Here is a 254600-nt window from a genome sequence, read left to right on the forward strand (position 1 = left end):
TATAGGCCAGCTTGTCATGGCATGAACCCCCTTGGCTCAAAGGATGGAACCACACTTTTGAAAGAGTGAAGTCATTAGATTTCGCTGGAAAGAACATTTTGAAGATTTTTAATTGTAATTCTATGGTTGCAGATGAAGTTCTTGAGCAAATTCTCCAATGACCTTCTAGAGATGAACTTGGAGAACCCCTCCCCAATTTGTATGAGGTGTACAATGCCATTAAGCAGATTCAGAACAACAAGGCAGCAGGTCCAGATGAGATTCCCCGATTAAATCTTTAAAGACAATGGACGAGAGTTAATTTGGCATCTTAGCCTGCTTCTCCTTAAAATCTAGGTAGAGGAGATACTCAGAGAAATGAGGGATGCCTTGATACCCTCTTTAAAAAAGGGGATAAAGCAGACTGTGGAAACTATCATGGTATCTCTTTCCTTGCTGTAGCAGGCAAAATTCTGGCATGGGTGCCCTTTGGACTGGACTTTCAAAGACTGGATGTCCTGATAAAATATATCCATGTCCTAAAGTTGAGCAGCACTGACTCCCAGAGTGACCCTTTCAAAGTACAAACAAGGTTGTATCATTGCTCCAACCATGTTTGCAGTCTTTATTGCAGCTATTTTTTACCTAATTCCTGGGAAGCTCCCAGCTTGTATTGAAATCAGCTACAGAATGGATGGAGGGCCATTTAGGCTTAGCAGGCTGAAAGCTAAGAGTAAGATTTCCCTCACATCTATCATGGAACTTCAGTATGCTGATGACAATGAAGTTTTTGCCTATTGAGAGAGATCTTCAGGCTATCTTGAATGGGTTTTGCTGATGCTTATGCATGCTTTGGTCTCGCCCTCAACATCAAGAAAACCAAAGTGCTCCATCAGTCCTCCCCAAATGAGGTATCATGTGCCCCAACTATTAAAATCAATGGAGAGATACTGGAGACTGTCAGTCATTTTCTCTACCTTGAAAGTTGTCTTTCATCCAAAGCAGATATTGATGTAGAAATCCAACATCATCTGAGTTGTGCCAGTGCAGCCTTTGCTCATTTACGGAACAGGGTTTTTGAAGATCATGACATTCGAACAGACACCAAACTTCTTGTCTATCAAGCTGTCATTCTCCCAACACTATTGTATGGGTCTGAAACCTGGACAACCTACAGACATCACCTGAAAGTCCTTGTGTCATTAATGCTGCCGTTGTAAGATCTTGACGATCAAATGGTAAAACAGGCGCTTCTGGAAGAGGCAAAGACCACCAGTATTGAGACTATGATCATCCATCAGCAACTTTTCTGGACTGGTCAGATTGTTCAGATGCTGGACCATCACCTCCCAAAACAGATCCTGTTTTCTCAGCTGAAAGAAGGATATCGTAATGTGGGAGGACAATGGAAGCATTATCAGAACTTGGTAAAGGATAACTTGAAGTGCAACATTGACATTTGATATGTGGGAAACACACACCCAGGATCACTCAAAATGGAGACAAGTCTTATGCAATGACTCCCTGCATTTTGAATTTGCTTGCTGATATACTGAAGAGGAGAAGAGGTGCAGGAGGAAGGCGAGACTGGCTTCTAGTCATGGTCAACAGCCTCCTGCTGTATTCGGAAACATCTGTCCTCACTAGTAGAATTTGTGGCTCAGGGATTGGCCTTATCAGCTACCTGAGGGTCAGTAAAGGTGATCATACTTGGCTCATCAAGGGATTGATTGTGCCAGGAAAATGGGATGATCCCAGAATGTAAAATGGGATGTTCCCAGAATTGCTTCCCATAAAACCATACAGAAAAGACACAGAATCACCAGGTATGTGAAAGGGGCTGGCTGAGAGCACTCCCCCCATCTGGGACTACTCCAGGACCAAGCCTTCCAGCCCGTAAGCCCACTTGAGTGAGAGCAGGGAGTTTGAAGCTGCCCCCCTCAGGTGTTCTCTTTTTGTCCGGAAAGAGCAGAGTTTGCTGCATTCCTTACTCTACCTGGGGAGCGCAGGGGGGCAGATGAACTGGGACCTTCCCCAATGCAGCCCTCCTCTGGATGTGCCCACTGGAGTTGCAACAACCATGGAGAGATGCTTCTCAACTGGCCTCAACCTGCTACGGTGAGAGGAAGTTGGGGTAGTTCTCTCTCCCCAGGATATCCTGCATATTGAACCTGTAATTCCAAAGGCCACCCCAGAGCAATGATTTAAATGAATGTAACCCTTCTGAGTAGGCCTGGCAATAACCAGGGCTGGGTTCAATATCTTGGGGTCCATCTCACATAGAACTGGCTCGAGGGAAATTCACGCACCCCTGGGTGCCTTGGAGAGGCAATGCTTCCCCACTCGCAATCACTGAGTCTGAGTGTAGGAAAAACATTTAATAAAACAGAGAGAGAAGTCATAGGGCATTAACTTGGGAAAAAACACCACAAACAGTTCATAACCGCAAACATGAGCCAAGCCTCCACCCCAGCCAAGAATCGCCTGAAGTCCAAAACACAGTCCGTCACCCAAGAATCGCCTGAAGTCCAAAACACAGTCCGTCACCCGCAGGGTTTCACCCCCCCAACCTGGGTAGAAATGGGGGTGGGGAGGATAGATAGGGGGCACCTTATACGAAACTCCACCATGCTCCACCAGCTGCTGCCGCTCCACACCACACCGCTGATGGCTGCTCCTCACCTGCCACCACTCACAGATGGCCATGCCACGCCACTGGTTGCCGCCACTTCACTGGTTGCAATAGGTCTAGCACTCAGCCAAACCAGTGATTTCAGCTCTCAATGATTTCAACTCTTTAGCCACCAGCTGGACTAGCAAATGAATCCAGCTTCACTGGACTAGCAAAAGACAAGACTCCTCACGGGAGTCTGCTTTAGGTCTGTCCTTAAAACAAAGGGGGAAAGGTGCAGGCTGGGTCAGTCTTATAGCTCATACCTGGCAGGTGTGAAACAGGCTGACTCAAACCTTTTAACCCTCTCCCCCAGCTCTGTTCACTCAACTCTGGAAGGGGGGAGGCTTGTTCTTCTGAGACCTCTTACCGTGATGGTGGTGTCTCTCCTGCAAGTACTGGTGGCATGTTTTACAGTTCCCACATTTAGGGGTAGCATGATTAGTTACCCCCACAACAGTCCCAAATTATATACAATTCTCCACATTCCATTCCAACATTGACCTTCCATCAGCCCTGGCTGAATAGGATTTACATAGCCACACCTCGGATTCTCTCCTGAGCAGTATTTACATGTCAACAGTTAACAGTTAATTACCTTGTAGAGCTAAACAACTGTAGTGGGCACACCCACCCCTCCTTTTAGCTGGCTGACAGCAAGCAGCAGTTCAGCCCCTGCTTACATGAAGAAAAACAAATATTTGAGTTAAGGACTTGAACAGCAGCTTGTAAGTCTTCTAGTATTAGGAAAAAGAAGAGATTAAAACTACAGTGGAAAGAAATGTTTCAATCCCAGCACATACTCCTGAAGAATGTATAGCCATGGAATCCGGAAGGAATGAGCATGTGGAAATTTTATTTTACACATCAAAAAACAAAGGGGCTGTTTATTAATCAGATCTTTCTTCTTTTTTGGGAGAAAAGGGTCATTTACATTGATATTGGCTATTTCAATGCATGAAGTAATATGCCCAGCTGGAATGCCTAAATAAGGAGTTGTAAATTCATTATTCCACAAATCAGCTTTTTCCTGTCAGAACAGAAATTCCTTTTAACAGTCTTTTCAGACTGATATAAAATGAGTAAATGAGAAAATTGTTTGTATAATATGTCAGCAAGTATATTCTTAAAGCATTTTTGAGACACCATTCATATTTATGAGAGAATATCAGACACACCATCCAGCAAATGATAATTCTAATACTGATGATTTGGGACATGAAAAATGGCTGCCTCAGCACTGTGCTTTCAATATATTTAGATAATTTCATAGACCTAAACATGTAAATTTTCTAAGACTTGCCATTCTTCAAATGCTTTAAGCTGTGGGTTTGCAATAGCCTATTAATTTTTTAAAACATCCCTTCAAAATTAAATATCAAATATAGGAGCAGCCTTAGGGCCAGACAATCAGGGCCAAGGCTCAGGGTGCTGCAGCTGGGGAGGAGCCACAAAGGGCTCTGACCCAGTCCCGCCCCTTCTGCTCTCTTTACTTGCTGGCTGGCTTTTCTGTTCCTGCTTCTTGCCTAGGCCCAGGTGCACTGCAGCCTCACCCTCCTTGCCCCCCCCCCCCCATGGTTGGAATGCCAGGGCTGGCTTCCCACTGGGGGCAGGGGTAGAAACAGCCCCAAGTCTCACTGTGCAATCCAGCTTGCAGGGAAGACGTGCTGCCCCCCGCGTCCCTCCCCCGCTCCCAGCTGGGGGAACAGCAGTGGGCAGCACTTCTTCCCTGCAAGCCAGATCACCCAGAGAGACTTGGGGCTTTCTCTACCCACCTCACCGTTGGGAAGCCAGCAGTGATGCTCCAACCACGTCGGAGGGGGGACAGAGCGAGGCGCCAGCGCCAGCTTTCTGCTGGGTGTGGGGGAGAAAGCAAGGCTCGGGGCTGCATGATCCAGCTCATGGGAAAGAAGCGCTCCTCTCTCCCGGTGGGCACACTGCTGTTCCCCCAGCCATGGGAAACAGGAGGAGCGCGTCTTCCCCATGAGCAGAATCGCGCAGTGAGGTTTGGGGATTTTTCTCTTCCAACCTCCAATGGGAAGCTGGCACTGGCGCTCCATCAGAACCTGGCCAATGGGAGCAGTGGAGGTGGTGCCTGGAATCATTGTGGGGCACAAAGGCACATAAGTGGTCTCCCACCCCTTCATGCCCAGACCCCCGCACCGTCAGCTTGTTCCATGCACCACCACCCTACCAAGGCCCTGCCCCCCCTCAGCCTGCTCCTGCATCCTCCCTTGCCCCCTGTACCCTCCCCCGGCAGACACCCTACCCCCAGCCTGCTACTGCACCCTCTTGCTCCTGCACCCTCCCCCTGGCAGACTCCCTACCTACAGCCTGCTCCTCACCCTATCTCCCACCCAGACCTCACCCCCTCCTGTACCTCACCTCCCATCCAGATCTGCATCCTACTGCTCTCGCTAGCAGCCCTATCCTGCACACTGAATCCCTATTTTTATTCCAACCCCAGAACCTAGGGGGCTCACAAAATCCACTAACCTTGGAACCCCAGAAGAGTAAATCTGGCCTAGGGGCAGTCTTGAACCTCAGTCCTACCTCCCCTTTCCTCCTTGTGTGGTCCCCAAATGATTTTTCTGTGGGTCAGTGGCCTCCAGACCCAAAAGAGTTCCCTCCCTCTGCCATAAATAAAGAAAACATTGAAATCTTTTGTGTTGGACATAAATTAATATTTTACTTTATTTAAAATGAAGTTTGAAAACCTAACATGAGTTAAAGCGCTTAGTCTGTTTAATAATTTAAATCAATATTTCCTTTCTTACTTGTTAAATTAAACTATTCTCCCTAGCTGCAGCACTAGCAAAATGATTCAGGTGTAATTATGTAATTAACTACGGCTTTCCACTAGCAACTGGTGGTCCACGGAAAGATTTGCACTGAGCCAGGTGGGCCATGGGCCAAAAAATTTGAGAACCACTGGCATAAGGTGTTGGGTGATACTGGGCAGGGAGACAATGTGGTAGGCACACTGGAAATACAAGACTGGAGCTGGGGGTGCAGGTGGGAAGGAAGTGCAGGGGTTGAGATGAAGATGGTATTGTTTAGAGGTTGGGGTAAAGATGACAATGTTGGGGTTTGGGGCACAGTGTGGGAGTTAGGAGGGCAGGATTTAGTGGCAAAGGGAGCACAGGGTGGAGGTCCAGGGGTGGGGGAGCCCATGGCAGCCAAGGGTAATGGTGGGGGGGGCATGCCCGGGGTAGGGCATGCAGGGGCGCCAATATATACATTTGCCCAGGGTGCCATTTTCCCTAAGATCGGCCCTGATCAAATATGCTGTTCCACAATAATCATTTCAAAGGCTTTTCTTTGTAAGGTGTGTTGTAGGCAAAACTCATGAAGTCATTCCGCCGCTCTACTCTGCACTAGTTAGGCCTCAGCTGGAGTACTGTGTCCAGTTCTGGGCACCACATTTCAAGAAAGATGTGGAGAAATTGGAAAGGGTACAGAGAAGAGCGACAAGAATGATTAAAGGTCTAGAGAACATGACCTATGAAGCCAGGCTTCATGAACTGGGCTTGTTTAGTTTGGAAAAAAGAAGATTAAGGGGGGACATGATAGCGGTTTTCAAATATCTAAAAGGGTGTCACAAGGAGGAAGGCGAAAATTTGTTCCTCTTGGCTTCTGAGGACAGGACAAGGAGTAATGGGCTTAAAGTGCAGCAGGGGAGGTTTAGATTGGACATTAGGAAAAAATTCCTAACTGTCAGGGTGGTCAAATATTGGAACAAATTGCCAAGGGAGGTGGTGGAATCTCCCTCTCTGGAGATATTTAAGAACAGGTTAGATAGACATCTGTCAGGGATGGTGTAGACGGAGCTCGGTCCTGCCTTGAGGGCGGGGGGCTGGACTCGATGACCTCTCGAGGTCCCTTCCAGTCCTATGATTCTATGATTCTTAAGTCATACTAGATTTGTTTAATTGATGTCTGAATTTAAACAAATTGGGCAGGATGCTTGACTCAGATCATTTGTGGTAATTCTTATAATGTATCAAAATTATATTGTAGTTTTGTCCAAGTCTAGCTCATCAAAAGGAATTCTTTCAAAATGTATAGAGGGGGAGGGGCAGCACTTCTTCCCTGGAAGCTGGATTGTGCAGTGAGACTCGGGGCTTTCTCTACTGCTCCCCTCTCCCCCAATCCTTAAATAGAGGTCAACTTGCTGAGCTGAGCTGAAAGGCTGAGATAGCTGCAGTCCTGAGGAGAATGGTGCCAAGGCGATGTGGACTGTTGCCTAACCATGGCAGACTTGCCCCATGACCACACCGTGATGCTGGTTGAAGCAGGTCTGGTGGTCACTCTGAGACAGGTAGCGCTGGGCCTTCATTTCTGAGAGGTCCCATGCTGCTTTGAAAGTCTCAGGGAGGATGGCATGCCCAAATCCCCACTCTGGCTACTCCCTGTAGGGGAGTCCAGAGACCCCAGACTTGACCACTCCTCTGGTGGTGTTGGAGTTAACGGCTCCGGTTGGTCCATAGGCACCAGAGTGTCCCAGCATGGGACACACTCCTTTGGCCTTATTGGACTTGGCAGGTGTCCTTCCTCACTCCAGCCACTTCTTAGAGATGTAAGCAACTAGTCGACTACCCAATAAGCCTAGGAGGCACCAAACCTATCAGAGACACCGGCGTAGGGGAGACAGAGGTGCGGGCGGAGGAAATGGCGCATGTTCCCTACTATGCCTCTCCCTTTGAAATGTACAAGCGCTGCTGTGCATCTCCCTCTGAAATGTACAAGATCTCCCACTAGTGATATTGAATTGTGAGTAATTGACTAATCAAATAGCCAATGCATTTTGCATTGGCTATTCGATTAGTTGATAGGGTGCCTCCGCCTTTGAAGTGTAGCAACAGCTTTACGGCTGTTGCCGCACTTCAAAGATGAAAGCACCACATGGAGGCCAATGTCAGGCTCCACACGGTGTTTCAAAGCGGCAGCACCGCATGGAGCCTGGGGTCAGCAGGGAGACCCCAGCTGATCCCAGGCTCCACGCAGCACTGCCACCTCTTCTTTCTACCCCTCCTCCCTTGCTGCCTCTATCTGAAAGAAGCAGCAAAGGGGGTGGGGGGCCGGAGCAACTAGTCAACTAGCCTGTCGACTACCCAATGAGCACTTGCTTATTGGACAGTTGACTAGTCCTTCACATCCCTATCCTCTATGGCTCTTGTACATTTCATTCAGAGAGGTGCAGCATGTGGGACTCCATGTGAGTGCTTCAGTCCCCACTCATGCGGGTTCCCCGCTGCTCCTCGCAGGCAGCTCTTGTACATTTCAAAGGCAGAGGCACAGTGGGATAGTGAGTGCCCCCCTTATTGACTAATCAAGTAGTTGATGGAAATTCCATCAACTCAATGAGCTTATTAATCGAAATTTAACATCCCTACTTTTCTTATGCGGTATCATACGGTGTAAAAGTACTGCAAAGATGTCCCTGCAGGGCCTGCTTGTGCTGAGGGGTCTTAGAAGATTCTTCGGGTGCTGTGACATCTAGCACCAAAGAAGGCGCATTGCAAAACAAAGAAGCCGGTTTCGTTGCCAATCCCGGCTTTGCAAGCTGACAATGCAGGGCTGACTCCATCAGAAGGAGTTTTAATCAGAAGTCCCTTTCTTTTTTTTGTTCTGAGTCTAAACCCCTGCAAATCATGCACTTGTCTTTGATGTCCTTCACTCAAGCACCTATGGAAAATTCCCTATGGGCATAGGTTTCTGACAAGAAGCACATGGTTTAAAACCCTGGGACAGAGGCATGCCTCAGCCCCCAAGGTAGGGAGAGGATTACTCTCCACTATCTAAAGATACTAACTAAAACAGTGGTCTCCAATGTTTTTAAGCACAAGGTCACTTTTTGAATTTAAGTGCAATCCAAGATCTACCTCAAACCCAAATACCCTTGCCCCACCTCCTTTGTGCCCCTTTTCCAAGGCCTCACGCTTTCTTATTCCATCCTCCCTCTCCCATCCTCCTCCACTTTCACTATGTTGGGGCAGAGGGTTAGGGTGCAGGCTTTGGTCTTGGATTAAGTGATTTGGAGTGCAAGAGGGGCTCTGAGCTGAGTTTGGGGCAGGCAGTTGGTGTACCGGAGGGGCTTCTAGGTGCAGGCTCTGGGAGGGTGTTTGGATGCAGGGGTACTTGGGGCTAGGGCAGGGACTTGGGATGTAGGAGGGGGGTTCACAGCTGGGGTAGGGTTTCAGGATGTGGGCTCCAAATGGGCACTGCTTACTTCAGGCTGCTCCTGGCTGGTGATACAGTGGGGCTAAGGCAGGCTTGTCCTGGCCCTGGCCCTGCACCACTCCCAAAAGCTGCCAGCCAACTCCCTCCATCCCAAGCCCTGTTGTTTCCCCTCTCTGCTCTGTGGAGCTAGGATACAGGCAGGGAAAGGGGGCACTTTATATCAGTGCCCCTCTTCTCGCTCGCCTGCCCTGCACAGCAAGCAGTAGGCTCCTGGGGGTGTGGAAGAGGCAGTTCTAAGGCAAAGGGCAGGAGATGTGCAGTAGTAGGGGGAGGGGCAGTTGACGTGCCCTGCTATGTAGATGTGCCCTAAGGTGCCACAAGATCCCCTATCAGGTGTGGTGTTTGTTTATTAGGTGGTGTAGAATGAAGGATCAAGCAGACTGCAGATCTTACTTATTTTTTACCCTTAAAGTGCTCAAAGCTTAGGGGAGGAAAGTAAATGAGATTGTTTACTCCCGTGCGAAAAAGCATAAGGGATTAAAAACCTATTTTTGTGCAAAAATCTGTTCTCTAAACTCTAGACTAAAGTCAATAAGGTTACAAAGGTGTAGCTGTCAACAGGAATTGCCTTTTTTCTCATTCCCTTCTCCAATCATACACTTTCCATTCTTACTCAACATTTTCCATTTGGGAAATAAATTAGTTTGTGTTGGCACAGAAAAATTAGGATTCACTTCAGGTTGATTTAGCTTTAAGTTTTGGGAACAAAACTCAAAAGAAATCAAACGTGAGGTACCTTTATGATGGATTGAACTGTTTCAGACACAGTAAGTGGAGAGAACCCTTCCTTTGCCTATTTACCCAGTCTTTTTTATTTTGTTTTTTTGTTACCATAATAGGGCTACCCTACTTGAACTTTCAACTTAGGCCAATGTGTTATACAGTATCTACACAACAGTATAGAACCCATTCATACAACTTGAGTTGGTAGGTACCGATCCAGATGACACACCTCAGCGGGAATGTCTCTTTTTTGAAGTTCAAATATGGTACCCGATCATAGCTGCTAAGAAATGATACAGCGGGAGGACCACGGCAGCACCAGCAGTCGCTGTGGGCATTGGGGGTGGGCGAGCTTCCCGGAGAGGTGCAGCCCATCTGGGTAACTTTCACCCCCTCTGCCCTATCGCCCTGGCCGGGGCTCTCCCCTCTGCCCCCTTTTCAACGCTGGTTTGCGCCTCGGCCCCGCTCCTTAGTTCCCCTGCCTCCAGCTGTTTGACCCCGCCGCCCCGGCACGTCACAAAGCGGTCTCGGTCCCCGGAGCAGGAGGCTCACAGAGGCTGTACATGGGTGCGAGCGCCCCCAACGCATCGGATGCAGCGCACAGCGCCACAGGCCTCTGCTGGCAGCACAGAGCGCGGAGCGCGAGATTCGAACCCCCGGACCAGGGCGCGTGCGCCTGCGCCATACGCCTCTGCGCTGCCTCCTCCCTTGGTAGCCTGAAGGGAGCGTGCGCCTCAGGCATGTTCTGCGTTTCCTAGCAACCGGGAAAACAACACGGGGGCGCTGGGCCCCGGCTGCTCCCCTGGGCACCCCTCGCCGCGGGTGAGTGGCGCGTTCCCCGCGGGACTGGGGGAGCCGGCGTGGTGGTGGGGGGGGGGGGGGGCGATGTCCGTCTGTCTGAGGGGCGGGCAGCGTGCGTGTTTGGGTGGGATCTGCCCTGGCCGGTCCGTGCAGGGGTCTGTGCCTGGCTCCCAGCCCCGGGGAGAGGGGCTCGGTGCCGGGGGAGTCTGTGTGCTCCGTGCACTTCCCCACTCGGATGTTCTTTCAGCTCTGATCATCCCCATGCCAGTCAGTCCCCATTGAAACCGTCTGGTAAGTCTGCTTATGCGCGCGCCGCTGCAGGGGCCCGCGGTGAAGTACGGGAGGCAATGTAGGAAGACGCTGTAGCAGTGCGAGGACCATTCCGGGTTGCTGCGGGCAGGGTCCTGCGCGCCTTAAATGGGATACTTCCCCAGTCTCCATCAGTAGCTCCACAACTGGGCTAGATCAGTGGTGCTGGAACCTTCAAGCTTCTGTGACTGCGACTCTAAATTGCCTCCGGTCCGGTCCAAATCCTGCTGAGGTCAACCCCAGTTTTCTGTTGACTTTAAGGGGAACTTCATGCGACCCTTAATAGCAGGGCTACTCAACTTTGGAAGCCTGGGGGCCACAGTGATGCTCACTACACATGCTGAGGGCCGTAACTTAAGTGCGGTTGCATATACATGCAAACACAGATGCAAATATATGCATATAGTTTCTTTCACACATTGTCCCCAAGCTCCCAGCACCTCCTTCCTGGGGCTGGGAACTCTGACACCTGGTACCTGTCTGTCCCAACCAGCCCATTCACTTGCATCTTTCAGTGTTCACCCCGCCTGGCAGATGCCTCGCCGTTGTGGAGTGTGTTCGCAGTGGAGATTATGTTCAAAGGATCCCACGCATGTGCTGCGTGTTGAGCCTCGCATAAACCCAAACTGCACCATGGGCAGGAATGGCCCGAGGTGGGCTGTGGCAGCTGACACCCTAGGCGGAACGTGTGATCAGCGCCCCTGCCTGCACGGCCATCAATGGAGTAATGTCCTCATTGGGCGCCTCATTGAAGGCGGTGCCCTAGGTGACTGCCGAGTTGGCTTATCGTCATGGGCTGCCCCTGACAAACAGGCTGTGGACCACATGTAGCTGTGGGTTGAGTAAACCTGCTTAATAGTGAACTCTAGTATTCTGGAGTCTCTTCCTGCTTCTCATTCATTTGTGGCTACTCTGTTCTCTTGGTTGGCTTGTGGTCATGCGACTAGAGCATATTATTACCAACTCAAGGTATTTAAAAATCAAGAGTCAAGGTCCCCCCCAAATGAGTCATTTAAATATTAATTTTATATTCTTTTTATTTTCCTTCTGGCTTTAGTCTGTTTAGAGTTCCCCTTTATGCTTTTCTTCACAATAAGAAGGGCTAGAAATTACTCTGTAAAATACAGTTTCAGAGGGATAGACATGTTATTCTGTAACTGGAGAAACTTAAACAACAACAAATAGTCTTGCAGCACTTTAGGCTGTGTCTAGACTGCAGAGAAAAGTCAGAAAAAGATACGCAAATTGTGAACCATAATTTCCGCCTTTTGGAAAAAAGAGGCATTTCCGAAATTTGGCCGGTCTACATGGGGCCAAATTTCAGAAAAAACTCCTCTTTCGGAACATCCCTTATTCCTCTCACCAAAAAGAATACAGGGATGCTGAAAGAACACGTTCACTTTTTTGGAAACTTCCGAAAAAGCGGACATATTCCCTGGATGCAGCAGAGCAGTCCAGACAAAGCGTTAGAGACTAACAAAAAAAGTAGATGGTATCATAAGCTTTTGTGGGCACAACCCACTTCTTCAGATGAATGGAGTTTAAGGGGTCCAGTTTTCACATAAAAGCACAGAGAGGGTATGGGGAGGGGAAAGGAGGAAAAAGAAGAAAAAAGGGGGAAGAAATTCTCAATTAGAGAGTCCATGCTAAATGAATCTGATAATAATATTTAGTACCCACTTTAAGTACCCTTTGTTTGAAGTTGAGATTCCCAGAGACTCACCTAACTCCAGTAAATAGAGTTGTAGGATAAACCCAAAAGTTGCAAGATTTATGATAAAGTCTTAAGAGTTGGCAACACGTGTGAATTCTCACACCTTAGTTTTTCACAAACTGAAATGGGAATCAAAAGGCACGGTTTGTTACAATTGAGATCTTAGTTTAGTAAACTGGCATAGCTACCTGAAAAGTTAGAAACCTTTGATTTATATAACTCTTAAATCGTTTGCTTATGAGGCAGATCCTCTTTGACTTGAGTATTAAAACTATCCTGCTGCTAGTGTACAGAAGGTGATTGCATAACTATCATGTCACAATTATTTTAGATTAATATTAAAGCAGTTCTTCCCATCTCTCTCTTGGGATGAGGGATTTTGCTGTATTTCTCAGTGTGACATTTAAAATCCCACACATAATTTTTAAAAATCTCCATCATTCAAATTGTCACACCTTGGATTCTCCAAGGATGTATACTAAGGATGTTAAAGACTAATCGACTAGTCAACTATCCAATAAGCATTTGCTTATCAGATAGTCTTTTTACTAGTCAACTAGTCAATATGCCCTCCCACTTGCTGCCTCTGTGAGAGAAACAGCAAAGGGGGGGAAGGGGTACTTCAAAGTGGCTGCTGCACAGTTGGTCCCAGGTTCCAGGGAAGTGCCACGTGAAACACAGAGTCAGCTGGGGACTCCCCAGCTGATCCCGGGTTCCGAGTCCCCCAGGTGACCCCCCCAACTTCCGAGTCCCCAGGTAACCCTGAGCTCCACAGCTGCCCCTTTAAAATGCCGCTGCCATGCATTTCAAAAGGGCAGCTGCCATGGAGCCTGGGGTCAGCTGGGGACTCCCTAGCTGACCCCGGGCTCCATGGCTTTGAACTGCACAAGAGCCTCCACTGGGGACTCTTGTGCATTTCAAAGCAGGCACGCTGCATGCAGCCCAGAGCCAGAGGGAATTCCCACTGGCCCCTGCTGGGGCTCTTGTACATTTCAAAGGAGGAATGCGGAAGTGCCTGTCGACTAGTCGATGGAAATTCCATTGACTAGTCAATTAACCACATTTTAACATCCTAAATATGTATTAGGTCTGGTGTTATGTAATATGTCCATTAATGATTTGAAAAGGGAGAAAAATGTGAGATGGCAAAATTTGAAGAAGAGGCAATTTCTTTTAGTTTAATCAACAGAGAAAATTGTGTCCTCAGTATCATCGAAAAGCTAAGTGAAGGGCTGCGCTATGGCAAAATAATGTATATTGGAAGGAATATTTTGAATTTTGCCATCACATTAATGTGTTCTAAATAATCTCTAACCACTCGGGGGAATGATTTGAACAGCCTTGTGGCAGCTCAGTGAAAACATCTGCTCAAGAAACTTAGTAGAATTTGAAATTTTATGATCCCATGTTAGAAATAATTAGTACAAAGTAAGCTGGGATTCTGTATTCATTTCTGGTCATTGCATCTGAAAAAGATGTAACAGGCATTGAAGGAGATGAGAAACAAGCAACAAATATGATTAGAGATGTGGAAAGGCTGCTGTATGAATAAACTTAAAAAACAACAAATGGTCTGGTAGTACTTTACAGACTAACAAAACATGTAGATGGTATCATGAGCTTTTGTGGGTACAGCCCACTTCTTCAGATGATCGGAGTTTTTCTGGAAAGGCCTGTTTTGAGAGATGAAAATTCAGAGAGAAAATAAGGATATAAATAAAATGAATAATGCAAAGAAAAGATAAATCACATGCATATAGTTAACTCAGGCTTAAAATAAAATAAAAAAAACAGGGGATGGTCTACGAAATTGAAAAACAACAAATTTAAAACTAATAAAATCATGTGTACATAATGCATAATTGACTTGTGGAACTTGTTGCCACAACATACCATGGAGGCTAAGAACAAAGAATTTAAAAAGAGTTTAAATATTTGTATAGATGATAACATCTGCAATTATGTTAGGATAAAAAAAATTGTTGGAGATATAAACCCTTATGCTTCAAGGAATTCAAGCAAACCACTAACAGATGCAAGTTAGGAAGACTGATTTGAAGGCAGGTGTGACGGACTGGGCCGTGTCTGGGCACAGCTGAGGGCGTCCGCTCAGGGCGAATTGCTCAACTTTGGGGCTCCTTACGGTCCCCAGACTGGTGACCTCTCCAAACAGGCCACAAACCAGTCCCACAGAGCGCTTCAGCTGCTGCCTGAAGCCTCACGAGCAAAACCCCTCCAACACCCCAGCAATATCTGTGCCCCAGATGGCCCCGGGCCTCATACATAGGTTGGGGGGGGGGTCTTAGAACCCAATCCCACCTACCATGAACAAGTTCTGTCCGGTTCCAAGAAACCAGCCACAGATCCCTGGTCAATTTACACTCTGGACCTTACCCACAAATCATGCTGAGCCAATCCTTTAGAATCTACCATCTAAAGGTTTATTACTGCAATAAAGAAAAGCATGAGAGTAAGGTTGTTAAAGAATAGTACATTACATGCATCGAATCTCCCAGTTCTCAATGCAGGCTCTAGCAGAGATGTTACAGCTGCTGGTTTAAAAGTCCTTGTTGCGCATCTTAGGATCAGGATGGGTCCACAGTTCTTTCTGGCTCTTCAATCCCTGCATTGCTGCCTCTGGGATGAAGTGCTGAGCTGAAGACCAAGATGGAGTCCACCACATGGCCTATTTATCCCTCCTTCCTGGTCTCTTCTTGGCTACAGCAGGTCACCTGGCCCACAGCCTATTCCTGTGTTCCCTGCTGGTAGCCCTTAGGCATGAGTCACCATTCATTCTTTAGGTGTGTTCTTGGCCCATTGAGTGCCATTGTCCCACAGGGCCTCGCTGATTAGCATGTCCATAGGCCGGGCTCTGCCCAGTGCTCAACCACCTGCAGGGAAATATTCAGTATCCACACAGATTACAGATTCCTAACTACACACACAGACATTATACAATCACATGACGAGCGTACGTAGGATTAGCAGACAGTGAGCTTCTATTCAACACCCCACATGGCCCCCTTTTATACCTTTTTTGGGGCCAACACCCCCACCTACAGGTGCAGCAGTGATCTGGCTGCTTCCCTCAAATTCAGTAACGTGACAGCAGGTTACATGCAATTTCATCTGAAGTATTTGGTACATGTCAGTGTCAGATTCAGGATACTGGAATCCATGCACCTGTTCCGATCCAATATGTTTCTTTCTAGTGGCTTGAAGGGAACACTGTTATTGTCTTCTTTTTCTTTAATTTCTACTCATTAATTCAACTTCTTTGTTTATTAATCATAGACTATGCTTTGTACTATACAAAACAGAGAGAGACAATTTTTTGCCACAAATAGCCCACAGTCTAATAGAACTAGACTCAAATGTTTTCAGCTGCACATGTAAAGGGATTGAATGACTCAGGGTATGTCTACACTACAGCACTAATTCGAACTAACTTAATTCGAATTAGTTAATTTGAACTAAGCTAATTCGAACTAGTGCATCTAGACCTATAAACTAGTTCGAACAGCATTTTGCTAATTCGAACTAGCATGTCCACATTGAGTGGACCCTGAACCGAGGTTAAGGATGGCCGGAAGCAGTGCCGGCAGGGCATCAGGTTAGGACTTAGAGCGTGGAGCTGCTGTCTCAGGCTAGCCGAGGGCTGTGCTTAAAGGGACCCGACCCCCACCCCGGACTGACAGTTCTCAGGGGTTCTCCGCTTGCAAAGCAGTCCTGACTTGGAGTGCCCTGAATGCCCACACTCGGCACATCACAGCACTCGGCCATCAGCCCGGCTGCACTTGCCGCTGGCTGCCATCCGGGGAGGGTTAATTGGGGGGCTGCAGGAGAGCTTCCACTCCGAGGAGCCCGCAGAGCCACCCCAGTCCTCTCCACTGGGGGCTCGTACTCCATTCCTCCCTCACCTCCTTCCACTTACCCCTCCCTAGCCCCCCTTCCTGATGTACAAAATAAAGGACACGTGTGTTCAAAAATAGAAACTCTCTTTATTGAACAAAACTCGGGGAGACTGGGAAAAGGAGGTGGGAGAGGGGAGGGCAACTAAAATGATCAGGGGTTTGGAACAGGTCCCATATGAAGAGAGGCTAAAGAGACTGGGACTTTTCAGCTTAGAAAAGAGGAGACTGAGGGGGGATATAATAGAGGTCTATAAAAGCATGAGTGGGGTGGAGAGGGTGCATCAAGAAAAGTTCTTCATTAGTTCCCATAATAGAAGGACTAGACGACACCAAAGGAAAGGAATGGGTAGCAGGCTTCAACTAGTAACAGAAAGTTGTTCTTCACAAAGCAAATAGTCAACCTGTGGAACTCCTTGCTGCAGGAGGCTGTGATGGCTAGAACTATAACAGAGTTTAAAGAGAAGTTAGATAAATTCATGGAGGTTGGGTCCATGGAGTGCTATTAGCCAGGGGGTAGAAATGGTGTCCCTGGCCTCTGTTTGTGGAAGGCTGGAGATAGATGGTACGAGACAAATGGCTTGGTCACTGTCTTCGGTCCATCCCCTCCAGGGTACCTAGTGTTGGCCACTGTTGGCAGACAGGCTACTGGGCTAGATGGACCTTTGGTCTGACCCAGTACGGCCATTCTTATGTTTTTATGTTCTAAGATCAGGGCTCAGGGTCGGGGTCTCACTCGACCACCTTGATTTTCATGCAAACCTGCTCCTGGGTGGCCAGGCTGGCAGCTATCCTGCCCTAGACGGCTGCTTTCCTGTGCCTAGTGCAGAGGTCGTGGACGTTGGAGGCTTTCCCCCAAACCTCGATGAGGTCCACAATGTCCACATTAGACCAGGCGGGCGCCCGCCTCTTGCGTCCCCAGGCAGGCTCCCGGGAGCCGCCAGCCTGGTCCCGGGAAGAGGCGGAGGGCTGGGTGGCAGCGGGTGGCTGGCTCATGCCGTGCCAGCTGCAGGGTCTTCTGGCTGGGTGCTGGCAGGCTTGCACCTGGCACGAGCACCGTAGCCAGACCGTGCTCCTTTAAGGGCTCCGGGGCCGGGATGGGGGCAGACGAGTTTCCCTGGTGGTGCCTAGAGTGGCCACCAGGGCAAGCTGGGAAGGGCTAGCCTTCCACTAATTCGAATTAAGTGGCTACACAGCCCTTAATTCGAACTACTTAATTTGAACTAGGCGTTAGTCCTCGTAGAATGAGGTTTACCTAGTTCGAATTAAGTTGGAGCTAGCGGTTTGTATGTGTAGAGCCTATCTGTTAGTTCGAATTAACTTTGTAGTGTAGACATACCCTCACCTACTAGTGTCTGTGTTTTTGTGATAAACATTTTAGTTTGAGTTTTTCTGAAAATAAAATGTAGTAGTTTAGTACTTTTTCAATATACTATTTTTGTCACTGGATGTGTTGGCATAGAAGGTTGGTAAAGAGCTATGGATCCTTATATATCTAGGATGACTACTCAGATTTGATCCCAATTGGTGATTTCTGTGATTAAGGTCCAGATTGGTGACATTAGCTATTTGTTGATTTATCAGCAATAAATTGATAGACAAGATTTGTTCTTAGTGGAAAAAAAAGTCACCAAAGAAAATCCTCACAATTGGTACCTTATTGATTATTTCAGAATGCAAGGGTTCAGTGAGGATGAAGACTGAAATACCCTCTCCCCAAGTGCTTTGACAAGCTGTCTTCAGAAGAGATCTAAAGTATGTTTGGGGAGTGACATGGAAAAAAAGGTAACACTACCAGTCACTGTTAATGTTAGCAATTCCTGTGATATTATCACAAGTCTTATGATATTGATGCATTTTTAAGACCCTAGATACTGGAATCTCATGAGAATCTCAGTTTCCATGAAAAAATAAGTAAGTTTCTAGCCCTTATGATTGTGAAGAAAAGCTTGAAATTATTATTAAGGTAGACACTAAAGGTTCAAAAATCAGAAGGCAAATAAAAAGAACTATGTGGTGGGGTTTACAAATCCCACGTTATTAAAGAAGGGAAGGAGCAGTACTGTCTCAAGAGAGCCTCAGTCCCCAGAAACTATAGTGCATGCTTCCAAATGGAGGGGAGGTACGGAGATACTTTGTGAAGGAGGGAAGCCATTTAGATCAAGAAGGAAAGGGCCTGGTATATCTGGTTTTGGAGGTTAGTTCATATATAAAGGGACAGGATATAAGAAATCTCAACGATGGGATTGGGAGAACGAAAGAAAGGAAGTTGCCGGGCTGGCACTAATGTTAGAGCAATAAGAAATGACACCTGAGATGTAGGCTGGGGCACAATTATACAGGGTTTTGGTGTCAAAAATGATAAATTTAAACTTGATACGGTAGACTAAGTCATTGGTTTGCAAACTTTTTGGCCCGTGGCCCACCCGGCTTAATACAAACCTTCTGCAGACCACCAGCTGCTAATGGTAACTCACCATTAATTATATAATTACACCCAAACCATTTTGCTAGTACTTCAGATAGGGAGAATGGTTAAATTTAGCCAGTAATAATTTAGATTAATATTTCCTTTCATAAAACAGATTAAGCACTTTATCTTTCTCATGTTAGTTTACCAAACTTCATTTTAAATAAAGTAAAATATTAATTTATGTCCAACACAAAAGCATTCACCATTGCCTTTATTTATGGCAGGAGTGGGGAACTTTTTTTGAGTCAGGGGCCACTGATCCACATCAAAATCAGTTGGGGGCCACACAAGTAAAAAGCAAAAAAAACCCCAAAAAACCAAAAAACCCTCTGAAACCCCACAACTCTCACTGATGTGACCCCCAACTAAGACACCTCATTCTCATGGCAGTCCAGGGAGGAACAGTGAGGGCTGAGGTTCAGGGCTTCCCATAGCCCAGATTCAATCTTCTGGGGTTCTGGAGTAAGTGGATTTTGTAGACCCCCCCCCGGCTCTGGGGTGGGGTAAAAATGTGGGGTTCAGTGTGTGGGGCAGGACTTTCAGTGAGTGGGAGAGGGAAAGGGATGCAGGATCTGCACAGGAGGTGGGGTACAGAAGGGGGTAAAGGTACAAGGTCTGGGTGTGAGGTAGGGTACAGGAGCAGGCTGGGGGGAGTGTGCAGAAGCAGGGATGGGTAGTAGATGTTTGGCCATGGCTGAGGATACAGGAGCAGGCTGGGGTTGCAGGGTTTTGGTGGAATGAAGAAGTGAGGGAGATAGGGGTCTGGGCATGAGGGGAAGGGGAGCACTTACTTGCTTTCACTCCTGCTGCTCCCATTGGCTAGATTCTGTCCAATGGGAGCAGCGGGGAAAACCTTCAGGTAGCATGTCCATGCACTGGGGAGAGGGAGTGGTAGCGTGCAGAGCTGCTTCTAGCTCCACTTTCCTGCGAGCTGTATCCAGTGGGGAGGCTCAGGGCTTTCTCCCACCCCTCCTCCAACAAATGTTATACAGGCAGTCCCCGAGTTACGCGGATCCGACTTATGTCGGATCTGCAGTTACGAACGGGGCCCTTCTTCTCCCTGGTCTCCAGCAGACCAGGGAGAGGAAGCAAAGCGGCGGAACACGCGGCCAGCTGACAGCCCAGACGTGTCTGGGCTGTCAGCTGGCTGCGTGCTCCGCGGCTTTGCTCTGCTCTGCTCTGCTCCCCCTCCCCCTCCCCCTCCCCCTCCCCCTCCCCCTCCCCCCCCCTCCCCTCGCCCTGGTCTGCAGAGCAGAGCAGAGCAGAGCAAAGCGGCGGAACACACGGCCAGCTGACAGCCCAGACGCGTCTGCTCTGCTTCCCCCCCCGTCTGCAGAATCAGCCACTGATCAGTTTCAGCAGCAGCTGACTTGGGGATGCCTGGGGTCCTTAAGTTGAATCTGTATGTAAGTCAGAACTGGCGTCCAGATTCAGCCACTGTTGAAACTGATCAGTTTCAGCAGCGGCTGAATCTGGACGCCAGTTCCGACTTACATACAGATTCAACTTAAGAACAAACCTACAGTCCCTATCTTGTACGTAACCTGGGGACTGCCTGTACTTGTAGAAATAGAACTAGCAGAATCTTGTTGGGGGATAAGTCAATATGCCACACTGTTTGTAAAGGCAGAATTCATTTACTGTCCCTAGCTAATAAAATTATCCACCACACATACAGACACTCATACACACAGTTCAACAGATGGAATATAATTACCAGCCTCAGTTGTTCATGCTATTCCACTGGCCAGGTGGTCTAGACATGAAGAGGGGAGCCGAGTTGTGTCAGTCCCCACTGATGATCATGGAGGATGATTGTAGAACTAAAAGACCCAGTTCTGGTGTTTTGCACTCATCTTTTTATGTGTTTTAATCCATGGAGCCTGTCCTTTCCCATTGCCCCAGGACACTGTATTACCATGAGTCATCAGATAAGGGCAGATGGGACTTTTGTCTCTCTCTTTCTTGGGTGGGTTCTTTTGCAGGGTTTGCTCATAATGCTCTTCATCCACCAAGGTGGTGCTGGCAGCTGGTCTTGCAGGCTGGCTTGAGGGACTGATTCTTTTACACGAACACACATTCATACGTTTACATAGACACACACCTAACTTTTTTAAACAGAGTTAAGGCAGTATGAAGTTTAAAATGGAGTTTGTTACTTTTTTATAACCTTTATATAGACTATATATATAGTAACATTAACAGATTATCCAAAGGCAGTTCTTAACAGGTTACTAACAAATTAATCTAAATCCCATTCATAAACATTGGGCTGGAATTCATGAGGTTACATACATAATGTGCAGACCTACACAGGAAGCCGGCTCTGGTGCTCCAACCTTGCAGAGGGTCCGCAAGGCAGGAGCACCAGTGCAGGCTCCCCATTGTGGGGAAGAGAGGGGATGGAGGAGGCTGCAGCTCAAACTGTGGACCACCTGCAAGGTGTCCACAGACCACTAGTGGTCCATGGACCTCCGTTTGAGAACCACTGGACTAAATTGTAGTAATCAAGATAGGAAATGACAAGCTGTTGGGACAGAAGGAAAAAGTTGGATTTCTATAATGTAAAAGACAAACCTAGACTTTATTTAGTCTAATTAATTTTATTTTTAAGTCAAACTAATTAACATGTTGAAGAGAGAGAATACATTTCTGGGTCCTTAGGAAAAAATAGAAGCTGGTGGCAAAGACTGCAGTAATACAACCACAAACTGTCCTGGGGCAGGGCACCATAAGCTTCAGAAGTGGATCAAGTGATAAATAAACTGGTCAGAAGTTATTCTTACATCCTTTTCTCTCTAGCTCCTCTCCATAGGAAAAAATTCCCTCCAGAACTAACCTCTGATTTCTTGACAAAGAGGTAAGTTCCACATCTGATGGTGCTTCTTTTTTTTCCCTTTGCTTTGTGTCTCAGCTGACTGCTGCTCATAGCTTGCAGGGTCTTAGGCTGTTCCTTGTCATGTATATTTTAGATCATGGTAGAAGAAAAGAACTGGAGGCAGTTAGTGCTTTATAAGTTCAAATATCTGATCCTCTCATCATGTAAATTTTTGTTTTTAAATGGATAGAAATGGACATTGTATTTCAATCCAGTATTAGAAGTCGATATTTGGAATACAGTAAACTTCCGATAATCTGGCACCTTTAGGACCCAGGGGGTCCCGGATTATCAGATATGCCGGACTATCGGAAGGGGGGGCTATGAGCAGCGGCTGAATCTGGGACAGCTGGGGTGCTGTAGGGTTGGTCCCGCAGCCCCGAGGGGAAGCACTACGGGACCTTCCCCGGCAGCACTCCAGCTGCTCTGCCCCCGGCTTCCCCGATTCAGCCGCTGGTCAGTTTTAACAGCGGCTTAATCGGGGAAGCTGGGGACAGAGCAGCTCCAATGGTCCGGCTGCCCGGAGCACATCCGGGTTGCTGATGGTGCCAGACCATCAGGAGTGCCGGACCATCGGAGTTTTACTGTAGTTAGTAGGATTTGAAAGTGTGTTTGAACACTGCAAATTTCATTTGGGCTTTTCATATTTTTCAAAGTAAGATTTGCAGACCATTTTCCTTATAGTTCACTTGCCATCCATCACTCTTGTATGAATTAGTGGAAAGGAAAACTATTTCTGCACTCATTTAATCTTTGAGTTTATTAGGGAATGATGCATTGAAAATCCACTTCTTGTTATGTGTTACTCTTCAATATAAAAAAGCCAGTTGTCATAAGATACTAATTTACACTTGACTAAGTTATTAAAATACTTTTATGCCCTTAATTCTTTGATCTCAAGTAACTTAGGAAAAGTATATGTCTTGGTAACAGCTTTTAAAATCAGAGAGTGTTTTTCTGCATCACTTTGGTTAAAAGATCCTTTACCATGTTCTATAATTAATATAGAGTTCCATCTTTAAAAAGGACATAATGACAAGTATTTCAGACCCAGAATTTTGTGACAATTAAAGTAATAATCTCACTTGAAGGATGTCTGTATACTAAATATTTAATTAAAATATTTATTTTCAAACTTAAAATAATAATGAAAACAATGGAGAATAAAAACAGTAAGACTATTATAGTACTTGAGTGTATTCTGTTTCAGTTACATGTGTTGCATTTTCCTTTCATTCTAACCTTAAAAGGGCCTTGCTCCATAAACCAGTTAGGCAAACTACTGTGCTGGCTATAATAAGCTATTGAGGAAGTAGATATGAGAGATGCATTTTCAGCTGGCGGAAGCTTGTTTGAACTTTCATATACTGAAAACTGGAATACAGGTTTTTTTTAGTCCAGGGGCCAGGCTGTGGAAATTGACAGAAACTGCACTCATATTACTTGTTTTCTGGTGTTGCTATTTCATCAGTCTAACAGCTGACAAAAATGTAAAATCCCTCACTTGTCTTTAGGAAGCTTTGATAACACAAATATGGTGATGAGAGAATGAAACAAAATAAAAGGAGAAACAGAATAAAAGGATTAGTCTCTCTAGTCCAGTAGTTATGGCATACACCTGTGACTTGGCATGATTGGGTTTAAGTATCCACTCTAAATCAGGCAGAATACGGATTTAAACTTAATTATCCTATGTTTTTGTACCCCTGGTGAATGCCATAACTGCCAGGCTATGGACGATGGGCTCACTGATAGCAGGAATTCCATCCTGGATCTGAGAAACCTTCCTAAAAAGGATTTGTCAATACTACTCTTTAATTGGAAAAGTTTCTGATTTTGATGAATTGCCACTTTTGGATGAAAAGTTGTGGGTCAGTGTCTTTTCCATATCTATTTACCCCAATTGACTGAGATAATACTGTATAAAATTCACATTTTTTTAATTAGCAGAAAACAATAAGGATCCATGTACATCATTGCCCAGAGTAGCCACTAAATAAAGGTAGTTTTATGTGAACTAACCTGACAAAACCATTTAATGATAGAATATACAGTAAAACTCCAGTGGTCTGGCATCCAATGGTCCGGCGCTGCTGATGGTACGGCACCATCTGGAACCCGGAAGTGCTCCGGGCAGCCGGACAATTGGAGCTACTCTGCCCCCGGCTTCCCCGATTCAGCCACTGCTGAAACTGACCAGCGGCTGACTTGGGGAAGCCGGGGGCAGAGCAGCTGGGGTGCTGCCGGGTTGGTCTGCAGTGCTGAGGGGCGCATTTCCCCCCCCCCCCACTCCACCCCAGACCTCTCATAGCCCCCCCTTCTGATAGTCTGGCCTATCTGATAATCCAGCACCCCCTGGGTCCTAAAGGTGCCAGATTATCGGAAGTTTACTGTACCAGGATAATCACTGTAGTGGCAAAGTAACTGTCTGAATAAAGTAATTAAGGTCCTGAGGTGAGGCCAAAGGCTGTTAGATCTCTGAACACACAATTCCTTCATTCTACTGGTTGAACCTCTCTAATCCAGCACCCTCAGGACCTGTCCGGTGCTGAACCAGAGAATTCGCCGAACAATGGAAGGTCAGTATTTTCTAGCGGCATTATTTACACTTCCACTGGGATCTTGGAAGGCATTTAGGAGTAAATTAGAGCTAACTAACAACAGAGAACACTGAGCTAAGACTGGTGGCTGTAAACAAACTTTATAGGACCGTGAGAAACTTTGTCATACTCATGAAAAGTGAACATTCAGCTAACTAAAATCATGCTGGATCACTGATGTTGCTGGACCAGACAATGCTGGAGTAGAGATTCAACCTGTAATGCTCATTCATATGGATCATACCACTTTTTAACATTACCGACAAACCCAGAACTCTTTGAATATTGTAGGGAAGTGTAGCATTCCTTGCATATTTATCTGAGTTTTGAGTAAGATCCCATGATAAAATTCTAAGTGTTTGATTCTTCACTGCCTTGAATCTTGTGTATACATCTGTATAAAGTGAATGAAAACACTGTCAAGTTAGAATTGAAGTATGTTACACTTGCTTTGCACAGATGCAAATGAATGCACAAGGTACAAAGCAGTGGAGAAATAGGCTCTGGATTTTTATTAAATAATTTGTTCGGTCTTCTTTTCCCTTTCCACTTCCAGGGGCTAATCTGCTTCTATCCACAGCATGTAGTTATTCCACTGATCATGAATGTCAGTGTGTCTTCATAGAGATCCCTGTCTATATTTGTGTAGGTAATTACTGCAACTATACATAGAAAATATATTTGTGCAACTAAACATCCATTTTCATGTACAGTTGTGATAAATGTGTGCATAATTTTGTGCATGCATATAAACCTAAACCTACATAAAAGTTGACCCTTAATATATATCCTATATGCGAACAACAACTATCACTACAGCCTTACTTTGTAACAACATCTTGCCTCCAATAAAGTGTCTCTTTCTTGATCACTTTTTGGAGGTATATTTTGTTGGCATTTAAGCTTTTCTAAATCTGATCAGCTACGTCTACACTAGCCAGTCTTGCTCAAGAACATATGCAAATGAGGCACGATGATGAATATTGCCACACCTCATTTGCATATTAATGAACCACCATTTTGTGCAAGGGGCTTTTGCGCAAGAGCCGTTCTGCCTGAAAATAAGCAGCAGAATGGCTCTTGTGCAAGAGGGGTTTTTTGCACAAAAAGGAGCAATGTAAACTGCTCCTTCTTGCGGAAAAGCCCTTTGCACAAAATGGCGGCTCATTAAGTATGCAAATGAGGCATGGCGATATTTATTGCCACACCTCATTTGCATATGTTCTTGTGCAAGACTAGTCAGTGTAGCCGTAGCTATCAAGTGTTAAGAAGTTTGACGTCTTGGATCACAGAGGTTCCCTTGAGACTGTCACCTGGACTATGTCTACACTCGCAGCTTCTTGCACAAGAAATATGCAAATTAGGCTAAGTGTGGACTATCGCAGAAGCTCATTTGCATACCTCATGAGCTGCCATTTTTGCAGAAGAGGCTCTTGCGCCAGAAGGAGCTCAAGAAAAACCCTCTTGCGCAATGCCACTACGCCGATTATTTTCAGGAATAACGGGATTGCGCAAGCGGGTTTTTCTTGTGCAAGAAGGGGCAGTGTAGACAGTTCCTTCTGGCGCAAGAGCCTCTTCTGCAAAAATGGCGGCTCATTAGGTATGCAAATGAGCCTCTGCGATAGTCCACACTTAGCCTAATTTGCATATTTCTCACGCAAGAAGCTGTGAGTGTGGACATAGCCCTGGCGTGCTGATCATACCACTGAGCTCATCTTTCTGCCCTCTGGGGTGCTCCATCACTTTGTCCTGCTGGGCCAGGAGTTCTGGTCTCCCCAGAAAAGGCACCCAAGATGGAGTAACAGCTCTCCCTCCCCCCCGCAGAGTAACACAGATGCTGAGAACAGCTCTGGAGGTTTCAGCTTCAGGGACTTGTCAGCATCCAGGAGCATAGCCTTCAAAAAGGACCAAAACCCCAGATAAATCAGTCTTTCTCTGTATAAGAGTTTTAGAGTTTGCTTTCTTTATCAGTGAAAGAGAGATATGCACAGCTGTTGCTTTCCCCCACCCTCGGTAACAATTATTTACAACCCCATGAAAAAACACCAAATTCAGGATGGATTCCAGCACCAGGTGGCTTGGTCTTTATATGACCAATCACAGTTTAAGCTTACAGGAAAAACAGAACTATTTACAGATCATTGTCTTGAGCACCTTGCCATTAGATTTATTAAGTACCACTATTGGCTTTCACTAGATTTCATATTTCTAATTTCATAAACAAGCATGATGCTTGCACACATAGAATATGAACATTCAAGTGATCACAGGCTCTTGAATGTTAGGTTACTTGACCTGTTTTGCAGAAAACATATTTGAGATATGCATATTCAAAACGTATTTCCGTAAAAATATGGAGACATAGCATCCCGACAGTATCCCTGATGGCCTGTGTCGTAAGACATACAACATCACTTGTTTATTAACTGCTTTGGGGTTTTTGTTTTTTTAGAATGGGCAAAAAAGTAAAGAAGGAAGTGGAGCCTCCTCCGAAGGATGTGGTAAGTGTATAAAATGCTATGTACTGTGAAATGAACATATCACACAATTAGGCTATGTCCACACTGCTGGGTTTTTTCAGCAGAAGATATGCAAATCGTGCTCTCATTTGCATATCTTCTGCTGATCCTTTTGCGGAAGAGACTTTGCTACTAAAAAGCCTCTTGTAGACAGGACTATTGTTGGGAAGAAAAACTTTTTCACAAGATCCCTTATTCCTCAAAAAATGAGGTTTACATGATGTGTTGTTTTTATGAAGAGTGTTATATTTGGCAGTGTTTACAAACAGTAATGTATAAAATAATCCATGCTTCATTTTTCTCTATGGTCTGTATGTTCCCTTCTGACTGTAAACATCAGAGAAAGGGAAAAAGTAACCAAAAACTCCCTGGCATTCAAACTGTGGAGACTGGCACATTCTCAACTCAATGAGAGTAGATGTGTAGCAGTGTGGATGTCTCTGTTACTGCACAGACCTTAATGATTTGCATATGTTTTGAGCTCTAGCACCATGGATTCTGTGTTATCTGCAAAAAATCAGTGTCGATGCATTGCTGTCAATTTCGCCCCCTCCCCCTCACAGTGATCTGGATTCTTTGGGAGCCATGCTGCTATTGGCTGTGCCTCCAGTGACTCTGCAGTATTCTCCTTTTTGGGGGAAAGATGGGAGAGGTGGCAGAGACCATCAGAGAGCGTTAATGATGCATCATATTAAAAAATTCACTGAATTTTTATGGGAAGCATGCCACATAGAGTGGCTGCTCCCTCGCTCTGCCAGTTGCCTACAGGCTTGCAAAGCCTGGACCTCAAAGTAGTTTAAGGAGGGGCATTTAAGAGTTCCTGGGGAAGATGGAAGCATGCTGTGTTGATTCTATTACTTACTCAGTCTTGTTGCTTTCTTGGGTTATTTTTGTTCTCTTTTCATCAGGGGCGGATGAGAGTGCCGCGGGGCCCAGGGCAGCGCCACGGGGCCCCAGGCAGCGAAATTTCGCGGGGCCCCCCCTTTGACACGGCGCATGCGCCGTGGCACCACGGCGCATGTGCAGGGCCTCGGGAAGCGCGGGGCCCGGGGCAGCCGCCCCACTCTCCCTGCCCTAAATCCGCCGCTGCTTTTCATTTCATTTGCTCCCATATACATTGTGAAAGAGAACACATAGTCTAAACTTAGCTCCTCAGTTCCTTTTCATTGGCTATTGGTGCCTTAGCAGGATCCTCTTTATGTAGTTTCTTTTTTAGAGGTGGTAGACTTGTTTCTTTTCACTATCCACTGTGGGCCAAATCCAATGTCCATTGAAGTCAGTGGGTGCTGGCTCAGGCATTGTGTCATGTGCCTATCCCGGTAATCTGATGAATTTTGCTTAGTTTTAGATGCCTGGCTCTATCCTTGCAGGGATGAGGACATTTTGGATGAGAGCAATACAACTTATGTCCAAACTTTGTAACCCAGCAACTTGCAGAAATGATACTTTTTCCATTATGATTAGCTAGTTTTCTAGGAAACAGTGGAATTTTATTGAAAAGTGGAAAGCATTCATTTAAAGCATCCATTAAAACAGAGTGTCCAACTTATTAGGGGCTCTAGTGGGTGGAAAATAGTATCTGAGTTCCTTGTGCATTTTTCCATTAATATTTAGACAATAATGAATTACACATTTTCATGTACTAGAAATGTCATCCATCTGAACTACAGAAAGATGTGAACTGCAATCCTTAAAAATTGCATTTAATTTTTATATGCGCTATGTATTGGGCCAGGTGACATGCAGTGGACATCCAATGTTTTATTCAAGCTTCACCTCTGTCTTCAAGTATAGGACAAGTGTTGTCAAGGCGGGAAGTTTTACAAACAACTCATGTAGATTTAGATTAGAATATTGAATTTACAGTTTGTAAATTTTGGTCTGAAATCATGCCTGCCTCAGAGAAATATATTGTTCTAAAAATTATGATTTATCTGAAGATCAAATAGGACTCTTTTACAGAAATGTTTTGCAGAAGTAATACATCTTTGAACTTTTTCGGACTGGAATTGATAGCATGGGAAAGTCATCATTTTGTTCCCTGGAGGTACTGAAAATAGCAATGCAGATATATGTAGTTATCCTTTGCGTTACAGAGGCAAAGGGAGGGGACAACATATCTGATGCTATAAACTATTGTAAAAAATACTGAATAGTTTCTTTAAATGATGTGAATGGGTAGCTGGTTAACTGGCAGCTCCGCAGGGCTGGCAGCTCCGTGGACCTGGTGACTGGGAGCCAATAACCCCATGGTCTAGGGGCTGCTCCAGCTGGGTCAGGCCCACCGCCCGTGGGATCCCACCTGTTTACTGATTAAATGGGATTTTACATCCCTATCTTTAAACTTGTTTCACTTTGAAAGTGTCAGGTCTTAACATTCTTGTATAATTCTTTGTTTCTTTGGGGGACTAACAATCTACATTCTAGAATTAGAATTACGTATTCTAATGATAATAATAAATTGATAATAAAGCAGGTCCAGATAACTTACATCCTCAAGTTTTAAAAGCTACCTGAGGAGTTTGCTGGATCGTTAATGTTGCTTTTCAATGTTTTAAGAACACTGGTGAAGTTTCAGGTGATGAAGAAAGCTAAAGTGCCAATATTTAAAGAGGGTAAATGGGATGACTTGGGTAATTATGGGGCTGTTAGTCTGACATCGATCTTGGACAAGATAGTGGAGCAGCTGATCAGGAACTTGATTAATAAATAAACAAGGGTTGTGTAGTAAATACCATTTGATATGGGTTTATGAAACAGTGATCATGTCAAACTTGATAGCTCCTTTTTTAAATGATAGACAAAGGTAGCAGTCTAATATATTTAGACTTTTGTAAGGCATTTGACTTTGTAGTGCATGATATTTTGATTAAACAATTGGAATAATATGGCACACATTAAATTGATTAAAAGCTGGTTATCTGATAGGTCTCCAAATGTAACAGTAAAAAGGCAAGTGGGTGGATTTCTAGTGGAGTTGCACAGAGAAAGGTTCTTAGCCTACACTATTTAACATTTTTTAACAGTGACCTCAGCCTGAAAGAGAACATAAAATCATCACTAATAAAGTCTGCAGACGACACAAAGATTGGGGGGAGTGGTAAATAATGAAGAGGACAAATCACTCAGAATGATCGGGCTTGCTTATTAACTGGTTATCTAATAAGTGTCCAAATGTAACTGTAAAAAGGGAATCATCATCTAGTGGGTGGATTTCTAGTGGATTTGCCCAGGAGAAGGTTTGTTGCCTACACTAAACAGTATGAAGTTGAATATATTCTTATTGAATATGGAACTTGCCAAGCCTAATCAAAGCATCCTCAGCAAAGTGCAGAGCCCTCAGACCCACCATCAAATGGGATTAAAGTGCAGTCATCATTGATAGGAGACATTAACTCTTTTTTTGCCACATGAGGGATCCTGCCACTGGCCACAGATATACAAGCCTGGTCATTGACCTTGCCCATTGGAAATTCATTCAGAATGACTCACAAGTAGCATGGCAAATCAAAGCTGGGTGTACACATTGTAGGGTCATCATAAGAGACTGGTTTCTGATGTCAGCTGAAGACCATTCTTCATGTCACATTGACATTACAGAGAAATCTGGGTAGGCCAAGTTGTCTCACAGAGCCAAGTTGTCTCACAGAGCCAAGTTGGCCCCACTGACAAATGCACTCCTGGATGGTCAAAGAGATCTGTGTATATTGGTAGGCATGGGTTTGCCCAGAACTTATTAACCATTCTGGCTGTACTATCCTCACAACATATATGTGAAGTAGCGATGCCACTTAACATGGGAAGTCACAGTACTGATGTGGGTTAAATTTTCCCATTTATGATGTGCATGACTGAGTGTCGCTGTGAGTCAACCAACTTGACTAAATGTAAATGGGAATTATTAGGGAAGTTGCTGACCTTCCTCCGTGACTAACTTTGCTGTTACATACCCAATAAGCCCAGCTACATAGCCTTGGAAATGACATAGTGGCACTATGTCATTTATCTTTGTTGACTTCCCCTGATCACTGCACCTGAACTGCTGAAGCAGTGCTGCAGTTGCAAAAGCCAGGGTGTACTCAGCTGCCCAATATACTACTGAACTCCATTGCCTGTCTGTAGATACTGAATGGAATGAGGCTGCACAGAGACATCAGTTTCATATTAGCTTGAACAATGGTATAAACAATGAACTGGCACAGGTTGAGCTGCCATACTGTCTCAATGATTTGATCTACCTATATATCAGAATTAACATCTGCCTTACTGACCAGTGCCATGAATAGGGCTCACCCCTCGAGCTCTAACAATGTCCTGGTCTTTCACCTCTCAACCACCCACCCTACTCAGGAAACCATAATCCATGCATGTAGCCAGGCCTGCCCAAGCCTCACTGAAACTGAGAAGTCTCAATGCCAAACTTTGGGTCTCTGCCTATATTGTGGGGTATAATGGGGTTTGGCATGCAGGTCAGACCAAAGAGAGGTTGTGTCATCTCTTGCCCTGCAACCCTTAGTACATTTCAACACTTACTGCTATATCTTCCAGCCTGGGATGTTCACAGCCAGCCACGAGCATATAGGTCAGATCCTGAGTGCCTGCATATAACCGCAGTGTTGGTCCAGCAGTTCTGACCCCAGCAGCCTTCCATTCACATTCCCTGGTCTCTACCAGTTTTAATTACTTGCAAAGTCACCCTAAAACACACCCACTCCCAAGACTAATTTTCAAAGAAATGAAAAGAATAAGTTACATTAAATTGAATCTTTGGATATATGAACTCCCATGACAACTGCGCTCCTGTGGGATTATATGAAGCTCAAAGCCCAGGACCTGATGAAATGCATCCTAGAATACTCAAGGAGCCGATAGAGGTGGTATCTGAGCCTCTAGCTATCATGTTTGGAAAATCATAGGAGACAGGAGAGATTCCAGAGGACTGGAAAAGGGCAAATATAGTGCCCATCTATAAAAAGGGAAATAAGAACAACCCAGGAAACTACAATCCAGTTAGTTTAACTTCTGTGCCAGGGAAGATAATGGAGCAAGTAATTAAGGAAATCATCTGTAAACACTTAGAAAGTGGCAAGGTGATAGGGAACAGCCAGCATGGATTTGTAAAGAACAAATCATGTCAAACCAATATGATAGCTTTCTTTAATAGGATAACGAGTCTTGTGGATAAGGGATAAGGTAGATGTGGTATACTTAGACTTTAGTAAGGTGTTTGATACGGTCTCGCATGATATTCTTATCAATAAACTAGGTAAATACAACTTAGATGGGGCTATTATAAGGTGGGTGCATAACTGGCTGGATAACTGGTCTCAGGGTATGTCTACACTACAAAGTTAGTTCGAACTAACGGACGTTAGTTCGAACTAACTTTAATAGGTGCTACACTAGCGCTCCGCTAGTTCGAATTTGAATCGAACTAGCGGAGCGCTTAGTTCGAACTAGGTAAACCTCATTTTACGAGGACTAACGCCTAGTTCGAACTAGCTAGTTCGAACTAAGGGCTGTGTAGCCCTTTAGTTCGAACTAGTGGGAGGCTAGCCCTTCCCAGGTTTCCCTGGTGGCCACTCTGGCCAACACCAGGGAAACTCTATGCCCCCCTCCCGGCCCCGGACCCCTTAAAGGGGCACGGGCTGGCTACGGTGCCCGTGCCAGGTGCAAGCCTGCCAGCACCCAGCTAGCAGACCCTGCACCTGGCATGGCACAGAGCCACCCACCCGATGCCCCCCAGCCCACCCCCTCTTGCCGGGACCAGGCTGGCGGCTCCCGGGAGCTTGCCCTGGACCACAAGAGGCGGGCACCTTCCTGGGCTAGTGCAGACATCGTGGACCTCGTCCACGATCTCCGCACTAGGCACAGGAAAGTGGCCGTCTAGGGCAGGAGAGCTGCCAGCCTGGCCACCCAGGACCAGGTGTGCATGAAAATCAAGGGGGTCCACTGAGACCCCCGACACTGAGCCCTGAGCTTACAATGGCCGTCCTGGGTCAGACCAAAGGTCCATCTAGCCCAGTAGCCTGTCTGCCAACAGCGGCCAACCCTAGGGACCCTGGAGGGGATGGACCGAAGACAATGACCAAGCCATTTGTCTCGTGCCATCCCTCTCCAGCCTTCCACAAACTTTGGGCATGGACACCACTCCTACCCTCTGGCTAATAGGACTCCATGGACCCAACCTCCATGACTTGATCTCACTTCCCTTTCAACTCTGTTCTAGTTGTAGCCTTCACAGCCTCCTGCAGCAAGGAGTTCCACAGGTTAACTATTTGCTTTGTGAACAACAACTTTCTCTTACTAGTTTCAAGCCTGCTACCCATTCCTTTCCTTTGGTGTCCTCTAGTCCTTCTTTATGGGAACTCAGGAAGAACTTTTCTGAATGCACCCTCTCCACCCAACCCCTACTTTTAGAGACCTCTATCCTGTCCCCCCTCCGTCTCCTCTTTTCTAAGCTGAGCAGTCCCAGTCTCTGTAGCCTTTCTTCATCTGGGACCTGTTCCCAACCCCTGATCATGTTAGTTGCCCTCCCCTCTCCCAGCCTTTCTCTTCCCCTCTCCCACCTCCTTTTCCCAGTCTCCCCCAGTTTTTTTTCAATAAAGACAGAGTCAATGTTGGAAGAAACGTTATCTTTATTTTGTACATTAATAAGAAGGGGGGCTAAGGAAGGGTAAGTGGAAGGAGGTGAGGGAGGAATGGGGTACGAGCCCCCGATGGGGAGGACTGGGCTGGCTCTGCGGGCTTCTGGGGCAGCCTGCGGCAAGTGCAGCCGGGCTGATGGCCGAGTGGTGTGATGTGCCCAGTGTGGGCACTCAGGGCACTCCAAGCCAGAACTTCTTTGCAAGCGGGGCACCCCTTAGAACTGTCTGTCCGGGGTGGGGGTCGGGACCCTTTAAGCGCAGCCCTCGGCTAGCCTGAGACAGCATCTCCATGCTCTAAGTCCTCCTCTGATGCCCTGCCGGCACTGCTTCCGGCCATCCTTAAGCCCTGTTCAGAGTCCACTCAATGTGGACTTGCTAGTTCGAACTAGCAAAACGCTAGTTCGAACTAGTTTTTAGTTCTAGACGCGTTAGTTCGAACTAGCTTAGTTCGAATTAACTAATTCGAACTAAGTTAGTTCGAACTAGCGCTGTAGTGTAGACGTACCCTCAGAGAGTAGTTATTAATGGTTCACAATCCTGCTGGAAAGGCATAACAAGTGGGGTCTGTTTTGGGACCAGCCCTGTTCAATATCTTCATCGACGATTTAAATATTGGTATAGAAAGTACGCTTATTAAGTTTGCAGATGATACCAAGCTGGGAAGGGTTGCAACTAATCTGGAGGATAGGGTCATAATTCAAAATGACCTGGACAAATTGGAGAAATGGTCTGAGGTAAACAGGATGAAGTTTAATAAAGACAAATGCAAAGTGCTCCACTTAGGAAGGAACATTCAGTTTCATACATACAGAATGGGAAGCGACTGGGAAGGAGTACGGCAGAAAGGAATCTAGGGGTTATAGTGGACCACAAGTTGAATATGAGTCAGCAGTGTGACGCTGTTGCAAAAAAAGCAAACATGATTCTGGGATGCATTAACAGGTGTGTTGTGAGCAAGACACGAGAAGTCATTCTTCCGTTCTACTCTGCGCTGGTTAGGCCTCAATTGGAGTAGTGTGTTCAGTTCTCATTTCAAGAAAGATGTGGAGAAATTGGAGAGAGTCCAGAGAAGAGCAACGAGAATGATTAAAGGTCTAGAGAACATGACCTATGAGGGAAGGCTGAAGGAATTAGGTTTGTTTAGTTTAGAAAAGAGAAGATTGAGGGGGACGTGTTAGCAGTTTTCAGATATCTATAAGGATGTCATAAGGAGGAGGGAGAAAACTTGTTCATCTTAGCCTCTGGGGATAGAACAAGAAGCAATGGGCTTAAACTGCAGCAAGGGAGGTTTAGGTTGGACATTAGGAAAAAGTTCCTAACTGTCAGGGTAATCAAACACTGGAATAAATTGCCCAGGGAGGTTGTGGAATCTCCATCTGTGGAGATATTTAAGAGTAGGTTAGATAAATGTCTTTCGGGGATGGTCTAGACAGTATTTGGTCCTGCCATGAGGGCAGGGGACTGGACTCGATGACCTCTCAAGGTCCCTTCCAGTCCTAGTATTCTATGATTCTATGAAACTCAAGAAAGCTGGGGACAAAGTGGACACTTTGCCTTATCTGCAATATTCAGCCCTCTTTTGGGTAGTTTATAGAAATGATACGGTTTGTTTGTTGCTCTAGAACAGTGATTCTTAACCTTGCTGCAGCCTGCACCCCTTTGGTTCTTAAAATATGTTCTCGCACCCCTTATTAAAAATTGTTGAAGTAGGTCAGTTTTAAACCTAAGATGTATCATAAAAATCTGGCATGTCTCGCACCCCCAGAAAGGGCATCCCACACCTCCAGTGGGTGCGTGCACCCCAGGTTAAGAACCACTGCTCAAGAGAGACAAAAACACATCTTATTAAGTGGGTTAAACATACCTTTCTCTTCAAATGCAGCACTGAGTTGGTTTACAGGAAAAATTACACAAATTTATTAATGATAGGACATACGTTAAGTGATGCCAAGCAGAAATTATTACAAGCAAATAAAATGAAAAAAACATCTAAAAGTCTAAAACATAATCTAGCAAGGTACAGGCTTTGTTTAAGATGGTTTCTCTCACCAGTCTCCCTTCTCCCAGCCATGACTGACTTTCCCTCAGCCAAGACCTTCCTCAGAAGTGCAAAGGGCTGGTTTCCTTTGTCTTCCTAGATGAAATTTCTTTGCTTAAGCATGTTTCTCATTTATATTCCATTTCCAGAGATTTCAACTTTCAATGGTTAAAGAATCCATCTTTCTTAGCTTGAAAGAACTCTGTTCCTTTATGTCTGTCTAGTCATGGATGCCAAAAAATGACTTTTGAAGATAAAGCAAAGCCAAAAGTTCAATGACCTTTTTTCAAGAGACAAGATAACATCATGTTGTTTTTCCTATCCTGTGGGGTTTCCATCTGCCTTTATGTAAAAGAGTATTCGTAATTCCTTATATAGTGCTAATACAGAAGTTTTACAATTATATTAATTACTGATTTCTCATGGGCTTTCACAAAACACCTATCTCAATGTGGCCGTATTGAGGGGTGCGATCACCCCCGTCCAATAGGAAGGGGGGGTCAGCGAACCCCGTCGCCTGATTCTGGTCCGCTGGACTCAGAGTCTAGTCCGGATTAGTGTCTTTGGGTGCGATCACCCCGCTCACCTGATTCTGGGGGATCCGCGAACCCAGGGGTTGTCTGTCCCTCTGCGCGGGGGCTCTTCCCCGCGGTCTCGACTGGAGACTCCCTCTCACTGGCGCTGGAGCGACTCTAGGCTCCCTACGGTGGCGGAAGGGGAGGGGGACCCGGGCCCACCCTCTCCACCGGGTCCCAACCCGGGGTCCTAAGCACAGGGGTCTGTCTACTCGCTCCCTGTGTGAGAGACATGGGATGCACTCCCGAAACACGTCTACCCACGGACGCCAAAAGGGCCCTGCCCCGGGCTGCTTCCTTCCCCCCACGTATCCCGTCGTCCTTCCCATGGGGCCCCCGGAGCTTACCATGATTCGGTCGCCTGGCGGAGGAAGCGTCTGCTCTCCGCAGCAGGTTCCGGGGCCGTCGATAGCCCGCGTCTGTGGGGGTCCTCGGTCTCCGGGGGCTTGCGTCGGGGCACCGGACTCCCTGGGGGCGGCATTACCCTGCTCCCGGCCCCAAGCCTCTCTGGAGGCGGCCTCAGAAACCGCCCTCCTCCGTGCTGCCGGTGGGCCCTTTTTAAATGGCCCGCCGGAGGTGACGTGCTCCCGGTGCACCGCCCCTCCTGCGTCGGCGCTCGCTCCCCCGCCCCGTCCTGCCCATCAATCCCGGTGCCTGCCGTCAGTGGACACATGCCAGGAGCCGGGCTATCCATGGCTCAGTTTCTCAGCCGCGGGGGAAGTTGCAGCCGGGGTTGCTGCCTCCCCCAGCCCTCCTCCGTGCTCCTCCGTGCGGGCCACCTTCAGCCCGTCACACTCAATAAGCATTTGTAATGCATTACTACTGTGTACAATCAATTGATTCAATTACTTATCACATGAGGTTCAGACTTTGTAGCCCAAGTAAAACTGGGGAGAGACTGGGGAAAAAACCTGAGGGGGGAGGGAAGAAAGCAGAAGAGGGGGAGGAAGTGAGAGGTGGGGCTCAGGGATGGGGCTGGGACTGGTGCCTGACTTGGGTGATCCCATTGCCTCATGTGCGGGGCCCTCAGTGGCTACAGAGGGACTAGGAGCAGAAGCCAGAGTGTGGGTGTGGGTGTGGGTGGGGGACTTGGGAAGGAGAGGGTGCTGTGGGGCTGCTCAATAATGGCGACCAGGCGGTCGACAGCTATGGTATATGCTGCACACATGCTCAGGACCTGATGCGACAGCTCCTGCCAGGTGGTGTGGCACAGAGTCAGGTCGGCATCCAATCTCTGCTTCTACAGCTCAAGAGACTGCTACAGGGCACACAGGCAGGCAATGCGTTCCTGCTCCAGGTCTTCCTGGGGTCTCTGGGGTAGTTCTATGGTCTGTGTTATACTGGAGTTCAGTGTAGTTAATCACAGTGGTCCCTTCTGGCCTTTGAATCTATCAATAATTTACATTTACAGTGTATAGAACCCAGCGTCTGCCCCATACTGGCCCTTCAAAGGTTAAAACCCAGCCCTGAGCGAAGGCTGAAAGCATGAAGCCCACAGCTGAGGCAGGTACTGCCAATTAGGGCCCAGATTGGGCTGTATAAATAAGGGTTGCTGGAGGGAGGAGAACAGAGACACTTGCTCTAGCTGGAGAGCAGGAGGGACCTGGCTGCTAGGGAAGCTAGAGGCTTCCTGAGACAGAACAGTTCTGGGGAAAGGCAGGCAGAGCTGCGGAGCTTTGGCCTGACCTTGCTCCCAGGCTGCAGGGCCTGAGGCAAGACCTAAGGGTACCAGGGCTGTAGGGAAAAAGCCAGGATAGAAGAAGACAGCAGGTCTGCACCCCTTGCCAATGATGAGTGGCCCTTTCAGACTGCAGTTTGGCCCTGAGATTGGGATTAGATGACGACTGGCAGTGGGTCACTGAGGGAAGGTTGATGTAGGGAAATTGGGGGAGGGGGGTGTCTCTGGGAGGGGAAGACCCCAGATTGCAGGGGCACTGACATAGGACAGTACTAATAGGAAAAGGCACTGTGGGTGGTAAGGGACACAGGACTGAACCAGCTGAAGACCTGCAACAAGGCTGGGACTGACCAGCAGAGGGGCACTCTGAGTCAGGAAAGCTGATTCCCCAAGTGACCAACAGGAGGTGCCATGGGGATGAGTCCCACCCTGTGACAGTCCCAGATCTTTTCAAACTGAAATGCAGAGGTAGAAATGGGGGATAGGACATTAATCTGTTAAAATTCGACTGCATCAAAGGGCCCTGATCCAAACAATTGGAAAGGGGGGCGGGGGCTAGAACAGGTTTGTCTCGCTCTTTATCTTGTATTTATCACATAGCTCTTCTCTAAAATAACTTCCTGTGTCCCAACACTGAGCATTTTTGGGTTGGGACAGGAAAAAGATCCTCAGCTGTCCAGTGGCCATTTGCCATGCAGGTAGAGTGAACCAAATCCAAGCGCTGTTGCAGTTCTGAGGCTGTTGTAGAGGCTGTGGAGTGGCTGTACTTCCTCACTACAGCCTAAGGAAAATATTCCCATAGAGATCTCCAGGGCATATACCTGTCATTTGGACTGTGCATTTGGGTCAGAATTGAGCTCACTATGTTCAGACCTCACAGAGCTGGTGTGATGATTAATTAATTGCACTACTTTCTATGTCTGCTGCTGATCACAGCATGAACTGCATGGGGGTTGCTGGGCCATACTGTCAAGCCAACTCATCAAACTGCTTGATGGACATGAGCACAGAAAAGTGCATTAGCCAAGCAATCCTCTCATAGTTTTAGGGGGGCCAGTGCAAACTCTTACCCAGGTGAGTTGCCCATTGAAGCCAATGGACAGTAATGACACGGCAAAGACTAGTTATGTGAGGTGGAATTTGTAGGATTGGACTATAGGAACATATTATGCCTTACTTCTGCTGCACATGTATGCTGAAGAAAGGCGGCAAAAAGCTTCCTGTGTCCTCATCTACTCTCTTCTAGCACACCTTGCAGTTTAGTCTAAGAGCTGAGTGATCTAACTGGTCCTGAGTGATATCCTTGGCTGATGAGTTATATATATACATTTCTGTCACCTCAGCATTCAGGATTATTTAGCAACATGGAATACTGATATATTAGTGGTATGAAAATACAATAATGAATAGTATAGCAAAACAAATAATAAATGGTTTTAGGTGTGCGATTATATTGTATTAAAATATTTAATAATATACTAGTACTAACAGAATATATAATATATATGCAATTATTCATATTTTAAATGGTTTAATTTACTGTATTTTAAATAAAAGTACATTTTACAGGAAATCTTCATAATTTTAGCAGTCTGCTACATATTAGCCTTTCTAATACAGATGCTCTGACACAGCCATTGAATGTGATATAGCTAGGACAGAAGACCATTTTCTCAAAGTTTCAAAAATTGTACTATTTTTTAAAGCAAAAAACTTATTTTTTTGTTCATGGTTCAATTTTAAAGTCTTCAGAAATACTTCAGTCTAAATAAAGAACAAAAAGCTTTTTAAAAATTTGCCCTTTCTCAAGCTATGTCAGTTTGAAAGAGTCTATTACCAGGATCAGAGCAGCTGCATTTGATGGAAGGTTTCTTTCTGATTGTAAGAGGTCAGGAATGGAAACAAACACTTGTACCACTTCCAGCTGTCTGAATTGAGAATGTGTCAGGGTAATGCTCCATCTAGCATAAGATCATGGAGAGCGGGTGTTTAAGAAGGGATCTTAGGAGAAGACGGTACAAGAAGGATCATTTTATTTTTAAAAAGCTATTACAATGTAGCAGTGCAGCAGAGTGTGCACCAGGGCAAACTCCTGTTCCCCACACAACACCTGAGTTCATGGGTTCCTTACAAGGGTGTGCTCTTCAAAGAATTTTTCCCCCAGGCTGCTCAGTGGCTGATACTGCCGCATCTGTGCAAAAGTTTCCCTCTTCTGCATGATGAAATCACATAGTTATTACTGTCTTCAGGACTTTCTGGATATACAAGGAAGTGTGAAGATTTCAGGTTTTCACATATGACTTTAGTGGAACCAGAGTTTCACCCATGTTATCAGACAGGTATTTGCAAAATTCACTGAGGCTGTTACTACAACCACATGTAATATTTTTGGGGACCATATTGTATTAAGGGTATGTATCACTGTGGTCCAGTGATTATATACAATTCCACAAGAGAGAATGATCACAGCTCCTCCAGGAATCAAAAACAGGAGTGGGGGATTAAGGTGAATCACTCAGGTTATAAAACACCTCTCCCTGCCACCCCAGGCGGCTTGGTTTAGACTGGTTCCAGAAAATACCATTTTTCCAGAGACCAACAGACAAAGGATTTTTTATATAAAAACGCTGGGTTTGAACTGACTTGGTCCTTGTTTCTGATTCAGCAAATAGTCAGGACCTTCTGTCCAATGGAGGCCTTAACACTTAAGGGATAGAAAGACTGTGGCCTACAAGTGCCCAAGAAATCTGATGGATGTATGTTTAGGCTACATCTGCTGTACAACAGAAAGTTGACTTACGAGCTAACCAACTCCAGCTATGTGAACTTCTCTTAAGTCGAGTTGCCACAGACTCACCATCATGGGGGGTCAACAGGAGAAAATCTCAATTGATTTTTCCCTTACTCCTCTTGTCTGGGGTAGACTGGCAGGGTTGATGGAAGAGTGATGTGTGGTCAATTTGGCAGGTCTTAACTAGACCTGCCAAACTGAACACCAGTGGATTGATCTCAGAGTGTTGATTTGGGCTGTAGTGTAAATAAAAATGTAGTGTTTTTAAATGTGATTATTGTTTTCATTATGTATTTTCTGTAATCCTTTTACTTTAAGATTAAATGTGCTTACTTAGAAAGAGTTTTATGGAAACTTGTAATTACTGGCAATACATTCCTTGGAAAAACAGCAAAGCACAGCTGCTACTGGCCTTTAAACAGAATGGCTTACTGAGGAGATCATATTGTACAAAACGGATCAGTGCAGCCTTAAACCCCCTGTTAACTGTTTAATTAGTTAATCATTAAACATTAAGCCCCTCCAAGCAGCAGGGAGCCCTTGCTGCCATTGCAGCCTTGTGGTCGGTGTGCAGATGCAAGCCTGCAACACCAGTTTCAGCTTCCAACTCAGAGGGGGCACAGGGGACGGGGGTGCGGAGGTGAAGAAAGCAACTCACACACCCCTTGCATGGGCCACGGAGCTACAGGTGGAGGAGCACCGACCTGTCCCTCTCCATGGGAAAGTCCTGCCCGCCACTGGGCGTCCTCCTCCCTTAGGCTCCACCAAGCTTACGGTCACAATGGTAACAGTGGTGCTTCTCTCAGTTGCTCCTGTGGGGCAGGCAACAGGTTGGGCTGCACAGGGCCCACCTGGGTAGGGCGGGCTCTCATTGTGTGCAAGTGGCTAGCGCCTTACCTGTTCCCCAGCAACTGGTTAGGCTGTGTCACATCTAGCAGCAGTGGGAGAAGGTGGCTCTGGGGCTGAGGAACCCACACACTCAGGATGCAGTTGGGGGCTTGGGGCCCTTCAAGGCTTTGCACCCACAGGGACTCGGTCTGGGGGAGGGGCCAAGCCACCTCAGCACCCGCCCACTGAGGACGCTGTGGATCGGACCCCTGCAGGCCCCCACTCCAAGCAAGGCTGTACACCCTGGGGTCACCCTCCCATCCACTCCCCATCTCACCACACCATGCCATGCACAGCCTCCCTGCCCCCTCTCCTAAGGGTACCCTGCCCCCCATTTCTCTGAATCCTCCGAACCACCCTGACCCCCAGCTTTGTCCCCAGGCACTCCCTGTCCCCCTTTCCCTGCCTCTGGCAAGATATCCTACCCCAAACTCCCTCCTGCACTTTCCAACCTGGCCAGATACCCTACCCCCAGTCTGCTCCTGCACCCTCCCTCCTGGCCAGACACCCTACATCCAGCCTGCTTCTGCACTCTCCTACCTGGCCAGACACCCCTAGAGGAGCCAAAAAGTTTAAGAACTGCTGGGTTAGTGGGTTTTGATCTAACAAGAGTTTAGGATCTCTGCTTTGGAAACTATCATGGGTAAGTAATTTAATATTTTGCATGTGTAATCTATATAATTAGTTTAACTGAATTTATAACTTATTTGACATTAAATCTTAAAAGTGAGTTTTACTTTCTTAACTTCAGCAGAAGCTCAAGCTGTTATTAGGAAAAATGAAAATATAATGTTGTCCATGAATCTTTTAGAGTAGTTGGAAAAGCCATTTTAACAAATCTAACTAGCCAGTAAATCTCAGACTAGATCAAGTCTGATTTAAAAAAAAATGTAGGGCTGCTGTATTGAACAGTAAATCTTGTATGATTCAGAATATGCTCTTTTTGTGTGTATTTGTAGTTTGATCCTTTATCGATTGAAAGCAAAAAGGCAGCAACAGTGGTGCTTATGCTTAATTCTCCAGAAGAGGAAGTTTTGGCTAAAGCATGTGAATCTATATATAAATTTGCATCAAAAGGTTTGTCTTTTCATTATCCATCTCACTTCACATTTACTTAGTTTCTTAGGCTAGTTGTCTGACATTTTATAATTTCCAAACAATAACTAACCTACTTGCCAGTAAATGCTCCTATTGGAATGTTGTAAAATATCTCACATTTATATTTACAGTTATAAATAATTCCTGTTTTCTGCATGAAATAATTATTTTCATCTTTTAATAATAAAACTTACACTGAATGTAGGCTAGTCTAGCTCTGTTTTATCTTGAGGAAGAGATTGTGACATCTTGGAAAACAAGAGATTCTGCTTTACATATTATAATTTGCTGTACCAGTACATAATTTAAAATGGAGAAATATTTATTCCAAGCTCTTTGTGCCTCTGGGGATTTGTTGGCTTGATTGTTTTTTTGTGTTTTACTGTTTTTTCATTTCTTTCTCAAGAACAGTCTTTGCAAAGTAGAAGATCCTCATGAGAACAACCTTAAACATTGCTACATGTTTAGGAATCAAACAAGTGTCTAGTTTTTCATATCTTGCAAATGTTCTTGTTTAAGTTATATATAATCAAACCTAAATCAGAGTAAGACCATGTTTGTGTTCTGGAATTTTAGAGTGTATAAAACAATGAGGTCCTGGCTTTTGACTGGGGGTCCTAAGCCTTACTGTAACTATATATATGGTTTGTGAGTCTGTTTGTCCAAGAACACCTCCTAAATGGTAAGAGCTAGGGCCATCAAATTTGGTATGCAGCTTCCTCTTCTCCTAACTTAAAGTCAAGTCAGAGTTTGGATGTGCCAGCACAACCAGGAGTCCTGGAGAAAGGACTATATTCCATAACATGCAAAGGGAGGTGCTGCTGTTCAAAGTGACATGATATGAGAGTAGCCACTGAGGGCAGTGAGTACAACGGGGAATTATCTTGTGGCATGTCCACGGGAGGCAGCTGTACCACCAACTGAGTGGCCAGAAGAGCTGGGGCTCCACCATTTTTCCTGAGAGCACACATGTAGCCTGCCTGCCCTAAACCCTTCCCTTCCTCCCCCTGTCAGCGTTTGGCCACAGTGCTTGAGGTGGGGAGTAATAAGACCCTGGTGTCCATGGGGTGGGGCTGGGAGATGAGAGAAAAGGGCCCCTGGCAACCAGGGGGGCTGGTGAAGGAGAGAAAAGGGACCTTGGTGGCCGGGGAAGCTGGGGGCAGGGGGAGAAAAAAGGGGTCTGTGGCAGCCAGGGGTGAAGCTGGGAGGGAGAGAAAAAGGATCCTGGTGACTGAGAGAGCTGGGAGGGGGAGAAAAAAGGGCCCCATGCGGCCAGAAGGGCTTGGGAGGGCTTGGGGTGAGAGAAAAGGGCCCTTGGTGGTTGGAGGAGTAGGGGGGAGAAAAAAGGATCCCTGGTTGCCAGGGGTCTTGGGGGGCTTGGGGTGTAAGAAAATAACCCCTAGCAGTCAGAGAAGCTGGCGGGGGGGGGGGGAGGGGGAGAAAAGGGTCACTGGCAGCTCAAGGGAGCTGGGGTGGAAAGAAAAGGGGGACCCTGGAAGCCAAGGGGGGCTGGAGGATCTAAGGGGGGGGAGAGAAAAGAGTTCCTTGTGGCTGGGGGTGTGTGGGGAGGAGACTGGTGGGGAGGGGGAGAAAAATGGACCCTGGTGGCTGGGGAGGCTATGTGGGAGAGAAGAGGGCTGCTGGTAGCCAGGGGGCACGTGGCGCGGATGGTGGTGGTGGAAGAGAAAATGTAAGAGAAAGGGGACTCCAAAGAGATCCACCTAAACTCTTATTTGGTTCTCACCCTTTTCATCTGTCTATCAGAGTACCAAATGAGGCGTTCACACACAAAGTTATAAAGACTTTATTATCTATGGGATAGGGAAGGTAAAAAGGACTAGGGAAGGATGGAATAACTGGGTCTGTAAACTGAGGGACTCACACACAAACAATCAAACATGCACAACAGGAAAGAGGAAGTGAATGTTAGGCCTTCTGTCTTACCCCGCTGCAGGGAAAGCTGACTTCCAGTTTTCTGTCCAGATGACAGGGATTGGGAATGATCAAGCAGTGGTAGGAACTTAGGTTTGGCCCCAACTCCAAACCCAGCCTAGCCCCTTTGCATCATCTTGTGTGTGTTAGCCCTGTCTATTCAAGATGATCGGTGCTTGCAAGTGTGCTCCCCAATGATCAAATACCTTCAGATGTTATTCCACCTTAACAGCAGCTGTCACTCCAAGCCAGTGATCAGTCTTCTGAGGAGTCCTTTCACTCGGGGAAGCAGCACTCACTGCATCCTTTCAGTGAGCAAGCTAGAGAAAGAGAGACCACTCTGAGCTCCCTCTATTTGTGTGCTCCACTTACCTAGCAACATTTTCCTGCTTTTTCCCGGTTTTTCCACCTTTTTCCTAAGCAAGGAAGAAGAAGGCTAATCAAAATGGAGGCTCACCTGTTGTTTTGAACCAAAAAAAATGGCGAACCCACAAATAAACATCTCAGCTGAATTGCTGATTACAAAGGAGCTAACATGAACAGATAAAGAAGCTCGCATTAACAAAAAGGCCAGTGCTGGATAGGCTCTCCGGCCCTGAAGCACTTGGAAGAGGGGAAAGTGATCAGGAATAGTCAACATGGATTCACAAAGGGCAAGTCATGCCTGACCAATCTGATTAGCTTCTATGATGAGGTAACTGGCTCTGTGGATATGGGAAAGTCAGTGGATGTGATATATCTTGACTTTAGCAAAGCTTTTGATACAGTCTCCCACAAAATTCTTGCCAGTAAGTTAAGGAAATATGGATTGGATAAATGGACTGTAAGATAGATAGAAAGCTGGTTAGACCGTCGGGCCCAACGGGTAGTGATCAACAGCTTGATGTCAGGTTGGTAGTCGGTTTCTAGCAGAGTGCCCCAAGGATCTGTTCTCGGACCTGTTTTGTTCAACATCTTTATTAATGACCTGGATGAGGGGATTGATTGCACCCTCAGCAAGTTTGCACATGACACTAAGCTAGGGGGAGAGGTAGATACACTGGACGGCACGGATAGGGTCCAGAGTGACCTGGACAGATTAGAGGATTGGGCCACAAGAAATCTAATGGGGTTCAACAAGGACAAGTGTAGAGTCCTGCACTTGGGAGAGAAGAATCCCAACCATTGTTACAGGCTGGAGACCGACTGGCTAAGTAGCAGTTCTGCAGAAAAGGAACTGGGGATTACAGTGAATGAGAAGCTGGATATGAGTCAACAGTGTGCCCTTGTAGCCAAGAGGGATAATGGCATATTTGGTGCATTAGGAGGAACATTGCCAGCAGATCCAGAGAAGTGATTATTCACCTTTATTCAGTGCTGGTGAGGCCACATCTGAAGTATTGTGGTCCAGTTCATTGCAGAGGGTCCAGCAGGGGCTGGAGAGCACGATCTATGAGGAGAGACTGAGGGATTTGGGTTTGTTTAGTCTGCAGAGGAGAAGAGTGAGGGGGTATTTGATAGCAGCCTTCAACTTCCTGAAGGGAGGTTCCAAAGAGGATGGCGAGAGGCTGTTCTCAGTAGTGACAGATGGCAGAACAAGGAGAAATGGTCTCAAGTTGTGGTGGGAGAGGTCCAGGTTGGATATTAGGAAAAACTATTTCACTAGGAGAATGGTGAAGCACTGGAATGGCTTACCTAGAGAAGTAGTGGAGTCTCCATCCCTAGAGGTGTTTAAGTCTCGGCTTGGCAAAGCCCTGGCTGGGTTGATTTAGTTGGGATTGGTCCTACCCTAGGCAGGGGGCTGGATTTGATGACCTCCTGAGGTCTCTTCCAGCTCTATGGGTATGTCTACACTGCATTCCTCTTTCGAGAGAGGAATGCAAATGCAGCTGAGCGAAATTGCAAATGAAGCACGGATTTGCAATTTCCCTGCGCTTCATTTGCATAATTGCGTCCAGCCGCTATTTCGAAATACCCTATTTCGAGATAAAAAATGCCGTGTAGATGCAGTTATTTTGAAAGAAACCCCTTCTTTCGAAATAACCCTTACTCCTTAAAAATTAGGTTTAATGGTTATTTCGAAAGAAGGGGTTTCTTTCTAAATAACTGTGTCTACGTGGCGTTTTTTATCTCTAAATAGGGTATTTCGAAATAACGGCTGGATGCGATTATGCAAATGAAGCACGGGAAATTCAAATCTGCCCTTCATTTGCAATTTCGCTTGGCTGCATTTGCATTCCTCTCTCGAAAGAGGAATGCAGTGTAGACGTACCCTAAGATTCTATGATTCACTGCAAAGTTGACTCAGGTAATAGCTTGAGTGCCTCTACCTTAAGTCCCATCCACACACAAAAATGATGCAGTGGTTCTTTTAATTTGAGTTGGCTAGCTCAATAGGGTGTACGGACTTCGCCAGTCAAGTGAGTTCTTCCACAATTCACTGGAAAAGAATTCATGGAGCAGCTCAGTTTACTGTAGTGCTAAGAACCACAAGTTGTACCCCCAGTAGTCTTAGCACCACAAGTGAGTGAGTAGAACACTAGCTCAGACACGGCATTTTGAGTATTACATCATAGTGTGGCTGCAGTCACTTAAGCAAGGTTAACTTGAAATGAGTAACTTGAGTGTTGATAACATGAGTTACTTTTTGAGTGAAGATATAACCCTGATATAAAGCTGCACAGCCACAAGAACATACTAGAGAATGAACTGAAACAGTGAGAGTCACACAATTCTTTCTCTGCTTCTACTTGTTTGCAGTGTAGAGTAAGTTATTTCACCCCTTTTAATGGAGCAGCTGTCTCCTCGCTGCTTGGTCAGCTACTCTGGCCAGTACATAGTACTCCGCTCCCTCCCTGCCTATTTTCTTTAAGTGAAGATGGTTGGCTAATCAGCTCCTACATTTTCCGTTGTGGCAAGCGTAATAATTTGAGCTGGACTATATAGTGGAGAAAAGGAGAGCTTTTACTCCCCTTACCATTCTGTGCAGCCAACTAAAGGCCATGACAATGTACCTCAGAGCTATTGTTTTAGTCTGTCTGTAGATTCAGGCAAATACCAGTACATTTGTTTACATTTTATTCACATTTGATAACCATTTTTAAATGAAGTTTTAGATTCTCAGGTTCACTTATGAAGCAATTAATGTGATTATTTATTTGCATTATAATAGGGACCTACGTACAGTACAAAAATTTGTCTGCCCAGGCTATTTTTGCCTTTTCTGCAGCTAACATTTCCAGAGTGTGCTCCCTGATGGTGCCCACTGCCATGTCAGATGCTTTGGTGCTTTTATTCTGCCATACAAAAATACCTGAGGGCTCATACCATTTGTGGCTTCTCCAAAAATGGATTTGTTAAGATTTCCCAACAATTATAAGACTTGGTTTTCAGTTCTTATAATTTTGCCAGAATTTATTTAACCACTTGAGTGGAAATTTTCCATGCGGGATGTCTGTCTCAGGCTAAGTCTTATTTTCAGTGAAACTTTCCAGAAGGCATTTCCAAGAGTTATATTAAGGGAAAATACGTTGTTTTGACTGTTTTAACAAATTGATTGTACAGGTTTTTGGTGGAGCTGTAGCAAGGACTTGAAATTTGGCAGAGAGAAGTTGGGTTGCCCTAATCTCAGTGATGTGGCTTTGCTATTTCTGTGAAAAATCACTCTAATTGAACAAAATAGGAATGAGCCTTTGGAAAAATCTGTTTACACATTACCAGTAGAGTTATTTTACAAAGTAGCTGATTAATTGTAAAATTATTCTCTATATTGAGCATGGCCATCCATACATGGGTTTACTGAGTGTTTGGACTATGCATGTAACATACCCACAGAGTGACTGGGTATATTGCCACTGGAGGCTGCAGGGACTGAGCAATACTCTCCATACAATTGCCATCAACAGATGGGAGTCACAGCAATCTTTAATGTGCAGAGGATGCTATTTTGTTCCAGGCAGCAGAACCTCACACGTATGCATCCTGACCGTGCACAGAATGACTTTGTATGTGTGGGGTGTGTGAGGGCCAACTGTGCAGAGAATGTCAGTTTACTCTTCAAAATGGTGTCCTTCATGCTGCCTAGGGTTCCAGCAGGAAAAATTTCATTAAAATGGGGTCATGTCAGCAAAACTTTGGAAACCTCTGGGCTAGTGGCACAAATTCTGCTTTTCTCCTGCTCCTTTATTAGGTTGATGTTGGTAATATTCCTCCAGCTTAGTGATCCTGAGATCAACACTCCATTGAGATGGATAGGGCAGTGCACAACTTTCAGAGCTGTTGTTTCAGGCTGTGTGAAGACAAGAAGTTATGCTTGGTTCATGTTTTTAAACTTTTTTCTACAAATGGTCTAGAAACAATTTATATCTTCATGAGGAATCAGATGTGATCACGTGACTCCAAGAGCTGGGGTCTTAAACCCAGGCATTTAGTACCTATGCTTTAGTCCATCCCTGGATGAGACATCACACCTATGTGAACCACATAATGTACTATGTTTAAGGGGTTTTAGGAGTATAATTCCATCAGTGAATTTTAATGACAATATTATGTTAGACTGCTTGATTTTAGATCACTTTGATACTATTTGAAATATATTCTGTAGTCCAATAAAGGCATTTATATCAATGATACCTTATATTAATATGTAATACCTTATATTAATATGTTACTATGAATGGCTTTTTATTGCATTTTGGTCTCAGGTAATTTTTAATAATTCACATTGAAATTTAAACCTAATTACTATTTAGGTGACGAAAACAAAGTGACACTCCTAGGTCTTGGAGCTGTGGAACCTTTATTTAAACTAATCTCACATGAAGACCCACTTGTGCGCAGAAATGCCACCATGGTATTTGGGATAATGGCTTCTAATAGTAAGAGTCTTCAGTTTTTAATTTTTTGTAATTAGATTGTATTTTGTGGGAATACAGTTGATGTAGATATAGCTTATGAACAGAAACTTTGATACAAATTAAAATATCCTATTAATGTTTGTTTCTTTGGTAGTTTGAAAAATATCTACATTTTTTTAAAATGCCAAATTTATCTCTGGTGTAACTCAATTGAGTGTGATATAGTTAAACCAGAAATGCATTTCACCCTAAACAACTTAATGTAGATGTAATAATTAGGTCTAAATTCTAGTTCACAATTGGTATTCTAGCATATCTAGAAAGGCTTTTATAGAAAGTAGAGGAAAAAGAATTAGCTAGTGCTTAGCAAAAGCTATGGTTAGGTAAGTTATTTAAGAAAATGAAGAAATAAGTAAATAGTCTTTTTACAGTCTATTGTAAGTTTCCACCCTACTAATATCACAAATGATGTCACGTTTTCTGGGTAACCTGACCAATTTTTTTTCCTGTCCTATCTTATTTAATCTTTTCACCGTCTTCCCTCTGCCTTCCTTACCAAGTTCTAGCTTCTGGTTCTGATTTTCAAGGCACTCCACAACTCCGCACCTGCTTATATTTCTGATCTGGTTTCTTTTACTCTTCCTCTTGTCCTTTTGCTCCACACCTCTTTCTCACTGACTGCATTATAAGCTTTTCCCTTTTTCATCATACCTTCCTTCATACTGCCCCTTAAATACAGAACAGACTCCTATTTATGGTGTACCAACAATTACCACAGGGGTCTGAAGGATCTTCCCCTGTAAACATCTAGGACCTCTCTCTTTATGTAAGTTCTCCTCTAACTGTTTCTCCTTCAGTATAAATGTGAACATTGTGACATGCTGATAGGCTGCCTCACAGCATCATAATATGATATTGATTGGCTCAAAGAGTGTCTTAATTTAACTCCTGAACCTGTGTTTCCTGTTTGTTGTGTTTATGCTAAGCAAATGATCAACAATAATAATGTCTTGTGAGGGAGTGAGAGGAGGGCCTGGCAGTGCAGGGGCTAAACAAGGCCTTTTTGCCCAATTAGCTCCACCCCGTTTCACCTGCAGCCAATGCCAGGTCTAGAGGGAGAATGAAAGTAGGGAGCCTAGCTCAGTTAGGTGCTGACCAGCGAGGAGGCAGGTGCTGGTTCTGCCATCAACAGCAGCTGTTCCAGAAGATGGTCCAGCAGCAGCAACAGCTAATCGGAGAATTAGCAGCCCAACAACAACAGCTGATGCAGCATGTGATTTCCCTGCTACAACCCAGGACCCTGGCCGAGCTGCCGACACCTGCACTGGCACCTGTCAAGCTTGCTAAGATGCAGGGGTGGCCCTAGACTTGCTACCAGCAACTGGCGCCCTAGGCGAACCATGCAATCGGTGCCCCTACCTCCAATGATATTGTGCCACCATTTGACGCCTCATTTAACTTGGCGCCCTAGGCGACCGCCTAGTTCACCTATATGGACGGGTCAGCCCTGCTAAGATGGGACCAGCTGATGATCCTGAGGAATTCCTGGAAACATTCAAGTGGGTGGCTGTGGTAGCCCAACGGGCCTGAGTGCAGCGGGCGGCAATCCTGGCCCCATATCTGATGGAGGTCACCCAGACTGCTTACCGTGCCCTGAACCCTGTCGCCGCTCAGGACTACACCCAGGTCAAAGCAGCGATTCTGGATGCCCTGGACATTTCGGAGGAAACGTTTAGACAACATTTCCGGGGGGAGCAGTATTCTCCAGGAGCCCGACCCCACCTCATCTCCCAGAAGCTGTGGGATGCCTGCTGAAGGTGGCTGAAGCCAGAGACAAAGACAGGAGTGCAGGTTGCCTAGCAGATCCTGCTTGAACAGTTCACCCAGATTCTACCTTCTGGTGGGAGGGAATGGGTGATGCAGAACCACCTTGATAGCATAACCACAGCCATCCAGTTGATGGAGAACTATCTCGTGGCCAAGTCCCCAGGGACGACACCCTCTTTGGGCCCCAGAGCAACCAAGGGCACCCCGACACCAACAGCTGAAAGTGGCCCAAACTATTTCTTTTTGAGTTTTTGGCTAGCTGTTCCTCAAAATCTTTTTTTGCTTTTCTTATTACATGTTTACACTTGATTTGACAGTGTTTATGTTCCTTTCTATTTATCTCACTAGGATTGGACTTCCACTTCTTAAAAGATACCTTTTTGTCCCTCACTGCTTCTTTTACATGGTGGTTAAGCCACGGTGACTCTTTTTTAGGTCTCTTGCTATGTTTTTTAATTTGGGGTATACATTTAAGTTGGGCCTCTATTATGGTGTCTTTAAAAAGTTTCCATGCAGCTTTCAGGGATTTGGCTCTAGTCACTGTGCCTTTTAATTTCTGTTTAACTAATTTCTGACTTGAAAACCTACCCCCGCTCCCAGGTGACCTTACAAGTAGGAAGGTGTGAAGAGCCTTTAATGGTTGGCCTGGCCCCAACCCTCACCTACCTAGTGATACTGGGCAGAGACTAGGGATATTTTGGGGAACTGCTGTCAGAAGTCATTAAACCTTCTGCTATGGAACGGCAACCCTAGTCTTTGAGAGCCAGTCAAGTTGAAACCACAACTCTTGCTGGAGTGGGGGAAGTGGCGGATCTGGGAGAGGGGACCTCCCAGGGCCCAGCACAAACCCAAGAGGACCCAGGCACCAACCAGCCTGAAAGGGAGCCAGCCTCATTACCCGAATCGGCAGTCCTAATGTGCCCCTTGGACTTTGTGGGAGAGCAAAGAGTTGACAAGACCCTGAGCAGAGCATATGACCAGGTGGCTGTAGTACATGGGGAGACCCCGGGGCCCCATCAAGTGGGACGGTTCCCCCTTTTTGAAATTCGGGGAGACTGCCTATACTGAGTAGAGAAGGACCCTCAAACGGAAGAAGTGCACCACCAACTCCTGGTACCTTGGCTTTATCAGAAGGAGGTCATGAGGCTTGCCCATGCCATCCCCATGGCGGAACACCTGGGGAGGGAAAAGACTCTGGCTCGGATCATGGCTTGCTTCTTTTGGCCCGGGATCCACTGTGAGCTGGCAGACTTTTTTGCCTCCTGCCCAGAGTGTCAGCTCACGGCACCCCGGCCAGTGGAGAAAGCCCCACTAATTACCCTCCCACGAGTGGAAGAGTAATTGTACCCTTCAAGCAGATTGGGGTGGACCGAGTTGGCCCGCTGGAGAAGAGTGCTGCTGGATACTAGTTCATCCTTGTCGCAGTTGACTATGCAACCCGGTACCCCGAAACTGTGCCTTTATGATTCATGAGTGCCAAGAGAGTGGTGACTGAGCTGATGAACATCTTTGCTTGGGTCGGAGTCCCTCAGGAAATCCTAACAGATCAGGGAACAAACTTTATGTTCCAGACAGTGCAGCAACTCTGCTGGTGATTAAAAATCAAGACACTCCGGACATCCGTTGACCACCCCCAAATGGACGGACTAGTAGAGCTTTTCAACCAGACCCTGAAGGCTATACTCCGCAAATTTGTTCTAATGGATGTGCACCACTGGTACCAGCTCCTCCCGGCCCTCATGTTCACAGTCCGGGAGGTCTCCCAGGCCTCCACAGGGTTTTCACCTTTTAAACTCTTATATGGAAGGCAGCCACGTGGGATTTTGGACTTAGTTCAGGATATGTGGGAGGAATAACCCTCCCAAGGTAATAACATAATACAACATGTGCTTAACCTCTGAGAGAGGCTTGAAGCGCTAGGTACATTTTCTCAGGAGAACCTCCTCCAGGTCCAAAGGGCTCACGAGGCAACTTATAACAAACGTGTAAAACTCTGTGAGTTCCAACCAGGGGATTTGGTACTACTGCTGCTGCCCAGTGCAGATTCCAAACTCCTTGCCTGCTGGCAGAGGCCTTATGAGGTGTTCCGGCAAGTGGGCCCAGTAAAATATGAGGTGCACCAGCCTGACAAGTGCAAAGTGAAACAGATTTACCATATGAATCTCTTAAAACCCTGGAAAGCCCAGGAAGGGTTACTAATAACACCTTACCCACCAGACCTGGAACTGGGGCCCTAGGCGGAGGATACAGCAAAACCAGAAGTCTAGATTGGGTCTAAACTCACCCCTGAACAGAAGCTTCAGCCCCAGCAGTTAGTCACCCAATTCTCCTCTGACTTCTCGGTGAAACCAGGTTGAACTCACCTGGCCATCCATCACATCCAGATGGAACCTGGGGTTAGGATCCGGTACCATTGAAGGATGTGGTGAAATAAGAACTTCAGTCGATGCTGGCATTGGGGATAATTGAGGAGTCCTTCAGTGATTGGAAGAGCCCAATAGTCTTAGTCCCTAAACCTGATGGGAGCACCCGGTTTGCATTGATGTCCGGAAGGTAAATGCCATGTCCAAATTTGATGCATACCCCATGCCTTGGCTGGATGAGCTGCTGGATGGGCTTGGGGAGACAGAGTACATTACCACGATGGACTTAACAAAAGGCTACTGGCAAATCCCCCTGTCAAGGCTTCTTCCCCACTCTGGCACGATAAATGCAAAAGTGGGAGCCTGCAAAAGTACCCCAAAACCTTATCTTTCCAGGCTTTGGTATAAAGCTTCCCCCCAAAAATCTTAAAATCCTAGATTTTGGGGATAAGAAATCTGCTGCCACCACCCAAGTAATAATAAAGAAACCAGGGAGAGACCACTTGGGAAATCTCAGCCTCAAAAGTAAAACCAGGACACAAAAATTAACCAATACAGGTTAATAAAAAGAAAGGGGGAAAACTTTTATTATCACCACAATATTCCTATTGCCAGGGTAATGACTAGATGGAAAAGTCACCAATTAATATACTCATGAGGGGATTCCACCATGGGTCAAAACTTAGTTACAAAGTAGAGGAAAACCCATTTTTAAATGCACAGACATCAGATTCCCATTCCCAAACCATAAAATAATAAAACCTAATGGATTTATCTAAACTTTACCCTACTTACAGATAGTGAAGAGTCTTTCTTTGGACATTTTGTCTGTCCCACTCAGTAGCTGGAGAGAAACTGCTCAGGGACAAAGGAAGAAAAAAACCCAAAATGTCTTTGTCCCAGTTTGAACTCCCTATCTGCATTTCTATTAGCTGAGCAGATACCTGGTTAGGTAAAGTTAACTCCTTAGTCCCCAGCCTGCTGCCCATCCCTCATGGTCATGACATCCCCTCACATCCGAGTCCAAGAAGAAGATGGCTTTCTCAATCCCTTTTGGACTCTTCCAATTCTGAACCATGCCCTTTGGGTTGCTTGGCGCCCCTGCCACATTCCAGCAGCTGATGGACCATGTTCTGCATCCCCATGACCAGTACATGGCTGCTTATTTGGATGTCATAGGGTATGTCTACACTACAGAGTTAGTTCGAACTAACTTAGTTCGAATTAGTTAATTCGAACTAAGCTAATTTGAACTAACGCGTCTAGAACTAAAAACTAGTTCGAATTAGCGTTTTGCTAATTCGAACTAGCATGTCCACATTGAGTGGACCCTGAACAGGGCTTAAGGATGGCCGGAAGCAGTGCCGGCAGGGCATCAGAGGAGGACTTAGAGCATGGAGATGCTGTCTCAGGCTAGCCGAGGGCTGCGCTTAAAGGGACCCGACCCCCACCCCGGACAGACAGTTCTCAGGGGTGCCCTGCTTGAAAACCAGTCCTGGCTTGGAGTGCCCAGAGTGCCCACACTGGGCACATCACAGCACTCGGCCATCAGCCCGGCTGCACTTGCCGCAGGCTGCCATCTGGGGAGAGGGGACAATTGGGGGGCTGCAGGAGAGCTTCCACCCCCAGAAGCCCGCAGAGCCAGCCCAGTCCTCCCCATCGGGGGCTCGTACCCCATTCCTCCCTCACCCCCTTCCACTTACCCTTCCCTAGCCCCCCTTCTTATTGATGTACAAAATAAAGATAACATTTCTTCCAACATTGACTCTGTCTTTATTGAACAAAACTGGGGGAGACTGGGAAAAGGAGGTGGGAGAGGGGAAGAGAAAGTCTGGGAGAGGGGAGGGCAACTAACATGATCAGGGGTTGGGAACACGTCCCAGATGAAGAGAGGCTACAGAGACTGGGACTGTTCAGCTTAGAAAAGAGGAGATGGAGCGGGGACAGGATAGAGGTCTCTAAAAGCAGGGGTTGGGTGGAGAGGGTGCATTCAGAAAAGTTCTTCATGAGTTCCCATAAAGAAGGACTAGAGGACACCAAAGGAAAGGAATGGGTAGCAGGCTTCAAACTAGTAAGAGAAAGTTGTTGTTCACAAAGCAAAGAGTCAACCTGTGGAACTCCTTGCTGCAGGAGGCTGTGAAAGCTAGTACTAGAACAGAGTTGAAAGGGAAGTGAGATCAAGTCATGGAGGTTGGGTCCATGGAGTGGTATTAGCCAGGGGGTAGGAGTGGTGTCCCTGCCCAAAGTTTGTGGAAGACTGGAGAGGGATGGCACGAGACAAATGGCTTGGTCACTGTCTTTGGTCCATCCCCTCCAGGGTCCCTAGGGTTGGCTGCTGTCGGCAGACAAGCTACTGGGCTAGATGGACCTTTGGTCTGACCCAGTACGGCCATTGTAAGCTCAGGGCTCAGGGTCGGGGGTCTCAGTGGACCCTCTTGATTTTCATGCACACCTGCTCCTGGGTGGCCAGGCTGGCAGCTCTCCTGCCCTAGATGGCCACTTTCCTGTGCCTAGTGCGGAGATCGTGGACGAGGTCCACGATGTCTGCACTAGTCCAGGAAGGTGCCTGCCTCTTGCGGTCCCGGGCAAGCTCCCGGGAGCCGCCAGCCTGGTCCCGGGAAGAGGGGGTGGGCTGGGGGACATCGGGTGGGTGGCTCTGTGCCGTGCCAGGTGCAGGGTCTGCTGGCTGGGTGCTGGCAGGCTTGCACCTGGCACGGGCACCGTAGCCAGCCCGTGCCCCTTTAAGGTGTCCAGGGCCTGGAGGGGGGCAATAGAGTTTCCCTGGTGTTGGCCAGAGTGGCCACCAGGGAAACCTGGGGAGGGCTAGCCTCCCACTAGTTCAAATTAAGGGGCTACACACCCCTTAATTCGAACTAGTAAGTTCGAACTAGGCTTAATCCTCGTAAAATGAGGTTTTCCTAGTTCGAACTAAGCGCTCCGCTAGTTCGATTTAAATTTGAACTAGCGGAGCACTAGTGTAGCGCCTATGAAAGTTAGTTCGAACTAACGTCCGTTAGTTCGAACTAACTTTGTAGTGTAGACATACCCATAGTGATTTATAGCCACAATTGGCAGGCCCACTTACAACATGGGGCGGCCGTATTGCAGTCCCTCAGGGAAGCTGGCCTGACAGCAAACCCTGCAACATGCCACCTCAGAAGGGATGAGATCACCTATCTGGGCTATATCTTGGGGAAAGGCATCGTATACCCCTTAGTGGGAAAGGTCCAAGCCTTCCAGCAGTATGCCCCTCCATTGTCAAAAAGGCAAGTACGCCATTTCTTGGGGTTAACCGAATACTATCCACGCTTCATCCCGGGCTTCTCCTCCATCGCAGCCCCTCTTACCAACCTCAAAAAGGAGAGTCCAAACCGAATCCAGTGGACCCAAGCTTGAGGAAGCTTTCCAAGCCCTAAAGGCCCAACTCTGTTGAAAACCCGTCCTGTACAGCCCCAACTTCTGAAGGGAGTTCTTGTTACAGACAGATACCTCTGATGTGGACCTAGGAGCTGTTCTCTCCAAGGTTGTGAAAGGTGATGAGCACCCAATTCTTTACATCAGTAGGAAGCTATTTCCCAGGGAGAAGGCCTATTCTGTAATCGAAAAGGAGGTGCTAGCAGTGAAATGGGCAGTGGACTCACTCTGATATTACCTCCTGGGTAGACACTTTACCCCCGCCACAGATCATGCCCCGCTTCGCTGGCTACATGCAATGAAAGAGACAAACCCCAGAACTATGAGGTGGTACCTCTCCCTCCAACCCTTCTTCTTCTTCTGGATTCAACATTGGGCTAGGAAGGCCCATGCAAATGCAGACTTTTTCTCTACGGGGGATAGAACGCAGTTGGGGAAGGGGCAGACCCCAACGGAGATCATGAGGGGGTGGTCGTATGAGAGAGAGAGGGGAGGGCCTGGCAGTGCAGAGGCTAAATAAGGCCTTTTTGCCCAATTAGCCCCGCCCCGTTTCATCTGCGGCCAGTGCTAGGCCTAGAGGGAGAATAAAAGGATTGAACCTAGCTCAGTTAGGGGCAGACCAGTGAAGAGGCAGGAGCTGGTTCTGCTGTCTGCTGGACCTGAGCCAGAGCTGTCTGCTGGGTTGGCTGCAGGGGGATGCAAGCCTCCAACCCCTCCCCCTGGCACAAAGGGGGAGAACCAGAAGGAAAACCCTATGGTGGAAGGGGAAATTGGACTCTTGGAGCCATGCCCCAAACTGAAGGAACAGACTCTGATAAGTGGCCAGAAGTCTTACACCCAGGGCCCCCAGCTAACACCAGGACCTAACCACTAGGCCACCCCACTGCCTGGGAGACCTGTCCACATGTCTTTTAAAAGTTTATCGCAGAATGTCTATGAAATAGTTTTAACAAAACCTACAACATTACATTTTTTAAGAATCAGGTTTGAAATTTGCTGTGTGTGTTGTGCCATCAGGAAATTAAAATTTAAATAAAAAATGATTACTTATTGTCGGCAGAACGCGGCAGTAGTGTAGATGCAGGTATAGTTTTGTCGACAAAAGCCCACTTTTGTTGACAAAACCCTGTAGTCTAGATATACCCACAGTGATCAGTTTTGGGACCTGCTCTGTTCAATATCTTCATCAACTGTTTAGATAATGGCATAGAGAGTACGCATATTAAGTTTGCAGAAGATACTAAGTTGGGAGGGGTTGCAAGTGCATTAGGGGGTAGGGTCATAATTCAAAATGATTTGGACAAACTGGAGAAGTGGTCTGAGGTAAATAGAATGAAGTTTAATAAGGAGAAATGCAAAGTACTCCACTTAGGAAGGAACAATCAGTTTCACACACAGAATGGGAAATGACTGTCTAGGAAAGAGCACTACAGAAAGGGATTTAGGGGTCATAGTGCACTAGAAACTATGAGTCAAGAATGTGACATTTGCAAAAAAGCAAACATGATTCTGGGATGCATTAACAGGAATGTTGTGAGCAAGACACAATAAGTGATTCTTCTGCTCTACTCTGCACTGATGAGGCCTCAATTGGAGATATTGTGTCCAATTCTGGGCACCACATTTTAGGAAAGATGTGGAGAAATTAGAGATGGACCAGAAAAGATCAACAAATATAATTAAAGGTCTAGAAAACATGACCTAGTCCTTTGCCCTGGGCTGCTTCCTACCTCGCCCTGGTTCCCCTGGGACCCATTCGCCTTCAAGTCAGTACTTGCTGGGGTTGTGGGCGCGCTTCTGCCTCCCTGGGGTTGGTGGTTGCTGGCTCTGACTCCAGATCAGGCACGGGTGGTGACTCCGGTCTCAGCTGCTGCAGAAACACTGGCCCGGCCTGGTCTACTGCCTCATCCTGCGGTCTCCCTTGCTGCAGGGCTCCCTCTGCTTTTATACCCAGGCTCTGCTGGGAGTATGCCCAGCAGGGTTGGAGGGGCAGGGCTTTCTCCACCAGCTGGGCCTGGGCTACCCCCTGTCCTTCAGTGCGGGGCCTGTCCGCCCTATCACACACCCGCTACACAGTTTTGGTCCCAGTGTGCCCTGGGCATAATCCAGAGTGCAAAGGTGTGCATGAACTTTGAGATAGTTACTCACAGTGCATTGTTCTCAAAGTCGATAGCAGCCACCATGCAGGGGATGCGCTACTTCAAACTACCTTGAATTCTTGCACACAGTGGGAACATTCACCTTTGACTGTACAAAATTGGTTGCTAAAAAAAATCGACCTTAATACATTTGAGCTTATCTCTCAGTGTAGGCTTGGCCTAAGAGATGGTAGCTAAGTTGGCAGAGGTCTTCTGTTGACTTAACTGCATCTATACAGGGGTTGGAATGACCTGACTAAGGGCACAAAATTTTTCACAATTTTTCACTGATCAACATAGCTAAGTCAATCTAGTTTTAAAGTGTAAATCATATGTAAATCAATTTCTTAGGATTAGGCAGTAGCATTAAGAAACCTTGCTTTTCATTCTGCGCATCAACTGTTTTTCTACATTATTTCCACATAACCACACAATATTTTTCATATTTATTTTTCTGTCCTTATAGATGACATCAGAAAATTGTTAAGAGAGCTAGATGTCACAAATTCAGTCATAGCTCGACTGGCGCCAGAAGGTAACCTGCAGTGCTCCTTTGTGTAAAAACTGTCAAAAGTAATTTACTTTTATTGTTTGATCAGGCAATTTAATAAAAAGCTTTCTTATAAGTTATGATTTGTCATAACACATTAAATAAGTGATTGACCTGATGCTTTTATAGCCACAAGTCAGTAATTTACTGAGTTATGATATGTTATGTAGATTGAACAGCACGTTTATAGCAAAGTATGGTAAGATTAACAGATAATGTTTATTGACTTTTAGATAATATTACAACTTACTAGCTGAATGAGTATATATTCTATTGAACAAAACTAATTTTATTTTCACATTGTAGAAGATATAATTGTCCATGAGTTTGCCAGTCTTTGCCTAGCACATATGGCAGTTGAATATACCAGTAAAGTGCAAATATTTGAGCAAGGTGGACTAGAACCACTTATCAGATTGTTAAGTAGCCCTGATCCTGACGTTAAGAAGAACTCTGTTGAATGCATCTACCACCTCGTACAGGTAATTATAGAAACAGATAAGCATTACATTTGCATTTCTTTTCTAGAGATTAATCACTAAAAATATCTGGTTCTATTACTATAATACCTATAATTTATCAATTTATTTAAAAATTGCTTAATCTCAAAGGGCTTAAGTCTCATTTCAGTTTCAGCTATAATTTTATCTTACTATAGCTATTTTGACTACAGTTCAGTTACTCTTGATTTTCATCATGGTTTGTCTAGACTGTGGAGTTTTTCTGGGATACTGGAGGAATCCCAGAAAAACTCCGCCACATTCAGGGAACGCGTCTGCTCTTCCAACATTTTTTGTGGAAGAGCAGATGCGCTCTTTTTGAAGCTCTGTCTTCCTTGTTTCATGAGGAAGAAGGGCTCTTCCGAAAGAGGAGGTTTTTTCCGAAATTTGGCCCAGTGTAGATGGGCCAAATTTCAGAAAAGCCTCTTTAAAAAAAAATCGGAAAATTTGCGTACCTTTTTCCTATAAAAAACGACAGTATAGACGTAGCCCACGTGAGCAAGATGAGAATCAAACACAAAAACATTTAATTAAATACAAATCTTGTTTTTCTATCTGGTAAGTCCTTACCTCCTACTGAGGATTGGACAGACAGACATACCTATAAAACTGCACAAATGGGGTGATTAAAATTGCTTCTGCCTTATTTTTGCAAACCAGTCCGCAGCAATGATTTTGAACTTCTTCCTAAGTAGAGGTGAAAACTGTTGGCAGGGTTTGGGGTTTTTTTCCATATGAGAGGAAGGCATTGTAATTGACTACTTTCACAATCAGCACTAATATCGCCCACACGCTGGTTAGCAAAAGAACAGTACAGTTGTATAGTAGTTCTTTTCAGAGGCTAAGCAAATGAAGTTGTTTAATTAATTCAATTCTTGTCTCTCTTTTTTGGAGAGAACATGTCATCAAAACATGTCTTTATTCTGAATCATGTTTTGCTGTTTCTCTTCTCTTGCTAACTTTATTGCAAGGTGTATCTGGATAAATTGCACCAGGTGCTGCTTAAATTGATAAGGAAAATTATACACTGCACAGGTGCAAAATGCTATTATAAACACATTATAACTACTTTATTCCTTTTTTCATGTTTAATATGGCATAGTATACATTCTTCATTGAGCAGTATATATATTCAAAGGTTGAAATATTAAACAAAACCAAGCTTTTAGTTACTGGAATATAAGGGCACGTCCAGACTATGTTTTTTTTTCGAAAGGAGATATGCAAATTTGACGCTAATCTGCATATCTTCTTCCAATCGCATTTTCAAAAGTGGTTCTTTCTAAAGTGAAAGTAGTCTGGACTTGGTTTTTTTGGAAAAAAATTCCTTTTTCAAAAACCCCGCTCTTCCTAAAAAAAGGAGGTTTACGTGGTTTTTCGAAAAAGGGTTTTTTTTTCCAGAAAAAAACACGTCCAGACTACTTTCACTTTCGAAAGACCCGCTTTCGAAAACGCAATTGAAGATATGCAAATTAGCACCAAATTTGCATAATCTCCTTTTGGAAAAAAAAGTGGTCTAGACGTGCCCCAAGAGAGAAAATCAGGTTAGTGCTTCAAAGTGTGGAAAAGTCTCTTTTTTGTCACTAAGAGTGCATTTGCACAGCATCCTAAACTTGAAATAAGATACACAATTTGTGCTACACAAATTCCGTATCTTATTTTGAAACTATTTCAGAATAGTTTATTTTGAAATTCTGTGCATCTACACAGTGCCAGATTTAAAAATGAACGCACTATTACCAGCCATACTTTAGCCTTTGTGCAATAAGGTTTACCAGAATGGCAAAATAGCACACCCATTATTTTGAAAAATATTTTGGAAAATATTTTGAAATAAATGGGTGGCTTGTATAGACATGGGGTAGCTATTTCAGGATACCTCCAGTATCCCAAAATAGCCATTCAGTGTAGAAGTGCCCTAAGATAACTTGAAATGATCAAACTAAATATCATCAAACTTTTCAAAAAAATCTTTATATGAACTAAAATAAGCATCAACATTTGGAGCCTCCTCAACTATAACTAAACATTATAATAAATACTTTAGTAATGCAAAATTATTTGGATTGTTTTGAATATTATTTTGTGGACTACTCATTTCAATTTCTATTTTTAGCTCAAATGAAAATAAACCTTCAAAATTAAAAGTACAAAATATTAGCTCATTAGCATATTTTTGAAACTAGAGTTTCTTTGTTCTCTATGTAAAACCAAGAGTCGAGAATATGTCTTTTTTTTACTAATTACACTTACTCAGTTTGGTATTTCACTGCAGGATTTTCAAAGCCGTGCTGCAGTTCGTGAATTAAATGCAATTCCTCCTTTACTGGAACTACTGAAATCTGAGTATCCCGTAGTTCAGTTGTTAGCTCTCAAAACCTTTGGTGTAATTAGCAATGACAGAGAAACTAGAGTAATACTGAGAGAAAACCAAGGACTAGATCATCTTTTTAAGATACTGGAAACTAAGGTAACGTTTATTTGAATTATGAGTTAAACTATAAATGTAATCCTGGAAAAATGTGTTTCAGATATTCTGTATCCAAACTTCATCCATGTATCACACTAAAGAGATGAACTTCATCATTTAAAATTTGCTGTGTGGGGATTAACACTGTTTTTATAATGACATCACTGGTAATTTACTATACATTTTTATTTTATGTGAAGATTACTGCCTCAGTTTTAACCATCTATAAAATAAGTATGGTATTTATTAATATCCCTTGTGGCCATGTGCAGCAGGTGAACCTAGGTCTTGGGGAGACTAGCCCCAGGCATGCCCCTTCTGTATGGGGACCTGCATAGGCGTGCACAGCACATTTCATTACGGTGTGCACCCAAATAATTTTTTTAAAATGTACTCTTTGACCCCGATTAGCCACATCCCCTGACCCCCATTAGCCATGCCTCTGGGGGTATACTTTCGGGGCAATATGGACACATGACCAGAAATAAAAGATATCATGTGACACCCCCCAAGGACTTTTCCCACCATCTTACTTCTCTTACCAATAGGGATTAGTTTGGCCCTCACTAACCCGCCCCCCCATGCAACTATCCTGCAATTCCATTAACCCAATGTGTGTGACATTAACTCGGGGGGTGGAGAGGCTGGGGGAAGTTTCTTCCCATGAGCACAATAATTTTTGTGTTATGCACCAGTACTGAGTTTGTGGCTTGTTTGGATGTGCCACTATGGCACCCAAGTTATTGATAAATATCTTATGAACCTCTACCTTTTCCCTCTGCTGCCATGTCTCCTCCCCTTGCTCCATCAGCTCCCCTGGTGCCTGCTGCCCCCCAACCCCTCACCCACCTCTGCTGTCCTGACTCCTGCCCTTCTCACTGTCCTCAGCCTTCCTGAGAGCTCCTCCCCTCCACCAGCCCTTTTCTCTCCCCCGTGCCCACTCCTCCAGTAGCCCCACTCTGATCATGTGAGCTACCCCTCCTCAACCTCTCTCCTAACACCTCCCTCTTCACTCCTGCCCTGCCTCTCTCCTCTGGTGCTGGTCCCTCCCCTGAAGGTGTCTGCCCTTCTGCTTCACTCCCAGAATCCCCTGGCATCTGCACCTTCCCTTACCCCTGCACCCTCTTGGTGCCTCCCTCTTCCCTCACTGTCCCTGCCCCCTTTGCCTTCTTTTTCCCTGATGCCCACCCCCTCACCACCCTCTGCCCCCATTCCCCTCATGCCCCTGTGCCCTCACACATGCCTTGCTCCATCCCTGCCTTCCTCATGCCCACCACTTCTTTCAAGCCTTCTCCCGGCACCTACCCTTCTCCCCTCTAGCCCTCAAAGCCCTTCCCCTCTCCTCTCCTAGCATCATCCTGTCCCCCCTCTCACTGACACCTCCCCTCCTGCCCTTTTCCTCATTGTCTCCACTTCGCCCCCTGGCATTTGTCTCTCTCCTCCACTCTGTCCCTTGGTGCCTTCTCCTTTCTTCTCCTGACCTGCCCCCCCTCCCCTGAGCACAAGCCCCTTCCTCTCTGACCCTTTCCCCCTATTTTTCCCTCCTCCTCCAGCAGCCCCAGCTGGTCTGTAACAGGGACTGTTACCCTTCTGGTGCTCTCCCTACTCTGTCTGTCTTAGGTTTCTCAGCCCCCTTTTGGGCCACAAATCCCCACCCAGCAGTTTCTGGTTCCCAAAGTTCCAGCAGTCTCCCCATCACTTGGTCTGGGTCCGACTCGTAGGGTTTCCAGGTGTCCGGTTTTTTACTGGACAGTCCGGTTTTTGGGCCCTCTGTCTGGTAAAAAAAAAACCCCAGAAAATACCCAACACGTGCAATGTCTGGTATTTCCTGGTTTTCCGGCTGGGTGCCAGACTGAAGCCTGGCGGCGGCGAGGGAAATGACTGGAAAGTGGGGCGCAATTGGCACTGGGAGCCTCTAGTGCGGGGGGGGGGCCTGGCCAGAGGAAGTGGGGGCGGGAAGCAGAGCTGGCAGTGGGTCAGGGGCCACAGGGCTGGCCGGGAGGAAGGGGGGGCCGGGAGGAAGGAGGTGCAGGAAGCAGAGCTGGGGAGGGGGTTGAGGAACGCGGTGTTGGCCAGGAGGAAGAGGGGGGCTGGGCGGAAGGGGGGATGGGAAGCAGCTCTGGGGGGGTGGGGGCCAGCCTCACTGCCTCCCTCCCCAGACCAGCCTCACTGCCTCCGACCTCCCCAGGCCTGCCGTATTGCCCTGACCCCGGCCCCCCCACCCTGACCCAGCCACACTGCCCCTGACCCAGCTGCGCTGCCCCAGACCCCGGGCCCCCCAGGCCAGCCGCGTGGCCCCAGATCCCGGGCCAGCCCCCGACCACCACCACCACCACCCCAGGCCAGCCGCGCTGCCCCCGGGCCAGCCACGTTGCCCCAGACCCCGGGCCAGCTGCGCTGCCCCCACACTGCCCCCAACCCCAGGCCCCCCGACCCGAGCCCAGCTGTGCTGCCCCCAACCCTAGCCCAGCCGCGCTGCTACCAACCCCCCGGGCCAGCCACACTGCTCCTGACCCAACCCTCTCCCACACACCTCAGCTGTGCTGCTCCCATCCCCTGCTCAGGGACGGGCACACCCCCCCGCCTTCCCGCCCGGGGTTTAAACTTACCTTGCTTGCCGCCTGTTTCTGTGGGGTCCTAAGACCTGCCGGTTTTAGCCACACATGCGTGGTAAACCCTGCGCAGCATCTGTTCCCCGGCACACCAGGGCGGCCCTTTGAAACATTAGGGTGTGCCTGGGCACACCTGGTACACCCCGTGCACATGCCTATGGGAACCTGTCACTTCCCCCTTCCCTCACCAGAGCACAGAAGGCCCCCTCCCTAGCCCTGAGCTGCCCAAGCCTAAACCCAGACCCCAGTTGCCTAGTGGGTGGGCAGCAGGGTTCCTTCTAAGGTGCACCCCTGCATGGACACACACCAAGAATTTGAGTCCCGTCCACCTCCTCAGCAGGGGGCCCAAGCTTCCATATGGAGAGTGGCAGCAGCTGCTCTGGCGACCAGGGTTGGGGCCTGAGCCACTGCATGGAGGGTGGCAGTGGCTTCTCCAGGGCCAGGACCTGAGCTGCTGGAGAGTTGTGGCGACTGCTCTGGCAGCCGGGGCCCGAGCCGCCATGTGGAAAGCAGCAGCGACTGCTCCAGCAGCCAAGGCCAGGACCCAAGCTGCTGCATGAATTTCTCAGCTCCCATTGGCCAGTTTCCATGAAGCCTCTCTTTCTCCCCCAGTACCCGGAGCAGAGAGCCACGTGGAGCAGCCACCTACTTAAAGCAGCATGGGGCTACTCTGAAGCAGCTGGCTGCTCTGTACCTGAGGGTCCCGGCAAGGGAGGGGAGCCTATGGGCCAGATCGGGTGGTCCATGGACCAGATAGGGTGGCCTGCAGGCCAGATCCCTGTGTCTTGCCCACCCCTCCAGAAGAGCCTGGCATGAAGCAGTGGGTCTGTCTGGATGTAGAGTATGGGCAGGGTCATGCAGGCAGTTTGGGTGGCTTAGCCTTCCCCTGCTTCTTGGTACCTGCAACTCATGCTTGTGGGAGTATCATGTGGCTTAATATATATTAAAGGTATTTGAAATTTTAAGATATCAGGTTCTCTTTAATGGCCTGATCCAAAACCCACTGAAATCAATAGGAGTCTTTTCATTTTTTTCATAATTATAACCAAGCTTGACTCCATACTAATACAGGTTCTGGAATCTATCAAAATATTTTTAAAAGATGAACAATGGATTTCATTTAATACCAGAATGTGCAGTAATTAATTATGGTAATTATCTTAGTTGGTAGAAAAGTTAAAGGTATTTTTAATCCTCATTAGAAGGCTTTTTATTTTTTTTCACTAGGAATTTAATGATCTTCACGTGGAAGCCCTTGCAGTGGTAGCAAATTGTCTTGATGATGTGGATACTATGCAACTAATTCAGCAGACAGGAGGCCTTAAAAAGCTACTTTCATTTGCAGAAGTGTCTGCCATTCCTGATATTCAGAAGAACGCAGCAAAGGCAATTGCTAAAGCAGCTTATGATCGTATGTTAATTTTCAAAGTTCTGTGCTCTTTTCTTTACGGAAATCCTGTGTGGTGAATTTTCAGCTAGCCTGAGGGTCACTTCTCAGCATGAGAATACAGTACTAATTGTGCTAGGAAAAATATATCCACAAACGAATTGCAGTTTCAAATCTTAGTGGTCAAACTAGCAAACAGTTACTAAATTGGATATAAAAACTCTAAGATTTTGCTTTGAGTTTATTTTTATTTGTAATACATGGGGACAAAATGCTTTCAAAAAAGGAACCTTGGTCTCTGAAAATTGGAGCCTTTATCATTTATTTAATGATTTTAAATACTTGCTATCACAAGCATTTTTTGCCAGAAAATATTCCATATTGGCTTAGTGGTTAAACCTGAATAGAAATAATTGGGCTAGTTCCCTCTCTTAAACCTACAACTGCTCATCTAAATGTCAGGAAAATTAAGGTGTGAATTCCTGTTGCAGGGACATAACATAGTTTAAAATGGCCTGCAGATTAATAATCCCTGTGGAATTATGTTTTTTTTTCTTATCTTTCTATAATTATTCATAGCATGGCTCCTATTTTTACAGATAGTTTTTTTAAAATTCACCCTTGACTTGAGAATTATGCAGAACATATTCATTGCTTTTGCCTGTGAGGATGCTATTTAAATTAGTGTACATGTGAAAATACTTCTGGTGGGGGAGTGGAGAATTATTGCAGTGCCTCTGGGAATGAAAAATAGTGTGGGGTGAGTAAGGTCAATTCCTTAGGTTGTAAACACCTCTGAGGAGGCACCACCCTCTAAGGAGGCTGACATATACTATTTCCAACTGGGTCTCCAGAAAGTAACAAGCAAAGAAAAGGTTTTCAGTATAAAAGGCTGAGTTTAAACAAAAAGGGCTGCCTTTCTGACCTAGCAGACAGTTAGGACCTTCTGTTCAGCAGGGGCACTAGTCCATGGAGAAGTGTCCTATCTATTTGCTGAAACAAAACGAAGGCCTTGTGTTAATTAAAACTTATCTTTTTATTCAAAAAGCTCTTTCTTTGTCTTCTAATCTCTGGAAAGCCTAGCTGGAACCAGTATACACAAACCACCTCAGGGGTGGAACTTTTCTGGAGTTGTTTAGAATCTCAGGAGTAATAACTGTCTACAGTTTTAGTTCTTATAGGATATGTGGTAACCCTCCTGTATGGAGTAGCACATAAACCTATGTAAAGCATTCTTGAAAGTAAAACAAAAGTCCCCAACGATACAGCACGAGGATGCAATATCTGTCAAATTTCCCCCATAAAGAAGTGGATATAATTAGGATGCTTATTTAACATCCTCAGGGAAATCACAAGTTTATTCCCTGGGTGGAATGTCTGCAATGCCTTTTATAACTCAGCAATGCACATAATAAACATTCTCCCCCGATAGCCAAATTTCTTTATCCTTTGAGGTTGGACCTTGGAACACTGGTGGCCTAAACTCAGTTTTGTTGAGTCGTGGAGAGAGAATATTGCTGTTGTAAGTTGAGGTGCATGGCAGTTCCTTGTTCCCTTGCTCATGGTACTTTATATTTTCACAGACCATGAGGCAATCACAGACTCCCCCTTCTTTGCAGTTATCTCCAGTGTCAGTTCCTTTGTTACCTGCAGAGTGTACCCATCCCTTCTTCTCCCAGTCACCTGCTCCATTTGCATTTTGGCTGGTGTGGTCCCTTGTAGCATTGGGGCTAACTGAGGGACCCAGTTCACCCATTCTTCCCTAAAAGCCACAATAGTCTTTCACCAACAGGAAATAAATGAAATGTCTGCTAGCTCACCTATAACTAATACTTCTGGTCTCCTGGGTCTGTGTGGAAGTTTTTGCTGTGGATAGAGTGAAGGGTTTTATACTGGGAATTTTAACCCATGTGGGCAGTAGCTTAATGTGAAAATTATAAGCCATCAGTGAATTGGCTGTGTGACTCACCCCTGCTCTAAAGGTTGAGTTGCACAATGTATTCTGAGGTTGGGGTAGAGCTGACCTTCTGAGCACTGGCACTGGGCCTCAGTGGTTGGATTGGGAAATCCCAAGCAAAATGACCCAGCTAGACACAGATGGGACATCATTTTTCCACATCATTCCCAGAGCTTTTCAGAGAATGCTTCCCTCCCCCACCCCTTCCATCTCCTAGTGTGGGTCTCTACTTGGGCACAATCATTGTTCCTTGATCCCATTCCATCCTGGTTTGGTTGTCTATCAAACCCAATCCGGCTGTCTGCATAATGATTTGTCAATTTCCAAGCTATGATTATATCTCTAGGATATTTTGTCATTGCTGCAACCTCTGCAGTACTGTCTCTTTAGTCCCTGCAAGTCCTGTAGAAGGAAAGAGGGAGCTCTTCTGGCTCCTTCTCTGCAGGGGATAACCCATTCTGCTTCAGATTCTCTGAATGCAGGATGGTTTACTATCTCCAGTTTCTTCACATAATACATTTAATTTATGCACATTTTATAAACATATAATCTAATTTAATATATTGTTAGAAAAAACCTCTTATTCCCCTCCCTTCCCCCTCAGGTTCTTTCTTGTGTCCTCATCTTGCAGGTAGTTCTAATTCTTCTCATAACTTCCTTCATTTGATGAACTGAATATTTACACTTATTTCTATTGCAAATGCTGTATGAGTAAAGGGAACCTGCCTCTCCAGTCCACACTATGGATCTCTGTTATATTTTCTGCTCTTGTCAAGTCCATTCATGGAATGGCTATGAGAGTTCTGTACATTACTGATTGGCACTGTAGATTGGAGAGAAAGAGACTGTCAAGACTTTTATTATATATTTTTTCAGTGTTGCTATTTATTATGACATTCTGGGGAAAAAAGGAACAATAAGAATATAAGCACCATTTTTCATAGTCCTATGACAGATTTCCATGTACTGCATACCGAGTAGATTACATATGTCCCTACTAATACAATATATTTTTATTTCTTCTTTCACACACTCTTGCATATAAACACATGCCTCTCTTCTTCCCCTGCTGTTTTATCTATCTATCTATCTATCTATCTATCTATCTATCTATCTATCTATCTATCTATCTATCTATCTATCTATCTATCTATCTATCTATCTATCGTTCTAACATCTACAGTATAACATTCCGAAAGCACATTCTAACAAGAACTACTCATAATATTTTACTGTACCATATGCAATCTTATATAATTGGATATAGCTGTCAGTGACTATGCATCTTACCTTTACTTTCAATGCAATAAAAGGTGTCAGCATAAAGACTTGCTCTTGTCTTCAGGCTATAACATATTGTACAAATGAAACAAGTTAAAAAATAGAGGTTAGAGAAGAACATTAAGACTATTTACCACAAAACTGTAGGATTTAGGGTGTTTGAAAGTTAGATGAAGGGACAGCATGTTATTCTGGGCTAGTGTGAAACCTCTGTCCAATAAACAAGCTCCTAGACATGGCACTAAGGAGAAAAAGAGGTATTAAATACATTGTAGCTAGCCTTGTGATCTAAAGTTAACTTCTCAGTGGAAGAAAGCATGGAACAGTAGCAATTACCAGGAACAGAGTAGGGGAAAATAAAAATCAAGAATATGCAAGTATGTTTGGAGGGATTTTTTTGTACCATAAAGGTATTGAACATCCAACATTTGTAAATTCATTGCATAAGTAGTATGCTTAGTGTCTGATACAGTACTCCATTATTACTGTGATTAAAATATAAGTGCATGACTTCTTGGGCAAAAATCCAATAGAGTACATTATAGCTCTGACTCACCATGTGACTTCATCATTAAAATCGGTTATATCTATACAGTAATCTGCCCTTTGCAGGTTTGGTGAACACAGCTGGATTTTCAAAACATTTCCAGCAGAGAAGAAGAATTATGGTCTTACATTAAAATGGAAAATTGTATTTCTTTTATGATGATACATGTTTCTATTTTTGACTGCAATGGTTAGCTATAAAACAGAGTCAGTTTCTGAAATAAGTAGTGTCGGCAGCTGTCACTGAAGTTGCTTTTTTCCTGATGGATATGATGCTAGTAAACACTTTTTTTGCATGTCATCCTTCAAAAAAGTATTTGCCTTAGCTTTTCTTTGTTGGGAAAAATGTCACAAAAGGATTCCACTATATGAACAAAGCAACTTAGGTGGCACAAATATTGTATTAATATTTGGACAGCATTTTAAGTTGAGTCCTCTGTTTATAATAAGGCCAAACTGGCAATTTAATCACTGTGCTATTAAAGTTTGCTTTGTTGTACAACAAAATTCTGAACTGAATAACATTTCCTTTTCAGAGCTTTTATTTATTCAGTTTGTATTTGACCCTGATTCACTGTTCTCTCACAAATAATGCAGTCATTTATATGAGTGCAAAGTGAGAACAAAATGGTCTTAAAATGCTGTAACTGTAATTTAGCAGTATTTTCATTCACTTTGCCCTGCTTTGCTTTGGTATAAATGATTACACAAGGTGCAGGGCAATAGTGTATTGGACTCTTTGTTCCTAATTTTGGGGTAAGAAGGAGAAGTAGAAAACAGACAGACAAACAAACAGTAGTTAGTCGGCGGTGGGCTCAGTGCTCAAAAACTGGGTTTGGTCTTCCACACTCTTCTGGTTGCTTGTGTCTGATTGCCCTGGTAGTATTAGATCAATATATTCAAATGATTTCAGGGTCGAGAGATTTTTCACTACAAATATGGTGTTGGCATCTGAATGTGAGAAGTGCTGTGGTGAATAATGACGCTTCTTTATTGTACATAAAAGGCATAATGAAACTCAAATGGACACACTCATGCAAACAGAAATAGTCAGCCAGAAATATTTGTCCTTAGACTCATAGACTTTAAGGTCAGAAGGGACCATTATGATCATCTAGTCTGACCCCCTGCACAGTGCAGGTCACAGAATCTCACCCACCCCTCCTAGAATAATCCTCTCACCTATATCTCAGATATTGAAGCCTTCAAATACTTTGAAGACCCCAAGATGCAGAGAATCCTCCAGCTGTGATCTGTACCCCGTGCTACAGAGGAAGGCGAAAAACCTCCAGTGCCCTTAGAATACAATTGGAAATTTAAAATGTTCATAATTCATAATTTTCTTTATGCATGTAGTATACCATAAAGTCAAATAAAAATCTGCTTTTAGATTATTTGTAATTCTTCGTAATACATATTTGAAGGGCTGTATTTACTCGTTTAAAGGAACTATTGCACACTATTAATGTTTGCCTTCATATAGACAATAAATCTCTTTTTACCTGTTTCCGAGGGGGTAGCTGTGTTAGTTTATAATTGGAAAAAAATTAAAAAAACAGTGAATAGATTAAAAATAAATTTGCAACCTGGACCCCTTTTCTCCGCACCTCTGAAGAAGTGGGTTGTGCCCATGAGAGCTCGATACCATTAAATTTTTTGTTAGTCTCTAAGGTGCAAGACTATTCACTGGTTTTTATCTTTTTACCTATATATGACAAAATGTTCATCCTTAATTACACATGCCATTTGGAAAAATAAGAATATAATTTTAAAATACATAAATTCCATATGCTTGTAGCAATGATGAATTTGCTATTTCAAAATAAATTATTGAAGCAAGAAGACCCCCAAAAGAGTGTTATTAGGGTTTACAGACTAATTTGGCAAGCAACAGGTCAGAAGCAGTCTTGTCAAATCAGTCTGTAATCGCATAATGCCTTCTTGAGAGTGTTGCTATTCCATATCAATGCCATGCCAAGTTTCTGCTCTTGGTTAAAATTCTCCCAATACTTGCATTTTTGTATATTGTACTTTGTGATTTATATTATGTAACTTTGAAGAATCTAAAATATATAGAAACTGGTTTGTTAGTCTTTAAGTTGCTACTAATCTATTTGTTGTTTTTAAAGTTTTTCCTGGAAAAGAAAAAATAGTTAGCTGTGTGATATGTATGCACTGAGCTATTTCTGAAATAATGAGGCTTGATTAAAAATCTAGTTTTCATTAGCTTTATGCTCAAATTAGTAACTTTTTTTAGCTAAACCACTGGTGGGGAACCTCAGGTCCGAGGGCCAGATGTGACCCCTGGCTTGCCTGGATCCATCCGCCAAGACTCAGGGCCCATCCCCCAGTATTGAGGAGCCCACACTGGTGCTCCAAGCCCCACCCTCCACTGCCCTACTGCGGGGTTGGAGCACACAAAATCTATTAGGCTGGGCCCCTCTAGGCTCTGTTGTGGGAGGAGAATGTAGGGAGTGCCTTTCTCCTTTTCAGTCGGAGGGCCACCTCAGTGAGGGTTTCTTTTTTTGCTTCTCACTTGTGTGCGGCCCCCGACTGATTTTTTCTGAGTCAGTGGCCCCCGACCCAAAAAAGGTTCCCTATCCTGAGCTAAACCAAAGCTATCACAGAAGTTCAGTTTTCATTTAGAAGAACAATTTTAAATAACATTAAATAATACATTTATAAAATGTATTTAAATATTTAAAGTTAAATTAAAATGATCTTGTTTTTTTTCAGTTAGACCACAAACTAAGATGTATCTTGCCCTAGGCTGTAATTTCAGCAATGCCTTTGAATAGTAGTGGCAAAAATGTCAAAAGTGGCTGTGACTTATATATCTGTCCTGTTAAAAGTCAGTGGAACTTGTGCTCCTGAATCACTTATGAACTTTTAAAAAGTGTACCTTATATGCATAACTTTAAGCACATAAGTAACCCCATTGCTGCCAGTGGACTACTCACAAGCATGGGCTATGCACATGCTTAAGTATTTTGTTTGCTCTCAGCCATAGGGTACATCTATAATGCGGGCTAAAGTTGAGTTAATATATGCAACTTCAGCTACGTTAATTGCATAGCTGAAGTCAAAGTACACTACCTTACTGGACTTTTGGCACTGTCCACACAGCAGGAAGTTGAAGGAAGAACATTCTTCCTTCAACTTCCCTTACTCCTTGTGAAATGAAGGGTTATAGGGTTACAGTAAGAAGCCCGTTATTTCGAAATAATTTTGAAATAATGGGCTTGCTGTGTAGACGTGCACTCTATTATTTCAAAATAACGTGAATTATTTCAAAATAAGCGTTCGGTATAGACAAAGCCTTAGTGATTAGACTGATGAAGAGCAGCAGATATGCTGACCAGTGCTGCTTTTACTATGGAGTCCTGTCTCAGGGAGGATGCCCTCTGGTGTGCATTTTATTGTTACTCTGAATGGGGCTGCTGCCAGCAACCTACCAGCTGGGTGAAGTGAGGGACAGGACATACCCTCTAAACTTCAGAACATGCCTATTTTGTGGTAGGTTAGGCCTTCAAGGCTATTGGGAAGGCCTCTTTTGAGCGCTGTGGAATGATCCTGTGTTGCTGTTTGTATAGTAGGAAGAGACTTCCTATTCACTCTTCCTAGCCCCAGCACATCAGTGCAGCATAGGGCAAGATTGAGCTTTAAGTCTTTTGACATTGTCTTTAAAGCTGCATTTTAATGAGTTACTGTACAGAATTTAAAATGCACTTTTAAAATCTGCCTTTACCTTTTGTTTGTCCATATAATACAGTGACTGATATGGGAACCATCAAGTACACATCTTAACCATTCTTTTATTGGCATATTTCCCTTTAAAATCCATGTACATGACTCCTGTTAGCATTAGTTGAGGGAAGAATATATCCCTTAATGAGTGTGGCTGTAGTAAGCAGAGAAAATGTGAAAACTGAATCATTGAGTCTGCACAAATTAGGTGATTTTAAGCCTATCGGAACAAATCCTCTCCTTAATTTGGTTGTGTTCAAAGCTGGTGATTAAAATGCATCCTTTTTATCTCCCTTGCCATTTGACATGGGTCTCTTCCCATGAAAGGGGACATCTGATAAAGCAGGAGCTAGTGTGAGTGCCCTTACCCGACTGTGAGGGAGGAATATAGGTGCAGTTGCTCAGCACTGTGATGCTACATGCCAGGCTTTAGATTCTCATTTGTATCTAAAACAGGGAACAAATGTGTGTGATCAAATTGACATCTTTGTTCCCATTTGCAGTCATAATTCAATCAAGATTAATGATGTTTTTCTTTGTTTGGTGTAAAGCTGAAAACAGAAGAATTTTGCATGAAGAAGAAGTTGAAAAGTGCCTAGTAAACCTTTTGGGTACTGACAATGATGGCACCAAAGCTGCTGCTTCTCAAGCTATTTCTGCTATGTGTGAGAATTTAGCTAGCAAAGATGCTTTTGGAAACCAAGGTGAGTAAATTGGGGAAGAGATGGAATTAGTTTCATTAAACTCAGTTTTATAAGGCTTATATTATCATTTTACATTTCCCATGGTTTTTTTTAAGCAACATATGTACAATTATTTTTAAAGGGATTCCCCAGCTAGTTCAGTTGCTAAGCAGTGACAATGAAGAGGTAAAAGAAGCTGCTGCCATAGCTCTGGCTAATCTGACAACAGCCAGTCCTACCAATGTAAGGTAAGTATGTAATTAATAAATAACTATGTAAAATACTAGTCTAGACTTTCTCCTGTCTGTGTCCTAGATCTCAAGTCAATGTCAGTGAGAGTTATACACACACATGAAGAGAACACAGTATTACAGCTCAGGGGCCAGACTTTAACCTGATGCAAGGAATCTCTTGATGGCAATGAGCTGGTGTGGTAATTCTGTGCCACCCTCATTAGTCCCCGATGTAAGGGAGAAGGTCATGAAATCCCTACTCCATGGTGGTGTCCAGCTGCAGGAACAATTAATTCAGGCCTCTGGCAGCTTTTGGCTGAGCTGACCAAGAATGAGGGGAAAGTAAAATGGGCTTAAATTCACTTTTCTCTTGTCACACAGTCCTGCACCAGCCTTAGATAGGCTGGTGAATTTGATCCTAGGTCTGCAGATAAGAAAGTGATCATTTAGATTAAATGTGAATGTTGGATGAATGTTGTGTGACTATAATTACTTGCCAACTTTATTCCTAAATCAGACTCTCCTCTGAGTCATAGATGAGCCAAAGAGTAACTTTGGATGCATGAATGATACAGCCAAACTCTTCACTGGTACAAGTCAGCATGGCTCCAGCTAACCAGCTGAGAATCTAGCCCTATTTGCTCTATATTCATTTAACTCAAAAAAAACCCTAATCTTTTTCTTAATTAGAAAAAAATTCCAGCCTATAGATACTGAGGTACTGTAATCCATATTGATTCAAGAACAGTTTTTGTTTGTTGTTTTGTTTTTGTTTTTTGTCTCACTTGCAAACCACTGAAAGTAAGTACATTTAATGAGAATGCAGATATATCTTTAAAATTATGTGAATTTGCAGTGTCATGATATTGAGGCTATTCTAGTCATGTGTGGGGCTAATAAGAATAGAACAATTTTATTAGTTATATATTACCGTATTTTCCGGCGTATAAGGCGACTGGGCGTATAAGACGACCCCCTAATTTTCCAGTTAAAACATAGGTTTTGGCCTATACTCGCCGTATAAGACTACCCCCCCTTCCAAGGCAACACCATTTAATAACATCAGATTTGATTTAAATAATTTTAATTAAAATGGTTTTGACTTACCGGTACTTAAAATCCATATTGACTTGCAGCAGCACAGTTATTATGTTCCTTGGCAAAGTTTACAACTTTCAGCTTGAAACTGGCTTCAAATTTCCTTCTTCTTGCTGGAGCCATGATGGGGTCTTTTCTACCACCCACTTACAGAACGTCCCTAATCTTTTAGGTCGCTGGATGTGCGGTAATACAGTACTGTAGCTTCGGCTACATACAGAACGTCCCTGTGCTGATACTGTATGTACCGTGCTGAGCCAATCCCAGCAAGCGGTGTATTCTATTAATGCATACAAAGCCTGCAAAGGTTGTAATAGCCCGCCTCTCTGACTCAGCCAATCCGAGCAGGCTTTGTAGGCATTAATAGAATACACCGCTTGCCGGGATTGGCTCAGCGCGGTACATACAGTATCAGCACAGGGACGTTCTGTATGTAGCCGAAGCTACAGTACTGTATTAGGGCACATCCAGCAGGCTAAAAGGTAATAATAGGGACGTTCTGTATGTAGCCGAAGCTACAGTATGTTTATAACCGGCATATAAGACGACCTCCGATTTTTGGGGGATGTTTTTTAGTATAAAAAGTCGTCTTATACGCCGGAAAATACGGTAGTTCCTTCTTGTGAGTCCGAGAGATTGCAGTCATAAAGGTAACAGCAACATATAAAGTTTTGTGTGACAAGAGCAACATAGTGGCTAACTCAAAAAGAGGTAGCCACTGGGGTAGAAGCATAGCATCTCTGACTGAGTAGACTGCTGAAGAGACCAGGGAGCACCCAGCAGTGAGGGAGCTGTGTGATAGTGCTATAGAGATATTTTGTGGTAGGCCCCTCTAATCTTTTGTCTGTCCTGCCCAGAGGGTCCTAAGCAAGATGCAGCCAAAGGTCCACAATGAGGTGTTACTTCAATTGCACCTTTACAGACTCTTTGGATTATAGGGTCCACACCCCAAACTGAAAGGACAGGGATGGGAAGTAGCTCAGGGCAGAGGATTTAGGCTACACTTGCACTTGATTGACAAAACTTTTGTCATTCTTGGGTGCTTATACCGTTCCCCCTCCCAGGAATGACAAAGTTTTACCACAGCAAATGAAAGTGTGAATGCTGCTTTTTTAGCAGAAGAGCTTCGCTGCTGGCAAAGCAAAACCCCCTTGTGGGGAAGGAAGTATTTTGTCAAGAAAAGTGCTGACAAACAGCATCCACATGTGCAAACTTTTAGCGACAGGTCTGTGTCAACACAGCTTTGTCGCTAAAAGCTGCATAGTTCAGACATACTCTTAGACTCTCTGCTGGGAGTTGCTGCTTCCTCAGAGTCCCCATTCCACACCTATTGGTGACTGAGGCACCTTTGCTAGGGAAGCAAGTGGGCTAGAATTAATCACTAGGTCACCTAGCTCTCCATTACACAATTGGTGGAGAATGAAGGCAGATGTCCTAGTCCTAAAGGAAGTCTGGGATCAGGAAAAACACCTTCTTATGACAACAACCCCTCCCCAACTCTGCTAAAATAGAACATAAGAACATAAGAACGGCCGTACTTGGTCAGACCAAAGGTCCATCTAGCCCAGTAGCCTGTCTGCCGACAGTAGCCACCACCAGGTGCCCCAGAGAGGGTGAACCGAAGACAATGATCAAGCGATTTGTCTCCTGCCATCCCTCTCCAGCCTCTGATGAACAGAGGCCAGGAACAGAGGCCAAAATGAATGGCCAATCAGAATGTATAAGATCATCATCAGCAACAAGTATTTGAACAAATGGGCAACGAGCAACAACTGTTGGGCCACAATTTAGCAGCCCCAGAGCAGCAATAACAGCAGTAGCCTGTACAGCAGGCGGTCATGATACTACAGCCATCTACTACAGCAGAACCAGTGAGCCTCAACTTAGCCCTGGACACTGCCTGTCAGGTTACTAAGATGCAGCCTGGTGATAATCCTGAAGCCTTCCTTGAAACCTTTTAGCAAGTTGCCATGGTGACCTGATGGCCCCTAAACCAAAGAGCTATTTTGCTGGCTCCATGCCTAAGTGGGGTGGCACAACTGCATATTGTGCTTTAGACCCTGTGGAGGCCCAAGAGTATGCTTAGGTAAAGACAGCCATTCTTGGTGTCTGGGACACTTCCACAATGAACAGTATTCTCTGGGACCAAGATGCCCCCTGATTTCCCAGAAGCTATTAGATGAAGATGGGTTCCCAGGTTGCTGAGCATGTCCTGTTTGAACAATTCACCCAGATACTGTCCCCTGGAGAAAAAAAATGGGTGACATCCACCCAAAACCATTAATGACACTGTTCATCTCATGGAAAGTTATCTAGTGGCCAAGACCCCATACTGGCACTCTACCAGGGACCTGCTGGGACCACAGGTCCTATAGCACTGAATGATGGAACAAGTCATGAAAGCCAACACCTTGAGTGACTTCAATCCATTCCCTCCCCACCTGGGCCCAGGAGATCCCAAGGATCAAGAGGCCCATGGAGATCCTGGACTAAAAATGCAGAGCCTTTGACCCATACCTCAGTCTGAGAAACTACCATCCCACTGGAGTTTAAGAAGGCAATATCACTGATCCCCAAATTAGGATGATCCCTTGCAGAGGGGACCTCCCAAATACCCAGAGGAGGGCCCAATCATCACTGCAAAGACCAAGACAGGCCTTTTGCATGTGGCCTTCCAGGGCACTGGTTTCAAGATTGCCTCTATATAGAGTGCAGTTTTGAGAATATTTGGACCCCAGGGGCCTGAGCATGACAAGGAAATCCTGAAAAGATGACGTGCCCCATAAGCATGAATGGATAGAAATGGTGGGGCTTATCGATTCAGAGTGTCTCAGATCCTGGTGATCCCAAATGGCACCTTTACTTAATAATGTGTGTGTGTGTAGTGATGTGAGTCTTACCCCTACATTCAAGTGTCTCTAACAGTGAGTGAGCATACAAAATCCTCATGGATTGCATCCCGTCTTACAAATCTCCTTAAAAAGGGCACCCTCTTCATACAGCATGACCTCTCATGCACCATACATTCAGGGTCTCACAGGTGGAGGTGGGGTCATATCAGCAGGGGCAGGTCCATGTTGTTTTTGGAAGTACTGGGATGTCTGGTATTCTGGGAATGCATGAATGAGCACCCTAATAAGGAGGAATATATGTGATGAAGCTAAGAAATCTAACACCTGAAAAAAAAAGGTTGAAGAGTACCTGTGAATCCAGCTAGCCAATGCTAGGCCTGGAGGAAGCAGAAAAGGTGAGAACTTGGCTCAATTCAGGGCTGACTGGCACAAAGGCAGAAGCTAGCTGCCTCCCTAAGGGGTGGCATCACTAGAAGCATGGTGGCTGGGGCAGACACAGGGAAGGAAGTACAGCATCCCTGATCAAAGGAGACTGCTAAGGAGATCAAGGAACATGGGGTCCCATTTCACATTTCAGTGGTGGCAGTAACTTTAACCATAATTCCAGGGGCTACTACTAGGCTGGGTTTTTTTTTCCAGGTAATAAATGTATATATTAGTTGACAAAGTTCTGATATAAAGAAAGAAAAATATATTAAAACACCAAAAAGCCATATTTTAAGTTTATACATAAGTTCAGAACAGTCAGGAGATAATACAACAAGATATTCTCAATCACAAACTTTGAAACTTTGAAAGAACAAAGTTAGAAAATATATGTGTACTGCACATTTTGATAGGAAGTACCAAGAAGTAACAACAACAACAATACAAAGAAAGATTCTGTGTGTCAGGGGCATGTGCATAAGGGAAACTGTATGTAAGAGCTGTCCCGTTCATAGGCTGGTTTGTGGAAGCTGTCCCAAGCCCTGCTCCTTAGGAAACCCCATAGTGGCCACCTCAACTGTCCTATGGACAGGTCCCAGGGTGGTCCCGGGAATTACCTAGGGGAGGAGCCTGGTGTGGGGTGGCAGCCACGTTATCCATGAATGTGAGCCCCTGCCACATTCTCCATGGCGGCAGGAACCAGAACAATCCTGGAGCCTGATCCACTCCGTCCCACACCACTGCCTTGTCCCAGCCCACTGTGCTCTGCTTCACTGTGGCAGTGAGAAGCAAAGTGCTTCAGCCCCAGGGTGCTCTACTTCCTGCCACCATGGAGAAATGGGGCACAGTGGGCTGGGAGAGGATGTCAGGGCAAAGCAGGGCAGGTTGTCAGATTGCTCCGGCTCCCACAATGAGTGTGGGAGAGAGCTGACCACTCCTTCCGCCCCACGCCAGGCCCCTCTCATACCCTGGTGTGTGTTGCTTGGGGGAGGAGATGGGAAGGGGCAGGGCAATGGCAGGGCTTGGAGGAAGAAGGGGAGCAGGGGTGGGGCCTGTAATGGGGGGTTGCCCTGGGCCCACACCTGGGGACCAGGGAAGGTTGCCCTAGGCCCTGTGCCCCCCCCCCCAAGGGACAGCCATACCGTGTGTGTGTTGGCAGAGTGTGTGAGAGAGCATGTATGTTGGGGCAGTGTGTATGTGAGAATGTGTTGGGGAGTGTGTGAAGGAGAATGTGTGTGTGAGAAAGTGTGTATAGGGGTAAGGGTAGGGGGGTGTAGGAGGCTGTGTGTGCCACCAGTGGAGGCCCACTCAGACATGACCACTTCTTCCATCAGTGAGCTCCCCAAGCACCCTGCCAGCCATTGATCAGCTTCCCAAAGAAGGGGATGCTGCCGTGGCAACTGGAGCTAGGCAGCTGGAGAGCAGCTGGCTGGACACCCAGCTCTGGAAGGGGTGGCTACAGGGGAGCTAATACAAATTTTAGGGTGGCTGTAGCCCCCATAAGTCTGCCCAAGACTTAGGTTTTATATTTTAGCAGGTTTACTATTAGTTTATAACACCATTGCCATCTATTGGACATGAAAAAAATTATTCCCTGCTGGACAAATCATTTTGGAACCTGAATATCGGGTTCTATTCTTATATTAATCTTTTAAAATATAGCTATATCTTATTGCCTTTCATTTTATGGGCTAGTCTATCCATGCTATAGACAATTATTAAAAGTAAAATGAAACTATTTAGATACATTGTGAAGTAATGTAGGATTAAACATGTTAAATATTCAAGCTGATAAGGCAAAAACTGATCTGACTATGTCTCTTATTTTGAATGTTGTTTCAATGTATGTATCATTTTTATAGCTGACTTAGTAATGTTGGTTACATTTTAATGTTAGGCATCTACTGGAATTAGCTTGTAGGAAGAAATAAGCTATTAAACTTATTTAAGATTCACACTATCCACAAAAATGAGGAGAAGAAAGCTTCTGAAATGTGTATATTTGATAGTTTGTTGTAAGTGCAAAATATAGAATTTTCAGCTAATGGTGTGTTTAGGAGAGAACAGAGGAAACCAGATTATTGGGGGTGCATCAAAGGCCAAAGAGAGCTGTATGATGCATGTTTGTGTGACAGAACACAAGTCTAGGTGAACACTTTTGACTTGCTGGGGATCTTATAAATAATAATTAGGGTACTGGGGATCACAACATGTCAAGGTTTCTAGACTAGAGGATTTAAAATTTTTAATTTTCATTTTTAATTGAACTCAGTGGAGTACTCATGTTGATACAATTCTACCCATCTATGGCCTCTCTCACTGTAATATCTGAGCACCTTTTTACTTACATGTATAAGTGTTTGCAGGATCTGGAGCTTAGGTTGTAAAATCCAGATCAGGAACTTGCTACTTGTCATCCAGGCTCATCTAGAACCTGATCCAGTGTTCTCTGATATCATGGGGGGCGGGGGGCGGGGGGCGGAGGGGAGGGGGGAGATTTTCACCATTAATTGTAGTGGGCATTGAATCAAGCCTCTGTTGAAATTCATTGATCTACTGATCAAACTTAAGTACTGGACCACTGTATCTGGACAATGCTTTATAAATAGTAACAAAACGGACTTTCCTCTGTTGAGAATCTGAGCACTGTTTTTGACAAAATGCACTTAATATCCAGTGGTGATATTCCACTGTGGATGACAAGTGCTTAAAAATGCATAACTGTCAAGGGAAGAAACATTGAGCAATGAGTTTGTTTGCATTTGGAATGTTTGTTTTCATCAGTAGCCCAGCTAGTGCCTGCCTGACACACCTAGTAAATGGTAAAAGCATAAAACTAAATATACAGGTATTTTGATTATTAGTAAGTTGTATTTTATTTAGTGTTCTGTTAAAAATGGCCGAGAAAGTGCCTGATGTGGAAGTTACGAGAGAAGGGAAAGTTTAAATAAAGCCCTTCTCTCCCGCAAATCATGGATTGAGTCTGACACACAATTTGTATTCAAATGAAAGAGTTACCATACAAGATCATCTTTTAGAATTGATATACAAGTATCAATGTACAAAAATGCATACTAAAATAGTTAATCTATTGTTGAGTATACATACAAATTGTCAGGCCTCTTCTGAGTGCTAATTTTTTTTAAAGTGATGTGTGATTATAATGCTACAGATTTTATTGATTTTCCTAATTTAATAGTCTCTCTCATAACTGAAGTTTGTACTCCTGAGAGGGGGACCTATAGTACAATTTCACTAGCTGTATTGTAGGAAGGTAATGTGTCTTAATACTGACCCCTAGTGACAATCAGAATGAATTATTTCATATAGTGCTATTCTGTTCAAAAGTAGAAGGATTTTTGTTTGGTTTTGCAGGTGTTTGTTGTTGTTGTTGTTGTTATTACTTTTGCACCCAAAGTCTCTAATCTGCTAGGCACTGTACAAAATAAACATGGTTAGTCCCTGCTCTGAACATTTTGTTTAGTTTCTTTTTATTGTTCTTACATGTGTTCCTCAAAGCTGAAAGAATAGCCTTTATCCAAAGTAGATCAGTCTGTGTATAACCACCTCGTGATGGAATGTAACTTACATTGATTTGTTTTTGTCCAAAAAAGTCTGTAAAATTGCACTAACAAAGTGAATTTGAAACAGTAACTGCTATTCAAAACTGGAAAATACATCAATCTAAATTTCTTAAAAAAAACCAAACAGTTGAAATCTAAAGCTATTTTAGCTTTCAGAAATGGGCAATCATTTGCAGTTTTAAGATGATGCCATGTGACAGACACAAAGACCTCTAAGCTAGGAGTTCAGATTGCCTATTCTTGTGCAATATAAGAAATATTACTCAACCAAATATTTTTTTCATTTGACATACAAATGCTTGGCTATATAGAAGAGTCCCTCCTTTTATATAATGTTACTGTAGCTGCATTGCTAACCAGAACTGCTTGCTGCAGAGTTCTTTGATGGTGCAGAGAAGTTACCCCTGTTGATGACTTTTCTGTTTTTGACTTGGTATTGCTCATCTTTCTTGTTGGCAACAGAGAACTCTTTTATGCCATAGAAAAATTGTTTATCGCTCTCCCATCTTATAGAAACCTTAGCATTATAGAAATATGGGACTGGAATGGATCTCAAGAAATCAAGCCCAGTCCTCTGTGCTGAGGAAGGTTCAAGTAAATTTAGAACATCCCTGATTTGTATTTGTCCAACCTGTTCTTAAATCCCAAACGATCATCCTCTTTATAACACCATTCTTTTTATAACAACTCTTAACAATTTTGAATTCTGTTAACAGGTCTCCTCAGTCTCCTTTTCCTCAAGAAGGACCATACACAGGTTTTTTTAACCCTTCCTCATAGATCAGGTTTTCTAAATGTTCTATCATTTTTAATGTCATTCCACCTTGAGATATAGGTATCCTGAACACCTAATCTGGAGGAGACATTTGTGTAACAGTTGTAAATATCAAACTAATTCAAAATAGCAAAGAGAGTGACTCTAAATTGGGAATATAATAGTTAAGTATAGACCCTATCTAATGGAAGGTGGCAAAATCTGTTGGGCAATTCCGCATTCTTGTCCACAAGCCACTATTAGAGTTGGGAGTCAAACTTATAGAGCAGTACAAGGTATACCTACCCTCTTATTACTGCATGTCATTGTTAGGCTGTTCAGTAATATACACTGACTCACAATTTCTCATTGCAGTGAATTTCTTTAATGAATTAAAGATTCCAGGGCTTCCTGAATATTAAGTTCACATTTGGTAAAAATAAGCTTGGGAGGCAAATTTTCTGATGCTCTTGCATATTTCTTACATATGTATTTATATATTGAAAAATGTAGTAGTAGCACTTTGGGGGTAGGCATAGCTCAGTGGTTTGAGCATTAGCCTGCTAAACCTAGGCTTGTGAGTTCAGCCCTTGAGGGGGCTGGTTAGGGAGCTGGGGCAAATCTGTCAGAGATGGTACTAGATCTTGCTGTGAGGGCAGGGGACTGGACTTGACTCAATGACTTCTCAAGGTCCTGTCTAGTTCTATGAGATGGTATATGTCCATATTATTATAACTTTATGTAGTTTGCAATGACAAGCAGTGGCAATTAGGAAATGGCAGATTTACAGTTGTACAGAGAATCTTAATTCAGCCCTCTTGTGACTCCATCCTTTGCCCTGACTGTTGCAAGAGTCCTGCAGGAAAAAGTGTGTGTGATCATGTAATTAAAGATTGCATGTGCTCAAGGGCTTAGAACTAAGATTACACGGGCAGTCTGAATTCTGGTATTTCCTACTTACTGAGTGCTTGAATATGAAAACTTATTAATATTCTTTTAGCATATTTTATATGTAATTTTTTAGTTTGTTTTAAAGGGAAAAACAAATTCTGTAAGAATCCCTCCATCACACACCAATAGCAGGTTTTGAATCTTCTGTGTAACACTACGGACTATTGCCAGAATTACATTAACTGTTAGCAGAAGGCTGTGATTCCAAAAGGGAAGATGGGCTGCTAAGGCCAGTGCTAAATCTCAGAAAGCCTTGCAGAACTCTGTTCCTTTCTCCTGGAGCTGGGGAAGCTCCTACGTCATTTGGTGCACCCAAAGGAAGAGATGAGCTACTGGGGCCAAATCCTGGGTTTTAGGTGTGGTTGTGGGGAGCTGGATATGGCTTTGTCCTCTTCTCACCTGCCCCCCAATGCTGCAGCTGCTCTGGCAGCTCCCAGACATTTCCATTGCAATGTCTGCTGCTTCTGCTTAGAATGTTCATGTTACTATAATTTTCCAGAGCCACACAGGCAAGCTAAATGTAAATGGAATTTCAAAGGACAAAGAAAAGGCCGTTTTCTAGCCAAAGCGCTTTCTCTTTGCTGCATTTCAAAGCCCTTCTGCAAATAATGGAGGCATTAGAGTTCCTCCAAAAAAGACTGCAAAATCTTTTATTATGTAAAGTGTTAGGCAGTCTAAATAGAGAGTTCCCTACCATCTCCTCCAGTAATATGGATTTGAATTTCAGTATACTCTGGTGTTATAATTGAGGTCTTTGTAACTATTTCAGGTAAATTTAATGACAGACAGATATTAGAATGTATCAATGGGCCTCTAAATGAGTCAGCTGTCCCAGTCCCTGCCAATGAAGGGAGCTTAAGACTCAATTGCTTCAGGACTGCTAGGTTTATTGTCTTTTAAACTAGGTACCTGTCACTTACAATAACACAAACAGTATTTTGGGGCCTGAACCAAAGAATAAATATTTCTTGTTTAATGCTATCTAAATTGTAAACTTATTATTTATTATTTGCATTGTGGTAGCTTGTAGTGGCCTCAGTCAGGGAGCAGGCTACACACATAATAAATAAATCATCATTAATATCTCTTGTACATCACTGACAACAATGTGAGCTATTTAAATGATTTTGTACAGAGTAAATTAATTTATATTAAGCAATAAGTTACTTTTGGAAATTATTACAGGTCAAAGCAAAGACAAGGATTGTGATAACCATAAAAGACATGAATTGCATATTTATTCCCGTGGTTAATTTTTCTGATTATATGACAAGACAAATAAAGATTCAGTAAAGCTCAACATTAAAAAAGGAGGAAGAAAGAACATCCTTTGTGAGGGTTTCATAGTTCTGCTTTGCTGCTGTTTTTCTGAGCTAAAGTTGTTTTAGAGTCAGAAATTATATAATTGAGCTGGATCAGAAATGCCTTGTGTGGAAATGAAGTCATATGATTTGACACATATAGGGCCTGATTTAAAAAAATGAGTGTGTGTAATAAGATGCACATAAATTATGCATAAAATTAGGCAATTATTCATGAAAATTAGGTGTATGTATGCATAAATGGCCAGCTAAGCATCTTGCACACAATCACAGTAATTTTGCACACAAATTGCAAACATTTTGAAAATGAAGTCCCATAAGGAGTTCAGTGTCCCTGTGTGAGAAGATAGCATTTGATTTTTCTGGGCTGTAATTGAGTAAAATCCCACTCTTGTTGGAATACAGAATAAGAACCTAGGAAAGAATAGACTAGATATAGGCTAGTGGTGGAGGTGACAGAAAATAAAATTACTTTATAATTTATTTCATGAGTGTCATTAAAGCACTGCCCTGCAAAAGCAATGATGTGGAGCTGCACCCCTACATATAATTCAGGGACAGATTTTGTGAGATACAATTTGTCTCCAAGCTTACTGGTGCACAAAGACCAAGCATAGTCTCCACCCATATTTTTGAACAATGCTCATTACTTGTTCCACTGTACTGGGCTTTTTCTCCACTGTGGCCTGGGCACAAGAGGTAGGACCATGAGGCCACCTTCTTCCTGTCCTGTTTGGGATGATACGTGTTGCATTGAAGTTGCTCAGTTATGCTTGTAGCTGTGATTGTTCCTGACTCTTCCCTACAGGAGAAGGGGAGGAAAAAAAGCTCATTGGATCCTTCCATTCACACATAAAAGGGACAAGGGCTGTCTGGCCTGAGGTTGGAGAACTCCTGTGCAGTCAATTTGTTCACTTATTCTTAAAATCAGTGTACTGGATTCGTAGCTTTGTATTTCATGCCTTTCCTAACTAGTGGTGATTCGATTATCATAACAGACCAGAAGGGACTGTTATGTATCTAGTCTGACCTCTTGAATAACTAAGGCTATAAAATTTACCTGATATAATTCCTAGAACATATCTTTTAGGAAAACATTCCATTTTGACTTTAAAATGCCCATTAATGGAAAATCCACCACACCCTTGTTAATTCTCATTGTCAAAAATCTACAGCTTATTTCCAGATGGAATTTGTTTAGCTTCAGATTCCAGCCGCTGGACTGTGTTACACTTTTCTCTGAAAGATTGAAAATCCTATTATTAAATATTTGTTTTCTAGGTAGATACTTATAAACTAATCAAGTCATTCCTTAACTTCCTCTTTGTTAAGCTAAATTGGCTTTTCTCTGAACCCTCTCCAATATATCAACATGCTTTTTGAATAGTGGGCACCAGAAATGGACACAGTATTCCAGCAACAATTGTACCAGTGCCAAATAAAGAGGTAAAATCACCTTTCTACTCCTATGCAAGAGTCCCCAGTTTATCCATCCCAGAATTTCATTAGATCTTTGGCTATAAAATAGCATTGGGAGCTCATGTTCAGCTCATTATCCACCATGACTCCCAAATCTTTTCCAGCATCACTTCTTCCCAAGGTAATGTAATGCCAAGAACCAGTCCTTATGGGACTCATTGAAAACACACCCACGTGACAATGTTCTATTTACAGTTACGTTGTGAGACCTGTCATTTAGACAGTTTTTAATCCATTTCATGTGTGCCATGTTAATTTAATATTGCTCTAGTTCTTCTCTGAGTGATTGTTCATATCAGTTCTAGTCAGGTGTGTGTGTGCCCATCTGCAAGGCCATCCCTACCAATATGCAAAATACATATATGTGTAGGGCACCATGAAATTTGGGACACCAAATTGCCACAAATTCCCTGGTGCCCTAGGCAGCTGTGTGCTGCATATTTGGTGTTGCCAGCCCCATCCCCTGGCCAGCCCCCCTGCAGGCTGCACTCAGCTGGGCCATTTCTAGGTGGGTGCAGGGCTCGGGACACCTCCCCACTTCGCCCCTGCCCTGCCCATGCTGCACCACTTTCCCTAACTGCCGTCCCTCTGAGCAATGTGGCCTAAAGGATTAGTGGGGAGGCCTGGAGCCAACATCAGGGTTTGGGCCTGTCCCCACACTCACTAGCAGCAGCAGGAAATGGAGGAACCTGGTGGCCCCAGCCCACTCCACTTCGCTGGCTGCTTGCCATGTTACTCCACTTCTTGCCACCAGTGGGTCTAGGGATGATGCCACCTCTTCCTCTGAGCCCCCTTCCTGAGTGATGCAGCTGGGATTGGGGGAGCAGAGTGAACTGAGTCTGCTACCAATTAGTGCAGGGATGGGCCCAACATCAGCTGTCCCTCACAGCTCTGGGCCTGCCCCCCAGAGTTCTTGCCCCTGCAGCTCTGCCCCTGCAAAGGACTGCATAGGGTACCAGAACATTTAGGGATGACCCAGCCCATATGCACAGCCAGAAGAATTTTTTTCCTAGCAGCATCTGTAAAGTAGGTCTTGGCTCTCCCTGGAGTTGTGCCTTCATGGCACCTAATATGAAGCCCTGCCAACACACCATCCCCTCAGTTCCTTCTTACTGCCAGTGACAGTAACTGGAACTTCCCTAGCTCTTTCTCTGGCAAGTGTCTTAGCAATTTGACTTATTCTATTTTCTTAGGCCTTGTCTACACTTACCGCTGTGGGAATCAATCTCTAGAAGTTGATTTAGTGGGTCTAGTTGATTGTGATCCTGTTGACTCTGGTACTCCACTGGAGCAAGAAGAGTAAAGGAAGGCAATGGGAGAGTTTCTTCCATTGACCCCCTGCTGTGGGGAGTGCTGCGCTAAGTTGAACTAAGATACATTGACTCCAGCTACACTATTCACATAGCTGGAGTTGCATACTTTAGTTTGACATTGCCCCATAGTGTAGACCTGGCCTTAGTTAGACAGTACAATAGTTCATAGTTCATTAGTTATAAATTTCCATTATGTGGGCTTTTCCCCTCACACTCTTTTCCTTTTTGCCCCTGGGACATGCCATGATCTCTGAGTTTCAAGACCTGCAAAACTGCATGAAGGTCATGCCGAAGACCCCCACATGTCCTGCTTATGATGTCTGGGCAAAGGTTACCAAAAAACCTTTTGCAAAATCTGTCAGGAATTCCAATCAAGAACTCTAAAAGAAAGGGACTAGCAGCTAAAGATCCTCCTCATGGAGGTAGCTCTCCCACCTATCCACCCAAGTGCCATGGATCTTACCACAAGCACGGCCTCTTCGGTGCATAGTGCGCCAGTTTCCTCTTTGAGGGACCAGGTGCGGAAGAAAGACGTACCTAAAGAACCTCAGCACTGACATCAAGTATTTTGGGGACACTCCAGCCTGTGGCACTGCTCGCAGTCACTGGTGCTGAAGAAAAAGCATGTTGAATGGGGTCAATCCCCTACTCAAAGACCAGCCACCTTTGGCGCCATAGTTGCAGGGGTGCCTTTTCAGATTTTGGTGTGTGGGCCAACTTATGCATGCCGCAATGGCAGGGGCAGAGTGAGGGCATGGGAGGGGCCAGACTGAAGTCAAGTAGGGGGTAGGGTGCCGAATCCCGTCTGTCCTCCCCCTCCCAAAAATCAAGGGGCTATTAAGATGCATGAAAACCTAACTTTTTTGGCAGGTAATATAGCAGTTGGTTGACAGAGGCCCTATATCTAATTCTTATATAAAAGAAAGAAAATTAAATAAATAAACTCAGCTCCTAATACTAACGTGTTTTGACATCTTGTGGCAAGCCACTTAAGGGACACTGATTAGGCTTAAACTTTTAATGTATATTTTCACTTTGTTACTAACTCTGCAGACAGACTCTGTTAAGACTCTTGGGCTCTATCTCAGCTATGGGAGGGAAGTCACAGAATAGGCAGGTACATCTGGGTTCTATACGAGAACATCAGAGTGGCCATGCTGGGCCAGATCAATTCTCCATCTAGCCTAGTATAGTGTCTTCTGACGGTGGCCAGTGCCAGGTGCTTCAGAAGGAATGAATAAAAGAAGCAATCATCCATTCCCTGTGGCCCATTCCCAGCTTCTGGAAAATAGAGGCTAGAGAAACCATCCCTGCCCATCCTGACTAGTAGTTATTGATGGACCTAACCTCCTTGAACTTATTTTGTTCTTATTGGAACCCTTTTATAGTTTGGGCCTTTCCACCATCCACTGGCAAAGAGTTCCACAGGTTGACTATGAAGAAATAATTTCTTTCATTTGTTTAAATCTGCTGTCTGTAAATTGGGTGTTACATAACTCTTTCGTAAAAAGGAGTTATTCGTCGCAGAAAGAGGTATACCTATACCACAAAAAGCCCTCTGTTCTGCTGTTCTACTGTACATTTTCTTGTGCAAAAACGCGCTTGAGGTGTGGACGCTCTGTGGGTTTTTGCACAAAACAGCCGTTTTTGTGCAAAACCCCTGGGCTGTGTCTACATTGGCACCCTTTTCCGGAAAAGGGATGCTAATGAGACACTTCGGAATTGCAAATGCCGCGGGGGATTTAAATATCCCCCGCGGCATTTGCATGAACATGGCTGCCGCTTTTTTCCAGCTCGGGGCTTTGCTGGAGAAAAGCGCCAGTCTAGACGGGATCTTTCGGAAAATAAAGCCTTTTCCGGAAGATCCCTTATTCCTGATTATTCCCCCGCGGCATTTGCAATTCCGACTTGTCTCATTAGCATCCCTTTTCCGGAAAAGGGTGCCAATGTAGACACAGCCCTGTAGTATAGACGTAGCCAGAGTTCCTAGCACAGATCCCTATTCAGGAAATCTACAGAGCATGGTCTTCCATCCACACTTTTGCTGCCCACTATGTGATCACTCAACAGACTAGGGATGACATGGACTTGGATTAGCAGTGTTCCAGTTAGTGGCAGACTCCAACCCCACCACCTTTAGGCTTGGGAGTCATCTGATTGGAATGGACATGAACAAGCACTTGAAGACAACTACTCACCTTCTTGTAACTGTTGTTCTTTGAGATGCGTTGTTCATGTCCATTCCACTACCTGCTCTTCTTCCCCTCTATTGGAGCAGCTGATAAGAAAGAATTGAGAGAGTGGCAGGTTGGCAGGGCTCTACCTTGGGCGCCATAAAGACACAATTCCAGGAGCAACCCAGAGTGATCCTGCAGCTGCTACTAAGGAAAAATCTTCCAGCTTTTGTGTACATGGGCATGCACACCTGATCAGAATGGACATGAAAAACGTATCTTGAAGAACAACAGTTACAAGAAGGTGAATAACTATTTTTTAATCAAAATATTTGTGGTATCAACTCAAATGACTTACAGAAGTCTAAATATATTACTACAACACTGCTATCAATCAAATTTTTAATCTTATTTTTAAAAGATAAGATCTATTTTCTGTAAATTCTTATGAATTATCATTAATTACTCTTCTTTAATTCTTCATTAATTAAGTCCCTTATTGGCCACTCCTTGTTCTTGTCAGGGATTGATATCAGGCTGACAGCCCTATAAATACATAGGCATCCCTTTTATTCTTTTTAAAAACTGACACACCTTTAGATTTCTTCCAGTATTCTAGAACTACCCCAATGCTCCAAGAATTATTGAAAGTCAATATTAACTGTCTAGTGAGCTCATCAACTAGCTCTTTTAAGATGGTTGGGTGCAAATTAAGCTAATTTAAAAATATCTTACTTTAGTAGCTAATGTTTAACATCCTCCAAAAGTACTAGTGGAATGGTGAGAGTGGCATCATTACCATATGATTAAACAATATAATCTGTTTTTCCATAAATAGAGAATAGAAATATTCACTGAACCATTTGCTTCTTCTGCATTATTATTGATAATGCTATAATTACCATCTTGAAATGGACCTATACCATTGCCAGGATTCTTTTTGTTCCTAAAATATTTTTAATACTTCTTATTGTCATACACTCTGCTGGCTATTTCACACAAGTAACGATAGTATAGATGTGAAAACATAGACTAGCTGTGCAATTACAAGCTCACTGGGGAGCCCAGATATATAATCAGGTTGCTAGTCTGGGCTGACATATCCACATGGTGACAGTTATTACCTGTGCTAGAGCTAGATTAAAGCTAGCATGAGTAAACCTAACTGTGCTACAATTACCCTTTCACTTGTGCTCCCTATCTCCCTCTTCAAAAAGGGCATAATAATACTCCGCAACTTCATAGAACGTTGGAAGAATAAATCTATTAATGATTGTTAGGTGCTCAGATACTACAATAATGGAGTTGTATAAGTATAGTTACTATTTTCACTTGTAGTGTAGACATACCCTAAGTAACTTGTCCATGGTCACATGAGAAGGGTATGGAAAAGTAAGGAATTAAATTGAGGGCCCATGATTCCCTAATCAAATCAATGGACTGTCTTAATTCTCTTCCTCAGCAAACCTATACATTTGTACCTATATACATAGTGCTGGATACAGTGTTACTCCTAAGTGTTCAAGCTCCTGTTAATGCCTGATCCTCCTATATGTTGCATACACTCAATTCCCATTGCCTGCTGTAGTAGAATTTCAGTCTACTCCTTCACATTAACCTTGATTAGGTTCTGCCAGCAGCAAAACCAAAGATACCAAGCTTCAAAATAGATTTTTACAACAGTGGAATCTGGACTGTGGGAAACTTGGCCACATCCATGATAAGTGGACATCTGGGTAAATGAAACCTAGGGTATGTCTACACTACAAAGTTAGTTCGAACTAACGGACGTTAGTTCGAACTAACTTTAATAGGTGCTACACTAGCGCTCCGCTAGTTCGAATTTGAATCGAACTAGCGGAGCGCTTAGTTCGAACTAGGTAAACCTCATTTTACGAGGACTAACGCCTAGTTCGAACTAGCTAGTTCGAACTAAGGGCTGTGTAGCCCTTTAGTTCGAACTAGTGGGAGGCTAGCCCTCCCCAGGTTTCCCTGGTGGCCACTCTGGCCAACACCAGGGAAACTCTATGCCCCCCTCCCGGCCCCGGACCCCTTAAAGGGGCACGGGCTGGCTACGGTGCCCGTGCCAGGTGCAAGCCTGCCAGCACCCAGCTAGCAGACCCTGCACCTGGCACGGCACAGAGCCACCCACCCGATGCCCCCCAGCCCACCCCCTCTTGCCGGGACCAGGCTGGCGGCTCCCGGGAGCTTGCCCTGGACCGCAAGAGGCGGGCACCTTCCTGGGCTAGTGCGGACATCGTGGACCTCGTCCACGATCTCCGCACTAGGCACAGGAAAGTGGCCGTCTAGGGCAGGAGAGCTGCCAGCCTGGCCACCCAGGAGCAGGTGTGCATGAAAATCAAGGGGGTCCACTGAGACCCCCGACCCTGAGCCCTGAGCTTACAATGGCCGTACTGGGTCAGACCAAAGGTCCATCTAGCCCAGTAGCCTGTCTGCCAACAGTGGCCAACCCTAGGGACCCTGGAGGGGATGGACCAAAGACAATGACCAAGCCATTTGTCTCGTGCCATCCCTCTCCAGCCTTCCACAAACTTTGGACAGGGACACCACTCCTACCCTCTGGCTAATAGGACTCCATGGACCCAACCTCCATGACTTGATCTCACTTCCCTTTAAACTCTGTTCTAGCTGTAGCCTTCACATCCTCCTGCAGCAAGGAGTTCCACAGGTTAACTATTTGCTTTGTCAGGAAGAACAACTTTCTCTTACTAGTTTCAAGCCTGCTACCCATTCCTTTCCTTTGGTGTCCTCTAGTCCTTCTTTATGGGAACTCAGGAAGAACTTTTCTGAATGCACCCTCTCCACCCAACCCCTGCTTTTAGAGACCTCTATCCTGTCCCCCCTCCGTCTCCTCTTTTCTAAGCTGAACAGTCCCAGTCTCTGTAGCCTTTCTTCGTCTGGGACCTGTTCCCAACCCCTGATCATGTTAGTTGCCCTCCCCTCTCCCAGCCTTTCTCTTCCCCTCTCCCACCTCCTTTTCCCAGTCTCCCCCAGTTTTTGTTCAATAAAGACAGAGTCAATGTTGGAAGAAACGTTATCTTTATTTTGTACATCAATAAGAAGGGGGGCTAAGGAAGGGTAAGTGGAAGGAGGTGAGGGAGGAATGGGGTACGAGCCCCCGATGGGGAGGACTGGGCTGGCTCTGCGGGCTTCTGGGGGTGGAAGTTCTCCTGCAGCCCCCCAATTACTCCCTCTCCCCAGATGGCAGCCTGCGGCAAGTGCACCTGGGCTGATGGCCGAGTGGTGTGATGTGCCCAGTGTGGGCACTCAGGGCACTCCAAGCCAGAACTTCTTTGCAAGCGGGGCACCCCTTAGAACTGTGTGTCCGGGGTGGGGGTCGGGACCCTTTAAGCGCAGCCCTCGGCTAGCCTGAGACAGCATCTCCATGCTCTAAGTCCTCCTTTTATGCCCTGCCGGCACTGCTTCCGGCCATCCTTAAGCCCTGTTCAGAGTCCACTCAATGTGGACTTACTAGTTCGAACTAGCAAAACGCTAGTTCGAACTAGTTTTTAGTTCTAGATGCGTTAGTTCGAACTAGCTTAGTTCGAATTAACTAATTCGAACTAAGTTAGTTCGAACTAGCGCTGTAGTGTAGACGTACCCCCAGAGAGGTTCAACCTGTGTTAATATGTTGACATTAGTTCCCAAAACTAATAGTTATTAATATGTTGACAGTAAGTTATCAAAGCTAATAAAATACTAAACTCTTCTGTTGCAGTAGTAGTATAGATTTGATCTTGTAATAGGGGCTGTATAGTTTTTAAAGAATTTGTATTGCAGTAAAGATATAAAAATAAGTCAGCACAAGAAAAATTCAGATTGCCATCTGTATATTTCCTGTGTTAACAGCCTTGCCAACTTTTGTTTAACAAACAGATCATCCAAATGTAAAATTACTAAGAAAAAAACAGTAAATTGGGCATATGCCTCCAGTCATTTGATCAAATAGCATATACAAACTTATCAGAAAAAGAATTCAATTTTACAGTGATTTCTGCTATACATAATACTGGTAAGAATAAGAAAAAAAATGAGAATGCACATTAAGATGGGATAAATTAGAAATCCATCCACTTTTTGGGATCCCAGAGAACAATAGAAATAAACCTGAAGCTATAGAAAAAACTGTCCCAACATATTTGAAGGAAGTAAAATATAGTCCTATTCTCTCTCTCTCTTTTTTCTTTTTTTTTTTTTGGTCTATGACACTTAGGCTATGGCTATGTCTACATAGCAGTGTTATTTCAGAATAATGGACGTTATTCTGAAATAATTTTGTGAACATCAACACAACAAGCCCATTATTTCAAAATAATTTTGAATTAATGGGCGTCTTATTCCAAAATCTGTAACCCTCATTGAACAAGGAATAACGCCTATTCCAAAATAGCTCTTTTGGAATAGGGCATGTGTAGACAGGGCAGATGGAGTTATTTTGAAATAAGGGGCTTCCAGCCCTTCCCACAAGTGCCCTGCTGGCCACTGTGTCCACACTCATGAAAACTCTGTAGTCCCTCTTCTCCTGCAGCCCTGAAAGCTGCACCCAAAGGGGAAAGGGCTTGTGGCTCACAGTGGGCCTGGACAACCCTGAGCCCCACAGCAGCTGCCAGACCAGTGTGTTCAGCCGCCATGAGCAACCCCATTGCTCCCACTGAGCCCTCCACAGCTGCAAGGGAGCTAGCTCCCAGGACCCTGGCTGGAGACAGAAGAAGCATGCATCTTCCTGGTCTGATGTAGAGATCCTGGACTTCATTGAGGTCTGGTGAGAGGAGGAAAATCTCCAGGATCTCCACAGGATCACCAGGCTCAGGAATACAGACATCTACGGCTGGATGGCCAACATCTTAGCCACCAAGGGCCACGTGCGCACCCTGGAGCAGGTGTGTATGAAGGTCAAGGGACTAAGGCAGGTCTATGCCAAGGCCAGGGAGTGCAGCTCCTGCTCTGGGGCAGCACCACAGGCCTGTCCGTACTACACTGAGTTCCACCACATCCTATAGAACCATAGAGCTGGAAGAGACCTCAGAAGGTCATCAAGTCCAGCCCCCTGCTCTAGGCAGGACCAATTCCAACTAAATCAACCCGGCCAGGGCTTTGTCAAGCCGAGACTTAAAAATCTCTAGGGATGGAGACTCCACTACTTTCCTAGGTAACCCATTCCAGTGCTTCACCACTCTCCTAGTGAAATAGTTTTTCCTAATATCCAACCTCCACCTCTTCCACCACAATTTGAGACCATTGCTCCTTGTTCTGCCATCTGTCACTACTGAGAACAGCCTCTCTCCATCCTCTTTGGAACCTTCCTTCAGGAAGTTGAAGGCTGCTATCAAATCCCCCCTCACTCTTCTCCTCTGCAGACTAAACAGACCCAAGTCCCTCAGCCTCTCCTCATAGGTCATATGCTCCAGCCCCCTAATCATTTTGGTTGCCATCCTCTGGACCCTCTCCAATGCGTCCACATCCTTTTTGTAGTGGGGGGCCCAGAACTGGACACAGTACTCTAGATGTGGCCTCACCAGAGCCAAATAAAGGGGAATAATCACTTCTCCGGATCTGTTGGCAGTGCTCCTCCTAATGCACCCTAATATGTCATTGGCCCTCCTGGCTACAAGGTTACACTGTTGACTCATATCCAGCTTCTCATCTACTGTAACCCCTAGGTCCTTCTCTGCAGAACTATTACTTAGCTGGTTGGTCTCCAGCCTGTAACAATGCTTGGGATTCTTCCATCCTAAGGGCAGGACTCTGCACTTGTCCTTGTTGAACCTCATCAGATTTCTTGTGGCCCAATCCTTCAATTTTTCTAAGTCACTCTGGACCCTGTCTCTGCCCTCAAGCGTATTTACCTCTCTCCCTAGCTTAGTGTCATCAGCAAACTTGCTGAAGGTGCAATCCATCCCCTCGTCCAGGTCGTTAATAAAGATATTGAACAAAACTGGTGCTAGAACCGAACCTTAGGGCACTCCGCTAGAAACCGACCGCTATCCTGACGTTGAGCTGATGATTGCTATGCGCTGGGCCCGGCCTTCTAGTCAGCTTTCTATCCATCTTACCATCCATTTATCCAATCCACATTCCCTTAACTTACTGGCAAGAATATTGTGGGAGACTGTATCAAAAGCCTTGCTAAAGTCAAGGTATATCACATCCACTGACTTTCCCATGTCCACAGAGCCAGTTACCTCATCATAGAAGCTAATCAGATTGGTCAGGCACGACTTGCCCTTTGTGAATCCATGCTGACTATTCCTGATCACTTTCCTCCCTTCCAAGTGCCTCAAAATGGATTCCTTAAGGATCCCTTCCATGATTTTTCCAGGAACCGAGTAAGACTGACCAGCCTATAGTTCCCTGGATCATCCTTCTTCCCTTTTTTGAAGATGGGCACTACATTTGCCTTTTTCCAATCATCCGGGATTTCTCCCGATCTCCACAACTTTTCAAAGATAATGGCCAAAGGCTCCTCAATGACATTTGCCAACTCCCTCAGTACCGTCAGATGCATTAAGTCTGGATCCATGGATTTGTATACATTTTGCTTTTCTAAATAGTTTCTAACCTGTTCTTTACCCACCAAGAGCTGTCCATCTTCATCCCATCTTGTGTCACATAGCACATTAGTCCGAGAGCTGGCATTGTCCGTGAATACAGAGGCAAAGAAAGCATTGAGTGCTTCAGCTTTCCCCACATCATCTGTCACTAGGTTACCTCCTTCATCCAGTAGAGGCCCCATACCCTCTCTGATCACCAGCTTCTTCTTAACATGCCTGTAGAAACCTTTCTTGTTATCCTTCACATCCTTTGCCAGTCGCAATTCCAATTGCGCTTTCACCTTCCTGATAACCCCCCGGCATTCTCGAGTTATACATTTAACCCCTCCCTGGTCATTTGTCCAAGTTTCCAGTTTTTGTAAGTTTCCTTTTTGTGCTTAAGTTCACCAAGGATTTCCCCTGTGAGACAATCCGGTCTCCTATCATGTTTGCCTCTCTTGCTATACATTGGGATAGTTTCTTTCTGTGCCTTCCATAAGGCTTCTTTAAAATACTGCCAGCTGTCCTGGACTCCTTTCCCCTTCATGTTAACATCCCAGGGGATTCTGCCCATCAGGTCTCTGAGGGAGTCAAAATCTGCTTTTCTGAAGTCCAAGATGTGTATTTTACTACTCTTTTCTTCCTTTGGTCAGGATCCTGAAATCTACCATCTCATGATCACTGCTTCCCAGGTTGTCACCCACCTCTACTTCCCCTATTAGTTCCTCCCTGTTTGTGAGCAGAAGGTCAAGCTGCGCACAACCCCTGGTCAGATCCTTCAGCACTTGTACCAAGAAGTTATCCCCAACATTCTCCAAAAACTTCGTGGATTGCCTGTGTACTGCTGTATTGGTCTCCCAACAGATGTCAGGGTGATTAAAGTCCCCCACGAGAACCAGGGCCTGCGATCTGGAAGCTTCTCTCAGTTGTCCGAAGAAAGCCTCATCCACCTGATTTGGTGGCCTGTAGTAGACAGCAACCATAACATCACTGCTGTTGTTTGCACCTCTGAACTTAACCCATAGATTCTCAACAAGTTTTTCTCCCTCTATATACTGGAGTTCTGAGCAATCATAGTGCTCTCTTACATATAGTGTGACTCCCCCTCCTTTTCTCCCCTGCCTGTTCTTCCTGAACAGTCTATACCCCTCCATGGCAGCGCTCCAGTCATGTGAGTCATCCCACCAAGTCTCTGTTATCCCAATTAAATCATATTTCTTGGACTGGGCCAGGGCCTCCAGTTCTTCCTGTTTGTTGCCCAGGCTTTCCGTATTAGTGTACAAACACCTCAGATAACCAGTTGATCGCCCTATCTTCTCCATTAGAATCAGGGGTCCTCCTTTCTTGCTCGTTCCTCTTTGCATTTCTTCCTGGTATCCAACTTTCCTACTCCCCTCAGGGTTTTGGTCACCGTCCCCCAACTAACCTAGTTTAAAGCCCTTCTCACTAGGTTTGCAAGCCTGCCCGCGAAGATGCTCCTTCCTCTCTTTGTTAGGTGGATCCCATCTCTTCCTAACAATCCTTGTGCCCAGAACAGAGTCCCATGGTTGAAGAATCATAGAATCATAGAATAATAGGATTGGAAGGGACCTCAAGAGGTCATCGAGTCCAGCCCCCCGCCCTCAAGGCAGGACCAAGCTCCATCTACACCATCCCTGACAGATGTCTATCTAACCTGTTCTTAAATATCTCCAGAGAGGGAGATTCCACCACCTCCCTTGGCAATTTATTCCAATATTTGACCAAAGCCCTCATTGCGACACCACCTGCGCAATCACGCATTTACTTCCTTTATTCGACAATCCCTGCCCAGTCCTTTCCCTTCAACAGGGAGGATGGACGAGAACACCACTTGCGCTCCGAATTCCTTGATCCTTCTTCCCAGCGCTGCATAATCCGCAGTAACCTGCTCAAGGTCATTCTTGGCCATATCGTTAGTTCCCACATGGAGAACAGGAAGGGGTAGCGATCCGAAGGTTTGATCAGGGAGTTGGTCAGTCCCCTTCCCTCCCCATTGTGGACTAAGGGCTGGAGATGCCCATCATCACCTTCCTGCGGGGCACAGCTGGGGAGGATGAGGAGAAGCCAGATGAAGCCAGCACCAGCTAGATGCCTGCCAGCCAGGAGGTCATGCTCATCCTGGAGCTGGCACCCCCCACCTAGGATGTCTCCCAGGCATTGTCCAAGGCTACGCAAGGCCCCTCAGGTGGGTGCCATTATTGTCCCTAGACACACACAGGTGGAGGCAGCAAGTGGTCAGAGGTTGCTTTGTGCTCCTCCCTCAGCCTTTTGGGCTTGGGGATTGCACAGCAGCCTGTGCACATGGGTGCACGTGGCATGCCAATGTGGGGCACACAGCCCCAGGAGGCAGCAACAGAGGACCTTTGTGCTCTGGTTCACAGGGTGTCAGTAGAGGCCTGCCTTACTCCCAACCCCTCACCCTATTACCTCTAGAAGGAAGCTGGGGAAATGGAGCCACACACACACTCCGGAGTAACACACACGGCCCACACTCTTGGGGCAGCATCTGCTCCCAGGAACAGAGAAGTGAGATGGAGGAGCATCTGCCGCTCACACAGACACCTCCTCCCAACACCCTGCTCACCTCTCCTCCAGCGGCCAGGGATACAAGTCCTTTCCCTGTGGGACATTGCCACTGCCAGACCCACCATGTGCATGGCGTGGAGGGAAGGCCTGCCACCCCGTGGCCCACCTCCCACCCATTGGCTCCTGGTCTAGCGGGCACCTTCCCATGCCTGTTTGTCCCCAGGATATGGGGATAGTGAGGCTTCTCCGGGACATGTGTGTCCCTGCAGGAAATGGCATGCTGTCTAGGTCACAGATGACTTTGCTTGAAGCACATCACCTTTGTCTGACCCGGGGTCTTTTGGTCTCAGCTCAGAGATGAGGGCTGGCTTCATGCACAGTGTCTCCCAGGATGACTGCCCTTCTCTTTGTTCTCCACAGCTGGACTAGCTGTGAATGGGGAGCGGTCAATACCTCCTGTGCCATCCTCCTGCCCTCTTGTGACCCACTGGCACTGGAAAGTCCATTAGAACCTCCAGAGGGAGCATATTGCTGCCCTGTGAGCCCTGCAGTGCTCCATGGACCCTCAGGACTGGGGATTCGAGGAGGACCTACAGCTGCACCATAACCTCTGGCAGGAGCTGCTGCAGCAAGGCCAAAGCATCTACATGGCCTTCCACCTGGCCATCAACCACCTGGTGGGTGCTCCCATGCCAGCTCCCACCCCTCCATCTTCTCCTCATGGCTGCCGAGGGCCCTGCACAAGAGGCAGTGGGGCAACCAGACACAGGCGCCACTCCCAGACCTAGCCCTGATCCTCTCATTCCCTCTTCTCCCCCTTCAGTCTTCCCCCCTCCAGGTTCTTTCCCTAGTGTCCCTTCCCCAGTTACATTCACCCAAATAAAAAAAACCCAGAGTTTCTTGTTCCAAAACAAGAAGTGTAGATTCTCTGCAGGGGAGGGGAAGGGGGAAAGAGCGCAAGGGAAGGGAGGGTTGTGGGAGGAAAGGCAAAGAGGGACAATGCACAGGCCCCTTGTGGGGAGGCCCAGGGGAGAGTGTCACTGGGATCCTTGTGTGAAACTCTCCCTCAGGGCCTCATGGATACGCACACCCCCTAATGGGTCTGCTGTTTACCAACCTTGCTTGACTGCTCAAAGTCCTGCCGATCTGGCTAGTCTCGGCCCCCACCCTGGCAGGAACATCTCCCCCTTGCTTTCACAAATATTGTGAAGGACACAACACATTGCCACCACCTGGAAGATGTTCTGCTCACTGAGGTCCAGCTGGGTGAAGAGGCAACAGAACCTCCTCTTGAGATTGAGACACCTGAAGGTGCCCTCAACAACAAAATGGGCCCTGCTGAGCCTGGCATTGAAGCGTCCCTTGATTTGGTCCAGCAGTCCAGTGTAGGGCTTCATTGGCCAGGGGAGCAGAGAGTTGGCTGTGTCCCCTACAATATAGATCAGCATGTCCACATCTCTGACCCTGATGGTGTGGTTGGGGAAAAAGGTGCCAGCATGCAGCTTCTGGAAGAGGCTGGAGTTTCAAAAGACATGTGCGTCATGCACCTTTCCTGATCACCTGACATAGATGTCAGTGAACTGGCAGTGGTGGTTGATGAGAGCCTGCAGGACCATTGAAAAGCACTCCTTCCGGTTGATGTATTCGGATGCCTGGTGATCAGGGGCCCGGATGGAAATATGGATGCCCTCCTGCAGCTGGGGAAGTCCATGGCAGCAAAGCTGGTGATAACGAGGCCCACGTCACCCAGGTTGATGACTCTGCAAAGCTGGACAGTGTTGATGCCCCTCATCACATGTAGGAGGAGACAAACAGAGAATCACAGGGCTGCCAGGGCCCTCGGGAGGGCCCTGAACCCAACCTCCCTCCCCCTCACACACCAGGAGCAACCCCGACTAGCCCCATCCCCCCAAAGGGCTTTCTGAAAGCCAGTCTGAAACACCTCCCAGGGAGGGGGCTTCCATCACCACCACCTCCATTCTCTAAGAAACCCCAATCCAGCAGTTCACCACCCTCCTGGGACAATAGCACAAGAGTACCATACCTGCATGAGCATAGCCCCGATGGTCGATCTCCCCATGCCAAACTGGTTCCTGATGGATTGGTAGCTGTCCGGCGTGGTGATTTTCTTGAGGGCGATGGCTACCTTGCTTCTGGAGGGGGATGGCGGGTCTCTTATGGGTGTCCCATCGCTGGAGGGCAGGGGCAAGCCATTCACAGAGCTCCAGAAAGATGTCCTTCCACATATGGAAATTTTGGAGCCACCGCTGGTTGTCCCACTGCTCCAGGACGATCCGGTCCCACCACTAAGAACTGGTGACAGGTCACCAGAAGCAGTGGTGCACAATGTGCAGAGGAGAGAGGTGAGGAGGTGCCCCACAAGGAGCTGGGGGTCCTGTTCCTGCAGGACCTGGAAGGAAGCCTGCAGAAATTATAGCAGGAGGTGCACTAAGACATATAAGAAGTGTCAACTGCTGGGAGGCAGGTCTGGCTCCATGTCTAGAGAGCTGAGGTGTCCGCAAGGGCAACCACAGCAGGCAAAGAAAAGACTTTGCTGTCCCTCAAGAAGGTAGGCAAAGGAGAGGAGACATGGCTGTACAGGGGGGTCCCTTTAAGTTCAAGCATCAGCTCCAGGAAGAGAGTGCTGTCCTGGTAGCCTTAAATACGATTCAGCATTCAATGAGTGTAGATGCTCTATTTCAAAATAGCTCAGTGCTAATTCAATGGGCATTTGCTGTGTAGATGCTCTATTTTGAAATAAGGTATTTCAGAGTATTTCCTCCAAACTAGCTTATTCTGAAATAAGCGTGCAATGTAGATGTGCCCTTAGAGAACTAGATTCATTTTTCCCAAAAGGGTGTAGGGTGGAATTGTTAACACAGAAAATGTACACATTTGCAGCATGAGCAACTCAGAGATTTGCTGGGAATCACAGCATTTCTGCCCCACTCATAGACTCATACACTTTAAGGTCAGAAGGGACCATTATGATCATCTAGTCTGATCCCCTGCACAGTGCTGGCCACAGAATCTCACCCACCCTTCCTAGAATAATCCTCTCACCTATATCTCAGATATTGAAGCCTTCAAATACTTTGAAAACCCCAAGATGCAGAGAATCCTCCAGCTGTGATCTGTACCCTATGCTACAGAGGAAGGCGAAAAACCTCCATGGCCTCTGCCAATCTACCCTGGAGGAAAATTCCTTCCCGACCCCAAATATGGTGATCAGCTAAACCCTGAGCATGTGGGCAAGACTCATCAGCCAGACACCCAGAAAGTTCTCTATAGTAACTCCTATCATCCCTCCATTGACCTATTTCCCACTGATAATGAATGGTCAATTAGTTACCAAGATCATGTTATCTCATCAAACCATCCCCTTCATAAACCCATCTAGTTTAATCTTGAAGCCAGATAGATCTTTTGCCCCCACTACTTCCCTTGGAAGGCCGTTCCAGAACCTCACTCCTCTAATGGTTAGAAACCTTCATCTAATCTCAAGTCTAAACTTCCTACTAGCCAGCTTATATCCATTTGTTCTTGTGTCCACATTGGTATTAAGCTTAAATAATTCCTCTCCCTCCCTGGTATTTGTCCCTCTAATATATTTAAAGAGTGCAATCATGTCCCCCTTCAGCCTTCTCCGAGTTAAGGTAAACAAGCCAAGCTCCCTGAGTCTCCTCTCATAAGACAGGTTTTCCATTCCTTGGATCATCCTAGTGGCCCTTCTTTGTACCTGTTCCATTTTGAATTCATCCTTCTTAAACATGGGAGACCAGAACTGCACACAGTATTCCAAATGGGGTCTCACCAATGCCTTGTATAATGGCACTAACACCTCCTTATCCCTACTGGAAATACCTTGCCTAATACATCCCAAGACCATATTAGCCTTTTTCACGGCCATGTCACAATGGCGGCTCATAGTCATTCTATAATCAACCAGGACTCCGAGGTCCTTCTCCTCCTCCGTTTCTTCCAACTGATGTGTCCCCAGCTTATAACTAAAAGTCTTGTTATTAATCCCTAAATGCATAACCTTACACTTCTCACTATTAAATTTCATCCTATTGCTATCACTCCAATTTACAAGATCATCCAGATCTTCCTGTATGATATCCCGATCCTTTTCTGAATTGGCAATAGCTCCCAACTTTGTGTCATCCACAAATTTTATCAGGACACTTCCACTTTTGGTGCCAAGGTCAGCGATAAAAAGATTAAATAAAATTGGCCCCAAAACTGATCCCTGAGGAACTCCTCTAGTAACCTTCCTCCAACCTGACAGTTCACCTTTCAATATGACCCGCTGTAGTCTCCCCTTTAACCAGTTGTTTATCCACCTCTCAACTTTCATATTAATCCCTATCTTTTCCAATTTAACCAGTAATTCCCCATGTGGTACTGTATCAAATGCCTTACTAAAGTCGAGGTAGATTAGATCCACTGCATTTCCTTTATCTAAAAAATCTTTTACTTTCTCAAAAAAGGAGATCAGGTTGGTTTGGCACGATCTACCTTTTGTAAAACCATGTTGTAATTTGTCCCAATTGCCATTAGCCTCAATGTCTCTAACTACTTTCTTCTTCAAAATTTTTTCCAGGATCTTACATACTACAGATGTCAAACTAACAGGCCTATAGTTACCCGGATAGCTTTTTTCCCTTTCTTAAAAATAGGAACTATATTAGCAATTCTCCAGTCAAATGGTACAACCCCTGAGTTTAGAGATTTATTAAAAATTTTTGCTAATGGACTTGCAAGTTCATTTGCCAGTTCCTTTAATATTCTTGGATGAAGATTTTCTGGACCCCCCGATTTACTCCCATTAAGCTGTTCAAGTTTGGCTTTTACCTCGGATATGGTAATATCTACCTCCATATCTTTAGTCCCATTTGTTATGTTACCATTATCCCTAAGCTCTTCAGTAGCCTCATTAAAGACTGAAGCAAAGTATTTGTTTAAATATTGGGCCATTCCTAGAGTATCCTTAACCTCCACTTCATCCTTAGTAATTAGCAGTCCTACTTCTTTTTTTTTTTTCCTATTTATATGGCTATAAAACCTTTTACTATTGGTTTTAATTCCCTTTGCAAGGTCCAACTCTACCTGACTTTTAGCCTTTCTCACTTTGTCCCTACATGTTCTAACCTCAATAAGGTAGATTTCTTTACTGATCCCTCCCATTTTCCACTCCTTATATGCTTTCTGTTTTTTCTTAATCACCTCTCTGAGATGCTTGCTCATCCAGCTTGGTTTAACACACCTGCCTATAATTTTTTTCCTTTTTTTTGGGATACAGGCTTCTGACAGCTTCTGCAACTTTAACTTAAAATAATTCCAGGCCTCCTCCACTTCAAGATCCATAATTTCTTTAGTCCAATCAACTTCCCAACTAATTTCCTTAATTTATAAAAGTTAGCCCTTTTGAAATAAAAAACCCTAGTCTCAGATTTATTTTTGTTTATCCTTCCATTTAATTTGAACTGAATTAGCTCATGATCACTCGAGCCAAGGTTGTCCCTTACAACCATTTCATCTATGAGGTCCTCGTTACTCACCAAAACCAAATCTAAAATAGCATCCCCCTTTGTTGGTTCAGCAACTACTTGATGAAGGAATTCATCAGCTATCACATCTAGGAAAATCTGAGCCCTATTATTATTACTAGCACTTGTTCTCCAGTCTATATCTGGAAAGTTGAAATCTCCCATGATTACACAGTTTCCATGAGTATTTACTTCATTAAAAACATTAAAGAGGTCTCTATCCATATCCAAATTGGATCCTGGTGGTCTATAACACACCCCAAGCACTATCCCAGGGGAGGATCTGATAGTTTTCTTTCCCAATGTGATTTTTGCCCAAACAGACTCTGTCTTCTCCATTCCATCACTTTTTATTTCTTTACAATCTACCTCATCTTTGATATACAATGCGACTCCACCACCTTTACCGTTATTTCTGTCTTTCCTAAACAGCACATACCCTTCAATACCTGTACTCCAGTCATGCCTAGTATTCCACCATGTTTCTGTTATTCCTATAATATCTGGTTTCACTTCCTGGACCAATAGCTCTAGTTCCTCCTTTTTGTTACCTAGGCTCCTCGCATTGGTGTAGAAACATCTTAATTTTTGCTGTTTGGCCTCATTCACATTCTTTACCCAATTTGGCACGGATGTTATACCTCCAATATGACCTATTAGACTAGTATCCACCGTACCCTTCCTCATGTTCATTCTTCTACCCCCAGCTATATCCTTTACTTCGTTTTCCTCCCTCTCAGGCTATGTCTAGACTGCAAGAGCCTCTTTCGAAAGAGAGCGTCTAGACTGCACGCGGAACTTTCAAAAGAGCAAGCCGCTTTTTCGAAAGAATGCACCCAGTGAGTCTGAATGCTCTCTTTCGAAGAAGCCCTATTTACATTCAAGAACGCCTTCTTTCGAAAGAAGCACTTTCGAAAGAAGGCGTTCTTCCTCGTGAAATGAGGTTTACCGCCGTCGAAAGAAAAGCCGCGTTCTTTCGATTTAATTTCGAAAGAACGCGGCTGCAGTCTAGACGCAGGTGAAGTTTTTTCGGAAAAAGGCTACTTTTCCCGAAAAAACCCCTGAGTCTGGACACAGCCCCTGTGTTAAAATCCGGCGTAGAGATTACCTGGACATCTCCCAACCATCTCCCCCAAATTCCTAGTTTAAAGCTCTCTTAATCAGTTGAGCCAGCCTCCATCCTAGAAGTCTATTTCCCTCCCTACTTAGGTGAAGTCCATCCCTAGAGAACAGTCCTCTGTCCATAAATGCATCCCAGTGACCATACATCCCAAAGCCCTCCTTACAGCACCACTGCCTAAGCCATCTATTGATCATCATAATCCTGTCATATCTTAGTTGCCCTTCTCTAGGAACAGGCAGAATCCCACTAAAGATCACCTGAGCCTCAATTTCCTTGAGCATCCTCCCCAGCCTAGCATAGTCTCCCTTAATTCGTTCCAGCGAGAATCTAGCCGTATCATTTGTTCCTACATGAAGGATGATCAATGGATTCCTTCCTGCTCCCTTAATAATCCTCTTCAGCCTCAGTTCCACATCTCGTATCTTAGCACCTGGCAGACAGCACACCCTTCGGGTATGTCTACACTACCCCCCTAGTTCGAACTAGGGGGGGTAATGTAGTCATACGGAGTTGCAAATGAAGCCCGGGATTTGAATTTCCCGGGCTTCATTTGCATAAAGCCGGCCGGCACCATTTTTAAATGCCGGCTAGTTCGGACTCCGTATCGCGCGGCTACACGCGGCACAGACTAGCTAGTTCGGATTAGGTTTCCCAATCCGAACTAGCTGTACGCTTCGTGGAATGAGGTGTACAGCTAATTCGGAGTAGGAAGCCTAATCCGAACTAGCTAGTCCGTGCCGCGTGTAGCCGCGCGACACGGAGTCCGAACTAGCCGGCATTTAAAAATGGCGCCGGCCGGCTTTATGCAAATGAAGCCCGGGAAATTCAAATCCCGGGCTTCATTTGCAACTCAGTATGACTACATTACCCCCCCTCCCTAGTTCAAACTAGGGGGGTAGTGTAGACATACCCTTCTGTTCTCTGGATCAGCTCTGGTTACAGGCCTATCTATTCTTCTCAATAAGGAGTGCCCAATCACATAGACCTGCCTTTTCCTAGTGACAGTGCAATTCTCTGTTCTATCTCTAGCTTCCTCTGGCTGCAAGTCCTTGCCATTCCTATGTTCCCTTGTAATCCTCTTTAACCCATCCTTTATCCTCCTAATGCTCATTATTGGTGTTGTCTCCATTAAGTCTTCTCCTTTATCTATGGGACTAGCCACTCTTCTCTTCTTCCTTACCCTTCCATCTTCATTATCTACCTGCTGTACCCCTTCTTCATTCTCCAGCTCCACGTACCTGTTCATAGTATATTCATAGTATATTCATAGACTTTAAGGTCAGAAGGGACCATTATGATCATCTAGTCTGACCCCCTGCACAGCGCAGGCCACAGAATCTCGCCCACCCCTCTTAGAATAATCCTCTCACCTATGTCTCAGATATTGAAGCCTTCAAATACTTTGAAGGCCCCAACATGCAGAGAGTCCTTCAGCTGTGATCTGTGCCCAATGCTACAGAGGAAGGCGAAAAACCTCCAGGGCCTCTGCCAATCTACCCTGGAGGAAAATTCCTTCCTGACCCCAAATATGGCGATCAGCTAAACCCTGAGCATGTGGGTAAGACTCACCAGCCAGACACCCAGAAAGTTCCCTATAATGAATGGTCAATTAGTTACCAAGATCATGTTATTTCATCCAACCATCCCCTTATCATAGAATCATAGAACTGGAAGAGACCTCAGAAGGTCGTCAAGTCCAGCCCTCCGCTCTAGGCAGGACCAATCCCATCTAAATCAACCCGGCCAGGGTTTTGTCAAGCCGAGACTTAAACACCTCTAGGGATGGAGACTCCACTACTTCCCTAGGTAACCCATTCCAATGCTTCACTACCCTCCTAGTAAAATAGTTTTTCCTAATATCCAATCTGGACCTCTCCCACCACAACTTGAGACCATTGCTCCTTGTTCTGCCATCTGTCACTACTGAGAACAGCCTCTCTCCATCCTCTTTGGAACCTCCCTTCAGGAAGTTGAAGGCTGCTATCAAGTCCCCCCTTACTCTTCGCTTCTGCAGACTAAACAGACCCAAGTCCCTCAGCCTCTCCTCGTAGGTCATATGCTCCAGACCCCTAATCATTTTGGCTGCCCTCCGCTGGACCCTCTCCAATGCGTCCGCATCCTTTTTGTAGTGGGGGGCCCAGAACTGGACACAGTACTCCAGATGTGGCCTCACCAAAGCCGAATAAAGGGGAATAATGACATCTCTGGATCTGCTGGCAATGCTCCTCTTAATGCATCCTAATATGCCATTAGCCTTCTTGGCTACAAGGGCACACTGTTGACTCATATCTAGCTTCTCATCCACTGTAACCCCCAGGTCCTTTTCTGCAGAACTACTACTTAACTGGTTGGTCCCCAGCCTGTAACTATGCTTGGGATTCTTCCGTCCCAAGTGCAGGACTCTACACTTGTCTTTGTTCTTGAGCTCTATTTTTCCATCACTGACCCATCTTTTCCTCTGCCTGGTTCTCTGAGTCACATGCTTCCACTGTCCATTTTCTTCGCCCAGGAGTCCCCTCTGAGGCCCTTGATCCTGCTTCCATCTGCATATCTAAGCTTTCCCTTTCAGCCACATCTTGCCTTTGCCCCATCATCTGCTCAAACCCCCTTCTAAACTCGACCAGAGTTTCCACCTGCATCTCCAGTCCTCGGATCTTTTCTTCCATCAGCTCTATCAGGTGGCACTTCATGCAAACAAAACTCCTTTCAGGTACCCCCTCCAGAATCATGTACATACCGTAGCTACCACATCCAATCATCCTCCTTGTGTTCTCTACTACTTGGGCCATGGCCACTACTGCCTCTGTGTTTCATCTACTTTCTCACCAAAATCCTATTAGTCCGGTGAACACAAAAACAGACCAAAACACCCTCTCCACAGCAAAAACAAACCCCAAACAAGTCCCACAATCCAAACGCCCTTTACAAACTTCCACTCAAACTCCCCTGTTTATAGCTCTGTTTGCTTGGCTCCTGTGCCGCTGCAGCTATCTATATAAAGGGTGTAGGGTGGAATTGTTAACACAGAAAATGTACACATTTGCAGCATGAGCAACTCAGAGATTTGCTGGGAATCACAGCATTTCTGCCCCACTCAATCCAACTTCTCTCTTGAGAGTTTGGATTAGGAAAAAAGTCACAATTTTAGTACCTTTATAGACTATATCAGCAGCTGTTTTCAGGATGTTTCTTTCTCCTGGATATTAGACAGTGAGATGATAATAATGGCGTTTGCCTATATTGTCCTTGTTTCATAGCTGCGCATAGCTGTTTATTGATGGTTTATTGATGCCTTCCTAGAGTATTAGATAGGTGTACTTTTACAATGAGGGCTTTGGGATCAAAGTTATTTAGGAATCCTACAATTCAGTATTCTAAATGTTCAGCCGGTTTTCTAGTATTCCCAACTTTCTTTTCTTGCAGAATTATGATTAGCAACTTTTCAAATCTGGATGCTTCTTCTGCTATCTTTGCCCTCTAAGACTACGTCTACACTACCAGCTTATTTCAAAATTAGTTATATCAAAATAATAACTCCTCAAGTAACTGTTTCAAAATAAGCTTGTTCCTCTTCACAGGCAGGAGTTGTTATTTCGAAATAACAAGTATTTATTTAGAAATAACGGGCTTAGTAGTATGGATGCTCACCTTCTTATTTTGAAATAAGGGGAGTTATTTCGAAATCCTCCCTAGTGTAGATATGCCTTCAGTGCATGACTCTGATCTCATTTACACCAGCATCAATCAGGAGCAATGCCATTGACATCCTCAGGATTACATTTGTGTGAAACTGGTGCTCTCAATCTGCATATGGTTCAGACATATTCAACTGTTTCCATGGTTCAGTGGTTATAATTTTTTCTGTTTGCTATACTCTAAGAGGTCTCAGTGTCAGAGACTCCATGGAGGGCGTAAAGCCAGCATAGCAGCCCTCTTCCATCGCCTCTCAGTTCTTCCATCCTTGGGTCAGCTGATGACTGAGTTGGCCCACTATGTAGTTTTGGACTACTACATTTTAAACTATGGCTCAGCTGCAGTGGCCTCCTAAGGAGCCCTTCACCTGCTAGAGATTTCTAGAGCTCAGTGTGTTTAGACAAAGGCCTCCACCTGTCCTCAACTAATGCTGCGCATTGAGAGGGAAGAGAGGGCTGCTGTGTTGGCTTAATGCCATCCAAGGAATTACATCAGAAAAAAATATAACCATTATCTCTTTATACACTATAATCCCCATTTTACAGAGCAAGAGGGTTAAGAACATGATTTTTCCGGAGGTGCTAAGTATCTGCAGATCTCCTTGATTGGAAATGAAGTTGCAAGTGCTCAGCATCTTTAAAAATCAGGCCATAAGTCACTTACTCAAGGCCTCAGAAAGACTCCAAGTCTGAGCTGCAATTAGAACTCAAGAGTGTCTGGCTCTGCCATCTGTTCATACTATGCCTCTCTAAACGCCACCCAATGAATGAAATATATTACTGGAATCAGAGTATTTTTCAAGTTAGGTGCATTTATATACTGTAATTTGGAGTTTACAAACAATCTCTGTTGTGTTTTCTAATCATTCTAAGATAAAATACTCATTTGGTTTGTACATATTTTAAGATTAAAAAACATATATTTGGCTTTAAACTAATCAAAATTTCCCCCTAACCCAATTCAACTAGTGCTGTTGCTGAAGCTGAAGGAATTGAGCCATTAATAAATGTTCTGAGTGCTAAGAGAGATGGGACCATTGCTAATGCAACTACAGCACTAACAAACATGGCCACGCAAGAGCCATTACGTCTCAAAATCCAGAATCATGGTGTTATGAATGCAATTGTTGAACCACTACAGTCTACCAACAGCCTGGTACAAAGCAAAGCAGCACTCACTGTGGCTGCACTTGGTTGTGACGCTGATGCAAGAACTGAGGTGAGTCTTACGTTACCTTATGTCTCCTTTGTGAATATTTATTATATTTAATTTTTAAAAATAAAATTGAGGGTTTTTTTGTTTTACTGACCCTGAGGCCAAAATAATTTAATCTGAGTCTCTGAAAAATCCTTTGTTTTATAGAAAGTAAAAAAAATTGTGTCTCCTTAATAGAGAAATTCTCATTCAAATGAGCTTAGTTCAGTTTGATTATGAGCATTTGGAAAAACTGAAATATGGAAGACTCTCTATAATCTTCATTCCATTGTTCTAGACATACGTAAAGGCTGTGTCTACATTGGCACCCTTTTCCAGAAAAGGGATGCTAATGAGACCAGTCGGAATTGCAAATGCCGCGGGGGATTTAAATATCCCCCGCGGCATTTGCATGAACATGGCTGCCGCTTTTTTCCGGCTCGGGGTTTTGCCGGAGAAAAGCGCCAGTCTAGACGGGATCTTGCGGAAAATAAGCCCTTTTCCGGAAGATCCCTTATTCCTACTTTCAAGTATTCCTTATTTCAAGTAGGAATAAGGGATCTTCCGGAAAAGGGTTTATTTTCCGCAAGATCCCGTCTAGACTGGCGCTTTTCTCCGGCAAAACCCAGAGCCGGAAAAAAGCGGCAGCCATGTTCATGCAAATGCCGCGGGGGATATTTAAATCCCCCGCGGCATTTGCAATTCCGACTGGTCTCATTAGCATCCCTTTTCCGGAAAAGGGTGCCAATGTAGACACAGCCAAGATGAATGGGCCAAGCTCACCTCTGGTGCAGCTCCAGTGATTTCAGTAAGCTTTCATCCCTGATCAAATTTAATCCCCTAACATTTAGAAATGTATCCCCCAACCAGGAACTTTTTGAAGCTCAGAAACTTCCCTGATTCTTTTGCTGTCTGCCTTCCAGGCCCTTATGGCACAGTGATTGACCCTCTATTTAGTCTATTAGGAAAGATGGACATGGCTCTTGTAAACCTAAGTCATAGAGAGGATCGTTAATCCTTTGGTCAGTGGGAGGATCCAGTAAATGAACCTGTTCCAACCTATGTATCAATGGCTGTGTTTTGACTCTTCTTCCCATAAATTGGAAGCCTTTTCAGGGGGTCAAGGCAGCTGGTTAGGTCAGGAAATATAGGACATGGGCTTATTCATTTACCTGTAATATACAAACATAGAACATATTTCCTCCTGAAAATTGGAATGTGTTAGAACACCTGTCATGCACCGACCCGTCTAGCCACATGTCGGGGCTCCCCCCGTGGGGTGAGGGGGACCCTTAGTCCTCTGTTGCAATAGCCCGACCGGCCCTTATGGGGACCTTCCGAGGCGGAGGGGACCTGGGCCCTCCCCCTCTCCAGGTCCCAGCCCAGGACCCTAAGGGTAGGCGTCGTAGATGCGCTGCCCGACCGGGGGGGCTACGGCTGCAACTCACCAGTCCCCGGGGTTTTCCTGACCCCGTCCTGGGCTACTTCCTCCGTTTCGTCTGGTCATAATCTATGGGTATGTCTACACTACCCCGCTAGTTCGCGGCACGGGCTAGATAGTTCAAACTACGTAGTTATTCCGAACTATCCGTACGCCTCGTGGAACAAGGTGTACAGATAGATCGGAATGGCTACATAGTTCAAACTATCTAGCCCATGCCGCGTGTAGCCGCGCGGCACGGGGTTCGCACTAGCCGGCTTTTAAAAATGGCGGAGCCGGCTTTATGCTAATGAAGCCCGGGAAATTCAAATCCCGGGCTTCATTAGCAAGTGCGGTATGCATACATTACCCCGCTAGTTCGAACTAGCGGGGTAGTGTAGACATACCCTATCCTACTCCGTCCGGCGGGGGGGGTTCACCTCTTCCTGCTGGGTCAGTCCTCCATTGGTGTCTCCGGTATCCCGGCGGGTTTGGCATGGTCCCGGCGGGTTTCCACGGGCGCGGTCCAGTTCTTCCGCGTCCTCCTCCTCCTCCTCCTTGCTCCCAGTCGGGAGCCATCTGTTGAAGCTGGCGCCCCTTGCCGGGGACGCCGGCGCCTGCGTGCTGGGCCGTTGGTCCCTCCTCCCCCGGGCGGCCCGCCAGGGAAGCAACGGCGCCTGTGCAGGCGGCCGCCGCTGAACAGGCTCGGCAGAGCTGCTCAGGCTTCCCGGTGGCTCCGCCATCCGGCGCTCTAATGCGGGGCGCGGGGTTAGCCTCCGTGGTCCCTGCCGCCCCCTCACAACACCCCAGGAGAAAGGGTGTTAATGAGATTATGTACACATACAAGACAACACAAATTCATATATAATGTCATATATTTAGTTGCTAACAAGGCCAGATTAACTCTCCTGTTAAGCCAGGGCTATTAGGTTTTATGGGTCACCTGGGGGTTTGGAGTGTAAAAGTGGGCTCAGAGCTAGGGAAGAGGATTGGGGTGAGGAAAGGGGGGCAGCTCCAGCTAGAGGGGTGGTGTCTAAGGAGGGGACATGGATGAGACAGGGGGTTGGGATACAGCATGAAGTTATGAGTGTGGGGTCTGGGTGCAGGAGAGGACTCAGGGCTGGGACAGAGGGTTTGGATGAAAGTGGGTGTGTGGTGTGCAGGCTCTGACTGGGAGGCACTTACCTTGGGTGGTTCCTGGTCCATGCCACTGCAGGGCTAAGGCATGGCCCCTGCTTTTCCTGGCTTTGTGCTGCTGTGCTCCCCTAGGTAGCCAGCAAGTCTGGCCCATAGGCAGAGAGGTTTGGGGACCAGTGTCCAGCCTGCAGTGCAAACATGCCATGGGCCGGATGAAAAGAAGCAGCAAACCCGTAGCGTATGGGGACCCCTTAGCCCAGGCCCTTAGTTGCAGCCCGTAACGGCCCTTGTTAATCCGGCCCTGGTTGCCTGGAGACATCAAAGTTCTGAAAATGTGTACAACTCTCCATGGCAACCTTAGTATGTACATTCTGTACATTAAAAAAAATATCCTCTGCTTGTTGATGAAGAGACCAGAGATAGAAGTGGCATATGTATTTTCCCAGCCCATCCATAAACTTCTTTCGAGAGCCTACTTGGAGTGTGCAGTAGATGGAAAAAACTTGTATGTGCCCATCCCTTCATCCACCTGCATAGCATTTTTTCAGGACTCCAGTGTTTCAGTAACAGACAGGTCCTGTCAAAAGCAGATGTTTGCTTGAAAGTGGAATGTAACCTGGGGCTCTTGGGTCTTAATATATGAGCCTCTACTGCATGAGCTAAAAGCCAGCTGACTCATCTCGGACTGTAGAGCAGACTCATTATTCTCGCTAAGTGGTCTAGATGCCACTAGATGGGACACTACCACACCCAGTAGGTATGTGGGTGACACTTGCACAGACTTCTTCAGTGGGGTGAATGACTAAATGAACAATATTTTTGTGTCTCTTTTTAGTTAAGAAATGCAAATGGACTTGAGCCACTGGTTAAACTGCTACATTCTAAGAATGATGAAGTCAGAAGAAATGCCTGTTGGGCTGTTATGGTTTGTGCAAGCGATGAACTAACAGCAGTTGAACTTTGCAGAGTAGGGTGAGTAGAAGTGTCAGGGGTAGAGCGGGTGCTTTAGAAAAAAATAGATTGAAGTGGGGCTCACCTGTTGTTACTGTTGATTCATAGAATCATAGAACTGGAAGAGACCTCAGAAGGTCATCAAGTCCAGCCCCCTGCACTAGGCAGGACCAATTCCAACTAAATCAACCCTGCCAGGGCTGTGTCAAGCCGAGACTTAAACACCTCTAGGGATGGAGACTACACTACTTCCCTAGGTAACCCATTCCAGTGCTTCACTACCCTCCTAGTGAAATATTTTTTCCTAATATCCAACTTGGACCTCTCCCACCACAACTTGAGACCACGATTGCTCTGAACTCCAGTATAAAGAGGAAGAAAAACCTGTTGAAAGTCTATGGGTTAAGTTTAAAGGAGAAAACAACAGCAGTGATGTTGTGGTTGGTGTCTGCTACAGGCCACCGAATCAGGTGGATGAGGTAGATGAGGCTTTCTTCAGACAACTGAGTGAAGCTTCCAGATCGCAGACTCTGATTCTCGTGGGGGACTTTAATCACCCTGACATCTGCTGGGAAACCTATATGGCAGTACATAGGCAATACAGGAAGTTTTTGGAGAATGTTGGGGATAACTTCTTGGTACAAGTGCTGAAGGATCCCACCAGGGGCCGTGCGCAGCTTGACCTTCTGCTCACAGCAGGGAGGAACTAATAGGGGAAGTGGAGGTGGGTGACAACCTGGGAAGCAGTGATCATGAGATGGTAGATTTCAGGATCCTGACCAAAGGAAGAAAAGAGAGTAGTAAAATACACATCTTGGACTTCAGAAAAGCAGATTTTGACTCCCTCAGAGATCTGATGGGCAGAATCCCCTGGGATGTTAACATGAAGGGGAAAGGAGTCCAGGACAGCTGGCAGTATTTTAAAGAAGCCTTATTGAAGGCACAGAAAGAAACCATCCCGACGCATAGCAAAAGAGGCAAACATGGTAGGAGACCGGATTGGCTTACAGGAGAAATCCTTGATGAGCTTAAGCACAAAAAGGAAGCTTACAAAAAGTGGAAACTTGGACAAATGACCAGGGAAGAGATTAAATGTATAGCTCGAGAATGCCGGGGGGTTATCAGGAAGGCGAAAGTGCAAATGGAATTGTGAATTGCTAAGGATGTGAAGGATAACAAGAAAGGTTTCTACAGGCATGTTAACAAGAAGAAGGTGATCAGAGAGGGTGTGTTGCCCCTAATGGATGAAGGAGGTAACCTAGTGACAGATGGGCTGTGTCTACATTGGCACCCTTTTCCGGAAAAGGGATGCTAATGAGACACTTCGGAATTGCAAATGCCGCGGGGGATTTAAATATCCCCCGCGGCATTTGCATGAACATGGCTGCCGCTTTTTTCCGGCTCTGGGTTTTGCCGGAGAAAAGCACCAGTCTAGACGGGATCTTGCGGAAAATAAGGCCTTTTCCGGAAGATCTCTTATTCCTACTTGAAAGGGATCTTCCGGAAAAGGCCTTATTTTCCGCAAGATCCCGTCTAGACTGGCGCTTTTCTCCGGCAAAACCCAGAGCCGGAAAAAAGCGGCAGCCATGTTCATGCAAATGCCGTGGGGGATATTTAAATCCCCCGCGGCATTTGCAATTCCGAAGTGTCTCATTAGCATCCCTTTTCCGGAAAAGGGTGCCAATGTAGACACAGCTATGATGTGGGGAAAGCTGAAGTACTCAATGCTTTCTTTGCCTCTGTATTCACGGACAAGGTCGGCTCCTGGACTTCTGCGCTAAGTGACGCAAGATGGGATGAAGATGGACAGCCCGTGGTGGGTAAAGAACAGGTTAGGAACTATTTAGAAAATCTAAACGTACATAAATCCATGGGTCTGGACTTAGTGCATCCGAGGGTACTGACGGAGTTGGCAAATGTCATTGAGGAGCCTTTGGCTATTATCTTTGAAAAGTTGTGGAGATCGGAAGAAATCCCGGATGATTGGAAAAAGGCAAATGTAGTGCCCATCTTCAAAAAAGGGAAGAAGGATGATCCAGGGAACTATAGGCTGGTCAGTCTTACCTCGGTTCCTGGAAAAATCATGGAAGGGATCCTTAAGAAATCCATTTTGAGGCACTTAGATGAGAGGAAAGTGATTAGGAATAGTCAGCATGGATTCACAAAGGGCAAGTCGTGCCTGACCAATTTGATTAGCTTCTATGGTGAGGTAACTGGCTCGGTGGACATAGGGAAGTCAGTGGATGTTATATACCTTGACTTTAGCAAGGCTTTTGATACGGTCTCCCACAATATTCTTGCCAGCAAGTTAAGGGAATGTGGATTGGATAAATGGATGGTAAGATGGATAGAAAGATGGCTAGAAGGCCGGGCCCAGCGGGTAGTGATCAATGGCTCGATGTCAGGATGGCGGTCGGTTTCTAGTGGAGTGCCCGAAGGTTCAGTTATAGGACCGGTTTTGTTCAATATCTTTATTAATGATCTGGATTAGGGGATGGATTGCACCCTCAGCAAGTTTGCGGATGACACTAAGCTGTGGGGGAGAGGTAGATACGCTTAAGGGCAGAGATAGGACTTAATAAGCTATGTTTAACATTAAAGGTGAACATATATCAACAAAACTTAGGGCCATGCACACGACAGATATAATTGAGATAAACTCTATGGTCCAAATTCAGCCCTGATGTGAGGAAGTGCAACCCCATTGAGCTCAACGGAATTTTTATATATTGAGATGTGTACTAACAAGTGCCTACTCAGGGCTCTGAGTGCTTTGGTCATACATAAAACACAATCAAGCAAGTATCAACAAAATAAATGCAACAGTTTTCCCAAACCTAGAAAAAGGAAAAATACCACCCCAGCTACAAACCAAATGTTGAAATCCAAACCTGAAAACTCTAACCAGAATTCAACGGGTAGCCACTGTAGCTCACATGGAACACTACTGTAATGTGCTCCTGATGAGAGACTCCATCTTGTAATTGAAAGAAAGAGCTGGAAGCCTGGGTCTGGTGTAAAGCCTGAGACCTGAACCAAAGTAAGCAAGAGTTGTACTATGAGTAACAGACAGGGCCTGTCAAAAGCAGATGTTTGCTTGAAAGTCAGTATCCAGGACATGAACACAGTGCTAGCACTGCTAAAACATATGGAACATATAAATACATTCCACCAGGACAGTACAAGGACATCCCAATCTAGCACACGGTAACATAGTTTGACAAAAGTGATGAATAGTGATATTTTGTCTGAAACGTCAGAAGTGAAAGCACATTAATAGGTGGTGAATAGGAATGTTTTGGCAGAAATATCAGGAGGAAAGTATAAGGGAAGGCAAGAAACATATCATTAATGCGTAAGATAATACGTAAGATGTGTATTATAGATTGTTTGCCTCACAGGACATAGATGAAAAAAATTACCAAACATATCATGTATATTTTCTTTTAATAGCAGCTGGGGATGCTGCAGTAATCCCAGACTGCAAATACTGACAATGAATGAAGGGTAGATATTGTCTTTGTTATATTTTTTTCCACGATTTGTCCCATATACCAGCATTACTTCTGTTTGATTTTGAGTGAGCATCAGCCAATTAGCTCTCTCTCATGTCCCATTCTAAGTCAAATCCAGGTAAGGAAGTTGATAGCACTGTGTGACGGGACGGCCCCGCCCTGCACTCAAGGCCAGGAAAACCACCTGGTGCCGGGGGCGGAGAGAGCCCCACCCACACAGCCCTACTGGGCATGCGCCAAGGGGAGCGCAGGTACAAAAGGCTGCTGGCCTGCTCAGAAGGGGCAGACTGCAGCCCGAGCTGGAGCTAGCGTCCAACTGCCAGAGAGGGAGTCGCCAGGAGGGCTGAACGTGCCACTGCGGAGCCTGAGCCGGGCTCGGCCCCAACGCCGCAGCCGCCGACCGACCCCCCGTGACCCAAGTGCCGGACCGGACCCTGCCAACTCCAACGCTGACCGGGGAAGTACTAGTACAGCCATCCGACCAACGCCGACAGGTGGGACCGCTACGGGCGGGGGGTAGGAAGCGACCCAGGGCAGGGAGCTGTAGAAGCCCCTGAGGGCTCGGGGCGTTGCGGGGAGGAGCCCCTGCCGAGCCAGTGGTGGGAACCACCCGCCACTACTAGAGCCCTGGGTCGGGGCCCGGTGGAGAGGGAGGGCCCGGGCCCCCCTACCCCTCCTTCCCTGACCCCTGGTGAGTGGGGGCAGGGATAAAGAACTTTGGACTAGGCCTCTGGGCCTGCGAGCTGTGGTCTAGGCCGGGAGGCCGTATTTCCCCTAGTGCAGGGGCAGTGAACTTTGGACTAGGCCAGGAGGCGATATTTCCCCTATTGCGGGGGCAGTGAACTTTGGGGGTTAGGCCGGGAGGTCGTATTCCCCCTAAAAAGGGGCACCACGCTTCGGGCCGAGGCCCAAGCGGTGTGAGTGATGCCCCGGAGGAGGGTGGCAACCCCCAGCAAGGGGGGGGCCCCTGACACATGGTGGAGAATGTGGGCATTGATCCCCGCCCCTGGGCAGAGGGGTTGGAAAAGGGGGTTGCTAAACCAGGGCAAAAAGCGCCCCGGAGACAGAGCGGGGGGTTGTTGACCTGGCAACAGCAGCAAGAAGGATACCTGACGGAACTGCAGAGTCAGTTAGCGGGGTTATGAAAGCGACAGGACCGCTGGGAGCTGGAGGTCGCGGGCCAGTTGTGGGCCCAGGGAAGGCTGGGGTCCCGCGGGGTCTGCCCCTTTGGGCAAGCACTGACTGCAGAGCCCGGAATGGGGCCAATGGAGCCCGCTAAAATGATGGTGAGACTCAGGGTGGAAGGGAGCCCCACGGTGGCGCTGGTGGACTCAGGGTGCAGCCAGACCCTAGTTAGGGCTGACCTAATATCTGAGCCAGAGCCAGCAGGGGCCCCCCATCCAGTTGTTATGTGTACATGGGGACGTACGGGCGTATCCGACAGCATGGGTGCGGCTAGATGATGGCCAGGATGTGGGGGTCTACAGCATGGGGTTGGTCCCGACATTAGCCTACCCCGTGATATTAGGCTGAGACTGGAGAGGCCTAGGCAGGGTGTTGCGAGAGTGGGGTCAGCAGTCAGTGCTAGGGCCTGGCACCCCTCCACCCGACCTGGAGGAGGCCGCCCAAGGCAAGAGTCTAGGGAGGGAGGCGAGGCCGACCCCAGGCCAAGCGACGGACCTGCCACCGACCAGGGGAGATCACCCTGCCTGGGAGGACGAAGCCAAGACCCTGGAAGTAGAGGACGACTTCATGAGAGAACAGAGGGAAGACCAGACCTTGAGTCGAGCTTGGGAGCAGGTACAAGACCCAGGGGAGGGGGCAAGCCAAGAGCCCCGTAAGCCACAAGGCCCATGGTTCTGCGTGAAGGCGGATCAGCTATATAGTGTGGTCCGGGAACCCCAGACGGAGGAAGACATCTGGCAGCTCCTGGTCCCCCACAAATTTAGGAATGCTGTGCTCCAGCTGGCGCACCGGCTGCCTTGGGCTGGCCATCTCGGACGAGGAAAGACCCTGCAACGGATAGGGATGAGGGTTTTTTGGCCGGGCATACACCACATCGTGCGGACCTTCTGTGAATCCTGTCCTGAGTGCCAACTCACCAGTAGAAAGGTGGTGCCGAAAGCCCCACTGGTGGCACTGCCCGTGATAGGGATCCCCTTTGAAAGGATCGGGCTGGACCTGGTGGGACCCCTAGAAAAGGCCAGTTTGGGCTGTCAGTACATTATGGTGGTGGTGGACTATGCCATGCATTACCCAGAAGCGGTTCCACTACGCAATACCACCGCCCACACCCTCGCAGAGGAACTTTTTAAACTATTTGCGCGAGTAGGGATACCGAAGGAGGTTCTGACCGACCAGGGGACCAATGTGTCGTCCCGACTGATGGCAGAACTATCGCGGCTACTGAACATCCACCCTCTGAGGACGACGGTTTACCATCCCCAGACAGACAGCCTGGTGGAGCGTTTTAACCAAATGTTAAAGATGATGTTGCGTAAGTTTGTGACTGAGGACCCTCGACAGTGGGACAAGCTCCTACCAGCCCTGTTATTTGCCATTCGGGAGGCCCCCCAGGCGTCGACGGGTTTCTCCCCATTTGAACTCCTGTATGGGCGACAGCCGAGGGGAATACTCGACCTTTTACGAGAAAGTTGGGAAGAACAGGAATAACGCGTTCAAGGAGCAGTACCCAGCCGAACAAGGTACGATGGTCAGCAGACTGCGAGGTGGCTTTCAGGACACTGAAGGACAAGCTTACTAAAGCCCCTATCTTGTTCCACCCGGATTTCTCAAAGCCCTTCCTACTGCAAACGGATGCATCAGAAAGGGGCTTGGGGGCAGTGCTGTCCCAACAGGCAGAGGGAGGGGAGCACCCGATAGTATATCTGAGCCGTAAGCTCTTCACACGAGAACAGAACTATGCTACCATAGAAAAGGAGGCACTGGCAATAAAGTGGGCTATAGATGCCCTAAGATACTATTTATTGGGCAACACGTTTCAGGTGGTAACAGATCATGCCCCCCTGAAATGGTTAAATAGCATGAAAGAGACTAACCCCCGTTTAATGTGGTGGTATCTGTCTTTACTGCCATACAGTTTCAGCATAACCCATCGCCCAGGGCAGGTGCACACAAATGCCGATTTCCTTTCCCGGGTGGGGGAAGAGGAGATGGGAACAAGTGAGGGGGCAGGTACCCACTTAAAGGGGTGTGTGTGTGACGGGGTGGCCCCGCCCTGCACTCAAGCCCAGGGAAACCACCTGGTGCCGGGGGCGGAGAGAGCCCCACCCACACAGCCCTACTGGGCATGCTCCAAGGGGAGCGCAGGTACAAAAGGCTGCTGGCCTGCTCAGAAGGGGCAGACTGCAGCCCGAGCTGGAGCTAGCGTTCAACTGCCAGAGAGGGAGTCGCCAGGAGGGCTGAACGTGCCACTGCTGAGCCTGAGCCGGGCTCGGCCCCAACGCCGCAGCCGCCGACCGACCCCCCGTGACCCAAGTGCCGGACCGGACCCTGCCAACTCCAACGCTGACCGGGGAAGTACTAGTACAGCCATCCGACCAACGCCGACAGGTGGGACCGCTACGGGCCGGGGACAGGGGGTAGGAAGCAACCCAGGGCAGGGAGCTGTTGAAGCCCCTGAGGGCTCGGGGCGTTGCGGGGAGGAGCCCCCGCCGAGCCAGTGGTGGGAACCACCCGCCACTACTAGGGCCCTGGGTCGGGGCCCGGTGGAAACGGAGGGCCTGGGCCCCCCTACCCCTCCTTCCCTGACCCCCGGCGAGTGGGGGCTGGGATAAAGAACTTTGGACTAGGCCTCTGGGCCTGCAAGCTGTGGACTAGGCCGGGAGGCCGTATTTCCCCTAGTGCAGGGGCAATGAACTTTGGACTAGGCCGGGAGGCCGTATTTCCCCTATCCCAGGGGCAGTGAACTTTGGACTAGGCCGGGAGGCCATATTTCCCCTATTGCGGGGGCAGTGAACTTTAGGGGTTAGGCCGGGAGGTCGTATTCCCCCTAAAAAGGGGCACCACGCTTCGGGCCGAGGCCCAAGCGATGTGAGTGATGTCCCGGAGGAGGGTGGCAACCCCCAGCAACACACTGGCATATGTATATGAAGAATGTACATACACAGGGCTCACCGAACCGCGGCGAGCCCTGCTGTCCGGCGATCTGCACATCCGCAGATCATTCTGTGCATGCGCAGATTGCCTGAACCCGGCTCTTGCGGGTTGCAATCTACTCACCACGGGCGAGTAGATTGCATTATTTGTCAAGCCCTGTACATATATGTAGATGGAATATACATATAAGGTCTTATCCAAAGCCCATTGAAGCCAATGAACAATACTTTAATTAACCAAATAGGCTTTGGATCAGGCATATTAAACTGAGTATCATCAACAGTGTTCTCTGTAAGCTGTGTGCTTGTGTGGACACTCAGGAGAAATTCAGATGCTATCCAGCTGATTAGCAAAGTGCCCACAGGTTGGTTTTGTGTTTTTATTGGTGGTGCACATTCATACATGCCTTGGTGCACATGAAAATTATTCTGTACATAGAGGGAAAAAATCCACACATTGATGGAAAAGATCAGAGGAAACATTGGTCATCAGTATATACAATACTGTAGCCCACACCTCCTTAAACTTCATAACATATTTACACTGAAGATAGAGATGGGGCAAGAATTTCCCATCAGAGAATCACTGGAGCAGAAGAACAATTTCCCACAATTAACACCTTGAACCTCTCTGATGGTCCTATAATTCTATGATAGGTGAGAATGTAGCTACTAAGAGCTGCTCTGTTTACCTTTGCTTGGGTTCAGAAGTGTGTCAACAATAGCCTCTGCTCAACAATATTGAAAGCCTTTGCAAAGAATGGTAAAGGCCAGAGCAATATGATGAGTTTAACTGCTCGGATAACTATCTTTGCATGACCTTCATGATAATCTTAACCAAAAATGGAAGACTAGTTGTACCAGACACTGTGGGTATGTCTAGACTACATGGCTCCGTCGACGGAGCCATGTAGATTTGTTTTTTGGCAAAGGCAAATGAAGACGTGATTTAAATGATCGCGGCTTCATTTAAATTTACATGGCTGCCGCGCTGAGCCGACAAACAGCTGATCAGCTGTTTGTCCGCTCAGTGCGCTACTCTGGACGCTCCCCTGCCGACATCAAAGCCCTTTGTTGGCAGCCCCGGTAAACCTCATCCCACGAGGAATAACGGGGCTGCCGACAAAGGGCTTTGATGTCGGCAGGGGAGCGTCCAGACTAGCGCGCTGAGCGGACAAACAGCTGATCAGCTGTTTGTCGGCTCAGTGCGGCAGCCATGTAAATTTAAATGAATCCGCAATCATTTAAATCGCGGCTTCATTTGCCTTTGCCTACAACGCTCATCTACATGGCTCCATCGATGGAGCCATGTAGTCTAGACACAGCCTGTGTAAAAACAACATGGATTGGTCAGGTAGTATGCCACGAGGTCAAATCTGCTGGTCAAAACATAGCAGACTCTGTGGTAAAAACAGAGAAACTATTCTTCCACATAGCATATGTCATGATCATGACAGCATACAATTTCAAAAATCCTTCATTGCACAGTTAGTTAAACTCAGCACAAGACTTCCCTCATCGGCGCACTCTCCATTTTCCTTCTTATGTCAGTGGTCACAATTCATCTGCAGAGAATGGATTTGCACACATTACTCAAAGGTTGAATTTTGCTTCCAGGTCTGACGGGCTGTGTCTACACTGCAGGGTTTTTGCACAAGAATACTTTTGCGGAATAGTTCTTGTGCAAAAATTTCTTGCGCAAAAGCACGTCCACACCTCAAAGTGCATCGCTTTTGCAATGCGCTTTTGCACAAGAGAGTGTCCACATTGCATGGACACTCTTGCACAAAAAAGCTCTTCTGGCCATTGAATGGCCATCAGAACACTTGTGCTTTTTCAGATAGGCTCTATTTGCACAAGAAACCCCTCCGGAACATCCACACATGCCTTTTTGTGCAACAGTTGTGTCCAGTTCTGGGCACTGCATTTCAAGAAGGATGTGGAGAAATTGGAGAGGGTCCAGAGAAGAGCAACAAGAATGATTAAAGGTCTAGAGAACATGACCTATGAAGAAAGATTGAAAGAATTGGGTTTGTTTAGTTTAGAAAAGAGAAGATTGAGGGGGGACACGATAGCAGTTTTCAGGTATCTAAAAGGGTGTCATAAGAACGAGGGAGAAAACTTGTTCATCTTGGCCTCTGAGGATAGAACAAAAAGCAATGGGCTTAAATGGCAACAAGGGAGGTTTAAGTTGGACGTTAGGAAAAAGTTCCTAACTGTCAGGGTAGTCAAACACTGGAATAAATTGCCCAGGGAGGTTGTAGAATCCCTATCTCTGGAGATATTTAAGAGTAGGTTAGATAAATGTCTATCAGGGATGGTCTAGACAGTATTTGGTCCTGCCACGAGGGCAGGGGACTGAACTCGATAACATCTCGAGCTCCCTTCCAGTCCTAGTAATCTATGATTCTGTGATTTTATGAACAGCTGTAGCGCAAAAAGGAGTTGTGCCTTTTAGAAGGTTTACCTACACTGAAAAAAGCCCTCCGTTATACCGTATTACTCTTGATATCCTTGTGCAAAAATGTATTTGAGGTATGGACTCTCTGCGGGTTTTTGCCAAAAACCTTGTAGTGTAGATGTAGTCCAAGTAATGTAGTTCTCCTGAAACATCACAAAAATGAATGCTGTGCAAGATAATTATTCGTTTATTCTGCTACAAGGGACTCTGCAATTTCTGTCCATCAGCATTGGAGTTTATGAAGCTGAGTTTGCCTGCAAGGCTTGTGGAAGAACCATAACTCTTCTGTGAAATTATATATTTTGTTATTTTTACTATAAAATAAACATAATACATTGTTAAATCACCAGGTCCTTATGTGAGTTTGAACTGTCCTGTTTTGCTTACTTTTACACTGCCCTTATCTTCAACATAGTCAACATCCTTTTGACTGAGAACTAACTAGAACTCCCCTTTCATCTTAATGCTCTGCTTCACTGGCTAGAGAAATGACTTTTGCTTTTGAGTAATATAAAGGTGTTTTTCCCCCTCAAGAGACAGACAGCTGCATGGAATTCACAGCCTCCTGCTGGGCCAAATGGCAGGAGACTAGGATTGAAAATAAATGTATCTAGAATATCTCAGCACCATTTAGTAAATAATTAATTAGTACTTAATGATGGATTAGTCACATTAATTGAACAGTTGTTTGTATTTCATTGAACAGTGCTTTAGACATCCTGGAAGAAATTAACTTGTCAACAGGGCGTAAAAATAACTTCAGTGAAGGAGCTCTGGACAAACTACTTGATAACAACCTTTCTCAAAAATACAGCCAGATGGGGTACTTATCATCCAGTAACATAATTACTGATGGGTTCTTTGATTATGGTCAGGTAAGTTACTTTAAATATTATTTAAAAGTCTATGCAGGTTCTGACTCTTCTCTTCATCAGACAAAGTACTGGGTTTATGGCTTCTTTGTACCACCCAAATGCAAAAGAGTCCTAGCAGGGACCGGGATCACCTTGCTTCCTTCTCATGTTGTATCTGTGTCTGCATGGTGAACTTTTGTCACCTTTTTTATCACCTTCTCGGGCAAATGAATCCACATTTTTTCTCATACTTCCGCATCTCTGGAATCTTACTGCTGACCACATGTACTTAGCAACCAGTTTCCTTTTTTGGATTCTTCCTGAGATACTTGGTTCCTCTCCTGCTCTTTTTCACTACAGTTTGTATAATGAGATGCCTCAATTGTCCTTCTGAGTGTCACTGTGAAGCCTAGAATGTCTTGAGTCAGTGTGAAGCAATGGAAACAGCTACAAACATAGTTAAGAACCTTTTTGTTCAAAATATCACCAGGTTCAATCATCCCTGTTATTCACTGTCTGCTACTGTACAGTTTAAGTTACCAGCCATTTTTACTTTACTAATTATACCTGTGAGATATTTAGCAACAGTAAGGCATGTATCTATGCCATCCAAGAGGTCTTGACCACTGAGATATCAGAAGTAACTGAACCATTCATTGCCCTTACTCTACAGTTAGTTTGCATGATGGAACAATTCAGTGATTGTGTGGGAAGCTTTCCATAAAATGGCCTTTCTAGAAAAACCACGCCATACTTTGTTTCTGTCTTAACTGTGCATGGGATCCTCAAAATTACCCAAGTAAATTACAAGCACAAGTCCTATTGAAAGTCAATGGGTTTGTGCTCCTAAATCACTTGGGTTCCTTTAAAAAAAACACGCTGAATTGCATGGACATGTTTTTGTTCTGAACTAGTTTTGGATTATATAACAATTACAATATAATAACAACAATTACAAATGAAATTATTTGTAAAACAGCTTCTCAGTGGGAGGTAAGTGAAGAAGAAACTGATTTTTTTTTGTGTTTGTGATTCAAGTTCTCAGCTATATTCTGTTAAAGATTCAGAATCTTACATTTTTAACCTTATTTTTTCAAAATAAGCTTTTTCGTTCACCTTTAATAGACTAAAGTGTCTCTTCTTTTATTCTAATTTTCCTGTAGGTAAAGCCTGGAGTGAAACTTTTGTCTTTGGAGGAACTGTGTACACAAGAGCTTAATGATCGTCGTGCTATAATTTTAGTTAATGCTAAACTACCAGAAGTGTGAGTCAGATTGCTTTGGAAAGATCACATTTCATTAAAATAACTTGCTTTTCCCCTCTGCATTCCCATAGCCCAACAGTACTGCAATTTTGACTTTCTACTGTGCATGAGATCTTTCTAGGTTAACCTTAACATTGTACTTCCTTTTTCAGGAGCCAAAGGTTTTGCATTTTATAAGCTAAGAGTTTTGATAGTTTTTTTTCTTGAAACAGCAAAGACCTGTTCAGAGAATTGCTCCAACTCTCAATAAAATGCTCTGTTCCAGTGTCCCATCAAGTAGCGAAATGTCCTGGAAACCCCGCTGGACATTTCACTACTCGATGGGACACCGGCTTGCAGGAAGAAGCAAGAAATGGTGCCGTGCCATTGCTCCTCATGTGGTGCAGCAGCCTCCTCCCCCTGTCCCCCAGCAGGGTGCGCAGGGCAACTGGGCTGGCTTCTGGTGGCATGCGGCCCCTCCCTCTTCCTCTGCAGGACTGCCTCTGCTGTGTGGAGTCCTGGTACAGAGGCACCGCCTCCTTCTCCTCCTCCGGGCCACCTTGGAACCCTGGCAGGAGCCGTGTGGAGCCCAGCTGGGGCACTGCAGGGCAGGTCACACTTGGGCTGGGCAGGTGCCGGGATTGCAGCAGAGTCCGCTCATGGTGCTATTTTTAGTACTGTCATCTCGGTCCTGGCGGGTGGCCCCAGCTCCAGCTGTAGTCAAGTGGCAACCACATGAGGTGTGTTCCAGCTGGGGCAGCCTCACCAAAATGGGCCTTGTGTGGCTGCCACTTGACTCCAGCTGGAGCTGGGCAGCCCGCAGGCAGGAGCATGGTACTAAAAATAGCACCGCAGGTGGCCTCTACTCTAGTCCCGGCACGCAGTCCTGCCCCGGAAGCAGCTGGGGCTGGAGCTGTGGGGAAGTCTAGGGCCGGACTGTGGTAATAAAAATAGTGTTGTAGCCCAGCTCCAGCCCCACAAACTGCTTTGCATGTGGAAGGTAAAAGGCGAGGGAAGGGGCAGGGGGAGAACTAAGGGGGAAGTAGGGGTGAAGAGAGGAAGGGGCTTGAGCTGAGGGGAGGGGGGCAGGGCAGGAGAAGAAAGGGGAAGGCACCAAGGGTCAGGGTGGAGGAGAGACAAATGTCAGGAGGCCAAGAAGAGACAATGGAAAAGGGCAGGGGAGGGAAGGTGTCAATGGGGATGGGAGAAAGAAGAGGACAGGGTGATGCAGGAGAGGGGAAGGACAATGGAGGCAAGAGGGAGGAAGAGGAGAGGGGAGGAGTGGAGTGGATGTTGGGAGAAGAGGAGTTGAAAGGAGGGGTGAGCATGAGTAAGGTAGGAGACGGAGCAAGTCAAGCATGAGGGCACAGAAGGGTGTGAGGAGAACTGGGACAAACGGTTGTGAGGGTTGGGCACCAGGGAGAAAGAGGGAAAGGAGGGCAGGGGCAGTGAGGGAAGGGGGAGGCACCAGGAAGGTGCAGGGGTAAGGGAAGGTGCAGGTGCCAGAAGATTCTGGGGGTGAAGCAGAAGGGAAGACGCATGGACGGGAGGGACAGGCACTAGAGGACAGAAGAGAGAGGCAGTGAAGGTGGGTAGGGGGAGCTGTTAGGAGAGGGGATGGGGAGGGGTAGCTATAGATGATCAGAGAGGGGCTAGAGGAAGAATGGACACAGGGGGAGAGAAAGGCTGATGCGGGGGAGGGGGGCAGGTCCCCCAAAGGGCTGAGGGGAGTGAGAAGGGCAGGAGCAGAAAAAGAGGGTGAGGGGTGGGGGGGGGGGGGGGCAGCAGGCACCGGGGGAGCAGATGGGGCGAGGGGAGGGGAGGAGAAATGGAAACAGAGAAAAGGGAGAGGTTTATAAGATATTTATTAAGAAATTGGGTGCCACAATGGCACATCCAAACAAGCGCACATGAATTCAATACTGGTGCACAAGACAAAATTCACTCCACTCATGGGAGGAAAATCTTAGAGGGAACACTTCTCCCAGCCTCTCCCCCCAAGTTAATACAATGCAAATGGGGTTAATGAAATTGCAGGATAGTTACATGGAATGTCCTGTGAGGGCCAAACCCGTCCCTATTGGTAGGAGGACGGGGAGGAATTCTTAGAGGGGTCACATGATACCCTTTACTTCTGGTTATGTGTCCATCTTGACCCTGGTCATTTGTCCATCTTGATCCCAGGAGTACTACCTTCAGAGGTGGGACTTCTTATGGCAAGGGGCGTGGATAATGGGGATCAAGGGGTATGACTAAAGGGGGGCCAGGAGGCATGGCTAAAGTGTCCCTAATTTTAGTTCAGAAAATATGGTCACCATATATTTACCTCAAAGCAAGAAACAGGGAAGCATCCTACTCTTAGATAGCCTTCTACATTTGTGGGTCAGTAATGTCAAAAACTGATGACTTCCCCTTTCCTACTAAAGTTAAAATACACCTAACAAACCCTGTTACATTTGAGCTCAGGAAATTGGTACTCTGAAAATCATTTAATCTAAACAGTCTTATTAGACAAGGCTCTGTCAATATCTTGTAAGTCCCAAATCCACTTCTCTGCTGTCATCACATCTATTAATTGAACCCTGTTCTCATTTTTATGCTGTACGTGATACCATAAAGATTTCTGAGATCACCTATTACAACTCAGTGCTCTTTGCAGGTCCCTAATTCTATCAAATATTCTTTCTTCGCCCTTCTTGACACAATCCTTTGCCCTGGTGGCACCTTCAAGTTTACCCTGGAGGCAGAGAACAGTTTTTGTTATGTGGATCTTTGGATCTTTTACTACTTAATAACTAATCACAATCACTAGTATACTTGCTATGCTTTGAACAAGTCTAGTGTCCTATTTTAAAGGTATACAAATATCTTGTATTTTTTCAGTTCCCTCAGTGCAGAGGACAAGTCACAAGAGCTATGTTCTGGACGAACCACATCTTCTTCTTCTTTTAGAAAAAGTAGTAAAGAAAGAACAAGGTATGACCTTAGGTTTTGTTAACAGTCAGCACACTCTGATTGCATAAACAGTCAGGCTGTGTCTAGACTACAGAGTTTTGTCGACAAAAGTGGACTTTTGTCGACAAAACTATACCTGCGTCCACACTACCGCTGAGTTCTATCGACATAACGTCAACAGAACTCAGCAGTTTTGTCGACGTATGTAAACCTCATTCTACGAGGAATAACTCCTTTGTCTACGTAGTTCTGTCGACAAAACAGCAGTGTGGACGCAGGGGAAAAGTTATATCGACATAAAAGGCCTCCAGGGAGAACCCCTGTTGGACACTCCTGCCACAGCTTGCAACTCTATTGTTCCTGCCAGTAGCCATCTTTAAAAGGCACAGGCACCCAGGAGCAGCACTCTGGCAGCAAGCGAGCTCCAGAGCAGACCAGGGCTGTACTGCTCAGTTCAGGTCGAGCTATGTCACAGGGACAAGCCCCCCCAAATCCCTCCGGCCCTTCCAGGGAATCATCCCCCCGGGAACCCCGGGGCTCGAAGCGCCGGGCACCCTCCTGGTCAGGGCCGGACATAAAAGCCCTCCTGGGCCTCTGGGCTGAGGAGGAGTCCCTCCAGGCCATGCACTCCACCAAGAGGCAGAATGCTGACATCTTTGCCAGAATGGCAGAAGACCTGGCCAAACAAGGCCACCATCCCCGCACACTGGAGCAGGTTAGGGCGAAAGTGAAGGAGCTGAGGCAGGGGTATGTCCGGGCCCGCGAGCAAAGCTCCCGCTCTGGGGAAAAGCCGTACTCCAGTGACTACTACAAGGACCTGGACAGGATCCTGGGGGCAGGGGATCCTCTGCCTCCTGAGAGACTGCTGGAGTCTGGGCTCGAGCCCCCCGTTGTACAGCTGCCAGAACACCTGCTGGGGGACCAGGAGCTCCAGGAGGAGGCAGACGAGGAGGAGGACGGCACCCAGAGCACCCAGGAGCCAGGCCTCGAGACACAGGAGGCCTCCCAGACCACCTCGGACCCTGGGGAGGGAACATCAGGTGAGTGCTGTGAGGGTCCAACACACACAGGGCAGGGCAGGGCAGGGCAGGCGGGAGCAAAGGGGACGGTGCAGTGCTCTAAAATGTCATGCTGAGCAAGGCCCGGGGGGAGGGAGAGGGCACACCCATGGCTGCCCTCAGGGAGGACCGTGCTACCCCCCTACATCCACACGGCTGCTAGGCACCGCTTGTTCCTGCAGGCAGGGATGCCACATGCAGGCATGGGCTGGAGACGCTGGGACAGCCTCGCAGCTGCAGGCCTCTCAGCACTCTGTGGGAACCCCAACCGTGGCCCGACACTCATCCGTGTTGCTCAGCCATGGGGGATGCATGGGGGTGGGGGGGGTTATGACGGTGGCCTGCACACTGCCTGGGCCAGGCCACACCATGCCTTACTGAGACACACAAGAGCAGCCTCTGACCCTAGCACAGGCACTGCCTGCTGAAAAGAAGGAGGGCATGTCCTCTCAGGGAAAGGGTGAGCATGCATGACTGACGACTTTTCCCTCTTGTCCTCCACAGCTGGACCAGCTGACCAGGAGGGGGGCACCCCACCTGCCCGACAACCCAGACAGCCGCAGGGCACCCGTAGGCACTGGCGCACCTATCTAGAGCTGGTGCGCCAGCACGTTGGAGTCCTTCACGAGATGAAGGACTCCATGGAAAAGAGGCTGGAGGCAGATGCCAAGTGGCACCGGCAGTTGCTGCTAGAATTTAGGCAGCAGCACAGGGACATCTGCGCTGCCGTCCAGGGGGCCATGGCCTTCCCTGGTCCTTTGCCTGCTCCTGCCCCTCCTCCTCAGCCTGCCCTTTCCTCTGCTCCTGCCCCCTCCTCAGCCACAGCCCCAGCCCCACCTCCTGCTCAGCCCCCTTCTGTGGCATCCCGCACGCGCAGCCGGGCGCGACAAGGCCACCAGAGCCAAAACAGGAGGAACTCGGCCTCCAGGCAGCCCCCTCAGCCCTGAGCCTCCCTCCCCCATTCCAAGTTCATATTCCCCCTTCCCACCAGTGACACAAACTGAGGGAAGCATTTTTTTAAGCACTTTATTTTCTAAAGCAAACATTTTTATTTTGTCTCTGAATCGAAGAGTTATTTATTTTCAATTGTTACAAAAAAACAGTTAAATAAAGTGATTTTTTTCAACATCACCTGTCTACATTCTCAGTGCGTGGGGACTGAGTAGAATGGGTGAATGTGGGGCAGGGAGGAGTTGCAGGGAGGAAGGCACCAGGGGCATGGGGCAATCCCACATGTGGAAGTCCCTGGGGACAATCAGGGGCCTCCCTGTGAGAATTCCTCCCTCAGGGCTTCCCGAATGCGCAGGCCCAGCTGGTGGGTTTGCCGGGTGGCAGCTGTCCGGGGCTGCCCAAACTGCCTCCCCTCCATCTCAATCTGTGTCCTCCATGCAGGGAGGAAGGCCTCCCCTTTCCTCTCTACGAGGTTGTGCAGCACACAGCATGCTGCAACCACATCGGGGATGTTGTGTTCCCCCATGTCCAGCCGCGTCAGCAGGCACCTAAACCTGCCCTTCAAACGGCCGAAGGCGCACTCCACCTGGAAGCGAGCCCTATTCAGGCGGGAGTTGAACAGTTCCCTGCTCGCGTCCAGGTGGCCGGTGTAGGGCTTCATGAGCCAGGGCATAAGGGGATAGGCCGCATCGGCCACAATGCACGTAGGCATCTGCACATCCCCGACAGCCAGGTTCCTCTCTGGGAAGAATGCCCCAGTCTGAAGCCTGCGGTACAGGTAGGAATTCCTGAACACACGGGCATCGTGTGCACGGCCTGACCGCCCGACACAAACATCCGTGAACTGTCCTCTGTGGTCGACCAGAGCCTGCAGCACCATAGAGAAGTAGCCCTTCCTATTGATGTACTGTGCCGCTCGATGGGGCGGGGCACGGATAGGGATGTGGGTCCCGTCCAGTGCTCCTCCGCAGTTTGGGAACCCCAGCCCCGCAAATCCAGCCAGGATGGTCTGCAGGTCTCTGAGGCGAACGGTCCTGTGGAGCAGCTCCGCATTGATGGCCGTCACCACCTGCAGAACGGGAGAAATAGAAACACACAGCACAGGACTTTAAAGGGATTGGCTCACCTGATGAGAAGTGCTCCCCTCTTTGTCCCCCAGACAATCCCTTCCCTGGCCCTGCACCATGGTAGGGGGAGGCTGAGAGGGCTTCTGCCTGTGCCACCCTATCCCCAATTCCCTGTGCCTGGTCCTGACTGCCCCCTGGACTGTCCCCCAAGAGTGACTTACCTCCATCAAGACGGCCCCAACGGTAGACTTCCCCACACCAAACTGATGCTCCACAGAGCGGTAGCTGTCGGGGGTGGCCAGCTTCCAGAGCGCAATGGCAACGCGCTTCTCCAGGGGGATGGCGAGCCGCAAGTGGGTGCCCTGGTGTTGCAGGGCAGGGGCGAGCCAGGTACAGAGCTCCCAGAAGGTGGCCTTCCGCATCCGGAAGTTTCTGAGCCACTGATCGTCGTCCCACTGCTGCAGCACTAGCCGGTCCCACCAGTCCGAACTGGTGTCCAGCCTCCAAACCCGCCTCTCCGGGAAAAAGTTGGGGGGCAAGGGCAGCAGGGCTGCAGCTGGATCCTGAGCGAGGGGCTCAAAGCTGGCCTCAGGATCCAGCTCTTCTGCAAAGGTCAGCATGCTCTCCTGAGCATGAAGCAGAGCTTCCAGCAGCATGGTGTGGGGCCATCGCCTGCCCAGGGCCAGCTCAGGTTTCATGCCCAAAGAAGCCAAAATAACACACAAACAAAAGACCAAAACAAACAAACACACACAAGAACAAAAATACAAACAAACAAAAAAACCCAAAAAGTCTAAACCCAAGCAAGCAAACACACACAGAAGCAAACAAACACACAAACAAACAGACAAACCAGATAATACACAGCTGTGGTGTCCAACAAAGCAAGGCAACCAGAGCCAGGAAAACTGCAGCAGCTTTGCTTTCCCTGTAAAGGTTGGCAAGCTAGAAGCAGGAGCAGAGCAACGGCTATCCAAGAGTATCCCTTTAAGCACGCGTCTCTGCAGAGAGCTTGCAGCAGTGCCAGGGCTTTATGGCTGCCCTTGTGACCTTTCAGAAGCACTTCCGGGTGCCTCCTCCTGTCGACAGAGCGTCCTGCAGTCTGGACGCTCTTATGTCGACAAAGCTGATCGCTTTGTCGACAAAGCAATGTAGTCTGGATGCTCTATGTCGACAGAAGTTTTGTCGACAGTATCTGTCGACAAAACTTCTGTCGACAGAAGCCTGTAGTCTAGACGTACCCTCACAGTTTCAGGGTAGCTGCACCTGTATCCCTCCAACTGTGAAAATGCCCAGCCAGGTCTTGGGTCTCCAGACACCGCATAAGAATATAGTAATAACCATACTGGGTCTGAACAAAAGTCTAGTTAGCCCAGTATCCTGTTTTCTAATAGTGGCCAATACCAGAGGGAATGAACAGAACAAGTAATCATTAAGTGATCCATCCCGTCGCCCATTCCCAGCTTGCGGCAAACAGAGGCTAGGGACACCACCCTGGCCCTTCCTGGCTACAAGCCATTGATGGACCTATTCTCCATGAACTTATCGGCTGTGTCTAGACTGGCCAGTTTTTCCGGAAAATCAGCCGCTTTTCCGGAAAAGCTTGCCAGCTGTCTACACTGGCCGCTTGAATTTCCGCAAAAGCACTGACTTCCTACTGTAAGAAATCAGTGCTTTTTGCGGAAATACTATGCTGCTCCCATTCGGGCAAAAGTCCCTTTTGTGCAAAACTTTTGCGCAAAAGGGCCAGTGTAGACAGCAGAGATTTGTTTTGCGCAAAAGTGTGTCTAGATTGGCCACGGACGCTTTTCCGCAAAAAGTGCTTTTGTGGAAAAGCGTCCGTGCCAATATAGCTGCTCTTTTCCGAAAATGCTTTTAACGGAAAACTTTTCCATTAAAAGCATTTCTGGAAAATCATGCCAGTCTAGACATAGCCATCTAGTTTTATACTCTTGGGCTTCACATCTTCCTGCAAGGAGTTCCATAGGTTGACCATGCATTGTGTGAAAAAATGCTGCCTTTTGTTTGTTTTAAATTTGCAGCGTATTAATTTCATTTGGTGAAATTACCCCCTATTTCTTATGCTTTGAGGAATAAATACTTCCATATTTACCCTGAAACAGTCACGATTGCATAGCCTTCTATCATACCTTCCCTTAGTTGTCTCTTTTCCAAGCTGAAAAGACCCTGTTTTATTAATCTCTCCTTATATGGAAGCCATTCCATATCCATAATCATTTTTGTTGCCCTTTACAATTCTAAATATGGTCATCCCATCTCAAAAATATGTCTGCATACAGTATTCAAGATGTGGACATACTGTGGATTTATACAGAGACAATCTGATATTTTCTATCTTATTATCTATCCCTTCCTTAATGATTACCAACATTCGGTTTCCTTTTTTAACGGTTGCTGCATACTGAGGACTTCAGAGGACTATCCACAATGACTCCAAGACCCCGTTCTTGAATGGCAACAGCCAATTTAGACCCCATCATTTTATATGTGTAGTTGGGATTATGTTTTCCAGTGTGCATTACTTTGCATTTATCAACATTGATTTCATCTGCCGTTTTGTTGCCCAGTCACCCAGTTTTGAGAGACCCATGTAACTCTTTGAAATCTGCCTGAGACTCAACTATCCTGCTTAATTTATCCTCTGTGATTTTTCCACCTTATTGTTTATCCTTTTTTTCAGATCATTTATGAATATGTTGAATAGGACTGGTCCCATTATAGATCTCTGGGGGATACCACTATTTACCTCTCTCCATTCTGAAAACTGACAATTTATTCTTATCCTTTGTTTTCTGTATAATATTGACTCTCACTGGGTGTTTTAAGATTGCATTGTGCTATGCCTAGCAAACCAGACTGCCTATGGCCAGCAGCACTTGTGCTTTGAATTCTCTCTGAGGGCTATGAACAGTATATTTCCAGCAGTTGCAAGTTACCACAGAGCACTTTCTATGAAAGCGCATTTATTCTTCAGATAAAAGCCTTACAGAAAAAAAAACAATAAAAACCGTAATCATATTTAACTCCTTTAAATGTGCAAGGAGTCACTCATCAGCCTTATGAGGTGCTAGTCAGCCAAAGTGTTTCCAATCATTCTGCAAGCATTGAGGCCCCTGCTGGACAGAGGATCTTATCCATTTGCTGGATCAGAGAGAAGCCCCTGAGTCAGTTTAAATCCAGCTTTTTTTATATCAAAAAGCCCTTAGTCTGGTGTTTCTGGAAATATCTGTTTGAATCAGTAGATGCGAGCCTTCCAGAGGAATCTAAACCTGAGTGATTCACCTAAATTACCTCTTCCCCTTCACATTGTCCTTTGTTCTGAAGGAGCTATTGCAGCTCTTTCCACCCTCCCTTATAGAGCTCATATGATCCTTGGCCAACATTGTTACATAAACCATCCATAAAACTAATACAATCTGCTTTTCCAAAGAGACAGCATGCGGTTGCAATATCTGTCACACAATCATCTAAATTCAGACAAGGCTTACATACTGACAGACTTTTAAACAAAACTGTTTCCAATGGAGTGAAAAAAAGTCTAAGGGTATGTCTACACTACCCCGCTAGTTCGAACTAGCGGGGTAATGTATGCATACCGAACGTGCAAATGAAGCCCGGGATTTGAATTTCCCGGGCTTCATTTGCATAAGCCGGCCGGCGCCATTTTTAAATGCCGGCTTGTTCGAACCCCGTGCCGCGCGCCTACACGTGGCATGGGCTAGATAGTTCGAACTAGCAAGCCATTCCGAACTATCTGTACGCCTCGTGGAATGAGGTGTACAGATAGTTCGGAATGGCTACGTAGTTCGAACTATCTAGCCCGTGCCGCGTGTAGGCGCGCGGCACGGGGTTCGAACAAGCCGGCATTTAAAAATGGCGTCGGCCGGCTTATGCAAATGAAGCCCGGGAAATTCAAATCCCGGGCTTCATTTGCACGTTCGGTATGCATACATTACCCTCCTAGTTCGAACTAGCGGGGTAGTGTAGACATACCCTAAGGCTACATCTAGACTGTAGGCTGCTTTCGGAAGAAGCTTTTTGTGGAAGAGATCTTTCGAAAAAACTTCTTCTGAAAGAGAGTGTCCACACACAAAAGCGCATCAAAAAAGCGATCTGCTTTTTCAAAAGAGTGCATCCTGACTGATTGGATGCCCTCTCGCATAAAAGGCCACCTGGAACCAGTTCAGGCAGGGCTTTAGGTCACCAGTTGCTTCCGAGTACTGGTGCTGGAGCCTTGCAGAGTCATGTGCTTAAAGGGACCCCCCTAGACAGACGTTTCTCTGCTTCTGCTGCATGCTTGCCTGCCTCTTTGAGGGACAGCAAAGCTCTTACAGTGCTTGCTGTGGTTGCCAAGCTTTTGTGGATGCCTCAGCTTTTTCTTGTGAGCCATGGAGCCGGAGCAGCCCCCGGGCATGCTATGGCCCCACACGGCCATGCTGCAGTTTTTGCAGCACTTTGTGCCAGCTGCCTTTCTGGTCCTGACCAAGCTGGATCCCAAGCTCATTCTGGGGAAGACGTTTTCCCCACACCCCAGGATTTGGTGCAACTCCTGGTAATAAGGGCAGGTGTGGGGTCCTGCCCCTGAGCACGAGCTGCACTCTCTAGCCTGGACATAATCCTGACACAGCTCTTTTACCTTACTCTGGACCTGTTCCAATGGTCCAGGGTGGGTGTCCACGTTCCGCCAGGGACTTGGCCATGCGCTCAAATATGTCAGCGTTTCGGTGCTTGGATCAGAGATCCTGCAAGGTGTCTCTCGCCCCACAGCTTGAGGAGGGACAGGATCTCCGCTCCAGCCCAGAAGGGTGCACACCTCTTGGTTCTCCTAGGTGGGTCCTGGGACCTCTGGGGCTCCTCCCTGCAGGGGCTAGGGGGAGTCGCAGGAGACTTGAGGCTCTGCCATGGGTGGCAGAGAGAGCTGCGCAGTGAGGTGCTGCTCTTAGGCCGGCTTCCTGCCACAAGGCTTGTCCAGGATGCTTGCAGTTTTAAGAGAGGCCAGGAGACAGGAACTATAGAGTCCTGATTACTTTGGACGGAGTGTCCACCGAGGCAACTGTGTTATTTCCTGGAAAACTCTTCTTTCAGAAAAAAAAACCCTTCTCTCCATCCACACAAGCCTTTTTCCAAAAGAGCTCTTTCAGAAAAAAAGGGTTCTTCCTCGTAGAAACAGGATTACCAACGCCGGAAAACCCCCGCTGTTCTTTCAATTTACTTTCAGAAGAGTGCAATTGCAGTGTGGACATATCCTCAATGAATAGGTCTGTTTTAAGACAATTGTCTATTAAAAATAGAATTCTGATTGAAATGGGTGATGAACAGTTTTCCAAGACAACAAAAATGATTAAATGTAATGTTAAGTCTGTTAACATTAATGTCTGTCAATTTCAGCCAGAAGAAGTAGCTCTCTATTGACAATCTTCCCACTCGGACTGAATGGAGGGGAAGAGGAAAAATAAACATGTTGCCTTTCCCTCCCTGGTGAAAGGCAGAGGTTTCTACAATGCCCAGTATGCACAGAGATATCCTTTCTGGTTCCTTTTTGCTGTGAAGGCGAGAGAGGAACCATCGTCCCAACTCAGGGTTTAGGGGCATCATTTTGACAGCTGATGCCCCTTACAGAGAGACCTAGAAGATACATCTGTAGCTATCTTACCTGTTCATTTGTGGGAGGTGCCTTGTATATGTAGGTGAGGGAGTTGAGAATATCTGAGGCACCTTTGTACAGATGACTTCCTGCAACATTGCATGGACTGTGGAGCAGACAGAAATGGATGTTGATAAGGAGATATATGGAATGAGAAGACAACAGAAAATGGTAGTGGTTGTGGAGCAATATTTCCAGTTTTTTCTTGGGGAATCATCCACAAATCACAGCACCCCTTCATTCTAGATAAGAGTTGTATTGCTAGAGATGGTGATACTTAATGTTGCCTATGCGCTTCTTTGTGTGTGTGTAAATTGAAATTTACTGTAAGAATGTAAACAGGATTTGGGAAACTACTTTTTAATTGTAATAGTTCAGTGGTATCTCCTGTGGAGGAAAAACAAGAAGCTTCTGGACGATCTCCCTCTTCACTCACCAAAAGCAGCACGAGAGAGAAAGGCTCCAGGTATTATAATTTGGATGAAATATTTTGGTATTTTAATTTGGAGTTGAAAAGCAAACTATTGATAAATAATAAGTGTTGACTATTAAAAATTAGGGACCTAATTCTCCGGTTAGGCTGAGTTCTGTTTGTGCAGAACCTAAAATAGGGCTCAAAGGTGGCCATGCCTCCATGAGGAAGAAAAGTTTAGTAGTAGACAGCTTTTTAATCTAACAGACAAAGATATAACAAGATCTTGTGATTGCCATTCATGATCATATGCATTTCTCAAATCAGAAGCTCCAGTAAGGAATGCAGAATGTGCAGTGAATAATCAATAAATATATTGACTTCTTATGAAATCTTACTAGGACATGCCCTATAGTAGTTGAACTTTGTAGTAGAGATGTCAACATGTAGATGACTACATGATTAACTGATAAGCCTAGGCTTATTGGTTGATCCTGTTGACTACACGCTTCCCCCTCTTGCTGCCTCTGTATCAGAGGCAGCAAGGGGGAGGTGGGACTGGTGCCTGTGGGGAGTCAGCTTAAAAGCCGACTCCACACGAGCATTGGATCTGTCTGCTCCCCATGCGGATAGAGAGGAAGCAGCATGGAGGGTGAGTGAGGCAAGTGGAACCGATACATGTGGGGAGCTGGCTTTTGTGCCAGCTCTCATGCATGCCAGCTCTGTGGACCCACCTGCCCCCACCTTTCTGCCTCCTATGGAGTCTGGGGCGTGCAAACAGAAGCCAGTGCTGGGGGAAGCTGGCTTAAAAGCCAATTTCCCCCAGCACCGGCTCTGCAGTGCTGCTTGTCTTCCACCCCCACACTGCTGCCTCTATCGGTGGGGTGGGGGTGGGCAGGGGAGGGTGCCACAAAGCAGCCTCTGTCTGCGGTGGGCCCCGGCTCACTACGGACAGAGGCTGCTCCTTGGCAGCAGCCCCTATCTGGGGGGGCTCCAAGCTCCCCGTGGGCAGAAGCTGCTCCAGCATCCCACTGAGCAGCTTCTGTCCATGGAGAGCCTGGGCCCACTGTGGACAAAGGCTGCTCTACATCAGCAGCTCCTGTATATGGGGGGGGCCAAGCTTCCCACAGACTGAGGGTGCTATCACAGAGCAGCCTCTGTCTGTGGTGAGCTCAGAGCCCCCCATGGACAGGGGCTACTGCCACCCTGCATAGCTACCTCTGTATCAAAGACAGCAACGCTGGGTGGTGGATGGGAGCTGGTCTGTGTGGGGAGCTGGTTTTTAAATGGGCTCGCCTTGGAGATCGGCTCCTGCCTACCATCCCACACAGCTGCAAATTTAAGGTGGTTACACGACTATTCAATTACACGCTAACATCCCTTGGTTGTAGCAACTTGCTTAGTATTACTTGCTCAACGATTTCATTGTTTTTGTTTATTTGTTTGACGTCTCAGACTTCTTTCAAGTGAAAACTAGGATCTATAGAAGTTGTTTTGTTTATAACATTACCGACATTATATGGGACCAAATTCTCTTCATTTACAAAAATGATCCAAAAACAGGCTTACATATAGGCTGTAGAAACCTCTTATTATTATGTGCTTATCTTCAGACTGGTAGTGCTTACCACTGCAGATCCAGTAGTACAAACAGTCCTTACAGGGAGGGATATGCTGATGTCATTGTAACTGGTCAGGATTATGTGAGCACAATGCCACTTGGTACCTAAACCTTCCACAACTAGTGTCCACAGATCCTGTGAAATAGACTCTTTGACTGGATTTGGAGGCATTCAGAATCAGGAGAGAACTTCCCAGGCTCCTCCCCACAAAATAGGATTTTTGGGTGTGTCCATATACAGAGCCATGCAGCTAGAATTTGACTCTGAGAGATTACCACATTCTAAATAAACATCCATTATTTTCTATTAAAGAAAAGGAAAAGGGAAAAAAGAAGAAGAAAGACCAAAAGAAGAAGAAGAGTTGCAAACAATGCTTAAAGTCCAGGAAGTAGTTCTTGAAAAGTTACCGTGGCTGCCACCATTTGACTCCATTTTACTGGATTACATTATTGATGCTTCCAAAATAATCCTACCATTAACTACAACCAAAGAACAGGTTGTGGCACTTGCACAGTGAGTACTGTACTGTGTAGGAATGGGCAATAATTTTTTCAGGGGGGGGCACTTCACAAATTTTGATATGTGCTCGTTGGCTGGCTCCAGGCCCTCTGGAGAGGGCAGGGCCTCGGGCAGAAGGGCTACAGAAAAAGACAGTGTGTGTGAGTGTGAAAGAGAGACTTTTTGTACGTGAAAGACTGACTTTGTGACACAAATTGAGCGTGCGAGGAAGTGTGTGTGTGACAGTGACTGAGTATGGGGGGGGGGCGCAGAGACAATACCAGATGCTCCAGAGGGAGGGAACACAACAGGTAATCCTCACATGATCCCTCCCCTGTCACCACCTCCAGTGAAACAGAGGCTAGGGACGTCATTTCTACCCATCCTGGCTAATAGCCAGGGCTCGACAAATGCACTCGTCCGCTCGCCCGTGGCGAGTAGATTTTTCCAGCTGGTGAGTGCAGAGGCGGACTGGCCCGGTGGGCCGTTGTGATGGGCTGGCCGAAGCCCTCACTACGGGCGGCGCGGCCCCATGCGATCCGCTGGCCAGCAGAGGAGCCCAGCGCCACTGGGAAGGGGGAAGTGCGGCGATTCTTCCCACCAGGCTGCCTGTGTGCAGCTCTGGCACGAGGAGGCGGGGCAGGACACCAGAATGCTGGCGTGACCTGGCCCCGCTGATTTTAAAGGGCTGCGGCATCTCGGCTCTGGCCGCGTGTCCCTGGGAGCTGGCTGCGGCGCACGGCACAGCCAGGGCCTGCCCCACCGGCTCCAGTCCTGTCACGGCCCCAGCCTCCCTTTGTCTCCGCGCCACCGGTTCCCCACACCTCCCCTGCACCCCGGATCCCCTGCTCTCCCTCTTCCCTGCAACTCTTTGGCTCTGTGCCGTCCTTACACCCCACACCTTGCCCCCCCATCCCTGCCCCCCAGCTCTGTGCTGCCCATTCCCTGCACTGCCTCTAGACCCCGATCCCTCTGCCTCTCCTGTTCCCTGCGTCCCATTCTCTGTGCCTCCACCGCACCCTGATACCCCTGATCCCTGCATCCTTCTGGCTCTGTGCCTCCCGTTCCCCGCGCCACCCCCATACTCCCCCACTGTTCCCTGCACCTCTCTGGCTCTGTGCTGTCCCTGCACTCCCTGTGGGTTGGGAGTGAAGGGTGCTTGCCCATAGGGAGGGGCTGGACAGGGCAGGGAAAAGGCTGCTGTGACCCAGCAGCAAGTGAAAGGGGGAGTTCACTTGAAGCACCTTTGCCTTTATGGAAAAAAACAAATGAAAATGCTATTTGATATTTATAGGGCTAAAATGCCGGGACAAAAAAAGAAAAAAAAACCATTTCAAAATGCAAATATGTGTAAAAGACAACAACAAAGTGGGGGGGGGGCAAAATATTTTGCTTGGGGCAGCAAAAAACCTAGAGCTGGCCCGTGGGGAGAGGAAGGGGCTGGGCTGGGCTGGCCTGGTCTGTGGGGAGGGGAGGAGGAAAATATGGGGAAGGGGCTTGTGCTGAGGGGAGGAGGTCAGGAGAAGAATAAGAAGAAGAAAGGGGAAGGCACCAAGGAACAGGGGTGCAGGAGAAACAAATGCCAGGGGACCAAGTGCAGACAATGAGGAAAAGGGCAGGAGGGGAGGTGTCAGTGGGCGGGGGGACAGGGTGATGCTGGCAGAGGAGAGGGGAAGGGCACTGCGGGCTAGAGGGGGAGGGGGAGGTGCTGGGAGAAGGCTTGAAAGAAGGGGTGGGCATGAGGAAGGCGGGGATGGAGCAAGGCATGTGTGAGGGCATAGTGTCATGAGGGGAACAGGGGCAGAGGGTGGTGAGGGAAAAAGAGAGCAAAGGGGGTAGGGGCAATGAGGGAAGCGGGAGGCACCAGGAGGGTTCAAGTGCTGAGAGATTCTGGGGGTGAAGCAGAAGGGCAGACACCTGCAGGGGAGGGACCAGCACCAGAGGAGAGAGGCAGGGCAGGTGTGTAGAGGGAGGTGTTAGAAGAGGGGATGAGGAGGGGTAGCTCACACGATCAGAGTGGGGCTACTGGAGGAGTGGGCACGGGGGGAGAGAAGGGCTGGTGGAGGGGGACAGGTTTCAGGAAGGCTGAGGGCAATGAGAAGGGCAGGAGTCAGGACAGCAGAGGGTAAGGGGTTAGGGGGCAGCAGGCACCAGGGGAGCTGATGGAGCAAGGGGAGGAGACGTGGCAGCAGAGAGAAAAGGTAGAGGTTTATAAGATATTTATTAATAACCTGGGTTATATTTATTAATAACTTATTAGTAATTACTGTTCTTATTCTTATTAGGAATATATGCCATTGAAAAAAAACACTTTTTGTGGAGGAGGATGGCGAGTCCCTTTTTTGTCTGGCGAGTAGGGTTTTCCATAATTTGTTGACCCCTGCTAATAGCCATTGATGGACCTAACCTCCATGAATCTATCTAGCTCTTTTCTGAACCCTATTAAAATTATAGCCTTCACCACATCCTCTGGCAAGGCATTCCAGAGGTTGACTGTGCACTGAGTGAAGAAAAACTTCCTTTTGTTTGTTTTAAACCTGCTACCTATTGATTTCATTGATGACCCCTAGTTCTTATATTGTGGGAATAAGTAAATAACTTTTCCTTATACAACAGACTCTGCTGTGTGTCTCCTGCTATTATGTCTGAGACAAAATACAAATACATAGAGTTGGGAGGGAAATACTCTTTCCACTCCAGGAAAATATTTGACAGTTTGTAAAGTTTTCCTGTCTCACGTTGGCACATTCCCTCTTTTCTGGATAGATTATCCCATTTCTCAAGTGCCTAGCAGTTCATCACCTCAGACAAATCTCAGACAAATAGGTGTTAAGCATGGTGGAATTGGGATATATCCTGCATTTCCTTTCTGCCCCTTCATCCCACACCTCTACCTGGTCCCCAGGGATCCCTCTCACAAGTGTGTTCTAAGACAATAAGTGTAGATTCAAATACATCAAGAAAATAATATTCTGGATGGTGTCCGTTGGCTATGATTATTTCACCCGTAGACCCTGGAGGCTGGCATACTGTCCTTGACTTACAGGATGCCTAATTGCATGTGGCGATCCAGTCTGACCACAGGGTATTTTGGAGGTTCGTGGTAGCAGATTATCATTATCAATTTACCACCCTGCCATTCAGACCCTTATTGTCAGAGTGTGCTTTTACCAAGTACATGGCAGTAATGGTGGTCTGCCTTCACATATATCTTTACCTGCCTCAGCCATGAGGTCAGGAGCATATCTTGATCTACAGGCTCATAGTTTATGGACTGTCCACAAGGCCAGCTTACACATAAAGTGTATGTCTACACTGCCACCCTAGTTCAAACTAGGGTGGCTAATGTAGGCATTCAAACTTGCAAATGAAGCCCGGGATTTAAATATCCTGGGCTTTATTTGCATGTTCCCGGGCGCCGCCATTTTTAAATGCCCCGTAGTTCGAACTACCTGCCCGCGGCTACATGCGGCACGGACTAGGTAGTTCGAATTAAAGATCCTAATTCGAACTAACGTTACTTTTCATTGCAGACAAATCTGTCTGATTTGTCAATTTTATGTGTTCACTTATTTTTGATTGTATCACTTTGCTATATATGGCCGTGCCAATTTTCTTCCACAAATTGATCTGAGGAAGTGGGTCTGGCCCACGAAAGCTCATCACCTAATAAACCATTTTGTTAGTCTTTAAAGTGCTGCATAGTCCTGTCTTTTGTTTTAGATATTAGGGGCAAAGGTAAGAGAAAGGAATTTTTTTTTCTATTGTTAATACAACTTAGTTTTTTAAATGTTGTGATTGGAAACTCAAAAATAGCTTTCATCTAGTTAAATCTTAAATTTTCTCCATTCTAAAATTTCTCTGTGTCTTATGTTTAAAATGTTTCCGTCCACAACTTACTGCCATTTTTGTTTATATCGCTTTTGAATAAGCATGAGCAACCAATGACATTGCAGAATTTTTAGCAGCTTTCTCCTATGTAACCTTCTGTGCATGGAAGGGGTACTCAGTAAAAAGCTTTAGAGCCACTACGTTATACTAACCACTACCTTTCAATTCTTCCTTAAAAGTTACTTCTGATGTTCCTTCAATGGACTGTTGAAGTTAATGGAACTTAAGCACGTGCCTAAAGTAATACTAACTGCTTTGATGAACAGGAATAGACTTCTGAATCAGGGCTTAATTTTTTGGCATATGCACTTGTGTGATAGTAGTTGATAGTAGTGCACTCTCACAGTAATTGCACTGGCATTTTTTTAGTCCTGACCTTGGATTTCCTTGGTTTGTCCATTAATTTTTATATATAAATTACAAAATACAAATCAATACAATTACAAATGTTGGCTCTGGTTCAAGAAAGCAGATAAACACATGCATAACTTTTAATGTAATAGGGTTGCTTTCATAAATCAGCAGTTATTAGCTGTGACCTTATTTTTCTTATTTCATATTCTAATGTCTTTGATGTTATTTACTTAAAACACATGGTAGTACTGAAAAAATTGTAGTAAATAGTGCAAAAGATTCTACTAACTTCAGAGATGAATCCTAGCTTCTGAACTACTTTGTCATTAATTGTATGTAATTTTTGCTGCTTCTCTCTTGATAATTGATATTAAGTTGCTCAGCTCCGATGATCTTCATTATCATTTTAATTTATTTAATGGTGAGCACACTTCTAGTAACTGAATAATAAAACAAATGCATATATAACAAAAGTAATACACTTTTATATGACATACAGGTATTTTTGTATTTAAACAACTGCATTATTCCATTAAGCATGTATGATAGAAATGACAGATTTAATTGATTTTTTGGTGTACCTTAAAACAGGTTTGTTGCAGATAAAATGGGTGGTCCAATTGAAAGAGACAAATTACATGAATTCAGCTGGGAACTTCATATAAGCGAAATTGAATTTGAACTGAAATGCAATGTCGTACCCATTGGTAAAATCAAGAAAGGGACTTTCTACCACAGGGCTTTGCTTTTCAAGGTATATTATCATTTACTTTGCCCCTTAACTGATCTAAAGATACCGATGGAATTACGGTTCTTTATTTTTGTTAAAGGGATAGCACAAACTACAGTACATTAGATTCAAAAGAACCTTGTCATGTTATATTGCTGTTTGTGTGTATATTTAAGATATTTTCCATTTGGCAAATATTTGATTTCCTTTTGAATGAAAACCAGCCTGTCTTCTTTCTGTAAACATCCTTGTTGTGATAAGCATCATTGAACTTGTCTTAAGCGATGTCAATAGAATGCTTGATATAAGGCAAAAAGCCAAAATATTTGATTGGGAATCAAAATATATTCATTTTCCTGTAAACTGTAGAGCACTACATTATGAAGTGCTTATTATTTTTTCAACTGCAAATGTAAAATAGTTGAAACAATAGCTTCTGGCTGGTGCTTATGTGTAATACATTATGATAGGAGAAAGGGTCTTTCTTACACAGTCACAGAACATTTGACAGTGTGATGTGCTGTTGGGCAAATATTCATTTTTCCAGTATGAGTTAAGTGAGTGCAAATAAATGTTTCCTACAGTAACAGTGATAAAATATAAATTGAGCAGATACATGATCCTGTGGAAAGTAACCTGTAATTAAAAAGCAGTACAATTTATATTTAATAATGGAGGTTGTATCTTACAATGTAGAAAAGATTAGGTTCAAAATCTGACACTAGTGAATAGCTGGAGAGTTGGGCAGTTCCTTGGGGAAACATTGGCATGGAGTTGCTTTAGCATCCCTTCCAACTGCCTCCTGTTATCACTACCACTCCTCCCACTGGGGGAATTACTAGAGGAATCAAACAGACCACCTCACCAGCCCCTACTGCACAGCCACACAATAGGTATGTCTACACTGCATCTGGGAGCATGCTTCCCAGCCCTGGAGACAGATATGAACTAGCTCAAAGCAAGCTAGCAGGCTAAAAATAGCAGTGTAGACTTTTACCAGAGGGGTTGGTCTATATAATCAAAAATGAGGTGTCGTAAGACACCTTAAAGACTAACAGATTTATTTGGGCATAAGCTTTTGTGGGCAAAACTCTGACAAAGTGTTTTTTTGTCCACAAAAGCTTATGCCCAAATAAATCTGTTAGTCTTTAAGGTGCCACAAGACTCCCAGTTGTGTTAGTGTAGGTATTGCAGAAGAGGTGGTGGCACAGACTAGTAGCCAAAGTAAAATCCCATCTGACCCCATGGCTCTGAACTTGGATGACTATCTTGTGCTGCCGCCCATTCTGCAACATCCATACTGCTATTTTAGCATGTTAAAGCAGAGCTAGTGTGCATCTGTTTACCAAAGCTAGGAGCGCACCCTTAGCTGCAGTATAGCTATACCTACAGAGAGCACTCACAGAATTGGGCTCTGTGACAGTAAAGATATAGTGTGCCCCTCAAATTTTACTCCTTCCTGCATAGTTAGAAATGGGAATTTTATCCTACTGGAAAGGAAATGCCCGCCTTTCCCGTGGATTCTATAGAATGTACTTTGAGACCTAAAATACTTGATATTTTGGACTTCAAAAATCACCTAGAGTAGGATTTTCATACATAATAATGTGATTTTAAAGTTTCTAAAATTTGTTTTATATCATTTTCTTTTCCTTGTGAAGTTTTTATGTACATTTATGTCCTAAAAGAGCCTGGCTTAATCATGACTTCTCTCATTCAGCGATATGGGAATGGTAAACATACCCCCAAGATGAGAACACCACTAAACAAGTACTTTTGTTTATATTTTGACTCTTTAAAAATATATATATAGCATTAACAGACTAAATAATGGTGTGTTGTACAGATTGTACTAGCACAGTGGTTACCAACCAATAATCCTGACTGGTTTGGCCAGGAAGCTATCAAGCGCTGGCACTTCGGTTGCCCCTCTACCTAATGTTGTGCTGCTCCTGCCCTCTGCCTTGGAGCTGTCCCCCAGGAGCCTACCGCTTGCTGTGCACAGTGTGGGAGGGAGAAGAAGGGGGGTGCTGATGAAGGAAACCCTGACCTCTCTCTACTCCTGTACCTTATCTCCACAAAGAAATTTGCATTGCCAAGCTCCCTCCATCCCCTTCTCTCTGGGTATGTCTAGACTACCCCGCTAGTTCGAACTAGCGGGGGTAATGTAGTCATCCGCAGTTGCAAATGAAGCCCGGGATTTGAATTTCCCGGGCTTCATTTGCATGAAGCCGGCCGGCGCCATTTTTAAATGCTGGCTAGTTTGGCAGAATTCTATTTTTTTATCACTTTAAGAGATAATATCAATGTTAATTTTTTTTATCAATTTAAATTTTCAGAGGCGTATCAATTTGGGGAGGGGTTTCTCAGATAACAATTACTTAATGGCAATAGACATTCCCAAAATTAACTTGTGATATGAAGCATGGGGGAGGAGCAGGACAGCTCCCCATGGCTTTACCTAAATGGTGCCCCTAATCCTGCTCAGTCTATGCTTGCATGACCATATGATTTACATCCATTAAGATGGGACTAATAATACGTTTTCAAGCAGCATTTTTCTTACTTTGTCTATATGTATATTATCAGTGAAAATACTTTTTTGTTGGTTTGTGTGTGTGATGATATTCATGTTTCCTAGCAATTACCAATACAAATATAATCCTCCCAAGGATGATTACAATATGTCAATTATAATGTAACATGCAAGAAAACTCAGGTGTTCCACATTCCAGTCATTTTTCACACATCTCAATGGCTTGTATCATACACTAGCCGGTCTGAATGTTGAGAGGGAAGTTTATAAGTGATGTTTCAATCACAAACTGAGTTAAACCTTGATTTCAAGCATCATCGTATTTTCCATGTTGTACACACATGCAGAGCATACATATATATCTTTATTTGTATAGATTATTGTAGGGTGTTGTACTTCAAAAACAGCTCCCTTAGGATTTTCTAAATTTGTTGAAAAGACTGTCTTGGGACCACATGTGCCCTATTCAATTTGAGGCCTGGAGGAGTGACTTATCATACAAAATGAATTAGTTCTTGAAAATAATTATAGTAACTGTATATCACTGCTGTTCTTCTAGAATATAGCAGAAATAACATTTTAAAAATGCAGTTTCCCTCCAGGGCCAACAGTGAAAATTCGCTGTTTGCAGAATCTTGTAGGGAATCCTACAAAATCTCCATAACCAAGTCTCCTTTAGGAAGGCTCTGCACCTTTCTGTGACCCGGTGGTGCATTTCATGAACTAAATATATTGCTTCAGAAACTAGTGATAACTTTCATTAACTCCTTTTTTGTTTTCTTTCATAGGTTATAGCAGACAGAATTGGCATTGGCTGTAGCTTAGTTCGTGGAGAATACGGCAGAGCTTGGAATGAAGTTAAATTAGTTGACGATTCTCCTCAAGGAATAACTGGGCTTCTACTTCCTCCTCAAGTTTATATTGTAGATCTAATGTACCAGACAGGCTACTTGATGAAGCAAAAGAGTGCAGAGGCAGATTCCTACCAACGTATTTAATCCCAATGCCAGATCTTTTCAAAAGGAAAATATTTTAAAGAGATTTAATTTATAAATTTGTATGAAATGTAAAAGTTTGTGGGCCCAACTTTCAAAGTTCGATGCTGAAATGAAAGCACCTATTCCCACATTAAGTTGTCTAAAGAGGCACTTTGACTCCTAAATAATTATTTTAAGTCTCTAAATCCTTGTTTGTGATCCATAATATGAATTTAGGCATCTCATTTTTAGGTATCAAGTTTGACATAGACGTTTTACTCATTTTATTTGATGCTGTATAATAGAATAAAAGGTAGTGATTCAGACTGTCAGTATCAATGGACATAATACTTGACTGCATTATCATTTCTCCCAGCAAAAGTATTTGAAATGATTAAGAACTAAAGGTCTTGTTCTCTTTTTTCCTTTGGCTCTTTCATCTTCCATTGATGTTAATGGATGTGTGTGAGATAAGGAGAATAAAAAACACATGACATAATTAGGCATGATTAAACCAATTTATAATATCTTTTTGTTAAGATAAGCAGAGTACTAAAAATTGTCTTAGACTTTGTCTTTACCAGCAATTTTGTTCCTAAGCTCTTGTTTGTCAGAGGTGTGAAAAAACACACCATTGACCAACATAAGTTTCACCAACAAGAGCTATGTGGAAGGGAGAGATGGTTGAAGATGATTTAATTTTGCCTGTGGGAAGTTTGGCTGACAGTTGGCGAAGTACTTCCATCAATAACCAGGGTCATCAGCATGTGGAACGCATGCTTTTGAGATATGTGATGAAAGGCTTGTATTTGTATTTATGACTGCTGATGAAACAGGACACTGTCATCTTCTTCACTCTCTAACCCCCTGCTGCAGTTCTACAGACATGCGGTGTGATTTCCTGATGGTTATTTTGGTAACATTTTCTCTTCTTTGATTGAAAATTCACTGAAACAAGTATTCTGAGATACAAGCCAGGTGAGATGAGATACCTTAGAAGTTGATCCAATAGAAGGTATTACCTCATCCACCTTTTCTCTGTCATACCTAGGACCAATATAACCACAACAACACTGCTTAAAATGGATATTGTTGGTCATTAACATCATACACTCAGCAACAACTTGAGTGGCTGTTTTAGCATCAGCATTGAAAAGCTATAGATTGACACAATATGTACACACATTGGTAGCAGAATTGAGATGCAGATTGAGTGTCTATTGCTGCTTTCTGTCACATAACTCATAGGAGTTGGTGCAGAGTGAAGCATTCACACTGATTTCTATATCTGGAAATGCAAAAATGCAACTTTAAAAATATGTGGAAAGAAATATAACATTAATTTCATTTCTAACTAGCTACCTATAAGGATACCTGTTCTACACATTAATATTTCTTTTTCTAGACAGGAAATGTAAAAACAATGTGTGACTTATTCTACTTCTTCAAAGAGTTCATGAGAAAATTTTTTTTCAAATGTATCAATGAAGAGTCAATGCAAGAGAAATAAAGTATAAGTAATTTGAAGTAAAAAATGAAAAATACTTTTCTAGACACGTAGCAAACACATTTGACAAGTAAACACTCAGCAAAACACATTGTGGGTCACAGACATCTTTGCACACTATAGACTTTGACAAAATTTCTGTTAAAAAAATGTCATTTGTGTACATTTGTTTTGGAGGCACATTTTCTGTCCTGTCATTAGTTTTATATGAACTGAATCCTGTTGCTTGAAAACTATAAAACACCAGGAAGGAATGCTCTTGCCAAGCAAAAATTGGCAACAACTCACAAGCAAGGTCAAAGTTGAATCAACATCAACAGGATACATGGAGAGCTACAGGGGTACATCCATACTACAGGAAAAAGTCGAATTAAAATACACACAATTTCAGCTTCATTAATTGTGTAGCTGAAGTCAAAGTAGCTTAACTTGGCTTTTGGCGCTGTCTACGTTGCAGGAAGTCGAAGGAAGAACACTCTTTCTTTGACTTCCCTTACTCCTTGTGAAAACAGGGTTACTGGCATCCCTTACTCCATGGCTACGTCTACACTGGCCCCTCTTCCGGAAGGGGCATGTAAATTTCATGAGTCGTCGTAGGGAAATCCGCGGGGGATTTAAATATCCCCCGCGGCATTTAAATAAAAATGTCCGCCGCTTTTTTCCGGCTTTTAAAAAAGCCGGAAAAGAGCGTCTAGACTGGCCCCGATCCTCCGGAAAAAGTGCCCTTTTCCGGAGGGTCTTATTCCTACTTCGAAGTAGGAATAAGACCCTCCGGAAAAGGGCACTTTTTCCGGAGGATCGGGGCCAGTCTAGACGCTCTTTTCCGGCTTTTTTAAAAGCCGGAAAAAAGCGGCGGACATTTTTATTTAAATGCCGCGGGGGATATTTAAATCCCCCGCGGATTTCCCTACGACGACTCATGAAATTTACATGCCCCTTCCGGAAGAGGGGCCAGTGTAGACGTAGCCCTTGTGAAAGCAGGGTTACTGGCGGAGTGCCCTTCTCACTTTGAATTAGCTGTCTTAACTAGATCCTGGAAGATCGACCACAGCAGCTTCAATCTTACTCTGTAGTGTAGATGTACCCTCCATGTCACCAGTCAAACATTTGGAAATCAACAAATATCCTGGTCTATCAAAATGTCAGGAAATGTAATAGGAGATATTAACCATCTTTCCTACACTAAAGGGCCTGTTTTGGCCTCTTGAAAAATTTCTGTTGAGACAGATGATTTTAACAATTCAGGTCATTAACAAAAATCTATCCCCAGCCAGCCCTGATTTTCATCAGAATTAACATTTTATTTCATTTGTAGCCAAGTGGAAATAAATTGAGATGGAAACCATAAGAAAGAAGTGTCATTCTGGGATACAATACAAAGTCAGGCTACGTCTAGATTGCATTCCTCTGCTGACAGAGAGATGCAAATCAAGCACTTCGGAAGTGCAAATGAGCCCAGGATTTAAATATCCTGGGCTTCATTTGCATACTCACGTTCCGACACTATGCCGATCAGGCTCAGTGTCAAAAGTGAAAGTAAAGTGTAGGCGCAGCTCTGCCAACAGCGGGGAGCTTTTTTGGCAGCTTCTGTACTCCTCATACTCCTTTTTTGGCAGCTCCTGTACTCCTCAAAATATGAGGAGTACAGGAGCTACCGAAAAAGCTCCTTGCTGTCGGCAGAGCCGCGCCTACACTTTACTTTCACTTTTGACACTGAGCCTGATCGGCACAGCGTCGGAATGTGAGTATGCAAATGAAGCCCAGGATATTTAAATCCCGGGCTCATTTACACTTCCAAAGTGCTTGATTTGTATCCCTCTGTCGGCAGAGGGATGCAGTCTAGACATAGCCTCAGACACAGAGACCTTCTATTCATTTTTGAAGGAATTTTGTTTTAAATTTAGCCTTGGAAAATATACTTTCAGTATGGAATACAGTCACATATAATGACAAATTAGACTGCACTGATAGGTGGTAGGATGTGATTTTACAATTCTGAACTGGCTTGAATCGTCCAAGTTGTAATGAAGTCAATGGGCTGCATATGTAACTATGGGCTACAGTGATGAATTGTGAAGTGCTTTGCTCCATGCTTATGAATTCTTATGCTGGTGAAAAGGCCTATTAAAGTCAATGGTGTTCTGTGTGAGTAGTTGAAGGTTTTTCTGCTAGGGGTTGTGGCTCAGAGCCAACTCTGGATTACATACATGCAACTACACTACATAATATAATATAGTTAATGTAGTAGATGCATTAGCATGAGAAATGTTGTGTTTGTAGCTGCTCATCACTGGATGGGGAACATTTGCACTTTGGGTGGGCTGGCTTTTGGATGTCAGTGTGATGTCTTTTGAAAAATGATATGGCAGTTGAATCCCCTGTTTTTCCCCTAGAGCAGGTGCAGCGGATGTACAATTTACTCACAGCAGACAGTGCAAGCAGGCCCACATTGGCCCACCAATATCCTTTACCCCAATCTGGAGAAACATTCAGGGTAACTGACGTGTGTTTTATCTTTGTATGACCAGGGAACAGCTGCTATACAAATAATAAACTTAACATTTTTCAAGTAGTCTCTAATTACACCAGTAAAAATATACTCTGGTGGTGACTGATGTGAAATAGTATATATCACTCTCCCAAATAATTATTACATGTATCTCTTCACATTGCTGGTTATCAATTTATCTAGAGAAACCCCAGACTTGATATTCCTGTTAATTTTATGGGTTTTTTTAAATGCTCTAGTCCCTGTTCCCCTTCTCCCTCAGAGAGTATTCTGAGCCTCTCTCAGAGCAATAGCATATGTTTCATCATGAGTGAATTCATTGTGTGATCACAGTTCACCACTCAGGACCACGGGCATTCTAGGTACCATACAAACACATATGCTTTTGTTTTTCAGATTTGATTTGCTTTTTACACTTCCAAGATGTTGTCTCTTCCTGCTGATTTTATTATCTTTCACTTTCTATACCCCTTGGATGGAGGCTAGAGAGCAGCTGCAGGGAAGAAAACCAAAGGGTGCATGTCTCATACAGCAGCTGTGCTCATAGCAAAGAAGGGTTGATGAGGAAGAACTGCAGAAGGACTCGTTTTGCTCACAGTTGCCTATCACCAGGAAAAACTGAATCAGTTTCTCCCTTTATGCTCTATAGCATCTCTAAGCTGTGTTCACAGTACTCATTTGTAGAATCAAATGAAATAAAAATATTAAGTGAATCAACATGTTCCATAGAATCGCTATGGATAGAAATTCCATGCTCCAATAATAAGAAATTAGCAGTAGGGATATATTACCGACCACCTGACCAGGACAGCAATACTGACATAGAAATGCTGAGGGAGATTAGAGAGGCTACCAAAATAGAGAACTCTATAATAATGGGGGATTTTAATTACCCCCATATTGACTGGATACATGTCACCTCAGGAAGAGAAGCGGAGATAAAATTTCTCAATGGCTTAAATGACTGCTTCTTGGAGCAGCTAGTGCAGGAACCCACAAGGGGAGAGGCAATTCTCGATTTAGTCCTGAGTGGAGTGCAGGATCAGGTCCAGGATATAACCGTTACAGGACCGCTTGGGAATAGTGACCATAATATAATAACATTCAACATTCTGTGGTGGGAAGAACACCTCAGCAGTCCAGCACCCTGGCATTTAATTTCAAAAAGGGGAATTACACAAAAATGAGGAGGTTTGTTAAACAGAAATTAAAAGGCACAGTGACTAGAGCCAAATCCCTGAAAGCTGCATGGAAACTTTTTAAAGACACCATAATAGAGGCCCAACTTAAATGTATACCCCAAATTAAAAAACATAGCAAGAGACCTAAAAAAGAGTCACCGTGGCTTAACCACCACGTAAAAGAAGCAGTGAGGGACAAAAAGGTATCTTTTAAGAAGTGGAAGTCCAATCCTAGTGAGATAAATAGAAAGGAACATAAACACTGTCAAATCAAATGTAAACATGTAATAAGAAAAGCAAAAAAACATTTTGAGGAACAGCTAGCCAAAAACTCAAAAAGAAATAACAAAATGTTTTTTAAGTACATTAGAAGCAGGAAACCTGCTAAAAAGCCTGTGGGTCCCCTAGATGATCGAGCTATAAAAGGAGCAATCAAGGACGATAAAGCCATTGCGGAGAAACTAAATGATTTCTTTGCTTCAGTCTTCACGGCTGAGGATGTTGGGGAGATTCCTGAATCTGCACCGTCCTTTGTGGGTGATGAATCTGAGGAACTGTCCCGGATTGAAGTGTCATTAGAGGAGGTTTTGGAACAAATAGAAAAATCTCCGGGACCGGATGGCATTCATCCAAGGGTTCTAAAAGAACTTAAATGGAAAATTGCTGAGCTATTATCTGTGGTTTGTAACCTATCCTTTAAATCGGCTTCCGTACCTAATGACTGGAAGGTAGCCAACGTGACACCAATATTTAAAAAGGGCTCTAGAGGCGATCCTGGCAATTACAGACCGCTAAGTCTAACTTCAGTACCGGGCAAATTAGTCGAAACAATAGTAAAGAATAAAATTGTGAATCATGTAGAAGAACATAATTTGTTGGACAAAAGTCAACATGGTTTCTGTAAAGGGAAATCCTGTCTTACTAATCTATTAGAGTTCTTTGAAAGGGTTAACAAACATGCAGACAAGGGGGATCCAGTAGATATAGTATACTTGGATTTTCAGAAAGCCTTTGACAAGGTCCCTCACCAAAGGCTCTTGTGTAAATTACATGGCCATGACCATAAGGTCCTTTCTTGGATTGAGAACTGGTTAAAAGATAGGAAACAAAGGGTAGGAATAAATGGTAAATTTTCAGATTGGAGAGGGGTAACTAGTGGTGTACCCCAAGGGTCAGTCCTGGGACCAATCCTTTTCAACTTATTCATAAATGATCTGGAGAAAGGGGTAAGCAGTGACGTAGTAAAGTTTGCAGATGATACCAAACTGTTTAGGATAGTCAAGACAGAAGCAGACTGTGAGGGACTCCAAGAAGATCTCACCAAACTGAGTGATTGGGCAACAAAATGGCAAATGAAATTTAATGTGGATAAGTGTAAAGTAATGCACATCGGGAAAAATAACCCCAACGATACGTACAGTATGATGGGGGCTAATTTGGCTACGACAAATCAGGAAAGAGATCTTGGAGTTATCGTGGACAGTTCTCTGAAAACTTCCACACAGTGTGCAGTGGCGGTCAAAAAGGCAAATAGGATGCTAGGAATTATTAGGAAAGGGATAGAAAATAAGACCCAGAACATCTTACTGCCCCTGTATAAAACTATGGTACGCCCACATCTTGAATACTGTGTACAGATGTGGTCTCCTCACCTCAAAAAAGATATTTTGGCCTTGGAAAGGGTTCAGAAAAGGGCAACTAAAATGATTAGGGGTTTGGAACGGGTCCCATATGAGGAGAGGCTAAAGAGACTGGGACTTTTCAGTTTAGAAAAGAGGAGACTGAGGGGGGATATGATAGAGGTCTATAAAATCATGAGTGGTGTGGAGAGGGCTGATAAAGAAAAGTTATTTATTAGTTCCCATAATAGAAGAACTAGAGGACACCAAATGAAATTAATGGGTAGCAGGTTTAAAACTAATAAAAGGAAGTTCTTCTTCACACAGCGTGTTGTCAACCTGTGGAACTCCTTGCCAGAGGAGGTGGTGAAGGCTAGGACTATAATAGAGTTTAAAGAGAAGCTGGATAAATTCATGGAGGTTAGGTCCATAAAAGGCTATTAGCCAGGGGATAAAATGGTGTCCTTGGCCTCTGTTTGTCAGAGGCTGGAGAGGGATGGCAGGAGACAAATCGCTTGATCATTGTCTTTGGTCCACCCTCTCTGGGGCACCTGGTGTTGGCCACTGTCGGTAGACAGGATACTGGGCTAGATGGACCTTTGGTCTGACCCAGTACGGCCGTTCTTATGTTCTTATGTTCCCTTGCCCAGTGAGGTGAATAAGGAGGCAACTTAGGGAGATGATGAACAGATTTTCCAGCACACTTTGACTCCTTCAAAGTGTTTGACCTCTTGATCACATATTTTTCTGCAGGAAGATTATGCCTGCCTGAGTAAGAAGTGTGTGGCATTTGGTGACAGATGAACTCTCTCTGCTTTGGAGACCTTGCAAGTTGTGCCATGTGTAATTGGATCATTAATTTCCCCTAAGATTGCCTAGAATGGCCTGATTGACCTACTAGTATAACATCAATAATTTTAAACAACTAACAATATCATCCAAAGCCCAAGATTTGGTGGTGATGGGGGACTTCAACTATCCAGATATATGTTGGGAAAATAACACAGCGGGGCACAGACTATCCAATAAGTTCTTGGACTGCATTGGAGACAACTTTTTATTTCAAAAGGTTGAAAAAGCTACCAGGGGGGAAGCTGTTCTAGATTTGATCCCAACAAATAGGGAGGAACTAGTTGAGAATTTGAAAGTGGAAGGCAGCTTGGGTGAAAGTGATCATGATATCATAGAGTTCACAATTCTAAGGAAGGGTAGAAGGGAGAAAAGCAAAACAGAGACAATGGATTTCAGGAAGGCGGATATTGGAATACCTCAGAGAGCTGATAGGTAAGGTTCCATGGGAATCAAGACTGAGGGGAAAAACAACTGAGGAGAGTTGGCAGTTTTTCAAAGGGACATTGTTAAGGACCCAAAAGCAAGCTATTCATCTGTGTTGGAAAGATAGAAAATATGACAAAAGACCGCCTTGGCTTAATCATGAGATCTTGCATGATATAAAAACAAAAAAAAGGAGTCATATAAAAAATGGAAAGTAGGACAAATTACAAAGGATGAATATAGGCAAACAACATAGGCACGGGCAAGATTAGAAAGGCAAAAGTACAAAATGAGCTCAAACTAGCTACGGGAATAAAGGGAAACAAGAAGACTTTATAAATACATTAGAAGCAAGAGGAAGACCAAGGACAGGGTAGGCCCACTTGTCAGTGAGGAGGGAGAAACAGTAACAGGAAATTTGGAAATGGCACAGATGCTTAATGACTTCTTTGTTTCGGTCTTCACCAAGAAGCCTGAAGGAAGGACTAACATAGTGAATGGTAGTGGGAAGAGGGTAGGTTTAGAAGATAAAATAAAAAAAGAACAAATTAAAATTCACCTAGAAAAGTTAGATGCCTGCAAGTCACCAGGGCCTGATGAAATGCATCCTAGAATATTCAAGGAGCTGATACAGGAAGTATCTGAGCCTCTAGTTATCATCTTTGGAAAATCATGGGAGACAGGAGAGATTCAAGAAGACTGGAAAGGGGGAAATATAGTGCCCATTTATAAAAAGGGAAATAAGAACAACCCAGGAAACTACAGACCCGTTAGTTTAACTTCTGTTCCAGGAAAGATAATGGACCAAGTAATTAAGGAAATCATCTGTAAACACTTGCAAGGTGGCAAGGTAATAGGAAACAGCCAGCATGGATTTGTAAAGAATAAATCATGTCAAACCAATCTGATTACTTTCTTTGATAGGATAACGAGTCTTGTGGATAAGGGAGAAGCAGTGGATGTGGTATACCTAGACTTTAATAAGGTGTTTGATACGGTCTTGCATGATATTCTTATCGATAAACTTAGCAAATACAACTTAGATGGGGCTACTATAAGGTGGGTGCATAACTGGCTGGATAACCGTACTCAGAGAGTAGATATTAATGGTTCACAATCCTGCTGGAAAGGTATAACTAGTGGGATTCCGCAGGGGTCTGTTTTGGGACCAGCGCTCTTCAATATCTTCATCAGCGATTTAGATATTGGCATAGAAAGTGTGCCTATTAAGTTTGCAGATGATACCAAGCTGGGAGGGGTTGCAACTGCTCTGGAGGATAGGGTCATAATTCAAAATGATCTGGACAAATTGGAGAAATGGTCTGAGGTAAACAGGATGAAGTTTAATAAAGACAAATGTAAAGTGCTCCATTTCGGAAGGAACAATCAGTTTCACACATACAGAATGGGAAGTGACTTTCTAGGAAGGAGTATGGCAGAAAGAGATCTAGGGGTTATAGTGGACCACAAGCTGAATATGAGTCAGCAGTGTGATGCTGTTGCAAAAAAAGCAAACATGATTCTGGGATGCATTAACAAAACAAGACATGAGAAGTCATTCTTCCGCTCTACTCTGCGCTGGTTAGTCCTCAGTTGGAGTATTGTGTCCAGTTCTGGGCAACGCATTTCAAGAAAGATGTGGAGAAATTGGAGAGGGTCCAGAGAAGAGCAACAAGAATGATTAAAGGTCTAGAGAACATGACCAATGAAGGAAAGCTGAAAGAATTGGGTTTGTTTAGTTTAGAAAAGAGAAGATTGAGGGGGGACATGATAGCAGTTTTCAGATATCTAAAAGGATGTCATAAGGAAGAGGGAGAAAACTTGTTCATCTTGGCCTCTGAGGATAGAACAAGAAGCAATGGGCTTAAACTACAGCAAGGTAGGTTTAGGTTGGACATTAGGAAAAAGTTCCTAACTGTCGGGGTAGTCAAACACTGGAAAAAATTGCCCAGGGAGGTTGTGGAATCTCCATCTGTGGAGATATTTAAGAGTAGGTTAGATAAATGTCTATCAGGGATGGTCTAGACAGTATTTGGTCCTGCCATGAGGGCAGGGAACTGGGTACTAATAGAAATGTAGCCGTGTTAGTCTAGTCTAGCTGAAATAAAAAACAGGACTATGTAGCACTTTAAAGACTAAGAAGATGGTTTATTAGGTGATGAGCTTTCGTGGGGCAGACCCACTTCCTCAGATCAAATTGTGGAAGAAACTTGTAATGAGGGAGAATAAGTAGTTCCCCAGAGAGCGTCTTTGATCTCTTGATGTCCCTATTCATTCATACTCACTGTTAGTACATTTCTGAATCAGGGCTAGTCTCACTAGAACATGTTATTGTGTTTGCCATGAGTTGAGTTGGCTCATCTTGACTGGACAGCATAGACCAAGGCAAATCACATTCAGCATTGTAACAGTAACTTGACTCTTCTCAACTGTGTTCTGACATGATGAGATTTTCTAGTCCTCTGTGAAAGAAGGCAGAATGTGAAGGATGAAAAAGCTATTGAGTATCATTCAGCACAGAACTAGACACCATCATCCTTGGAGTGAGCCCACTGAAATTACTTATGCTGCCATGGAAGAATTTAACTCAATATGTTTTTTTGTTTTTTTTTTACCATATACATTAAGCAGATGGGGGGGGGGGGGGGGGGAGAGGAGGGACCATTTGGTGGAAAGTACCAAGAAGTTTGAAACCTGCAGTGTTTGATACACAGGCTGTTCTGAAGTACCTGTGTGTGTCCTCCCTGTGTATGTTCTCACTGTGCACAAGCTCTAACCATTTTGTTCTCACCATCTAAGAGCTAGGCCCCTTGATGAAGTTTGTTGCAAGCAAATCTGTGACTGTGACAAGTTCCTACATTCTGCAGCACTTTGATGCAGCAGAGTGGAAATCTGGTGGCAAACTCATTTAAATTTAAATAAGGGAGGGTTTTATTTAAATATAAATATGTACAGTAGGGCCCTGTGTTATTTCTTTTGCTATCGTACAAGTTATCTTACTCAACAAGTTGGAGACATACTGTTACTTTTCGGTATGCCTCTGATTTTTCTTTTACTCACCATGCTATCTGCATTGTAGAAGATTCTAGTAGGGTCATGGAGTCTGGCAGCTTGGACAGCTGGGGATTTTGACTCATGTGAAGGTGGGGGGAAGCAGTTTGGAACAGAGAGGCAAAACATTGGCTTTTTCTGATAAAATATTCAGCAGAGAAATAGAGCAGGTAATAGTTAAACAGAGCTGACATTTAAAATGGTCACCTTTCATCCTTAACAGCACATTGAGGTTAATTCACATCTTCAGAGCTGTTTTTCAGGCTGCCTACAATTTATGAAAACAACAGTGCAACTCATTTTACTTGGCTTATTATTTCAAGGGTATCGTCACAATTATGAGGGCTGGAAACAGTTTTGTTATCAATAGCTTTGAGACTGGACCACAGTTATGATATATGAAGGGGGATTCTGTGGCAAATTTCAAAGCTGCAGCACTGGAGATGACATAAGACCCTGCAAGCAATGAATTAGAAACAGGTAACAGGCATTTCACATTCAGTAACAGCTGTCACAAAAGAGTAGGGCACCAGACCAAACTGACAGCCACTGCTGAAAGTGAAATGTCACTGGTTTCTAGCTATAGGTAGTGGTGAAAAGGCACTCTCAGATACCCCATTAGACTGTCCCCTGAAAATGTGGGCAGTGAGACCTGATGTAATGGCTTTTGACAACTTGATTGAACTGGTAAAAAGAGTCAACAGTTTTCAGTTTTAAAAATATCATTTTTAATCCCTCAGTGTCAGGTGCTGGGATATCTTGGCACGAAATGCCATGCAGCACTCCATGCATTTCACCTAATGCAGCATGAAGTAAGTGTGACTGACACAAGCAATATGACAAATGTAAGCAAACCAGAGAGAGTGGAAAAGGAAAGGGGGCTGAAAACCATCTTTCCAAGACAACAGCATTCAAGGAAGTATTTAGAAATTAAAAGTGCTCTTGAACAATAACAGTTAAGTTTTGCATGTGGCTTAACTATGGCACCAGAAAATCTTATTGGTGGACTCATCCACCCTCCTGCTGTTTATTTTACTCTTTTGTTGCATCTTGTTTCTTGGGCCTTGTGTAGTACTACTACTAAGTATTATCATTAATATTGATGCCATATCTTTTATGTAATGTCTTTCATCTTTAGATCTCAAGGTATTTTACAAAGAAGGTCAGTAACATCATTCCCATTGTACAGACGGTGAAACCATTACCAGATGAAGTTCACGCTTAACTCATCCTTTTGATAGGTTCCCTTTTCTAGGCCCCAGGTCTCAGTCTGTCCTTTCTCTTTCTAGATGGAATCATATGATTCTCCCACCCTCAGATAAGGCCCTGGGCTACAATCTCCTGTGATTACTTAAGCAGTTCTGACTTAGGTGCATCCCTGTAATTCTAAGCAATGACCATGGCAGTCAGTGACCCAGTAGTCTCCTTCAAGCAAAGTATTTATTTAGAACAAAACAATTACAGAGAAAACACATTTTAAAAACAATAATACAGGCTGGCCATGTACATAGCTGTTCCCTAACGTTTACCATTCCTTGGACTGGTGAAGATGATAGCTGCTGAGTTATATGGCCCATGGGTTCTCATGCTCCACCAATATTCAGGATTCACCAATGTTTGGGCTTATATTTTCAAAGCCATCCCATCCATAGGACAGATAAGGCCAACTGCCCTGAGTCCCATACTTCAGGAGGACATGGGTGCATGGTGGCCTGGAGCATTAGCAGAGGGCTTGGTGCCAACAGCAGTAAGCATTCTAGTCCTACTCCACCCTGCTGAGCCCCACCCCCACTCCAGGTCTTAACAGAACTCTGGGAAATGTCCCCGAGGCCAATTACTTTCTGCAGTGAGATGTCTGCTAGAATCTGCTCTTACCTTTGCCAAACCCAAGCTTGCATGTCTCTTGGAGACAGGATCCTAACAGTTTGCCTGTTGTCTTTCAAATCTTTGCTGGAGTGTCCTTATCTAGACCCAGGGTGTTGCTTTTCTGTTTGTTCTTCCCATAAACCTCCTCCTCCCCAGTCATTTAGATCAGATTTACCTCACTGACCTGATCACATACAATATTCATATAATTATTTATTATACATCAGTATCAATACATAAACACATAGCAATCCCACATCCTGGTTACTTGCAAACGTCTCAGTAATATTGTTATTAAACTAATAGCACTGCACCAGTTATGTCTCATCATAGTGCTGTGCTTGCATTGATTTAAACTGCCTCCCAATTGACCCATGTTGCAAGCATGAAGCCCAGTATTGCATTGACTGAAGAAAGCTGCTTCTAGGCACATGGCATTCTGGGCAGTTGTCAGGGCTAATAGTTGGATACCATCTAGAGCTTGGAAGAATTGTGGGAATAGGAAGCAAACTCCCATGACCTCTCCTCTTCTTAGGATCCCACAATTCATTTAGTGTTCTTTTGTCCATGCCATTTGAAAACTTCCTTCTGCCACCACTGTTAGCATGGAGGAATTCCAGAAGACTGCTGCAATTCTGTCTATAGCTGAGATTACTAGAATGACTATATGGTTGAGATTTGAAGAAGGCGAGGAGCTTCTGGTCCAGATGACCCTAGAGCAGTGAAGTGCAGAAGGGTAAACAGGCAGGTCACTTTTGAAGTGACAGATGCAATGTGGTTTAGGAGTGGGAGGACCCGCTAAACTGGTTTAATTAAACTGGAAAGGAAACACGTCCACATTTGCCAGTAAACTGATGTAACTCTGTATGAAATAGAGTTGTCAGTTTCAAAGTTGAATTTATATAGCAATATAAAACAATGTGGGTGGACACTCACCAGTATGTCTTTTGCCACTAAAAAAACCCAGGCAAGGCCAAATCAAATACTGTAAGTTCTCTGAGTCAGAGTCCCTAGAACAGGGGTCTGCAACCTATGGCTCTCTACAGAGCCAGATATGGCTCTTCTGGAGCCTCAGCTGAGCCCCGCTTGCTTCCCGCGCATAAGGAAGACAGCGCTGGCGCTACAGCCTTACAGTCCCTGCAAGACTGGAACTCCAGAACCAGGTTCCTGCGGGGAGGGGGAGGGAGAAAGCCCCCTCCCAGCTGGCTGGCGTGCGGAGAACAAGCAGAACTAAATATGGCTTGGTGCGACAGCGTTTTCCTTCCTCCCCCCAGTGTGGGGGAAGCCAAGAACCAAAGGTGGCTCCCAGAGCAGTGACATTTCCTTCTCCTGCATACTTCCTGCAGCTTCCCCTACTAGCTCGTGGAGGCTTCTGAGGAATGGGAGCAGCAGGAGGAGTGTTACACAGTGCCTGCCATGCTGCACGAAAACAAGTAAGTGCCCTCCCCACCCCATCATGCCCAGCTCCTCCCCCCAGATCACCTCCCAGCCATACACCCTGCCCCCAGCCCCCTGGCCAAACACCCCCTGCCAGACAGCCCTTGCCCCCTGGCCAAAACCCCCCCTTCCCCAGCCAGACTCCCCTTGCCTCCAGCCTCCTAGCCAAAATCCCCTCTGCCCCCAGCCTCACACCCCCTATCCCTGACCAGACACCCCTGGCCTCCAGCCCCTGGCCAAAATCCCCCCAGCCTCCTGGCCAGACACCCTCTGCCCTCTTGCCAGCATCTGCCCTGCCCCCTGGCCAGATGCCCCCCTGTCCCCAGCCCGCTCCTGGCCAGGCAGCTTGCCCCCTGGCCAGACGTTGCACCCTCACCCCTCCTACACCACACCTTCCGCTCAGATCCTGCACTCCCATCCTAATCCCATTCACTGGCAGCCCTGTCCCACACACTTAATGCCTCATTTTCCCTCCCAACCCAGAGGCAAGGGGGCCCTACAAAATCCACTAACCCTGAAACCCCAGAAGAGTAAACCTCAGTCCTCCCTACCCCTCCCACCCTATTGTGGGGCTGGAGCACCAGGGGAGTGAGGCATTTCAGTTGGGGACCATATCAGTGAAGGTTGGGGGTTTTGTGGGGGGTTTTCCTCACTTGTGTAGCCCCCTACTGATTTTTGTGTGGGTCAGTGACCCCTGACCCAAAAAAGTTCCCCATCTCTGCCATAAAGGAAATGTTGAAATCTTTTGTGTTGGACATATTTTACTTTATTTAAAAATGAAGCCTGGCCAACAAGCCCCCAATTGGGGCCCAGCCCCCATCTGGCTGCAGTGTCATAACACTACTGCACTCCCCACACCTCAACCCTGAGCCCATCATATACTGAACCCCCTGCCCTGAGCCCCTCATACTCCCGCCTCCTGCTCCTCCATGTTTTTGCAAAGTTCTTTGAAGTTTACATCATAACTTGCCAAATCCAGCTTCATGCACACATTCAGACGGTCTTCTGTTAGTCTTACCCCCACATTCCCAGTGCCCTGCCATAATACTCCAATAACCCATGCACCCTAACCTTGTGCCCTGCATCCATCATACACCCCAATCTCCTGCCCGGAGCCACTCATACACCCTAATCCAGACTCCAGCATCCCCACATCACCAGCCCCCTGCCATAAGATTGACAGAAAACCTCCTGAATGTGTGCACGAAGCTGGATTTGGACAGTTATGATATAAACTTCAAAGAACTTTGCAAAAAGATGGAGCAGCAGATGTCCCATTAAAGTCTGTGAGTACAATGTTTCATTTATGCTATTATTAATCATTATGTCACAATATTAAGTTGTGTATTTTCAGTCATGCAAATGGGCATTCTTATCAGGAGCGGCTCGAAGAGAGCTGCCAGCAACTGGCAGCTAGGTGGAATGTGCGATCGGCGCCCCGGCCTCCATAGCCCTCAATGGCGTGTCGTCCTCATTGGGCGCCGCGTTAAACACGGCCCCCTAAGCAACTGCCGAGGTTGCCTACATCCACGGGCCGCGCCTGATTCTTATACAGCTCTTTGTTGACCACTTGTTCTGAATTCTGATGTAGTTTGGCTCTTTGGTTTGAAAAGGTTGCCTACCCCTGCCCCTGCAGTTCTTCACTCTGGGAAAAAGTTAGGGCTACTACAATGTGTTTAACACACTTGAAGCATCACTTAATACTTAATGTAGACAAAGACGTGGTGCAGCATAGACACACACCTATTTAAACGTCTGTTAGCCAGCTAAGCACTTTGGTATTAACTACAATCAGCAAACATATTTTGCCATGCCCAGTTAACTTATTTCATATGTCTTTGCCCACACTATCTGTTGTAGTGTTTAAATACATGTTTATTAAAACAACGTGCTCCCTCTCTATCATTGCCATTCTGCATTCTCCCCCCTCTTTGCTATATTGTCTTCATTGCCCAGAGATGCTGGGCTTCTTTATTTCATCTCCAGAAAATATTTATGAAATGTAAGCAGCAAAGGCTTTTTTTAAAAAATATGACAATTTAGTTTTAGTAGTGGTTGCTGATCATAGCCCCAGATATGTGGGTTAGGCTTTAGTGAACATGTTTACTTTATTATTGCTATATTAGCAAACCTGTAATTTTTTTCTTCTGTGAACACATGGCCTAGGGGCTTTGTTGGTAACATTAAAACCCTGCAACTCAGTGCTGAAGCCTGCAATCAGCTAAGAATATGGAAAAAGAAACCCTTCCATAAGTGCAGAATTCAGAGTGAGGCAATACAGGCCATACCCCTGTGGCAGAATCCAGGGTAGTCTGTGGTGAATGGGTTGTTACCATTGTGTGTTGGCTGGACAAAGAGGGCTCCAAGCTATATGACTAGATTAGGATCCAAACTTCCAATAGTTTCTGTGGTGTTCAAATGTGAGGATTGCTGTTGTTTGATCTGGATAAAGAGAAACCTAAGCTCTGGCAAATGTAACCGTGCGAGTAGAATATGTGAGCAGATCCAGGAATCCGCAGCTGTTTTTTGAACACCTCTAAAATTAGCACTGTCATCCTAGTTAAGCAAATTAAAGGCAAATAACCAGTGAAATGTTTCTTAAACCAATTTATTTGGGCTCTCAGCAACAAGCACCAACAATGGACCACTTAAAATTTTTTTTACAGATCACCTTTTAAAAAATCATGAACAATGAAGTGCTCCATAACCAGATTACTGTACAGTGTGACACGGATACATATCAGTCATGCTGGAGACATTTATTGCCTCATCCATCCTTCCTTATCAGTTGTTTCCTAGACAGAATTTACCCTTCAGAAGCAGGTAGGTGCATACAGCATACGTTCCTCTGACTGTTATTTTTTAGGACACACCAAGCTACAAGGGGACAGTTTTCCAGTGAAATCTCATCTCATAAACAACTCTGCCTATTTTCATGCTAAATAATCAGATTGTTCTTCCAGCTCATTAATGTTGCACTGACATGCTGGCACATCAGCACATCACTGCAGTTTGCTTTTGCTCAAAATTGGCCAAACAATGGAAACATATATGAATAATTCATTATTTTTTGAAAAAATCACCATTTTTACCACAAATTTTGCCTCCAGTCTAGCAAATATCTACAGTCAGGCAGGCCCCAGGCTCATGCAGAATCCCATTGATGAGCATCGACTGGCAGGATTGGAACCATTGTTTAACCAATTGTTAAACTAGCTGTTCACAGAACTTCACAAGTAAGAATTTCAGAGCCTTCCTGCATTTCTAGTTTGTGCTAGCTATCTGTCTGCCTGTCTGCCTTGTCTCCACTTAAAAGTTTTGCTTACATCACTATATCATTAGGACCATGTTAAAAAACATCTCACTAGGGCTAGGGCTACACTGCAAAGGTAAGTCAGAAAAAGAAACGCAATTTGCAGTATGCAAATTGTGTATCTTTTTCTGCTTCACTGTCTAAAGAGGCTTTTCTGAAATTTGGCGCGTCTACCCAGCACCAAATTTTGGAAAAAAGTGCTCTTTCGACACATCCGTTATTCCTTTTACAACAAGGTTTACAGGAATAGTGAAAGACCATATCTGCTTTTTTGAAAAATTTTCCGAAAAAGCAGATGCGTTCCTTGGATGTGGCATTGCTTCTCTGGGATACCTCTGGTATCCCAGAAAAACAGTGGAGTCTAAACGTAACCTAAGTAACAGAACTAGCTATGCAGAAAAAAGCCTTAACATAGATGTATTTATTCTGGCAAAAAGTCCTTATGCCTGTCTTTAGCTTATTTTATCCAGGGAGCCTGTATCAGCAATACCAGTGGAAGCAGTCTTTCCCACTATGTGCCTCCACTAGGAGGGTTTGCTCGTATAGCTGTCCTGGTACAGGTATACCAGCATTCACTTTCTAATATAGACTGTCCTGAAGATATAATGCTGCCCATCCCCATAATATCCATACGTCTTCCCTGTAAAATCAACAGCAGTATCAAAGTTGCAAGTGGACTTCATTGAATCACTGGCACATCTCCCTTTTCAGGGTCATAGTCTACTTAGGATCGGGCTTTTTGTTTTGATTGTTTAGATTTTGTCATTTACTTTTTGGAGGAAGGAGCTTTTTTGCTTTTTTTGTGTAGAAGGGGGCGTCAGTGCTGTTTGCCATTCATATGGTGGAATGGGCTTTTTGTGATTCCTAGATCCAGGGTAGGATTTAGGCAGGCCCTCTGTGGTGGCACTGGGCAGCATAAGCTACATTCCTTGATTGTGATTAGAGATTTAGGGAGTCATGGACTCTGGATGCAGCAAGCTCTGTGTTTCCAATGCCTGAGTCTTGACTCTTCTTTTTCAGGAGGGGGACTACAGTTTCTGGCTCTACTAGGAAAAAAAACACCCCAATATCCTCCTTGGAATACTGGAAGAAGCAAGATTTGCATTTTCAGAACAGTATCTGTTTAATATTTATACATTCAGAGAATATAAATTTGAATACAATTATAACTGATAGGGAAATTGGAGTTGGTATGCAAATAAGATTATAAAATTCCCCTGTGCCTATAATTAAAGAAAGTCTGAACTAGACGTAGTGTTTCCTTGTTACTTAATTACCTCTTCAGACTTTCCTTATTTCGATGAAGTGTCCCTGGATTGTGCTAGCTTGTTTATTTGTAAAATAAACAACTTGTCCTTCAGTTCAGTGGTGTCTGCTACTTATGAAATGCAGTTGAAAACTAGAAAGCGTTGTTAGATACAAGAGTAACATCAGGATCTTCTTTTCTCCTTTGTTATTCAAATCTCTTTTCCCCAAAAGTAATTAGGGCCAGATTTTCAAAAGTATTTAGATACCTAAAGATGCAGCTATCCAGTGATTTAAGTGGGAGTGAGGGCCCTGATTTCTAACAGTATTTAGGTGTTGTGCCACTACTGTCAGGCCTAAAAAATGAAGCTGATTAAGGCACTTTGGGCTGGATCCACAAAGAGATTTAGGTGCTTGATTCTTCTTTTGGCACCAGTGACATTCTCAGACTCACCGTGCATTTATTGCCTAACCCTGGAGCCATCTACAGTCTCCTAATGGCACATGCAACTGCAATCAAACACCGTGGCTGGCCATTGTTAGCTGACTCAGCCTCACGGGGCTTGAACTGAGGAATTATAAAATTGCAGTGTATACATCCAGGTTTGGGTTGGAGCCCAAAGCCTTGAGCCGTAAGAGCGTTCACGGTCGCAGGCAGATCGAACTGCTTCTCCTTACCCTGACTGAAAAAATTTAGAAATAGTTAGTTTATACTTAGTTTTTAGTCATAGTTACTTGTTCTAGACATAAACTCACTTGTTAAATCTTATATATATATATATATATACACACACACACACACACACACACACACACAGGGCTTGACAAACGGGGGCTTGACAAACGGCGGCAAAATCTACTCGCCAGTCCTGCACTGCACATTCGCGCACCACCGGTAAATGGGGCGACCAACTGAAATCTACTATCCACAGGCGAGTAGAAACAGCGGTTTGTCGAGCCCTGTATATATACATTTTATTTGCCTAGGTATAGTTTTCTCTAGTTATAATAGTTATAGTTGAAAGACTTCAAAGAGATGCCGGGCTCCCCTGGTTTCAAGAAATGTTCTACATGCCATGATGCGATGCCGGCGTCCTACAGCCATGCCAGCTGCATCAAGTGCTTGGGCAAGGGCCACTTCCCTCAGAAATGCCCACACTGCTCAAAGCTGACAGCGCGTGTGAGACGAGACTGCGAAACGTGCTTAAAAATGTTGTTGTTCAGCAAGGCATTGCAACCTGCTGACAACAAGGTGACTGGAGCTCTTACCGCCGCAGGAAGACCACCAGCAGCCCACAAGATTAGCACAGCTGATAAGCAGGGCACATCCGGCTTGTCTTCCAGCACTCCAGCTCACAGACATAAAACGAGCCGTACTGTATCTGAGCCGAGCCCAGCCTCACACAGGGAGGCAGCACAGGCAATGCCAATAGCCCCAAGAGCCAATTCGGCACCTAAGCTGAGCAAACAAAGGCCACCAGCACTGGCAAAATCGGCATCAAAGGGGCACATGATGGCACTGATTACAGCACCAAGATCGCCATCTCTGGCACCGCCCCTGCGTCTGTCCTCATCTTCAGGCTCAACGACTAGCTCAACGGCGCCGAGTCATGTGGCACTGACCCACACTGTGCCGGGTTGCACTGCACCCGATCACACGGTGCTGACTGTAGCGGCACTGAGTCCGGCGGCACTGACCACAGCAACACAGCCTCCAGCGGTTCTGCTCCCCACACAAGCACCACATCGATCAGCACTCACGGCACTGGCTCTGAGCTCAAAAGAACAACCAGTACCGGCATCACATATGGCCCCGACGGCAGCACAACTTTCTCCTCAAAGACGCAAGGCTACTCATAAATCCAGGAGGATAATTACACCTTGCCCTAGCCTGGAACCAGCTGTATTTTCTCCACAGCTTTCTTCACCAATTTCAGTATGCTTGGTCCCTATGCAACATGAAGGCTGTCCCAGTCCCTACCAGAGGTGCTCACCATGGTACTCACCATCACCGCAGCGCTACCATAGATGGTCATACTCCCCAGCATACTCTAGAAGAAGATCTCATTCTCCTAGGTCACCTACAAGATCCACCTACACCAGATACCACCATATATCCCATAGGAGATACTCACCATATTATTATTCTTCTCACCATGGTCATGATAGTTATTATCATTGCAGTGACTACCATTTGCATTGTTGCTCTTATAGCCATTCCCGCTTGTCGTCTCCGCACTATCATCAAAGGTATTCACACATTACTACTAGGTTACCATCACCGTCCCAATCATCTACAAGGCCACCAACCTCTTAGGGGATGCACCTCCACCAGTGCAACAACCGGAACAGCAAGAAACTCTTTCAGAACAGGCTCAACCCCAGTCCTGACTCCAATCCCTCTTCTAGAGGCTAGACAATGGCTCGGTACTCACCTTCAGTGGAGCACCCACGGCGACACTGTCCGAAGAAGAAGAGGAAGTTACTCACCTTGTGCAGTAACGATGGTTCTTCGAGGTGTGTCCCCCCGTAGGTGCTCCACAACCCGCCCTTCTCCCCGCTTCGGAGTCTTTTCTTATGTTTTTCAGAGTGACCCGATTAGGAGGAACTGGTGGGAGCTGGACCGCGTGCAGCCTCATAAGCGGCATGAAAGGCATGCGACAACAACACGCATGCACGGTTCGGCTAAACCACGACTGATGAATCTTCAACCTGCGGTGCCGGGATGAGCCCAACACCTTCAGTGGAGCACCCATGAGGGGACACACCTTGAAGAACCATCGTTACTGCACAAGGTGAGTAACTTCCTCTTCTTCAGATGACAGAAGTGGATTGTACCCACGAAAGCTCATGATACCATCTACATGTTTTGTTAGTCTTTAAAATACTACCAGACTATTCGTTGGTTTTAAGTTTTTCCTGTTACAGGCTAACTTGGCTACCCCACTGAAGCTTTTATTTTCTTATTTTCCATTCATGATTTTATAACCTCTTATCATATCTCCACTGAGTCATCTTTTCCATACTGAACAGTGTCAGTCTTTTTAATCCCTCTTATGGAACCCACCCCATTTTTGTTGCCTTTCTCTGCACTTTTTCCAGTTCTAATGTATCTTTTTTTGAAATGGATAACCAGAACAATATTCAAGGCATGGGCATACCATGGATTTATATGGTGGCATTATGTTATGTTCTGTCTTTTCTATCCCTTTCCTAATGGTTCCTAATATTCTTTCAGCATTTTTATCTTGACTTATTGAGTGGATATATTTCCAAATTTAATATGGATACTGCAGAATATTTGTGGAAGGCAAATTTTAACATTTGTAATCATAAGACTTTGTACCCCAACGCTGATTCTAACAATTAAATTACTCTGGTCATGCAACAGAAACCAGGTGACCTTGCTATCCAGTTTAAACAGCAGACATTGTGAATATAAAATGCTGATTCTCTCAACAAATTGCCTGTGAGTGACCTAAGCACCAAGAATTATAGTGAAATCTTAAATCACTACTCCATGAACCAACAAAAAACAGATTTGCCCTTAGACAGTTTGTAAACAGAAAAAGAGAAAATCATTCAATAAATGATGTTACGAGTTATTTTCTCAGCTTTAGTAGGTACTATATCCAGTAATCTAATTTATCATATATCCTATTCAGAATGCCTGAATTCTTACTCAGGCAAGAACCCCATTCATGACAATATGCAAAATCCTATCCAGGTTCACATAAGGGCTTCATATTGTGACTGGCGTGCAACAGGAAAAAGAAATGTTGAGTATGTGTGGGGAATCTGCAGCAGGCTGGCGTACAGACTTCAGCAACATGGGGGCTCTCCCCCATCACCCACGGGGTCTAAACTGTTAAATGAATATTGATTTTGGTGTTGCCTTTCTAGAAGTGCTGTTCACAGCTGAATTCAGAAAGACTGTGGTCATAGGGGATGAGAAAGAGAAGAGACAGTGGATGAACTGAAGTGGGGGGGGGGGGTCACACAACAAAAGCCAAACTATTATAAAACATTAAATAATCCTCCATGCAAAAATTTTACAGTTTAAATGTTAAGCACTGATCCCTACGTTTACATTTATGTGGATTCTGAGGTGTGCACATTTAATAATGAACCTAGGATTAACCCCCTATGTAAAACTCTCCACTATAGGGAAATGCTTTTTACAATATAGTGAAGCTTTGTGCAGTGTGTCTTTTGCAATTAAATATATTCACACAATCCATTCAGAAAAGGAAGCATTTGAATACTTATTGGAACCTCTGGAGTCTAAAAACACCAGACTGGAAATGTCAGGAGAAATAATTTTCCCATACAAATTACAGTAGTAGTAGTATTGCAGTAGCCCCAGTTTACTAGGTGCTGTACAAACCACATTTAGAGAATTTTTCTGTGCAAAGAATTTGTATTTGAAATAGACAGAATGGGTGCATCTAGACTGGCAAGATTTTGCACAAAAGCAGCTGCTTTTGCGCCAATACTTGGCAGCTGTCTACACTGGCCACTTGAATTTGCGCAAGAGCACTGACTTAGTAATGCACAAAATCAGTGCTTCTTGCGCAAATACTTTCACGCTCCCGCTCGGGAAAAAGCCCTCTTGCGCAAGAGGGCCAGTGTAGACAGGGAAGAACTGTTTTGTGCAAAAAAGCCCCGATGGCTAAAATGGCGATCGAGGCTTTCTTCCGCAAAATCGCGTCTAGACTGGCCACGGATGCTTTTGCGCAAAAGCACTTTTTGCGCAAAAGCACCTGTGCCAATCTAGACGCGCTTTTGCGGAAATACTTTTAACAGAAAATCTTTTCCGTTAAAAGTATTTCTGCAAAATTATGCCAGTCTAGACGCAGCCAACAGATTTAGAGTGGGAGGAGAAACAGGCCCAGAGAAGTGAAAGTGACTTGCTAAGCCCACTGCAGGTCAGTGAAGAGCTGGGAATAGGAACCAGGTTTCCTGACTCCCTGCCCAATACTGTAGCCCTAGACTTCATTACATGCATGCTCAGAACAGGACTAGACAGGCTTAAAATGCCATTCAAGGCTTGAGTAGCATTATTATTGTCATGATTATGAGGGTTAGCCAGCAGCCTGGGGAATAAGGGGTTAACTACACCTAGCCAGGTAGAGTGGCCAATAAGAATGTAGGTAGGACTTTCGAACTGGGACAAAGGAATTTGGGTTTTTTCCCTCCTTTGTTTTTCTGGGTGAGTCTTCTGCAGCTACAGGGAGGGACAAGCATGTCTCTCTCTCTCCAAAAAACAATTCTTCACTTTCTGTAAGTAGGGTAAAGTTTAGGTAGTTTCGTTAGGCTTTATTGTTTTAAGGGTTGGGTATGAGATCTGATATCTGGCACTACGTAAGAGATGCTTGGCTTTTCTTTTTACTTAAGTTCTATCCCATGGTGTAATTCCTCCATGAGTATATTTTGTTACCTTTCCATCTGATCCTTATGCTTGCAACAGGAATATTGTTGTAATTATAAAAGTTTTCTTTTCTTTTTATTAACATGGCATTGGTTACTTGTGTCCCCTGATTTTTATAATAGGGGTAAGATTTCCCAAATGATCTTTCCCCTAATTTCGTTATTAATATTTGGGTGGTGGCAGCGGAAGTTTTATTCCCAAAATCTAGGTTTTTAAGATTTTGGGGGAAGTTTTATACCAAAGCCTAGTAAATAAGGCTTTGGGGTACACTTGCTGGCCCCCACTTCTGCATTTATCATGCCAGAGTGGGGAAGGAGCCAGGACAATTATAGTAGTACCTGCAGACCCCCACCAGGATTGGGGCCTGGTTGTGGTGCAGGCTACACAAAAACACGTGTAACAGACAGTCCCTCACTGAAGAGCTTGCAGTGTAAACAGACTAGACAGAGAAAGGGTGCGGGAAAAGAGAAGTACAGCAAGGAAAGCTGACTTGTCCAGGATCACACACCAGCTGGGTGGTAAGCCAGGAGTATACCCCCAATTTCCTGAGTCCCAAATCAATTCCCTGTTTATTAGATCCGATGTTGCCTTCCCTGTTTTGGTCTGGCCACAAGTCCCAGTTTAAGGGGGTAGACCTAGCAGCTCTGCCACTGCTGCAGACACAACCTGTCTCCTCTGCAGGTGGTGTGAGGACTGAGGCTGTAAGGAATTTGGAATGCTGAATCAGGCCCTTATGTGTTACTTTTTGCTCTTGCAGCTTTACTGCTTCAGCTGCATCAGATTTTTAATAAGGGAATCCTAAGGGACAGCAAGGACAAACAATTAGATTAAACATTCATATAAATCTTAATCCACTCACAGCTATTAAAAATATCAAATGCAAATCAGAAGCTGAAATCATTGCTAAGCCATCATATCTGCTGTTTGGCCAAGTGTTGCCAGTACCAAGTGATTTAAAATTATCTTTTGAAATGTCATGTGGATTGGAGCAGTAAATGCCCCTCAGCTTTCTGCCCACCTCCTAAATCAGAAGTGCAAATGCAACACCAGAGCAGCATTAATGGGCAGCTTTACATGCAGAGAACCAATCAGCAGCATTATGCAGGTGCCTATTGTAGTGGGATCGGGCATTTATTTTTTATTGTGAGAAGGCCCAAAGGTTTGGAGGGTTTGGCAACAGCAGATTTTTCATCCTGCCTGCCTGAAAACACTTTACAAAATGCCATTCTCCATTTCTTGGACCCCCCTGAGAGAGAAAGGAAATATTACAGGAAAAACTTAAAAAACAACAAATGGTCTGGTAGCACTTTAAAGACTAACAAAACATGTAAATGATATCATCAGCTTTCATGGGCACAACCCACGAGAAGACATCAGCCCCTCTGAACTGAGTGTGGGGTCGTCTCACTCTCTCAGGCCCCCTCTACACACACCCCAATCCCCCATGCCCTCAGTGGTCATTTTTTTGTAGGGGCAGGATGCCTCAGTTTCAGATTTTGAGCATGGCCCCTCAAAACTTCTGTGCATGACTGAGCAGTAGAACCTGCTACGTGGAGCCCTGCTCCTGAGAAATTCCTGCCTGCCAGAAAGGAGACGCTCTATAATCAGGGAAATCAGTCTATCAACGGGAGAGCAATTTTCCTCTGACTGTGTGTGAGACATGTCATAGAACAGCTCCTAAATCATTTATATTTTACTTTTTTATGATCCAGTTGTGAATTAGCTTTTTCTACATTTTCATTGAAAGGATGGAACAGATGTCCAGGGTTTTCAGGGTGATAAAGCCATTAAAATAACTTACCCGAAGCTGAGGTTCCCCACCACTACTTCCAAGGGATTAGTCATTCAAACACATTGTTTAGGGTTGCATTGGGTGGAAGGAGGCTTTTCAAAATGGCTTACTACCTTAGGGTACAAGGAATAGGATCCTACAGTTCAGGGTAGAGGGACAGATAGGAGTTGCACAGCCATTTTGGAAATGCATTATCTATTGTCAGATTAATTCATCTAACATACCTTGCACAATGGGTGTGGTAGCTGTTTATCACAATGGGCCACACTCTGGCTTTGGATCCCAGTGTCGGGCACCACTACTGATGTTAATACACAGATCTGACAAGTTTGCCCAATATCTTTTTTTAAAATGGTGGTTAGGAAGAGATTGGTTTATGCTGCTTATGATGCAAAAAGGACTATTTTTGACCACTCTTCTATTTTCTCACTAATTTTTTTTAAATAAACACAAAGCAAAACAATACAGGGCATGCTGTTCACTTGAATGGTTGTCTTAGGCTAAACCAAACCTACCTATAGCACAAGTTAACCTCAAAAGATCTGGTGAGTCAGTTTCAGTGTGTTTATGAGCCCCCTAAAGCTCCTGATGCTACAGAACTAGAATTGGTAATATGGGGGGAACAGGCTTTGTAGTGAGATTGTTGGGATTTCGGCCAAGCCTTTTGTCATGATGCTTCAGCACTTTTACTGCTGAGCCCAGCTAGAACTCAGGACAAAGATGCATAAAAATTATTTCAACAGCTAGTTGACCCCATTTCCAGCAAGGGCATTCGATGAGTGAATGTAGCCATGTATCTTTAGATATTATTTGCATACCAAACCCTTGTTGCCTGTCACCATACAGCCAATTACCAGGTGACTGCATGATCTTGACACTGTTTCAGGAGGAATCCAAACAGAGCTTAGAGCTATGGGTGGCGAGGGAAGGATCCTTGCTGGAGATGACATGGAGTTCTAAGGAGGTCTTGCAGATGAACGCCCTGGATTTCTCTGACCACAGTGGAGCTCTATGACTGTCAGGGTATGTCTACACTACCACCCTAGTTCGATCTGAATTTCCTGGGCTTCATTTGCATATTGCCGGGCGCCGCCATTTTTAAATGTCCGCTAGTGCAGACTCCGTGCCCCGCGGCTACACGCAGCACGGACTAGGTAGTTCGGAACTCCTCGTGGAACGGTAGTTCAGAATAGGAAGCCTAATCCGAACTACCTAGTCCGTGCCGCGTGTAGCCGCGGGGCACGGAGTCCGCACTAGCGGACATTTAAAAATGGCAGCGCCCAGCAATATGCAAATGAAGCCCGGGAAATTCAAATCACTACCACTAGGGTGGTAGTGTAGACATACCCTCAGATACATCCAGCAAAGTGTATATATTTGTACCCCTTTCCTCAGTCCCCGGAACAAATCAAAATTGCAGTTACATATGACTGGCTCAATTTTGCAAGCAAACTCCCTATGTAGAGGGCTAACAGAAATGGGATGCTTTGTGGAATAATGTGCTGAAAACCCCCAGGAGCAGGGACATTGGAACAATTTTTTCTTGAGTGCTTGCTCATATCTATTCCAATTGAGGGGTGTGTGCACACTGTGTGCACACCTGCCGGGAAGTTTTTACGCTAGCTGCAACCCACTGGGTTGACTGTGGAGCCCCCTGAAGTGGCGCCAGTGCAATGCCCTGTACATGACAGTGCCAACCCAACAGCCCCTCAGCTCCTTCTTGCCAGCTACTCCAACAGTGGGAAGGAAGGTGGGTATGGAACAGACATGAGCTACACATCTTGAAGAACAACAGTTACAAAGTGATTCTGGAGTACTGCAGCTCCAAAGGCCACATCACATCTGGACTGCTGTACAATAGTGAAGTACGATGTAAAGGTATGGATCGAAGACCATGTCACAGCCCTGCAGATTTCCTGGAGAAGAACATTGGCCAGAAAAGCACCCATGTGGAGTACCAGGCTATGACAAAACTGGCAAACCCTTCACCCAGTCTGCCACTAATTGCTGTGAGGATTTCTGAAAGGGCTTAGTCCTGCCTATGTAGAATGCGAGAGCTCACGTGGCAACCATGGAGTGCAGCTGTTGCTCCCGCAGGCCTTGGTGAGATTTGGGATAGAAAACCAGAAGGAAAATATCCTGGCCTGTGTGGAAGGCAGAGACCACTTTTGGGAGAAAATCCAGATGAGGGCAAAGCTGAACCTGGTCCTTATGGAAAACAGTATATGGAGGGTCCAACACGAGGGAGCAGAGTTCCGACACCAGACTGACAGAGGTAGTGGTGAGGAGAAAAGCCATCTTTCCTGAAAGGTAGAGTAACAAGTCAGTAGAGGCTCAAAGGCAAGACTAGGGATGCCAGTGTGTAAGTGAGTACACAATTAACTGATAACGCCTGGGCTTATCAATTAATCTTATTGATTACATGCACTCCCCTCCCCCACTTGCTGCATCTGTATCAGAGGCAGCAAAGGAGGGGGAGGTGGGAGCTGGTGCTGTCAGGAGCCAGCTTTTAAGATCCAGAAAGCTGCCTGCACCCGCACCCCAGCACTGCTCTCTCTGAGAGAGAGGCAGCAGCGCACAAAGTCAGGGGGGCAGGTGGGAGCCGGTACATGCGGGGAGCTGACTTTCAAGCCAGCTCCCCATGTGTATTGGCTCATGTGAGCCATTTTCCCCCCTCACCCCACACTCCACACTGCTGCTTTTGGATGCTGGCACAGCCTCTGTCTGCAGGGAGTTTGGGCCCCTCATGGACAGGACCTGCTGCTGTCCTGTGCTGCTGACTCTGTGTCAGCAGCACAGAGTGACAGGCGGGAGTTGGTCTGTGCAGAGAGCTGGTTTTTAAATTGGCTCCTCTTGTGGACTGGCTCCCACATGCCACCCCGTGGAGTGGCAGAGGGCTCCCTGGGAGCGGGGCCAAGAGTGCACTGACTGCCGTCCCATCCCTGGGGACTTTCGAATAGCTGTGTAACTGCTAAAACTTGATGAGGTTACATGACTATTCAATTATTCACTATCTAACATCCCTAGGGAGGACATGTGACTGCCGAGAGAACCAGGTTGAGATCCCAAGAGAAGACTGGGCACCGGACCAGCAGGTGGAGTCTATCCATACCCTTGAAGAAGCATCTGACTAGGGGGCTCATGATGACAGAGCAACCGGCCTCTCCTGGGTGAAAGGCCAAAATGGCTGCCAAGTGAACATTTAACAAGGAGGTAGCCAGGCCCTGGTGTTTCAAGGAGACCAGGTACTCCAATACATAAGGAATGGAGGCGGATAAGGGCGCCAAGGTATGCTGGGGGCACCCACAGGAGAATTGTTTCTACTTTTCCAGGTTTGTAAGCCGAGTGGAAGGCTTCCTACTGCCAAGGACCTGATAGGCCAGCTCCGTGGGGGTCAGCCACAGAGCCACCATGCAGTAAGATGGACAGTAAGATGGGTGGTGAAAGCAACTGTGGTCCTGGATGATGAGGTTGAGAGCAGGGGAAAAGAAATTGGTGGCTAAACCAACAGGTCCATGAGGGTACCAATGCTGGTGTGCCAGGGCAACAATTGGAATAAATATGAGCAACAAATTAAGAAGAGCAACAGTTACAAACGTGAGTAGACATTTTTTAGTGTGTAGAGGGGGTGTTTAGATGGAAACCATGTATTTGATGTTTGATATTTTTACTTCAGCACCCCTAGTTCCAGCACCAATGACCAGAAAAGTAATTTATACTGTTGCACACATGATTATATCGAGAGAATTTCAACATATGTAATGTCTGCTAATAAGAAACTTTATCAAACAGCTGCCTAAATGGTGGTTTGAAAAGGGTTAATTTTCTTTCTGTGTGTCACATCTGCTTGGCTGACTGCTCACTATCTGCCAGCCGAGGCATTATGTGATGCTCTGCTTGTTTCCAGAGCTGTCATTCAAGACAAGCTGGGCTGAGAAATGGTTAGAGCAGGAATAAATATCAGCAGAATAATCTGGACCGTGACCATCCACCTCCTACACTCTACCTCACCCACCTACACACATGCTGCTGCTGCTGCAACACAGCCACTGCAGGGCCAGGCACTGAGCTGCCTTCCCACCCCCATATTTAACAAGATGTTGTGCTTTTCCTGTGTGGCCCTTCTCTGTATACAGATTGTACGACTGGCGCGCTGAAGTCTGGTCAGACACTTCCCCCACAAGGTAGCTGGACTGTAATGCAGGGAGAATTTACTTTAAAATTAACACAGTGTAGTGAGGGGAGACTCCCTTGTGCACCGAAAAATTAAGTAACAACCTAATAGGTGTTTATGACAGTCTGCCAGGAGACATGCAGGCCTGTTCTCTGCCTAGCTTTGCATGAGCGGACACTGGGGAAGGCACTGTCACAAGCAGACAGGGACACTGATTCTGTTTTATCGCACTGAATACCTGAGCAATTTTGTTTTCAAGCCAAGGAAGGCTGGTCGCTATGGACTTCACTGGGCTTTGGATCAGACCCTTCTTGAAGAGTGACAGCTAATAGAACAAACAGCTGTGATTCACTGCTGCCTTGCACCTTTTTGATTGTTTGCACACATGCAAAGAGAGGCTAAAATGGGCATAACATGCTGCCATTTTGCTTTGGTCACATTTCATGCCTACTTGGCTCTAGTGTGAATGATTCCATCCAGTCCACGGGACTGGGGACTGGGCATGGAGTGTGGAAAATGGCTGTGGAGGTGAAATGGACTTGGCAGTATTACCAGTGTGTGTTTTAATTAAGCAATGGGTTGGCTGCACACTTCCTGTCAAATAAAGAGAATTACCAGCTCGGGGCTGAGGGGAACTAGTTTTTTTCTCATTCAGTGTAGCCATCTGCTGCTCCCATGCTGAACTGGACTGCTCTGGAGTATGGTGCAGCCAGCAAAGCAGTGGAGCCACCCTGCTTAATTTCTCTCTGTCTGTAAATTGTGGCATTTCTGAATAACTGGGATGCAACAAAGACATTGGGCTGGAGAGAAGCTACTGGCAGAGTTTTTTTAACTTGGTGATTTAAAAACATGCTACTTAAATCAATGTGGATTACTTTAAAATGCATGTCTCAGAACTAAACACTTCTCCCCTATCTGCTCTCATTTCCAAGATACTTCAGGGGGAAATCCATTAATTAGTGATTCAGCCTTGGGGATACCTCCTGCATGAGTGCTGGGGCCACAGTGCAATGGAAATGCTTAATTTACATGCTAGAGTTAGGGGCTGGCAGCAGAGACAGGGTGGAGGAAGTGGGAGGCTGTGCTTTGTTTTGTGCTACTGAGTGTCTGCTCTGTGCCAGGCATGAGAACAGTGGAATGTCAGATTAGCTATTCTAGTGCTAGTGCAGGGCAGTGGTTGTCAAGTTGCTTACAACCTCCATCCAGGTTGCAATTAAGGCTTTTGTCTAGACTTCATGAGCTCCTGCTGGGGTAACATGGCTCCGCACCACCCTATCTCACTATCCACTAACTGAGCCCTTAATTAACAATGTGCTGCCACAGAGCGCTGCAAATCATCACGTGCAATAATTAACTAACCTTAGCGTGGGCCCTCTTTCAGTGCAGGGTTTCATGAACTTTGTAATCTAATCTTGAAACCAATTAATTGGCCTGATAACATGGTGTGTTGAATACCCTCAGTTTCCACTGGATTTATCACCTTGAAGGATTAGAATCAGTATTTGATATAAAGGTATTTGTGTCAAGAAGGCTAGACATACAGCAATAGTTTATGTGCAGAATTTATCTTTCCACTGGACGATGTGGAATTGTTCAGGCCAAATGTTATCTTTCTAACAAATCTTCAAAATGACAGCTCTTATTAAACATATTGATTTCTGGTCTCTTTATTATTCAGTGAAATTAAAATAGTTATTTCCATGACATTCAGTAACAATAAACAAATACCAAATCAGAAACAGAGCACAGAAATGTTGATAAAAGTACCTGATATGGTTTACCTTAAAAACCACAAATAGTCTAATAGCACCTTACAGACTAACAAAACATGTAGATGGTATCATGAGCTTTCATGGGCACAGCCCACTTCTTCAGATGACAGGAGTTGATGACAGGAGTTGTCATCTGAAGAAGTGGGTTGTGCCCATGAAAGCTCATGATACCATCTACATGTTTTGTTAGTCTTTAAGGTGCTACTAGACTATTTGTTGTTTTTTACATTTTTCCTGTTACAGACTAACTCGGCTACCCCTCTGAAGCTTCTGATGTGGTTTAATGACTCATTTGTAGAACCATGTTCTTAAAATAAGAGACCCAAACTATGAAAGACAAAATACATGACTATTATATAGATATATTTATCTGCAGTTGTCAATGCAAATCAAACAGATGTGAGGGCAAATAGTCAGTGAGGTGTTCAGTTGCAATTGCATAACCAGTACTCACAACTGTATTGACTGTGCTTGCAAATTTAGGAGCACAACAGCATACACAGTTTTGCATGCAGATACTGGGTATGTCTTATTTAAAGATTGATCCACACGGTTTGAAAGTAAATGATTTGACAAGGAATTTTTTCTTGAACAAATAAACATATTTTGTGCAGTTTAGGGCTAGAGCCATTATTCAATTGTAAGCCAATCTCTTTTTTCTCTCTTAATAAGAAGAGATTGAAATCTGTCAGGCTTGTCTTTTTATGGCCTATTCTGTGCACTGCTAATTTTAGTGCAACCCTTAATGACATGCAGATCACATTTTTATGTTTTCATATTCAGATGGAGAATAGTTAGGAGATTTGTCAGGTGACAGAGGCTTTCTCTTCCTCACAGATATGTATATGAAAGGTCATTCACTGGTAAACCCTTCACCCCATTACAAAGTAGCCTTTAAAATCTTTTGGTTGGTTACCACACAATGCTGGCTCTTTCAGCCACTAGTTTGTAAACCAGAGTATCTTCCTAAAGCTTCTTACTTTTTAACACGCTCATCAGACCTTGAAGGCCCGATTCCAACATGACTCTCTAAAACCAATAGGAGCTGACCTCATGTATCTGAGGACAAGAAATGAGTACGATGAGAGAATCACGGCAATCCTCCTGCTCCACACAGACCATTCAGCTGATTTATTTTGTCAAGAATTTAAGTGATAAGACAAGGTGAAAATCTCTTTCTTACTAGTCTAATGCCTATATGCATTGTATGGACGTTTAAATCTATTTCACTTCTTGTGTAAAACATTCAGCTTCAATCTGCAACACAAATCTTGTTATAAGGCTGTATTGGACAAACTGGGCTACTATACTTTGGCTCAGTCTGCCAAGCTTAGCTCAATAAAATCATCCTCATTAGAGAAAATCCCACAATCTTTGTTTATCTGAATATCAAACATGACTAATTTTTTTCTTTTACACATTAATCTATATATAACCTTACTGATCATTTGAAATTACAAGGCTGTGGAAATTAAATGTTGTTCTAATGCATACACTGCCAAGGATTCTTCCTTTTTGGAGAGAGAACTTCTCAGCTCAAGGTGAAAGAGCATCTTGGAACATGAGAAACAAGAGTAAAAGGCCACACGGAGGAGCTTAAACTGGAATTGAAAGCAGAGGTGCAGTTGGCTTTGAGAAGCTGGACCTAAGGAACGAGGCCTCTTGCACCTGAAGCACAGTACAGTGTCAAAGCACAAGCTCATGCTGCTCTAATTTAGGGATGTTAAGTTGCAATTAATTAGCTAATCGAGTAGTCAATGGAATTTCCACTGATGGGGAGCACTCGCTATTGCAGATCCAGTAGCAGGGTTAGCGTCCAGGGGCAAGCGGAAGCTGGGACTGCTTAGTCCTAGAAGCTACACCTGCTGCAGCTCTGCATTTTAAATATAGTAAGAGCCCAGGTAGCTTCTGGGACCAGCATGAGCTGGGACTAAGCAGTCCCTGCTCACAATCCCTCCAGGACTGCTGTGGTTGTGCATTTTAAATGTAATAAGAGCCCATTGGGCTCTTGCTATATTTAAAAAGCAGAACTGCAGTGGGGTTAGCTCCCGGGGTCAACACAAGCAAGGACTGAACAGTCTCGGCTCGCACTGGCGCCAGAACTGATGCGGTTCTGTTTCCCGTCGCTCTCCCTGCATTGTGGAGACAGTGCTGGGAGGAACTGGCTTTTAAGCCAACTCCCCCCACCACCGGCTCCTGCTCCCCCCCCCCCCGCCTCTGACACAGAGGCAGCAAGGGGTGGGAATGAGTAGTCAACTCGACTACCCGATAAGCATAGGCTTATCAGGTAGTCAACTACTCCCTTACATCCCTACTCTAATTACAGCAGCATGAATCTATGGCATAAATCTCCTACACCGATTTAAACCAGGGCAGATTTTGAATCCCAGCCTGTATGGATAATGGAGTAGAGAAAGGATTATGCATATGCTGGGCTTTACCATGTTTCTTACCTACACCCTTGGAAGCACAGGATGTCTGGGAACAAAACACAGCTTCAAGAATCCTTCTCATGGGCTGTCCATTGCCTTACCTTAACTCATTTAGATGTTAAGGCAAGAAAACCAAAGGTGGCACTGGTTACAAGTGCATGCTGCTTGTGTTAGACCAGGGCTGAGCAAGAGGCTGTCAGCGGGCTGGATCTGGCCTTCAAAGCATTTTGATCCAGCCCACGGCAGCTCCCAGCTCCCCGCTGATGTGTTGTCTGGGAGCCCTTTTAATTGCTGCTATTGAAAGGGCTTGCAGCTCCCCGGCAATGCATTAGCAGCGGAGCCGGAGAGGCGCAAGCCCTTTCAGTTGCTTCTATTTAAAGGAATCGCACCTACCAAGCGGCTGCTACTGTCTTACCTAGCAGCCACCCGGCAGACCCAAGCCCTTTAAATGGGAGCAATTGAAAGGGCTCATGCCCACCCCACTCTGCCGCTAGCGTGTGGCCTGGAAGCTGCTTGGCAGGCGCATGCCCTTTAAATTGCTGCTATTGAAAGGCTCGTAGCTCCTGGAGCCTGAGACCAGAGCCCTTTGAATAGCAACAATTGAAAGGGCTCCTGGGCTGCTGCCACCCTGCTGCTTCTCCACCCTCAGGCTAATCAAGACCTGGGGCTGGGTGGAGCATGCGAAGACTCCTCCCCCTACCAGAGCTGCAGGGCACCAGAGGGAACCACCAGCTGGTCAAAAAAGCTGGCAGTTCTCTCTAGGCGCAGCGTGCCCCTGGCAAGGCGGGGTGCAGGGGAGAGGCAAGACTTCATGTGCTCCCCCACATGATCTTGGGCAGTGGAGTCTCCTGGCCCCATCCCTTCTGCTTGAGGCCATGCCCCTTCCAGGGCAACCTGCGACCACTTCAGAAATTCATGAAGTGGCCCCTCTTCAAAAATTATTGCCCACTCCTGTATTAGACACATATGTACACTCTCCATTTGTGTCCATTGGACTGTATAGCTAGGGTGGATGGAAGACGTATAACAAATCTGACATTAAGTTATAGCGTACACAGGAAATTAGTGTTCAGCGTAAAAATCAGAAGCTACTCAAACCTGCTTAGCCAAGTGTGCTTCATGTAGCTGTGTGTTTACTAAAACTCACTTTGCACTCAAAGAACATGTGTTTGTTTCTGAAAGGAAAATAGCATAGCAAGAAAGGGAAAGAAATAGCTTATGAATTGCACATCTGGACAAACTGCATAATTAGCAGATGTCCCAGGATTAATTTCAGCCAAAGGCCAGTGGTTTTATGAGGTATTTCTCGGTGGTAGTAATAATACCTAGCACCGATATAATGTTTGTATATGTGGCTATCAAAGCATCTTACACAAAAGCTTGAGGACCATTTTACAGGGGAGGAAACTGACACACAAAGAAGTTAAATGGTTTGCTCAAGGCCTAACTCAGAATCAAGCAGCAGCAGGACAGATGCACCAGAAGAGCTACAGAAGCCTGCTCTAAACAGAGTGGAGGTGAAACAGGAAAAAGCATCTGCAGCCCCTTCCAGAGGTCCCAAAAGAGACCAGCACCACTGATGCTAAAGGCTACACTGGTTTATCCTAGCCGAGACTCTGCCTTCCATACTTGGAGGCATCATTTGTACTAATTATGGACTGGCCTTTTGCCTCTTTCAGAACTCATTTCAAATCTGGCTCAGGTGGCTAGTTACAATGAGCCTTGCCTAAAAGTGATTTCTAATGGATGTTTTCTTCACAAAACCATGGAATGGCTGGCAATTGCTGCTTAGAAACAGCCCATAACTGCAACAGCAGAGATGAAGTATTGCAGGCCAAGAAGGAAGCAGCATTTGGCAGAGTAGTCTGAGTGAGGAAGCTTTCCATAGAAGAAAATAAACATGAATCTTGTACCATAGTTAATGATTTTTGACCTTTTGACTCATCCATGTAAATCATTGCAAAATTGAATTGCAAGAAGTACGTAGCGTGGGAGAAGACAAATACATAATCTCCTGCCTGTATGTTAGGTCTTTTAATGACACTTTTTGTGGTGTCTCTTTGGAATAGTGTCTTAGAAGCTTGAAAGTATAATTTCATTAATTACTGATTTTGTCCATTTCCATTTGACCAACATGGAGTCATCCTAGCCACTCAATCTCTTTCCTAATGAAACAGGACAAATTGGCTCTGTTTGGCTTTCTTCTACAGAGGAGTCACCAGGCTATTGTAGAGGGATCACAGTATTGCCACCCTTACTATTGCACTGCCGTCAGAGCTGGCTGACTGGACAGTAATAGCTCCTGGCTGGGTGCCTTCCTCCAAAGGCAGAACTGCCATCAGCAGCATGGGAGTAAGAGCTGCAGCACTGTCTGTGACACCCCTGCCCTCACACACACAATAGCTTTGTGACCCTCTTTCAGGTCAGGATCCCCAGACTGAGAGAACCTGTTCTTTTGTATACTTTTCCTTATAGCATGAGGTACTTTTACAGTGTGGTGTGAAGATACACAAAAGACCAGTTTTCATGGTCTGTGTGCATTTTTCATGGCCTTGAATTTGGTAGGGCCTTAATCATGGCAGTATCTGAGCACCTTCCAGTAATGCATTAAGCAAAGAGACTAAGGGCATGTCTACTCGTATGGCTAAATTGACATTGCTGTGATCAAAGCAGCAGTGTCAGTGTAGCAGGCCTGGTGAAGATCTGCCAAGTTGATGGGGGGGGGGGGTGCCCTCCAGTCGACTTCTGTACTGAACCTCTCTGAGAAGCCTAAGGAAAGTCGGTGGGAAACTGTCTCCTGCTGACACAATGCGGTGCAGACACTGCTGTAATTTGACCTAAGTTATATTGACTTCAGTGCTTAATTTAGGCCAATTTAGAGCTTTAGTGTAGACCAGCCCTGACGTCTGTCATCTGTGGTTCATTCTCGCTCTCAAACTCTCCCCGGGGAGGAGATCTGTGTGTGGTAGATATAGTCTTTTGTTTTGACAGGGTTAGAGTTTTTACCTACTCATTACAGAAGGCAGCTGGAGTTGTGTGCTCTGTAGTTGGGGTAGAAGGTAATGAGGTTTGTGAGTTCCTAGAGGAATTTGTTCCACAGTTGCAGATCAGACCTCAGGAAAGCTCTGTCTCCCTCACAGAGGAGGTTTCCCCATATTGCAGTGTTTCATTGTCAGTGGAGCGCAGTTGGTCCTCACCCCAGAGCTGTGTGTCACCTAGATATTGCTGGCACTTGTATTCGAATCCTCTAATTAGCTCCCATATTGGCTGCCTGTAAATATTGAACAGAGGTGGGGATAGAATTGACCCTTGTACCACTCCATAAGTGACAGATCTAGTGGCAGAAGTGCAGTTTCCCATCATTAGTTGTTGGGGATGTCCCTTCAGGAGGTACTCAACCCCTATAAGTGCATAACCCTGGACTTTGCCACCCCTTTCAGGTGAGACATAATTATCTTGTAGTCAACTGTGTAAAATGCTTCAGAGCAGTCTGGAGAATGGATATCTGGCCTGAATGAGAAAGTTTCAGGCAGAGAATATTAGCATTAGTAAGATGAACTTTTAGTTGGCTGTTAGTTAGTTAACTTCTCTATGAGCTTGCCGAAGAACCACAGGTATGACACTGGCTGATGTTTGGCGATCTGTTCAGTGTATGCAGGATCGGTTTGATAAGTGATGGCCAGACTATTGCATGTTTGAAGGAGAAAGAGAAGATTCCTTCCCTGAACAACGTGTTGTCTGTTTGCCTCGGGGGAGGCACCAGATGCTCATGACTGTCCTTCATCAGCCAGAAAGGGCATGGGTTGGATTCAGATATCTTGGGTCATGACTCTTTTAGGGTGTCCAACACCCAATCCCAGTTGAGATGTGAATGTACTGAACTCCAGGGATGCAATATGTTGGCTCTCTTCATCAGGCATCAGAAAACTGGGGAAACTTATATGGGTGATGGAGACAAAGGCGTTATTTGGGAGCCAATGTAATGGTCAAGGTTTATATACGATAGTAGATTCATGAGTTCCTTGTCCTGTAGATGGGGCTCTGCAGTCCTTTGAGGTCTTTTCAGTAGACTTTGGAATTTGATGGTGTCTTTGTCGTGGGATTGGGATCATGGGTGGATATTCGTTCTCAGAGGCTGGAGGAGCTCTGACCACTGCCTTAATGAGGCGATGATCCAAGATAGTGATTAAGTTTTGATACCTCCATATCAACATCTAATCCAATAAAGTCCAGGACTACGGTATGCCGGCTGTGTGGTTGGATCAGAGATGACGTGTGGAAGTTCTAGAGAGGTAAATGAGGAGAGGAACTTTAGAGTGTTGGTATCTGATGTCTTATAGATGTGAATGCCGAAGTATCTCAATATGACAAGTCTGAGATATTTCACCACCATTGTTGACAATGTATCAGAGATTTCCTCTGGTCCAGTGGTTCTCAAACTATTTACCATTGTGGGCTACATATGCAACTTATCTGTGGGTTACTCCCACACTACATATACTGGCTGAATAGCCCTGAGGATGTAATATGGGCCACAGCTGTGTGCTGATTGGGCCACAAGTGGCTTGCGGAGAACCACTACTTTAGTCTTTGATGCTCTGTAATTGGCAATAACATCTGTCAGCTTTGGCTCTGATTTCTAAGAGTCAAATTATGCCCTTGCATGAATGTATAGGGGTGAAGAAGGAGCACCTGAAGGAGGGGCCAAGCTGGGGGAGTTCCAACACAGGGGCTGTGTTACACAGCTCGGCTATGTCTAGACTGGCATGATTTTATGGAAATACTTTTAACAGAAAAGTTTTTCCGTTAAAAGTATTTCCGCAAAAGAGCGTCTAGATTGGCAAGGATGCTTTTGCGCAAAAAGTGCTTTTGCGCAAAAGCATCCGTGCGAATCTAGACGTGCTTTTGCGCAAGAAAGCTCCGATGGCCATTTTAGCCATCGGGCTTTCTTGTGCAAAAAATTAAGGTGCCTGTCTACACTGGCTCTCTTGTGCAAGTATTCTTGCGCAGGAGGGCTTATCCCTGAGCGGGAGCATGAAAGTATTTGCACAAGAAGCACTGATTTTGTACATTACAAAGTCAGTGCTTTTGCGCAAATTCAAGCGGCCAGTCTAGATGCACCCCTCCAGTATCTTTAACATAAGTGGTGTATAGGGGCTGCAGTCACAGTTCCAGCGCATAGTATGGAGAGTAGGTGTGGAGTTTTGCACTGCAACAGCATGCCCAACTCCTCTGTTGAGTGTGGCAATATTTAACTCCCAGAACCGCCTTCCTTGCCTTTATATTACACATATAAATCCCCCCACTATTCAGCTGTTTGTGGGCAAAGTTAATTTTCAGCCTGATCTTTAAGTAGAAAGTGGCCAGCAGATTGTGTTTCAAAATGAGAAAACACGTATTTAAAAAAAATATTCATTTCTTTTTCCAATTAAAGAGGATGGATCTCTGACTAGATATGATAAAACAGCTGTCACCACTATTGGCAAAATAAATTGACTCTGGAGCAGTTCTATGGCACAAGAGAAAAAGGAATTGAAATGGTAAGCAAGAGATCCAATGTCCGTCAAGAGACAATACTAGAAGTATTTCATGTTTCTGGGCTGAATCTATCCATCAGCTATTGGGAATGGGGGAGAGACTTTCTCTGGGATTGCTTATCCCCATCTACTGCAGTATTTCTTTTCTCTGGTGCTGGCCTACATGGGAAACTGGTCTGATCCAATGCTGCAGTCCCTGTGTGCATGTAAGCTGGGGTGCAGTCTCAGCCCTTTCTTTATGTGTTGTTTGAGTTCTAAGAACAAAGCTCAAAACCATAAAAAAAAACACCTAAGACATAACCAAAACAAATCAATTCAAATGACAGGTTAATAAAGGCTGGGGCCTTTCCAGCTCCACCCAACTGGGAGGGGAGAGAATACGACTTTCCCCTGAGGTAACCGCCTTTGCACTGTCATCCTCTTTCCTTTTATAACCTCATCCACAACAACCATGGAATGTGCTGGAACCCAATCACCCCTTGCATGCCAGACCATGTTCATACCTCATCACCCTGTTATATTTCATTCTCGAATTGCAAGGCCATATGGTTTAGTTCTATGTCAGGAACTTGTTGTGTGCCCTTGGACCAAATTATGTAACCTGTGTCCATTTTCTTAGCTATAAAATAAGGGTAACAATTCCCTGCTTCCCAGAGGGGCTGTGCCGATTAGTTAGTTTGTAGAGTACTTTGAAGTTGTTGAACTCTATATAAGCGACTTAACTAATCTGTGGGTGCTGCACACTTTCTGAACTCTTAGAAGGTCATGACTCTGGTCCCGCTACTTGGATGATTTACACATTTGATGTTGGACTGTAGTCTGGAAGCTTGGAAAACAGGGGAATTATTTGTAGTTAATCCAAACGCATATACCTCTCTCTATCCCCCCCTCCCCCCCGCTTCTGTGTGTTTGTGTTTGTTCCTCAAAGGCCACCTGTGAAGCCTTTGTTTTTCTTGTTTCAAATCTAACCCCAAATGTCCTTGTTGCCGATGTTGAGCCTTTAAAGCCGTGGTCACCAGCCAGTAGATCGCGATCTACCGGTAGATCTTAGGGGCTCTAAGAGTAGCTCTTGAGTCCTCTCTGAACTGCGTGCCTGCACAGTACATTTACATTAGATTTCCTCATTTGAGGAGCAGCTACTCACCGAGCAACAACACAGGTGAGTAGCTGCAAGGAATGGTGGGAGCTGGGAGGTCGGCAGGGCTGAAACACCCCAGCAAGCTGACTGTGGCTTTCAGCTGAAAGTGGCTGCTCTGCGCTCCAGCTGATTGGCGGCTTCTCCTCTGCGCCTGCCCACGTGGAGCTTGGTGCACCCTGGCTGAGTGCCATGGCCAGCTGGCCGGGCAGCCACTTCTCTTCCCTCCAGCCCAGCTGCCCTGCGCTCAGCCCAGGGAGGTTGCGTCTAGCTGCAGCTGTGCTGGAGCAAGCTTCCCAGGCTGAGCGCAGGATCACAGATGCCCATCTGATGGACTGTATACGACTAGCAATCTCAGACTACAACCCAGACTTTAAGACACTGGCAGATACTGTTCAGTCACGGGTGTCACACTGAGACTTTGTTATTGGAAGAAAAAATATATAATTATCAATACTTGATTTTAGATTAGCAGAGAACAAAATGTATAATTGTAAATGCTTCATTTGACATTTAAATAGCATGAATTAAAAACAGACCATTTATTTCATAAGTATAAACATGTGATTTTAATTTTATATATTGCATAATTTAAAAATAAACTGTTTAACAGAGTGTATAAGGGCTGGGGATAGCAAGTGATGGACAGGAGAATAGAGAGGGCGGGGGCTTCAAGGAAGGAGTGGGGTTCAAGGAAGGGGTGGGGTGGTAGATCTTCGCCTGTTCTGAGACTTAAAAAGTGATCTTGGGTGTAAAAAGGTTGGAGACCACTGCTTTAAAGAATTAATAGAATCATAGAATACTAGGATTGGAAGGGACCTCGAGAGGTCATCGAGTCCAGTCCCCTGCCCTCATGGCAGGACCAAATACTGTCTAGACCATCCCTGATAGACATTTATCTAACCTACTCTGAAATATCTCCACAGATGGAGATTCCACAACCTCCCTGGGCAATTTTTTCCAGTGTTTGACTACCCTGACAGTTAGGAACTTTTTCCTAATGTCCAACCTAAACCTCCCTTGCTGCAGTTTAAGCCCATTGCTTCTTGTTCTATCCTCAAAGGCCAAGATGAACAAGTTTTCTCCCTCCTCCTTATGACACCCTTTTAGATACCTGAAAACTGCTATCATGTCCCCCCTCAATCTTCTCTTTTCTAAACTAAACAAACCCAATTCTTTCAGCCTTCCCTCATAGGTCATGTTCTCTGGACCTTTAATCATTCTTGTTGCTCTTCTCTTGTTAATACTATGCTGTGCTTCAGCCATTTATTGGAATCCATCTGAATAACAGAGCTCCAGCAGGTACCATTGTGTATGCTCTAATGCCCCATGGTTTAAATAAGGGCCTCAAAATTCCATTGTGTATGGCTGTCCTAGTATGACAGGCAGTGCAACCTATTTTAAAGAGGAAAAAAATCATAGTCCAAGTTATCAAAAAATCCTTTGATGCCAGCATACTAAAAACTGTGCATGCGATTTCCATGATGCTGGCAGGGACATGGGTTCCTATACTTAAGCACATGAAGATGGTTATTAACACCTATTTAATTTTTGCTAACAGTGGGTCTGGGGACCCTTGTCCATTATAGGGAAGTAAGAAAACTTGCTGAGTTCCTCAGGCACTTCTGGTGTAATTCAAAACAAACTGGACACACAGCTCCAGCTCTTCCCAGCGGGACAGATGGTCAGGGCCGGCTTTAGGCCGATTCGCCTGATTCCCCCGAATCGGGCCCCGCGCGTAAGAGGGCCCCGCACCCTAAAGCTGGAAGTGTGCTGGCATGCCGGACGTGCTGTGGGAGGGGGCGTCGGCCTGGAGGAGGAACACGGCAAAGGGGTGCAGGAGGGGTGAGTCAAGCGCAGGGAAGGCAGGACTCTGCCCTGTAGCTGGGTATTTAAAGGGGCTGTGACTCTTTTCTTGAGTGCTGTTTTTTTTTTCTCAACAAAAAATCCTGGCTGTTGGGGCCCCATTGAAACTGTTCGAATTGGGAACCGCACTTCTTAAAGCCGGCCCTGCAGATGGTGATAAGAGGCTGCAGCACAGGCAGGATCGAGCAAAGGCAATCTGAGTCCTAGGCATACCATGATGCTGTGTGGGCCTTCCCCCATCTGGTGGAGACCGGAGGACCTCCATGCTTGCCAGAGGCAGATGCAGCAGCCTGGGCTCCATTCCTCACCCCTTCCCCCCACAAGAGCAGAAGCAGGGCCCCCTTCTTTTTAGAGGAAGCAGTAAGGATCCCCTCTGGAGATGTGGGGTGACAACAGGCCCTTTCCACCCCCTGCCTCAGTGCTTTTCCCAGAGTGTATCTGTACGAGTGAGTAAGCCAGGTGTCCGCACTCTTCCCCTGCTCCACAGAGGCCTCAATTGGGTGATACGGCTGAGCCCCAGAGTAGCAGGTCTTGGTGCTTATACCCTATGGTGACTAATGGGGAAGATCAGACCTTTCTGAGCTATTGTTTCAGGCTGCCTGAAGATTCAGGCAGACATAACTTTACCAGTCGTACTTGTGTCTCCCTTTCAAGGCTCTTCTCAACCAGGCGGGCGAGGAATCTACTCTTAGAAATAAACCAGCCAACCAAAAAAAGAAAAAAAAAACAAAAACCCTTAGAGTCTGATTTAGTCACATGACTCCAGAAGCTGGGGCCTACACATGTCATACAATGTCTATGTCTTCACCCCCTCTGCAAAGCCTTTCAAAATAGCCTGTGCTCAGAAGCATGCTTTGAGGAGGGGTTTAAAAGAAGCATGAGAAATTGGGATAAGACTACAAGGAAAGAAAAATGGGGATCAGTCACTTCCCTGAATAATGGGAGAAGACTGGGACTTGACACATGGAATTTTAAGTTGGCAGAGTTTTAACTTTAGAAAAGATTAATTAGGGACTTCAGTGCAGCCACTGAAGATTACAGCCTTGCAGAAACTCTCCTGGGTGTTTTTATTTCTTTCTAAATCCCCCCAAAAGTGACTCGATGATCCTTGTTCCTTAATTTTATTTATAAAATTGTCAGAGTTATGGATAAACAAATAGAGCATACTCTCCCAAAGTGAGCAAAGCTGGTATTGCTAATGACAACTATTCTAGATTTGACATGTCTGCACAGGTTTACAGGCAAAATGAAATAGCAACTCTGATTCTAGAAGCTGAAAAGACATTCTGTAAAGTGAACTGAGAATGTGCATTACAGCTGAGAATAAAAGGCTGGCTTTAATAATAATTAATATCCAACTTTGATATAGCACTTTTCATCAGTAGGTCTCACAGCATTTCATAAAGGAGGTTAGTATCTTCCCCAATGGGGAAACTGAGGCATAGAGCAAGGAAGTGACTTACCCAAAGTTACTCAGCAGGAAAATGGAAGGGGCATGATGAGAAACCAGGTCTTGTGAATCTGCATCCAGTGCTGTGTCAGCTAAGCAACTTACCACTTAATTTGGAGCTAAGCAGAGCTGGTTTACTCAAGCACAATTGCTGCTGTGTCTATGTAGAAGAGGTTCAGGGATGAACAACAAGAATGACCAGAGGCAAGGGAAAATGTTCATATGAAGAAAGAGTGAAAAGACTGGATCTGCTTACTTTTGAAAGGGGACAAACAAACGTATGCTCCATAAGTAGGGCCCTACCAAATTCACGGTCCTTGGGTTAATTTCAATCATAGGATTTTAGAAATCATACATTTCATGATTTTAGGTACAGGCAGTCCCCAACTTACGCGGTCCGACTTATGTCGGATCCGCACTTACAAACGGGGCTTTCTCGCCCCGGAGCTCGCAGGCAGCAGTCCCGCCACCTTGACCTCCGGGGCGAGAAAAGCTGCTCCCCGTGTCCCTGGTCTGCTGGGGACCGACTCCAGCAGACCAGGGGCACCGGGAGCAAAGCCGCAGCCGCAGCCGCAGCCGCAGCCGCAGCCGCAGCCGCAGCCGCAGCCGCAGCAGGTTCCCGCGCTTCTGAGGCTTTGCTCTGGCAAAGCCTCAGAGGCGCGGGAACCCGCCGTGGCTGCGGCTTTGCTCCTGGTGCCCCTGGTCTGCTGGAGACAGTCCCCAGCAGACCAGGGACACGGGGAGCAAAGCCGCAGCGGTGGCGGGGTCCCGCGCCTCTGAGGCTTTGCCAGAGCAAAGCCTCAGAGGCACAGCACCCCGCTGCCGCTGTGGCTTTGCTCCCCGTGTCCCTGGTCTGCTGGGGGGGGGGGCGCAGCTAGTGTGCCCCCCCCCCCAGCAGACCAGGCTTTTGTTGTGGACCCTGGGGCAGAGCAGCTGGGGCGCTGCCAGTTGGTCCCGCAGTGCCGCTCTGGGCACTACTGGACCAACCCGGCAGCACCCCAGCTGCTCTGCCCCAGGCGTCCCCAAGTCAGCCGCTGCTGAAACTGACCAGCGCTGACTACAGGAAGCCCGAGGCAGAGTTGCTCTGCCCCGGGCTTCCTGGAATCAGCCACTGATCAGTTTCAGCAGCAGCTGACTTGGGGACGCTTGGGGTTCTTAAGTTGAATCTGTATGTAAGTCAGAACTGGCAGTCAGTTTCAGCAGCGGCTGAATCTGGACCCCAGTTCCGACTTACATACAGATTCAACTTAGGAACAAACCTACAGTCCCTATCTTGTACGTAACCCGGGGACTGCCTGTATTTAAATCTGAAATTTTGCAGTGTTATAATTGTGTTGTTCCTGATATAAAAGGAGTTGTGGCAGCGGCAGGGGACAAAGTTATTGTTTGGGGAGAGTTGGGGATTGCAGAACTTTTACCCTTACTTCTGCACTGTTGTCTTCAGAGCTGGGCAGCTGGAGAGTGAAGGCTGCTGATGAGAGCCCAGCTCTGCAGGTAGCAGCACAGAAGTAAAGGTGATGGTTACTCCTTATCTCAGATATTTATCATCCACAGAGGCACTCACCAATGATCTCCATTCTCTCTCCTACTTTCAGATTAGCCAAAGAGACTAATTACCAGCTGCAGAATTACCAGAGGTCATAAGGGCTTGATTCTGAAAGTGCCAGAAAGGAAGTAAGGAAAAGTGGTCATTAGAAGTACTTACTGGCCAGCTGAGTAGCCTTCGCATCCACTGCATCCAGGGAACACGTTTGCTTTTTTGAAAGCCCCTGTATTCCTCATTCTCAGAGAAAGAAGGGGGCTTCTGAAAGAGGGTTTTCTTTCTAGGTGTTTCCAACCATCTCTTTGGGTGGGGAGACAGAGGAGAATCCGACTGAAGACAATCATTGTTTTCCTCTCCTGCCTTAAATAGAATTTCCATAAGGTGGGATCCTTTGTTTGATTCCCCACCCCTCAGTGGAAAAGTACAGCAGATCAAATGGTGATTAGTATCAAGTGACCAGGTCACCTGATTCTATAGTACCATAAGTTTGAAGCAGTATTGAATATCCACAAGAAGGCCAAGCTTTTTCACAGTCCATTGTCCTCACTGATGGGCATCAGCTCTGTCTGCCTTTTCCATTGTAGTACCTGATATATCAGCACTGGGAGTGACCCAAAGCAGCAAATACAAATTATAGATACTCAGGTCAATATTCCTAAGTCCAGAGACAACAATGATACACGCATACAGACAGGATAATAATATGCAGTAACTCATAACTTTTCCAATGATACCTTTAATAAATTATTTCTCATAAAGTATATATATCAGTTGTATTTGTATTATAAGCATAATTTCAAACGAATATGTAATGCCACAACACCAATGTCTATAAATGTTTTAAAATGTACATTTCAGACTAGAACTTCAGTGGGAGCCTGAGGAACTATGTAATAGGGCAGTAAAATAAATTTGAAACCCCCCTTAAAGGCTATAGTAAAAATGAAGCTGGTCTCAGCAATAAACAGAGATAAAATTGTATCTTGATAACTGGGAACTGGCTTTGAGTGAGCATGGAAATATAATGAATACAAATAAACACTCTACTTAAACTCTTGTATCATTTTAGTTCATTGCTCATGAACATTTTGTAAAGGTTCAGAAGCTAGTAAGATGTTGCAAAATGCGGTGAAAACAAGGTAAAATGACTACAGTAGCCTAGAAAAGTGGTATCTTCTAGCAAATCAGAGAGTCTTAAAATTCTAAAAATTCAAAAAGCTATTGCTGTTCCTTTACATTAAAGCATCCTATAAACTTAATGTTAAATAAAGACAGGCAAGCATGAAGATGGGTCACTACTGAAAAGAATTGGGTTACTTGCTTTCGTTTGTGCTAAAATTCTAGTCTTACTGCAATTTTTAAAAAATCATACAACCCTTCTTATAATACACTACTCTAGAATTTCTTTCAAATAAATTAGATTTTGATCAGGTTGTATGAAGGAGGTCACATTCAATAACAACCATCTTTTAAGAATGGAAATAGTTCATTTCAATCTATGAATTTTCCTAGATAAATTTTTCCATGGACCAATTATTTTAAAAAGTATTTGAAACTAGTATTTGAAAAGAGAAACATTCATCATATAGATGAGCTACACACAAACACACACACACAACTTCCCAATAAAAAATCTGTATTTTCTAAAATGCATCCAAATTTTAGCCGAGGATAAACATATATATAGTTGATTACTCCCTACTACCATATGCTCAGTGAAAAAGGTTTAAAATACATGAAACAAAGACTTCAGCCTTTATAGATAGCAAATCATGAAGTTTTAATGAAACTTCAAACCTTCAATAACTATACAGCTGAGGCTTATATACAGTAAAAAGCATTTTTAGAATTATCTGGACTCCATCAAAGATGGCTAACAGAAATCAAAGAAAATGACATGTGTTGGAAGTATAGTATGGTGAAAGCTAATCTAATGCATATGTTTTGGGAAAGTCCAGTTATCCATAAATTCTGCGATTAAGTACTTCAAAGGACAAATATGATCTTGAACAGGGGTATTATTGTGGCTACTAAAATGTTTCTGTTAGGGGATCTAAGTGATATATCTACTGGTAAACCACACAGGGACAATTTTCTGTTGAAAGCTGGTTTTAATAGCCCAGAAGATGCTTTGAAAATGGAAAACCTCTCCAGTAAGGCTTAAACATTATAAAACTGGTGTAGAGGAGTGAATGAACTAGCAAATTTAGGGACAGATCCAAAACCTGTTGGGGACATAGTGGAAAAACTTCCATTAACTTCACTAGGTTTCAATAGGGTCCTTACAGCGCATCATCTCATTCTAATGAACAAAAGGATAATTGTAAGGAAATGAGGCTGTTTCTTTATAATTTATTATCAATATTCTATTGCGATTTCCATGTACTGTATGTAGGTGGTGAGGAGTTAGCATATTAATGTATAGAGTTTATTCTTATGTTCTGAAATTAAAACTATTAAGGCAGACAAAAAGAAGCAGAACTAGATGAAGTTGTAACCTGCTGACTGTATTGGTTCAGGTCATGCTTTAGGATGCTTCATGTGGCTCTTTACTGGCCCACATGTGTTGGCAAAACTGTCCCAGATCCTATAGAGAGGCTTGCATAGGAGAGTGACAGCACTGGGGACCACACAATGTCCCTTCACCAAGCCGTATGGAGAATCTGCAGCTCTGTTAACTTCCCTGGCATGAGCCCCCTATAATAGTGTTGAATACCATCATGAGGTAAGAGGGTGCGTTCCAGTCAGCAGATGACAAGTCTGGAGGAGCCCTTGGAGATCTGGGTCAGTTGAAGCCATGCAGTGTAGATGCACTGGGTCTCTGTGTGTAATAGTCATGCTTGGCTTCTAGCAGACCCTTGAGATCCATGGGAATTGGGGGCCAAATTCTGTACATCTTTTTCAAACCTGTAGCTAAGCATTTTAATTAATGCTTTGTATCTTCTATGTAATAAATAGAGCAATAGTTCTTAATGACTGTAGGATCACTCCTCTCCTTGTTACAGTCTCTGATTTAATATAAAAGATTATAATGCTTATAAAATTTACATTTATTTATAAATTATGTGCCAGATGTACATTGCTACTTTTGACTTGAATTAAAGAATCATTTTAGAGTATTAAAGCATTTTAGAATCATTAAATGTATCAGCTATTGATTAATACATCTTTCTGGAAAGCACAGGAAGTGTCTTTCATGACCCATCATAACTTCTTATCTTAATTAGATGTTTCACTTGAGACCATTTGTGATACAAGACTCCCTTTTGCTCCTGGAAACTCTTCTGTGGTGGTAGTGTCTCTGTATACCACTAGGTGTCACTGTGAGCATTGATTTTGGGGGACACTGCCAAAGCTAACCCTGGGATAAGAAATTCAAAACCTGGAAAGAGACCTTCAAAATTAGTTCTTCAGTATACTTAGCATAGTTGTATAATCAGTCAGTCTTGATTTGTTGCAATGTCGTATAAATCTCCTATCCATAGAAATGAACAATTCTGACCTAGTTATTATTAAATCCTATTTTATTTATAAAGGAAGGAACTTTTAGATTCCTTTGAACTGAATTTTAAGTCTAAAACTATTAATTTGATCATTGTTTATATTAGATTTTAAGATGAATGTGCAACTAGTTTCTATTGATAATCCCATATATTAACTGTAGTATTCTTTCTTTTTAAATGTCTATCTGGAGAATGAAAATGGGTGTAAAAGAGGAACCCTTAGTAAGACAAATAAACTGAAACTATTACTTGGTGACTAGCCCAAACAGTGAAGGCTGCCTGTGCAGGAATGGAATGTTTCTTCTGTAATGGTAGGTGCCACTATATCCAACCATAGGTTTTACCGAGGTGAGAAACAGCTGGTGATCATCCATGTGTGCTGCAGAATAATCTGAGGGAAAACTAAAATAAGGACCAGGGTAGCTTGCAAGGCTCTTGTTTTTAAAAAGAATGTATTTCCAAAGCCATCTTCTTACAGACTGCACAGATCATAGAACTACAGGGCTGAAAGGCACCTCGCACAGTCATGAAGTCCAGCCCTCTGCACTTACGTGGGACCAAGAAAACCTAAATATTCCTGCAACATATTCATCCAACCTGTTCCTAGAAACCTGCACAATACCCCTTGCCAGCCTATTCCAGAGCTACCCTTGTTGGTCCAAATTTTTTTTCCTATTTCATAAAATCATAGAATATTAGAACTGGCAGGGACTTCAAGAGATCATCAAGTCCAGTCCCCTGCCCTCAGGGCCAAGCATTGTCTAGATCATCCCTGATAGATGTCTGTCTAACCTTCTCCTAAATATCTCCAGTGATGGAGATTCCACAACCTCCCTAGGCAATTTATTTCAGTGTTTATCCAACCTGACAGTTAGGAACTTTTTCCTAATGTCCAACCTAAACCTCCCTTGCTGCAATTTAAGTCCATTGTTTCTTGTCTTATCATCAGAAACCAAGGAAAACAATTTTTCACCCTCCTCCCTGTGACACCCTTTAGGTACCTGAAAACCGCTATCATGTCCCTTCTCAGTCTTCTCTTTTCCAAACTAAACAAGCCCAATTCCTTCAGCCTTGCCTTATAAGTCATGTTTTCTAGACCTTTAATCATTTTTGTTGCTCTTCTCTGGACCGTCTCCAGTTTTTCTTTCTTGAAATGTGGTGCCCAAAACTGGACACAATACTCCAATTGACGTCTAATCAGTGCAGAGTAGAGTGGAAGAATGATTTCTTGTGTTTTGCTCACAACATTTCTGTTAATGCATCCCAGAATCATGTTTGCTTTTTTTTGGAACAATGTCACACTGTTGTCTCATATTTAGCTTGTGTTCCACTGTGACCCCTAGATCCCTTTCTGCAGTTCTCCTTCCAAGACAGTCACTTTCCCTTCTGTATGTGTGAAACAGATTGTTCCTTCCTAAATGGAGTACTCTGCATTTGTCCTTATTAAACTTCATCCTATTTACCTCAGACCATTTCTTCAGTTAGTCCAGATCATTTTGAATTATGACCCTATCTTCCAAAGCACTTGCAACCCTTCCCAGCTTCATATCATCTGCAAACTTAAGCATATTCTCTATGTCATCGTCTAAATCATTGATGAAGATACTGAACAAAAATGGTCCCAAAACAGACCCCTCTGGAATCACACTTGTTATGTCCTTCCAGCATGACTACAAACAGTTAACTACTCTCTGAGAATGGTTATCCAGCCAGTTATGCATCCACCTTACAATAGCCCCATCTAAGTTGCATTTGCCTAATTTATTGATAAGAAGGTTATGCGAGACCATATCAAATGCCTTACTAAAGTCTAGGTATTCCACACCCTATTTGCTAACTTAAATCTCCCTTGCTGCAGATTAAGCCCACTACTGCTTGTTCTGCTATTAGAGGGCATGGACAACTATGCGCAATCCTCTTTATAACAGCCTGTATTGTAACAACCTGTATTGTATTTGAACAGTATTATTGGGTTCAGCCCCTCCCACGGTCTTCTTTTCTCAAAACTCAATAGGCCCAGTTTGCTTAACCCTCCCTTAAAGTTCAGGATTGCTAAACCTTTTATCATTTTTGTAATTCTCTTCTGGACACTCTCCAATTTACCTACATTGTTCCTACAGTGACCCAACTTGGACAAAGAACTCCAGCTGAGGCCTCACCATTGCTGAGTAGATTGTGACTATCATCTCCACTCCATATATACACCCTAGAATGACATTAGCCTTTGTCAGGAGTGTATCAAATTGTTGACTCATTCAATTTGTGATCTACTTACCACCAGAGCCCTACCATTTAGTCCCTTACTCCCTAGTTGTGTAGTTGTTCATTTGGTTTTTCTTTCCTTAATGAAACACTTTACTGAAGGTCATTTGGATGATGTCAGACGAATTCTCAAATATGGTTTGAATTTAAATTCTGGCCTTCAAAGTGCTCACAGTCCCACCCAGCTTGGTGTCACTTGCAAGTTTTATAAGCATACTCTCCACTCTGTTATCCAAGTGATTAATGAAAATATTCAACAACTCCAGCCCAAGGACTGATCTCAAAGGGATACTCCTCCACTAAGCACATCTTTCCACTAGGACAGCAAACCACTGATAACAACTCTGTGAGTATGGTCTTTTAACCAGTTGTGCAGCCACCTTATAGTAATTTAATACAGACCATATTTCCCTAGTTTGCTTTGATGAATGTCATAGGGGTCTGTAAAAAAAACCTTACTAAATGTCAAGATAGAGCAAGTCTGCTTCCCCTCTCATAAGCCTAGAGCCCTGTCAAAAAAAGAAATTACGTTGGTTTTTGGCATGATTTGTTCTTGTCAAAGCCATGTTGGCTGGTCTTTATAATCCTGTTATCTTTTATGTGCTTGTATAACACTGACAGGCAGAACTAGAAAGAGATCCATGCCCTGTTCTGCAAAGGAAGGCAAAAAATCTCAGCGCCTCTGCCAATCTGATCTAGTAGTAAAGTCCTTCCTTACTCCAAATATGGTGATCAGCCCACCTTGAGCAAGTGGGCAAGATCCAGCATCCAGACACCCGAGAACAAATTCTCGGTAGAAACCCAGGGTATGTCTACACTACCACCCTAGTTCGAATTAGGGTGGTAATGTAGGCAACCGGAGTTGCAAATGAAGCCCGGGATTTGAATTTCCTGGGCTTCATTTGCATAAAGCCGGGCGCCGCCATTTTTAAATGTCTGCTAGTGCAGACTCCGTGCCGCGCGGCTACACACGGCACGGACTAGGTAGTTCGGACTAGGCTTCCGAGGAGTAATGGTAGTTCAGAATAGGAAGCCTAGTCTGAACTACCTAGTCCGTGCCACGTGTAGCCGCGCGGCACGGAGTCCGCACTAGCGGACATTTAAAAATGGCGGCGCACGGCTTTATGCAAATGAAGCCCGGGAAATTCAAATCCCGGGCTTCATTTGCAACTCCGGTTGCCTACATTACCACCCTAGTTCAAACTAGGGTGGTAGTGTAGACATACCCCCAGAGCCCTGAGGGCCTAGTGTCCCATCTCCAGCCACTGGAGCTATTTAAGAATCAGAGTCACAGATGGGCCATATTCCATTGTAGCCAATCTCATCATACCATGCCCTCCATAAACATATCAAGCTCAGTCTTAAAACAAGTTAGATTTTGAAGGCTGTTCCATAACTTCACTCCTCTGATAGTTAGAAACCTTCATTTGTCAACCCTAAACATACTAACAGCCTGTTTCTATTCATTTGTTCCTGTGCCACCACGGAGCATTAAATAACTCTTCTCCTGCTGATACTGTCTTTCTGCTATATTTATAGAGGTAATCATACCTCCCCTCATCCTTTCTTTGGTTAGTGTAAACTAGCCAAGCTCCTTAAATCTCCTTTGGAAGATAGGGTCTCCATTCCTCTGGTCATCCAATAGCCCTTCGCTGCATCTGTTGTCATTTGGATTCATCTTTCTTCAGTAGGGATGCCCAGCATTGCACACACTATTCCAGATAAGGTCTCACCAGTGTCTTGTATAATGGTACTAACATTTCCTTGTCTCTACTGGAAACACCTCACCAGATACATCCCAAGATGGCATTAGTCTCTCATGGCCATGTAATGTTGGTAGTGAAGGGCATGTCTACACTAGGAAATTATTATTTTGAAATAACTCCTGAAATAATTATTTTGAAATAGCATGTCTACATTACAGGGAAGCCTAGAAATTAGTCCAAGGCAGGCTCCCTTAATGTGGATGCACTACCTTGACGTAGAGCCCCAGGAAGCAATGGAGACTAATTTCAATTACTCTGGGGAGTAGTTATTTTGAAATAGTGGCACTGAAACGTACACACTACTGCTATTTTGAAAATAGTGTTATTCCCTGTGGAAAGCAAGAGTTATTATTTCAAAATAATCAGCTTTTGAAATAACAGGCTTGGTAGTGCGGACGCTCCACTTGTTATTTCAAAATAACTCCCTAATGTAGACCAGGGCTAATAGTCCTCTTGTGATTGACCAATACACCCAGGCTTTTCTCCTCCTTTGTTGCTTCCAGAGGATACATCCCCATCTTATAGCCAAAAGGTTGGCTGATAGTCCCTAAAAGCATGACCTTGCACTATTGAATTTTATCCCATTTCTCTATTACATGAGTTTAAGGTCATTCAGATCTTGTTTGATATTCTGGTCCTCAACCATATTGGTAATACCTCCCAACTCTGTGTTATCTGCAAATTAGTACGCGCCCACTTTTTGTGCCAAAGACAGTAATGGAAATAAGACCAGTTCTTAAGGAACTCTACTAGTAATCTCCCTCCACCTTTCAGTATGACCGTGTGTAGTCTCTTCATGAATCAGTTCCTTACCCATCTGTCTCTTATATAGTATCAGGACATTGGCCTCTGCTCCGCCAGCAAGGCCACCTTTTATTGTCCATCAACCCAGTTTATCCTCAAACATCTTTATGCTTTCCCCCCTGCTGCCCCTTATGCATCCACTTTGCGAGGTAGCCCTCTGAGGCAGTAGCCAAAGAAGACTGGAATGGGCTGGCTAGCATAGAAACAGACATGGCTAGAATAGAAGCAAGCCAGAGCTGGAGCAGGAGCAAAAGCAGTTTGTTGAAACCATTAGCAATGTAAATGCTTCCAGCCAGGCAGATGTTCAGTAGGCTAGAGACACTGCTTCCCATAGGAGCGTAGATATCTGCCTTGGGATCATCTGTGTGTGTCCTCCCCTATGGATTAGCTGAACCCTAGGTAAATGATGGAGATAAGGGGCTGTCACAAGACTTGTAGGTAATTGCATCTGATGATTCATCACACTCTCCATCTTAGGAAGGACTCATCAGGCTTAAGCAGCTGGGGTATTGTTATGCATGGGAAGATCTCCCCTTAAAAGGAGATCACTCCCTGAAAAGCCACTTCATTATCCTCTCTCTTTAGATCTCAGCTTAAATCTCACATCTGCCTACACAGCGCTCAAGAATGGCTAAACAGCTGACATGCTCTGATGGCTGCTTGTTACACCAGTTGTAGTTACCTTGTGCTGTTCCACATCTGTCAGGTGTAGGCACGTGGTGTCTTAACACAGATTTTGGCACTGTAGAGACTTACACCCAGACATAATTCCTTGCACATCAGTGGCCCTATTGAGCTCAGTGGGACCACTTGTGTTCATAACTAAGCATGTGGAGACATTTTTGCAGGGATTGATTATAAGCTCCGTGGGGCAGGAAGCTTCTTTTTAGTATCTGTGTGTACAGTAGGACTTGTATTCTGATTGCACCCTCTCATCTGAATATGTAATTATTATAATAATAAGGGATTGAAACAGAAATGTGCTTGTAAATGCTGGCCTTTATTTTTTGCTTTTCTGTGTATTATTTTGAATATTATTTTCTCTTTTGCAGGACTGTGAGGTTGGTAAAAACCAAGGTGAGACTCAACCTGCAGCAATGCCAGCCCAAGCCAGAAGGCCCCATGGGTAGCATTTGCCATACCAGAGCTGATTCTGAGCGTATGTAGGCCAGGATTCAGTTCTGAAAGCGTCTGTATGCGACTTTCTGCAAGATGGTGAAAACATCCCACTTTTGCCAGTGGCAGTTAGCAGACTATGCTGTGAGTGCTCAGCTTGTGCCCACAGGCACGTTGACATCTGCCTGCCATCAAATGTCAGTATGAGACATGGGCCTTCCTTGCAGAACCGGAGAGTCCTGCCACCAAGCTGGTGGGCTGGCCCTTAGTCTGTGCACTTTAACTTACTTCTGAGGGGCCAGAGTTGCAGGGGCAATTGTGCTGTAGCAGCTTTCAGTTCCCAGGACACGGCTGCAGCTATTGCCAATGGGAGGTCAACTAACTATAACTGAGGAGTGAATCCTTTCCTTTGTACTTGGTAGTGTTTGAAATGCACAAGCCCGGGGCTCGGAAGTGTTTTACAGCCATTTTCCTCTGATTTTGCCACCTCTTTCTTTACACAAGCGAGGAGATTTATAATCAGGCCTGGTGATGGGGGAAGGGGTACAAAGGGGGCAATTATGCTGACGCCCAGAGATTCAAAGGGGTCCAGAGCTCCCAGAAGCTGCGGCCACTACAGTGGCAGCGACAGCAGCAGCAGCCCTTTGAATTGCCGCCAGAGCACCACTCCACAGCTCTGTGCGATTCTGAGGGCTGGAGGAGCATGCAGTCTGGGCGGCGGCACTAAGGGTTGATTGCCTGAGGCCCCACCCCTTCTGGAGGCATGGAGCCAAGCCACTCCCCCCCCCACACACCTTGCCCTGAGGTGGCTGTTGGCCCCGCTGGATATAATGATGACTATGGTCCTAATGAACAAGGGCTCAGATCACTTCTCTGAGGCAGCCACTTGCACAAGGTCACACAGCAAGTCTGGGACATGCAAAATGTATCTGTAGAGAAGGAACTCTGAAACCATGCACTGCCTTATCTTTTCCCCTCTCCTCCTTTGCCAGCCCCTGAGAGCTTCCCCTTCCTTGCTCTATGCCAAACGTATTCATTCTCTCACATGCATCTCCTCTGAGACCTGTTATTTAACCCCTTGCTCTTTTGAGCACTCCCATCTACAATATCCTAGGTATGGTGCAGGGGAGGGGAGCAGCTGCATGGATGCCCACCTTGGTCTGTGCCAATAACTGCTGCACGTACTGGTAGGGAAGCCTGTTGCCCACAACGTTCATAATCCCTCAGCAATGCTGGACCTCAGATTCCACATTGATCTGTGTCAGGAGCACCAGACTTCATGGGGTGCACTGCAGAGTAGCAGCATGACAGATCAGGGGCTGATCTCTGAAGTCTATCTGTACTCACTTAACAAGCTGTCAGTATTACCACCTCCTTCAGGTGCCCAGCCTGCCAGGCTTTACAACACAAGGACAAATACTGTTTACTGTAAGACTGAGAGGGGCAGCCCCTGAAAACAGGAATATTCTCAGTCAGGGCCGGCCCACAACATTTTGGCACCTGAGGCGGGGAGCTCAAATGACGCCCCCATGCCTCCTTTTCTCCTGCCTGCCTGTTATGTCTCTTGTGCCCTCCTACCTCCAGCACAGCCCTCCACCATCTCTGTGCATCTAGAGCAGAGAGAATACATATGCACCAGCAACAGACACAATTTTCTACACTCTGGGTCCTAGTGGCACCCCCCCCCCCCCCCCACAGTCTGGCACCTGAGGCGGCCGTCTCAATTCGCCTCCTGGTAAGGCTAGCCTTGTTTTCAGTTTTCAGGGACACGTGGGTGCCCTATCTCTCAACAGAGACAGTCTGTGCTGGTTATACCCATTAATCTGGGTGAGGTGTATGTAAGAGGTGCATGAACTCATCTTTCTTTGTTTGGAAAGCTGGGAGAGGAATGATTCCTGATTTGGTGTGGTTGGGAGAGGAGAGTGGGAGTGATGGCAAAATGTTTTGTCTGCATGAGGCATTACAATCAGAGAGGGAAATGGAGACAGAACTTTCTCTCCAGAGGAGGTGTTTGAATAACGCCTTCAGTATTGGAAGGTTTATGTGCAGCCAGGTGGTGGTAGATGAAAAGCATCTAGAAGGATGGGAGAGAGGGATCAGAAGAGCCAGGGGAGTAAAGAAGTTGAGGTCTATTTACACTGATGTGACAGACTCTTGGGGACATTTATGACATTAGAGCTGTAGCAGGAGAATATATTTTCCTGGATTACGAAGGGGACCTGACTCTTTACTAAACTAAGTTGAGCTAGAGGTAGGTGTTTGCAGTTGGAAGTTTAGGGGCTTGACCATGCTATCTATGAAGCTCACTGTTAATCAGTACACCAGCTGAAGACTGAACCCATAGGCATTCACAGCCCCAAGAATGACCTTTATCCCAATCTAGAAGAATTTTATTCTCTGTTTTAGGCTTCATATAATATCTTAGTCCTGGGCATTTCCTGAATGCATTTGGGTATTCATGCTTGGGGTTCATTCTGAGTAAAAGCCATTAAACCCTTTTCATGTACCATATGCTTAGCAAAGTATGCATGAGTTTACATGGGCCCCAAAGAAGGAGAAAGGGGCCTTCATGATGCTTTACTCAGAGTCTCTGACTGTGGGCTTACTCTGTAGGGATCTAACAAGGGGATTTTTCAAAAATTGATTACATGTAACTTTCTATGACCTTAGATCCTAGGCCTTATTTTAATGAATGAGCCTCCATTAAGAGCAGGGGGTAAATGTTTTCCCTTTGTTCCTCTTTTAGTTTACAAATTTGTCTTCTCCCATAGCTGTCTGTTAAAAGATTGGTTCTACCCCTGCTTTCACCTTTCTAATTTGATTACTAAGACATAAAATTGAGATCCTGACCACTTAGTGTTAAAGATCCACCATTGTGAGGCTAATGGTGGGCAGGTCAGTCTCCAGATTCTAAACGTCAGTCTTGAGGGTTACTTAGATATGATGTTCTATATGTTGCATCCTAAACTGTTGTGTGCTGTTGCTGCACACTGTCAAACAACATCAGTGTTTTGCCTCAGAGGTAACAGCAGCTAAGTGGTGGGTAAAAGAGGTAGCATATATTCCTATCTCACAAGCACTGTTGTGAGGCTCAAGTAGTTGATATTTGTAAAGTGTTTGTGGTTTTGTAAAGCGAATGTATTACTATTTCCCATTGTTGCTCTCATTTCTGTTGCCTCCTACTCTCTTCTCCACTATTAAAGCTGGGATGTCCTTCCCAACATGGTTTCTTCGTTGCACGGTTTCACCTTCATGCTTTGCAGCCTATGGTCAATTGAGTCTGAGACAGCTCAAAAGTACGGGCCAATAAGGATTATGGCCTAATGCTCCTTCTTGGTTCTCGCTATTACACATCAGATTCAAGTAAGAGTCTAGATCTGTTGTGGGCTTTGTTAGGGCACAGGACTTGTCAAGGACAAAGTGTTTGCCATGTCATTGAAGCTGATAAGACGATATGTTTTATGGTTAGTCTAGTGAGAGTCTGCTGTATTTTTTTAAAATGACTTTGGGCCTGATCTTGTTTCCACTGAAGTGACGGAAACTTTGCCCAAGCAACTGGGGGTAGGAAAGGAAAGCCTCATCTTTGGATACACAAGAAAAAATATTGTTTAAAATTTTGTTTTCTTCATTGACACTTTTCTTTGAACCACAGTAAACAATACACCTCTAATACATACCAAGCACTAGCCAACTGGCATTAATTCAGTGAATTCTCTTTTTCCACAACTAGTATTAAGGGTCAATTTCCAATGACAAATATAACATGCAGTTGATTGTTTTAGGGAGGCTTTGATACTATGAAAAGATAACCCAGTCCTTTCCCCATTATTGTTAATAGGTATCTTGGGCCATTTTTTAAAGTTGGGCTTCTATTTGCAGATGCAATTAAGTAGTTAATATCTAAATACTTGAATTTACTAATGTTGCAATTGTGTTCTTTCATTTAATTTTTTTCCTCCCCCACCCAAATCAGAGACCTTTTGTCTACTGAGAGAAATCCAGGGTTGTTGTTTATTGAGAGAGAAAAAAAGGCACATATTGAAGAAAATCAAAGCAAACCCAATACAAAAACAAGGAAAAAAGCAATGTTTATGGTTGACATTTTGTTTGGTTTCAAAGTGGACACTGGTCATTTGAGGGAATCTAAAAAACCTTTTTAACAATCTTATTTAACATGTCAGATAACCTGACGGTTAATTCATTGTATAAGATAAGAGAACACAAGACAGCTCTGCAATGACTTCTAGGTTTTCAGACCTCCAGTGACATTGACAATGACAAAGGAGTAGCTTCTCCCTAGGGAAGATTGTGATCAGTTTTCTGTTATAAACCTGTGTGACGGTGCAGTTGGGGTTCCCCCAAATCCTGTAGCCCCGTAGCAACAAGGACAGACTCCACCAGTCGTAGAATAGAGAGGGGTTTATTGTTCTTTCAGGATACAACACAGCACAGATGTGATATGGCCACAGGGGCCAAGGGCCAGGATGCCTCAGACTCTAGGGTTAGGGGTACATCATCCCTAGGCCCCAGCTTAGCCTCTTCTCTCCATGCTTCTCCGACAGCAACTGTGTCCCTCCCAGGCCCTGCCCCCCAGCCAGGTGTTGGTCTCCACCTTCCTCCCTTTGTCTCTCTCCCGGGGAGGCTGAGCCTAGGTGTCTGGATTAATACACATTTGGGAGTCAGTGAGAATCTCTCATCACAGCGCAGGGGCACACCGGGTTACAGAGTGAACAGCACCCACACTACGCCACAACCTGGATCTCACCCCTTTCAAAAACTCACAGCAAAGGTCTTTCCCCACCTAAGATCATATATAGAGCTTGAACCTCACAGTGCTAATCATCTGCAATTCTCTGCAGCAAGAAAGTTATAGGTACTCAACATGGGCCAGCCCCAGCACTCATTGGAGTAAATGAAAGTCATTCTTTTGACTGAGTGTAACCAGAGCAATACCCACCTCTGAGTGTTAGGTCAATAGACAATGCCAGTCCCTTAACACGCTTTAGTCTCTCCTGTGTGGCCCTTATATAAATGTTACCATTTTTTCCCAACAAAATCACCAGGTTAAATCCAACCAAACGATCATACTGGGTCAGACCAAAGGTCCATCTAGCTCAGTATCCTGTCTTCCAACAGTGGCCAATGGCAGATGCTCCAGAGAGAGTGAACAGAAGAGGGAATCATCAAGTAATCGCTCTCCTGTCAGCCATTCTCCACCTCTGACAGAGGTTAGGGACAACATTCCTACCCATCCTGGCTAATAAATATTGATGGACCTCTCCCTTCATGAATGTATCTAGTTCTTTCTTGAACCATGTTAAAGTCCTCTGGCAAGGAGTTCCACAGGTCAACTGTGCACTGTGTGAAGGAAAACTTCCTTTTCTTTGTTTTAAACCTGCTACCTATTAATTTCATTTGGTGACTCCTAGTTCTTATTCACTTCTTCCACACCAGTCATGATTTTATAGCCCTCTATCATAGCGCCCCTTAATCTCCTCTTTTCTAAGATGAAAAGTCCCAGTCTTTTTAATTTCTCTTCATATGGGACCCATTCCAAACCCCTGATCATTTTTGTTGCCCTTTTCTGAACCTTTTCCAATGCCAGTATATCTTTTTTGAGATGAGGCAGCCACATCTGTATACAGTGTTCCAGGTGTGGGCGTATCATGATTTTAAATAGAGGCTATAAGATGTTCTCTGACTTGTTCTCTATCCCTTTTTAATGATTCCTAACATTGTTTGCTTTTTTGACTGCCGCTGCACACTGAGTGGATGTTTTCAGAGACTATCCACAATGACTCCAAGATCTTTCTTTTAAATAGCTGTAGCTAAATTAGTTCTCATCACATTGTATGTATAGTTGGGATTACTTTTTTCCAATGTGCATTACTTTACACTTATCAACATTAAATTTCATTTGCATTTTGTTGCCTACTCAGTTTGGTGAGATCGTTTTGAAGCTCTTCACACTCTGCTTTGGTCTTAACTATCTTGAACTGTTTAGTAGCATCTGCAAATTTTGCCACCTTACTGTTTACCCCTTTCTCCAGATCATTTATAAATAGGTTGAATAGGATGGGTCCCAGTATAGACCTGTGGGGGACCCCACTAGTTACCTGTCTCCACTCTGAAAACTGACCATTTATTCCTACCCTTTGTTTCCTGTCTTTTAACCAGTTCTCAATCCATGAACCACATTCCTTTTGCCAAGCTTCCCGTTGCTAGACCCTGCTAACCTGACACCGTTTCTCTTTAGCTCCTTTCTGATGAATTGTGATGCAGGCAGGTTGCTGACAGGGGGAGGAAAATGCAGCAATGGTGCTAGGGCCCAGCAACTCAGAAAGGCCCAGGGCTCCCAGCTGCCACTATTGCTGCAGTGGCAATGGCCAGAATCTCAGGCTCTTTAAATCGCTGCTGGAGCCCCATGCAGCATGCTGCGTGGCAGCAGTGAGAGCTGCCTGGGGGGAGGCTAGCTCCAGCCCTGCCCCTTCCAGGAGCATGGGGCTGTGCCAATCCCCCCACCACCACCACCTTACCAGGGGCCCTGCAAGTCTGTCGGCCCCACTGGATGTAGGAAAAAAATACAGCCACCCAGAAGGAAACTTCAGACCTGATCCTACTAACCTGTGCAAGCAGCATTTCTCCATGAGTATTATGCTACTGACTGCAGTGGGATTGACTACTCATATGAGTAAGAGGTTGGAAGACTGGGCCTTGAAATAGAAACCCGATGAAAACAAAACGAAAACGAATGCAGACCACTTGACAGCAGAAGGTAATCAGGAAGCCACGTTGGAGACAGGTGGCCCAGACCAAAGAAAAATCTGCGTTTTTTAAAAAATGGCTTTAAGTCTCAAGGCTAAAGAATTCTCATAAATTTCAGGGCAAAATTGTTCCAAAAGACCGAACACAAATTTGCAGTAGGAAATTGAAAATAAAATTGATACAGCCCTACTTACAGTCACTATTTCATCCTAGTGTCTCATGTCTTTAAAGATAGTCCTTATGCATTAATTTGCCAACAACTTCAGCTAATAATTGAACTTCAGGGTGGAAATTAGAGCAATAGCAGGTGGCAGTCTAATTACTATCCATCTTCTATCTGAATCCTCATTTGTCATCTACACTCACTACAGCTGGCTCTTAACTCTGATTATCTTCATTGCTAATAACTAGAAGTTCAAAGGAGGTTTGGATTTTAGGTCTCTCATTTGCATGCTACCCCGAGCCAAAGCCGTCTGTGTGATTTCGAATATGGCAGCAGAGGCGTTTTAAGGTGCAACGTTCAGAAGACTAGCGCATGAAGTGAACTATCTAGGCTACAGAAATAAGTACCCTTTTCATTCTATTCACAGGAAATAATTCACTGTGCAACTTGGTATTCATTAGCTTACCTAGCTAGCTTGATTCATCAAGCTAAGAATGACTGAAGAGAGGAATAATGCAAGCTAAGGAAAATTCATCATCAGGTCTGGTATGGAGCCAGAAAGCAGCAAACATCTGAGAAGGCAGCCCAGCAATTGGAAAACAATGAGTTAGCTTTCTTTTTCCCATCAGCAAAAATAATAGAACAAATTAAAACTAATTTCAGAGTCCATTTCAGTGATATTAATAACAGTGCTTGTTTCAAGGAGTTATCACAGTGAAGAAGAGATACTTTTTTATTCTACTTTTGAGACCAACTTGCCCACAAAAGCTCATGATACCATCTACATGTTTTGTTAGTCTTTAAAGTGCTATCAGACTATTTGTTATTTTTTAAGTTTTTCCTGTTACAGACTAACTCGGCTACCCCTCTGAAGCTTTTGAACATGCATTCAGCCATATGGCGTGGAAATCCATCAACTACACAAAGAAACTCACACAGATCCAAACAGATATCATCTTCTTTTCCAACTGCAAACAGATGAACATCATACCTAAGGGATTAAAGGTGAACCCACTACAATCTACATATCCCACAGACTACAGCCAGAGATTATGCCCCACACTTGCAAAAAACTCAGGGTACGTCTACACTACAGCGCTAATTCGAACTAACTTAGTTCGAATTAGTTAATTCGAACTAAGCTATTTCGAACTAGCGCATCTAGAACTAAAAACTAGTTCGAATTAGCGCTTTGCTAATTCGAACTAGCGCATCCACACTGATTGGACGCAGGGGGGCATTTAAGGGCAGCTGAAACAGGTTCTGGCAGGGCATCAGGTCAGTAGTTGCTTTGTGTGGCTGCTGTCTGAGGCTATCTGAGGCTCGAGCTTAAAGGGACCCCCCTGTACAGCCGGTTCTCAGCTTTTCCTGCTTGCTTGCCAACCTCGCCGAGGGACAGCAAAGCGTCGGTCTCTGTGCCCGTCTGTGTCGGTGCTTCCCTTCGGGGGGGCCGCCGCAGGTGGCAATATGGAGCCACAGCTCGCCCTGCACCTTCTGGTGCACTTTCTGGACTTGCTGCTGCAAGCCTGCCACCAATGGCTCGAGGCTGCCTGGCACCTCCTGGTGCATGTCAGCCCCCTGCCTCTCCGCCTGGCCACCCTGTGGGCCGTGGAGGAGCCGCGGCGGCGCCCCGGCACCAGCGTGCCCCGCCGCGTCTGGCGTCTGGACACCAGCACCGACTGGTGGGACTGCATCGTCCTGGAGCGCTGGGAGGACCGACAGTGGACCCAGAACTTCAGGATGAGGAGGGACACCTTCCTGGAGCTCTGCGAGTGGCTCGCCCCTGCCCTGCGCAGAAGGGACACTTGCATGAGGCCTGCCATCCCTCTCCAGAAGCGGGTGGCCATCGCCCTATGGAAGCTCTCCACGCCGGACAGCTACCGATCCGTCGGGAACCAGTTCGGCGTGGGGAGATCCACCATCGGAGCGGTGCTCATGCAGGTATGGCACTCGTCGGCCACCGAGCCGGGGGGGTGGGGGGCTGCGAGGAGGGGATGGGCCACCCCAGGGACAAAGGGGGGGTGGGAGGAGGCGAAAGCGCCCCGCACCGGAGGGGTCGGGCTGTCCCGGCCGTACTACACACCGCCAGGGGGGTTGCTTCCAGGAGTGGGGCGCGGGGCACTGCCAGGGCACGAACGCTCCCAGCCACCTGGGCGCCCCCTGATTGGCGCTTTGCTGTGTCTCTCTCCGCAGGTGGTCAAGGCCATCAACCGGGTGCTGCTCCGCAGGGTGGTCCGCCTCGCCGACCCGGATGCCGTCATCCGGGGGTTCGGCGCCCTCGGCTTCCCCAACTGCGGTGGGGCCATCGACGGGACGCACATCCCCATCCGTGGCCCGGAACACCAGGCGTCCCGTTACGTGAACCGCAAGGGGTACTTCTCCGTGATCCTGCAGGCCGTGTGTGACCGCCGGGGCCAGTTCACGGACATTAATGTGGGCTGGTCCGGCAAAGCACACGACGCCCGGGTGTACCGCAACTCCTCCGTGTGCCAGCGGCTGCAGGCTGGGACCTTCTTCCCCGACCGCCACATCAGGGTCGGGGACGTGGACATGCCCGTGTGTCTGGTGGGGGATGCAGCCTACCCACTGCAGCCCTGGCTCATGAAGCCCTACACAGGGCACCTCAATCCCTCCCACCAGGCCTTCAATGCCAGGCTGACCAGGGCCCGCATCATGGTGGAGGGGGCCTTCGGGTGACTGAAAGCCCGCTTTCGATGCCTCCTCACCCGTCTGGACCTGGCCGAGCACAACATCCCTCCCATGGTGGCAGCATGTTGTGTGCTCCACAATTTGTGTGAGCGAAAGGAGGAGGCTTTCCTGCCAGCCTTGATGGCTGAGGCTGACCGCATGGCTGGACACTACGGTCAGCCCCGCACCGCCGCCATCCGGGAAGCCCAGCGGGGGGCCGTCCGGATCCGGGAAGCCCTGCAGGAGAGCTTCCTGGTGGAGGAGGAGGACTGACCTCTCCCTGCAAGCCCCACTGGGGCCTTCTTCCACCCTACCCCCCTTCCCCTTTCCCCTCCCTACCTACTGTAAAATAAAGACACCTGTTTTTCAAACAAAAACGTACGTTTATTTAACATAACTGGGGTGGGGGGAGGGAGGGGAAAGGGTGGGAGAGGGGAGGGGGAAACCTGGGACGAGGGAGCTAGAAGGGGAGGGAAGGGAGGAAGGGAAAGGAAAGCTCAGGGGTGGGAGTCTGGCTGCCTCTCCCGTCTCGCCACACTGCGGGTCCGGGGGCGTCGGTGGGAAATGGTTGTGGAGGGGGGGGCAGGAGGGACAGGGGGTGTGGAGGAAGCAGGAGCGGAAGCAGGAGCGGGAGCAGGAGGGGGAGTAGGGGGAGCAGCAGGAGGAGGAAATGGGAAGCGGTCGAGCAGGCTCTGGAGGTGGCCTCGCAGGGCACGGCCCTGCTCCTCCAGGGCCTCCAGACTCCTCCAGTGCAGCCTCAGGTCCTCCTGGACCCAGTGGTCCTGGGTGCGGAGCTGGTGATCCATGAACCGGAGGTGCCGCCTTTGGTACTCCTCCTCATTCCTGGCTCTCCTGCTTGCCCGGGCATGGGCAGCTGCTGCAGGCGGTGTGGTGCGCCCTGCAGGCCCAGGTGCTGCAGCTGTGGTGCAACAAGACCAGCGGTCAATTACCCCAGGGGCCCAGGTGTGTGAAACCCAGCTCCCCTCTGCAAGGCCAGGGCCCCTGCAGGATCCCCAGCTGCTGCTCCGTGGCAGGCAAGACCCAGGCGCACGGTCCCGGGGCTCCCTCTCGCCCCAGCCCCCCGTACACATAAGGGGAACACGATGGTACTCACATGTGGATGCCTCCCCGGCCTCGGACGACACAGGCGAGCGGCTCTGTGGGGTGCCTCGGGGGTCCCGGGTCCCGGGCAGGCTGGCGGCAGGCTCCTGGCTCTCAGAGCCCTCCTCCTCCGTCTCCTGGAGCCGGCCCTCTGCCCCGGGGTCTATCACGTCGTGGGGGGCAGGGACGGCATGAGCCCCCAGGAGGAGGTCCAGGGCGTGGAAATGGGGTCAGGCCTCCGGGTCGGCCCCTGGCTGGCAGGCCCGGGAGTAGGACTGCCGCAGATCTTTAATCTTGCAGCGCACCTGCTCCCGGCTGCGCTGGTGGCCCCTGGCGGCCAGGCTGGCAGCCATGCGGCCATAGACGGCCGCGTTCCTGTGGCTAGTGCGGAGATCGTGGACATTGGAGGCTTCCCCCCAAACCTCGATGAGGTCCACGATCTCCGCACTTGACCAAGCGAGCGCCCGCCTTTTGCGCCACCGGGCAGGCTCCTGGGAGCCGCCAGGCTGGTCCTGGGGAGCACTGGAGGGCTGGGTGTCCTCGGGTGGCTGGCTCATGGTGTGGCAGGTGCCGGGTGTGCTGGCACGGGTGCTGGCAGCCTTGCAACTGGCACAAACTGTGTAGCCAGTCCGTGGCCCTTTAAGGGCTCCGGAGCCGGGAGGGGGGCAATAGAGTTTCCCTGGTGTTGGCCAGAGTGGTCACCAGGGAAACCTGGGAAGCATTAGCCTCCCACTAGTTTGAATTAAGGGTCTACACAGCCCTTAATTCGAACTAGCTAGTTCGAACTAGGCTTAATCCTCGTAAAATGAGGTTTACCTAGTTCGAACTAAGCGCTCCGTTAGTTCAAATTAAGTTCGAAGTAACGGAGCGCTAGTGTAGCGCCTATCAAAGTTAGTTCGAACTAACGTCCGTTAGTTCGAACTAACTTTGTAGTGTAGACATACCCCCAGGAACCGCTTAATCAGCATTTTATACAACAGACAAACAAAAAATCAAGGAGGAGCTCTCAACATTAGAAACTATCATAAAAAAACAAGCCTCCACACAGACTTCATCTTTTCCAGACATTACTAAAATTCAAAAAACCACCAACAAGGACCACCTCATCTCCCTTAGGAAGAAAAAGGACAATAAACTATCCAAACTGCTACATGCCTCAGGATCTCTCATTCCAGATACTTTCAACTCACCCAGCAACATTGTCAACCTATCCAACCATTCCTTAGCCCAGCGGAGGAATCTGTCCTATCTCAAGAACTCTCCTTCTGCCCCACTGCCCCTACGAATATGATTCAGTTCTGTGGAGATCTAGAATCCTATTTTCGCCGCCTCCGCCTGAAGGAATATTTCCAACACACGGATGTACAACATACTGACCTTGCTGCTCCCCACTGCCAATTCCACAAGAGGAAGGCTTCTACGTGGACCCCTACTAGTGGTCATAACGAGAGTCTTGATTTCTACATCGACTGCTTCCGCAAACATGCTCGAGCTGACGTTGTCAGCAAACAACAACATATAACATATATCCTGAGTCATGCAGAACTCAATGCAATCCACAGCCTCAAAAACAATCCTAACATCATAATCAAGGAGGCTGACAAAGCAGGCACTATAGTTATCATGAACAGGACAGATTATGAACAGGAGGCAACCGGACAACTCACCAATACCAGATTCTACAAGCCTCTCTCCTGTGATCCCACTAAAGAATACCAAAGAAACCTGAAACAACTGCTCATGAAGCTCCCTGATGCTTCTCAAAACCAAATTTACACTACCACCCCCTCTCCCATCCCCGACCAGGAGTTTTCTGTCTGCTACCCAAGATACACAAACCCGAAAATCCCGGATGATCCATCATCTCAAGCATTGGCATACTTACAACAGGATTATGTGGCTATATTGACTCCCTCCTCGGACCCTATGCTGTCAGCACTCCAAGCTACCTCTGCAACACCACGGACTTCCTGAGGAAACTTCAGAACATCAGTAATCTACCTGAAAGTACCATCCTGGCCACTATGGACATAGAAGCCCTTTATACCAACATTCCACATGAAGACAGATTATAGGCCCTCAGGAACACCATCCCTGATGACAGCACTGCATATCTGGTTACAGAGTTCTGCGACTTTGTCCTTACCCACAACTACTTCCGATACTTTGTATCTTCAAGTCAGCGGCACAGCCATGGGCACCCGCATGGCACCACAATATGCCAACATCTTTATGGCTGACCTTGAACAATGTTTCCTCAGCGCTTGCCCCCTAACAGCCTTACTTCACTTATGCTACATTGACAACATCTTCATCATATGGACTCACAGGTAAGAGACTCTTGAAGAATTTCACAAGGATTTCAACAACTTCCATCCCACCATCAACCTCAGCCTTGATCAGTCAACACGAGAAATCCACTTCCTTGACACCACAGTACAATTAAACGATGGACAAATTTCCACCACCTTCTATCGGAAACCTACTGACCGCACACTTACCTTCATGCTTTCAGCTCCCATCCCAGACACATTTCTCTATTGTGTACAGCCAAGCCCTAAGATACAACCAGATTTGCTCTGGTCCCATAGACAGAGACAAACATTCCTATACAGAGCATTCCTAAAACTGAAATACCCACCTGGAGAAGTGCAAAAACAGACCCAAAAAAGAAAACAACAGAATTCCACTTGTCATTACCTACAGTCCACAACTTAAATCCCTCCAACACATTATCCACAACCTACAGCCTATCTTGGAAAATGACCCCTCACTCTCAGAGGCCTTGGAGGAAAGGCCTATTCTTGCTTACAGACAACCCCCCAACCTGAAACAATTTTTTTCCAGTAACCATGCTACACAGCTACATCATAAGCATCCAGGAACCCAGCCCTGCAGTCAGCCCCGGTGCCAACTCTGCCCACATATCTATACAAGCGAATTCATCACTGGACCCAACCACATCAAATGCCAGCAATGCCCCACTGCAATATATATTGGACAAACTGGACAGTCCCCATGGGAAAGAATTAATGGACACAAATCAAATATCTGAAAAGGAAACACACAAAAACCTGTTGGGGAACACTTTAGTTTTCATGGACACTCATTAAGGGATCTCCAAGTTGCTGTTTTGTTACAGACCAATTCCACAAGCCAAATACACAGAGAAGGATTGGAACTCCACTTCATTCACAAGTTTAATTCTCATGCAGATGGTTTAAATCCTGATATTGGATGGTTGGGATATTATCAACCAAACAATGAAGGTGCCAATGGTTTTTGATGTCTGTATAGAATCTGTTGTTAGTACTCTTCCTCTCCAAGTGCAAACTAATGGTTCTTATCAGCCTCTTTTAATTATCTAGTCTTTAAGGTGCTAATATACATCCCCCACAATACACCTTTCAAGGCTGTACTGACACTTGGGGTCCCACCGCTGGCCTAAGGATCTACCCCTGGCGTTAGCTTGGGTCTCCACAGCCACCTCTAGTTGTGACTGGATTGCTAACTCTTCCAGACTGGATATATTGGATGCCATTTGCAGGTCCAGTCTGGGAGAGTTGGCAATCCTAGGTGTGACCCCAACTTGGCATGCTAGGGGATGCAAACAGGTGTCAGAAGGTGCAGCTTAGCATCCCCACACTAAAAATAGTCCCAGCACCACTGCTCTGTGGGTGAAACCAGACAATCATAAGACTCTTGAATGAACACAGAAGAATGATAAAAGACAAAACCACTCTTTCATCCGTGAATGGACACTTCATAAAACAGTCACTCCCTATTTGACCACTCAGTCCTCGTCCCCAGAGGAAATCTGCACAACACCTTTAAAAGATGAGCTTGGGAGCTTAAATTCATAATTTCGCTATACACTAAAAATTCATGGACTCAAAGACTATTTTTAGGTTTATTACAATATTTTGTAAGCCATTAACCTTCCTTTGTCCTATGACGGCAGAAGTATTAATTGCCCCCTTCATCTTGAATGGTCACATCCAACCTGGGTTACCTCCTTATGCTAAACAATCTTGTATTTAGCTGTGACCCTCTGAGTACCTTTGCCAGAGCTGAAGAGCTCTATAAGCTCAATAGCTTGTCTCTTTCATGAAGAGAGGTCAGTGAAAGATATTACCTTGGCCCACTTATCTCTCTCATATCCTGGGACCAACCCTGCTACGACACTGCAAAGAAGCAGAACAGTTAACATGAAATATAAAGTGAGGTAAATTTTAGCAAATTTTAGCTTGAAAATACTCATTCCAGAATAAAGCTGGTTCCCCCTTGACAGTGTATTGATTAATGCAGGCCAGACAATTCAAAAATGAACTTTTGTGCGTGAAGGCCAGGCAACATAGCCCCAAAACTATTACTCAAAAACTGTCCTGTGTGGAGAAGGCTTTAGACTTGGCACCTGCTATCCTTGCTCACAAGGGGCAGTCCTAATAAATTTAATCAGAGGGATTATTTGTGTGAGTAGAGACCACAGATTTAAATCAAAGTTACAGGATCAAGCCCTTAAACGGTAAAAGAAGATGAGTTTCCTTTACCACACATATCTTGTTAAAATCAAACTCAGCTCTTTGTAACAGGTTTGGCCATATGTGCCTCATCAGACCCCAAGATCTCCTTTCATGAATTCCTCTTCCCAAAGGCTCCACCAGTTGCTGTGTCCCCTTTGTTTACTAATTCAGCAATTGGTTAGTCAAAACTGCCAGACACCATAGAAGTCTGGCATGTGTCATGTCATTCCTTCCAGACAAACCCTTCAAAACAATGTTCCCGTGGAAACCAACCAAGACTCCCTGCTATTCCGGAATATATACCTCTGCTGAACAAGGCCCAGGGGCTATGCTAGGGTTCCCCCAATGAAGAACTGGGCATATTGGGAAAGTACTAACATGTTATTTAAATTAATAATAGAACAGTGGAATGAGACAGCTTTGTGAAGCCTGTATACCACAGCACAAGTGTTGAAGGAAGTGATGAAGTAATTCCAGGGTAACTCACAAGATGGAGCCAAAGAATTTGTTTAGAGCAATTAAAGGCAATGGTCTCAGAGGGGTTTTTTTTTCTTTTCAAGGCTGCTTCTGTATATTCTTGCTTTTGTATATTCTGTTTCTGTATTTGATAAAAAAGCAAGTGACTACAAATAAGTTATAAACACAGTTTTCCCTTTACTTTTGAAGATGCTATGCTGATCTTCTAGCATGTGGTAGTCTGACAAGAATTCAGTGTTAGTATCACTTATCTAAATCCAGCTATATTTCCTTCTTTGTGCATTTTACATTGTCATTCAAAAGCAATATTTTCTTTCCAAAGTCAGACCAGCAAGGTAGATATGAGACAAAATTTGCATTTAAATCAGAGGAGAACCATGAAAAGAGCTGAAATGTTGGATGAAATGTTCTGTCTGCCTCCAATGTATCGGGCAAGTTTATACAATTCAGTTTTTTCCCCTTTTTAGGTTTTTTCCCAGCATGCCTAAAACTATAAGCTATATGTAATCGGATTGGCTACATCTAGACTGGCATGATTTTCCACAAATGCTTTTAATGGAAAAGTCTTCCGTTAAAAGCATTTTCGGAAAAGAGCGTCTAGATTGGCACGGAGGCTTTTCTGCAAAAGCACTTTTTGCGGAAAAGCATCCGTGCCAATCTAGACACACTTTTGCGCAAAAAAGCCCCAATCACCTTTTTGCGATCGGGGCTTTTTTGCGCAAAACAAATCTGAGCTGTCTACACTGGCCCTTTTGTGCAAAAGCTTTGCGCAAAAGGGACTTTTGCCCGAACGGGAGCAGCATAGCATTTCCGCAAAGAAGCACTGATTTCAGACAGTAGGAAGTCAGTGTTCTTGTGGAAATTCAAGCGGCCAGTGTAGACAGCTGGCAAGTTTTTCCGCAAAAGCACGTGCTTTTGCGGAAAAACTTGCCAGTCTAGACACAGCCATTGTGTTTTAGTGTAAGAGATTGCTTCCTTTACATAGGCTGAAGAGAAAGGAATCTTCCTCCTCAAACCATCTCACTGAAGTTATGCACTAACTCATGGAGTAAGGTGCTATTTAATGTGAGGGAGTGGGACAGAATCCAGCTGATAGTACCCATCAGCTCAAAACATTTTACAAACTGTGGAGCAAATCCTCTCCCATCCTCGCACCTTACACACAAACTCCTGTTTACATGGGTAGCCAAGGCTAAACAAGAGTGGAATGATCATTGTTGTATTGCAGGAGTGGACATGGGATGCAAAGGTTATGCGGGGAGAGTTCACATATCCCTGTGAGCCAAAGCCTCTCTCTCCACAGCCATGTGAGAGATATAAGGGAAGGCAGGTGGATCCTGAGCTATGCTGAATCAATGCCCAAAACCCTGATTAGGGGGCTCTTAATGGCCTGCCACTACTACCATAGCCTAGACACTGCACTAGCAACCTTAAAGCAACTGTGTGACTGTTCTGCTCCTTGGTTCCATGTTGAGGAAGACTTGATTCCTCTATGTAACACCCAGTGACCTGTGAAAAGTGATTGGCTGTCAATTAATCTAGCAGCCCTGAATGCAGCCATCTCTGCAATGGAGGCCAGCCCGAGTAGTTTTGGCTAAGGACACTAAGGGTATGTCTACACTACCCTCCTAGTTCGAACTAGGAGGGTAATGTAGGCATACCGCACTTGCAAATGAAGCCCGAGGTGTACCGGTAGTTCGGAATAGGAAGCCTAGTCCGAACTACCTAGTTCGAGCTCCGTGTAGCCGCGCTGCACGGGGTTCGAACCAGCGGAGTTTTAAAAATGGCAGCTCCCCGCTTATGCAAATGAAGCCCGGGAAATTCAAATCCCGGGCTTCATTTGCAAGTGCGGTATGCCTACATTACCCCGCTAGTTCGAACTAGCGGGGTAGTGTAGACATACCCTAAGCAAAGGCTTGTATTTATGAGAAATGATTGGAACTTTTAATGTCCAATAGGCCAGAATGAAAATGAGTGAACATCATATCTTGTGCCCAAAAGTGTCTCAAACTTTAGCTGCTCTGCTGGGCCAGTACCAACTTTGCCTAGGCGTCACTTTGCCCACTACTTTGAAATTCATCCTCCTCTGGGCAGGAACACAGTTCTTCAGGAATGCCCAGCAACACAACACACCAGTGTCTGGCCAGCAGGATGATACTGTCAGCACTCCCGTATCTAACCAGGCTGCACACTGCTATGTTACAACATGATTGCTTCATCTGAGGTGTGAACTAGTAATTTGTAATGCTTCAGCCAAGCAATAAGGTGGTGTGGCTGGAACAAATTCAAATTTAAATAAAATTTCATCTCCACCCCCAAATGACAATACACTACAAACATTCTAATAGTGTCACAGCCGTTCCAAAAGACAAAGCACAGGCCTTCATAGAATCCTGCACAAGCTGCCAAATCTTGGCTGCAGTTTTGGATGCATTTCCGTGAAGTGAACTGAATCACAGTGGCTACTTCCAAAGTGCTCTGAGCCTAATTTTACATGGCGTGAGCCCATCTGACAATTGCCTAGGAGGTCCCAGCGTGCTTTTCAAATTTAGAGCAAAAAAATCTTTGGGATTGGCCACAAGAAATCTCTTCTCAGACAGAACACATTCAGTATGGCAACTGTAAAGAAATGGGGCAGCATAGTGACACAGATCCCTTTGGAACCATGGTTTACTAGGACAGTGTGAGGCTAACCTCCTGGCCAACACACTAGATATTGGACCAGGACCACCACAACTAGAAGTATCTCATCAGCTGCTGTAGCTTTAGGTAAACAGTCAAGGCTCTGTAGTTGGGTACAATTCCTCAGATATCCTGTCAATTATCAAAGAGGGGGACAGAAACACACTGACAAGTGGGTGACAGCAGCACGGGATTAAACTAGGGAATACTAGATAATAAATAATTCAATAAGAATTTTATTGTGAGTCCATTTTCAATTAACAAACTAGCAAATAGCTTTGGAAAATCTCTCTTATACTAGAGCTTCAGGTGGTAAGCCAAGTTAGTCTATTACAGAAAAAAACAGCAAGCAAAGTGCTACCAGACCATTTGCTTGCTGTTTTTCTCTTATTCTAGTTAAGATTCCCCAACACTTTCAACTGTAAGACCATCTTTCAGTTGCTTGCAGATTTGATTAACTGTAAGGCTACATCTAGATTGGCATGATTTTCCACAAATGCTTTTAATGGAAAAGTTTTCCGTTAAAAGCATTTGTGGAAAAGAGCATCTAGATTGGTATGGATGCTTTTCCGCGAAAGCACTTTTTGCGGAAAAGCGTCCATGCCAATCTAAACGCGCTTTTGCGCAAAAAAACCCCGATCGCCATTTTCGCAATCAGAGCTTTTTTGAACAAAACAAATCTGAGCTGTCTAAACTGGCCCTTTTGCACAAAAGCTTTGCACAAAACAGACTTTTGCCCGAATAGGAGCAGCATAGCATTTCCGCAAGAAGCACTGACCCTGCCCCTGCTCCTCCTCTTCCTCCTGAGGCTCTGCCCACTTGCCCAGACAGAAGCTGGAGCCAGGCCAAGATATAGTGAGCCTGAACCCTCCATCTGCACTGGGTGCAGGGCCAGGGCCTAAGAGCTTCCATAGGGAATGCTGCCTACTAGGGAAGTAGATTCCATTTGCATGGGACATGAGTCAGTCCAAGCCCGCAAGGTTTGAGCAAGACTTTATGTGGTTGTTCCTTCTGGTTACCAGGGGCCTCCAGATGATAGACAGACTCTCGTGTGCTTTCAGTGCTCTCCTAGCTGGCACCCAGAGGCTGCGTCTAGACAGGCAAGTTTTTCCGCAAAAGCAAAAACTTGCCAGCTGTCTACACTGTCCGCTTGAATTTCCGCAAGAACACTGACGATCTCATGTAAGATTGCCAGTGTTATTGCGGAAATACTATGCTGCTCCTGTTCGGGCAAAAGCCCTCTTGTGCAAATGCTTTTGTGCCAGAGGGCCAGTGTAGACAACGCGGTACTGTTTTGCACAAAAAAGCCCCAATCACGAAAATGGCAATTGGGGCTTTCTTGCGCAAAACTGCATCTAGATTGGCACAGATACTCTTTTCCGCAAATACTTTTAACGGAAAAACTTTTCCGTTAAAAGCATTTGTGGAAAATCATGCCAGTCTAGTTGTAGACGGAGAGTATAGAGGGCAATACTGCTAGAATAAACTCTACAGTGGATAAGGGCCAGACTGAGTATAGAATCATAGAATCATAGAATCATAGGACTGGAAGGGACCTCGAGAGGTCATCGAGTCCAGCCCCCCGCCCTCAAGGCAGGACCAAGCTCCGTCTATACCATCCCTGACAGATGTCTATCTAACCTGTTCTTAAATATCTCCAGAGAGGGAGATTCCACCACCTCCCTTGGCAATTTATTCCAATATTTGACCACCCTGACAGTTAGGAATTTTTTCCTAATGTTCAATCTAAACCTCCCCTGCTGCACTTTAAGCCCATTACTCCTTGTCCTGTCCTCAGAAACCAAGAGGAACAAATTTTCTCCTTCCTCCTTGTGACACCCTTTTAGATATTTGAAAACCGCTATCATGTCCCCCCTTAATCTTCTTTTTTCCAAACTAAACAAGCCCAGTTCATGAAGCCTGGCTTCATAGGTCATGTTCTCTAAACCTTTAATCATTCTTGTCGCTCTTCTCTGTACCCTTTCCAATTTCTCCACATCTTTCTTGAAATGTGGCGCCCAGAACTGGACACAGTACTCCAGCTGAGGCCTAACTAGTGTAGAGTAGAGCGGCAGAATGACTTCACGAGTTTTGCTTACAACACACCTGTTGATACAACCTAGAATCATATTTGCTTTTTTTGCAACAGCATCACACTGTTGACTCATATTCAACTTGTGGTCCACTATGACCCCTAGATCCCTTTCCGCCATGCTCCTTACTAGACAGTCGCTTCCCATCTTGTATGTATGGAACTGATTGTTCCTTCCTAAGTGGAGCACTTTGCATTTCTCTTTATTAAACCTCATCCTGTTTACCTCTGACCATTTCTCTAACTTGCTAAGGTCATTTTGAATTATGTCCCTATCCTCCAAAGAAGTTGCAACCCCACCCAGTTTGGTATCATCTGCAAACTTAATAAGCGTACTCTCTATCCCAATATCTACATCATTGATGAAGATATTGAACAGTACGGGTCCCAAAACAGACCCTTGCGGAACTCCACTTGTTATCCCTTTCCAGCAGGATTTAGAACTGTTAACAACAACTCTCTGACTACGGTTACCCAGCCAATTATGCACCCACCTTATCGTGGCCCTATCTAAGTTATATTTGCCTAGTTTATCAATAAGAATATCATGCGAGACCGTATCAAATGCCTTACTAAAGTCAAGTATGGTGGAGGTGTGGTGGTGGGGGTGACAGCAGCAGTACAGGGAGCAGACTGGGATGTGGAGGGAGACTAGGACTATCTAGGCATAGGTTTGTGGGGTGGTAGAGAACACTGGTCTCAGCTGGGGAGTCCAAAAGAGAAGCTAGGACTAACGGAGCTAGGAGACTGGGAATGAGGAGTTTGGAAAGGTAGACTGGAACTAGCTAGGGTAAAAGACAGGAGAAAGGATTTGGGCAGAGACTGGAATGACGGAGACTGAGCGAGCAACCAGATGTTCGATAAGAGGACTGAATAGGCTGGAATAATGGGCAAGGAAGTTCTGTAGCTACTTGGACCCTTCTCTCCAAAATTAAATGAGGCCCAAGAGTGAGTTTCACCGTTCCTCACCTATCAGCACACAGCTGTGAAACCCCCTTGCAAAGTCTGTGTCTCATCCCCTTGTAGCAGCTGGTCCATGACAAGGACAATCTATAATGGCTGTCTGTTATTGCATTAGTTGAACTGGCAAAAGTCTGTGTGAGGGGGCTAAAAGTTTCCAACCCTGCTGATGAACCCTGTGGGAGGCACTTTTATTTTTTCAGTTTGTTTTTTTAAAATCCAGCAAGTTATGTGGGCACCTTTAATTCTGGTATTCCTTAACTTTTGAGTGCTTGACTTAAGCAACCTTAACCTTTTAACATAATTTGTTGTTTGTAATTGTAAAGTTGGATACAAATCTTAGCTAAAATATTTAACAGGGTTCAGGATCACACAGCTTGCCTGAAGGAAAAAGCTAGTGGATGAGTTCACTGTACAATAGACCTCACTGCTCTTCGTCTGCCACAGAAATGCCATGATGTTTCCACTTTAACCTTCTTCCTTGCAGGACTTTGGGGTCGTCTTAGGCCTTTGTGAGGCCATTCACTCAGCATTTCATTCTGCAAAGCTGCTCTCCAGTCTATGAAACTGTTGCTTTTAGCAGGCGTAATACCAGGACATTTGTAATGGTTTGGGCGGGTAACTTTGGGACACAAGGCTTAAAAGAATAAACTTTTGGGTTAAAAGAGACCTAAAAGTCAATATTTAGTTCTTGAATGATGTTAGTTTATTACTGCTGATAAGTAAACAAGATAAAGTGTATATATAGAAACAAAGCAAAATATTTGGCTTTGAGAGTCAGGCTTCTCTCAGCTGTCAGGTTTGGCAGGTCTATGGCCTGTATCAAAGATCTCCTTTCCCACCAATAGCTGAGGAGAGATGCAGCAGCAGCAGCATTGCTTCTGTCAGTACTTCCTCCTGGCTAGACAGGGACAGTGTGTCCAGCCTCTCACAGTAGGACTGAAGCAGATGACACACCACGCAGAATGTTCAGAATACCTTCTTGTATTTAAAGTTAACCAAGAAGCTTTCTCTGAAAACAATATGGTGTTTAAAATATTCACGATCCAAAAATTGGCCACGAAGTATTTGGGTAGCTGTCAAAGGGACACCAAAACTTACATTTTAAAACGCGCAGGAAAAAATTTCCTCCTGTTTTAATTAGCCAAGATCTCATGAGTTCAAGGTTCCAGTTCCCCTGAAGTAACTCAAGGCATTATACCTAAAACAAAGCTGGGAAACTGCTGTGTGTTAACAATGCCACTTATCACTTTAAAGGCAGAGACGCCCTATTGACTAATTAAATAGTGGATGCAAAATACATCTACTATTCCATTAGTCAATTACTCGAAATGTAACATCCCTAGTTTCCAAAGGAGGCTGAACAGCAAGTGACCTGGCAGAGATAAGTGCATATGAAGTAATTTAATGTTGCTAGCATTTTCTAATACTAAGTTTATAAAATGGTAGGGAGAAGGAACTGTAAGCGTAAAGCTACCTTTTCAGGATTTATCACTGGAATAAATGTCCTGGTTATACGACCTTAAGATTCAAGGGAAATTCCCTCAACCTTCCAAGACTGGTGGTGTACTAAGCACACTATGCTATATAAATGCTGGTACCTTTGCCGATGCTGGTCACATTTCTCTTGTGCGCCCTCTAGAGAAAGATTGCGTTCCAAGTTCTCGCTTGTTGCTGCGCTTCCTTTCTCTGTACCCTGGAGAAGATTTAAGGCACACGGCTGAGAAAAACAGGTGGGGAAACAATTTTCCTGGCTCTGAATCGGGACACACATTTCAGACCTATTGCATTACAGTGTTTTGGAGCGTGTCTTCGGTCTCTTTCATATGCATGGCGACTGTGTCTTCTTCAGCTGAATTCTAGACTTACAAAATGTTCTCCCAGAAAAGATGGATCAATTTACCCACCCCTCCGATTCACAATCTCAAAAGGACAAGACGTATGTTTAGAGTGACAGCAGCAAGAACGTTACACCATTAATTAAAAGCAAAGACATATTCGCACGCAACTCGCGTGCTTCCCCCTCCCCTTTTGATTAGGCAGTTTCCTCTCCTCGCTAAACAGATTTGCATTTTGCTATTAAAAAGGGCTCGTATGCTGCAAGCAGCCCTTTCGTATCCCCCCGCCGGAAGCACGAAAAGCCCGAGTCATCGTTTTCCTTCCTCTGCAGTTTTAGCCAAACAGCCAGCCAGCCAGAGCTCCCCCCAACACACACACGTGTCCTGTACTATCTTACGCCTTGTCAGCCACAACTGTGGATGCTCTGTTACCTCCATGGCTGCGCTCAAGCCTGAGGAAAGAGGGCTGTTTACAAATACCACCGAAGCCAAGGAGGGAGGGGGTCGGGTTGTTTGCCCTCCGCACGCTGTCTGGTGCCACTGCTCTTTGCACTGCGCTATTTCGGTTGATTTAAATGATATTAGCGTTCAACCCGGGCATTGTGAGACCAATTTAGAAGCCGGGAAGACAGTAAATTGTTTATGGAAATGCAGGCAAGTTTCTGCTCTGCCAAGCAGGTGCCTGACGTTTTTAGCCCACGATTGGTAAATTTACAAGAAGACCGAAAACGAGCTCCCCCCCTCCCCGCTATTGTGAAATGCCGCCTCTAACAAAGGCGAATGTGACTATTCAAAGAGCAGCCTTTCAGCGTGTGGCGTTTCGCCGGGGCCTTTCCAGCACGTCCGAACACTCAGCAAATACCTGTTTGAGGTTGAAAACACATTGAAATCATCCGGGAGCGACCATATAATTTGATTTGCCAGGCAATCTGCAGAGCGATTGCACATCATTTATAATGGTCATTGAGCATTTCGCTTAATTGTGTCTCTTTTTGTAAAGGCAGCCCAGCCCCCTCCTGGCGGCGAGGCGCACAAGTGGTGAGATTCCCATGGACTGCTCCGTCCTGCAGCTTTGCAGGCAGCCAGACGCGGGCCTCGGCCTGGTTTGTTCCCAAGCCGGGGGAGCGGCGGAGAAAGGGGCTCAGGTACGAGCTCGCCGCTTGACTCCCTTCCATTCACAACCCGCAGCGCTTGCAGGTGCTGCCTTTTGAAACGGCCATTAGGCCGGGCGCTGCTCACTTCTCGGGGGTGGCTTGTTTTGTGCGGGAAGAATAGGGCTGATTAGTCGGGGGGGCCCGCGCACAACCCGCGCTGGCTGGTTTCCTGCGCCCACTAACGAGGCGTTTAATGAACTCCGGGTTGCACGGGAGCCCAGCGGCTGCCAAGCGCCCGGGCGCTACTAGGGGGAAAGGGCCGGGCCCCCTCCCACCGCCAAGCGCAGCATGTGGCTGAGCGGTTTCACTTTTTGCCTATACACCGGCCCGGGGGATGGAGGCGAGGCTCCCCCAGAGGGGGGTCGGGGCGCTGTCCAGGCCTAGCCGGCGCCATGTTTCTCATGGCTCTGGCCTGGCACCCTGCCGGGCAGTTTGCAGTAGCCTGACACGCTCGAGCCTTTCTCCCCGCAGCCCGCCCGCCAGGCGGCGCCGCGCCCGGGGACAGCCGCGAGTTGCGCCGAACGCTGCCGTGCAAAGCGCCCCGCCTCGCCCCCAGGCCGCCGGGGTGAGGCCTCCCGCCCTGAACGCGCGGCCGCCTCAGTGGCCATGAGCTGCAGGCCGCGGCGGGGCCAAGCGCAAGGGCCCGAATCGGGCCGCCCGGTGTTGGGGTTCCCAGGAGCAGGCACCCGGCCGGGGAAGGGCGCTGGCAGGTGCCAAGAGCCTGTTTGCGGCGCTTTACCGGCCGCGAGCCCCGGTACCAGCTCCCCGCGCTGCAGGTGCCTCCCAGCCAAGCGCCCGCGGGGGCACAGTCGCCGGCGCGCTGCTTTTGTGGCGTTATTTATAGACTGGGGTTTTGTCCTGCTCGCTGCACAGCAGCCACCTCGCCGCTGGCGTCTGCCCCCGAATCTTGCCCTGAGATGGGGCTCGCCAGAGCCGCCTGCTCTTCCTCCGCAATGACTCCCGATCAGACGTGCTCTGCCCTCGGGTCACAAGAGGGCCGTGCCAGGCACAAGTCACCGCTGGCCTGAGAGGCTGCAGGAGCCTTCATGAAGCTGACCAAGTGGTGCAGCATTTGCCTCCCCTCCCCCTTTTTTTAAATTTAACTCCCTGCCTTGCAAGAGACACAAGTGATGTCTAAAGACCAGCCCGTCTTTCTTGCCTCTCATTTAATAACAGTTCTGTAGGCTACCTTGACTGGCACAGTGCTTTATGCTGATGCCGGAAACAGAACAGATTCCAGCTCTCTCTGCCATAGAAGTGTTTACTCTGGAGCTTTAAAACTCCAAACACTTGGGCTGTGTCTACACTGCAGGCTTCTTGTGCAAGAAGGGCTGTTCTTGTACAAAAACTTGCAGAGCATCCACACTACGTCTGTTGTTGCGCAAGAAAATGTACAGTAAATTTACAGTACATTGTCAGAGAGAAGGCTTTTTGCACAAGAATTATTCCTCTTCCCACAAGAAATAAGCCTTTTTGAGCAAGAGCTCTTGCGCAAAAAGGCTAGTGTGGACAGGAACAGCGGTTTCTTGCGCAAGAACCCCCTATGGCTCAAATGGCCATCAGAGCTTTCTTGCGCAAGAGAGGGTCCACACTGCCATGGATGCTCTTGCACAAATACACATGGCAGTGTGGACGGGCTCTTGCGCAAGAAGCCTGCAGTGTAGACATAGCCGTGGTAGGGTCAATAAAGTCAGCAGTGTTCTTGGGGGTGTAATTTTATTTTTTGATTTCTATTTCCACCTACAGCCTTCTCTAGCTCAGTGTTTTTCAAAATGTGCTCTGCGGAGCCCCAGGGCTCCACGAGGCATCTCCAGGGGCTCCACGAGGTTGACAAACTGGAAACATTGATAGATACAACACATACAATCAGTGGACCGCTGGGGCTCCGCATAAATTTTTACGCATGTAAAGGGCTCTGGAGCCCAAAAAGTTTGAGAACCGCTGCTCTAGCTAATGTAACCTCTGTACTTCTGAGCATCAAGCAGAAGGCTTCTAGGTGTAAAAGTATAGCCACAGAAGTTTACAAGAGGGTTTTTCAGCCAGGGGTACTACCTTATACAGAGGTCTTTAAGGGGGTACATCAACTCATCTAGATCTTTGCCTAGTTTTACAACAGGCTATAAAAAGCACTAGGGAAGTCAGCATAAACTAACATTTCATACAATGATTTGTTTATACTGCTTCATATACTATACACTGAAATGTAAGTACGATATTGATATTCCAGCTTATTTTATATGCCAAAAATGAGAACCTAAGCAATTTTTCAATATCAGTGTGCCAAGACACTTTTGCATTTGTATGTCTGATTTTTAAGCAAGGTGAAACTTTGATTTGTCTTGCACATCCCCAATGCCTGAAAGGGGTATAGTAGTCTGGAGAGCTTGAGAGCCACTGGCCTACAAGAAACCCCACCCCCCTCCTCATCTGAAACACTGCACACTTTTGCACTATAGGTTCTGGAGAAACCCACAGCTTTACAGTGGATTATTTATCTGGACGGAAAGTGGAAACACGTAACCAAGTTATGTATTTAGAAAATAGTTGTTCTTGGATATTTCTTATTTTAATAATAAGTTTAACTGAAAAGATGCTATCCGGGTTTGGAATGGGATATATAGCTGGTGTAAGATATTATGGAAGCATCTACATGTCTGGTAACATAAGCAAATGTAAATACACTTGCTAAATTCACTGCTGTGTAAAGATCTGAACTGCTGTTTAGGCACCAAATTAAGGCTATGTCTAGACTGCAAAGGTTTTGCACAAAAGCCATTTTTGCACAAAAACTTGCAGAGCATCCACACTACAAATGTGTTCTTGCGCAAGAAAAAGTACAGTTAATCATAAGAACACAGGGCTTTTTTGCTCAAGAGTTATTCCTCTTTCTGCAAGCTCTTTCTAAGAGCTCTTGCACAAAAAGGCATGTGTGGACGGGCAACAGGTTTCTTGCGCAAGAAACCTCTATGGCTAAAATGGCCATCAGAGCTTTCTTGTGCAAGGGAGTGTCTGCACTGCCATGGACGCTCTTGCGCAAAAGCACATGGCAGTGTGGACGTACTCTTATGCAAGAACTTTTTGCACAAGAACTCTTGTGCAAAAATTTTTTGAGCAAGAAGCCTGCAGTGTAGATGTAGCTTAAGTGCCCTTTTCAAAAGTGCATCTTTTCAAAAGAGTTCAGCACATCACTTGTTACTGAGAGCTGCTGGATTCTAAGGTCTTTTGGAAATTGAGCCCTGAATTATTCTGTTTGTGTGTGTGTGTGACTTTATTGAGCTCAGATCCTCGCCATGAGTAGGTTTATAATAATTTCCACAGGTCAAAATGTGTCCTATAGCTCAGGAAAACCTGGGAAGAATTTCTTCATATAGCTGTACTACAGGTCTCAGAAAATTAGAAAAAAGTCCCTTTCCTGAAAGTGTGTCTCTTCCAACCTGTCTGTTTCCCATGTGTGTGACAGTGGATCACCTAGAAGTGGGGGAGTCTTACCTAAAGCTATGAAGATCGCTGCACGCTAGCACAAGCTAAAACAGGAAGATCTCGAGATCATCTTAAATTAGCATCAATGGGCAATGGAAATAATGTATGCATAAGAAACTATTCAGGAGATTAATTCCCAAAGTCCATGGGAATTTTGTGTGAGATAGGACTGCAGGATCAATCCCTAGGTTTGTATCTAACAGTAATTTATCTGAGTGCATGAGATTTTACACACCATAGACAACAATAAATTTCAACATTCAGGAACTTTATGTGGATTTGGGGAAAACTTGGGGTCCATAAATCAATGAATGGATATGTTTCTGTTTCAGTCATTTTAGTGTTTATGGATAGTGCTTTAATTCCAAGCACTAGGCAGCAGCTACCTTGGCACTGGGTGTCAGTTATTAACAATATAAATTGTTAATACAAGTTAAAGTAGGCTTCGTTTATTTTGGAATACAACAAAATGGGCATTTTACTGCTAGGATATATAATGTTAAGGGACATACAAAATGAAGGCAGTTGAGTGTTTTATTGTGCCTTTAATGTGCAGGCCTATGCTAGGGGGCAGTTTGGAGTTGTGCCTCCCTGGGGGAGGGTGGGGGAGGACACTCAACCCCTGTTGCTTTTTGTACCTCTCACTGTGAGAGTACAGAGCACAGGGCTGAGTAGTGATAGAGATGTAGCCGTGTTAGTCTGGTGTAGCTGAAACAAAATACAGGACTATGTAGCACTTTAAAGACTAACAAGATGGTTTATTAGATGATGAGCTTTCGTGGGCCCACGAAAGCTCATCATCTAATAAACCATCTTGTTAGTCTTTAAAGTGCTACATAGGGCTGAGTAGTCTTTCCCTGGCTTGTCTGGCCAGCTCCCCTGGCTAATTAAATATAGTGAGGGTGGGATAGCTCTGCCTCCTCCACTCTCTGCTACTTTGGGGGTTGCTAACAGGGCACCCCAGGAGGGCTAGAAGGAAACAGACCGGCATTACTTGGTGTGCGTGCCTGGGTTTTGAAAGAGAGGGAGGAAAAGCTTTTTGGGTTTTCCCCACCTACCTTTTGCACCTGCAAAGAGCCAGGCATGGGCCTGCCTTTCCACAAAAGATGATACATTGCTTGTAAAAGGAGAAGCATGGTGGTGTAGTTTCTCTGAGAAGGAAAACTTATTCCTGTAAATCTCAGAGGGGCAGCCGTGTTAGTCTGTAACTTTAAAAACAAGTAGTCCTGTGGCACCTTAGAGCAGTGGTCCCCAATGTGGTGCCTGCGGGTGCCATGGTGCCCTCCAGGGCATTTATGTGCACCCGCAGAATGATCTGGGCTGGCCCTGCCCCCTGGCTCGCGGCGCAAGGGCGGCCCCTGCCCCCGGGCTCGCAGCACAAGGGCGGCCCCTGCCCCCGGGCGCACGGCGCAAGGGCGGCCCCTGCTCCGGGCACGCGGCGCATGGGCGGCCCCGCTCCCGGGCGTGCAACGTGTAAGCGGCCCCATGCCCGGCAGGCCCGAAAGGTTGGAGACCACTGCCTTAGAGACTAACAAAATACATAGCATCAAGAGCTTTCATGCGCAAATACTATATATTTTTGTTAGTGTCTAAGGTGCCACAAGACTATTGGTTGTTTCAAAATAAATCTGTTTGTCTTTAAGGTGCCACAGGACTCCTCCTGGGAAGGGGCTAATTTTGGGAGCACATTTTGGCTGGAGCAGCCGGAATGAATAACATAGTAAACACAAAACCCTTGGATCCATGCATGGGGATACAGATGGGCTAGACACGAATTCTCTTTGGCAGAAGAATAGATATAAAAACCCTCTCCACAACCAGATCAGCAAACACAGACCCATGGAAATCAAAAGGCTGAGGAGGACTCACATTCTGCTGACCTTTGGAGACCTTGCTGCCCTTTGACATTTTCCATGTTTCCTTTATTTTTGTGCAGCTCCCAGTTCAGGTTGGAACGCTTTAAAGTCAGTGAGGCAGGGAATTATTTCCTTTTGTGCTTTGCAAAGTGAGGGTGGAGTGTGGCCTTTGAAGTCTAGGTGGGTGTTTGGCGTCCTTGCCATGCTGCAGTGATGGATCTGCCCTTTGCCTTGTCAGTCCAGCTCGCTAAGGGGGTGTAACTTGTTTAGCATAATATGCTGCTGGCTGGCACTTGAGATACAAGTTTACATCAGTTAAGTGTGGTGGGGGGAGCCTCCGCTCTGCCCGGGAAAGCTGTTTTATTGGCCGACGGGTCTTCATTCCCCTGGCACAGAGGCCCTGCACCTGCTGAACCCCGACGCTGTGACGCGCCGCCGGGGTCGAGCCTCTGGCAGGGAATCCCAGGCAGAGACGTGGGATTCCTCCGCAGAGGAACTCAAAGGGAGGCGAGAAAGCGGAAAGTACCATCAGAAAAACAGACTCGTGCCTGGCTCTGGGCGTTGTGCCGGGGGTGAGAATGAGCCATCCGCGCTACCAGACTCGGGAGCCCGGAGCGGCCACGCCGCGGGGGGAGGATGGCGGGGTCAGCTCTCCCGTCGGGGCCAGGGCCAGTGCCCTGTGGCGGGGAGACGGGGATTGCTGGCAGGGGGGCAGCGGCGATGGGACACGCCCCAAGTCGGCACCTGGACCCAGATTTTGCCCGAGTGGCGTCACTGGGTGCCCCTCGCGCCGGTGAATGGCGCGTTTGGCGAGGGCAGGGACGGCACATCCGCGGCTGCCAGAGGCTCGCCGGCTGCGATCTGCCCGAGGAGCAGGCGGGGCAAAGGGGCAGGCAGAGGCGGTAGAAGTGAGGGGGAAGGACCCGGAAGAGGTGACACGCCAGGGCGCCCCGGTGGGGACGAGAGCCCGGGCCACACACGGGGGCAGTGAAAGAGTCCGCGCCAGACACGGGACGGGCGGGCGGGCGAGACTCGGTGCGTGCACACTGCGGCGCTGCCTGCTCCTCGGGCACTCACATCAAACACTTGCCCATCTGCCGGGTTGCCTGTGCCCTGCCGCTATGCGGGACACCCCTTCTTCTCCCGCTCCCAAGGCAAGGGGGGGCTGCAGCAGTCCAGAGTTTGCTCCTCCCGCCGGGGGGCGAGCTGCCTTTGGGGCTCCCTGCAGCCGCCCCCGGCGGTGGTCCCAGCCTGGGGCGGGGAGGGGCACGGACGGAGTAAGACGAGGGGGACACCGCCTCGCCCCCCCAAAAAAATATTGTTTCAGCTCCACTGCCACCCCGTTTTCTTTTCAAAATCTCGTGCTCGCGGCAGGAGACTGGCGCACTGCGCTGACTGGCAGCTCCCTTCGCCTCTGGGGCGCTGCCCTTCTCAGGCTGTCTGCGCCCGGAGTTCTGCTAGCCCCGGCACTGGGGGACTTTCTGGGCATACTCAGCGGAGACCCATCCACCCTCCTCGCCATTCCTAGGAAGCCAATGGCCCAGGGTGGACAGGATACAGACAGGGCCCGTGATGAGCCCCATTCAAAACGCCCAAACGCGTACCCCGTGGGAGGAAGGCAGTAGATTTCGCAGCGTAGCCTCTGGTGCTTCCAGGGACCAAGAGCTGTGGGGTGAATTTCTGGTGGCCGAGGCTCTGTACCAATGTGACTGGCCGATCTCCCGTTCGGCCAATTTTTCTCGACGGTGAGTTCTCGCATGCAGAAGGGTCACGGGGGAGTTAGGAGTTGCTAGGCACTGAGCATTTCATTACGGTCAAAGCAAAGAGAATCCAGTTCCCCATTCCCTGTACCTTGTGTCCTTCACGGTCAGGTATTCTCTGCCAACCTCTCAACACACACAACCTCACACAGGTATCTCATTGTAATCCCTGGTACCTTTTTTACTCTTATTTTTATAGGGAGTGTAAATCGGTCACAAAATTGTGTTGTCTCAGATTAAGAGGTTGCCAACCAGAAGAGGTTGAGAAACACTGCCAGTTAGTTCACTTCGGTGAAGTTGCAGGTTTGAAATCATACTCGGCAGCAATAAAGCTGAAGTCAACACCACTACACTAAAGTGCACCCATTGTTACAATTTCTTCCGCCATTGCTGACGACAAAACAGTGATACCTTGGTAGGCCCCAGGAGTGAAAATGCCTTCAACTTGGAATAGTCCTATGGAAAATGTAATTCTCAAAGCACCAAGTCCGTCACTAAGCAGGGCGACAGGGGATAGCACAGCGAGCGCTTGTATTTTCGTGGTGACGTTTCAGGATTACAGTACCTGATTTTGTTCCCCATTCAAATCACGTGTTGACTTAGAAGGGGGAAGAAGAATTTGGCCCTTTATGGCAAATGCCTCAAACCTCCACTTGTCCCTGGATTCCCAGGGTTATGCAGTTTTTATACAATATTTTAAATTTGTCATTTACTTTGCTGGAGATGGACATTCCAGGGTATGGAACCTGCCCACAGAGGTTCGTATTGATGGATGTACGGTCCTGCCTTACAGCTTCCTCTCCAATCAGTGAGAGTGTGGCTTTAGTGCATAAGTCACTAAAAGGCAAGGTAAAATACACAGCTAATTCAAACATTGAAACGGCCATATTTGCACCAGTCTGCTTCCCCGAGGGGATTTCTGTGGTTAAGATTTCACTTCAGTGTTGCTTTCTCACTGCTTACGAAAGTTACAATTTCCTAGTGTCTGGGACAATCTAAGATATGTGCTTTCGTTAAGTGTCCCCACCTTTCTAAGCTTGCTCCTTCAATCTTTGTGGGGGGATAGGTCCCCGTTATTAACCTTTCAAATGTAAATGAAATATGGCAAAAATTATTTGCCTGTAAAACATCATTAACCTAGTCCCTTTCCCGGTTAACTTCAGCATAGTGACTGACGTTGGCTACACAGTACAATAAAATCACAATGTCGTGGCTAGCATCATACTGGCTTCAAAGAACCTTGGGATCTGACCTGATGTCAAAAGGTCCATGCGCTGTCTAGAGCAATCGCACTGTATCGTCTGTGCTGTACAAGAGCCGTAGTGCCATAAGCGAACGGCGGTGCGTATTTTAGATGCGAGGCGTCACGCTTCAGCTGAGTTCTCCTAGGCAGGGCATTGGCCAGAGCACATCCCGTACCCGTATCAGTTCTGCTCTAAGCCTGTTCGACTCCCCGGGACTCTACTAAGCCCAGTATTTCCAGCTCCTGCGGAGCGTTCCGTTTCCAATGTTTCCTCAGTGTCCTTCCTCTCTCTCCTCCCCGCAGCCGTCCTGCGGTCCCACTGCCCGTACACCTTGCGCGTACTTATTGCTCCCCACGCCAGCCCTAGCACTCCCTGCGCCCCCACCCCGTTATCCACAGCGCTTCTGCCTTGCCTGCCACGCTCCCCGCCCCTCTAGCGCGCAGAACAGCCTTGCTCGCTGGAGCCCCGGCACGTGGAAGTGTGAGCAGCTCTGCGGCCGCAGCCCCTGCCACAGTCGGATTCGAAGGAGAAGGAGGCGAGGGCTTTTCGCCCGCTGCTGTAACCAACACGCACTGCCAGGCCGAGTATGGGCGCCTCTCCGCCAGCCGGAGCATTCCCGTACCAGCGGGGCCTTGGGGGCAGATCCGAGTCAGGACGTCAGTCAATCCTACAGAAGCCCACGGGCTAACAAAGCCCAGGCTCAAGCAGGGAGGGATGCGGACAGGGCCAGAGGCTGTGAGTCCACCAGAATCTCTGAGTCACTGGTCACAGTTAGTCTGACAACGTGGCTCCTATTTCAGCCTTTCAGATCTCCCAGGCTGAAGTCTTGCTGCTTATCGGTAGCGCATCCATCAGCCCCATAACTCCTGCGTATTAGAGAGAGGCGTTCCGGGAGGTGGCTAAGTGACAAAGCAATGTCAAAGGACCATCCCGAGAGTTGGTGGCAGAGGCTTCTGGGTGAAGTGTTGCTCTTTGGAACGACTAGCTGATTTTCAGGAAACAGGGACATAGGAATGGCCGCACTGCGTCAGACTAAATATCGGTCTGGTCTAGTAGCCTGTCAGGGGTGCTTCATAAAGAATGAACAGGGAATCATTAAGTGGTCTATCCACTCTCGTCCATTTTCAGCTGCTGGCAAACAGAAGCTAGGGTCACCATCCTGCCCATCCTACCTAACAGCCATCGAGGCCAAGCTATCTGCCAGGAATGTTTCTATTCCTTTTTTTGATTCCTGATATAGTCTTGGCCTTCACTACATCATCTGGCAAGGCGTTGGAAAAGATGACTGTATGTTTGCGTGAAGAAATATTTCCTTTTGTTTGTTTTAAACCTGCCGCTATTTGGTGACCCCTGGTTCTTGGTCTTGCTACAAGGACTGACCCTAGGTCTTTCTACCCTTCTGTGAGTTCAGGACTTGAGTGCCTAGCTGTAGCAAAGGTGACTCTAGGTCACTTGCGTGCTCCCTTGATTCTGAATAACCCAATGTTTGTTACACCAACCAGGCAAACAGTATTTTACAGGCAACAGGAACATTTATACTAGCAATCAGTAGAGCTCTTCTTGTCAATGGGCCGGTACCTGTTCACTGCCATTGTATTTTCGTTATTCCTGAATGAGGCCACGAAGTACAAGTCTGATTATAATAATTTATTATGTTTGCTTTTCAGGAGTTCAAACAACCTTCATAGCTGCACAAGTGAAGGACACCGCAGGAAACCTTTGGCTTTCCATCTGATGAACCTTGGAATGACAGGGCACAGTTTCTTATGAATAATTGCACCGCCCGGAGTCTTTCCATTACCAAGATTAGTAGCCAACAGTTACAAATGGGTAGGCGAGAAATTATTGAATAGTAAAGAAACTCAGATGAAGGTAAAGTCTCCCTTTCATGCAACGGGCAGAACAATAGGTAATTATAGTGAGCCAATCAGCAGAAAGGTTTCCCTTTTCCAACACGGATTTAGGCCCGTTTTTGATACTGCTCGGCATTCGGTTTGCACTTATCTCCTCTTGTATTCCTTAAATGTGCCAATCTGGGCACAAGCAGGTAACATCCCAGGTCCTTGGTGCTCTTGCCTAGACAGAGCGATTTCAAAGCTTGGGACAATTGCTGCAGCTTTGTCTCTCGGGCTCAGTGGCTCTTATCGTACCCGCTAGCCTGTGCCTCCGCGAGTGAACTGATTCTTATAGCTGAGCTGGGATTCCGCAACGCGGCAAGCGACAGGAGGGAAGGGCGGGAGGGGAGGGGGTTATATTCCGAACCCCAAGGCGAAAGGTGGGCTCGAGGCATTGCAGAAAGCTGCCTCCGACTGGGCTCCACTGAGACAAGGGTAACCAGGGCAAGCAATCGGAGAGATTTCCGAGCAAGGCTTAATTTGTGCCAGGGCTGAGCCCCGTCATCGCTAGGCCTCGCAGTTCACAGCCCCGCTCTCCTGGGCTTGCTGCATCGGTTATGAATGCACACACTTGGCTGGGGCTCAGCGCCGCACGGGTTGAGCCTAGTCAGCGCCTCCAAACGAAGCCCTGTGCAGCCCAGCCCTCCACGCAGGGCAGGAATGAGAGACAGATACTTTCATCGCCCTTCCTAAAACCCAGCCCGAGGCCAGGCAGGGAACGTCAGCTGCAGGAGTATTTCTAATGCTGGGCATGGGGCTTTCAGCGACCAGTCGAAGCTGTCCACTTGCCGGGAGAGCCCGCTGAAGCTCTGGCTCCCCTAGTCAGTGCTCCAGTGCTGCAAGCCTCTCCCCTGCAGTCATTGCGCCGGCGGGTCTGCGCGCCCGGGCTCGGCTAGCAGCGGGTCCGCCGAGAGGCGGAAAAGCCGAGCAGTAGCTCTTCCCGGCGGGGGCGGAGGGCGAGAGCCTGGCCCCACGGAGCTCCGGGGGAGTTTTGCCGCGCTGGGTTTTCACCCCTGTCCCCGGGAGCAGCCAGGCCGAGCGCTTCACGCGCAGTTACAGGGACGTCTGACAAACCCACCCGGAGCACGAGCCCTGGAGTGTCGCGCAGGCTGCGGTCGGGCACCTCTGGGCTTTAGCACCGCGCAGCTCCTAGGGCCGCCCCAAAGTTTCCTTTCTCGGGCCTGGAAGCCCGCGCCCCAGACCCCCGCGCTAGTTCCCCCCGACGGGTCCCTAGAGCCGGGGGACGCCGCTGTTCTTTGGCGGCTGGCGAGGGAGAGACGCCTCTGCTGAGCCCCGCGGGACCCCTTGGGACTGCTGGGCGGCTGCTCGAGAAACGTATTGACCAGAGGGCTGTGGCTGATTGATGATCCTGCTGCCTTTATGCCTTCGATCCTAGGAGTCCCGCTGCATTCACTGGGGTCACTGGCTTACAATGCGGAAGGGTTTTCCAAACCTAATAGGCCAGGCCGGGATTAGGGCGCTGTCTCCGCCCCAAGCAGTTAATTCGAGGTCATATTCTGTCGGACAAGGTCACATGCAAGTGTGCGGCAGAGGTGTGCGCTGCTCTTAGCGCCGCTTTCCCCTTCCCCCGAGCCAGCCATGCCGGCATGCCCACTGCCCGGGACTATGCTTTGCTCATCGTGGTCTTAATCCTGCAGTCCATGAGCACCCCCTCCCCAAAGAGCCAGTGGGAGGAACAGTTACTAGGAGGAAACTCCCTGCTAACTACTGCTGTGTGAATATTCATTCTTCTGGAAAAGCGCACGCTAACTATGGGCGAGAGCTCTTGGGGCACAGCTCATCTAGGCCGATGCTGACCCAATATAAAGTTGTACACGTTCCCACATTTCATACGGAATGAAAGCAAAACTAGGAGCGAAAGAGCCTCTCAACCAGTTCCAGCCTCGACTCCGGTGCGAAGAACCCCTCAGAGGAGACGCCTCCTATGGGGATTGAAAAACAGACCCAAATCGCTCCAGTGCCTTGGAGCTGCTCTTCCCTCAGCACAGTGGCTGCCCCTCAGCATAACAAAGGAGGAGTGTCTTACAGCGGCCCACCGGGGCTGTTTCATTCTTGTTCTTGTTTCTGAATCGAGCCTACCCAACTAAAAGGAGGACCTTACGCTTTCCTGTGACACCCCGGGGTGGTTAATCCAAAATCCAAGAAATGGCTCTCGCTGAGGCCTTTGTTCACTGCTATGAGACACATTATGTCTTATGTAACTCTTATGGTATCAACATTTTGTTAAGTGCTTTGAAGTCTAGTCATTTATTAGGTTTCTTGTCTTGCTTTGCTGATATAGGAAGGGCATGTTTCCATTTTTTGTTTTGATCTGTGCAAAAGGGCTCAGTAATACAATGGAAAGTGAATTTCCATAAACCTCAACAGACTGCTGACAAAACATGGCAGCGTGAATCACAGAGATAATCTTTCCCTAATCTGATGTGTAATCCATTTTACCCCACTGAGAATTTTTAACACTTTAATCAATTAGAGTCGGCTAGAGAATTATTAACAGAACCTCGGCAAAATGAGTTCATTCAAGTCAGAGGAGCAGTGGGGAGGGGAGGAAAAGTAAAATCCGATATGTTTAAAATCGATACACACCCAAACGCAAGAAGTTGATGTAATTAATTCTGATGTTAGAGCGTCTTAATTTCAAACGTCAATAAAATAATAAACTAACACTCAAGCAATCCATCAATCATAGGCTTTCTTTTAAAATAAAACTATGTAAAGGCACAGAATCCCTGAATAAACTGCGTTACCACTTACACACGCGGTGGAAAAGTATTTGAGGGGCTTGACAAATAAAGACATCAACTATCAAGGCAAGAAATACGCCTCTTTGGAAGGCATAGTTGGCCTCAGTGGGTTTTGCGAATGTGCTCTCTATACGTAGCCAGTGTGTTTGATACAGAAATAAAGGGCGGTGTTCATTTCCTGTGCAACACCTTGCTTGTGTAAAGTCACCAGTGAAGCAGGAGCTGCTCAAAACTTCCTCTGCCACGTCCCTATTCTGTGACAGAAGAAATGGACGCACGTTGCTTTAATTGGTCTCCCGAGAGCACAGCTGGAGAAGGCGAGTAGCACGATACTTTCTGATAGAGCAGGTGAATGGGAACGCCCAGCAGCTCAGTCTGAGCGGAGTATGAGCGCACCGTTCCAGCCTTAGGCTTCGTGCTGTCGATGGCAGGCGGCATCCCGCATCACCAGACGAGCCTGGAGACTTGTACCCTGCCCAGTGATGCTCAGCAAAGCCCTTCCAGGGTGCACATGGCGAAGACCAGCCTCGTTGATTCCGGTCGGGTTTGCTGGGGGTTGCGTCCCAAGACAGGTGAATAGCACCACGACTGGCAGGGCCACCCCGGTCCTGCCCGCCAGCCCAGTGGTCGGGCGCAGACAGAACCTCTCGGAGCTACTTTTCCTTTCCCCGCCTCCGCCTACAGGTGCCGCGCGCCCCAGGCGAGTGCAAGCACCTGAGGTGCCAGAGCAGCGCCAGGTAGCACCGCCGGGGCAGCTGGGGGCGGCGGGCAGCGCTTCCCCTGCCCTGCCTGGCGCCGGCGCCGCCTCGCCCCTCCTCCCGCAGGAGCCTCTAGGTGTGTGGACCCCCCTCCCCGCCCAGCGCCTGAGGGTCTCCCTCTCCGGCTCGCTCGCGCTGATTGGCTGGCGCTGCTGGTTAATGGCACGCGCCTGAGGATGTAGTTATAAGAATCCTCGCGTGCCAGCCCTCAGCTCGAGCAAGTCCCCAGCCTGCCTCCCCAGAGAGCCCGCGAGCGGCAGGGCAGGGGCAGGGGCAGCGCCTGCAGCCGGAGGAGGCGCCGGGCAGGGACTGCAGCAGCAGCAGCAGGGGCCAGCGGCTCGGGAGCAGCGGGAGGCTCCTGGCTGCGGGGTCCCCGGGCGGCAGCCGCCCCGCGTGCCCGGGCCGGGGCGCAGCATGGAGACGGTGCTGCTGGAGCATTTCCCCGGGGGGCTGGACTCCTTCTCTTCGCCGCCCTACTTCGAGGAGGAGGATTTCTTCACGGACCAGTCCTCCCGCGACCCCCTGGAGGCGGACGAGTTCCTGGAGCAGGACGTGGACTTCCTGAGCCACCAGCTCCAGGAGTATTACCGGGACGGGGGGCAGGGCGAGGGGGGCTACTGCTGCGAGGCCGCCGCGGCCAACTTTTCCTCCCCCTCCTCCCCTTCCTCGCCCAGCTTCCCCTACGAGTGCTGCGGGGCGGCCGGCTCGGAACTGCTGTCTCCTGGGGGCAGGCTCAAGGCGCTGAGCGCAGCCAAGCGGCGCCGGCGGGTGCGCTCGGAGGCCGAGCTGCAGCAGCTGAGGCAGGCTGCCAACGTGCGGGAGCGCCGGCGGATGCAGTCCATCAACGACGCCTTCGAGGGGCTGAGGTCCCACATCCCCACGCTGCCCTACGAGAAGCGGCTCTCCAAGGTGGACACCCTGCGCCTGGCCATTGGCTACATCAACTTCCTGAGCGAGCTGGTGCAGTCGGACCTGCCCCTGCGGAGCGCCAGCAGCGAGGGCCCCAGCCAGCCCAAGAAAGTCATCATCTGCCATCGGGGCACAAGTAAGTGGACAGCGCAGAGGCGCCCAAGTGCAGATTCCTCCCTGGCGCGCACACGGCTGCATAACACCTATCAAGCCACCTCCATCACACGCGCACACAGCCAGGCTTGCACAGGCTCTCCAAGGCGTCCGCACGGTGCATTCCCGCACGGTGCATTCTCCTTTGATCCGTTTGTCTGAAGGAATGTGCACCTTGCCTGTTGCCACTACTTCTCTCCTAGCGCAAGACTGCGGCTTGGATAGAGAAGGGAACCTTGCAGAGTGTTTGACACTAGGCACTATCTCCAGCTAAGCGGGTCTGTAGGGGGGGGGGGGGGAGGAAATCTGGTATTTTCAAACCCAGAAAAGCCGCTATTCTTTGCATGCCACGGGGTAATGCTTATACATTTAGCTGGGTCAGTCTCCTGCATCACTGAAATGACCAAGAACAAAGAGAAGGGGTTCGTGGATTGGTTCCCACTGGTATATGGCAAAATATTTATTTCCCTTTTGATCTCTTTTTCCAGGATCACCTTCTCCAAGCGACCCTGATTATGGCTTGCCTCCTCTTGCTGGACATTCTCTGTCATGGACTGATGAAAAGCAACTTAAAGAACAAAACATTATTAGAACCGCTAAAGTGTGGACCCCTGAAGACCCCAGAAAACTGAACAACAAATCGTCTCTAAACAACATAGAAAACGAACCTCCTTTTGATTTTGTATCATGAAACGTGAATATTTTGACTGTAAATGTAAGCACGACACCAGTGTATATTTGTATGTAAAAACCTATATTTTAAACGTAATTTAAAATTCAAAATCTAATGGCAATCAATGTTTTTATTTATCTATTTATTATCAAGTAGAGATGAGGTAGTATTGTCTATTTGTATTGTAATTTATATAATTTATCCTGATTTTAAAATATGCAATAGTTTTATTCCACCAGCACCTTTGGATAAAACTGTTTGGAAAACACTTCCAGAACATGAAAAATAATTTATTACCACATGTGGACTATTTCTATGTTTGTTAATAATAAAGCTCGAGTAAATCGTGTACACTAGTTTATTTTGTTGGATATCAATCCTAAGACTATCGGGCAATATAACATTAAAGTCAAATAATAAAGGAAAGATAATGAAGTTGGAAGTTTCAGCTAAATCAGAGACAAGTTCCCTTGAAGAAGTCCAAGAATAGCGGTGGCGTTTAAAAGGGCATTTCCTGAAAACAGGGATTGAGGGGTCCGGAGGAGACTTGGTGCACAATGCAAGCGTTGATTATACCCGTACCATTGCCTCTGCACCAGACAAGACTAGCGTGCAGCACACCCAGCGTTTCTGGGGGCCGTGCTTACATGGGGGAGGGCATACTTCCCCTTTTCACTCTACTACCCCCTGAGACGTGCCCCCGCGCAGTGCTCTAACGCCACGGCTTTGTTCATGCCAATGGGCGCGCCCGTGCCCCTGGGCTGCGTTGCAATGACACCGAGCTCCCCGAAGATGGAGGCTGCTACTTCCGCACTAGCTTAACCAGCGCTCCCCGAGCAATTTGCTAGTACCAACCCCGCCACGAGCGTAACTTCTGGGAAACAGCCTGGGTAGCCCGCCCTTAGATCCGTGCAGCGCCGAGCCCGCTCCCCCCGCACGCGGCATCTTGCACCAACCAGCAGAACCCGCGGAAGGAAGCGGACAAGGGACCGGCCTGACTGAGTTCCCGCGGCAGCCTGCGGTGCATTTCCTAGCCAGTGGCCCCGGGGAGCAGGGCGCCGGGGCAGCGTCCGGGCACCAGGCCAGAGCGCGCCCAGCAGCTCTGCTCCCGGGCTAAGAGCTGCAGGGCGGCGGACCCGCACTCCCCGGGCCGCACGCTGCCCCCGCGCCAGGCTGCCTTCCAGGAGACGCCTGATGCCAAGGAGCGCCCATCCCGGGGGCGGGGGTCATTTGAGCGAGGCGCTTCTCTGTGGCCAGGGATAAATGACCGGGCCTCGCAGCCCTTACTCAGGTAAAGCGCCCACTGATGTCAAAGCCCTTTGCTAGCTGCCCCTTGGCCTCAGCTGCCTGGGACGAGCCAGGAGGCCGCAGAGCGCGCGCCCCTGGGGCCTTCCACCTGGCAGAGCGCAGGGGGCCAGCGCGGGAAGGGTTAATGCGCTGCTGGGGGAGGGGGTGTCCCAGGGCCAGCGCTCGAACCTAGCTGGGGAGGGGGTGAGGAGCCGGGCTGGGAGGGGGAGCGTGGGCTGCGGGCCTGGTGCTGCTGCTGGCCAGCGCTGCAGGTGCTGATTTTCCCGTGGTACCCGCCGCGCCTCAGGCTCAGCCGCCGACGTCACTGCTCCCGGGAGAGCCCCAGATGCCCACCCAGCCTTGCACGCGGAGTCCCAAGCAGACCTGACCAAACGAGGTGCCCAGGCGGATGGGAACGGCACTGGCGAGCCAAGGTATAATTATTACTCCTCATATACTGGACTCGGTTTTTTAGAGCTCACAAACTGGGAGCAATATGTTGCATGGCTGCTAATTGCATTAACCTAGTTAGACACATTTAGTTGCCCTTGTGCTAGCGCGGATGGCATGGACCACTTCCAATAGCAATTAGAGGAGCTACTTACCCACACAAACACTGCAGAGCTGGGGCTCCGGGTCTTTTTTTTTTTTTAAGCTCAAAAATCTGTGTTGGTCTCAGAGTGCAAATCTCCCTCTCTCCGCCATTCTGCAACAACGGGAGGGAGACGTTTGCACCAGAGTAATTGAACTTAACTGTGCTCTTTGGGAGAGAAAAAGAGTCAAACTATAATTCGATTTTGTCCTGTATTAGGACCTCATTAAACACAGAAAGTCGGTTTTGCACAAATGCTTCCATCAGGCATGTAATCTCATTACACTCATTAGAAAGTCAAATGTTAGTCGGACTTCAGCTTAATTATAAGTTATGGAAGTGTTGTACCGTTTTCTTCTGTTGTATAGACCCCTCCGTTTCAATTGGCTTTGGTAATGTGGTACTCCACAATTAAAACACTACCATCATTGTTATGTGGCACCTTTTCTCTGGCGTGCCACTTTTTTTGTGATTCAATGCTTCAACACATCCTTTAGTATGATGCAGATCAAGCGGAAGAGCCGGGCTTCGCATGTAAAACACCAGGGTCTCTATCTTGTCACTCTCCTGTCTTGACTTGGCAAGTCCCTTTAAACACAATCTTCAAAGAGACTGACAGCTTCTTTTTACTTACTCATAATCCATTCATTCTAATGCAGCAGTTCTGCAAACACAACCCGGCAGCAAAAGGCAGAAGGAACGTATCATTCCAGGTCTTCCTGTCCAAAAGGAGAGCAGAGCGCCAAGGCTGAACCCGACACAAGCGCTACTGTGGCAGGAGCCAACGCTGAAATTTGCAGGAGCTGTAGGGTTTTTGCTGGTCAGGAATCCTGCCTTGCACTGTAAGGACCAGCGTGTGGGGAAGCATGAGTGACAGCTATTCAGCCTCTTCTTAATCAGCCTGCCCCTTGTCTCCCAACCACACTGAGAACCATAATTGTAGCAATAAGAATATGTATAAACGAGCTTCCACTCCCCCAGGCATTTACTTTGGCTAAAATGAATGATGTCCCTCTTTAAAACTGAGTTAATCAATCAAAAGACTGTGCCTGGTCAAAGCTGGTGCCGTATTTTAAAAGCTACTTTGATATTTGTACTGCCTAAAAAACCCCCAAACTGCTGAGACTTCCGTGCCAGAGGCTACAGATTACATTGGTTTGAGTTAACATTGCCCCGTTCCCCAACTCAGTTCACACCTGCTCTAACGTGGAGGTATCTTCTGTCAGTGCTAGGAGGAGAAGCAATGGCTATTATGCAGCTATGAAAATAATGCGGCGACCTCGCCTCTCATGCTCCTCTTTGGTGGTTTCTCAGTCTCAGTGCAGGCTGCTTAAGGATGTGACTAATTATAGGCCATACCCCCTCACATTCCCCATGTGAGAAACACACCCGGCCAGCACAGAGATCTCTGATTTATGTTAAAAACAAAGAGAAAAGGAATATCACAAAGGCTGCTTGTATTTTTAAAAGAGACTTCGAGCCATGTAACTTCTCACAGCCTTTCGAGAGGGGGGAATCTGTGTCTAGTAATGTACAGGGCGACACCGTCCTTCTGAGACCAATAACATTCGTGATGCCCCTTAAAGCCCATTGAAAAGACAATTTAATTGTAAAAAAAGACCCCATAAAAACCTGCAGGCATCAATCTCTTTGCCCTAAAATACAGAAAAGGTATGGGAAAGAGAGCAAGCCTCCTTCAGCAAAGCAGTGCGCATAAAGAGTCTGTCATTGGCACTGTGAAATTGTCCCACTGTGATTCCCATGGCTTCTCATCTGCCAATATTAGGATTAACGCCCTATACTGTATAGGATGTGAAGCCTCTTAAATCCATGAACTCATCCCATTTTCATTAATGTATCTTTCGGTGGCATCGAGTACCAGCTGCGAGGTTGAACAAACACCAGTTGAGTGCTCCCTGGTAAATCTCCCTCTTTCCAAAGCATTCTGCAGCCTGTGGGAATGGTCCTAAATAATTCCACAACAAATTGCATTTCAGAGATCTGGAATCATTGGTAGGGAACGATTCCCACGACGGGATGTGAGGTCTGGCCAACAGGTGTTCGGATTTGGCTGAGGGAGATAGGGAAACCCAGGGAGGGAAAGCTTTGCTGCCAGAAAACAGGCTGCTCCGGCGCCTCTTGCTTTACATGGCGTGGAAGCCGCAGACAATCGAAATGATATCTTTATTGCTAGGTTCATGTCCTAGGCTATAACATATCAATCCCTGTCGTGCTTCTCTAGGATGCACCTGGTATTTCAAACTTGGTCTTTTTGTGCTTCTGGGTGCTGGAGTGCAGCTGCCTAAAACAAGCAAAGAGAGAGGCCCTTACAATGTCTCCAAGACGGGTTGGCATGGTTTGCTTGTCTTTAATGTACCATTAACTATTGTCTTTGCACAATATGGGAACTGTAAAGCATGACATGTGTTATAATAAAACACATTTTCAATGATACACTTGGACTTGAAGCTGGGATGCAAGCAAACAAACAGGCCCAAATCTTGTTTTGTCTCCCTTGCTAAGCCTACTGGCAATTAAACTTAAGACCACTGCTTTCCCCCGATCAGCCAATTAAATTTTATGTCTCCTAATTTTTCACATAGAAAAAAAGTCTCAGGGCTGGCCCCTAAAGACATTGATTTTCTTGCTATCACCTGGCGTTCAGACCTTAGTTCCATTTATCAAGAAGGGAAACGTCAGGCGTTACATAAAGTGACTCTGTTACCATAAGGCTCTCACCATCCTGGCCTATTGTTTTCCCTTGTTAATAACTCATTACCAGGATTTAACAAATCAACCATTACATATGTTTTGTGTCTCCATATTTTGATCCGTACGATTAAGCAGATGTTACGATTGAAAATTGAAAAGTCCAAGGCTACTCTAGGCTGAAAGAAAGAGGGCAGCCTCAAACAACGAGCTAACAATGAGATTCAGAAGATCTTCAGAAAAACATTTACGACCAATAAACAGACTCCAACCTGCTCCATTTCAACCATTGTGTGCCTTGGGGGAATAATTAAGTTTAATAGGAATAGGTCTGAAGGGTTTTCAATGCCAAGACCACAGGTGCGGGGTGGCATGATGAATGATTTGCCTGATTTTTGCCAAGCTCAAGGGCCCTTCTCTTGGACTTTCAAGCAGACAGAAAATATTGTCATTTCTTTTAATTCACAGCATTACTTTCAAGGCGAACAAAGGGGAGGGGGGATGAATGGCTCAGGCTGTAAATGAAGCGCGCCCGGGCGGAGGTGGCCTCACTGGAGAGAGGCCTCCATGGCTGAGCGCGCTGCTGCGTTTGTGCGCAAGTGTCTCCCTGTGCCACACAAAGACCTCTCTCCTCCCCCCTCCCTGCCGCCTCCCAACCTCAGCCCGCCCCGACCCGTAGGCTGAGAGCTCCCCGGGGCCTCAGCCCCGCTCCCCAGCGGCTTGAGCCGAGCGTCCGAGCGCCCGCTGCCTCCCTGGCAAACTTGGCCAAACTCTCCCCAAACTCTGCAGCCAGCGTCTGTGGAGGGACCCCGGCCAGAGGCGCGCATGCGCCCCGCCTCTCCCCGCTGCTCCCAGAACTCCGGGGAACCACAGAGGAGCCGGGGGAGGCGGCCCCGGGGAGGAGGCAACTCCCAGCTCCAGTCTGAGCCCGGACCCGGGCACCGTCGGTGGCCCCTCGAGCCGGGAAGGGGCCCCAGGCGCAGGCTCTCCGACTAGCCTGGCCACTTTGCGCATGGAGGTCTCCAAGAGGGGTCCCGGGAAGGCAGGGCGGGACCGCGGCGCTAGAGACACAGGGGGCGACCGGGGGCAGAGGCTGGGGCATCTCCGAAGGATCTGCCAGGGGACTAACCATGTCTCCCGGGGTAAGGAGCCCCCCACCCAGCTGCCGTGGGGGGCAGAGTAGGGTCCCCTTTCCCCACGGGCGGCGGCAGCAGCACTTGCTGGCTGCCGTAATGCCAGCGGCGCAGCTCCCTCGCCAGAGGCGCCGGGCTGCTTGGCCAGCGGCGCTGTGAGCCTGGAGGCGCCGGAGTGAGGGACCTGACCCCTGCGCAGCGTCAGCCCAGGGCCGGCTCCCCGGGATCGCCGGGCCTTCGCCTTCAGCTCCAGCTCCAGCTCTTCCCCCTTCCTTGCCAATGCACCTGCTCCGGGCAGCCTGTTGCACGGAGCTGCTTGCAGAGCGCGCGAGAGGCGCGTCCATGGCTAGAGCCTCTCCTGGGGCAGGGCAGGCGGTGCCACCCTATCCGGAGCCACGGATCAAAGAGCCCTTCTCCGGCAGGGCCACGCGCATCCTCTTTTTAACGCAGGCGACAGCAGAACGACAAGCACTAGAGTAACTTGGGCGCTAAGCGCTTCCCCGCCTGGCTCTCCTTGCCGTCAGCCCCGGGCGCCTGGCTCACGTAGCGGTGCCCCTCGCTGGCTGCGCTGCCCCCACACCGAGAGGGTCTCATCCTAGCCAAGCTGTAACGTCACAGGTGTGTGGTGCGTGGCACCCAGAGAGCGGAGCAACGCTCGGGTCTTCTGCAGGAGCAGGTGCGGGGCAATGATGTGAACCGCAAAATAGCCCCCAAGCGCCCCCCGGAAGTGACTTTGCAGTTCTCGTCACCCTGCAAAGCGCCTGGGATTTGCGCGCCCCGAACTACGAGTCAACTTTCACATGCCACCTAAACTGGTTAGCTCATTAAGTTCCCTCCCCAATTAAAGTGATCGCTTGGGGCTCCCAGGCTAGCCGGAGCAAGAGCCAGACCCTGCCTGAATAATTAGGTGTGCCGCAGGGGGGTTGCGTTTTCGGATGTTGGCAACTTAGAGATGGGCCAAGCAGCTTCCTGTGAAACTGGTGGCTGCTCTACGACATGCAAATAAAGCTATCAGCCGGTGCCACACACAACTGAAGTCTGGCACCCGAGGGACGTCTGGGTTTACAAGGAACTATCTGGCTGAAACCAGGGTCCTTCAGTTCACACAGACGTGGCAAAATGCGTAGGGAGTTTCTCAAGCAGGGGGGACGCACGCCTGGAAGCCCCTTTGCTGGGCGCTCAATAGGCACTCGCAAGAAGTTGCAAAGTGTCTCCCTTCCCGTCGTTTGCCCTGCCCCCAGCGCTCTCAGTGCGGGCTTGGACCTGGCTGGCAAAGGTTGGGAAAAGCAGAAGAAAAGGCGCTGGAAAGTCTTGGAGCCCGGGACCCTTCGCAGGTGTGGGAAGTGTCTAACAACCGTGCAGTGTGTGCTCTCCAGTGGGGCGAGCCTGACAGGGCCAGCTGGCTCCCTCTGCACTGTGAAAACACCCCCTCGGTGGACCATACACAGCGACACTGACCTTTCTGCGGGGGAACCCGGGATGTGCCTTTGACTGAATTAGCCACAAAGACGTCTCGCTATGGCTTTTGTTCCCCTAGAAAGCCAAGGGATATTGCGTTTAATAGGAGAAGTGTTGCCCCCAGCTTTGCCATGCCCCTGCAGAAACAGTGCAGCGCTGCCTGATGTGGCTGGCTGCTGAGGCGCTCTGCCCTGAGCCGTGGGGCTGAGGAGGCGCACGGCTCTTGCCAAAGCGCGCCGGCGGTGCAGCGGCGAATTTATCAATCTTTTCAGCGGGCGCTCCTTGGAAATACATCATTGTCACCGGGGTGGGGTGATAGATTATCTGGAGCCCAGAGCCCCTTCCCAAGGTCAAGTTGAAGATTCTTGTTTGCTGTTTAACTGGAGTTTGTTAAAACGCCGAACAATGCCTGCCTGTGCCCCATTCTCTCGGGCGAGTGGGACATTGGAAAGGGGAGTTTCCTACTGCACAGACCCGTGGCTCTTTAATCCGCCTGGGTTAGCGAGCTTTGGCAAACCAGGTTTGTTAGTGTAACAGGAATCCTGACATTAGCAAGGCTGTGAAGGGGGAAAGGCATGAAATGTTCTGCATGGGGCCTCAGAGCAAGGAGCGTTCGTTGCTCTTACAAGGTGTGAGTCTAGCTCTGCACAATCACCGCCCAACAGCTGTTTGCACGGGCCCCCAAGTACGTTTTAAGAATTGCACTGCTCAGGACGGCATAAGCTGTCCGCTTTGCTGCTTGGCGGCTTGAGGGAAGCTGTGGCCAATAGCCTTATTAGCATTTAACCTGCTGTCCGCAGGACTCATTGAAATAAACTTTTGTCAACGTTCTGAGTTAAAAAAGTTTGATTTCGCATCGAGCAGACTTTTAACGTCTGCCTTAAACAGTTTCATCTCGCCCCCTCTCTCTGATGATTGATATTTTTTATTCAGACAACTTTTATTTACCTTGCAAAAATGTTCGGGACAAATGTGATAAATTACAGATATGCAAATTTCTTTGAATGGCGTTGTAAGTGTGTCTAGCGGGAGCTGAATAACTTCTTGCAAGTCGGTCTGTGCGCACTCAGGACCCCAGGGAGCTGATCAAAGCACCCATTCTCTTTCATCCCCAGTATTCTCCTCCAAACTATTTCGATACAATATGTTTCCATGATGCACTTAATGTGCTAGGGACACAGAACTCATTACAACCTAGCTAGTTCTGCCGACCCCTTTGTTCAGCAGCATAAAGTTAAAAGGGAAGGGGAGGGGGTGCTGCCAGTTGCCAGCTTTCTGAAACGCTAAAGCATGCGTCATTTTTCACCAGGTCTCCTCTTGATATACTCAAAAGACAAACTATGAAACCGGCCTCAGCCCTTTCTGGCATTAATTACATTGCTGTCCAGCCGATCTGTTTTTCCTATTATATGCATTTCTCAGCAGGGATTTTTTGCAAGCCTAATGCAGCTGCGTGTTAAGCTATGAAAGCATTTTTAGCAGTATGGAAAGATAAGTGTGAAGACTGCCAAATGTGCGGATCTGTGCTTAAGGCTTTTCTTGTTCAGCCCATATTTTATGGCACTTGATGATGGGAGCATTTTGCAATATTCTAGATTTAATGTATTGTTATCGCCTCCCATAATCATCAGTTTAGAACAGATTGTTTGGCGTCTCTATTGTTGGAGCCTGTTTTCCTGTGTATTGACTTCTGATGTGACCAGCAAATACATTCTTGCATCACATGGAACATTTCAAGTATTCTTACTATCTGGGCGTTAACGGACCCAAATGCAGAGCCCTCACTTTTAGCCACACAGCAGAGTTGCCGCTGTTTGGAAGGATGACATAAGAATATAAACCCTATTTCACTTGCTAGGG

The 254600-nt window shown here is 46.1% G+C and overlaps 3 protein-coding genes and 1 long non-coding RNA gene across 9 annotated transcripts; 3 read left to right on the top strand and 1 right to left on the bottom strand.

Moving 5' to 3' along the window:
- The first annotated feature begins 9722 nt into the window (after positions 1-9722).
- On the top strand, positions 9723-150365 carry ARMC3 (armadillo repeat containing 3). Of its 6 annotated transcripts, XM_089776736.1 has the most exons (22): positions 9723-10438; positions 18025-18136; positions 21627-21684; positions 26755-26803; positions 42398-42515; positions 49199-49324; positions 59512-59580; positions 59902-60077; positions 62371-62565; positions 66405-66588; positions 74647-74799; positions 74921-75026; positions 111399-111648; positions 115017-115153; positions 125933-126101; positions 127244-127344; positions 130207-130299; positions 139393-139485; positions 141366-141566; positions 146388-146550; positions 148247-148296; positions 149851-149988. In XM_089776736.1, the coding sequence occupies exons 4-22, from the start codon at positions 26756-26758 to the stop codon at positions 149855-149857; spliced, it is 2439 nt and encodes an 812-aa protein (XP_089632862.1). In that variant the 5' UTR covers positions 9723-10438; positions 18025-18136; positions 21627-21684; position 26755; the 3' UTR covers positions 149858-149988. The 6 variants fall into 6 exon arrangements, with proteins under 6 accessions (XP_089632862.1, XP_089632861.1, XP_006119589.1 ...); XM_006119527.5 differs by lacking the exon at positions 148247-148296 and having other exon boundaries at positions 9725-10438; positions 149851-150365; XM_089776732.1 differs by lacking the exons at positions 9723-10438; positions 148247-148296 and adding an exon at positions 10568-10708 and having other exon boundaries at positions 149851-150365.
- Positions 86483-114453, bottom strand: LOC142827363 (uncharacterized). Its single transcript, XR_012902074.2, has 3 exons — positions 114230-114453; positions 89328-89401; positions 86483-86800 (listed from the first exon to the last, which is right to left on the bottom strand). It is a non-coding gene; the product is annotated as an uncharacterized LOC142827363 (long non-coding RNA).
- Positions 130324-134318, top strand: LOC142827362 (uncharacterized). Its single transcript, XM_075922519.2, has 2 exons — positions 130324-131318; positions 131841-134318. The coding sequence occupies exons 1-2, from the start codon at positions 130745-130747 to the stop codon at positions 132281-132283; spliced, it is 1017 nt and encodes a 338-aa protein (XP_075778634.2). The 5' UTR covers positions 130324-130744; the 3' UTR covers positions 132284-134318.
- A 92677-nt stretch (positions 150366-243042) lies between the features above and the next one.
- PTF1A (pancreas associated transcription factor 1a) lies at positions 243043-245900 on the top strand. Its single transcript, XM_006119534.5, has 2 exons — positions 243043-244871; positions 245377-245900. Exons 1-2 carry the CDS (start codon positions 244241-244243, stop codon positions 245577-245579), a joined length of 834 nt encoding a protein of 277 aa, XP_006119596.2. The 5' UTR covers positions 243043-244240; the 3' UTR covers positions 245580-245900.
- Positions 245901-254600: the final 8700 nt, after the last annotated feature.

The sequence above is a fragment of the Pelodiscus sinensis genome, chromosome 2 (genome assembly GCF_052426305.1).
Source record: "Pelodiscus sinensis isolate ZL-2025 chromosome 2, ASM5242630v1, whole genome shotgun sequence".
In the NCBI taxonomy this organism is placed as follows: Eukaryota; Metazoa; Chordata; order Testudines; family Trionychidae; genus Pelodiscus; species Pelodiscus sinensis.

What these genes read in the sequence shown, in the direction of transcription:
- ARMC3 (XM_006119527.5), top strand. Translation starts at nt 26,756, where the DNA reads ATGGGCAAAAAAGTAAAGAAGGAAGTGGAGCCTCCTCCGAAGGATGTG. An exon ending in TTAAGATACTGGAAACTAAG is followed by an intron (nt 62,566 to 66,404) that starts GTAACGTTTATT and finishes TTTTTTCACTAG; the next exon opens with GAATTTAATGATCTTCACGT. An exon ending in AATGCTAAACTACCAGAAGT is followed by an intron (nt 127,345 to 130,206) that starts GTGAGTCAGATT and finishes GTATTTTTTCAG; the next exon opens with TTCCCTCAGTGCAGAGGACA.
- LOC142827362 (XM_075922519.2), top strand. Translation starts at nt 130,745, where the DNA reads ATGTCACAGGGACAAGCCCCCCCAAATCCCTCCGGCCCTTCCAGGGAA. An exon ending in CCCTGGGGAGGGAACATCAG is followed by an intron (nt 131,319 to 131,840) that starts GTGAGTGCTGTG and finishes TGTCCTCCACAG; the next exon opens with CTGGACCAGCTGACCAGGAG.
- PTF1A (XM_006119534.5), top strand. Translation starts at nt 244,241, where the DNA reads ATGGAGACGGTGCTGCTGGAGCATTTCCCCGGGGGGCTGGACTCCTTC. An exon ending in CATCTGCCATCGGGGCACAA is followed by an intron (nt 244,872 to 245,376) that starts GTAAGTGGACAG and finishes CTCTTTTTCCAG; the next exon opens with GATCACCTTCTCCAAGCGAC.